The 269,117-nt window shown below is 42.4% G+C and overlaps 11 protein-coding genes across 11 annotated transcripts; 5 read left to right on the top strand and 6 right to left on the bottom strand.

The window, feature by feature from the left end:
- Window positions 1–32,045: 32,045 nt before the first annotated feature.
- On the bottom strand, window positions 32,046–46,643 carry epsti1 (epithelial stromal interaction 1). Its single transcript, XM_074694125.1, has 10 exons — window positions 46,359–46,643; window positions 45,624–45,682; window positions 45,459–45,542; window positions 45,304–45,377; window positions 45,114–45,197; window positions 43,378–43,451; window positions 41,593–41,677; window positions 36,874–36,947; window positions 36,304–36,482; window positions 32,046–34,357 (listed from the first exon to the last, which is right to left on the bottom strand). The coding sequence occupies exons 1-10, from the start codon at window positions 46,520–46,522 to the stop codon at window positions 34,212–34,214; spliced, it is 1,023 nt and encodes a 340-aa protein (XP_074550226.1). The 5' UTR covers window positions 46,523–46,643; the 3' UTR covers window positions 32,046–34,211.
- Window positions 46,644–46,824: 181 nt separating this feature from the next.
- Window positions 46,825–53,135, bottom strand: idh1 (isocitrate dehydrogenase (NADP(+)) 1). Its single transcript, XM_074694756.1, has 9 exons — window positions 52,996–53,135; window positions 51,665–51,794; window positions 49,385–49,676; window positions 48,837–48,939; window positions 48,551–48,728; window positions 48,296–48,447; window positions 48,075–48,215; window positions 47,786–47,948; window positions 46,825–47,640 (listed from the first exon to the last, which is right to left on the bottom strand). Exons 2-9 carry the CDS (start codon window positions 51,784–51,786, stop codon window positions 47,547–47,549), a joined length of 1,245 nt encoding a protein of 414 aa, XP_074550857.1. The 5' UTR covers window positions 51,787–51,794; window positions 52,996–53,135; the 3' UTR covers window positions 46,825–47,546.
- A 2,202-nt stretch (window positions 53,136–55,337) lies between these two features.
- kcnh3 (potassium voltage-gated channel, subfamily H (eag-related), member 3) lies at window positions 55,338–168,633 on the top strand. The gene is made up of 15 exons (XM_074694163.1): window positions 55,338–55,780; window positions 127,502–127,735; window positions 131,847–131,981; window positions 137,349–137,488; window positions 138,984–139,242; window positions 141,037–141,194; window positions 141,594–141,795; window positions 147,290–147,661; window positions 150,859–151,058; window positions 151,422–151,671; window positions 158,261–158,475; window positions 163,499–163,755; window positions 164,128–164,228; window positions 165,194–165,246; window positions 165,490–168,633. Exons 1-15 carry the CDS (start codon window positions 55,705–55,707, stop codon window positions 166,444–166,446), a joined length of 3,609 nt encoding a protein of 1,202 aa, XP_074550264.1. The 5' UTR covers window positions 55,338–55,704; the 3' UTR covers window positions 166,447–168,633.
- Window positions 168,634–168,829: 196 nt separating this feature from the next.
- armc8 (armadillo repeat containing 8) lies at window positions 168,830–179,599 on the bottom strand. The gene is made up of 22 exons (XM_074694164.1): window positions 179,301–179,599; window positions 177,439–177,515; window positions 176,266–176,337; window positions 175,801–175,943; window positions 175,586–175,683; window positions 175,164–175,256; window positions 174,984–175,064; window positions 174,804–174,879; window positions 174,622–174,712; window positions 174,476–174,536; window positions 174,181–174,381; window positions 173,134–173,229; window positions 172,953–173,035; window positions 172,773–172,854; window positions 172,597–172,683; window positions 172,424–172,516; window positions 172,139–172,288; window positions 171,354–171,449; window positions 171,092–171,187; window positions 170,834–170,906; window positions 170,291–170,384; window positions 168,830–170,194 (listed from the first exon to the last, which is right to left on the bottom strand). The coding sequence occupies exons 1-22, from the start codon at window positions 179,343–179,345 to the stop codon at window positions 170,161–170,163; spliced, it is 2,022 nt and encodes a 673-aa protein (XP_074550265.1). The 5' UTR covers window positions 179,346–179,599; the 3' UTR covers window positions 168,830–170,160.
- A 229-nt stretch (window positions 179,600–179,828) lies between these two features.
- dbr1 (debranching RNA lariats 1) lies at window positions 179,829–183,502 on the top strand. Its single transcript, XM_074694717.1, has 9 exons — window positions 179,829–179,986; window positions 180,550–180,767; window positions 180,855–180,979; window positions 181,071–181,151; window positions 181,250–181,335; window positions 181,554–181,778; window positions 181,871–181,948; window positions 182,019–182,164; window positions 182,351–183,502. The coding sequence occupies exons 2-9, from the start codon at window positions 180,571–180,573 to the stop codon at window positions 183,105–183,107; spliced, it is 1,695 nt and encodes a 564-aa protein (XP_074550818.1). The 5' UTR covers window positions 179,829–179,986; window positions 180,550–180,570; the 3' UTR covers window positions 183,108–183,502.
- Window positions 183,503–183,550: 48 nt separating this feature from the next.
- rab5b (RAB5B, member RAS oncogene family) lies at window positions 183,551–189,459 on the bottom strand. Its single transcript, XM_074694718.1, has 6 exons — window positions 189,333–189,459; window positions 187,668–187,969; window positions 187,426–187,577; window positions 186,967–187,089; window positions 186,729–186,822; window positions 183,551–185,988 (listed from the first exon to the last, which is right to left on the bottom strand). The coding sequence occupies exons 2-6, from the start codon at window positions 187,831–187,833 to the stop codon at window positions 185,873–185,875; spliced, it is 651 nt and encodes a 216-aa protein (XP_074550819.1). The 5' UTR covers window positions 187,834–187,969; window positions 189,333–189,459; the 3' UTR covers window positions 183,551–185,872.
- Window positions 189,460–190,189: 730 nt separating this feature from the next.
- On the top strand, window positions 190,190–195,698 carry lcmt2 (leucine carboxyl methyltransferase 2). Its single transcript, XM_074694426.1, has 14 exons — window positions 190,190–190,416; window positions 190,544–190,668; window positions 190,783–190,864; window positions 190,978–191,158; window positions 191,276–191,432; window positions 191,695–191,884; window positions 192,052–192,159; window positions 192,299–192,386; window positions 192,478–192,705; window positions 192,816–193,037; window positions 193,140–193,237; window positions 193,396–193,583; window positions 193,680–193,815; window positions 193,946–195,698. Exons 1-14 carry the CDS (start codon window positions 190,369–190,371, stop codon window positions 194,099–194,101), a joined length of 2,007 nt encoding a protein of 668 aa, XP_074550527.1. The 5' UTR covers window positions 190,190–190,368; the 3' UTR covers window positions 194,102–195,698.
- Window positions 194,603–196,731, bottom strand: crygs2 (crystallin, gamma S2). Its single transcript, XM_074694428.1, has 3 exons — window positions 196,723–196,731; window positions 196,086–196,328; window positions 194,603–194,875 (listed from the first exon to the last, which is right to left on the bottom strand). The coding sequence occupies exons 1-3, from the start codon at window positions 196,729–196,731 to the stop codon at window positions 194,603–194,605; spliced, it is 525 nt and encodes a 174-aa protein (XP_074550529.1).
- A 1,207-nt stretch (window positions 196,732–197,938) lies between these two features.
- tbccd1 (TBCC domain containing 1) lies at window positions 197,939–203,128 on the bottom strand. Its single transcript, XM_074694427.1, has 9 exons — window positions 202,931–203,128; window positions 202,063–202,127; window positions 201,707–201,973; window positions 201,392–201,550; window positions 201,130–201,246; window positions 200,801–201,050; window positions 200,504–200,690; window positions 199,890–200,417; window positions 197,939–199,418 (listed from the first exon to the last, which is right to left on the bottom strand). Exons 1-9 carry the CDS (start codon window positions 202,989–202,991, stop codon window positions 199,205–199,207), a joined length of 1,848 nt encoding a protein of 615 aa, XP_074550528.1. The 5' UTR covers window positions 202,992–203,128; the 3' UTR covers window positions 197,939–199,204.
- A 379-nt stretch (window positions 203,129–203,507) lies between these two features.
- Window positions 203,508–207,331, top strand: dnajb11 (DnaJ heat shock protein family (Hsp40) member B11). The gene is made up of 10 exons (XM_074694126.1): window positions 203,508–203,695; window positions 204,195–204,351; window positions 204,919–205,016; window positions 205,145–205,277; window positions 205,388–205,530; window positions 205,900–205,982; window positions 206,068–206,125; window positions 206,222–206,333; window positions 206,418–206,577; window positions 206,855–207,331. Exons 1-10 carry the CDS (start codon window positions 203,622–203,624, stop codon window positions 206,917–206,919), a joined length of 1,083 nt encoding a protein of 360 aa, XP_074550227.1. The 5' UTR covers window positions 203,508–203,621; the 3' UTR covers window positions 206,920–207,331.
- Window positions 207,332–223,705: 16,374 nt separating this feature from the next.
- satb2 (SATB homeobox 2) lies at window positions 223,706–268,801 on the top strand. The gene is made up of 15 exons (XM_074695002.1): window positions 223,706–223,733; window positions 227,335–227,478; window positions 238,001–238,216; window positions 241,731–241,916; window positions 249,695–249,821; window positions 251,152–251,275; window positions 252,177–252,279; window positions 252,399–252,449; window positions 252,528–253,117; window positions 253,793–254,005; window positions 254,318–254,404; window positions 255,131–255,283; window positions 256,695–256,889; window positions 267,404–267,613; window positions 267,754–268,801. The coding sequence occupies exons 1-15, from the start codon at window positions 223,706–223,708 to the stop codon at window positions 268,246–268,248; spliced, it is 2,922 nt and encodes a 973-aa protein (XP_074551103.1). The 3' UTR covers window positions 268,249–268,801.
- The last annotated feature ends 316 nt before the right edge of the window (window positions 268,802–269,117 follow it).

Here is a 269,117-nt window from a genome sequence, read left to right as displayed (position 1 = left end):
CTGCAGGGTAAACACAGGATGGGATGGGAATAAAGATGAGAATGTCATCATGTGTGCTCACTGTTTGATCATTGTGGTGCCGGGTCTCCCATGAAGCCCTGCGGCATATGCGTGAAAGTTTTAATGTTGGACACAAAGCCAAACAATCCTTCTATTGTCTGCAGATGGGCGTTCACCAACATATGAACAGAGAACGGTTCACACATTTATGCTGTATGCAGGGACCTCACACAGGTTTCAGCCCATTGTTTGAATGTTACTGAGTTTGAAACAAAATCTGAGGTTTGAGGAGAAAATCTGGGCTCAGCTGCATACGGAGCTGATTAGCTGTTTTCTTCTGAACTGTGCAGCATGGACTGAGCTGCAGAGGAGAACTCGGACAATTGGTAAATAAAACTTTTTTTTTTTGTTAAGATACTTGGACTTAAGATATGAAGCTGAATACCCTGAGATTAAAGTCTCACTGTTTAAATTCATTTAAATAGGCCTACTGCATCCCACATCCTACACCTGTGTTCATTCGGCAACTTGATGGACATCTGCTTGTTCTGAAGACTCTGAAGGTTGTTCATCTCATTTCCACGCGAATGTGACGCGCAGAAATGAGACGCACGTGATCCGGGTGAGAGAACGCATGAGGCTTTTATGCTTTTTAACCCCCTGCGCTGCGCCCATCAGCATCTATTCCCAAATTGCAGGGGGCAGTGTATCACAAACGTAAGTCTACCAGAGTACTAAACGAGAGTCGAAGAAGATTGCATTTATTTGCAACATGACACATCTATCCTGGAGATTTTTCGAGGTTCTTTTAACCAATATCTCTTCTCTGCCGAGACTGGTCCCAATTTCAAGCCATGAATTATTTACCACTCGGTTATCATTGTGACAGGTTAGACAATGTTTTAGGGAGACCCATAAACCTGGGAAACTAATCCTAACACAAAGTGTGGAATGAAAGACGGACCGCTGTAAGGACTGGTTTCATGAACAAGAAATACAGAGTGAGGATAAGCTCACCTGGCCTCCGGAGTCCGATGACAGACTGGCTGGCGGTGTTGGAGGGAACGACCAGCCCCAGCGTGATTGTCAGAGTTCAGATTTTATTAAAAGAAGTTGAGACTTAACAAAGAGCAAAAAGGGGTTTCAAACCAGTAATCCAAAATAAAGGATGTCCTTCGAGTCTGCTTTGTCTTGGCGTTGTAGTTCAGTCCAGTGCATCAATTCCAGCCTTTTTCACAGCTGGAGCCACTTCTCTAGATTACCTTGAAGTCTTAAAGGGAACCGAGCCACCGCTCCAGGAATGATGCATTCAAAGACTCAGAGCTACACAGTGACTCTTCATTATTTATCCAAACACCTTATTTTTGTTGTGAAACCAGTCCAAAAAATATTTATTACATGGAAAAGAAATAGAAATATGAAAAAGGAGAAACACTAGGATTACTATTGTCGTCTATCATCCCTAACATCATGGTGATCTTTGAGTGAAGAGTGATGCAGGTGCCTGTTCTTCTGCATTTGGACCACTAGGAGATCTCGTTCTTTTGCCATATTGTCCGAGCGTCTCCGTCTGGCAGGTTTGAAATTTTCAAGTGTGGATGGAAATTTTGTGCGTGAAAGAGTGGTAGGTCGCATGTGCGAAAATGACGTCATTCATCCGCACCAAGCTGCACAGACCCCACAGACGCGTTAAGCATATATCAGCCATTCAAGTCTGAGTTAACGTATAGTCAGGTGGTTGCGCCCAACAGAATCCTGATGAGGTGAGACAAGATGGAGCCAAAACAGAGGACAAGTCAGGGCTGCAAAGAAATATGAAAAAGAATCTACTTTAGACAAACACAGGACAGTTTCCAGCTCGCATCCAGATCAAGGAGGTCAACAACCTGGGGCCTGTACTACGAAGTGGCATTAACACATCTGGGATCTCTCTGTTACTTGGGCTGACATTCGCAATCCTGATGAGCAGTACTACGAAGCTGGATATCAACTCAGTAACTAAACCCAGGGTTTTCCAGTTTTGATCAGTGCATGCTCATCAAAATTGGACAACATAAACAGACAGCCTTCCTTTGGTTTATATTAATTCCTCACCGTGACAGCACAAGTAACTGTGAGCATTCCATAAATTCATGTTTCTACAGTTATGCCTTGTGTGACCATTGCTATTAACCTTATTATTTCAGGTGCGCCAGACTGCGATGTTTTACATGTAACAAATGGCTCCACCAGTTTACAACTGTAGCACTGTCCATTCCATGAAAATCTGTATCTTTGATATCGGATGTCATCTGGGACATCGAAGTATTGCATCCATCACTAAAACCTCCTTCACTCCTGAGCACTCCTCTCACAATCCATGCACAGTCCACAGGATCTTCTAAGAATGGGCATACCATTTTCCAAGAGACCTCACTGGTCTCATATCACAAACTCAACCTGCTCCAGGGCAGGTTAGCTATTAAGCGTAAGCTACCATGTTGATATATAGTGGTAGGAAGTGAACCAGCGTCGTAGGATTAAAAATCCAGGGTTACGCCTGAAGTTACCTCGATACAAGAAAATCCTGCTTCACTGTACAGGCATCTGTTGAGGGAGCATCGCTCAAACAATCAACATCTGTGACTTTGCCATGATGTTTCCTCATTCGTGTAACACTGATGAAACACCTTCCGGACTTAAGGATTTTTAGGGAAACTTGCTGTTTTTTTTAAGTTTTTAACTTAAACAACAAACAATGCCTGCAGCTTGTTTTGCAACCTGTCATCTGTGGTGGTCAAACAGCTACTCTGCCTCAGCTTTAAATAGCTGAAGCCAGAAGGGTAAACAGTGATGGTCTGCAGTGTGCCATCCTTTGAAGTGACTCAGTTTCTCAGTTCTTGGCACAGGAGAGAAACCATTAAAATGTGTTGTGTCAGTAAACATCACAGAGAGCTTGACGTCCACTGGACACCCACCCTGAACACACACTCCGAATCAACACATTTGCCCACATTCACACAGAGAGAGCTGCTCGCAGTGGTTCATAAAACAGGCCTGTTTGGCACCAGTACAGAGCTTACCAGCTCCTTTTATGACTCACAGTTAAAACACAAAAACGAGCCATGGTGATGAAAATCAATTGAGAAATGTATGCAAAAACAAGATATGGATTTCAGCTCACACTATGACCAAAAAAAAAGAGATTTCTGACTGTGTTAGGAAGATGGTCTGACAGCAGTTGCATCTTCAAGGTGAACACAGAGTCCCTTTGAGATTTTAACTCTTAAAGAATTAAAAATGACCAGAAACTACCTCTAAAGTTTAGGAAAAGCAAACCCAGGCTGCCTCACTCTGCCTCTGATTGGAAGGTGTGCACAGGTGAGGTCAATCATGAGGCACCTTGTCGTCTTTGTTAAATGACACACTGAGGCCATGTTCAGATGTAGCTGGGTATTTTCAAAAATGAATACCCCCCTCTGAAATACTTAAGTCCACATCCACCAAATCCGCCGATAGATGCTGCTCGAGGCATGCCGAACCCAAATTTGGCAGTGTTTTTCAGATGTGAAACCCATGCCAGCCAATCAGAATGAGCCCCTGTCAATCAGCTGTGACATTTGAGAACCGAAAACTCTGTTTGCCGGCATCCACATGAAACCATGAAAACAGAGTTTCCCAAAATCTTCACTTTGGCTGAAGTTATCAGAAAACATCATTTTCAGTGATGCAAAGCCACGGTTTTGAGTGGATGACAGGTCTGAACATATAAAAAACATATGCAGTTTCTTATATATCCGGCGACGTGTAGACATGGTCTAAAAGGAGAACTTAAATCCGTGTGTGCAGATTAGACTCTGTGCAGCGCTGTTGGGGCTGGGTTTTGTATTCTCAGTTCAACTTTTCAGATGTTCCATGACGGCAAGATGGAGACCAGATCCAGTGGAACATGTGCGCTCTCTGGTTTTGAAGTCCTCTTTGGTTTTATGATGCTGCATCTCCATCAGACATGATTTCAGAGTCTTCAAACCCCGGCTCAGCAAAGAGGTGGAGCTAATGATTCAGGAAAACAAAGTCATGTGTCGGAAAATATATCAGGGTTTTTTCCCCCAAATAACCAGAGGCATTAGTATAGGAGTGAATGCCATTAGCTAACTATGGGTGCTTAGCTTTATGAGGCTCTGTGGTTTGGAGGAAATGGAGCTCTGAGAAGTCATATTTACCAAGCAGCTGGAGGGCTTTGTTATGTGCAGGCAGGTCGCTCAGTGTTTCGCACGCTTCCACACATTAAATATCCACAAACTCCCACGATCAATGTATAATAATGCAGCTAAACACATCAAAAAACACACATACATGAAGAGAGCCAACCCAACACACACACACTCCTCTGCTGAGTCAGCACGGCCCACTATTTTCACAGGCTGGGCCCTCGCCCTTTGTCTGCACCCCAATATAGCTCACGTCTCCCACTTTTGATCTCTGACGCTTTTACCACTTGGCGAACGTGAACATTAATGTTATTAAAACAATAACAGGGAGAGAGATTTACAGGCTGTGCTGCAGACACATGGGCGTGAGATAGCAGGAGGGTTATTACTGTTACCAAGCCCTGTCATCTCCTGTATGAGCTGTCGGCAGAAAGAGTGTGTGCCAAACTGTCTACAGCTATGTGTAAGAGTCTCAGTCATCAGTCGCTCAGGGGTTTCAATTAAACTCTCATCCATAAGTGAATTAATACATCATCGTAACTCATATTATTCCAACTACACCACCACTTGATTCAGCTTTGAATCCACGTTGACTCTAAACGTCAGCCATCCTGACTTGGAGACAGTGACGGTGTGATGGCGTGAGATTGGAATCCATCAGCAACTTCCTGGAGTTAATTTTAGCTTTCAGGTGCGACAGCCACAATGTCAGGGTTTGTGAGTAAGCCAGAAGAAAACAGGACACGTGTTCATAGATATCAAGGCCAAGGCTTCTGTTTCCCTCTGCAAGCTGAGGGCAGAGGAAAAGAGTTGGCTGATAGAGACAGATTGATTCCTGTACTCGTGAGCAAATATCTGTTTGTGAATTTAAATCAGAGCCAACATAGTTATATACTGATTGTGTACTTTTCCTGCAGATTTTGGGTTCAAACAAAGACGCAACATCTTGTTTAGAAAATGAAGCCTATGCGAAGGGGCTAAACGTTGCTGTTCACTAAGAAACCGCTTTAGGCTGGCTGCAGAAAGACTGGAAACCACATACACACCAAGCTAAAAGAAAAAAAAAACAGACTTTAAAGGCATTAAAAACATATTTACAGCCTGGTTCAAAAATTGGCTTTGGTCTAAAACACTAATTTGGCCATCGGCAAAGGCTAGAAAGGAAGCTTAAGCCTGTGTCATATCCAATATGGCCCCCGCCAATGATTGGCTTCTCTCTCTGTATCAGGAACAGATGGGTGACTACATCCATATATCTAACAGCCTATGGTTCAAACATAGACTTTAAACGTAAATGTTATGCACTGTGATGTGTACGCCGTTGTCATGTTGAAATTTCTGGTGCCCAAAGCTCCAAAGTCTCCCACAAGTTTATCAGGAACACTTGTTTTGGTTTTTAACTTAATGAAATAGATTTTTACAAAAGTAACAATAATAATATTAAATAAATAATTAATATAATAATGAAAAAATGGAAATGTGATAAGTCGATCATATAAAGGACCACTATGTGAGCTGCAACATCTTTTTTTTTTCTTTGTTTTCATTCAACGGCCTCTCAACCGTCAGCACTTTCCCAAGAATCACAGAAAATGAAACATGTCCATTATCGGGATAAAATTTCCTCTGATGGCCTACTTTTTTGGTAACACATAATCCTCAAACAGTTTTTGCAACATGTTGAAATATAACACAACAAGAGGCTGACACAACCAGCTTGGATTGCCAGGAAACTGTTCTGAAGTACGTCTGGGACACAGATAGGAGTAAGCCCAGAAGAAACAGACCCCTGGAAAAGTGTTTGATGTTTTATGTTTAATGAAAATAAGAGACACTCATCAGCTTGTCCAAAGTTAATATGGAATGGGGCAATGTTATCCTAAATAAATCTTTCCTTCTCTTTTGTTTATTTCTAAAAATGTAAAACATATCCATACTCCACCCGTACGACTCATTCATCATTTCCACTTTCCTTAGTGGATCATTAAGTTTAATCTAATACAATATTTTCTTTTCAGTTCTTTAGTTCGTATGCCGACAAATTCCCATTACTTGGACAAAAAAATCTGCTGTATTTAGGGTTCTGATCGCTGGTTAGCCCACAGATGTAATCACAAGGCATCAGGTTACACTCAGAGGAAAGAGAATGTTAATAAATCTAAAAACAGGAAAGACTGTGGTCAAACTCACACTAATACACTCAGACAAAACAGGCTCATGTAGACACACATAGATGGATGCATCCATGTGCGCAATAACTCGTGCACACACATGCACACAGAGAGGGAATCCCCGTCTGATTCATTCAGTGTCAATCCTCAGAGTAATCCCTGGATCACACATCTCTGCGGCTCAGGTAGCTTTCGTCAGATTTGGGGACACCTGAGCAGAACCACATCATCTAACTCATCATCCCGGGACACCTGCAACTCTCTGTCCCCTCGACAAAGTCACCCAAAAACCTCCTCTGTGGCATCAACAGCTGATGATACGAGACATAGGGGTCACTAAGTGCTCTTAGCTGGAGCTTTCACCTTGTTAACGTGACCCTGTCCTTACTGTCAGTCAGTCAGTCCAGCAGTGACGGCAGGCGATGACTCAGACAAAGGGGGTTGTGCCAGGACAATGTCAACATGTGAGACCTAAATCAGCAGAGGCTCCCAGACTTCCCAAACCACCAGCAACAACAAGCAACACACCCAGAACTGAGCCAAGCTGGAATGTCATTCATATGGTCTTGATTTCATCCCTCGATCCCCGCTCCTCTGGGAGTTTTCCCATCTCGTGTCCAGGAGATGGATTGGATGGCTGCTTGGATATTTGGTTGGCTGACTTGTTGACCCAAAGATTTGTTGAATGACTGATTCTTGCTTGTTTGATTGTCCTCAGATTAGCATGGGTTGTCCTTTGGGGAAGCTAGCTTGAAGAAGATTTTTTTCGAAGTCTACTTATCTGTGTTTTATGACCTGAAAACAAGAGTCCTTTATGCTACTTTAGAATTAATCTTGATTTACAAACTTTTTGAAGACATGTTGATATATGAGCCCGAGGATTTGGGTTTTGATTCTGAAAGTTTTCTGGTTGAACATTTTGGTCTAAGTAGTGTTGACCAATCAGGTATTGGCAAGCATTGGTGTCTGCAGAAAAAAACAGTCTGAGTGAACGGTGAAATTGCATCTGCAGTTGTGTAGCTTATGAGCCATGTGTGTGTGTGTGTGTGTGTGCGTGTGTGTGTGCGCCTGGTTGATGATCAGCTCATTAGCTCACTTAACTGTCTGCTCATTGGCTCATCTTTTTGTGTGTTGGTGGTCTAACCTCTTGGCTCATCGTTCCACTGGGTCTCGGGTTGTTGAGAAACATTCACGGCCATCCCACCGCTGACTGTTTGTGTGGAGTCTAAACATTATAATTTCCATAATACCTGCATTGTTCAACAAATTACAGAGAGTATAAAATTGCTGGGTATGATGTAGGTTTAAGTAGTTACATACTTCATGCTCTCTTAAGGATTGTATCTGAGACAACGAATGGTTACTTGAGGTCAAATCTAATCTCCTATCTCATGTCGAGGAGCAAAACAAGTCACTTTAGTTGAAGACCGTGCATAAAATCATGACCACAGGCCGCAGGCAATTCACCGAGTTGTTTAACTTTCCATAACTCAATGAGAAAACTTCCCCTTCACACTCAAATGGAACTATCACGGCTGGCGATCTGTCTGACTCTTTGTCAAAGTAGGCCAATGATTTGATTTTTATCTCTTCACTGAGCGAGAATACACAGAGCAGCAGTTTTTTTTTTACCTGACCTTGATACGACCACACAGCACATCCTAACCATCGAGTCACAGCTCTACGAGGAGGGCCCTCAGACCTGTCGTTATCTGTCAGATCGTCACAGCTCTGTCTCTACATCTCATCTCATTTCAGTGTAACTGCTCCTGCCCTGTAAACACAGCCTGTCAGCGAATATTTGGACTGTCAGCTGTTTGGGCTCATCAGGAGATCAATACTCCTGTTACACTTTAGACAATGCAACGAGACGAGCAGCCAAAGATCTGTCCGTGCAGAGGAAGCCTTTCTGTACGCTCTGGCGCTGAAGGAATGTGGATTTACAGCTCAGCTCAACATTTATGTTAAATAATAGCCCCGTATACTGACTGCCGGGAACGCTTGGAGGGAAAGCTTGACATTTAAAGGCTGTGAATGGCACCTTTGGCATAGATAATAATGAGCAGAACGGGTTCATCTGGTTTATAAAGTGAAAGTCAGGGTTGAAAAGTGACTTGGACTTAGTAGTGAAGCCTGCCTTATCCATGGTTATCAGAGAAGAGGCAGCACAGTAAAAATGAAAAGAAACATAAACTGGCTTCATGGATGTATGATGAGAGGAAGCAGCGATGTGATGGAAGCCAGTGCTCACAACTTTAAACAAGAAAATACAACTGTAACAAAATTATCTGATCCTATAAATAAGAGGTTTATTCAGCAGGCAGGAAATCCATGTTGCAGACAGTATGTGTGAATGATTGCGAACAGATTGTGAACATAATTCAAGCATTCATCATCACAGAGGATCATCACTGGAGCTCAAAGCCTGTGTTTAAATCTGGATGCTGACACAGGCAGAAAACTCACACCGTGTTCAACATTGTTAGCTTGTTACTTCTCTCTGGTTGTGTTCCTGGAAAGTCCCTCATCTTGTAAGCTGAAACCATTAGTTTATATACAGATGATATTCATTTACTCCTGCGGTAAGTGAAGATGACTTCTCTGTTTCCTTTTTTAAAACGGTGTGAATCCGGTAAATTCGGTGGCTTTATATCCAGCCTGTGAGTCTGAGAGTAATCCTGAGACAGTGATAGCTGAACAGATTATTTCATAGAGGAGCTAAGTGAGCAGTGGGCCTGCTTCAACTGTGCTTCTTAATTTATGTGTCCTTTCTCCATCCTTGAAACTTTAGAAAAACAATGCAGCTCTCTGTTTCCTGCTCAGGCCCTAAAAAGTGTCAGATCCTGGGAAACTCTCTGGATTTGTAGCCTCTTTAAAATGCCATAAAAATAATGTTTCAACCTCAACGTACTCAGGGGATACTGGAGAGTTTTTGAGCCCACTGAAAGCAGAACCGATGGTTGATTTTTGTTTGAAGCAGATTCAACAAATCTTCCTGAGGTGGAAGTTGTCGTTTTGGTTGTTTACAAAAGGCTTTAGTGTTGCACATGTGTCGACATTTTGCAAAACCCATCTAATGAATGGTCCAGTAAAAAATAAGTTGGTTGATGGGTGGGATAGCGGGCTACAAGAATGCATCCTGGTACCTTTTGGATCATGTTGTCTATTTTTGTGTCTCTTTATAAACACTGGCTGACTTTTTGCAGCCTCACTAGAAGCTTAACCTTGCAGAACAGATGGACCTGCCAGATTCAGTGTCTGAAATCTTGCAGATCCATCTTGCCGGGCTCCAATGACCAATGAATTCACTCAGCTAAATTCTTAATGGCCCAATCAGGGAAGAGCTGGGGGAGCTGCGAAAGTGAAGAGTAGACCCGAATTCAGCAGACTTTCGTACTTGTCAGCGTTTCTTTGATTCTTAAGTTAACTTAACAAAAACCGCAGCTAACCCCATTATCACAGCTGTTTCTGGTAGTTGTTTGTCTATTGTTTCTCAGCAGCAGCGCACATAAGCTACGTCATACCGTGGCTTGATGTGGATTGATCTGTGGTAAGTGTGTCAATTAGAACGGTCGGCCAATCACCAGCAGCTGATTTTTTGAAGGTCCCGCCTCTAAAAAACAAATCTGGAGAGCTGCTACCCAAATGGACTAGAGAAATATTTCTGTGGCGGATATATGAAACTGTCTGTCTGATGTGTCGGGTTACCAGAAACTAGCAATTAACAAGACTAACTTTTGTGTGCATTGGCTTTGTTTACAGGCCGACCAACACTTAGAGATTGGAAGTGATAAGAAATACAGTTATTAGCTGCACTTCCATGAAGTTAACTTTATGTCAACGTTAAGCAAAGTATGGTCAAGTCTGAGGAGCTCGAGTCCATGACAGAAATCACAACACTGTGCATGATCAGATGTCGGTAGTGGCTTTTCCAGTTTCCCTGAACTATTTTTCATAATCTTAAAGTCTACTTTCCCTCCTGACCTCTAACCAACAGCAGACAGGGGAGCACAAATTTAAAACTTTTTGTTCCGAGAACTTCTCTTACTTCCTGCTCCGAAGGTCAGAAAACTCGCTGGAGGAAAAGGTGTCATAATTTTCCATTTCTCTCATTTTACATCAATATCAAGAAGAAATTGAATGAAGTGGTGACCTCAGCAGTGGTCGATTTTGAGCCACCGCTCATTGTTTGTTGGAAACTCTGCTGCCTGTCAGACCTGTCCTCAACAAGATTTTTTCTTTTAAATGAAAGTCAAATAAAAGATAAACAAAGCATAAAATAAATCGTTAAAGGTAAAAATTTGACCTAAGTTTGGACCACTCTCCGCCATGACATGGGTAGAGAGGGAACTGCGATGGTCAGAAACGATGGCTCCAGTGATTTCAAGCTGTAAAGATGTTTGTTTGGGGCTTCAGCCCGGTAGTCCCAGTTTGCTTCCTGTGACATGACAAACATCCTGTCACAGAGCGGCTGTCATCCATTTGCAGGAGCCAGGCTTAAACCCACACTTGCCCCTGAGCAGTGGATCGTTCCAGCGTGTCACAAACAATGGAATAATGCTCTGCCCTGTCTGAAAACAGCTGTATATCCACAGTATTCATAAAGCTGACAGAATAAAGACTGTCATTTCATTACCATGGCTTTCCTTTGAATCATCTGATTACATCCTCTGTCACTTAACGCTTGCCTCGGCCTTCTGAGTGTGTCTGTGGCTGATTGCAGGTGATTGGATGCAGCAGTGGAGAGTTGTCTACAATGATATCGTCGACGTTTGTGGTTTCTCGCTTTGATCGCAGAAGCATGACGTGGTTTTATCTCCTCTTACACAACTCTTTGTGATTCTTATTTAAAATCCTTCCACTTCTTTGTTTTCATTCCCTCTCTCTCCCCAAACATTTCATCACTGGTCCTTACGCTCTGTTCCTCCTCTGACCCTGATGACTGAAGTGTTTGTGAGACCGTGCAGACAAACAGATTGCTGTAGTGATCTGTAGTGAGAGCAAGATGTTCAGCGGAGGAAACACAACAGCATGCACACACACACAAAGGCTTATACAACAGGACGCACACTGAGAGCTAGTAAAAACTTCCACCCACAGAGTTATTGACATGAGATCGAGCACCTCTGCCAAACATCCTTTTACCAGAATCCACTCGACCTTTGGGTGGGATCAGACTCTGAATACTGTTAACCAGAAGCAGGACCGCAGCTATGAGTTGTAGGCGACATATGTGCTGGTGATGCATCACCTGAGAAAACCCTATTTGTTCTTTTAGCTAATCCTCGCATTGATTGGAAACAAACATGTCATGTCGAGCTGTTTCCCTGCAGCCGAGCGTCTTGTTTGTCTGCTGCTAACCACAGCGGCGGTAGCAGATTAGAGAGAGGAATCCAGGAATCAACAAGCGTCTGTCTGCGTGACGGGGTGTGCTGGGGTTAGAGCCAGTCTGGGAGAGCATCACACACTTTGATTTACACAGGATCACATGTATGCAAAGACACCCAAGCACCAACACAAACAGCTGTTTGGAATTAACGCGAGCAGGGTGATGAACTCGTTGACAGCACAACATTTGGAGGCAGCCGAGGATGTGGGAAAACACATGATATTCATAGATTTCTTGTAATCTCTCTCTGATGTGTGCGTGCGCTCAGGCCCTCATCACACTAACAGGTATCCAGTTCCCCTAATCTGCCCCCAGGGTATTCTTTAAATTGCAAAATCAACAAAATCAGAGCAGTTTACAGGAAGAATTAAATCTCAGCAGGGAGCGTGGTTTGAGGCTCAATCAAGCTCAATCAGGGTTTCATCTGAAACAAAAGCTCTCAGAAATCCTGGAGTGTTAACTTTTCTAAAGCTAAACACATCTCTGTGGCGCTTTGAGCGGCGTCTCCTCCTGGATGGATCGACATCTCCCGTTTTTGTTTTTGGACAGTGTGAAAGGAAAACTGGAGTGATGCTTCAGAGAGAATAAACGTCGGAGCCAGAATGTGAGAAGCTTCATGAGGATGATGAAGAGCGTGTTTAGATTGGGGGAAATGAGATCGAACCGTTAAACCAAAAACCTGCCAGTGCGAGTTAGGTTTACAATACTTCAAAACACTGAGACAGGTTTCTGACGAAGATGCTTGGCCGAGAATAGAACGTGTTCACTCTTCACAGACAGGTTTTTATACAAGCCTCCATGCTGGAGAGTTTGATTTGAAAGAGAAACTTTAAAGACACACAGAGAAAGAGCTTCAATCTAAACATAGCTGCTCCTTCTCTAAAAGGGGCCAGGGTGCAGAGTTTCAGGCCTGTGGTGCCATTTAGATTGAAAAACTCTGAGTGAAGGAAGAACAGGATTTAGGCTTGGACCACACATATTTGGATATTTCACTCACATAAACAGAGATTTTTTGAAATGATGAAAAAGTGAAGAATTTAAAAAATATCCGGTTGAGTGGATCTGTGTGGCGGTGTTAAACGGAGCTTGTGTTAACGGGGTGACGTCAAACGCTTTTTGCCCTCATTACGGCTCTACAGGTGAATGTAATGTTTTTGTATTTGTTTTTTTGCCATCTCCTTACTCCGTTGACTGCTTCTTCTTCCTGTTTTTGACTGTGCATGCTTATAATATTCTTCTTCTATGGTTTTCACATTTTCCTAACCTGCCACTTACTGGCCAGGCATGGCATTGCAGGCTCCAGAGGCAATCATTTTTAGCTTTGCCACTTCGTGTAAACAAAGATATTTCTGTGGTGTGAACAGAGATTCTTTTTTTAAACAAGGACAAAGATATCCGGTCAAAAAAATATCCATATACGTGTGGTTCAGGCCTTATGGTACAGCCACACTGGACCCGAATTTGTGTCGAGATTACATACAAAGTCAATGCAAAGATGCGTTTGGATGCCAATTTGCCCCGGACGGCACCTTGGACGTGTTTGGAATGGCGTGTTTGGAGCGTCAGACGCCTCTATGCTAGAGTTGAAAATATTGAACTTTCCACGCAAATTTCCAAGAGGCTGTGCTGCGGCAGCCAATCAGCGATGACATTACCCCTTGGCGTCATTGATTTGATGACGCTGGGGGGGAACCACCACCTGCTCTGACTCCAACCCCTCCGGAGGATGGAGGAGAAAATAATCTGTGCGGTGTGTCATTATCCAGAGTTATACAATACAACGTGTGAACTCTACAGAGACCTGAAAAAAGGAGCAGGCTTGGGTGAAAGTCGCTGAGGAGACAGGTTTTGAAGGTAAGTTCTGTAAATATTAGTTTCCAGCTGGATTTGCCTCCACAGGTCATCAAACCGACTGTGTTTTCCTCAGTGGAGTTTTGAGCCTGATAGGAGGAAGGAGTGGGGCGGAGGCAGAGCCAGGGAAAAGATGGAAGTTCTCTGCGGTCGTCTCTTTCCTCGACCCCTTCGTTATCCCCAGGGAGACTTCCGGGAACATGGGTCGGGGTGTTGAGGATGAGGTCGCAGGGAACGGCCAGGCAGGGCCAGTGGAGGTGGATTACTAGGGAGAGGCTGCAGGCCTTGATTGTGATCTCCAAGGCTTTCACACACTCTCTTGTTATGCTTTTGAAACCACAGCTCATTGTTTTTCGGATGCTCTTTTGGGCTTTCCATCTTTAAATGAGCGGGCTCTCTACTCCGCCAGCAAGGTGATGCGCTTCAGCCCCTCAGCTTGTCAAAATAGTCCAGCGTCCAGACTTGGGCGTTCACGCAGCGCGTTACAGGCGTGACGCACATTTAAATTCGCAAATTCACATCCGGTGGGGCCGCAGCATTAGACAGGTCTGATTCAATCACACAGGGGTAGCCAGCTTTCCCTATAAGTTTAACTTCTGAGACATTCGTTTAGTCAACATCGATCACGTAAAATCAGACCAACAGCTTGATCAGGACGGAAATGCTTGGGGGTTGTTTGATGACAGCTGCATGTTTCTGAGGATGTTGTACGTCAATTTGTTGCCTGGTTTTGATTTGTAGTCCAGTTTTCATGCCTCTAAGATCCAACATTTTGTTGCATGCTAATAACTGAGTTGGAAACTTCTCTGTTCCTGCTCTGCACATGTGCAAATAGACATCATTTGTCTCACCAGGGATCAGAGGGTAAAACATCCAGCTGTTAGCAGACTGGTGCGTATTGTTACGTCATTGCTAAGCTTTTCTTTGTGTCCTAGAGAAATGCAAACACCTCATCTCTTCCTCAGGAGCCATTAGGGGACACATCAAGGCTTTTAGGATCACCATCTGTTTCAGCCTCTGTTCTTGAAGGTTTCTTTGATGCTGCTGTGCAGTTGCCACGTTAATGCACAAACCAGTCATGAGTTTCTTTTAAATTAAACTTTGTAGAGCAGTTCCACATGACTGTTCAGTATGTTTGGAGGGAGGAAATGAAGGAAAAGAAGTGTTGTTTAATTTCCACATCTTTAAGCGTGGGCACATCCTGACATTGGTGGAAAAAGCTCCATCCCAACGTCGGAGTCAGAGCTGATTCTGTGTTTTAATTTCAAACAAACTGAATTTGAAGTTTGACAACCTTCAACAGATTAATGCTGAAGCAGCCTGTTGTGTTTCTCTGGGACTTGAAAGCTAAAACACTCTTTAAATCCCACACTCCGGCAATTGGCCGCCGGTTTGATTCTGATCCAGTAAGTGTACGTTTCACCGCCAGCCAGAAGTAGGCAGAAGCTTTACTGTAAACACAATTATGCTAACTGTGGCGAGATCCAGTGACCACATGAAGGGAGATCGCCTCTCACGCAAAACACTCGCTCGGGCACTCTCACACAGTGTACTTACTCACCCACTTACAAACTCATAAACCTGGAGCATGGTGTGCATCTGTCCGCACCTGAAGTCACACGATACGGACCCACCGGCTGCTCAAACACACACACAAACACACACACACCTACACACCATAAACAACTTCCTCTGCGGTTGATCTGATTAGAAAGCCCCCCGGTGTGAGCATAACAAGGGGACCAGCCCCCTCATACACACACACACTGAAACCACACTGGATGATTGAGGATTTATAAACCAAATTCTCTACAGGAGGCTGCGCTCACGGTGTCCAGTGTGTATCTGCAGGAGCTCTCATTCAGCAAAGCAAGCAGGAATTAAAAATGTTTGGATCGCTTGCTGCTGCACGCAAAAAGGTGACTCACACATGCATTCAGTTATACAAACACACATATAAACACACACACACTTACACATACTTACACACACACACAGAGCCCAGTGTCTCACCTCAGACAAGCATCTGTTTGGTCAATAGTGTCATTTACAGAATAACTCATCATTCTTTCCACTGTGGGAGTGGGCTGGGCTCTCTTTGGTTTTAGAGTCACTGTACTCCCTCCAGCCAACACACACACACTCAAACAAACACACACACACACACACACACACACACACACACACAAACACACACACACACACACACACACACACACACACACACACACACACACACACACACACACACACACACACATATACACACACACCCTTGCATGCATCCCAGAGCTGTTATTTCTCTTAACGATGAACTTAAGGGAATCCTCGGCTGTGACATTAACGCTCTTCCTCGCTCCACTGACTGCAGGCAGCAGCTCTGACAGATTTATCTCCTTCTCAATGAAATGAAACAACGTGCAGATCAAAAAAGTCAGCAGGGGAAAAGTTCAAATGTCCCTGTAATGGTGTGTCACCGCCTGTGCTAAACCTTCTCGCCTCGGCCCGCTGACGCTGACCAGACGTTGCTGCTGATTGTCTGCATGTTTATTGAACACGGTTTGCAGGCTTGACATTTCCCACAGAGCAGGGAGCATTAGTTTTATTATTCACCACAGAGTCAAGTGAAGGGCTGCGTTCAATCAAACAAACCGCCATGAGGATCCTCTGTTTCCCCTCGCTCCTCAGAAAGAGCCACTTGAGCTGGAATGCAGCTGCAGACGTCACTGCGCTTCAAGAGGTGACCTCACCCAATACCAAGAAAAGCTGGTTGGTGCTCTGATTAAACGTTTTGCTCTGTGTCGGATGTCGACATTCAGTTGATCTCCAGCGAACAGGTGAGTGATAACAATCTGTGTCTGAAATAGCATAACAGCGTTGTTTGAAAGTCAAACTTTACACCACGCAGCTTCGGCGTGGAAAAGGTCACCAGGCTGAAACCGCCCACAGATAAACAACAAGTGTCCCAGCGTTTCCCCTCCTGTTTCCTGTGTCAGACATGGGCCCCAAGATGTGGTCCTGACACTGACGGAACAATGAGTCAAGAGCTGCAGATCGTTTCCAGGGAAGGAGAGTTACTGTGAACACAAGTGACCTGAGAAATTCATAGAAACCTGCAAAACAGAGCAGAGTGGAAAGAGTCAACACCTGCATCTCTGGGTGAAACACAGATTTAGAAATGATGCACAATCTCTTAGACCAAGAGGTGTCGTTTTTCTATTTCTGCAACTTGAAGTTAATGGTTGCATCAACAAAATGTCCCCAAATAAAGTCATATCTTGTTGGTGTGCAGCTATTTTTTTTCTTCACCAAACAGAGCAATGCAGGAGCAACAAGCACGACAAGCTGCAAGCTCAACAGACTGAGTCTTAAGATGAGCACTGTGCAGGATTTTTTTGCAGAGGTCCAGAACTCTAGTTAAAGCAGCTTCCTGTGGCTGTGAAGAATGTTAAAGGGGCTGTGAGCTGAGCTGCTACCAGCTTATTAAAGGTGCTCAGCTTGGTTTGGATTCTTTCAGACAGTGAGCAGCTTCAAGGTCTCCACCTTCCTAAAACTTCTGAAAACACTGAATTTAAAACTTAAGAGAAAAAAGGGAATGGTTCTGTGTGCTAACTTTGAGGGCTGCAAGCTGAGCTGTCACTTGATCCTAAAACTCTTGTCTTGGTGAATGTTGTAAAGGAAATCCATAGTGTGTGTGACCTGAAATCAGAAGTAAACAGTCTCTTCAAGTGTTTATCACCAAGCTGGCTGCAGGTGTTAAGGAAAAACTGTCCATCCTTGGTTAAACTTGATGCACATTCAGTTTGTTGAATGAGTCTGGTGATGAGCTGCAAAAACCCAATTCCTTCAAAGTGACCAAAGTGTAAGTTTTAAAAAGTTTTTAAAAAGCTGAAACTCAAAAACAGATTGTTTGCAGCACACAAAGTGAAACAGCAGATGTGGTTCTGCTGCCTGTTGCCTCCTCTACATGAAAGCAACAATCACACAAATATAAATTTATCATAAACCAGGCGACAACGCTGATCTTAAGCTGACAGCTGCCTCAGCGAACCAAAATTCAAAACGACCACCAAACACTTGAAATCATGAGTCTGGATCTCTCATGTAGCTGTCAGTGCGACTATTTATCACCCAAAAGATTACAAGTTTCCATCTGCTGTCCAGGACGTGTTGAAAGTCTGTGATGGAATGAAAGAAAGTCATTCGCTAAAGATGAAGAGAAGTGAGAAATGGTCACGATAGAAAAGAAGACTTTACATTTTCTGGATGTAACAAGGTCCTAATTCTCTGCAATCCAACAAGCATCCAAAAGGTGATGAATCTGAAAATCTAGTAAAAATACATCTTTTCAAATGTTTTTATAATCATATTTCCATTCATGTTTAATTTCTCTGCCACGCTCTGGAAGAGTAATACAATAATGACCACAAAAAAACCTCAAACGCAAATCAGCTCATGGGCTAAAAACCTATGTCTTCACCGCAGCAGTGACAAGTCTTTACCAAGTGCTTTTCACCGCTCTGCATGTCAGCAGACTGGTGCCCACATCTCAGGGCCCAATTCTTATGATTTGATTTGTCTTCCCAATAATTGCAACAATTACACTGCTTTAGTTAAGCCTGTCCACCCTTCTCAGGTCATGGCTGATTTTTCATGGAGCAGCAGACTGAGTTGGGTGAGGACCACGAGCGTACTGTAGGAAATGACGAAAAGGGACGTGAAGTGTATGTCTGAAACCACAGACAGATTTGGTGGGTCTAGGATGGACTTAGTTCTGGTAAGAAGACTCCCTTACAGAGGAGAGAAAGGCCAGGAAACACTCGCTCATACACTCGTCATGTGTCTGCTCCAGTGTGTGTGTGAGTGTGTGAAAGGGCTTGGTGCTATGGTTTTGGTGCAGATCTCACTTCTGAGAACAACATCAGTCATTAATCCCCTCTGAGCGTTTCTAAAAACAGATTCTATTTATAGATTTGTTTCTGTGCACACACGGAAAAATAAAGATAGAGTTATATGTGAACATGTAAGAGCATCCACAGGTATCTGCATTCCTCAGGTTTTCCAAGGTGTGGTCTGTGCAGCACGTACATCTCTGATTCATCCACCACAGGTTTAATGGAAACGGGACAGAAATAGATCAAGGGGGTTTCATCGATGAGCTCCTTAATCAGCACTTTTTAAACTCTGGATCCACACCAAGAACTCAAGGAAAGTGAATCAGATGCTCTCTTTATCAGGGTCACTTTGTTTTTTCTTTGTATGTGTGTTTGTGTCACTTTTGGTACCCAGCTGTTGCCGGTCCCTTACACACACACACACACCTGCCTTGCATCACTCTAATCACTCTGCAGTATCCTCCCACTCTCCCTCCAGGCCACCTTCAGTCTTGTTTTGTATTCAGACGCAAGAGGCAGCAGGTTGGTCGTTCAGGAGTGGGTGAGCCTGCAGACAAGTTGTGAGGTGGTTCCTGACACTGAAAACAATCACTCAGAGAGAAGTTGTAGAGACGAAAAGGACACCATGTTGAGATGTGTGAACTGTCCTGACCCCAAAGCGAGTTTCCCCACGGAAAAATAAAAAAATGAACAAGCAGCTTGTTTCTGAAGCATGCGTAAGCAATGCTCAAAGGGACCCGCAGAGGGCTTTTCCCGCGGTGTTGTGCGTCGATATGTTTACAGAAAGTTTAACTCAACTAGCTTAGTAATGAAGTCCCAGTGACGAGGGAAGCTTCAGCGTGTAAACAGAAGAAATGGATCATATTCTTTTCAAATTTCTCTTCGTGGACGTAACAAGCGGCAACCATTCCCACAGACTGAACCCTGCTTTCTTCTCTGCAGTGCTGTGTTTATGGAGGCAGAACATTTTGATTTATTGGGGGTTTCCTCTGGATGTTCTCTGACACACAGATGACATGATGTTTTCAGCGAAACAGATCATCCTTCATTGGTTTAAATATTCAATAATAAAGTCATCCAAACCCAGAATAAGAACATTCAAAGGCCTCCCCTTGTACAAACACTGTCAGAACATATCAGAGTAATATCCTCAGACCCTAATAGGATTGTTGGAGCGATACTTTTGAAAACCAGAAACTGCTCTCCATGGGGAGAGTTGGTTTCAAAGATAATGGAAAATACTCCTAACCCGAATTCCTCAAAATCTGCATGAGTGCTTCCCATTTTTCCCCCTAACACACACACACACTCACAGACACACAGAGACACTCAGAGACAACCGTCTGTTATCCCAAATATCTGATTTAGACAGACAATAACCTCAGTATAAACACAACACAGAGAGACAGAGTGGAGATAGTCGACACAATCTAAAATCTGCAAAAACTATTTGCATAATGCTCCAATTGAGGCTGGTGAGATGCAACCACAAGTAAACATACATCACAATTACTCTGCAACATCCAGGATTTATGGAATGAGCTGGGTTCAGAGAAGTGAAGCTCTTTGTGCAGAACTGTTGCACAGACGCAGCCTTAGGAGACCTGTTTCTGGGAGGAAGACCATAATTGCTTTGAATTGGCCTTGCGCAAAAGCAGCCTGCAACATTGTGCTGAGAAAGCATTGGAGTGTGTGAATGTGTGTGTGTTTGGTATTGCTGTACATGCATGCATGGATGCGCCTAAGTGTGTGTGTGTGTTTTGTTCTGCAATCTGACTTGATGAAGTGAGTACAGCGAGACAAAGCGTTGCAGAGAGTTCAGAGTCATCAGTGAGGATCTGAGAGAGACAGCAGCGACCACAGGTTTGGTCAGGCTCGGGTCAGAACAGGGTCCGAGGGGAACGGCTATATTCAGTCACTGAGTTTGTTTCAGGGAATGTTTTTAGGGAAAGCAGCTGACCCGTGTTTTTGGGTTCATTGTACAGTAAGCTGTTTGTGTTTTTCTTGTTACTCCTGAATGGAGACTTTTTTCCTGGACTGCTGCGGATCATCTTGATTTCAGCGATGAATGTTTTGGAAATGTTATCAGGCTTCTGTTCAGGAGCATTTGTGCAGTTTTCAGTCTCTCTACATTATTTTGTTTGACCACAGAAACTGGGCAAATTGTTTTCCCACAGAGGTTTTTTCATCTTCCATTAATCCTCCATAATGTGAGGCTGGATGTGGAATGTTTCTACCGCCGCTGCACGGCGAGACATCTGTCTCATTTCAACACACGAGATGACAGAGTTGTTATTCCTCATTTCTTTTGTATAAGCTTTCATTTTCTAGGAATATTTAAGTTGCGTCACATCATTTGGCCTCACAACTGTAATCTCTATAAATACACAGCGTGTCACTGAAACAGCCCGCTGTGTGCTTTATGTGCACACTTGCAACCTCGTGGGATTTTCCCGAGCTTCTTTCCCAGACACGGGACAGCTCTGGTGCATCACATGGAGCAGCACAGTAGGTAAAATGCCGATCATCCGTTCATGAGGAGGACCTCCAGTGTTGACCTAGCCTCTCATTACAGCCCATCAATCTGTCAGCGTCACAGGCTTGTTACTGTAAGGTCTGCTCCCCTTGAAATAAGCCTTTAATTATACTCCCAGTCCACTCCCACCGGACCACATGCTGTACGCTGCTAACCAGCCGCACCGACTGCTCTGTGGGTCCACACACTGCAGTTAGCTAACGCTGTCATCCCTCACTGTGTGTGAGTGCGTGCGTGTGTGTGTGTGTGTGTGTGTGTGTGTGTGTGTGTGTGTGTGTGTGTGTGTGTGTGTGTGTGTGTGTGTGATCAATGATTAGTCAGTACTTAAAGCTGCTTTGCATAATCATCTTTTCACCTTTTTGTTTATACTGTATACATTCACCCATCATGTGCACTTGAGGATGATTGAAGTGCCCTGTTTGTTTTTTTGCCATATTTTTGGCTGAATATAGTGACGGCACAGATATATCCACTGAGTAATTCAACTGAACCACAATTAGAAACAGAAATAAAATTACAAAAAAAAAATTATACCAACAGACAAAAAATTCTTATCCTGTGTGAAAAAGTTGGATTTAGTTTTCTATAAAATAAGTTCGAAATATCTAAATCGAAAGATGTCTGAACTCTTACTTCAGAGAGATTAAAGAGTGAAATATTTCAGCTGGGAGGACTGTCGCACATCAGATATCACTGACAGTCCCACAGCAGTAAGGGGACTTTTAAGGACAAACACATTCATTGATAAGTGGAAACCGTAAACTGCTAAAATACATGGACTCAGTCTCTGTGACATCACCCATTGGTTACTGGAGTTCTGAAGCCTGTTGACTCGGTTTAAAAAAGCTGACAATTTTTGATCAAGCAAACGAAAGTCAAACAGGCGGGCCTTTGGCCTCCTTGCTAACAGCTACAGCGTGCACCCCTGTTCATTATGCAAAACTCCTGACCTTCATATCTTCTGAACTGCTGAGTCACAAGAAAACTCCACCCCAGAACAAGGTGTGCTGTTAGAGAAATCAGCTATTCAGACCAAATGTGTTTTGAACCAGGCTCCAAAAATGTGTGTTTATGCTGTTGATGATCAGCTTTTTTGACTGGGTGTGGATGTGGTTTCGGGTACTTCTGTAAATAGCCTCTGGTGGATGCAAGGAGAACTGCAGTTCACTGCACCTCTTCTTTGGCCTCAGTCTCACCACAGAGAGGGATGCTCCGTAAAGGTGGAAAAGTGGTGCTTTTCCACTCCTAATTCTCCCAGTGTGCTTGACTAGAGTCATTAATAAATTCAGGCAAATGTGATATTTTCTCTCAGCAGGTAATCTAACCAGGTAGAAATGTTATTAATGAGTCTTTTCTGTTTGGTTTATTCATGTATTCTACCCCAAACTATGGCCCGACACCAGCTTTATCTTCACTTGAGTCCAAGTTCTTTCCCGTGAAACATGATTTTCATCCATCTGAACAAACGTCTACACTTAGTTGTCAGTGATAAATTTACCCCTAAATACAGTCATGCCTGGGGGTGTTACTTTTAAGATGTCCAGGGACTTTGGGATTGGGGGCCTGCAAGCTAAACATCTCTGATTGGCAGAGTACCCACAGTATTTTCAATTCCCCCTCCCTCTACAATAAAATCATGCACAGCTGAGACTGACTTGGTTTAATAATCAGGGCCTGGTCACTCTGGCCATTCCATGATTGCCCCCCCTGCAGCACAGTTACCCTGCTGGAGAGAATGGCTAGCGGTCACACTACTCCAGTATGAACCAGGCTTCAACGTCTGTTTACACAAAACACAATTGACAAGAAGCCAATGAAGACATGGGGTGATGTATACACAGTTCTTAGAGGGCAAGCTGCAGCATTTTTGATGCTCTTAGCTGTAGATAATCTTTTGTGTAAGACAGGTTTCAAGTGACATGTTAAACTGTTTGATGCAAATTTTCATCCATTTAAAATTATCCTGGCAGACAGCGATTTTAGTGACCAAAAAACTGTGACTAAAAACGCTGGCACCTGCGACCTCTGCTGGCTTATATCTGTCTCAATTTCCACAAGCTATAGCGAGCGAACTGCAAAAGAACATCAGAAAAAGAAAGTATGACGGGGATCATGATGACAAAAGTGCTGCACTCCTGTCATCTCTTGTGGACGTGTCTTGCACCAAATTCAAGTAAAGCATCCTCTTATTTGGGGGAAGTTGTGTGGGACCTGGTGCAGTGTGTGTGTGTGTGTGTGTGTGTGTGTGTGTGTGTGTGTGTGTGTGTGTGTGTGTGTGTGTGTGTGTGTGTGTGTGTGTGTGTGTGTGTGTGTGTGTGTTGGGTTTCAGAGACAAAGAGATGAACCTAAATACTCTCCGTCTTTCTTCCCCCTTGTTTTCGCCCGCTCTTTGTGGCTCGAGTGGGAATCCAAATAGTTGCCCTGAAATAATTAGTGGTTTCAGTCATTATCATCCCACTGCGTGTGTGTTAGTGTGTGTTGGTGTGTGTGTTTGTTTGCGTCTGAGTGTAAGCAATGAAACAGAAACGGGGCACCGGGCAAACCATCCTGTGGGTGGAGGAAACTTCGACCCAATCCGATGATGACATTGAGTTTGGTCTCTGTTGACAGTTGCTAAGCTGGAAAGCTCTTATTTTGGCTTTTGGTGCATATGGTGTAAATTACCCGAACACGTGTTACTCCAATATCATGACCTGCGTGTGTGTGTGTGGTTGCAGATGTGTTGCAGCACGTCTTTGTGTGTGTATCAGTGTGAACCCTGCAGCCTTTCACCTCAGCTTCACCTCGGTATCTGCAGCTGAACTTGTAACCTGCCGTACTATGGAGATCAGGCGGCCGTGTGCCATCTCAAACACTGAGTCATGTTCATTAGGGCTGAATAGATGTGCAGCTCAGTCTGAGGTCAGGGCATCCAGCATTTAAAAAAAACACCATCTGACAGGCTGAGAGCGCCGTCGCAGGCCCTGTTATTCTTCATCTACACACAGCTGATTCCTGCTCTCTGTGGCCACGCAAACTGATATTTCTACCACTGTGATTACGTCCCAATTAGAGCAGAAAGCCTCTTTTTATTTCCTCTGGTCACTTTTTATTTCTTACGGATTTGCAGAGCAATCTAAACACTGTAATCGATGTCACGGACTTGGCCTCCACTGGTAAATGAGAGAGCAGCATCCAAAGAAAGCCAGAAGAGGCACTCGGCTCAAATGAGCGAGTGTATATTATCTTACTGCTCTGCCTTTTCTGGGATGTCACAGAGTAATGAATTAGGCCATAAATCATCATTACAGGGTAATATGCATGCTCTGACCCCGGCTCTGTCTGTGTAATAGACTCTGGATGTAACACAAGCCGCTAAACGTGGACCACACAGGAAACTATTAAAGGACGAGGAGCCAAAATCTCTGCATAGCTTTGCGTCAGATTGCCTCCAAACATGACCTTCATTGTGTGGGTTTGAAGCGAATTTACTGTTTGTCTTTGTCTTCAAAAATGTCCGCCTCTTGTGTGAATGTTTTCTTTGTTTTGTTGCTTCCTCTCACGATTTATGGATTTTATTTTGTTTGTCTTTTATAATTTAGGGCTCAGACTGAGAGCAGTCTTCAGATGGAACTGCAACAGACTGGTTTAACAATTTATCATCCAGGCTTTGCATTTCAAATGTATCTTATTGCTTTATTTCCTGCACGCCTGAGAACACAGCAACCTCACTGCAAAGACTGTTTGATCATCATCTTGGAAAAATTGGATGAAAACAACAGATGAAACATGATTATTTAAACTTTTTAATGACTTTAACAACAGATCAATTTGTTTGAAGGGTGTGAAACCCTTTTGTGCAAAAGCTAGTTCAAAAGTTTGAAATAGGATGATCTGCATTTTTTTCTTAATAATAATCTTAATCCATAATTAGGTAATCCAGATCACCTTTGTCCATTTTTATTCAAAGAAAAATCGTACTGGATCATCTTCTTGTAGAACCAGACAATCAAAAATAAACAAATCTGAAATATTAGAGCCCTAAAATACACTCTACTGCAAACTTTGTCCACATGGGGTGTCAAAATCCTTTCAATTTTGAGCTAAATATCTGATTACTGATTTTAAAAGCTACTTAGAGAAAAAAAAAAAAATTCTCGTGAACTTTTAAGAAATAATCCAGTCACAGAGCTTTAATCCCACAGAATAGCTTTAAAGAGCTGGGCCCTGATGAGATGATGTCTTAATCTAAAATGGGCTCAGTTAATTAAAAACAAGAATGTGTTATAATAAATTAAGATATTATTGAAAGTTAATTGTGTTTTTGCCATATCACCTAGAAAACACGCAAGCAGCTGAGTGTGTGGGAACTAAGCGAACATGCGTGTGCAAAGCACCGCTGTCAGCGCGATCGCTCAGCAGCATGAGGCCTTCACTGCCCTCCTTGTGGAGCCAATTTTCCCTCAGGAAGCAAAGTGACTCAGTGTGGTTTGACATTGTTTGTGAGTGCATATGGTGTGTGTGTGTGTGTGTGAGAGAGAGAGACAGAGGGTAGCAGAGCAGGAGAAAGAGTGTCTGCTTTTGCATGTTCGAGTGTGTTTAAAGCATTGTTAAGACATTACATGGAATAACTCTCCTCAGGTCAGTCTGCGGTTTAACGGTGTCCTGAAATATATGAAGCTCTCATTCCTTGTGCTAGGAAATGTTTTATGACAGTCCCTTCAGACGTTATACCACAAGCCCGGTAATGTAAAGTCTCAGAGGACGCAGGGTGCTATAAAAACCAAACACACCCAGATCGGTCAATGTCGAACGCATGTTGGGCCAAAGTCAGCAGACTGCACTTTCAAGGACATCGCAGATGCACTAAAAACAGGTTTATTTTCTTGCTTCCTGTCCAGGTCAGCTTACCCTGCAGATAGTTTAGGCTTCTGTCACCTCCCCTGATACAATGGGGGTGACTGAAACCCTGCTTGTGGTGTTTGACGTGTTGAAAACTACAATTGAAAACTTAACATCTATTTCCAGAAGGAATGTCTCGGCTGTCCAGGAAAATCCACAGACCTCACCGTGAGGAGTTTTCATTGGAACTCCTCAAGACTGAGGAAATAGTCTCCAAGTGAAAGCTGCCCGGTGAGGTCTGTGGATTGTCCAGTTAAACCAGGACATTGTTTCTGAGGATGCACGCTGCTGCAAATTTTATCAAAAGTCATTCTGAGTATTTTAAGAGCGCCAAGGATGAAACTGTCTCCACTTCTGTTGGATTTTTGTGGAGGTTTCTGACTTTTTCTGGACCCTGTGAAACATTTTTATGGGCACTTAAGTTAAAGTAGGAGTCAAGAGTCAATGCTGGATGCATAAAAACCTAAAGATTACTGGTTTAGTCATTGTCTCCAGAGGAAAAATCAATTAGCTGTATAGAGCTGAATCATATATGATGCTAACGTGCATGCTCTCGGCTTCTTTTCTTTTTACAGTTAAGGTTTGTTCACCCTCATTCTTTGCAATTATACGCAATCAGAACGACCCTGATGTGTGAGTTTGATCTCATCTCTTTTTATGCATGAGCTCTCATTAAACGTCATGCTCTCTGGTCAAACACCAGATCCTCACAGCTTTACAAACAAACAACGGTGATTTCCAAACATCAAGATGCTTCATGCTTCTCAAACCGTCATCTAATAACCTCCAGAGCTTTACGACTGCGTGTATCTGAAGAGGACATATTTCATAACCTCTTTCACCCAGAAATTTTGGGGTGTGTGTGTATGTGTGGGTGTGTGTGTGTGTGTGTGTGTGTGTGTGTGTGTGTGTGTGTGTGTGTGTGTGTGTGTAGCTCTACAGTATGTGGTGACCTCATTCTGCTGTGAACCACCCTCTGGGAATCCCCCAACTCACAACTGTTTGTGGGCCTTTGCACCCATACATGAGTGGGAGTGTGTGAGTGAGCTAATGTTCATGCTCATCTCTGGGATCAAACGCAGGGTGGTCCTGTGACAGCTGCTTGAAGAAAAGGTAGAAGTAGGTAGAAATGAGCTCGTTAAGTTGCCTCTGATTCATCAAACCTCAAAGTGAGTCCCTAAACAGGCGGAGTGTTTGTGTTAGCCCGTAGGTAGAGAGCGAGAAGCTCAGCTGTGATGGTTTTGGCAGCTGGGAGGCCTGACTGTCATGTATTTAGCTAATAAATGCAAGCTGAAGCCTTTGAGTTTATTCAAATAAATTATCCTTTCATTTGATCTCACTGGAGTCCAGTTATCTCACACGGAGGCTCACACACCTCACGCGGCTATCAGGAGGAAACGGAAACCCAATGTGGAGGGTATTAGCATGAGAGTGAAAGGGTGGCTCTTCCTGTGATTCATATTCAAGGAAAACAGTTTACCATCATGATGACCACACAGGAAGGGATCGGTATCCCTCACTTTACCCCCCGGTGCATGTGTTAAACCTGTTTATTTAGTCAGTTTTTGGTGTTTTGCAGGCAAAGACCTTCTCACTTTGAAGCTCTGGGAAAAATCAGCCTCCCTCTGCACCTGCCAAATGCATCCTCATTTCCCCTCCTCTCAAGTCTGTGTGTGCAAAAAGCACCACACACACATAGTACCTGGAGGCTAAACTGGGTCATTCGTGTGAAGGGTTTCAGAAATGGCTGGATTTCTTAATGTGGCATATGATTCATGCTCAAAGTTTCATAAAGACTTCTATCTGTGTCAAAGGAAAACACCTTTGACTAATAGCATGATGTGCTACATGGAAACAAGTATTTAGTTTTTCACTCAAAGCATCAGAGAAGAGAGAAAGTCCACTAAGGATGGGCGAAATTGTGCGGATGGAGCCTCTCCAGAAACTTTGGGTTGTGAGTTATAGATTGTATGAAAGGAGCCGTATAGCGTCCTGCTCTAAATCTCAGCCCGAACATTTATTTTTTCCAATGAGGCGACACCGGCAGCTGCAAACAGAAGTCTGAGGTCTGAGGAGAGAAAGTGAGCCTTCTCCTGACTTTATTTACCACCTTAAGAACTCTTCAGCCCAGTGTGATGTACAGTTTGTATGTTCTGCTCGTATTCAGCTGCTGTTTGCTGCTAAGCAGTATGTGTACTACTAGTTTTGACAGCTTGTTAGCAAAAGAACAAAACAAAACTGCAGTCAACAAGTGGAAACTGCTGCTCCGTAAACATGTGGGTAGCTGCAGATTCAGGAGTCGACTGGTGGATTACTCATCGCAAGAAACCACCTTCATATGGTTTTCCTGTTTTGAAAGGACACTTCTCTGATAAATATGTTGTTAATAAATGCTCTGCATGATCTTTAAATTTAACGTCCTGTTTTGATATGCATCACAAGAGCTGTGAGAGTTGGGCTGCTGGCATGAAGGGGCTAAAAAGCTGAAAGGAATATGAAGGAAATAGAAATCTCAAAGCATGCAACTTGGCTTTCTGCTTTCTCAAAATATCACCTCTCAGATTGGGTCATGGCTCAGCCAGAGGTCAGCTTCTGATGAGAACACCTCTGTGTAATTATGTAAATCATGAAGTCATGAGTCCCGGAATTTTTGACTTTGTAGAATTCATCTTTGTGTTTTTGTATTCCCCACAGATTCATGGATGTTTTGAAGATCTGTCTCCTTCCGTGCAATATTTCTCTCTCAGGTTGTCTGAGTGAGTCAGTCCAGTCATCAGTTTGGCAGAGAAACACAATGATGAAGTAAGAAGAGCAAAAACAGGAAAATTTTGATCATCAGGCTCTAGAGGAAAGGCTAACTTGAGGCATCAGGGGTCTTCATCAGTCGTATGGGAGGTAGAGTCTTTAAATGTCAGGCTCAAAACACAAAATGATCCAATTCTCAGTTCTTATAAGAGCTCCTATTTCTCTTTTGGATCTCCGGGACTTTGAACGGACAAACCAGAAGTCTGAAGGCCTGCCCGTGATTCCCAAAAGTAGTTTGGGAGGCAGAGCCATCAGGTTTTGGACCAATTTCCTGTGTAACCATCTTAAATTTGGGTCCGGGTCACATGGGCAACATGTCATCAGCAAGGACCAGTGGCCCCTGCCCTGGTCACTTTCATCAGCTCCTCTGGGGGGATATCGAGGCATCCCCAGGCCAGCCGAGAGATAAAATTTCTCCATTGTGCCTAGGGTCTGACGCGGGGTCTCCTCCCAGCTCCTCAAGGAAGCATCCAGGAGGCATCCTCACCAGATACCTACACTGCTCTGAGCCTCTTGCAGATGTCTGAGCTCTGAACCCTATCTCTACAGCTGAGCCCAGACACCCTGCGGAGAAAGCTTATATCAGACATTAGTATTTCACAATCTTGTTCTACCCACAGCCATGACCATAGGTGAGGGTTGGAATATAGATTGATTGTAAAAGCTGAAAGCGTTGTCTTCTTCCTCAAGATCTTATACCTCCTTCTCTGTTGTACTAGTTTTCTGTTTTTGTTGAGAACTTTCTTATTGTGCCTCCAGCTTTCTCCTGGTGGAAACTATGAGTCTTTGTTAATCATGTGACAAAGCACAAAGACTGCATCACCTCTTTTTGTTAATGTCATGAGATAACTTGTTGTGCTTTGGCTTGTTACAGAAGAAACATGAATGATTGATGTGAGCTGCCACAGGTCTCAGCGAGCTGGACATCAAAGCAGCTGAGTGAGATTTCCTCCTCATTAACATCTTTGTCCTGTGCGTTGTTTTTCCTGATATTAGTTTCCTGATGTGTCTCTGAAGCTGAAGTCACGCTCTTCGTGTGCCCATCCATCCATCTCGGCATCCTCCCCAACGCAACAGTCACGCTACCCACTGAGCATTTTCAGCTGTCCTAACAAATGAGTAATGTTGCCCAGTGTTAAACAGACAATAATTCATTCTCACAAACACACACGTAGAGGAATGCAACAACCCAACACTCTCTAAGATCTTCCATATACAGTTTAAGAAGCTGCTCTGCAAAGCTGAGGCTCTAAGGAGGGACTTAACACAGCTGTGCGTAAATGCTTCATGTCACAGAATTTAAGGGGATTTCATGTTTTTTTTGTTTTTTTTTTTTGCTTCTTGGAATGAGCTGCACATCTGTTGCACTGAATCCAAGAGTGGTTTCCATCTGAGCTGATTGAACCGTCCTGCCAGAGATCAACACAGCCTGAGGAGACTTCATACGATACCTTACTCCTCCATTGTCTCATCCCCTCACAGACGTTTACTAAACTGTATTGATTAGGCGACAGATCAGCGCCGTGTCCCCACCTCTCATCACAAACACTACCCACACAGCTGGATCATTTCATCTTTTTTTTTGTCCTGTTTCTTGATACTGATACACACAAAGACGCCCACGTTACACAAAACACACTCAGTGGACTTGTGAGAGCTATACATCATGATCTCATTACTCTCCAGCTGGAGTTAACTCTTCTCTGACTTCATTTAACACAGACACAACAAGCTGCTCACAAATGTTGCAAATGTTAAGAGCGTTGACTGTATAAAGAATGAACAGCATGGCTCCGCCTTTTACCATTATACAGTTTTGAAGCTATAACTCCCCGTCAGAGGCAACACTATTGCAGCCAGAGTCTGTGCAGTAGGGACTATAAGCGGGGCGAAGTGACAAATAAAAGTTTTGGGCTTTTTCTTCTAAAGTCTGATCTCTTCTTGGCTCTCCTTCTTGACATATCTCACTACTCCAAAAAAAAAAAAAAACTACACAAGAGCGATAGCTGTCAATCATTGTCAAACGTGACGTAAAACCCTGTTTTTAAACTCTAATAATGAAAAAGAAGCTTTTCAGAAAAAAGAAGGCTTGAACACAACACAGCCTAATAATATCTTTATAGACCACAGTATATGGATGTGAGAAATATTTCTATAAGGTGTATATGCTTTTTAAATTTGATCACTGCCAATCTGGAATGAACAGGAAGTTTTTGACCTAAACTGCAGCCAGTCACCAGGGGAAGCAGTTTCTTGTCTCATATTCTGCTCCTTTTCTGCAGTTTAATATGGATCATTGATGTCCTCATGAAATGGTAGTAACATGTTTTGGCCAAAAAAGCCAAAAATCAAGCACAGCAGCATTGTTTCCAGGCTCTCATAGCCCCTCTGTTCAGAACGCTCTGATTTAGTGGGCGTGACCTTCATATGTAAATCATAGACTGTAAAAAAAAGTAAATGAACCACCACTGATACCGCCCCGCTCTTCTGCGTCACTGGGAGTGGCGCCACGAACTCCGAATGCACAATGTTTAGAAAACAGCAAAGCTTGTTTACCGTAACATTACAGGCTAAAGCAACAGGCTAACTGCAGCTACAGTTAGCATCCTGAAGCTAACACAGAGACAGGGGGGCACTGAGGAAAAGCTCTTACATCTGCTCCACAGCACACAGCATTTAAAATACTCACATTTTCAGGATCCAAGGTTTGTTGGTGGATGGTTGGTAACGCGTCTGTATTCCGGACCAGTCTATTCGCTAGCCCTCTGTTGTACTGTCCAAAGTTGGAAAAGCAGTCGGCCGTGAAGTGACTAGCACACAGATGCACAGTTTTACTGAGTGTAGCTGGAACATTTCCTTGATAAATGAACTCTAGCCACTTAGTCTTGTTGTTTTCCGAGATGGGAAGTTTGTGTATGGAACTATGTGGCTGTTTACAGCCAACGACAGTGCAGCTCTTCAGCTGTGGCATTCTGAACAGCAGCAGGGAGGGGAGTGGGTATCTGCTCTGGTGGACCCATCAGGTCAGACTTGCTCCCAGTTGGTCAAAAAAGGGAAACGCTGATGTCGGCAAACCCCGAATATTCCAAACAGCTCGTTTTAGGTCAGGATTTTACATTCACCAGCACTACTAAGTACAGGTTTTGACATTAAATGTCACATTTTGTGGACTGGGAGGAAAGCCAAAGACCCACATATTTCACTAAAAGACTTAATAAAGTGATTTTTGCATAATATGGTACCTTGAAGATGACAGAATTTCTCCAAATTATGACAACTTTATTGATAAATCACTTGAAACAATTTAAAAGTGCTACAGACTGACAAGCATACAGAAACTCCAACAGCAAGAGCTTTAAAAACAATTTGACATAGCATTGAACAAATATCTCCTCTTCAAGGTCTCAATAAGACATTTTCACACCAATAGGAGAGAAATCAGGCACATTACATGAAAAAATCTTGTTTTAGGATTAAAAAATTGAACCCATTTAGGGACAAACCTACTCTTCAAAATAAGATAGATTACTCTAAATCAATCAATCAACAACAATATCCACTCAGGTCAAAGAAATGCAGCTGTTTTGTTTCAAAACACAAAGAGAAGCATCAACTTATTTTATCTAACATGAAATTCCTCTGAAGATCGAGATCTTTCTAGCTTTGTTTATGATCCGTCATCCTGATGGTGTAACAGCCACTGACAGACTTTCTTCTTGATTTCCAGAGGAAAGACATATCCTGGATTACATCAGCAATTTCACTCCTTGCATGACTTCATGCAGATGCAGAAGGGGATTTCTGTCCCCCCATGTTGAGAGCACCACCCTTTGTTCTCCGTTTCCTTTGTCAGGTGATAACCATCTCAGCTGTCCGACACTCAGCAGCAGCAGCTGTGCCCCTGATGCCCACCTGGAAACCCCACCCAGCTTTAAATAACACCCTGCTGCTGCTGCTGCTGCCCACCTTAAAAACTAAGCCAAAGCATTGTTCACTTTAAGATTCTGTGACTCTGAACTGAATCCAAAGACAAAAGAAAACCCCTTCTTGAATTATCATCTGCTATTGTCCTGAATAACCCTGCTCTGAATTCATCACATGCGACTTTAATTATAAAGAAAACAAAAGGCATCATGTATTTGGGTTGAGCTCTCTTTCATGCACACACACTGATGTAATTAAGAGCCTTGAATGTGATCTGAGTATTATGACTCACTGTGATGACCTTTAGCTAAACGGGTGAAACGACATATAAATTCATGTCCATGTCTGGGCTGAAACCCCGACATGAGTCAGGAGGACATGCAGACAGATACAAGAGACCAAAGATGAATGTGATGATTGAAAACATAACTGTCCTGCAGGTGAACGTGGGGGTGTGAAGCAGTGAGGATGGCTTGAACATCACTAGCCTGACCCCAAAGGATTTCAGTGAAGCCAAGATTTTTTACACGCTGGAATAAAATCCAGGGTTTTTCTGGAGCTGTGATGCTGCAATCACTTGATTGTTAGTTGGGTGTAAAGTGGTCAAAATCATCTCTCTCTTTAGCTCTTTTTCCAAGCAACAAATAAATCAAAAATTTTCATTATACCACGACTGAGAGAGGTTCAAAAGCCAAACCAAAATCAAACTGGAGTGATTTTTCAGCAACAAATCGAACAAGGTTTCAGGTAGATTACTCTAGGTGAGGCTGCTTTAGCCAGTCAATGATAGCTGCAGGACAGGCTGCTTTCTGCAATGGAAATGCTCGCTTAAAGTTTGAAAGCATGCTTTTTTTTTTCTTATTTAATATTTTTCCTAACTACCTCACTCGCTAAAACCTTGTGGTGCAACTCAGGATTTGGTGTCCAATAGTCTCAGCTTTTTGAGAATTATCCAAAATTTACTACTCATTCAAATACTCAACTAACCCTCCACCAGAGAAATACACATTTTTAACTTATGAATAAGACAAAGGAACGTTAAAATTTAAAAACATTAGGCGGATAATAAGTTAAAAAGGTCATTTCTGAGAGTGTTCTTTGTATTTTGTCAGCTGGTGTTTGATCCAGTCGATTTGATCATTGCATGTGTTTCAGTTTTGTGTATTTCCGTGTTTGTTTTCTTGCTCTTTGCTGCTTTGATTACTTATTGTTCTCTCTGAGCTCAGCTTCCTGGTTGAGGATGTTTCTCACAAACTTGAAACACTGCACATATCACCAGGTGCTTGTAATCTGGAATGCAAAAAGTCTGTGACCTTGGATGCTTGCATTTTATTTAATTGTCTCTCTATGACCATTAAGGGGAGTAGTCGGCCACAGAAGAGAGGTTACATCCCCCAAAAAAGTGATCACGCAAGATCCTCTTAAAGGTGTCAAAATAGAGACTTTCTGGGGTCTTTTAGTGTGCAGCATATATTTACACCCATTCTTCCTCATCTGAATACTGAGAGAACATTTTCACTTCTTTTTCTACCAAAGCCTGAGCATCCTCCTGTCGGAGACACATGAGAATCAGCTGAGCGTGGAGATGAGGAGTATGTGGGCCTGCTCGTAGTCCCCGTTGCACTGATCGAGGATGTCCTCCAGGAATGCTTTGCAGCAGTCTGGAAAGCTGCTCATGAGTTTCATCAGGGCCCAGTCAATGTCCGGATCCAGGTCTGGAAAGCAGAGAGGAAAAGACAGAGTCCTCACAGAGCTTAGTGGAGTCATTATTGTTCCCACGAGGCGTTTGTTTAAAAAGGACGCTTTGATTGTCGTGTCAGAGCTCTCATGCACAACAGATGGAGGTTTATAATCCCTTATTTCACTGTTTTCTCTTTGTGGATGAGCAATACAATCTGTTTTGTTTGACATTCACACTCACCATCGTTCATCAAAGCCTGTGAGGCAACTCTCAGCTGTTTCACTTAAAACCAGGGCACAAGATGTAAATCATCTCTGGCAGCTTGAAACCTCTGCTGTCAGAAATCTTTGGCATCTTCCCTCACAGCTACCCGCTCCTCTTCCTGCCATCGGCTGCTCCGGTTCAAGGGCCAGATAATCAGTGAAAAGGGGGACTGGGCAACATCAGGCTGACCACGCAGGAGATGGGGTGTGACAGGTATTTGAGAGAATGGAAATACCTGATCAGGATGGTGGTTAGCTACAGACCAGCAGCTTGACATGATGTATTAAGGATGCTTGGAGAATGTGTCACACAGCAGCAGTGCCAGGACTGAAGGGCTGAAATCATCTGGGGTATTTTAGATTCAACCTCAAACTGGTGAAATTGCACGGCTGTGGCTGCTGTTTGGATGGGCTGTAAATCGGACAAGTTCTTGACGACCAGACACTTCTCATAACTGAAGCGTCCTAAAAACACTCTTCAAACCAGTTCAATACGGAACCTTTACACCCCAAACCAAAGACTCCTTAAGGACAGGAAGGACTAGTCTGTGGTTATCTGGGAGCAGCTGATTCAGACAATTGGAGCAATCAGATTGGATCCATTTGGGGACTTAAGGGACTTTTTTTGCATTACATTTCTAAGAGACATGCATTATCTTTCTCTTCTTTCAGCTTTTCCCTTTTCAGCACTGATCCGGGTTGCACATGTTTATTTGGCAGTTTTCCTGATGCAACCCTCCTCACTAATCCAGGTTTGAGACCAGTACTAATGAAAACACTGGCTTGTGACTGGCTCCCGAGTGGCTGGGTAGTGCTGAACAACAGCAAAAGCAATTTGAGGTTCAGTCTTACTCAAAAGACACATCCTTATGGGACTGGAGCTTGGATCTTACCCCTGACCTTCAGATCGAGAAGCGACGACTCTACCACTGAGCCACACCCACCCAAGACCAAATCTTCACCCCTTTCAGATGATAAAACACGGGTACTGAGTAGTTTTGCAGCTGTGCTGAAGTGCTGCAGAGAGATATTTGTCTAGATGTGGTTTTAAAATCACAGAGCAGATCGTGCATCGCCTGAAGCTGCCGTAAAACTCAGCGACAAATTGATCTGACATGTTGTGACAGGAAATGCTTCAGCTCAGCAGGTTGCACACACGATGTTCTGTCTGTTTGTTTTTGCTGCAGTGAGTGTCAGGTCGTCACAGGTGAACAACAACAAGTCAGGTATCAAACTCAGTGTGTCAATACAGACTAATTAGAGGAGGGCGGGGCCTGTTTGGCTGCAGGCCTGGTCTGTCATCTAGGTTCAGTGCTGATGAAACATGTGCGTGTGTGTCCTGGTTTTCTGCTTCCTGTCTGTGACTCACACTCCTGAACGTGTTGGATTTATTCTTGAAGTTATGGTAAATAATGTTATGCACCCACGCAGAATGGAAGCATACCCTCTTACTCATATTTATAGCCACACACACACACTTTCCACAAACTACAAGTATGAGCAGGATTTAAACACCAGGAGCGTCAGTACCACCACCTACCACACTAAACGCTCCTGTCTGCATTTTTGACGCATGTAAACGCTTTGATTGGAGCGCAGACTAAACACAAACACCATCCTGAACATGAAGTGGTCACGGCTCGTCACAGGTCTCATTAAGGCTCGGTTAACCAGCCAGACTAAAAAAAGATGGCGTGTGAAAGAGAACGCAGCTCACCGGCTTCCTGTACCCAGCTGTAGTCTGGGTTTGGGTCCAGGTGAGCTGGGGGGAGCTCTCGTCTTGCAGGGTCTAACTCCTCAGAGGTGAAACAGGGACGCTCTTCCTCCTCCTCCTCCTCCTCCTCCTCCCACTTCGGGCCTCGACCTTCCAGTCTGTCCAGGAAGGCTGCGTTCACCCTGTCAAAATAAAATGAATCAGAAAAATGGCTCACATTAAAATAACTGATGTCGTATTTTGACTTTACTCCCTGGCAGGCTCAGTGACAGGCCTCTTTGACGACTTTTTAAACTCCACAATTGAAATATAGTGAGGTCAGTGAACTGCACACTCAACATTTATCAACCTGGCCCGTCTCTAACAGTTTTATTCCAAAAAGATGAACAAAACAAAGGATTCATCCCGCTAGGGCTATTTCTGCCAGTGTAGTTTGGATTCAATCGAGCAGAAAGTCCCCAACTGACCGGTGCGTTGCTGTGGTTGATGTTTTTACAGTTTGATCTGCGATTTTAGCAGATAAGGTTTTACATGTGGAAAAAAAACAAAACGAAACAAAGCAAAAGTTGTTACCTCTTGTGCTCCTGCTGCACATCTTTCACACTTTTTGGCTCTTTCTCTCCCTGTGAACTCTGCATGGCCTCACTCTGGAAAAAAGGAGAGTTAAACTTTAAAGAAACAGAAATCCTTCGAGTAAATATGTCCACATTCACCAAGCGAGAGAACAAATAGTGTTTTCATAGTAGAAGCAAAGAATCCATAAAAGTTTTCATGTCTCAAACGGGACATTTCTTCACCCTTTTACCCTATTTGGTTATCTTTACAGTTATAAATTTGAATCTCAAATCCTGATACTTGCTCAGAAAATAGCCACAAAAACTGCCCTTCTGAAGTATTTTGCTTTGTTCTCAGTCAGTGAGCTCACCACTTTGGTTCAGATTGAATCTACATGCAGGTTTTACATGGATCACTGTGAACTTCTTGGTAAAGATTATGAAAATATCTCCTAACTCTAACCCAGATCTTCACTGACCCTCTGAATTTTCATCATGTTTTGTTTTGGGACTTAGTTACATTTTCTGGGTTTCACCCAGAAAACTGGGGCTGCATTTAAAACAGGCATTATGTTCACACATCACTTTTTATTTAGTACACAAGAAAACTGAAGAGTTTCCCATCATCAGAGCTCAGTGTTTTCCCTGTGTTACTGGTCCTTCCTTCTTTACTGAATCCAGGTAATAAACCATTTGACTGATTAGAAATACCTGGTCCTGACATTTTAAAAACAGCCAACTATGCCCCTTTGTGGTAGGTGGCGTGTTAGCCAGGAGAAGAAAAATGTGACACAGTAAACAAAGAGCAACAAAGGAAGACATCCAGCATTTCATCTTCTTTGTGATTGGCATGTCTCTGATACGAAGTGCAATCAAGCTTTGTTCCAGAGAAGACTGTGTGCTGCCAGTGACAATTCTTTCGACCAGTCAACGGTCTGCAGTGTTGTCGCTCCTCATTCCGAGATTGGATCGGTTTAGTCTGGCACCCCTACGGAAGGGTGCCAAAAATTGGGACAGCTCGTCTTGGTTATTTGGGGACCCGTCCCGGAATTAGCCAGTGGAAACACAGTAAAATGCATGTCGTGCCGAGATGAACCAAACTGAACCGCTTGATGGAAACGAGGCTGAAGTGCAAACTTTGCATGCACAGGAGCAGGTTGATGTGCACAAGGATTATGGAGCATCATGTTTGCTGGAGAAGGAGAGTCTGAAAATCAAAGCTCAAATTATCTGCTTTAATTGGTGCCCATGAAAAGATGCAAACAACTGCTCCATTGCACAGAGAACAAAGCTGTTGTATGTTTTTATCATGCTTAAGTGAAGCCTTAGCCAGAAAACTTGTGTTGGGAAATGCAGAGATAATAAATAATAATTCTTATCTGAGAGATTTTCTGTATGTTGGTACAAATTAAAAAACATAACTTTCTGTAAGTGCATGCTGACTGAGCCCAAACCATGAAGGAACGATTATACAACACTTCTAAATGACACATCTGCATTTTTCCCCATTTTCCCACAAGAGCTGAGGGGTCAGCGAGGTGGTTCTTCCTTCATCCATCCTAAACACACAGCCCACCTGTGTGAGCTCCATCAAAGCTTAGCATTAAATCTCCCACGCACACACACACACACACACACACACACACACACACACACACACACACACACACACACACACACACACACACACACACACACACACACACACACAAACAGAGGATGTGAAGGAGGGATCAATCCGTCTTATGGAGCCATGTCTGAAAGAACAACAGATCCCAGGGTCCCGGTCAAAACCACATCAAGAAGTTTAACTTTTGCTGCTCCACGGCCACAAATGCTTTCATCTGCTAATCTGGGACGTCCATCTGAGAGAGGGAGGCGGCATGAGAGGAAGAAAAGAGAGGAGAGGAGAGAAGAGGAGAGGAGAGGAGGGGTGGGAGAGGAGAGATCAAGCAATGAATGAGGCTTTGGAGAAAAAAGTACAAGAAGAGGAGAAAGGAAAAGAATCAGAAGCTTTAGGATAAGATGCAGAGGTAGAGATTTAGCAAATTGAAGGCAAAATATGTGACGTAAGAACATCATTGAAAAAATGTTGGATTGTTTAAGCGGTTAAACAGTTTCCTCATATTCCTATCTCTCTCCTGGGATCAGAATAATCCAGATTTCATGGATCAAAGTTTCACCAAACTGACTCAAGAAATTTACAACAGAAACTGAAAAAAGACCAGATTTTACCAGATTTTTATCAGAATCTGAGGTATGTGTGTGTGCGTACGAGGAGTCTGACTCTGTTTAACTGAACACTGTGTGAACATGGAATAACACGCCACATTAAAATGAAATCATCTTAGCGTGTTCTCTTTTTCCTTTTTACATCTCGTTTGTAAAACTTGATCCAGCTTCATATCTGTAATCCAATCAGATTACTTTCAAACAACTGAACACAGACAAGGAAAAATGTGAAGCCAGAGAAATTAAATGAGTCAAGTAAACAAAAGAAGAAATGGGAGGTTAAGGAATGAGAAGAGAAGAAAAGAGGAGAGGCAGACAAAGGAGAGGAAACGATGGTGAATAGAGAGATGAGGTAAGAGGCATCAGAGAGGGCAAAGAGAGGAGAGTCTTTTGTTTCTCTCTGTAACCCCGGTATCATCCTCTGAGCTGTGTCATCTATTCAGCCAGTGTGTGTGTCCTTCCATAAAACACAGACTTCTTTATTACTGTAACTGCCTGCGTCTCTACACCACAGTTTGACCCCTGACCCCTTTCTCTTTCTCTTTACCGCCGGCTCGCTGAAAGATTTGCGTCAGGTCTGTGTGAGAAAAAGAGAGCAAGAGTGAGAGAAAGAGGAGAAAAACACAACAATGGGGAGAGAACCAGAGAGAAAACATTTCCTCCGTGTGCTGAGGGAGCTGCCTGTGCAGATTTAACACTGCTGTCAGTCACCACACCATACGCTCGCAGCACAATGCGGCGTCCTGCACACTTTCTCCTTCTCTGGAGCAACATCACTGACAGACACGCGGCGGGGCAGACATTATTATCAGCGTGTCTGACAGGAGCTGTCATCACTTTCTCATTTATGTATTTTTTTAATCTAAGAATAAAACGTGAGCTCAACATGTTTGATGCCTTAAAGTTATTGATTTTGGATCACAGCTGTAGTTAACAGAAGTTAGAGAGAAATAAATCAGATCATTTGTCTTCGCTGCAAAAAAACTGAAATCTCATCAAGTGTTTCTAACTTATTTTAAGTAAATGGGACGTCCCGTTGCTTGTAACTAGTAAAAAAATGGATTAAGAGAAAAGTTTCTTGTTCTAAGACATTATTGTAGTTTTAAGCAAATTTTAGAGCAGAATTTTCTTGTTTCCTTGGCAGATTTTTTTTTACTTGTCAAAAGCAATTCAGACCTCATTTTTGTCTTTTTAAACTTAAAACAAGACATTTTTCTAGACTGGTCAGTTGAATGTGGCTCATAAGTAGTATAACATAGTATAATAAGACAGTTTTTACTTAAAATAAGACAAAAACACTTGGTAAGATTTCACTTTTTTTTGCAATGTTTAAATTAGGATCAAGGAACACATTTCAAGACTTGCATGAGTGGCAACCCTGACTCATATTAACCATCTGCCTGTGAGATCAAGATGAAGCTTTTGGAGGCAGCCTCAAGCGGACACACAAGGAACTGCACCTTCTGTTACATCACCAGACGAGCAGATTCAAATAAGCATGTCAAAGCTCTGTTTTCCTGGCTGGAGGGCGCCTTCAAGTCTCTATAGGCAAAGAAATGTGTTTTTCATCTGCAGCTGATGGTGCTAAAGCTGGCTGAAGAAGAGGAACAACAGATTTATAACTTTTTCTGGCTGGTTTTGCTTTAAGTAAAGGCCCTGGAGAGAAGAAACCAATGGTTCACACCCAGTTTACATCCAATATCAGTATAGTTACAGAAATCCAAAAGCTTCTTCTTCAAATCTGGACTGAAACTAACTCCTAAAGCTTTTAGCTACTCTCTATATTTACATTAGACTCTGAATTACATAGCAAGAAAGCCATGGTGGATTTGGGTTTTCAAGTATTAACAACAAGGCACGAGACTGGTCGGAGCGCAGATTTGGGTTTGATCCAGGTACTTTTACCAACGCAGGTCATTCCTGCTCCACTGTGTCTCTCTGCAGACTCCTCACAGTCATGTCATGTTGTGTCTCCGTCTCTGCTCCGTGTGAACTCTGGGAAGTCCCTTGAACTCCGCTTGCAGCTCATTCCCTCCCATGAAAACCAACAACAAGCAGGGAGGAGAGGAAGACAGAGAGGGAAGTAGAGAAAACAAAAGAGAGTGAGAGAAGCAGACACCGATGTGAGGAGGCAGGGGAGAGGAAAACTACAGGATCTACTCCTCAATGTGAGCCCCGACTCTGATCAGAGGAGCATGTCAGAGGGCTCTTAATCCACCCAGTTATCCACCCAGATGATGAAGCAACCTGAGAGTGTTTGTCAGCTCACACAGGTCGATCCATCAGTGACAATCACTCAGTTCAATATACGTGAACCTCCTGATGCACAGAGAGCATATACAAACAAAACAAAAAGCACATACAAGTGCACACACACACACACACACACACACACACACACACACACACACACACACACACACACACACACACACACACACACACACACACACACACACACACACACACACACACACACACACACATTATGTGGTCACTGGCTTACCCTGGATGACGTTGGTGTGGCACTGCTAGATGCCAAAAGACCCGGGGCTGTCCTCTCAAACCTCTGCAGAAAACGCTCAGTGGCCCTGCAGGAAAAACACACTCAACATCCACACATTGCAAAAAGACAAACACTGAAGTAATGATAAGGTATGAGAAGGGTATTCATTTACTCCACAGACACTCCACATGCCTGGGATCTTGACAGAACAAGGTTGACAGAGTTTGTTTGTCTGCCTGTGACGCCTCTCTCTGCTCCATCTCTGCTTCATCTCTAAATATCCTCATTGTTCCTGCAGGTTCACACGTTGGTCCAACGTCTCCTCTTTTTGTTTCTCTTGTCAGGCTGCCAGAGATGCTACTTGACAAGCAGTTTCCCTCAGCGCAGACCATTGATAATATTCCAATAACATCTTGGCTGTCTGGGTAATTGATTTAAAGCGGTCTGCTTCTCTGCTGGATAATGCGGCATGAAAAGCTTCTGCAGACAGCAGACACTTTAAATCATTATTGTTTCTACATATTAAAAATAATATCCAAAACCGCCGCTCTGAGGGAGAACTCTACTCAATTCATGTGTCAGAGTTGATTCACTACTCATAGCATCAGTTTATAGAGTTGATTAAAGCAGGAATCCTCTTTCTGGGAAAAAAAAGATTGCTCTGGGAGTGTAATGAAGCTGAACAATGCATGGGATGTGCTACAAAACAGGTGGGTTTGTGCACAGACACACACAAATTCCAGTAATAACATACCTCATGTACATATACCCCTTATTCCTATAGACCTTTATCATCAGTTTTAATCTTAATGGACCAAAGTGCACAAAGTGTGCATCATAATGTTTTAAGACGACCTGAAACTACTGGTCTTGATGATAAAATCATGAGAAGCTGTTGATTTCAATGTGTTTTTTTATCTCTTAACATTCAAAGTTTTTTTTGCAACCAGTGGTGTTGCCCCCTGTTGGCCACAAGGGGAAACACAAATTATGCAAATTACATTTTGACTTTACTTTTGAACCCAGACTCTACTTTAACTTCTTATACAGACATCCAAAGCTCTTTTCCCTGTGTATTCTTATTAACACAACATAGAAACAAAATCTTACTGAAGCCTGAAAAGGTAAACCAGGGTTTCAGCCTCTCTGTGTCTATCAGCATGTCACTGGTGACATGTAAGCGGGCAGCTCTGACGCGATCTAGCTCAGAGTACGCCACCAACACATCATGCGTGATTTATTGTCTGAAATCCTGCATGTCCATCTTGCCACCTTGACTATTTCCATGGTGGATATATGGAACTGTCCGTCTGGTGTGTCAGGTTAGTTTGTAATGGTTGTGAGGAAAATAAATATTCATGGATACTTTTGGAGTCAAAGCATGAATACCAATAAAATTGACTACATCTTAAAATTACAATTAAAACTTTTTAAATACTTTTTAAGGGCCTTAATTTTCCCACTATTGACTTATCAACTTTTACTTTTGAATACCTCCTAAACCCCGCGGACACCCTATATACGGGGTCGCTCAGAGGTCAACCTCATGCCGCCTGTCATCATTTATTTATGATGACACAAAGCAGCGTTTTCTGCCAACAGAAATTCATCTCACTAAATTTTGGTGATAATTATAGGTCAGCAGAGGAGGTTGTGTCATCTGATGCTCCATTTAAGCACTGAGATCCATAGCAGAGCAAGAAGGAACACAACACAGCGCAGAAAACAACACGATACCACACAGAGACAGGGAAGAGACCCGGGTGAACCTGATCCCGGTCTGACCTGAGGTGATCCGGCTTGTGCTGCTCCCTCCTCCTCTGATCCTCCTGTCGCCTCCTCTCCTCCAGCCGCTCTGCCTGCAGAATGTCACAGAAAGTCAGAGAGCTGCACACTGACAGCAACATGTTTTCACCGACACGCATCACAGACGGTAGCCACAGAACAGCACGCTGCTGGAAACAGGACACACAGACGCCACAGAAACATGTCTTAACCAACATGCATCAGGGTGGATGTAATTACACTGCAATGAGTCCTCTTACAGACTATTAGCAACCAAAAACAAATTTGTTACACCCCAATAAAATGTACAGATGAGAAGTTCACTAGAGGGTAAAAAGTTCTGCTGTACAGAAAACGTAATCTACATGAAATTGAAGCCGCTGTATGAATCCTCCTCCCTCTTATTGTATGGAGTGTTTGAGATTTTTTGATGACACATTTATTGCTCACACAATACAAATCTGATTTTCCTACACACGGATAGACATCTCTCTCTGCCAGCTTTAATCTCAAAGCCCTTGCTGGACGAAGTTTACTGACTCAGTCTCATTTTCATTTTTAGATTGTGTTCAGGCTGCAGTGTCATGTGCAGGTCAAGCGTGTGGTCGCTTACAGCGTGTTTTTACTGTAAAACAGGAAACATGTAGGAGACAAACATAGGAGCTGAGAGTTACTCTTTCCCTCCCTCTCTGTGGTTTTAACACTTAATAATTCTCCACCCAGACATCAACAGTCCCTGCTCCCCGAACCAAAGTCAGTCAGGTCAGAATCCTGACCCGTGTTTCTGCCAGCCTCCTCTTAGCTCACGTCTATAGGCTGTTTCACATGCATGTGTGTATTTCCTGGATTACCAGAACATTCCTTTGGCTTCTCAGAGGTCAGGGTGCAACAGGAAAAGGTCTGTGGAAGACCGCTTAGTGATTCACCGTCCACATAACTGCAGCAGACCATGAACCGCTATTAGAGCATCAGACGGGCGAGGAGGAGAGCAGAGTGAGGATGCGTCTGTCTGCAGCTGATGGAAACTACCAGATCATGAATCAGGTGCTTCTCATGGTGGTCTGTGTGTGAGGGAGGACTCGGCTGTGAGACACAAAAACCTGCTGCGACTTCATAATGCTTGTCTCTGCTGACATCTAGAGGCAGGATGAAGTAATGCAACGTAGAGGAAGGAGGAAACAGCAGGAGGAAATGATTCAAAGGAGAACGGAAAAGCTTTAAAACTCCTAGACTTTTCTTTATGAGTGGGTTTTTTAGAGTTAGGGCTTTAATGGCCTTGCAGTTAAACTACAAGTGTTTCATGAAAAAAATAAGTACAGCACACAGTTTAAATTTCAGGTAGCATACTCTCACTGCTACGGAGCCCCAGACATAACATGGTCAAAAATTAATAATAATTTGGTGTTAAACTTAGTTCCATAGGCGCCGATTCCATGAGCACCAACATGTGCCAATCATGCCAATGCAGCGGTCATCACTTGTCTAGCATGTGCGGCTGTAAACTCTTTTTTTTTATATATATAAATCTGTCTCCTAAAAGCTCCACAATGAGCAGTAAGTTAGCACTTGTGTTGCTTTTAAATAACAATATGCTCAAACACCCATTTTAGCAGCTTTATCAAAGTGAAAGCCATGTACATTTTGAGCACCCACCAACACAAAAATAACTCGGCGCCCATGCTTATTTTGTGGAACCATGACCATGTCTTGGGCTCCATACACCGCTTTAGTCTCACCTTCTCCCTTTGCACAGCCTTCATCATCTGTAACTCCTCCTCCTCTTCTTGTCTCTTCCTTCTGTCCATCTCCTCTTTTCTCAGCTTCAAACAACAATAAATATAAATACAAATATTATTTGAACATCACAGGACAAAATGCTCTAATTAATTGCATTAAATGAATGAACATTATGTGTGGGTTTTGTACCTTCTTCTGCAGCTTGGAGCATCGTAAACCTGCCAGCTGCTTCTCTCTGGCTTCAGCCATTGTTCCACTACCACCTTAATGAGTTAGAAACATGTAAAGTAAGCATGTGGAAGAACATAGTATAGACAGTTTGATGTTTTCATGTTGGGGTTTACCTAGCCTCTCTGGATTCAGGTGCACAGCAGACGGTCTGTTGGCCTCTTTCCATCTCTGAAGTTCCTGCTCCTCTTTCTGAGCCACTGCAGGAAATAAAGGCACAGATTTAAACATAGTCAAGAAAAAGAAGGATGGAAGAGTTTAATGCAGCAGCATCAACATACTCCTTGTAATCTGGCTCCGGCGAGTCTCATTGGGTGGGATGATGGTGAATCCACCTGAGCTGAAACAGAAACAGGTTTACAGAGATAAAATATGCTGTGCAGTCTGTAAAACGTTTTCAGTTTTGGTAGTAACATGTCCACAAAAATGACAAAATAATAGGTTTCAAAATATCCCCAAAACATCCCCTTATCTTTGATGCATTTTTTGTGTTTTTGCAGCAAAATATTGCATTTTGAAAGTATTGTTTGGCACTATTACCTTAACATAGTCTTTTTCGTATAAATTGAACTATGCATTAGCGGTCCGCAGTGTGTTTGTCAGAAGTTACTTTGAGTTTTGTAGAAGACTCATGAACATACTTATAAGTACATCAATAAAAATAAAGTAAAATTTTCATCATACTTGTTATCGTAACTTTTAATGCTGTTATAAAAGGATTACTGTTGTCATTCTTGTCTTATTTTACATTAGTACGTGGGATTTACGGGAGACAGTGAAGGCACCATAACTTTCTATACTCACAGGAAACGAAACTGAAAGTGAAGATTCAGAACCAGCATTAATGAATAAAAAAACCGTCTTTAACATTTAAAAAAGATAATTTTCCCTGCTATATCTGCAGCATGATACTTTTTTTTGTCTATAAATACAGAATGGACATTTGAGGGCTTTTTCTCCTTTAAATTGTGCCACACTTCATCTTAATTGCAACAAATTCAAAATAAATAACTTACTACTGTGGCTCTCTGTTAGTCGGTTGTTGGTTTCCGCTTTCAGGAACATTTCTGTTGGAGTTTTCAGGTGTATTGTCGTCCTTATTTCCAGGTATACCTGACCTGCTGCCTTGTAGGTAGTTGTTATTTCTCCTAAAATCTCTCTCGTTCTTGTTTGGATCCATCCGAGAGTCTCAGAAATAAAATCTTTTAGTTGCAGTTTTGTCTCTTTCTTTTTCTTCGGTTCTTTCTTTAGCAAATAAAACACAGAGCAAACATGACTCAGCTCCTCTGCTGCCCAATGTTGTGCTCACTGGGTCTCCGTCAGTCGCTGCTGGTTGAGTAGATAACCCAGCGCCCTCTGCTGGGAGAAAAGGCGCAGTTTTATTAAAGGGACATTCTGTAGTTTTCCTTGGTTCAATTACAGTGAATCTGAATAAAACATGAAGTGACTCAGACATTTTTCTTCAAAAACTCTTTTATTCCGAGTTGGCATCTTAGGAATTTACATGCATGATGAAGATTATAAACCAAAAGACAAAATACCATGAAGACTTTTTGGCAGGATATGAATGACTGACGAACTGTTTACACACATGACTCACACACACAAGGAGGACAAATAAATATCTTTATCGACTCTGTCTGGTAAAAGTTTAAGTACAAAATCTAAAAGCAGTGTTTTTAATTCATGTTATAAACAATATGAGCTGATGTTTCTGTGCTGTCTGTTAACAGTTAAATTAGTGAAGTACAGGCTGTGGTTTCTGGAGCGAAAACTGTTGCCTGGGTTAATGTTAAAAAGTTACAAGACAAAGGAGAAGACGAGAATCAAACCATGATTTTGACATATAACGAATAAGGCATCAAGGGTCTCAGACAAAATTCTGGCCCCTGCAGAGTACGGATCACCAACAAATACTGACAAACACACGCTCACTGCAGGGGACCGAGTGCAATCAGGGTAAACATGATCACAGAGCCATCAGGTGACGTAGTGATGCATTAACAGGAAATATGGCCGCTGTTTGAATCCCCTCAGGAAAAGGCACCCTTCATCATCGCACCTCTCAGCCAGGGAATGACTTGACATCAGTCTCCTGGAGTTTTGGGCACAATCCTTCATCCTCCAGTGTTTTCGTGTGGATATCTGTGTGCATGTATTTGAGTGTGTCCTTGTTTTTAAACTGCTCAGATTGGGAGGAGAGTTCACAGTTTGGGCTGAGCGGCCAGTTTAATCTTCAGGTTTTCTGCCAGTTTGTCCAGGAACTCAAAGGTGTTCAGGTAGTCTGCACGTGTCACACTGAGCAAAGAAAAAGAGACAGATTACTACATGCAAAACATGAAAAATCGGAGAAAGTCATGGGTGGTGATGACCTCAAATAACAAGCTGGACTGCTGTTAGAAAAACACATTAAGAGTGAGAGACAAACAGTGCAGGGACTCACTTTGGCATTCCTTTGATGCAGATAGCTAAATCTTTTGTCATGAAGCCGGCCTCAATGGTCTCAACGCAAACAGCTTCCAGAGCTTCAGAAAACACTCGCAGCTCTGTGTTGTTGTCCAGCTTCGCCCGGTGAAGCAGACCTCGCGTCCATGCAAAGATGGAGGCTGCAGGAAACAAAATCCACACATGTGAAGGCAGGATTCAGGATAAAATCCCATGCAGCGTGCAAATAATGAAAAAACACTCTTTCAGATACTTGATAAATTCTGGATTTGATGCATATTTCTTACCGATGGGGTTGGTGGAGGTCTCTTTCCCCTGCTGATGCTGCCTGTAATGACGGGTCACAGTGCCATGTGCAGCCTCAGACTCCACTGTGCGTCCATCAGGACAAATCAGCACACTGGTCATCATACCCAGAGAGCCATAACCTGAAACAGAGTCACATTAATTAAATAAATTCATTATCATTGGTTTTTGCTCTGTGAAAGAAGAGTTTGTTTCCAATCACCTTGAGCCACAGAGTCTGACTGAACATCCCCGTCGTAGTTCTTGCAGGCCCAGATGAAGCCTCCCTCAGATTTCATGGCCTGAGCCACCATGTCATCAATCAGACGGTGCTCGTACCAGATGCCTTGGGCCTCAAACTGAGCGCGGTATTCCCTGCACGCACGAAAAGAGAGACAGAGCAGAGCATAGATTTACGTCTGTCAGAGACACAGATGCTTCAGATTTACAATTTATGTGAACTGTAAAAACTTTGTACTTCTCGTAGATCTCCTGGAAGATGTCTTTGAAGCGCCCGTCATACTTCTTCAGGATGGTGTTCTTGGTGCTGAGATACAGAGGCCACTTCTTAGACAGAGCCATCTGGAACGAGCTGTGTGCAAAGTCCCTGATGGACTTGTCTGTGTTGTACATCCCCATGGCCACGCCGCCAGTTCCTGCACCGACAGAAATTAAATATCAGGTGGACATGCAGACCCACTTGGCTGGAGTGACCAGGTTAATAAAGGCAGTGATACAATGCATGAAGCTGTCTCTGTTTTTACCCTGGAAGTCATGGATGAGATATTTAACCGGCTCTCCATTTGTGGGCGTGTAGGTCATCTCCACTTTTCCAGGACCGGGCACCACGAAGTCTGTGGCTTTGTACTAGAGAAGAAATATTCCATATCAATATGTTAATCACGTGTAGACAGACAGTCATAAACACCCGTGCATAGCTCCTGTCATCACCTGAGCCTTCTGACAGCACAGTTTCCTGCAGAGTACACCTGTGACATGGGCAGGTGTTATGTAACTCTCAGCTCTCTGACATTTCACCTGGTTTATCTCCTCTGGGAGAAGTGTTGACTCTGGCAGAATGCCACAGGCTAACAGTGATTTACTCCTGAGCGTTGTTCTAACATGTTTAAATGTGTGAGCTGTAAGATATGGTCAAAGGACGGCTGATGTTACACGAGCCTCTGCTTATAACCTGAATGCTCTGAGCTCATTCATGAAGCACCATTGAGACTGTGGCTCACATGTCAAAGCGACTTCCTGGAAATAAATCTTCAGTTACAGAAAAGATGGTGATGGATGTCCCTCAGCGTACCTGATCTCCGTGTGCGTGCCTGCCAATGATGATGGGTTTGACCCAGCCAGTCACCAGGCGGGGGATGTTCTTGCAGATGATGGCCTCTCTGAACACGGTCCCTCCCAGGATGTTACGGATGGTTCCATTGGGGGAACGCCACATCTGCTTGAGCTTGAACTCTTCGACGCGCTTCTCGTCAGGGGTGATGGTGGCACACTTAACACCAACATTGTAACGCCTGACTGCCTCTGCTGCCTCAACCGTTACCTTGTCGTCTGTGGCATCCCGGTTCTCCATACCAAGGTCATAGCTGAGGAGGAAGAATCAAGAAGTTAAGTATTAAAAATAAGGTTCTTATGGTCCAAACGTTTATTCCAGCTTCTTAAATATGTGTATTTTCTGGTTTCTTTTCTTCTCCTGTAACACTGAACTGTTTTTTATTTGGTTTGTGGGCAAGCATAGGAGTTATAAGGGGAGTGAAATGGAGCAAACAGACAGGGGTATCATTAATAATCCTAACAGCAGAGGAATGGGACACCAAAATCAAAAGAAGCAGCAATTATTTTCGCATCACTGATCATTACTGCACAGAGGCCCAAGGCAGGACTTAACAAGGCACTGAGAGTCAACATATGCTGATGTTTTAGTCGCCTAGAAGCTGGACTGAGAATTAAAAAGAGTGGCTGCAGTTTAACACACAAAAAAATCTTATTGCACTTAATGGCAGCACCTGCAGCCACATAACCTGTGGCACAAAGTCACACTTAATAAGGTTTTTCCTCTGTCTAAATTCTTTCTTGGGTTGTACATCACTCTGGACAAAAGCATCTGCTAAATAAAACTGTAGAAACATCATCTGTGTGTCAGAGGACTAAGAGTGACCCAAATTACACCATGTCCTTCACACCTTGGCTGGTTTTTGTGTCTTGTGAGACCTAACAGAGAGTAAGGATCAAGAGCAGCCATTAACCTCCTGCTCCACTTCTGTCACAAAGCCTCACTGTTCTCTTTTTGCAGTCTGTAACTGGGACGAAAACATGAAAACCTTCAGTGTGACAAAGACTCAAACAGACAAGGAATTGATTGTGTAATCACATCTGGCTTTCTGCCAGGGCAACAAAAGAAGAAGCTGCACTTGTCACACTTGTGCTCAGAGTGAAACTATGGAGGGAATGAGCTGAACCACAACTGAAATCTGGACTGAGTTCAATATGCTTAGCATTCCCCTGACCTATCAACCAGTAATTTTTTTTCTGTGCACCATTTAGCATTGTTTGAAAGCAGTGGACGTGACCTTTTACCCACATTCCCCTCCCCTTCCCCCGAAAGCCAATACCAAGCCACAACAACACAACGGTTAACAACTGAAACACAGAGGGAAGACTGAGGGAATTAGAGAGCACAAAACAAACAGGTTCAGGTTTAACAAGAATCAAGGTGCATTCCTCACTTTCTCCCAGAGAGTGCCCTCAATGAAGCTCAGATTAACTGATCATGCTAACTGATTTCATGACTAAAACTCTAACAGGTTGGGGAAGTTTCTCAAAGATTAGTTTCATCTGCTCAATCACAAAAGGCCAAAGCACAGTTTGCTTTTTTTCCACAGAAGTCTAGTTGATCTTTCACAAATTATTTCAACACCAGATTGGACTAAATGTGCACCACATGTTGTACGATAAATGATTAACCTTTATGAGGGTGATGAAAACAATCTGCAGTTATCTAAATCTGAAGCTGCGTGTGTCTGATTATGATTCAGTGTAAGTAAATGGAATATTATTGACATGGACTTTACATAAAGGTCATGTAAATAAATGTAACATGAACAAAGTCCACACCAGAGATAAGATGAAGAGGAAGGTCAGTGAAAAATCAGTTGCTTCCTTTGCTGTATGTGCTGACTCTAAATGTATTATATCGTATGATCTGGGTTTTCAGGGCAGAAAACTGAATGAAAATACATAAAAGAAAAATCTTACACAGAGATTTTGGGTGGATTCTAAGTGGAGACCTCTTGCAGGCCTAGGCTGGATGCCACTTGAATAACAATCCGATAGTAAATTGACTGTTTTGCTTTTCAGAATCTTTATCCAAGGTATCAGTATAAACTAGAAAAGCAGGAAAACTAGTCACTGGAGGAACCCCAGCCCAATTCTGTTTAATAGGTCTCACTGTGTCATTCCTGCTGAGCGCATAAGTTGGCACAGCATGTGTCCAAACAGAACCAAGGAGATTTGTAAGACGAGAGATTTCACAAACCGTTAGTCTTTTGTGGTCTACTCAGTGTATTCCCCTCACCTGTGCAGATCCATCTCCAAGTATGGGAAGATGAGTTTATCTTTAATGAGCTCCCAGATGACTCGAGTCATTTCGTCTCCCTGCATCTCCACCACAGAGCCAGCCTTGATCTTTGCAGCCATGATGAGAACTGGTGGTGCAAAAAGGTGATAATGACAATAAAGACAATACTATTTAATTACATTTACCAAATTTGATGTAATGCATAAAGTTTCTTCTTTATGACATCAAATCTGACCAATTTGCAGATATTTCAGTTGTGTTTTGCTGCATTAATGTGTTTTACTTACTAACAGTGTATTATGATGGCACTCTGTCCTTGTTACATAGCAAACTCAGTGGCATTTCTTGCAAGAAAAGTGCTTTACACATACAATTTATGGGTGTTTACATCATGACTTGATTATAAAACTGCATTACTTTGTAGTTGTTAGAGTTGACACAAGCCACTTTTTGCTTCAGGGTCTTTATGTATCCAGCTGCATGCAGACTACTCTCTGTGTGTACTTGAATGAGCGATAGTGATACCAAAGAGCCTTCTCTGCATTACACTACAGTATCAGTGAATGAGTTCATTCATAGAATACAGCAGGAGCCGTCAGACCAGTGACTCAGCATTGGTTCAGTACTCTGTAAAGTCTGTAATCGCCTTAAACCACAACCCAGCAGCATATGATTTACCAGTGCAGACTAACTTAATCCAACTTGAGTCCACTTTGTCTATAGCTTTAATTCAAATGAACTCGATATCAAACCATGTGCCTCCTTTTAGGCTGGAAAACCATTCAATGTTTGCACAAATGTATACTGCAAGATTTTAGTTATCGTTGTTTAGCACCCCTTTTAACTTTTAGTTTTGGGATTTTTTTGTTTTGTTTATTTTTTGTCACGACGGTTGTACAAGTTACATAAGTGGACAGATGAGGATCGCATGATGGGAGGAGACTCTTAGAGCCAAGAGGTAAAGGCCAAAGGAGAAACGCAAACCCTTAAACACAGCGTCTAATGTCCATTTAAAATGCAGATGCTTATGTCTGACACTCTTGTGCAACATCAAGAAGAAAAGAATTGGGTAGGCCTCTGTGGACCTCTAAGGGACTGGTCTTACTGTGTTCCAAAAAAGAAACATCGAAAATAATCCTCACTGGGAATATTTTGGTCACTCTATCTGTTTTTAAGGTTATTTCTTAAAATTCAGAGCATAGCTTTGCTAACCGGTCTGCAATACATCGAAGAGATGTGACATTTGATAATCACTTCCTGGTGTCGATACGTCGACAGCCCTCACTTCTGGAGTCAACAGACTGTCATTACATGCAATAAACCCTTACCTTGGGTGGTTTAAAGGTCCAGGAAACCGACAGGAAGAAGCAAAGGATGCAGAATGATTTTCTGTGTCGTACAGAAGGAGCTCAAAGCTTTTTACTCTGATGGGAGCGGCAGGTGACCGGCTTCCACCTCCAGACATCACGGGAAGGATATCGACCAATAGAATTACAGAGGATACATATCTACCAATCATATTAGCCCACACAGCAGGAAGGGCGTACTCTTCTAAGGCGGAGTTTATGAAAGCTGTGCGTGGATTGGTCAAACATTAAGCTGCCCCCTCCCTCATAAAGACAGTTTTATCGTATAAGCATTCATTCATTGTTATGCAGCCCCCTCTCCACAATTTATCAAGACATTATGTACAATTTTCATTTCGACTGTAATATCCATCCATTTTAACATAACAATACTGCAATGAAATATAATTTACTGGGAATTTAACGTGTTTAACAAAAATGCTATTTACTGAATGAAAAGTGCTGAAGTTTGTCTTTAAACTATTAAAACATAACTGGAAACTATGAGGCAAAGCTACTGCCTCCGTCACACCAATTTATATTTTTAGAAGCCTAATTAACCCTAACCTTTTCAACAGACATCTGACTTGTTTTTGTAACATTTAGCCTGAAGGACAAGAGAAAAAAATGGGAAGAAATGACTGTCTAATGCTGCAGTCAGTATCATTGCTGCTATAAAGGCCACGTAACTGTGCTAATTAGATCAGTTGTACTGGGATCAGCTGCTTGTTTACTGTCATGATAGCCATGGTGACTAGTCAGTGTGGATATGGCCTTTTTATAGATACATTGTACAATAACAGCACATGTCTGAAAGATTATTTAAACCTGGATTCAAATCCAGAACAGGGTGTTCAAAATCCGTAAATCCCCAAGTTTTGCAAACCTGAACATACCCCGGGTGTGGAGGAGGAGCTTACAGCGGAGGAGCAGGAAATGGGAGGAGCCTGCTTTGGCTTCGGACAGGTGTCTTACGTTTAAGAGCTTTTGGTGGCCAGTGTTGGTGTTTCAACACTATATATATTTTCAAGTGACCAGTGGCTATGGGAGCAAAAAATGTCACAAAAAATCTTGCCTATCAACTCACAGCAATCTCTGTCTGAAAATACAGAAGCAGCATGGGACAGCCTACAACAATTCCTAACTGGACTTACAATCTGCCCAAATGTCTGAAAAATGTCTGAAACAGGAGCCATGCTACATGTGGTTAAAACACGAGGGATGGAAATAAGGACCTGTGGTTTTGTTGGCCAAATGCCATGCTGAGAATCAAATAATGTGGAAGCTAAACATTTAACCAGCATGGAGAACAGTGGACTCCCAAAAGGTCAGTCACACATTGGTACCCTTCTCTCTCGGATTACAGCTCTTCATGGTTGCTTTTCCTTTATAGAATTTGACATGGGGTAAATGCCAGATTTTGGCAGATAATAATCTATTTTGGGAGCATCATATTCATAAGTTTTTAATTTTGCTCACCACCTTCCGAACCTGACAAGCCTGCAGGGGTTGAACTAAAGGGCTTTATTTTACTGGCCAAGGCACTTGCTAATGTTAGTTTTTTATTTGTTTTTGTCTGTGATGGTGTGTCTTACACAATCACCTTAATTTAAGCCTGTTGTTTTTGCTGCATACTCACATGCTCCTAGCTTCAAACTACATTCTCAATAAAGATTTGAATCTCAAATATATTGATTTTATCCAAGTAAAGCTTCTTGAGTAGCCTCTGGGGTCCGTGTGTGAACAAAGAAACTGAGGTTAACAATTGCGCTGCGTAGCCTTCAGAGGGCAGACTCTCCCTGTGCAGTGAGGGCTGAACGGCTCGGGATGCCATGTGGTCCTGAGGAGAGCCGAGAAGAAAGAGGAGCAGTCAGTCATCAGGGGTTCCTTTATCCCACAAGAATATACAGTAAAACAGATATTTCAAAGAGTAAACCTTATGCACCAGGATCTCCTGATGCTGTTTTAAGTGTCTGGAAAAGGGAGATTTTTTTTGAGTGTGTGATCTTGGTTTTCTCGACAAACCCTGAGCTAATTATGAAAACAAATCTCTAATTTTCCTTTATGCAAACAGCACGTCTTAAGTTATTTTAGTTGGAACTGGATTTACTTCCATTCCACACACAAAGCCTTACATCAGGACAGAGGCGGCAGCCCTCAGCAGCCCCCCTTTCTTCTTTGTCTCCCACCTCTACTTTGTGAGAGGACCACGGCTTGGCCAGACCTGAGAGGCGTCATGTGACTCTGCATCTGCTCTCAGTTGTGGAAAGATTACCACGCAACCAGGGAGAGAGAGAGTGAGAGAGGGAGAGAGCTGAGGAGGAGCTTGCAGCGATAAGATTCTCTCCACGCACCATCAGCACCTACAACTTGCTCTCCATCAATCCGCCTCCCTTTGCAGCGCACCTGCTTCTGCACATACACACTGGAAGTTTTCACGTGTTTTTCTCCCGTAGGAAGGTGCACAGGTGCATCCCACGGCTGATACTCGCTCTCCGCTGAGTTGATTATGGTCACAACCCCCGCGGTGCCAAGGTGGAGCCACCGCGCGTATCTCGGATCGGTGCGCTTCTCCAGGGGCTGGGATGCGCACCGGGTACCTCTCGTTTCCTGCCAAGTTTCGGGTCCGAGCAGGAGTCTAACTCTGCCCCGGGGCGCCGAGGCAGGAGGACCCAGTCCACCCGGAGCAGGATGCCGGTGATGAGAGGGCTGCTGGCCCCACAGAACACCTTCTTGGACACCATCGCCACGCGCTTCGATGGCACCCGTGAGTAACAAAAAGCGCTTTTTGATTCTTTCTGCCCATTACGCACGGTTTAAGCACAGTGTGCTTCATCTAAGCTGTTTTTCTTAAAGCAAATCACACACAAAAGGAGAAATCTCTTTGTATAAGAACACCACGTGCATAGTGGGCCTGTTTTTCTTCAGTATGTGCCTTCAAAGTTTAAAGGACTATTCCCACCAATATGAGACCCTGGAGGAGCACCATGTCTGAAAATGTTTGCAGAAAAGACCAAGTGCTTTCGTTAAAATGTTTTTCCATCAGAACATTGGAGGAACAGGGTTTCTGGTGGATGAATGGGACAGAAGGTGTGAAAAGCTACTTTTGTTGTGGTTTTATGACTGGAACTCCTCTCAGGCCCATTGTGTCTGTCTGATACACATGTTCAGGCTCCACTCTGTATTGTCCTAGTCTCACCAGCAGGGTTACAGTCACAGTTTGAGGCCCACACACAGCTTTTGTGCTTCACTCCCCCCCTGATGTGCTGGCAGAGACCTCTTTTCTTCTGATCTCCATCATATCTGTTGTAGCTGCAACAGCTGAACTGTGCAGTTAGAGCTGGAGGTTGTGGATGTACAGACTTTTTTTTTCTAAGCGAGGGTGTCTTGTGAACAGATGCGATGGGCAGGCTGTGTGTGTTTGGGCCCATGCTGAGGAAGTGGGCGGGTGAGAGCTGCTTATACATCGTGTTTGGGCCGTCTGTGTTGATTATTCAGGACGATTGAGAGTGTGTGAGAGTCTGAGAGTGTGTGAGGCGAGCCAGTGACTCCCACTAAACCACTTATGTGTGACAACATGATAGGGGAGATGATTGGAGCAGGTCTCTTAAAGGCAGATCCTGAGCTCTCTCGCTCCAGGTTTTCTTTACACTGACAAACAGAGACAGCCTCCTGCCTCTGTGTGTAGGACATTTAAATGCTCTTACTTTGAAAGGCAAAGTGTGTGGCTTGTGTTTCCTTGGTGTGGATTTAAGGGGCCTGCTGTGAGGACTCAGAAGACTAAACAGATACTCTCTGTGCAGTTTGTCTTTACACTCATCTGCTCATTCTTTAAGCTTTAATCTGCTGCTTTTGTGTATTTCAGTCTATTTTCATTTGTTTTGGAATGATGTCAGCTCTGTATAACAGATTTCTGATTTGATTAGCTGTTTTTTTGTTGTTGTTTTGGCTCATGTGTTTTTGAACATGCACAAATGTTAAAGCTCTTTTGCATAACATGAAATACAGAAAATGATGCTTGAAGTGGTTTAGAAATGATGTCACCATGTTTGTTCAGCAGAGGGCGCTTTGCTGAATAGTCAGCAATCCTCTGAGCATTGTTTGCATTAGAGCATCAAAACTGGTTAGCTTGGGTTGGCCTATGATTTTAGACAATGTTAAATTATTTCTTTGGGAGAGGAGCTGAATGACTGTTTGCATGAATCCCCCAAATGGCATAACAATGCATAATAAAAAAAGAGAGCCAAAACAGTGCATCTCATGAAGCACTTTGAAACTGTGCTCTGCAAAGCACCTGCAGAAGTGTGTAATGTTACTATTAAGTCCAGTTTTACAATCTCTCTTAAACAGCTTGTTTCACTCCCCCCCTGTGGTCCAAATGAAATTGGCATTGCATTCATTTAATCATTTATCTTTATATCATCCAGTCAGGGCTGAGGAGTATTTGTTGATAATTTCCATCCGTCACACACATTTCTTTGTTAAGGTGGTAATAAGTGTTACTAAGGAGTGCGATATTAGCATCTCTGCTGATTCCAACTGATTTTCTGATATTAAATTTTCAATTTGGCACCTCAGTGTCTTAATCAACTAAATTTCTCTCTCTGCCTCTGTCTTCTTTCGAACTAACTTCCAAACTGAAACTGCAGATCTGGGGATGTGACTGTTAGCTGAGGCTTCTGATTGGTTGCATGTGTGCACAACCTAAATCGTTTTCTTCTCTTTATATTGAATGGCCTCTTGTGTTAAGGCATCTGTGCATGTTTGTTTTCTTTTTCTACATGCATCATTATTCTAAAGAGACTCTCAGTGCACACATAGATGGATCCCTCCAGGACTCACTCTCTCATATGCTGACACACAAATCAAACAAAAGAACTGAAGTCTCATTCCTTTTCATGTGGTGCAGCTTGCCCCTTATCATATGTATGAAGCGGTGCGACTGTTCCCCCTCTGAGAGGCCAAAACACAGGCCTCCGCTTCCCGAGGTGATGATAATTACACATCTCCAGCAGTACATGCGCAGTCATTGTAATTAACTCGCATTGATGTCAAGAAATCATCGTGGCCTTTCTGCTTGTCATAGGAGGGGGTGGAGGAGGGGAAGTGTGTGGGGGTAGGGAGGTAGGGAGGCATGTGAGTGTGTGTGTGTGTGTGTGTGTGTGTGTGTGTGTGTGTGTGTGTGTGTGTGTGTGTGTGTGTGTGTGTGTGTGTGTCCAGCTGCTTTTTATAAGAGGAGTGGGCATTTTGAATGACTTTATATAAATCCATCAGCAGTGACAAACACACAGATGTGTTCTTAAATGAAGCTCTTCATTTAATTGGACTCTTCAGTGAGACTAGAGCAGGTGTGTGTGTGTGTGTGTGTGTGATGGTGGATGCTTTGTGTCTGGGTAGATCTGGCTGCAGTGTATGAGTAGGTTACTGTCAGAAAGCCTTCTTGTGAGGATGTGAATCAAATGGCAATCATGATTACTTTAAAAGCCACTCGTCTCTGGCTGAACTGTACCTGAAAGCACTTCATCTCCTCCTGCTGAAGTGTGTGAGCTGCTTTGTGCCACCGCTGCTTCTTTGTTGTGCGTTTTGCAGCCAAGTAGATGAAAATCTGACAGCTTTAGCAGGTCTGTAAGTTTCAGATTTGAAACAGGGAAAGTCTGGTTTTTCAAATGAGACTCTCACACATGCACTCACCTACTGCAGCTTGTATGTGTGTGTGTGTATGTGTGTGTGAGTCATATCCACTGGGCCCTGTAACAACACTTTCTGCTCTGCTCCCTGCACCTGCTCTGGCTCAGACATGACACCTTGAAGAGAAAACGGTGGAAATTGTGCACTCCTGTCTATGTCGGCTTAAGGAACATGACACCATCAGGGCTACAAATTTAAATGATACTTAGTGTTTTTATCTGCTCTTTGATCAAATAAAGATACACCAAATGAGAAGTCACATATCTTATCAGGAAAATTATGCTCATTGCATCTGTGGATATTTTCATCCATAAAATCGAATCCAGGCCTTATTTTCTGGCTCAGTTGGCGCAGCCATACAAGACGCCTTCTGTCAGCTGTGTTGAGCATTAAAGCATTCTGGCAGTAGACGTTAACCCGAGCTACCTTCCAACTGGTGCATGTTTCTAGTTGGCTTGTTCTGCAGCTGTAGACACAAGGTCCAAAAGGCAGCAGGTTACTTTATCAAAAACTCATTCTAAGTCGTGAAAACAAACTGATTTCCTGCTTATTGTGCACTCTTTAAACACACTGATGAATATTATAATCCATTTCTACCACGTCCGTTCTAATAAGTAAAAACTGCATCTTTAAACATTGCCACTGGCCCTGCTCCCTGACTGTCATGCACAAACATGGTTTATTTTTTTTTATTTTTTTTTTAGATAATGCTGGTACAGAATACAAATACCCCCCAAAAATGATATCATTAATTTGTCAGGTAACATAAGATGGAGGAATGCTGCAGCATCCAAGTATGATGATGAACTGAGAGCTGAAAAATTGAGACTTAATTTTCACATTGACCAAGAATTTGTTGTGCCAATGGGACAAAGAAATGTGCAAAAACTGATTTACTCAAGGCTATAATCTGTGCGCTGACTGTAATTGTTAGTGATTAGGTTTCTGTCAAGGTTCTTATATCATGAATTGACTAACCTTTTGAGAGATCAATTAATCACTTGATTCAATTATCAGGTGCAAATGTCAAACATATGTTGGCTTTAGCTGATAAAGATTTTCTGCCTGGTCTGTTATCAAGTTATGAGAAACTTTAAATCGTAAATTGTGATTTCTTTTCCCATTTTAGCATGAATATGCAACAAAATGTGTTCAAAGATTTAAATCAGAAAAAATCTGGAGTCCATGTTGGAAAAATGGGTTCATCATTTGGTTTGTTTAACTTGGAATTCTACGTTTGAAGAGTGCCAGGGTCATGATTTCCTGAATGCATTTAATCCTGAGTGAAAACTTGAAGTCGGACTTGAGGTGTCAGTATGTCACTTTGTAGGTTTTAGGTGTGGAGTGTGTTTTTTTTTTTTTTTTTTAAATCCATACAGCAAAGAATTCACACAAATGTTTCCACCGGTTCAATGACTGTTTGCATGCATTTATAGACCACCAACCTTTAAAAGAAGAAGTTTAGAGATGATTTGTTCTGACTTAACCTGAAAGTGATAGAAGAGTGTGATCATTCAACAGGACAACATACGTAAACACACACAGACACAGACCCCCCCCCCCCCCCCCCCCCCCCCCCCCCCCCACACACACACACACACACACACACACACACACACACACACACACACACACTGGTATAAATGTACTTCAGTGAGGGGGTAAAGTGTTAGACATCACAGCTTCTGAATCAGACACTTGGAGAAAGGTTATTATTTTTAGACCCCTCCCATGACAAATGTTGCTGCCAACACCTCACAGAGGAGCATGAGAAACACGACAGACACACATACACACGGCTTGTGTAAAGACAAAGTTTGGTGGCTGGGCTTTATTCTCAATGCAGAGGTCTCTTTAACTTTTTATATCAGTTTAATTCAATGTTTGCAGGATTTCTGGATCCACGTCACAGAAAGAGCCAGTCCTTGTGTGTTCTTGGATCAATGTCCATTTGCAGCTGTGCTGCTAAGAAGACGCAGGGCTGTGTGGGACTACATGAGTCAATTGCTCCTTTTAATTGAGTGGGCCCTGGCTCGGTCTTAATCAGGTTAGGGTCTGAGCTTGTAACGTGGACCGTGCAGGCCACTGCTCTGCATTAGCTGCCACCTGCCCTCCTGCTCCCTGTGCTTTCCTCAGGCTTCATTTGTAATCCAACAGAAGAACGGATCCCACAGAGAGTGGCAGACAGATGACGCTTTCACCTCACTGTCAGTCTTAAAGCTAAAAAAAGGAGTGTTTATATGTTTTTGAATAATCTACTGAACTTTTCTTACTTAGGAAAAGTTGTCTGCGTGCTTAACACCGGGGTAACACATACACAAGTATGAATGCAGAGGGAGGTGTTTTATTGTGTCAGTAATTTGCCCAGATGATGGTGGTCAAGTAATAAAGAGGTCCAAAGAGAAAAATAATGAAAAATGAAATATTAATGAAACAAAACCATAAAAAAGCATAAAAGGAAAAAGAAATAAAGATTATGGAGCTATCCTCTGTTATCATGTTTATGATGTTTCAGCTCATAACTGTTTGACTTCATTAACTTTTTGAATTCTTGAATTAACAATACGATAAAGCACTGTCCAGGAACAATGTGCTCAGCTCTTGGTGCAAACACACCTTTAGTGCTGTTATCAGGTGAACAATGTGATGTTTGCTCTCTAATACCAAGGACACAGAGCCGAGCTGAGCCCTGATGAGGCCTATCATTACATCTGTCCCTGCCTAAGGAGCCAGGAGGAGGTTTAAGCACAGAACACCTCAGGGGGAAACACACACCTGGGACACAGCGATGCTCTGACGCTAATCTGTGCTGTCAAACACACACACACACAACACACAAGCGCACAAACATAGGCAAGGCAGGGAAGTGGTGACAGACTTTGTCCCCTCAGCCCCTGAGCAGAGAACATTTATGTTCTCACTTACACACAGAGGAACACACACGCAGACAATCAGGTGACTGTAGGAGAAGAGGATGAAAGGAGCTAACGGAAGGAAACAGCAGAGGAGAGGAGAGATGATCTGAGTTAAAGCTGAGATGTTGGAGGCAGAACATAATTCCTCTCTGATCAGAGAGGAATTTCAATCATTTACTCCAATTACATTTACATTCCATTTACTCCATTTATCACAGCATTGATGCTGGAGTAAATGGGCTTGGCAGAAAAGTGTCTGCTCTGTGCAATACGGCCGAGCAGACAGAGGTGTGGGGAGAAAAATGGTGTAATACTCCTATCTCTGTATTCACAGGATCTGAGGGGCTTTGTCCTTTTCATCTTCTTAACAAAGTAATCCCTCCAGAGTCCCGCTGACACTTTTTATACTGTGTGTTTTTAGATAATTTGCTGCAACTCAGAGATCCTTACAGGTAAAGTCAGCAGGATTTTCCTAAGAAAATAGAATGTTAACTTTTACAGGAGCAATTACGGAAGCCAAGAATAGCCATGGATTTTTTTTTTTTTCATGCATGGTTATCTCATGAAAACAATTTATTTTCTCGTCATCTCAATACAACAAAGATTGTTTTTTCGTGATAAATAATTTTTTTCTCCATATCTCGACATAACAAAGATCATTTTCTGATAACGAATTCAGTGATAACTGTGCTTCTCTTGATTTCAACCTATAAGAACTGGCACGAACGGCTTCCAGCCACTAGTTCAGGCTGTAGCTTACCAGTAAGTCACACTTTATGTTAGTTTGTTAACCTGACTGGGTTGGTTTAGGCTACCAGTCAGCTGATTAGAGGCCGACAAACTCCTATCTACCCGGGTGATTCAGCTAAACTAAGGTAACATAAATGTAGGCTATGTTAAACTTTACAATGTAATATGAAACGTAATCAAACGTTTCTTAATTCATTTAATAGGGCTTTGATATGTGTCTTGCTTATATTGCAGATGACTACATTCTCTTTTGAGTCCCACGGATGGCCATCAACCAGTTTCTCTCATCTTTAGAAGCCTTTTTGGTCCACTTCAGTTGTTCTATGACACATTTGGACATTGATAATCCTATAATACCCGTATTTACCTGCACAAGATGGACACAAAATGATTTATATGACCTAAGTTAACACTGGTAACTACTATATAGCAGCAAAGGTTGGAAACACATTCTTACTCTTAAAAAGAAATAAACAAAAACAGCTATGACAAATGTAAGAATAAATTAGAAAGGAAACTTTATTTGTTAAAACCAAGGGGTATCAGAAATGTATCTGTTGGCTGAAACCAGCCTCTGTTATTCTGGTTGTAGCGCAAAAACTACTCGTAATGTTCAGACTAGACACTAATTCAAGGTTTATTAGCAGGTTCACACCAGTTTGCAGGTCAGAATACCACACCAGTTTTTGTTTTGTTTGTTTCCTGATGAACACCTAGCACCAAAATGTTGCGATGAATATGTATTCCATTGGCAAGTTGGACAGTGTGCGGGTGTGGGAATTGTTTGCAGGATACCTGACCCTCCAATGCACCTGTCCTGAAAAATAGATGTGCAAGAAGGTTTTCCTTTGTATATTGAGATAGCAAAAAAGAAAATTGTTATTGCGAGAAAATGATCTGTGTTGTATTAACAAGATGTATAACAAGATAATAAGTTGTTTCACTAGATAATGGTGCACAGAAAAAAAAGAAAAATCTATGGCTGTTCTCGACTTCCATAATTAATCCTGCTAATTCATCACTTCTGGGCCTCCATACACATCTGCTTTAACCCTCTTATTAGCCTGTATGTGCATGTGTTGGTTGTTTTGGGACGTTTCCTGGTGAAGAGTAACGCAGGGTTCACACAGGACGCGCCGCGGAATGGAAGCGACGCGCACAGCAGTTTCGGATCAGCGCCGTGGTTAACCGATGTAACTGTTCACACAGCACGCACGTGGAATCGCTCGCACTCTGGAGCGCCTCCGCTCCGCTTCTCTCTATTTTTTCCTTGAGCCGCGCGCGCCACAAGCGCCAGTTGTAAAGTTTGGACAGAGCCGGCGGACACATCCGATCACTGCCGAGCTGAGTCGATGTCTGATCGGCGCGTCAGAGCGCAGCAGAAAACGCTTCATGTGTGAACAGCAATTCGCCATGGGCGTGGCGCCTCCGTTCCGTGCGCGGCGCTTCTTGTGTGAACTAGGCGTCAGTGTGGTTACCTCAGCCAATCACAACGTGCCCAGTGGGCAAGTGACTTTGCATGTTGATGCTAGCTACAGAACAAGAAAAACAACCTAAATGAAACAAAATGCCAAACAGACAAAGCTTTTCACTGAACCAAGGTCAGGAAGCTTGGCTCGACTTTTACCCTCTGGAACCTTGGGGAGCAGCACGAGATGAAGAGCAGCGTGAGTTAGCTTTCTGCTGACCAGGTATGTGTCAGTGATTAGCTTGTGCTAACATAACGAGTCAAGTGCACAGCTCTTGAGTCTCTCTAGAAACGCGATTCTAGTGAGCGTGCTCATGTAGTCACAGTTGGAGGCTGTAGGTGTGCGCTGCCACTGGCACTGATCCAAGAAGGAGGAGTTTAAATTTGTGTTTACCAAGAAGTAACAAAAACTCCTGCAGACCCTTGCCTTTAACAAGAAGAAGAGAGAAATGAAGTAGAAACAGAAGCAGCTTTTGGTCTCAGCTGTTCCTCTGTTTGATTTGTGTATATGTGGGGATTGAGGTTGAAATATCAGCTGGGTTAGCAGAGTATTCCCCCCTCTCTAATTGAAGTCATGAAAGTCTCTTTCTGTCAGACAGAAAGCCGAACGTCTGATCCCCCTCTGTATTTGCTTTCTGCAGCCTGTTCGCTGCTATGGAGCTCCTGCTGCTTATTTGTGTCTTTGAACTCCTGCTTTTATGACCAGAAACTAAGATAAATGCAGAAAAAAATGTAGAAAACATGTTGTGCATGTAAAATGTGAAAATGTGGTTTTAGTGCCTTAATGTGACTGTTTCTGTGATGCCAACTTAAACTGTTCTCTTTAAAAGGAGCTTCAGGCTTTGTTGAGGGAGGTTACTTTGAGAAAGCTTGGGTTTACTCTGCACGTTCTGTGATATTAAGCCTCCAGCTTTGTTAAATTTTTTAATGAAACAGAAAAGAAACCTGCATTCAGTGATCACTTATAATAAAGGCTCACTGCGGGGCATGAACAGCAGAGCATGAACAGCATCACGTTTTATCTGTCTTTTTATGTTTGAATAATTTTTAAATCATTCTTAAGGAGCTTTAATCAGGATCCACATCCTCATGTGAGGTAAATGAAAGAGTGAATTATTCCAGCAGACTCTGTTACCTAATGTTTGTACAGTAGCTCAGCCTGCAGCCTGCTTATCGACAAAGAGGGAGTGAGAAACATGTGGAAGGAGATAAAGAGGGGAGGAAGAGAGGAATAAATAGGACTGGGCGGGTGAAGCCTGTTGGAGGATCTAGGGAGTAATGAAGGGTTGTATGGAGCAAGAGGAGCTGGCAGATGTGATCAAAATACAGAATGAGAAGATTTGAGGCAGAGAGCGGGTGCAGAGAGCAGGGTTCAGGCTGACTTTTTTTCAAAGATAATAACAGTGATAATTATCTTACATTTTATACAGTTCTCAAAAACAAGATACAAAGAGCTGGTATAAGTAACAGAGGGTGAAAGTGAGGGGATAATCACAGTCAGTAAAAAGAAAGGAGTTAAACACCCTCACAGATCTGAGAGCTGACAGCATAACTGAAACCTGTTTTCAACTTCAAAGTCGTGTTTTTTCGAGCTCTCTCCTGTCTGCAGTCAGTTACCCAGCTATAGGTCATTCTCATCTTCTGTTGTGTTTTAGGGACTATTCACACCTGTGGCTCATTTGCTTTCTTCCGAATCATGGGCAAAAAGAAGAAGGTCTAAAGTTGTATAAACATATGCCACGTGCAATCAATTTTTTCTTTCATTGGTCAGAAATCTTACCCAGAAGGCGAAGGAGTTTCCTTTTCAGGTGTTTTATTTTATCCACACGAGCCCTCGACTCATTTCACACAGATTGTAGTTCTGCTGCAGTTTCTTCTTCTGCTGTTGCTGAGTCTGCAACTGAACAGTTGGCAACCAGGCAAATTACTGCCCCCCACCCCGGGTTGCTGTTGTGATTGTGTTCTCACTGCAAAGGAACCACTAGAGGGCTCGAATGGCAGCAAGCTGAGACCACCCTATTTTGGCAATCTCAACCTATTTGTTTTGTCCCACACCAGGGTGCAATTGCTGTGTTCACATCTGCCCAAATAAAACAGACTGTAGGGAGGGAGGGGCACTTACTGTTTTGGAACAACTGCCCCAGATAAGCCATGAATACTCCCTAAAACTTTTACGTACTTATTTTTCAGTATGCAAGGAGAAAGTGTAGTGCACCCCTGTTTTGGTTTACAAAAAACACCAGACAGCACGACTACAGACTTTTGTATTCATCACTTAAGTGACCAGCATGCTTTTTTGGCTACTCTGACCAATAGTTCTCTGTATCTGCTGCACAGGTAAAAGATGCTCCGAGAAATGTATGGCAAAAGGTTAAAGTTCGAAGCTCAGTGTTATGAGAAAGCAGTTTGTCTCAAGCAGATATGTGCAGTTTTTAGTTCTCATGAAGAACAATTCCACTAGTGCAAAATCTTCATCTGACTTTAAACAACAGAGGCGTAATGACATCCAATTAGAGGAATCAAAGGCAGATAGTGCCCTCTGCTGTTTAAAAAAAGGAACTCATATTATTTTTTCATCTCATTCATTTAATCATAGCATATATTCACAACCTGGTTAGGGATGGGTACCGAATTAGGTACTTTAAAAGGTACTGACAGAATTCTGTCAAAAGTATCGGGTACCAATTCATGTAAATCAAAAGGTACCATGTTTGGGTACCTAAATGTATTCTTGAGACTGTGAGGGAGTGGAAGAGTAGGCGATTTGCCATTCTGGCCATGAACACAGCATTGCAAGGTTATATATTGAAGAATAAATGTTTAAAATAGAAAAAATATACATTTTATTATTAATTTTTTTTTATTTTTTTTTACCACACAAACACAAGAAGTACCAAAAATTAGTACCGTTGAGTTCTGGTACCGATTGCCAGGTACCGGGCATACTGTATCATTTCAAATGTGAAAGGTACCCATCCCTAAACCTGATGTTGGCTTACCTTCTTTTTAAGGGCGACTGCAGACACTTCTGTAGCACATAAAGTCAATATATCATGCTGCACTATTTAAGATTTATTGTCACCTGAAGGAAACCACTGAAGACTCGCACACCACATTACTCTCCCTGTGTAATATGAACACCAAAGTTATTATATTTGGTGAGTTCTGTTCTGTGGACGGCGCTCGGGGCAGATAATTAATAAAACCATTAATTAGCCCCGCTCTTCAGCACATTTATAATCACAAGCGCTCTCTGATAGAGTGAGCCTACTTCATTATTTTTGAATTGAACAGACTTCTTTTTTGCACTTCTGCAGCGCCAGCGGTCGGATCCTGCAGCTGATAATCAATGAGGAAAAACTCTGTCCTCGCTGTGGCTGAGGAAGAGTCTGGAACAGATGCATCATTTTCCTCGATTCATGCATCTTGGAGCAGGAATATGGAGGCCTACAGGGTGTTGTCTTTGCTCAGAAACCCATATGCACCCTGAAACACACATGCAGACACACACACACACACACACACACACACACACACACACACACACACACTCATATGCCCAGTCTCTGTGGCTACACAGGGTTACATATCTGAGGGCGGTGGGTGAGTCGGATCAATAACAACCCAAACAGTCATATATTATTCACCAACAGTCTGTTTAAAAGAATCAATATGGATGATTTAACCACCCACATGTTGGTGACTCAGTTTACCGAGGCTGCAGGAGAGAGCGTGGCAGGGTGAGGATTCACCGCCCTGAAGGACGGATAGGCCTTTGTGCTGCTTAAACATGTCTCTGTGTTCATTTGCTTCAAAAACAGAGGTTATGAGTAAAATGTATACATCTAAAATTGAACACTAGTATCTGCTGCCAGTCAACAGCTCTTCTAATAGGCCTCAGTGTCCATGCTGGCTCATAGAAATCAGGTGTCAAAACGTCAGGTAGGATTTTGTCCTCCTCTCTCTTCGGAATCGTTCTCTTTTGTGTGCAGTTGCCTGTTTCAGACCCTTCATTATTTTTACTCTGGTGGTGTCAAGAGCATCATTTCAGCCTTCTTTTTTTCAGCGTTCATGTGGTGGAGGATGCAGCAGGAACAGGTGAGCTGACAGAGAGGAGCAGGAACAGAGAGGCAGAGAGGCGGACAGAGCTGGAAATAGGCGGTCAATGAGGATGTCAGCGTGTGCGTAAGAAATGAGGGGAGCAGGAGACGGCAGCGTGCAGGCTGAGAGCGACTGAACCTGGACGGTAATGGCAGTAAATGAAAGTGATGAAGCCAAAGTGACAGGGGGTACATTAGGCCGCTCTGAGGTAATATGTTTCAATTGGGAGCAGATGACTCTGAGCTGGGGTTTATTAAATCCTGAACTCAGCAAAGCATCATGAACGGCCACAAAGAGCAGCTTTAACATCCTCCTCAAAATGTTTCTCTGCAGATTTCCCAAAAGTAGATTTTTCATTCTGCTTGTTTTGATGAATTTCAGCGCCGGCTCAATTATGTGTCCAAACTGTTTCTACCTAAATCACTGATGAAGGCATAAAACGCATTAACAGAATATCTTCCATTAGCTCTGCTCACTCAGTTTGTTGGTTTTGAAAAAGGCTGAATATTCAACAGGTTGCTACTGCAAATGCCAAACTCTGAGCAGGAAGGAGCGAAGGAAGAGCTCAGTTAATGCAATTTCAAAACACGTGCAAAACATGTGCAGAAGTACGCCATGTGTTCATCATCACCTGAGTCAGAGTCCGGGTCAGACTGTCCTGGCTTCTGTCATTTTAACTTTCTGATATCAAATTGTTCTGCCATCTTGACAATAAGCTCAAGGTGTGATTTGCAGCTTCCAACTATTGCTTTCATTGGCTGTTCCTATGTCTTTATATCTTTGATCCAGATTCCAGATTTTAAATTGATTTCAAATTTTGCGTGTTTTTTTTTTTCACGTCTCTGAATTAAGCCGATTCTGCCTGTTGCAGACACTCTGCCACAAGAGTCCCTGTGTCACTACAGGCTCCATAGAGTAAATATCCTGCACATAGATGTGTTTCTTGAGTGTGACATGCTTGTACACCTTAGAAATTCAGTATGTTGGAGTTAAAGTTGGGCAGGTTTAAAAGTAGTCAGTGTTGATTTAGATGAATAAGCTCATAATCAGCTCCATAAATATTTATCTTGGGTTTCTGTGACCAGCCCTGAGCATTCTGCACAAATCCTGTGCTCTAACCCCATCCAGCACCTCTGGAATCAGCTGAAAAATTAACTCCATCCAGCCCTCACCTGCAAACGTCCAGGGCAGAGCTTGTTAATACTTTCTGATTCAGAGCAAATCTTAACAGCCAGGTTACAAATCTTGTGTAAATCTTTATAGACCAGTGCTGGCAGCAAGAGAAGAAGATTTATTTTCATGGTTTGTGAATAAGAAGCCTGCCATGTGGTGTAAATCTCCCTCCTCACCTCTCGTTTTTTAACAGCTCTGACATCGGCACAGAAAAGCTCCATCATACCTTTACTGAGCTTTACTACCAGGTTTACATCACCTCCAGCTATGCAAACTGCTAAATCTAATGGAAAACAGTAAGCACTGCCTTCAAGCATCACCGACAAATCCCCTGATATATACAGCTCCATGCTCCTGGAAGTCATACTGCCTTAAACCCTGGCTCCCATCCATACTGTAATTTCTTCACTTCCATCTTCATATAGATTCATGTGAGCTGAACTTCAGAGTCAAAGAGGCGATACTAACGGGGAGCAGATACAGCTGGCTGCTTTGAACTGGATGCCAAACGCTGTATGATGTGTGAGTCACCATACCACCAACCGGTTCAGATCAGAGGGTTGTTATCATCATTTTTAAAAACTGTAACGTACACTCAGAGCATCCTGTGACGCAGGAGTAAAGCAGTTATCCGATTCATTCATTTGTATGATGCTCATACCCAGACTCTGAAACCGTCAACATCAGCCTGCAAACCAGCACCAACTCTTCCTTTGGCTTTTTGGGAGTTTGAGTATTTCTACAAGTGGTCATTTGGATTATATATAGTAGTGAAGGCTGCAAAACTATCATTACTACTGTTATCACAGACCTGTGAGCTCCTAAAAACAGCCTTACTCTTGTCCCGCCTGCAGAAGGGTGAAGCAGTGAAATATATACAGTCCTGAAGTCAGCAGATGGAGAAAGATGTCCCCAAGGGTGTCCTGTCTCTGGGTTCAAGAAAATATCATGGAGGCAAACACAGAGTCCAGGACACATATGGATACACAGACCTCCTATAGCCATAGGATATCACTCTGTTAAGATGTTAATAGATGCACAAATGAGGGCAAGAGGAGGGAGCAAAGTCACAGAGTGGATCAGAGACTTGTTGTAAGGAATCCTAGGAAGGAGAAGGAGATAAGACAGAAGTCGTAGTGAGCTGTATTAAAAAGTCCTTATTGGAAGTTGTCAGTTTCAATGTTTTCTGTCATGGAAATGTTTCTGTCTCATCACTTGTGTTGTCATTTCCTGCTTTTGCATTTTGAACCTCATTGGCCAGCTTTCAGGCAGACCTCTCCCTGAAAAAGAAGAAACTAGATGGCAGCATATGGCTGGGAGGAGAGTTAGAGGTGGCGCAGGGCGGTTGAAGTCTCTTCAGTCGGTCAGACGGACTCGATGTCAGAGCCAACTGACCCGAACACGACTTGGCAGCGAGTGCCGTGAGGACCCTCCAGAGAGCGATCTGCTTTTTCAGAGCTGCTGCACACTTTAACACCTTTTACTCCCAGTCAGCCACATTGAATCTGGAGTTTGTGTACATTTGTATTTATTAAGCCTGCACCCGTGTCTGTGTGTTGGTTTTTGGATTGGTAGATGACTCTTATATGACATCATTAAGCCTGGCCTCCACTCTCCAGTCTGCCATCTCTTCCTGCTTTTGTGTAATTGAAGCAAATATTGACTCTGGAGAGCTCCAGTCCCTCTTTCTGATGGCCCAGTGACTCAGCAATGTTCCAATAAATCACAACAATGCTGTTTTCTGGGGGGCAGCTGTGGAAAAACATCTCTCACACACACACACACACACACACTCACACACACACACACACACCTGTTACTACACGGGTCAACTTCAAAAAAAGATGGAAACTGAAGATGTAATTGAGATGCTGTTACTGCTGTTGTTGTTTGTGGTGTTTTGGAGTCAAGTTCATTCACACTTTGTGTTTCTGATGAAGCTTTCTGTGGATCAGGATGACGAACACATCATTGTAACACATTTGCTGACCAAGAGAAATCAGAATGATCAGTACTACCCAAAGAATTGGTACTCCTTCAGCTTCAGGCTCGGCACACTCAAGTCGATTTTAATCCAGACGTAGGACCTGATTTACCCCCAAGTTATCAGGAAGGGAAGGACTTGATTCATTTCTTGTTGCAACAGATTATTTGTCTAAACAATCCTCAAGTGTGTGGAGTCACAAAAACTAATTTACTGCTCCTGACTCCATCAAAGCCGTGAAAATGTGTCGCTAACCTAGCCTGGTTTTTAAATATTGGTATTTTCTCACTATTGGTGCAGGATGAGTCTCAAGCTCTGCAGATTGTTACTTTACTCTCCTCATGTCAGCTCCTGGAGAAGCTGACTGCTTAACTTAACTCTCAGCTCTCTGCTGCCAAACTAATGGGCTGTGTGTGAATCCACCCTCTTTGGTTACACATCCCTTGTGTGTTGAAGTGTGTAGGTGTGTGTTGGTGTGTAGGACTTTTCCTGCATCCCATTTGTGGCTTGGAGCCTTTTATGTTATTGCCATTTTTCTTATTCAAGTCTGCCAGGAGTCATACAATTAAGCAATTATGTCTGGGTGTTAAATTGATGAATGCGACTTTTAAGCATGACGCTCCTTCAGCAAAACACTTCACGCGAAACGCTTCAGGCAGGTTTGATTACACCGTGATGGTTATTAAAGTGCCAAACGTGATGCTGAGTGAAAAGTGTCCTCATCACAAGAGAAAAACCCAAGAAAAAAGTCACTTCACTCAGCCTCTCCTGTGGTCAGGGGGGCGCACTAGCCTCTAGCTGCAGATTGATTCAATAAAGTTCAATCAGGCTGAACTTTGACCCCTGAAATTTCAAGGCTGGCTTGATGTCCGATGTGCAGTCAGAGAGAGGAGGGGTTGACATTTAATTCAAGACGTATTGATCGCTTGGATTCTCGTGTATATTGCACAACACACTCAGAGAAGCAGTGGTAGCTGGCTGTTAGGCTGCAGGGACAGAATCAGAGGTTTGTGTCTGTGTGGAAGCTGTGCAGACTGATTTACCACTTCTTTAGGATTCTGTGATCTCAAAGGTGATTTCCAGACCCTGCTCCCTCCAAACGACCACTTTTGAGACTCCATTTCCTGTCCCAAAAACTTTGAGGAACAGTGTACAGATCATGAAATTGCTTGAGGATCATCTCTTTTTAAGAATGTGAAGAGGGGGTACAATTGGCTTCACTGCCACTTTATTAGGTAAACCTTGCCAGTACTGGGTTGGACCCCCTTTTGCCTTCAGAGCTGCCTTAATCCTTCATGGCATAGATTCAACAAGGTACTGGAAACATTCCACAGAGAGTTTGGTCCATATTGACATGATAGCATCACACAGTTGCTGCAGGTTTGTCGGCTGAACATCCATAAAGAGAATCTCCCGTTCCGCCACATCCCAAAGGTGCTGTATTGGATTGAGATCTGGGGACTGTGGAGGCCATTTGAGTACAGTGAACTCATTGTCATGTTCAAGAAACCAGTCTGAGATGATTCCAGCTTTATGACATGGAGCGTTATCCTGCTGGAAGTAGCCGTCAGAAGATGGGTACACTGTGCTCAAAAAGGGATGGACATGGTCAGCAACAATACTCAGGTAGGCTGTGGACTTTAAACCATGCTCAGTTGGTACTAAGGGGCCCAAAGTGAGCCAAGAAAATATCCCCAACACCATTACACCACCAGCAGCAGCCTGAACCATTGACACAAGGCAGGATGGATCCATGCTTTCATGTTGTTGGCGCCAAATTCTGACCGTACCATCTGAATGTCGCAGCAGAAATCCAGACTCATCAGACCAGCCAACGTTTTTACAATCTTCTATTGTCCAATTTTGGTGAGCTACCAATTGTAACCTCAGTTTCCTGTTCTTAGTTAACAGGAGTAGCATCCACCTGGTGTGGTCTTCTGCTGCTGTTGCTCATCTGCCTCAAGGTTGGACGTGTTGTGCGTTCAGAGATGCTCTTCTGGAGATCTCGGATGTAATCAGTGGTTATTTGAGTTACTGTTGCCTTTCTATCAGCAATACCTGTCTGGCCATTCGCCTCTGGCCTTTAGCATCAACAAGGCATTTTGGCCCACAGAACTGCTGCAGACTGGATATTTTCTCTTTTCGGGACCATTCTCTGTAAACACTAGAGATGGTTGTGTGCGAAAATCCCAGTAGATCAGCAGTTTCTGAAGTACTCAGGCCAACAACCAAGCTACGTTCGCAGCAGATCGTCTTGACCATGTCTACATGCCTAAATGCATTGAGTTGCTGCCATGTGATTGGCTGATAAGAAATTTGCGTTAACAAGTAGTTAGACGGGTGTGCCTTATAAAGTGGCCAGTGAGTGTGTTTCACATAAAGATGTGTTTTTCCTCACAGTCAAAGACACTGACAAAGAGAAAAGAAAGAATGATTTGTTTTATATGAGCTGTTAAAGCCAAACAGAGGAAAGCAGTAAGATAGTTTCATTCAAAGCAATCATGAACTGAAGTGGTTAGAGACCTGTCTGACCTCTGCAAATGTAAATGTTTGTGTTTGCATTTAGCAGTGCTTCCTTCAGCGCTGGTTTTACCGTCCAGGAGCTGGTGTTGTAACCGGACGACCTGCTCACTGATTCTTTTCACAAACTCATCAAGAATTCAGAGCACAGAGCCCAAAATGTAATCTTCAGCCAATCTTTCAATCTCCCGTCTTCCAGCACAGTGCAGCCACTCCGTTTATCGCTCATCAGACTGTACACATTAGGCTGAAAACATCCAGAAATTGCTACTATCACAACGTGTGTTTGTGAGACGGTGTGCAGTGACCTCACTTCTATTGAGGCACTTAGAAAAACTCGTCGTTTGTGCAGAGAACACTGAATGCAGGAAGCGTTTCATGGATGGATGAGGCTGAGGGAGAATTTGTTTCATACTCAACATAAAACAGCTGCATGGGGTCACAGCAGCACACATTTACCTATTGAGTGTGTGTGTCTGCTTGTATGTGTTGCCTGAAGGGCATAAAGCAATTTTGTAAGTGTGTGTGTGCGTGTGTGTGCAATCATGTGGAAAATTTACTGTGTGGTCACTCAGTCACAGCAGCCTCTGGAACAGTCAAACAATTCAGCCTCTCATTGATTTTTTTAATGGGAATAAACTGTTGAAACCTGTAGTTCTGAGAAAATGATCCATGCATTTGATTTGTTTTCCAAAGATTGCTGCAAAACAGTGAAATATCCTCCCATTCAGAAGATATGTATTTGGTATTCCAGGCTTAATTACTACTATGCCCTTTAGAGAAATGTATTTCACATAATCAAGTTTATCCTTCACCTATCAATATCAAGACCTCAGTAAATATCAGTGATATCCTCTCTGCTCTCATGGTCTGACCCTGATTTTGTCTTTGCAGACAAACTGTGCATTGAAGTAAAACATTGTAAGTTGCTGAATTGTAGCCAGATACTCTTCACACAAAAGTTTTGTTGATTAAAGTACTTCAGCGCTCCAGACAATCAAACGGTCCAGCAGAGCTCTTGATATGAAATGGAGAAAAACATACTCTGAGCAAAAATCAGTAAAAAGATGGATGTTAAAGGAGTTTCAGAGCTGCAGAGGAACACTCTGCTCCCAAACGGTTCTAAAACTGAATCTCTCTTTCAGAATTTAAAAAAAACACCAAGTGTTGAGATTCAGAAAGTTTTATAGAGTAGTTTTCTAGAAAGGCTGACTCCACAAACATTTTTGGTGTAGCTATTGGTTTAGACAGGATTTTTTTCTCTGGGTGCTGTTTTCATAATCAGTGACTTTGTGTCATCCCTCCAGATACGTCTGCAAGATAATGTTATTTCTAAAGCCTTCAAAAAGTCAGAAAATCTAGACGCTGATTGTCCTCATTGACTCAGAATCAAGCAGATAAGTGTCTCTGTGCAAGTGTTTGATCTAGAACGGACTGTTACTGAATTTGAGTATTGAGTAATTGAAACCCTCCTCAGATTACGCTGGATTATGTCCCTCCTGCTCTCCATACACACGGGTCTCCCTGCTTACACCTGATTGGTCATTACAGCGTGGACTCAGGCCTTGCCCGTGAGCCCTGACTTGTGTGTCTAGATGGACACACAGAAAAAGATTGAATAGAGTTAGAGTTTAGGATGGAGCAGGACTGATGGTCCAGTCGTACTTTCTCCTGAGCAGACAGATGACCCAGACAGACCTGGTATGCGCGGAGCTGACGAATCGGTCTGGATGGGAACATGAAATATTTAGCAGCAGTAAATCGAGGAGGATGTAGGTAGGTGGTATTTTCTACCAGGTAGAGACTGTACAGACTGATTTCAATTGCATTCATTAATATTTACGGATTGATGGCTCAGCTCCGTCTCGGCTCCTTCTCTGGAACATCAGCTTCTTTGTTCCTCTTTTGTTTCTCCTGCAGCTTGCTCCTGTAAGTCACCTGTCGGGTTTCTGCCATTTACGTTGAGAGACAAGTTCTGCATGAATGGTCTCAGAATTCCCGCGCTGTTTGTTTGTGTCCTCTGTGGATACTTTTAATAAGTGTGTTAGCATTTCTGTTATCTCCTCTGTAAAAGCTTTGATACCCGTGCTCAGTCATGCCCTCAGCGCTCATGATGAGATGTGAAATTGTTTTCCACAGCGTGAGCAGAAAGGCAAAAGGTCCTTAAATGACATTTTGTGACTTCAGCTGTTTCTACTCAAAGTGATGGGAAACAATGCTGGTTTCAATTGTGCATTTTGTTGCTAGAGAAGGCTGCCCTCAAGAAGTCAACACTTTGACCCAAAGCAAACTTTTGTTTGCATATTTAATCTCTGCACCTTTTGATTTCTATGGATCTTTGTTCACAGTGTTCACAGACCAACAGAGCTAGCTGCAAACTTCCCCAAGTGTCATCATGACCTCTCTGTAATCATAAGCCGATTACTGATTCACGGTTCAAAGGAGGACGTTTATGCCACAGCGACGACATGTTTCAATGTGTTCCACAAAGACAGGGAGATGAGTTGAGGTTGTCTGCTTCTGGTCAGCCATTAGAGGTAGGAAAAGAGGCGTTGCAGGGCAGATAGTGATATGTGAAGCGCAGGGGTCAGCAGGATGGTGCAGCACTGAATGTGCATGCTTGCATGTTTATGTGTGTTATCAGGCAGAACATACCTATTTTAGAGTTATACCAATGTGGGTGCTGCAAAATGTCTCAAGTGGACACTCACTAGTGGCTTGGCCTGAGGTTGCAGCTTGTGTTGGACTGGCTGCTGGTGAAGTGTTTACTTCCTGCACCAGGGTGCCCTTAAAGACCTCATATTTATATCTGCTTCAGGGTTCTGTTTTTTGTGCACATGTGTATGTGTATGTGAAGCATGTTTAATCACAGAGTGTATAAAGTGGATTTCTTCAGGGTATTAACAGAGTATCTTCCTCTTACTCAGACCTCACATGATCATTGATTTTTTTTGTGTACACACATGAAGTATAAATTCATATAGTGGATTCTTGGACTTAGATTCTAATGAACACACACACACACACACACACACACACACACACACACACACACACACACACACACACACACACACACACACACACACACACACACACACACACACAGAGTTGAGCAGAGTGATGAGCTTCTCTGTAGTTGCAGATGAAAAACGTATTTAGGACTGGTTCATACTCCCGTGAAAGCAGGAGACGTGTTGCAGCTCAGATGCGCTGACGCACTCTGAGTGGAAGTGCGTCACTGAACAGACTCCCAGACGGTCGGAGACGTCTTCTGTGCGAATATATTCCTAATTGAGTCCAGTGTTGGGAATAATTGGATGTTGATGTAAGTGGATGTGTTGGTTAAATGTTTACTCTCCTTTTTACATTTCCTCTCCGCCTAAACAAAATGTTGCAAGTGTTGATGTGTCTCTCATGATGAAAGAAGCTAAATCAGCTGGAATTATGTTTCCATAGTAACAGAAACACTTAAGTAACTAAGAAAACCCATTTCCAGTGCTTCTACATGTACTTCCTGTGGTGAGTTTCTTTTCTTTTCAGTGTTTCTGAGAGAGATGCGCCATGTGAAATTGTCACAGTATCAAACAAAGTTGGAGCATTACTGCTGATACAGGGTCATGAACGGTTTGAATATTCTATCTTTTATGTCTATAATTGTAATCCTCCATGTTTGATACAATATAGGAGATGTGCTACCATGTTTTTAAACAGACAAATGAAAGGAAATGTGTTCCTTTGGTTTGTTTCACAAGAAATCTAGCCATGAAATTATTGTGCTGTGGATTTACTCGAGCTGAAATTGAGCTCTGCAACGTGTGCAAAGAAGCATATGAATAATGTCATAATTTATACAGATAAAAGGGAGAAATGTAGAATCTGTAAAAGTAGGATGAATCCAGGTCAGCAGGCCTTTTTTCATGTATTTTTTAATAGATGCATTTGATCACCCTGAAATGAGTTTAAAGTTTCATGTTTCATGATGTAATAATACAAACACAATTATAGTCACACCACCTGCCACCTGTTTCTGCAGCTGTGTGTGTATGTGCATGTGTTTAAGCGCACAAAGTTGTACTGTAGCTCAGGGCTGTTCAAACACAAGCAAACAATTTATCAGGTGTACAACTGAATAGAAATAGAATAGAAATCTCTCATGCACACACACTCACACACACTCCTGTGCACAAACGGTAGAAGAGTAAAATCCACATAAAAGTCCATCGCTCTGTCTGTCTTTCTGTCCGTCTTTCTGTCCGTCTTTCTGTCTGTCTGTCCCTTTTGTCTTTACGAGCTGTATTAAAGTCCTGTCTGCCTCTCTGTCCGTGTCCATCTGTTTATCTTTTCATCTGCCAGTCCCTTCGTCCAACCCGTCGCTCTGTTTATCCACCTGTCTGTCCATCTGTCCGTCTCGCTCCATTTCTTGGATATGGCTGTCACTAGCACAGCGTGATCTCTGGAGCTGCGCTCAGTTCGTTCACAGAGACCATGTTAAAGTCTGTCTGCGTCCTCTATGATAGTTTTTCTTATTTGAGCTGTTTGTCTGAAAAAGAACATCCAGGAGTTGTCTGTCAGGTGTCCTCTCAGTTCATTCAGCCCCTGGACTCAGCAACTCAACCTCTGGGCTGTGTTGGAGCCTTTTGGAGGTTTGTCCATGTAAATATCAGACAAATAATTCATGTGTGAGAGAGGAAGCGGAGGTACCTAGAGGATGGAGAAATTTCCACTGTAACTGCGTGTAGCTGTTAGCGCTGGTGTTTGTAAATTAGATGATTATTGTAATAAGTCTCATCTGCACCAATGAATGCATTATGGCTCATTGAGATCAGTGTGCACAGAAATGTGGTTTGCCCTGTAGCACAGTTTGAGTGCACTCTGAGCATTAGTCTTTTTGTCCTATTCGCTCAGCTTTAGTCGACAAAAAGCCTCACATTTTTGTGAATCTGTCCTAAAGACTCTGACGCATTCAGGCCCCACTTTTACTCAGGTGTAAATAAATCAAGGTCGACTCAAGGTTTCGAGGAAGTTTTAAAAGCCGATGCTGTGAAGGGCTCTAAAAAAGTCAAGGCAAACTGAAAAACAACAAGAGAAGGGTGAGAAAAGCTTCTCTGAGATGAAAATGTAAATAAACTCCATCAGCAAAATGAATACGTTTAATTGATATTAACATATTTCACATGTGTTTTTAGCATTTGCAGGTGTGATGTTGACTTAATATACACAACTTTTAAGGCGATTAACAAAGAGACTGACAGACATCCTGCTCTTCATAAACACGCCTTTTTTGTTTCTCCACAATCTGTTTTTTTAATGTCAGATTTATTTTTTTGTATTGACAATTAAGAAATCAAATTTCTCTCCTGTCTTCATAACAATAATGGATTTTTTCCTCCAGTCAAACACATTGATTTTGAACACAATAACAAACACGCATGGCATAATTAAACAGAAAAAATAACAAACAGAGCTCTGATAGTTGGGGATAATTGACAAGATTAATTGCTGAGTTTTAATGAGGTTTGGAGCTCAGCTAATGTGTGTGTGTGTGTGTGTGTGTGTGTGTGTGTGTGTGTGTGTGTGTGTGTGTGTGTGTGTGTGTGTGTGTGTGTGTGTGTGTGTGTGTCGCACACAAAAACACATTACAAAAGCAGAATGGAATAATGTATAATTTTCTCACAGAAACATGAGCAGCAGAATGCAATCATCTCCAACCTGCACAAGTGTCGGCCACAAAGAATACCATTCACCCTCAAACCGAAAATTACTCTGCACACTCTTCAGCCAACATGCAGCTCACACACGCATGCATGCACAGACTCGCTCTGAGCCTCATGAATAAGTTAAAGGCTGGAGAGCGGAGAGCCATTGGAAAGCTGCGTCCTTCTTACCTCCTTGCTGCCTTTCAGGGTTGTAAATGGGAGCTGGTCATTAGAATTTTCTAGATCACCAGCCGAAGTAATGAACAAGCTTCATGGACCCTGAGTGACACACTCTGTCAATGCAGAAACGTTCAGGTTGATATGGCAACATACAGATGGATGCATATTTCATCATTTAGAGACACAAAACACTGTGTGGGAATGAGCTTGAGGTTGGAAAGTAGAGCCTGGTTTGCATTCATTCTAACCTCCAGCTGGGGGCAACTGAAGTGGCTGATTGTATGAAGTAAAGGAGAAAATAGTCCTACTTTTCAGCTGAGGTTCTTCAATAAAAATCTTCCTTTCATTCATTTATTTCTTATTTTCTTCCAGGGTCAAGCTTAGCAGAACCCTTCAGCTTCTCCTGGGGGGTTCTGAGGCCCTCCAAGGCCAGATCAGATATGTAATCCCTCCAGCAAGTTCTCATTTTATCCCCGGGTCTCATTCGAGTTGGATGTCCTCCAAGGGGAGGCACCCAGGAGGCATCCTTATCAGACGCCCAAACCACTTTTCTTTTAGATGTCAAGAAGTAACAGCTCAGCTCCGAGCTCCCTCCAGGTGTCTGAGCTCCTCGCCCTGAGGCCCAGCTTGGGCATTCTTCAGAGGAAACTTATTTTGACCTCTGTCTCATTTTATGTGACACGACCACTTTAAATCAGGCTCTGGGCAGCTTTGGCAGCATTAAGTTCTTGTGAATTGAACCTTAGCTTCTTTCTACCTTTACTGCTCACTTCATTTGATGCGGCACACCCTTTTGAACAACTTCAACAAAAATCCAGCCAAAGAATATCAACACCAAGTCTTCACAAAGAAGTGGAACAGTTTTAGCTCTCTATGAGCTCTCTTTATGCAAGAACCCCGGTTATTTGTCAAAAGAAGAGTTTAACAGAGCTCTGAAACACCTCATGAGGGAAACTGAAGTCACACAAAAACCTCCTGATACTATTTTGACACTTTTAAAGTTGTCATAAAACCCCCTGATGTAACATGACGCACATCAACACCTTCTGCCCACTGTGTCCTTTAAACATGCCAGTAAAAACATGCGTCACCTCTGAGAAAAGCTAAACATTTATCACTTTTGTCTCCCCAAAGACTGTCACCATGGAGCAGCTGAAGCATGCTGCTCTTAAAGGGACACTTTAATGCTAGGGTTATCATTCTGTCGGACACTTTGAACTAGATGTAACACCTTTGCGATGAATATAAAAGTTTCCAATGAACTGAAAGACTTTAAAAACATATTTTCTTTGCTTTTTTAAAATAAAATTGGTCTATGAAGCTAATGAAGCAGGTGGATTTTTTTATGTTTTCGATGTGCTTAATTTCATAAATAGTGTTTTTGGGGGCAGGCTGCCCTTCCACCTCACTCTTGTTTGAGAGAGAAGCCATTATTGAATGTGGCAGCATGACTAACTTGTGATATTGACTCTATTTGGTGAAAAACACAAATGAGGAGCTCCAGGTTTGTACCAGTCATTAAGGGTGACCTAACACCTCAGGATGTAAATTATAGCCAGTATATGGGAAATGAAATATAACAAAGGGAGCAGGTGTGAAGAGGAGAAAATGGGCCGGTGTTTTGAGATAGAGGATAATAGCTGGAGCGGATTAAATGAAAGCTCAGGCTGCAGAGATGAAATGATGCTTTTTCTCTCACTCTTTGCCAAAAAATGGAAAAGCAGAACCAGAATATTGCATTTTCAGTGCGAAGCTCCGCAGTTGTTTAATTTTGTGGCTTCCCAAATCAGAGGGAAGATGTTTGCTCACATTAAACTTATTTAGAGCTAAAGTTCAGCTAAAGAAATTAAAGCTCCTGTGAGGAGTCTTTAGGGGATTGTGTAACAGAATGAAACAAATACTGAAACTTTTTTATGAGCTACTAAAGCAAATGAAACCTTCAACAGAAAAGATCGACTGTTTCTGTGAAGACGTAGAGCAGGTTTAGTAGGACTTTTAACAGCATGCTGTAGAAACTACTTTTCTTCTCCATATTCCTCCTTAAACCACGAACTTTCAGCTGCTGGTAAAACTTTTTCTCTAGCTCTGGTGTCTGTCAGCACGCTGTCTGTGAATGTTTTACAGGAGTAGAGTTATTTGCATAGAAATAGTCCACCCTCTCCCTGAATGTATGCAAACAGCAGCGTATAAAGACAGCAGTACAGCTTGTGGAGCTTTCAGTCCTTTGCATGCGCTTTGTGAATGAGACGGTCTCTTTTTGTCTCATTTGCACAAGTTGAACCACCACAGAAGCAGTCAGTTCATGTGCACATTTATGGAGCAAATTAGATGTTTATTGGTGTCTTTAAGCCCCTTCTCTCATCCCTCTTTCCTGTGAGGTGACAAACGTAACAACGACGCTTCACCTCTTGCACCAACACTGGATTGAGCTGTTTATCCTGAAACCTGATCCTCTTTGTGGTCAGGAGAGCAAACGTGAGGCTAATTCCTTCAGGAGAGGCCAGGCCATGCTAATTAAAGAGTGTGCATCGATAGTGTGATATTAATGAGGCTGGAGGACACTGAAGCTGCCTGGCTGCTGTGGCCACGAGGGATGGAGAAAGATGAGGGGAGAGGTTAAAAGATAGATGTTCAGTTGCAGAGGAGCAATATTTAATAGATTACAAGAGGCAAACTTGGCTGCATTTCTCTATATACTATTGATTACACATACAGTATGAATACCTATTAGATTCACCTTTATATAAGCCTCTTTACGTGTCAGGGATTCTTCCTCTAGGTCCCCATAGACCACAGATTGGAGCAAATGGAGACTTTACAAAAAAATTTTGGTAACACTTTACTTGACGCACCTCTGTATAACGCGTTATAAGTGCATTTATAAAGCATTATGCCATTATAGCGCTGTATAACTACAGTTATAAACACTCATAAATGATCATAATTCTTTATAACAATATTCATAACACACTATACAGCATTTTATCATTGCTTACAAGGTCAGGAATTATAATACATTATAACTGTTAGCAACTCACTTACAATGCCCACATACATAATGAATTATACTTATATTCATGATATGCTTATAAATGTATATCTATCAATATAAACACCCATAAATATTGATAAGTCTTTATAAACATGTGCTTAACACATTATAGAGCATTTTATAATGGCTTATAAGATCAAGTACTGTAACCTTTATAACAGATGGTCCCTTGCTAACAGATTTTTGTTGCACGGATCAAAGGGTATTATGATTTTCATAGTTGTTATGAATTAAAACTCTTTTGAATGTCTTATAATCACTGCTATGATGCATTATAATCATTGGTATAATGCATAATAATGTGATTATAAGTTACTCTAAATGCCTGTTGGGTGCTTCAAGTAAAGTGATGAAACTGTTCAGGTATAGGATAATGTAGCATAATACAAGCTGGTCAAAAGCCACCAGAAGAAGAAAAAATACACATCTTTTTAACCTATGCAAGAACAACACAAAACTTTGCTTAAATTCTTTTTTATTATCAAACTTAGCATCAATAAAACTCTTTAGAATGTCTTATAATCCCTGCTATGATGCATTACACTCACTTGTATATAATTTATGGGTGTTTCTATTGATAGATATAGACGTTTATAAGCATATCATGAATATAAGGATAATTCATTATGTATGTGGGCATTGTCAGTGAGTTGCTAACAGTTATAATGTATTATAATACCTGACCTTGTAAGCGATGATGAAATGCTGTATAGTGTGTTATGACTATTGTTATAAAGAATTATTATCATTTATGAGTGTTTATAACTGTAGTTATAAAGCGCTATAATGGCATTATAATGCTTTATAAATGCACTTATAATGCGTTATACAGAGGTGTGTCAAGTAAAGTGTTACCAAAAATTTCAATCCAGAATGAAAAAATTGGTCCCCCCAAATCCAATCATATACTGTTTATATCTGACTAGTTAACCATTTGAAGGTCAGTCTGCTCCTCTGACGGACTCTCATGTCCATCCAGAGAAAAGATCTCAACATATTTTTATGCCTGTCCTTGATTTTTAAAGATGACATGCCTACAGTGTGTAATCAGTCCTTTTTAGTTATTTCTCACTTATTTCTATGCTGCCCATGCCGTGTTGATCATTTTTGAGTGACTGGATCCAAGAGCTTTTACAGTAAAAATACATGTTATCCATGTTCCACGACTTAGCTTCCCTGTGAGCTTGGAGTTAGCACTGCATCTCTTTAAATCCTGATCAGGTAAAAATGACATGCAGAGATGAAGACATGCCTCTGTAAAAGGGATAACGCTGTGAGAGGATGATGTAATGTTAAATGTTAAATACGATGCACGTACCTCGGAGCAACAGGAGGACTGTGTACATGTGCTGCATGCTTTGTGTACATGCCAGGACAGTTGGGGGTGGAAAAGCTTTGAAGCTGATCCAAAGTGAAGAGGGAGAGAGGATCGTGTGCGCTGGAGAATAGAGATGACATTCCCAGCATGCGGGAACTGAGAGGCCTGCACACCACTGAGCTGCAGGTCGCCCACACATGATGGCAATGCCACAGATGGGGCTCTCGTTTCCTTCTCTTTGAGCACCAACCTTTCACCTTTTCCTCGTCTTCTCCTCTCCATTATCTCCTCTGCTCGGCCTTCTGTTCCTCCCCTCTGCTCTTTTGTTTGGAGCTGTGATGTAACAGATCCTCTGAGCTCCCAGGAGATGCAACAAAGCTGGAACATCCGTAAATTTCACCCTCTGAGTGTGTCCTTCCCTCTGCTTTATTACACGGTGTTTTTAGAGTCAGTGTCCAAAATTGATACTAAACGTGGAGATTTTGAGAAGTTAAGGTGTATAACAGATGATAGGATAAAGGTTAATGGAGGCATGTTTCTTGTTTCTGCAGCTGCAGCTTAACATGACCTAATTTACAACAAAGACTGACGAGGGTGACCAAAGGACAGTGGAGACAAGGTGCCACGTGTGTGGAAGAAGAGGAATGCTTTCTGATGCTTGCAGTAATCTTCACCTGGAACCAGATTTTCTTCAGTGAATGAAATTGGGCAAAATTGGCACAGGGAAAAAAACAGCTGATCACGAGTAGAAGCTACTTTCAAACACACAAAGACATTTATGGAACCCTAAAAACGACAGCCATCTGTCGCTGAGCCTGTGTGATAAATGTTCATTCAGAGAAACATCAATCTTAAAAACTGGATCAGCCTTTGTCCTGTATCTGACCTCATTATCCAGATGTCGTATCTGCAATGCTTGGACTCCACCACACTTTTTTAGTGTTGTAAAATCCAGTGTTGTGTGACTCTCTGTACTTGAAGAAGCTTACGCAGCATTTTTCATGTTGGGTGTAAGAGCTTAAGGAGCTCTGAAAACCAGAGTAAGATCCTTTTGTTACACTTGGATCATTTGGAGATAATACACTGAAACAGGCGCATCCTACTCTTTGGATCAGGACAAATGTGAGAACAGAAAACAAACCAAACAAGCTGAGACTACCTCGTCAAGTTGGTCTTTGCTGACTTCCAATCCGACCCCGGGGCAAAGAAGCTGTAATCAACTCAACAACCAGAACAAACAGCTTCTTGACTCATCACACCAGCAGTAACAGCCTGCTTATGCTTATCTGCTCTATTTTAATAGATTTAGTCTCAGAGTCACTAGTAGTAAGCATAAAAATAGCAACAGGCTGACGTTACTTTAGACCTACGTAAGCAGAGGCGCATAGAGCTACAGGTAACAACATCACAGGACTCCACCTCTGATGAGTATCATCAAACAGCTGATGTGGAGTATGATTCATTAACCTCCTCGCTGCTTCAAGTCAACCGTCGACTCAACAGTAAGTGTAATCAGTATGCATGGCCATGGGAGAAGGAGGCTGTGATGTAATGACGTGAGGGCAGCATATGATGATGGCGTGTGTCTGAAATATAGAAGTGTGAACACAAAACGACTCAAGGGAAAAATGCAACAATGTGTCTTTTTTTAATGACTGAACGAAACGAGCCAAGGGTGTGAAAACAGGCTCAGCGCTAAGCAACTCCCTGGAGCCTTGTTTTCCAACATGATCTGATTTAACTCTTTTCTGTAAGCTCTTAAGAAATCACTGAAAAAAACTGAACTTCCCTTTAGGGCCAGGTGTGGTGTCTCAGTGCAGTGCCACCGCAGGAAGCTCAAGATGAGGGTAAATAAGAAATGGATTCAAAATGTTTGCTGAAATATCACTTTAAAGCCCCTTTAACACACGCTCTGCAATCCAACAGCATTCAAGGTGCATGTGTGAACATAAACAGCTGACTTGATTGAAAAAGCTGCAGGTGAAAGTCTGAAACATCTGTTTCTGCTAGCCCCAGTTGTGTTTATCTTCTCTAGTATGTAGTGGAAACATCCCTGCACACCCTGAACTGACACTAAGACTCCTCCTGCTCATGCACAGCCCCCTCCTCATCTCCACCAAGGTTGTGTCACGAGATGTGAGGGCTCGTCTTACACAAATCATCTCCTGCTGTGAGGTGCATATGTGAAAGGGCAAGTTCTTTGAAGTATAAGGGCTTGAATGTCTTGAAATTATCTTTAAGTGTCAGGAGGAGCTAGAAGTTGTTTAAGGCTTGGATAAGGTGCTACAGCCTGCTTAGATAGAAGAAACAGAGAAATGGAGAGGGAGAGGGGGATTGAATGGAAGATCATTTGTCATGAGGCTGATGTGGATCTTAAATACATCTTGAATTAACAGATTTGCTTCTTCACACCGCTCTGATGTAAATGTTTGAACAGCTCCTTCTTCCCACCGTGCTCTGTCCTCACTGAAGCTCATACCGCCGTACCACGATTTGTGTGTCACGCCTCTCAGGGGGAGGGGCAGGGCAACAAAAGGGTTACCATGGTAACAATCCACCATAGGGATGAGTGCACTGAGATGTGTGTGTATGTGTGTGTGTTGTGTGTGTGTTGTGTGTGTGTAGCCTCAGATCAACAGGTGGTAATGATAGTAATTGGAGCTGTTTGTTTCCCATGATGTAACATGGAAACGTGGGCTCTCTCTCTCTGGCTGCGTGGAGCGTGTGATGCAGGGTTAAAGATTTCGAAAGACATGAAGATGACTTACAGGGACCAGTGAGCGCTCGGGAGTCTTTGTTCTGCTTTCAGCCTTGAGTCGTGACTTACAGTTTTCTTCACACACACAGACGCACACACACAGATCACCCTCTGAAGGTTACCGCCCACATACATGTGGCAGCACACACACAGCAGATTTGAAAGGTTTGAAACAGGTTCATTCCAACAAAAGTGGAGAAATTCTGGTTTTCAACAAATATTTTTGTCTCTGTGAAAATCATTTTTAATAATCTTTAAATTGGGATACCTAAAATAACCACACGTTTCTTTCCAGGTACACTGCAAACATGTTTTTTTATGGTGATGCAACCTGGAAGAAAGCATTAATCATTCTCTGTGAATACAGACACCTCTCCTGCTTGGTTTTAAGGATCCTCTGCACATGGAGGCTGTAAACTCTGACATATATGATGATTTATGTTAAAATTGTTCAGAACCGCATGAATTTGTGGCATATTTTTCATGACTTTATTACTGTAATACATCTCACAGCCTTGGTTAGAATAGTCAGCTGAGCTATGTGAAGCTGGACGTGCTTATTCATGGGAACACAGCAATAATAACCTGGCTTTATGCCTCAGTTGTTCCTCCATAATAAAGGTCAGCATGGGGTGTTTGTTGGCTGCAGAAAGCGGAACTGTTCTGGTTATTAACTGGTTATGGCTGCACACGCTCTCACCAAACGGCCTCCTGATGGCAGCCAGTTAAGTATTCATGATTCAGACGTTCAGGCCTGCATGTGATTCCTCTTCTCCTTGGATCAGGGGTCGTGAAACCAGAGAGATGAGAGTATTTCTCATCAGCTGGCTCTGGTCGTTCAGTTCTCATTAGCTGTGACTTTACGTGTGCTAAGCTAGCTGTATCACCGTGCATTAAGAGCAGCAGATGCATACATCGATCTAGCAGCTCCTGGTAATGAAAGAGAAGATTTCTTCTGTGCACACAAACTCTCAGATCTCTTTCCTTCTTCTTGTTTGCTCAATGTCTCATTGTCTCCCTTGGAGTCAAGGTCCAGGCCTTCATTCAGACGTCCTGCTGAGCAGCTGAACATTTCCTGTGTGGTTCTTGTTTGTGGCAGCACTGGGAGTCTCACTGATAGGCCTTTCGTTTGGCACATAAACACAGGACTCACAGAGACAGCACCGGGGTTTCTCGTTGACTCCACATCTTCTGTTGTTTCCAGTTTTTGTTCTCTTTGATGGCGGCTGTACGCATCTCTTTTATCTCACCTTTAAACTGAACAATAACCACCCTAAGCCTCAAAGTTAAACACTGAAAACAAACTCCAGAAGCCCTCGGGAAGTTTTCTGAAGTCTGTTTTTTCCATATGCGTTCACAGCCTCTGTGTGAAGTATTCTGACCTGAGCTGATTTGTGTTTGGGGTTGGATGAACACCACGCTGTATCCAGACATATGGAGCTCCTCTGCCTGCTCCTACCTGCCTCTCTCAGCTCCACCCGGCTCTGTCTCTTTGTTTTGTTGTTCTGTGCTACAGATTGCTGTGGGTGGATGGTGTTGCATGGTGTGAGAGCAAAGCCTTTCCAAACAGGCTTACATTTGTGTCTGATTTTGTGTGTTTTTCCAAAGCTTCTGTATGGTTCTGATTTGTGGAAAGATGAGCTCCACTAGGAACAGTGATGGGGTCTGGCAGCACACATCACCTCCAAAGCCACTCAGCCTCTTCTCTCGAGCCCCTATTCTGCAGACCTCAACCTCCACTGACCCTAAAATATGGTAAATTATCACGTTTGGTCTGGATATTGTAACAGTATTTCAGTACAAACACAGAAACAGCAGGTGACTACTCTGTTAAAAAGGAACAAGCCGTCCCACTGATGAACAATTAACCCTGCCTTAAACAATAACTCATATACCTCATATACAACCACAGCCTGTCTGCTACTCTTGCACAGTCACGTTTCATTTTTTTTTCCTTTGACATCCTGTCAGTACACTACTTTATTTATTTATTTATTTCAAATTATTTTGAATGTGTATATATTTTTTAAATTATTCTCTGTACAAAATTCTTTATTGTAATTGTTTTTATTATCATTATTAGTGCCAGTGCTAGTAGTAGTAGTAATAATAATATAATATAATATAATATAATATAATATAATATAATATAATATAATATAATATAATATAATATAATATAATATAATATAATATAATATAATATATTTGTAATAATAGTTTCAAAAATGATATATTTTTTTTACTACTTAAGCTCTATTTTTTCAATTTTTTTATATTTAGTGTGTATTTACAATAATTGTACAGAGAGAATGTGGTTTACCAAAGTCAAATTGCTTATATTCTTGAGACACTTGTGGAATTAAGGCGATCCTGATTCTGATTCTAATAAGTTTTATGCTTGGGCTAATGTTACCTTTTTGTTAATAGAAAAGAATAGAGAAGAATATTCTTTTATTGATCCCTCATTGGGGATTTTTTTTTTTTTTGGCCACAGCAGCTCACACAAAAAGTGCAATAAATGCAATATCAAAAAAATAGAATAGTAATAGAATAAGAATATGAAATTAGAAATTTTAATTAATATAGAAAAGTAGAAAATATTGTGGTTAAATATGACTTTTGAACAACTCCTTTAATCAATTTTATTCAAGCTTCATCAGCAGGCTTTTTTAAAATAGTGTGCAAATAAGATAAAGTATTCAGTGCATCGTACAGAAATGACTAAAACGTTAAACTAAAAGTGACTTCCTGATTTTGTTTTCCCATTATACCGCTACAGTCTAGGAACAAAAGCAGAAATCATAACCTGGAAAAGGACAGTGATTTTATTTTGAACTTAAGCTAGAGGCTTGAGCGATAAGGTCAGAAAAGTGTTGTAGAGGTGAGGTCTGCAGTCAGACTCTCTTGTGGGAGCAGTTAGCTGATGTAAAGTTGGCAATAGGAACTTATTGGATCTGTTCAAATCCTCGAACAAACGGCTAGAAAAAGAATGATGGGTTGAAAATATGTTTGTAAATCTTCAAGTTTTGTTCCTAGGTTTGGCTCTGGAGTCTCATGATATAATAATAGATCTTCTTGGCATCTTTAAAGCTCTGTGAGGTCCACTGAGTCTACTGCATTTGCAGAACTCCTCTGTGCTGTGAACAGCATGCAGAGCAGGCAGAGGTACTTAAATGACAGAAGTTCAGTTTTTCTCTGTTATGTTTACACTTTGAGAATACTCAGTTGAGGACGTTCATTTGCACACCATCACCGTTCTCAAAAAGCAACGTGCACAACAGAACCAAATGTTAACATCAAGTGAAAATATCATCTTGGTTCATTTTAGAGATGGATGATGGAGAAACATGCTGACTGAAGATCTCTTCATTTTTTTATGTCCTGATTTTTCAGTGCAAAGAAGGAGGATCTACTTTTCATGAGAAAGAGGGAGGGGGAGCACACTCCACACTCTGCTCATGTCTGCTGTATGTAATTTCAAACCCTGCAGAGACAATTAAGCCGAGGCAGGAACATGCAGCTCTGCCTCCTGTCTCTCCACTGCCGTTTCCTGCTTTATTAGACAGCAGCCATGTTTACACCTGCAGCTTTTCTTCAATCTCATTCGCAGTATTGAGATTCAGACTTTCATAACATCCATGCACGCTACATACAGTAAGCCACATGCAACAAGCTTTTACTCTGCAGAAAACAGCAGTAACATGTGCAGAGCCTCTGCTGGTTAATTTGAAGTCTCCTCCTCCCAGCATGGTGACGAACTTTATTATTGATTTAAAGATGACACTGTATGAAAAAACTAAAACTGCATTGCAACAAAAAGGGCTTTGATTGGCTGTTAACCTGAAAGTTAAACTTTTAACAGCCCAGGGAGAAGTTAACAGTTTGTGTTGAGTTTGGCGCCCTCTGTGGACAAAGTGATAGCTCTTATCTGCAGATTTTTGTCATGTGCATGTGTCAAATCTTGTGCTTTTTTATTTTATTCATCACATAATGCACTTGTGGTGAATATTTGCTATGTAAAATGCAAAAAGTTTGTTTTTGCAGCAAGCTGTCGTGCAGAATTTAAAGGCTTCAAAAAACTCTGTCAGTTACTCATAGACATGACTATTAATCTTTGGCTGTTTGATAATCAGTCAAACCAAAAAAAACTCTCTTTAAGTGTATAATTTGCACGCAGTATAAATTTTATAATAGCTGCTTTAATCAATTAGTTTAAGTGATTTTAATTCAGCGAAGAGAAGCTCTATTATTCCTCTGACACACTCCAGACTCCTCTGTAGACTCTTCTAAATTCAAAATAGCTTCTGTCATCTGCCAGAGCACTTTCATCTGCTGCTCTTCTTCAGGGATTGAGATTTGACAGACGAGGAGAAGTAATTACTTTGAAGCATTTTGACTGATGTGAGGCTGAAATAGAACCGCTTTCACAGCTGGACCAAAGAGTTGGAAAGAAAAAACAGAAATATGACGGTTTGGTGCAGAGGGCTGCTCTCACTCTGCAGATTAGCTTCATATTTCAGGCCGTGGTAATCTAAGATCTTAATATACTGATGACTCAGCCAGAATAGTGTGTGTGTGTGTGTGTGTGTGTGTGTGTGTGTGTGTGTGTGTGTGTGTGTGTGTGTGTGTGTGTGTGTGTGTGTGTGTGTGTGTGTGTGTGAGAGAGAGTCTCAGCAGGTCGTACCTGTGGCTGCAGGCATCGTTGCTGGAAAGTCAGACACGATGAATCACTGCTGTTGTTTTGAATCCGTCTCTTTTATTTGTCTTGTCTGCTCTCACCCCTGAACCACCAAAATTATTTTGTTTTTCCTTCGGTGCAGCTTCTGTGTGTGTGTTTGTGTGTGTGTGTGTGTGGGGGAGAAAATAGGCGTCCTCTGTGTCTCTCTGTGACGGCTGAATTGGTGGTTGACTCTGTTAACTTTAGGGTCTTAGCTCAGAGATAATGTTTCTGTACCAGAGCATAAAAATCAGAGTGAAGAGTTGATTCATGATCGCTTTAGTCTGTAATAGACAGACTTCTGGATGTGATAAATATCGAAGTCTGTCTCTGGCGACTCTTTCTGAATGTTTTAGTGCTTTTTTCTGAGGCTGAGGCTGGGAAAGTGATTTACAGCTTCATATAAATCTTTACAGCAGCAATCAGATCATTTTGTTGGTAGCATAGCACTCAAATGCAAATAGGGGTGGGCGTCTTGTTCTGTATGGCTCATCTACATACCTGGTTTGTTTGTTGATCTGTCATGAAAATAATTACAACATCAAACCTCTGTTTCAGTCTCCCTCAGCCGATTGGCCACACACACACACCCTCACAGTGCTCACACCCTCCACACTTTAGGATCTACTTCAGCAGAGCAGTATTTCACTCTACCCTCTGGATTCACTCTCTGAGGTGTGTTTGCTTACAACCTTGAGTGTCTGTGCTGTAGAAAAGGTGATTAAAGTTGATGCATGTGACACGACCTGCACCTCACAAAGCGCTGGAGCAGTTACTAGAATTCAGTCAGTCAATTCCATTGATTTACTGTCTAATTAAAGCGGCTCCTTGTTTGGTAAAACCCTTGTCTCAACACTGTGAGACTAACAAGGATCATCTATGGCTCACTTCACATTTTATCAAGACTTTGTGAGGTTTCACATTACGGTGACTGAAACAGAGTGTAAAATGATCAAATAAAGAGTTGGTGAAAGGGAGTATTGTTATATTTTTTTATTTTTGTCCTTATTCTGGCCCTCTGGTGCCTCCCTAGTATCTTAATATGATTTACAGCTCAAAGAAAAATCAGAATTTTCTCTCCCTGGTGCTTAGAAACCCCTTATTTTAACCTCTGTCTGAAACTATTTCTTTTAGCTGCTATCTTTTTAAGGCTGTACACTCCACAAACCCCCTCCTCTCTGATTAGCCAGCCCTCTGGAGCCCTGTTTGCAAGGTGGTTCTTATGTGATGACCTCATCTTTTCAAACAATTGGTGCAGATGTCGTGCAGATAAAACTATTAAATTGGAGCATTTTAATCAGTTTACAGATAGATCCAGGGATTTCTACGACATATTAATATTTAGAGGTTTGAAAATCTGCATGTTCAGTCTAAACAACCAGGATCGTCAATTTTTTGTTTACAACATGAGAGAGCAGGATATCCCCTGGCTCAGTGGTTCAGTTTTGTTTTTTCGACATCACTGTAATCACATAACTTCATGATATTTCACACCTCAAATCAAAAACCTTTCAGGAAAATGTTTCATAAACACAGCACAGAGCTTCCCCACCTCCTCAGTGCACAGGTAATCATTAACCTGTGTGTGTGACTCTGTTCCTTCAGCCCTGTGGAGTGTGTGTTTGTGTATTGCCGTGTTATGAGAGGGTAATGGGTTTTTACATCATTTCCATCTAAGCCTGTCTCCTCCATCACCACCCCCTGCTCGCATAAACCCGGGGGATCAGGCCTCCTTGTTGAACTCCTGTTAGCAGAATAAAGGGATGCCTGTCCACGTAACAATAAGCTACATTTCCTCAAGGGCATTCTGGGAGCTGCAGGTCAAACCTGAAAAGGTTGGTGGAGAAAGAAATGACTATTGATTTAGCTCCTCTGTCTGGAGGTGTTTGGCCACAGTACGCCCTGCGTGCACATGGCATCTTGCATGGTGTCGACTACATAACTGCACACACACTTCAGTGTGTTGGCTGTGTGTGGGTGTGTGGTGAAGCCAGCAGGGTTTCTCATTGATTTGTTGTCTTTGTGTCATAACCGAGGGGTGATGACAGGGCAGGAAAATGTGCTGCTGCACCTCTGAGCCACGTGTGTGTCTCCTTCAGCTTGGGTTTTTCCTGCTCTCCCACAGCTCTGTCTGTACACCATAACTAATGCATGATTCCACCTGACCACCTGTCAATGTGGGAGAAAAGACTAACATGAGAATGCATTTCAAAGGAAAGTATTACTGTTTGTTCAGCCCTGGTTTTCTGTCTGTCACTGCTGCTGAATTTCTACGACACTAGATGAACTTTCAGTTTTACAGATTCCAGAGGACTGTTACAAAACCACTTTGGTTTGTGGAGTCTCTCATTTAAGGACACTTCAGTGAATGAAGAAGTGTGGCAGTGATGTGCGAGGGTGTAAAGGGAGCCAGTCTAGTCATTTCAGTTGGGTACTTGTCTGTTGATAAGACTGAAACATGTTTAACAAAAGCACAGACTGCAGGTTAGACCCATGGGCATGGATTTAACCTGTATTTGTACCAATCATCTTTGACTTTTATTGGGTGTGACACTTAGTTTACCACTAAAAAATGTTCAATTCAAGGAATAATAAAACTCTGCAGAGAAATACTCCCAGCATTCAGCTCTTCCTGCTGAGCTAACACTGGGCATATTGTGGAGCTGCTGCTGTTGCCGCGTAGCCTTTATACCTTGTGTTTTCCTTGCAAAGAACAAATCAAATTTGCAGCCTTCTGGTAGAAAATGCTTTGGTTGACACAAGGACTTAGAGTCTTAGAGGAGGCATGACAAGCTTTCCGAGCTGGTAATGGCTTTTCTGCTCACATAGCAGCTTCTGGCAAATTGAGGAACTCGATCAGCCAGCTAACACTGTTTTTAAAACATTGCTGAACTGCTCCCGTGCAAGCTCTTCTCTCACAACATCCAATCACGGAGCCCTATGGGTTTTTTAATGTTTGCTTCTTACTGTAACAGTGATTCAGAAACGCTGCATCTGTCCACCTCAGTGTACCAGCTCCCAGCCCCTCCGCAGCCAATATCCGAGGAGCTGTGTCAAGGTCTCTGAAGGAGCAGTGACAGGCCTGGACACAGAATAATGTGGCTGACTGTGCTGAAGAGGAACAGAGAATTATATATGAGTACACTCCAGCAGCTCCACAGAGCCAAAAACTTCCAAGACAGAAATTGATTTCTGAGAATATGTGAGAAGTAAGTTGTAAAAAATGCTGTTTTTTCCCAGGCTGCTCTCTCTTTGGCCTTAGCAATCCAAACATGGTGTACCAAAGCTCTCACTACTGTGTTTACCCTCAAAATGTTTGTGCTGGTACAACACCATCATCCTAAGACTAAGACTGGTTTAAGACTCATCAGCACGCCTTTGATGCAACCACAACAAGAGAGATCAGAGACAAGAGAATTACAGAGCAGCAGGAACAACACGATTTGTTTTAGGGTAATTACATTTGATTGCAAAATGCTTGAAATAAACTGTTTGATGATGACAGGTTATGATAATTAGCAATAATCTGCTCGATTTAGGAATGAAGGTGAGGAGGGCGATGTGTGTCAGAGATGCAATGAGCAGCTGAAGTAGATTCTTAAAATCTTAACACTCATTTTCTGAAAATGTGACACTACATACTTGAGGACAGTTGTGGAGTGCATCCATATGGCAGATATGTCTCTCCCACAACATTATTCATTTACAGCTTCCATGACAATTACATGCAAATGGGTTATAATGCACATTTGTCATGGGCACTGTAGGAGAGAAAAGTGATGTGAAAATAGACTGTATAGTCTTTCAGATCAGTCTCCAAACTCCATAAAAGCTGCTAGATTTGTCACTTGTAGCTTTTTGTGGGGGAAAATGTCTCCAGAAGGGTCTAAAACAGTGTTCCCCAAACTATGGCCCGGGGGCCGGATATGGCCTGCCTCCACATTTTGCCCGGTCCCCTAAACAATACCAGAGGCGCATCACGATTTTTTTTTCCAGTCTGGGCACATGATCGAGACTTGCACATGCATAGAACTTAACTTTCTATTCCACCCTTCTGCAGTTTGTGCCCTATCTGAAGTTAATGAGAGAGGGCTGCAAACAGTGGTGTCTGCAAGAAAGTTACATTTCATGGTCTTTTTTTCTGTGAAAAACATGAAAAGGGTTAGTTGGTTATTATTTACTTCATAAATAGTGTTACATATTTCATTGTAGTGTTATTATTTATTTTCTGTTTTTTTTTTTCCTGTCAAGATCCCAGAAATGGTTATCAATATTTGGTTATGTGTGGCTTTCTGGGGAGCAAATATATATGTTTGGACACCTCTGCAATCGTCACACTTTTTTTTAATAAGCTGACCCTAGCCCCCCATCAGAGAAGGGAAAAGTTGTTTGGCCCTGAAGGAAAAAAGTTTGGGGACCCCTGGTCTAAAAGGTTGCAAAACACAGCAACAAAGTTGCCAAGTTTCTTTGTCTGTCTCTCGTGAGCTGTCCCATGTAGCACCCCCCACAGGCCTGGAGGGCTTCCATTTAAGGATAAGCTCAGAATTTCTGTGGTTAATGGTGTTTTTTTGTCTCTTGTCTGCGACCGTACCATTCACCACCAGTATCCCAATCTCATAAATGGAAATCTTGCAAAACATGAGAAAAAAAGTTATCCTTACTTTAAAATTTGATGATTTAAAGTTGGTGCTGCCATGACACTAATCTGAACAGGTTTGGGAAGTAAACTAAGTTTTTAACGCATTTCACAGCACAGGAACATATGACAAGATAATCTTTAAAACCATCAAAAAGCAGGACTCAAAGTACTTTTGTTTGAAGGCAAATCAGCTTAATCATATCACGATTCGTATCCTGAGTAAGCTGTCGGATTTTGCCAATTAAAACGCCTGTGTGAATGTTTTTATATGATAATCAGCAGATTTACTCAGATCATGCACTAATCCATCAAATTCTCTTTGATTGACTCATTTAAGATGTCAGTGTTGTTTTTTAAACTGGTATTAGCGCAAATAATGTATGTTTGGTTCTAGTCTTCCCACATGCCCCTTCCTGTATCTACACCCTGACATCCCATCTTTGTTGTCAAAATATTTTACGGCTACCCTGAAAGACCAAAAGTGTCAGTCCCCAGAGGCTAGATCACACAAAGACAGCCAAAAATCTCACCCACAGCAAGCCTTTCATATTTCCAAGATCTCACTCAGCCCACTGTCAGTCCCGCTGCAGCTCTGTGAGCGACTGTAAATCCCTGGTGAAAACTGGCTTAATTAGAATTCCCCTCCTTCTTTCCTTCCATCCTTTTATCTTTTCCTCTGTCCTTCCTCTCCATACCCTTGCCCCCTGCCAGCCCCTCTTACCCTCCATCAACTGTTTATCACTCTCACCTGTGTCTCACCTCTTTCCCATCCATTGATTCAACCTGAAAGTGAATTTAAAGCCTTTCTTTATATGTCATCACCATCTTCCTCTGCCACAAGCTGTTTCTCTGCCTCCCCTCCCTCCCCGTCTCTGTGCTTTAGGTCTTGGAAGCAGGCAGCTGGTGCATCCTCCTTTGTTAAATTCCTATTAGCTGCCTGCTGTTTCATACATACATTCAGGAGATTCTCATCAGTATTCATCACCATGATAAACACGTTTGTCCATCAGGATTTGGCACCTACATCGCTTAATATGCTGACGATGTGGTACCTTATAAATCCTGCAGAATGCTAACATTTAGGAGGACGGGGATGTTTTGCCTCATTTGCTTTATGGCTCCCACTGTGACATGTGTATCAGCTGGATCCTGCTGTTTGTGCAGCAGTGAAGAAACACATTTGGGAGCAGGCTTAGCCTTGGTGGAGCTTCAGTAATGTGCTGTTTTATTTAGTTGTTGTTTTGGACCCCATTTTACACCTTTAATCAGACGTTGTGTGTGAGCTTCACAGACCTCCTGAAAAAAGAGGATACTGCTGTGTTGCTTATTTTCCTCAGATATTTAGACAAACTATTCAGTGTTAGGGGAAATTTGCATGACATATCTGAGCAACAAACACCCTCCATGCCATCGTATTCCTGTAGACGGGATCTTTTCACTCTCTGCCAACTCTCCAGGTGATCGAACAACCTCACTCTCTCCTGTATGGATGTATTGATCATGTGTCTCACTCACGGTTGAATTCCCAGACACATCTGGTGTGAGATGGCTTTCACCAACATAATGCAGAGTCTATCTATTGGCTGTGACCACAGTAAGGATCTGCTGAAGTGCAGTCTTCTGTTTTGAGCCCACTTAGTGTCATCCCTGCTTTTATTAAATCTAGAGGGGGGAACGATCAGCGTATGTCTTAGATCGGTGGTAGCATTCAGCCTTTTTCTTCATTCAGCTCGAGACCTTGGTGTTTTGAAAGAAATCCATTTTTGAGATCTGGTTGTGGGTCTTAGATTGCTTAGAGATAAAAAATGAGGGAGTCATTTTATTCATTTTATCAATTTTCTCTCAACATTTCACCTCATCTCTCAAAGTTTCTGTTTCATTCTCCGAACATGAACTAAAACACAACTTCCCTTTTATTGTTTTCAGTTGCCCAACCCTGATCTTATTTCTTAGCAGTTCAGAAAGGTAACAAACCAAGGCCTCTTTTGCAAACATCTTAAAAGCTTTTATTTGATCAACAGTCATCATGAAAGGTGAGGAAACAAGTCAAGCTTGAGTTTACCTGTGAAGGTCACATTCAAAACACTTTATCTTGACCTCCATGCTCTTTGTCTTCACAGATGAGATGTTTTTTTTCCTCTGTGATGTGGTTGCCAAAGCGTCCTCAGGGCTCAGGATTATGTTGATGAAGTGATATTTCATGAGCACACTCTGGATTCTGCTGCCATGATGTGGTTTTAATTAATGATCACCAGATTTTGCATCCCAGAGCCTGATAGCTACACTGGGTCCAATACGCTGATCATATCTGATAAATTAAGTGGACAGATGGGTCGGGTGAACTCCGCTCCTTTCCTCATGTTAAGAGTCCTGTTGCCAAATTCCTGTTTAGTGTTTGTTTTGTGAATTCAGTGAATTGATCGACCAAATGAAGACCACAAACCAATCACAGTCAAACGGCTGGTTGCAGAAGTTACATCTTCTTGAACTGATTGGACAATATTTCTAGCATTCAAAGTGTTACCCATATTTTTACCCATATTTTTTTATAATTATTATTATTATTATTATTTACGATAGTTTTAAAGGATGTCAAGAAACACTTCGATTGTAGCCATGTTGGTTTTCTGGAGTCTGTATCTGGCATTAGAGAAGAGTGAGGCTGCAACCAAATGCAAATGTTTTCAAGCTGTTTATTTCCAGCCAATAAGCTAATAAACCATTGTGTTGGGATGAATAAGATTTTATTTGTGGTTGGATCTGACTAAATTTGTTTGGTGAGCAAGTGGTGGCTTAAAGAACAAGCCAGATAAATTCTTCTTTCCTCTATCTTTTCTTTTTTTAATTACCACGGCTTGCAGTCAGATACAAAAGACTTATTTCATGGTTCTTTGGTTCAACAAACCCCACAGCAAGAAAGCAAGGGAAGGTTTTTAAATCCACTTTCACCACAAATTCTGAAGTTTCTGTGTCTGACGAGCTGAGGTGGGGCCCAGCAGACAGATGATGGCATCTATCTGTCCCTCAAAGCTGTCGCACTCCTTACCATTCACAGCGTTTGACCTTAAACAAGTGAATCTCATTCTGCACATTCCCAGCATGTGGTCATTATGTGACGTCTGATTGATGTCTTACGAGGAGTGATATCTGAATTCCCAACCACAATTAAATCTCGCACGAGGAAAAAAAAGCTTAAAGAGGGATTACCGATAAAGACAAAACGCTCCATGTCTGTTTCCCTCCTGGGTGTTGAGAGCTTGGTTGGTGGCGCAGCAGGCCTTTATTAAGCCACTTTATTATTGGCAGAGCTAGTAAATAACTGCACCAGGAAATAAATGAATAAATAAGTCACACTAAGCCAGCCCATCGGACTATATCTCTGTCAAAGCAGGGGAATAAATCATGATTCACAGACAGGCTGTGGAATAATATTCATATCTCAGTGAAGGCCTGCCCCCAACAGACGACACGGCAATGAGTCCTTTCTGAGTGATGAGGAGAATGATTTTCATAACGTCCTGCAGGATTCTCTATCACCTGGTCCTACATATAGGATGACAGGCAGGGTGGGAGGTGTTACATTACCAGTCCATTCCTTATGGTTCATCACTTTCTACTGCTTGTTATAACAATTCTACAGGGACTGTTGGCCGGGTCTATGAGGTGGGAAGTAATTTATAGCTCCTCAGCCTGGTGCACAAGCTATGAGTGAGATTTCTCTCTCCTTTAGAGGAGAATTACCATATTTTTTCTAACCTGCACCCCCCACCCTCCCTTTTTTTAACAAGTCAAACCACTAAATCTAAATTTGGAGTGGTGTTTTAGAGTGCCTCAGTCTGCAGAAGTGAAACACTTTGCAGCAGCTAAACACTATCAGTGTGTGTGTTGTTTTCTCTGCTGACAGGCTCAGATTGTTATCCAAGGTGTCTGATAGCATCACAGTACAGATCTTTAGTGACAGAGGCATTAGTCTGTCCAAACAGCATGCTTCAGCAGGCTGTTATGGCTGCCTGCCTTGGTGGACTCTGAGGGCTTGAGCTGTTTATTTATTTATTTATTTTATATATTTTTTATTTTTGCAGCATTTGTACAAGCAGATATTTAAGAAATCTCGTCATTGAAGAAAAAAAACATCTTCAGGAGGAAAGGCTCATTCTGTGTCTGCAGGTTAGAGTTGTAAACAGAGACTTTATCTCCTTTCTCTGCAGGCACAATCACAGAAACACCTCATTTGCATCCCAACTGTCCAAATCCAATAACTACAAACACACAGCTTGCTCCTCTTAACATAACTGAGATCATTTTGCACCATATGCTGGAGTATTGTGTCTGCATGTGTTCATACATTTATGAGCTGGCAGAGTGTGCCATGCATGTATGTATATGAGTGTGTGTGTGTGTGTGTGTGATATTAAAAACCCCGCCACCTGTTCAGAGCAGGCTTATCCTCGCAGCACACAATGACGGGGCAAATGAACGCTGGCACAGGAAGAGATCCAGCCAGGAGGGTGATAGACGGGCAGAGAGATGGGGAAACAAAAGAATGAGGGGAGGAGATAAAGGAGAAGGTTTCTAGGGAGACTGGCGAACGTCTCGATGTGTGGAAGTTTAGATACAGTCGTTTTTTCAGAGTAGTTCTTCATCTCTTCCTTTTAAATCACTCATTTCCTCCTCTTTCTTTCCATAATTCAATCAGCTGTCATGCATGGATCACACTGACCGTGCGCCACAGCATGAAACATGAAACCAACACTTTCCCTCTCTCACACTCACTCTTTCCTTTAGAGATCAGTTACCTGTACTGTCCTCATTCCATCCATCCATCCATTTTCTATACCGCTTCTCCTGTTAAGGGTCGCGGGTGGCTGGAGCCTATCCCAGCAATCATTGGGCGAGAGGCAGGGTACACCCTGGACTGGTCGCCAGTCAATCGCAGGGCTGACACATAGACAGACAACCATGCATGCACACACTCACACCTAGGGACAATTTGGTGTGACCAATGAACCTGGTGAGCATGTTTTTGGACTGTGGGAGGAAGCCGGAGTACCCGGAGAGAACCCACGCATGCACGGGGAGAACATGCAAACTCCACACAGAAAGGCCCACCGGCCGAGGTGGGGATTTGAACCGGTGACCTTCTTGCTGTGAGGCTGCAGCGCTAACCGTTGCGCCACCGTGCAGCCCCTGTCCTCATTCTTTCTCACTTATTTTTAAAGCTCTTTAAAACTTCAAGTTTTCAGTCTGCAGAAAAAAAGGATCAGGATTGGCTCCTTTTTTTCTACACATTCTCTGAAGCGAATAAATCTTAAATCTTTGTTTGGAAACAAATCCAAGAATATGTAAATGAGGATAACCAAATTGTGATTAAAGCTGTATCAGAAAAAGTCTGTTTGGCTCAGTCTGGACCAGATGTCGCCTCTGGTTCTCTTTACGTTCATGCCCATGTTTTCTTTGTTCAAAATAACTAGTTTGGTAGAAGATTTTTACAGAAATATTAAAGTAATTTTGTCCTTTCTGTGTTCGCTTTAAGTCAGCAACTGGAGCAACACTCTGTCAACAAACAGTCGAGCTGTGGCCATTTTTATTCACTCAATATTTGAAAAGGGTCTTGTCTGTTTTTTTTATTTCTAATGTGGGATCACAGAACAGAAACTTATTAGTCAGAGTATCTACGAGCTCAAGCATCCTCAGGCTCCTCCGGAGACCAGCTCACTCAGACCCAAATCCTCCTGCAGCAGAGTCCAAAGACCTAAAACTCTTTCAAACGCAAGATTTCTCAGCTGACTATATCTCCTCTCTTCTGTCCGTCTGTTTCCTGTCAGGCTGTACATTACTCCAGTGTCCACATTATTTTGCAAAGTCGATAATGGAGCGTTAGTTTAATTATAACGCTGAAGACGTGTTCACATCAGCTGATTTGCAATTAGCATTTCAATCATGCTGCAGCATCTGTGTCTCACTGACATTAGCTTATTACAAACCTCCAGATGATTCATAACAGCCTCATGTTCACGCTGATGTCCAGGAGCCGCTGTAACCTTTCCTCTGCCTTCCCTCTCATGTCCTACCTTCCTCATGACACTCCTGGCTTTGTCCTTCTCGGATCAAATGTTGATGTTTCCTGTGATCACAGCTGTTTCTGGATTGTGTATTAGATCATTTTCCACAGTTGCTGCCAAAGCCAAAATGCAAATCTGTGCTGAACAGTCAAATCTGATTGATTTACCTCTCAGTATTAAAACAGTTTCTAGATAGCTTTTTGTGAAAGTGTACGAGAAGCCTTCACTATTAACTCCTCACGTGTTGAATCATCCTATCCTCTGCGGCCATGATCTAACACTTGACCTCAGGAGACAAAGCAGAGGACAGATTATGCCGATCCGTGACGTGATTGTGTTGTAATAGGCTGCTCACTCCATTACTGTGGAAACTCAAGGTTGCTCAGGAATGGTTTTACAAGAAAACCTTTTAAAACTAGAAATAGTAAAAGGTTGTATACTCAGGGACTAAATTATGTTAATAAAAGAGAAACACTTTCAGCCTGCAGAGTCTGAGATGATGTAAAATGTCGGGGAGACATCAGTGTTTTCTCACCTGGCTAAAGGTTAAAGAAACCTGAAATGTTGAGCAAGAATGCACCTTGCATTTTACAGATCACTGGATTCAGTAAATCTGAACTCACACATGCAAAACTCCTGAAAGTTTTTGGAAAGAGCTGCCTGCATTTTTTTCTCCCAGTTCCTTGAAGTCAGGGCAAGCTGAGGAGACTAAGCTGCAGGAGAAATTCACAGGGAAGCATTTATAACATGCAACCAGCGTACAGCAGTCCTAGATGAGAGAGACTTGTGCAAATGTACCATGCATGTTACCCAGGGTGCACCTTTCATTTGAAGAAAAGCTCATAGAGAGCAGACCGAGTGCAGCTCCTGGGGTTGGTGGGTTCTTCTTATTGAGTAACAGTCTGTCTGCTGTTTGAGATCTTTCTTAGAGAAAGCTATTGATGGCCGATACATGTACCTGTGTTTTGTCAGACACGAGACTGAACAGGGATTAACTTGTCGCCATGTTCAGAGGAAGATTTCATCCTGCAGGTCAAGAATTCAATTCACCCTGAAACAGAGTCTTAGCGTTAATTTCACTCAGGGAGCTGGGTGAAAGATCTCTCCCTGGCTTCTCTTGAACTGCTTTCTTCCTCATCCCTCACCTTCCTCTCTTCTGTCATACATCTTTCTCTCTGACCTGTAAAGAAGCACAGGACACACTTGGCTGAATTGAAGCTAAAAAATAGACTTCACTGGATGTGATCAGTTGTGTGCTCTCCTGACTTTCACTGAAACCCCCAAACGCTTCCTAATGATGGGCTCTGTCAGAGTGTGTGGGTGAATGAGAGGTTTCTGTAAAAGCTTTGTCCCACTCAGGATGAAAAATGGTCCATAGATAGATGAGCTGCATGCTCCATTTATCTTTAGGTGATGTGAGTTTTTTAAACCTTCTCATCTCTTTGTCTTTTGCTCTTTTTGTCTCCTCACACTGTAATCTTGATCCTCACAGACAGACTCTTTCTGTTTGGGTCTGTACCTTCAGATAAGTCCACAGTGAGAAATGTCAGCCACAGGTAACAAAAGCTGCTGTGAGCAGCAGATCCACCTGATCTGCCCTCCTGTGACTGACAGAGCCCGAATGAACTCTCCCAAAGTTTCCTGTTGTGTAAGAACGGCTCAGTGGTGGGAGCTGCGCTGTGGAGAGCTCTTTGGTGTGTGATATTTTGCTTTTTTAACTTAAAAAACTGCCAGAACAGACAAACAGTAAAGTTAATGACCTGTCAACACGGTGTGGTCATATAAAGGTACATTAATTTTGTGAAGAAATGAGAAAAGTACACCACAACTGAAAGCTTCCCTGTCCTTGTGTTGTTCAGGCTGAGATGAGGTGACTGTGGGAGAGTTCGGTAAAGGTAGTTTGGACCCGCAGGGGAACACAGTGACACAGAAACACATTAGCAGGAGAGGACGTAAACTCTGAAAGGTCTAATGGAGGACACAGGACGGAAACATTCAGTGGAGTCACTTCCACCTGCAGAAAATAAAGAGTGGAGTGACTTTGTCTGAAACAGGCTGTGTAAATTTCTAGAGCTGGATGAGGAGCCTGAAAACAATACCTGAGTAAAGTACAGGTATCAAAATTCAAAAGCAGAATTCAATGATAAATGTTTTCTGACATTAAATGTAATAAAGTATTAAAAACAAAGTACAAGCCTACATTTTATTTGGAGACTGTAGCAGAGTAAAACTGGAAGTTGGCAGAAAATCAGGACCTCAAAGTTCAGATGCTTCTATAAAACATTAAAGTACTCCAACAGAGTGCTCTCTTTTTATCACATTACGCCACTGATGTGCGTCCTCTGCCCTCGGTCTCCATTAAAACTTTAGAGACAAAACATTGTCTGGGAATTGAGCTCTGCAACAAACAAGACTGAACATCAGAACCCTGCTTAAAAGATAGAGAGGTCTACCTCTCAGCAAACTTGAGTAGGTCGGTGATTTTGTTGATGCCATGAGGGCTGCTGCTGATTTGAAGTTGGGCAGACAGAGTTTAGTCCCGCTTTGTGGTGTGCTTTGGCAAGAGACTCAGAAATTTTTGCAGCAGCGGGATCAACAGACTCACCAGAAAGCTGAACCTGTCCTCAGGTGGAGGTTGGTTTTCTGGTAGAGGTGTCAAAGAGCAGAATCATGAGCTGACCTCACAGATGGTTTAGCACTTCAGAGTTTGTTTACAGGTGGAGGTCACTGGTGAGATGGAGAGTTTGAAGTGAAAGTGTAATTGAGGCATGGAGTTAGAAAGAAGTGAGCACAACTCAAAGAAAATTACTTCTAGTATTAATCGTCAAGCAGCATTTTGGGTAATGTAGGCACCAAGTTTAAGCAGAGAAATGTGTATAATGAAAAAGAGTGATTTTCATAAACAGGATGGCAGTCAAAGGTAAAATCTTGCCCTCATGGGTTTTAATTCTTGCTGCAGCACAGAACAGGCTGCTCTCTATCACAGCATGTCTGTGGGACTCAGCTGCTGTTTTATCTGTCTCTCCCTCAGAGGACCACAATCATCCTCAAACATTGATGCAAAGGTCAGATTTTTTTTTTTGTTCTTCTGCCATCGTCTGACCTTTCTTTGAACGCCCGCCAACACGGTTAAAAGCTTTCAGGTTAGCCATCTTAGTGTGCTTGCTTCAGTCAGTGGATCAGAAAACAGGAGGGTACAAACCATTAGAGGATTGAACGTTTGCAAGATTGGCCTCAGGTTTCAAAAAGAGCCAGAGGGAACACGCATCGGTGTTTGTCTTAAGCACTGGAGGAACATCCCCTTCTCCTTTTTCTCTCATCCAGCAGGGAAAACTTCATGCTGAGAGGAAAATGTGTGACAAACTACTTCAGGGGCGTGCTGTCCTAAAATTCTCTCTGCAGTGTCAGGAGTGCATCTCTGAGCTGCCTGTTGTGCCCTGAAAATAACAAGAAATGACATGTTTTCATGGCATGAATGCTCTTTTCTTTACTGCTGATTTCAGAGCACATTTCCTGTAACTTTTCTACCCATGTCGCTTTGCTCTGAGGAAGCTGCGCCCTGTTTGTGCCCCATAAATGATGCGGGTGAGCCGGTAGCAGACGTCTTTTTAAACATACAATGAGGTCCTGATGATAAATGCTGTGTGGGCAGCCTCGACCTGGTCGAGGCAAACTGTTTGATTGCTCAGCTAGTTGTGAAAAAGTGTGTGTTTCTCTAACAGCAGAAAAAGGTATCAGTGTGTGTGTTTGACTCTTTTTCTTATCCTCTTTTTTGCTTAATGTCTCTGAGTGTGTGCCAAAGAGTCAGATGGAGTTTCTTTCTCTCTGCTGATTCAAACATGCTCCATGGAAAACTATATCTGACCTCTAAGTGCTTTTTTCAAAGATCTGTTGGGATTTTGAAGCTAATTCTGTAAGATGAGCTTTGGCCTGGCTAGAAAAGAGACCAACAGATGCCATGCTGCATGTCGGTAACCCCTCCAAACACACACAGACAGAAATCAACTTTAAATCTTTGCTTTAAATTCAGTACTTCCTGCGGCCTCTCAGACACATGCCAGCTCTTCCTCTATCTTTTATTACCTCCACTGAATTCCTCTCTACAAGCAATTTCCCTGACTGTGTGTTTCATCAGAGGGCTACAGAAGGAAAAACACAACGCCGCGCTCAACAAACCCATCAAGGCTCAGAGTCCCCAAACTGGCCCATAATGCTGCAACACTTATTGCTTCAGCTTCACTTTGTTCCAGAAAACTGGCTGATAAGGTGGAGGCCCGCTGCATTAAATTCTGTGAAGTCTTTGACAGGATCATCAGTAAGCACTGCTCGATGCAGAAGCAGAGAAACTGCATCAATATTTCAGCGGAGATGAATCAAACACAATAACTTTGATGTTTGTTTCATTCTGATGTGATTCTCCTGCTTAAGATGCTTCCTTTCTGCTCCCTTCCTCCTTTTCTCTTTTCTGCCCCTTCCTCTTTAGACTCTGATGCAGTTTTCATTTTATCCCCCGTTGATCTGGGACAAACTGAGGTGGCTTTGCTTCATTCCTGCAGGCTGATTTTCTCAGTGGGTGAAGAACAGACGGGCTATGGGATCATAAATTGACCCAGCAGGCTGTTGCTCTGTGTGATGGTCCAGAGATAGCCATTAAAGATTGATGTGAGAGCAGAGTCCTGCAGGAATTGAAAAATAAAAGCTAAAAGCAAGAGCAACGCTTACATATCTAAAGCTATAAGAAACATCTCGATGAGGAGAATCTCAGGGCAGCACTGCAAAAAACTGCCGAAAGAAATCTACCAAAACCTCTCTGCATTCTCTAAAATGACAAGTCAAAACCTTACAATCTTCAAATAACTGAAGAAGTTTTTATGCTTCAGAAGTCTGATGTTTTATTGAGTTTTGTGTCTCGTTTAAAGCTACTGTGAGTAACTTTCATACATTCATTTGGTTGCATTTTTGGCGCCCTCTGTGGAGAACATAAGAGATCTTTTAATCTCTCTAAAAGAAAAAGTACTTTTCTTGCAGACAAAGCTCATTCCAATCTATTTTTTGACAGAGAACTGCGCTCTGTTCTTAATATAGAGAACAGTATTATTTATTTTTGATACAGTTGATTGTATCTACTGGAGTCTTTGGCAGGGAAAATGTGTAAAAAAAGGCTGTTTCGGTGTAAAGTTAATCACTTTCTTGACATTTTTCTCCTGGCCAAGGTTTCAAAGATTAAAAATAACTCAGAAATGGTCGATTCTTAAGCAGATGACCTTGTTTGCTTTTGTGTGACATTAATATTGATTCCACTTTCTTTCATAACCAGCTGTAAAATCCTCATGACTGCTTTAAGACACACTTTGGATACTTAAACTAGATCTAAAAAAAAAGTATAAAAACAATCAAGTTTTACCCTGTGTTGTAAGAAAGCCAGTTATTTACAGCCTTTGAAAATGATCCAAGAAAAAACATTAAAATAATTATTTTACAAAAAAAACAAAATCTGTTTGAGTCAAAGTTTTGATTTCATAGCTGTTTACAAGTTGTGTGCGACTACAAGAAGAAAATTGCTTGAAGCAGTTAAAATGTTCCAACTTCACAACATCTTTACAGTGATTCTGATGTTTTTGTCTTTTTTCTCACCATAATCAGGACACAGTTTATGAGTTCAAAGCAACAGGAAAGGCCTTTCCTCAGCCTAGTGTTCTTAAAGAAGTGGCGTCAGATTTTCACCCTGTGTTTAAATAATGCTGCTTGAACACGTGCCAGGACACTTTGATTTATTCTGTCGTAAAGAGTATTTAGTGTGTGTGAGAGATAAAGTTTGATTTATGGCCTTCATTGTCCTCACATAGATATTCACAGAGTTAATTCAAGGCGGTAATATTCTCTGGACCAGAGCCTGGGCTTTGGTCAGAGCGAAACTTGACCTTCGCCACCACTCAGCGTATTTCTATGACTACAGCATAACGCAGCGATTAGCCGTATGGATGGGGGCGGGGTGAGGGGTTAATGATCAGCTTCCTTTTATGGCTTGACTACTTCCTAATGAGTCATTAAGGTTGTGATTGGGTCAGAGCCAAAGACGATACTGGATGTGGAAAGTGAAGTGTTCTCCGTGCCACTGGCTCATGGTCTTATTTTCTCTCATACTGTTATTGCTGTGTAATTGAGCTGGCATGGGCTACACACACACACACACACACACACACACACACACACACACACACACACACTCGCTCAATGACCCGTTCACTCACTCACACACACGCTGTAAACACATAGTCACTAATAGCCAATGTCTCTGAGGAAAGAAAGCTTGATTATCAGTGCTATTCCAAGATTCATGATTAAAGAAGTTGGCAGGACTTGCTGATTAGTAAGTGTGTGTGTGTGTGTGTTCTCTCCTATCTCACCAATCCTCCCAGCTTTTGTAGGCCCTCTGAGGTGAACTCCCCTAACTAAAATCTCTATTAACTTTGACTTCTCAGTGCCAGACCCATCTAATTAACCATGTTTGGTTTATTTATATTGTCAGAGACAAAGCTGACGCTGTGATTGTTCAACTTCACTGCAGGTCTTCTTCTGCTCATTGTCACTCATCCTTTTGTCCTCATGAAAGGGAACAAGACAGAAGCTGAAACTGAGCGAGGAAAGGAGAAAGGGAGTTTCAGGTTTGAGGAGGTTTGCAGCAGAGGTGTGTTTTCCTGCCGGGTTCATAATAACACAGCAGGTGCTGTCGAATATTGGCACAGTTAGGAGGACTAATTATAGCTTTCATACAGTACCCTGTATTCTGGAGGATGAAAATACTCCTGATTGCAGGGTCTGTTGTCTGCGCCACATGAGGTTATCGTTGTTTACTTGTGTTTACGTCTCGGAGAGTGATCATAAATTGCTTTCATATATGAAGATAAGGTTTTCTGTCTCTTGGGGATCATACCCGCTTAAACCAATTTACACAGCTCGAGAACATGCTTTCCAGATGAGAAGAAGGGATTACATGAGGCTCAGTCCTCCAACAATGATGCAACACCTTTTGTGTGGTTGATGGGTTTCAAAGTGTATTTACTGTGTTAAAGAATTCAATACACACAAAGACAAGGGAGAATATCCCTATGTAGCCTCAAAGGCTAAAAGTGCAACTGTAATACCTACAGTAGCCACTGGAGGCTGGTTTTAGAAGTGAAGTAAGAGATAAAGCTGTATGTAAAAACACGTCTTTCCAGCAGGAATAAACAGCCTGAAATAAAAACAGTTTTTAATCCTTTGCATACCACAAATAAACGGCACAAAGTTGCGAAAAATTAGGAGGCTTCATATTCAATATTCGCAGCCATTCTCCTCCAAACAATGTCTTCGTAATCGTTGTCTTTGTGGATCGAATGTCTGTTGTTGCAATGTTTTGGAATGTGAAACGTCAACAGCGAGCACTTAGGAAAAAATTGACCTCAGTCCAAAAAAATAAAACCGCATTTTCGCTCAGCGAAATAACATTTCTGGTGTTAAAGCTTACATTAAAAAATACTTGGTTAAAAAAAAAAAAAAAAACCTGCGAAATATTTACTTGAAAAATACACGTCTAGTGTGCGAAGGGTTTTAGTCTCTTCAAACATTTTTCCACCTGTTGAAATTAAATTTTGCCTCAAAGTTTTGCAAAAATGGGGTCATGGCCTCTTGAAGTTAACATCAACCTCTCAACCATGTTTGTGGTGTCAGGGCCTTTTGGAGATTTGTTCATGTAAATATCAAATTAATATCTGAATGCCTGTGCACCTGAAGACTCAAAAATCCACCAGCTTTATTCTGTTCAAGTTTATCCACCAAAACTGAGACACAATGAGTTCAAAAATGAGGGGTGATGCAATCCGATATTGAAAAAAAATGAATATCAGATTATATCAGCCTGCTTCTAAATACTCTGATACAAGCAGTCCATTCCAGACTTCCCTTTACTTCTATCCAGCACACAGAGCCCATGTGATCACAACAATAGTGTGTGCTAAGGTGCTAACAAAGTAGCAAGGAGTAGGAGTGATGTCAGCTGTGTGGCAATATTTTCTGTATCAGTCTGATTCAGATGTTGCAACTGAGTGCAAATCGCCTCAGTCCCAGCTTGTTCCGCCTACAGTTTATTGAAGCCTGTAAGACCTACACATAGAGCTGAACATCACAGCTTTTATGCTGATATTGTATCGGATCAATGTCTGTTTCGACCAACACTCAAGGCTGCCATATTGTTTTCATATCTGGTGAATCCAAAACCAAAGTTCCTAAACTAAGTGACAGCAAACCTACTAAAAACATCCTAAACAGCTGATTCCATCCTTAATTAGTGCATCCAAAGACATGTTCCCATCTAATGAGTCCAGTTTGTCCAGAGGCCGTAAAACAAGAGGCCTCAAACAAAATGTGTTCCACAAAGGATTATTAAAAGTCAAACTCTGGCTTTTGAACTGCATAAAACATCTGTTCATTTTAATCATGCGCTGACTGTCCAACAGTCAAAGTTATGCATGAATGGAGAAGTTCACAATGACCTCGGCACACCTGTTATGTAAGACTCACATATGAAGCTGCAGACCTAATGAGCCTATGTATCAGCAGCCAGGCTCGGCTGGTCCTGGTTCTGTTAGAGCAAAGAAAAGAAGAAAGAGCGTGAATTCTGCAGCTTTGTCGGGATGTAACTGCTCATCAGCTGTGGAGGGGAGGGAGGGCGTTAAACATGAAAGCAGATGGACGCTGTGCTCCAGTATATAATTACCAACGTGTTCTTCCAGCGATGGCTGTGAGCTCATCATCTACAAACCACAGACAGATCTGGAGGAACTACAACGCCTGCATGTGCCAAATCACGCCAAATCTCTGAGCTGTTTTCACTAAGCCGGCCTCGTGTGCTCCTTTCTATTTCTGTAATTAAAAAAAGGATTGAAATCATCGTCATTACTTCCTCCTTATTTAAATAGCCAACACAGTCAGCTTGCTTTAATTAACTCCAGGAGAAAAAGGCACAAAGAGACAAATTAAAAGTTGCCTCCTCGTTGGAGTCCTCCTCTGCTGCTCGAGTCTGTTGCAATTAGCTGCAAGACGACAACACAATATCCCTGGCATCATACATCAAATTAAAGGTACAGATAATTAGTGCAGGCTATTGTTTACATTCATTACTGTTTAGTACCAACATTACTGGCTATTTATCAACATAGAGGAAATAAGTCTCAACATGCACAAGAATCTTTAGTCACCTAACCTCTATCTCTGCTTCTGTCTCTGAGAGTCTCTTTTAATCAAGATTTTCTGTGTAAAAAGTTGTTCTGAGCACATTTTATCCTTTCTGCTTGCTGCTGAATGCAGACGCTTTTTCAGATTAACAAACTAATCTAATAGCTTTGAAAAAGACTAGTTGCTTAAGAGCTGAACACAGATTCAGCTCAATAATCAGGAGGATGAAAAGGATTCAGATCAAGTTGTGGTCGAAATGGATAAGATACATGAAAGTAAAGAGGCCCAAATTGCTTTGAGTATCTTTATTATGTGGCATTAATAACCAGACTATTAAGTATTGTGATGACAGAAAGTTTTTGTTTTTCATGGAAAAGGGGAATTGTGACATCTGTTCATATATTGTAAAATGAAAGGGAGTGAAATAGATATGAAGATGAGTTTTGATGTTTTTGTATGTAACTGTCCTAAAAGGACTTTGTATGCTTCTCCCTGGAAGAAAACAAAATCATAAAAAAAGGAAAAAGAAACAGATTCAAAGTAAACAGACCTTACTGATATTTGTTCGTACTTGCTCTTAAAAGTAAAAGTGCTTCTTTGCAGGTCGTCATCAGGCTGTACGTCTGCACTCCGAGAGCTTTCACTGGGTAGAATTTTTAAGAGGACGGCAATTTTAGTGATTCTTCTTTTTGGATGAAGGCTGCATTTTCAGTTTTTGACAATATCATGAATTTCTCATGCCTGATCTGAATGACCTACTCTTACTACTGCAGCTGTGTGTGTGTTCTTATATGTTTAAGTTTATGTGTGTGCCGCTCACTTTTTCTTTTATTCCAGCTTTAAGCAGTTGTGTGAGCAGTTGTCACAATGAGGATACCATCCACCATTCAGATCCACTGCTGCAAGCCCTCTGAGGTGGTTCATTGTGTAACGTTACAATGTGTTTTTTATGTGCGCGCGTGTGTGAGTGTGTTTAATTGTGTGCATGAACATGTGAGGGAGTCAGAAACACTGTGTTCTTCTCATCAAAGCCCCGCCCTCTCTACAGTCACCACGGAAACACCAACACAATTGGTACCTGTCGCCTGGCAACATTGCCCGGTATCTTTGGGACACAGAGCTGCTGCAGGAAGCTCACACATGCACACACAGTCACACACAGGCAACATGCACACGCACACACACGCGCACACACACACACACACACACACACGCACGCACGCACACCTTTCCAGATGGTTCCAGGCTGCTAAGCATGAGAGCAGGTCATCATCAGACAGAAGATGGAGGAAAGTTTCAGCACCTTGCAAGAAAACCCGATGCTAACCGCAATTTAAACAGTTGTAAAACCACAAAAGCTGCATCCCGTTTCAGCACTGCTGAGACTGAAAATAAAACTCAATCTGCTTGTGTTAAATTCCACAAAGATGCAAATCAACATCATCAATAAACACCGCAGACTGTCAGAGCGCTCATCTGTTGGCGGGCCGGGCCTGTTTTATTTACAGCAGAGTTTGCTGCGTGATGCCCTTTGTGCAATGATGTGTCAGGAAACTGTAACTCAGTCTAGCATCATCAATTCAACTCTGAGAGTTTTATTCTCTACTTAATCAAAATGTAAAGCATTCTGCATGTAGAAACCTCTTTGGATCCATTAGTTATATGTTTTACACAGTGTAACTTTGCAGGTTTATGGTGCTGCATCAAAGAAGAAAAGAAAAGATGTTGTAGGTTGGGTTTCTTGACCCGCTGAGTAAAAGAAGACATTGATTTGAGTTTTGGTGCTGCTGTTGTTGCTGGTTGCTTTTTGGCACTGAGTTTAAAGATAGTTTTGCTGCACTCTGTGGCATCATATTTTCAGAAATCATTTTAAATTTTGTGCATTGTATTGTACTATTTGTTGGTATTTTTGTGGTAGTAGAGGTGAGTGATCCCTATAACCGAAATAATTTGCTGCAGGAATCATCATGTGATGTTTTGCATCAAATTTAAATGTGTAGAGAGTAACATAACATGGTAAAAAAAAAATGATGAGAGACTTAAGTCTTGCTCTGGGGCATTTCTCATCTTGCACAGACAACTTTGAGTTCTGGCGTTCACGCTGAGCAGGAAGTGTCCGCTAATGCTGCAGCAATTAAGCCTTAAAGGTTAGCCTGCTGAGTGAACACCAAGTTATTCTTAGAGCTGGTTTGGGGAAAAAATGCTGCTAATGAGTCTTTGAAGCCTTAAACCCTGCATTACTTTAAAAAATGTTTATGTTTTAAAACAGGATAACTGAAATAACTAGTGCTGGAACAGATGAGCTGACTGAAACTAACTAGAGCTTGTGTCTGTAGTTTGGCTGGTTTCTCCAAAGAACTGCATTTATAATGCCAGCCCTGACACACACACACACTGTCGCACACACACTCATACGTTCACATACTGTTCTCTGCTTGCAGGAGACGGCTATGACAGCAGTATTTTTAGCTTTCTATTTTTTGCTCCTGAATGTCACACTGGGGGAGGAAGGTTGGCGGGTTTTTGCTTAAGAACTGATTGGACATTGTGATGACGCGAGTGTTTTTATGGACACAGACACTTTTCTCAGGGATGGAGCACGATTTGTATTTAAACCAGGTGGCTGTGGAGGTTGTACCTGAGGAAAAGAGAGGCTGATGAGTTCAGTCCTGTATCACATACAGCGTATAAAATGGGTGATGTGATAGAAAGAGGAATGGAGTCATCTTTAGGTGGTTGTTGTTGACAAAATGTTGAAGCAAACACTCAGAACCAGCATTAAAAACATGTCAGATATTACAGGAAGGGGAACAGGCTGTGACTAAAAACTAACCTGCTTATTTCAGTGCAGACTTCAGTTTGCCTGTCGTTGCCTTTGCTCACTGAAACACTAGTTGAGGATACTTTTCGGGCTTTGTAGTCAATCCAAAATACTTTTGATGCCAAAATCTGGTCCTGCACCAACAGAATCTCCTGGGTTTAAGAAGCTGCTTTCTGAGCTGAAGGTCACTGTGAGTGTGTGAGTTTGTGTTTTAGTGAGTGTCATACATGGATAACCTGGGACTGTTGGGAGCAGAAGCTGTCCCTCAGTCATGAGCTTGTGAGGGGGGACATGTTTTATTTTCACACACACTGACAGCTCTTTTTAACCTGCCTGGTGAACCGTGAGCTTGAAAAAGGGTTCAGCTCCAGGTTAACAGGTCCAAGCTGGTGCCACCCCCACGCACACACACACACACACACCTACAGATGTGAGGGGGTTGATATGGAGACCCCCATCACATGGCTGGGTGAACCTGCAGTAGAGCAGATGATGACAGGCTGATTTGTGGTTATTCTTATCCTTCACACATTATCACCTTCTCTTTGTATTCAACCAAACATCTCTGCTTGTGGACAGGGAGAGTACCTTACACTCTGAGCCACAAATTTTTATATAGATGAATATAAAGACAGATGTTGAGAGGGAGAGAGGCATGTTAGAGATGCCGGCCTGTTTCTGAAACGTTGAGAATAGTTTTTATGAGAGCTTTTTATCAGACTTGGCCAACAAAGGTATAAAGCAAACACTGTTGAATGTAATTGTAAGACCATTTAAGATAAGATTCTCTTCTTTGTCTTCATAGCCAAAAAATCAGTTCAAACTTTGGTTTCTTTCAGGCTACACTTGGCTCCTTCAGAAAACTTTTCTTTCAGCTGGTATCTCCATGAAATGAAGTCAAGAAGTTAGAGTACAGTGCTTGTCTGACATCCTGATGGTTGTTGTTGCAGGCACAGAGAGTCTCTGTCTCCTACAGAAAAGCACTCTCAACCTGGCTGTGGCCAGGTTGTTCTTTCACAAACTTCTGCTCCCTCTTATGCCAAGCCCTGACAGAGTGGACTCAGGTTTTCTGAGGCTCTGCAGAGAGAGGAAACAAACTAAAAGGAAAGACTTGAAGGAGCAAAACAAATCAGTGAAGTCTGCTGGAGCAATTTTTGTCTCTGGACAGGAACGGCTATGGGGTAAGGTTGCTGTCAAAAAATCGGTGTACGTACACACACACAAAATTGTGCGTATTTTTAAAATTTATGCGTACTAGTCTGTAGATGCGTATAAATAAAACATTTTTAAACTCTTGTCTGAATCAAATCATACACAGAACGTGACGTGTATTTTCTCTGTTTCTTTGTTACCTCATAAACAGCCCTCTGTGATTTATTCTGTCTGTACCTCCTCTTTCTCCACATGTCTCATTTCTTCCTGCCTCCTCTGCCATCATCTGTCCTTTTGGAGCTTTTTTCCTGCCCCCTTCTTTACACAGGGACTGTATGCACAGCTCCCTGCCTCATCTTTTTTTCCCAGCATGCACTCAGACACACTGGCTTAGCCTGACTCACAGGACGGAGAAGATGCATGCAGATCTGCCAGACCATCTCATTCCAAAGCCCTGCAGAAATAACACTATCTGAGCTGTAACCATCAAAAACAGACACTTCAGCATCTGCATGACACACAGGTTTCACTGAACTCTGATACAAAAACCACACGAGTTATACAGTGACTGCTCATACTGACCTGCAGGTAGAAAGTCAGTCTTTGCAATCCTAAATGTTTTATTTTCCTGCACTGATCTCTCATGAGTGCTAATATTCTCTGCACAGTATGCACAGTCAGATGTCGTCTCCAGTCACAGCTGCTCGTCGTCGGCTACCTGAAGTTCAAGCTCCCGCCTTTAGATCCCTCTTTGTTTGATCAGTAAATACTACAGGCTATTTATAGAGACGAAGGAAAGATCATCATCATTCTGTCTTCTTAATCTGCAGCAGTGAACCGAGACAGCTCGAATCCCTACAGGGCATCGGAGGACAAACACACAACCCCCACCTCGTGTTTTACCTTTCAAAGCTGTGGATCAGGGTCCTTTCAAAGGCACTCTGAAGGGCTCCTGATTACCAGACAGGCTAGAAGTAGCATCCAGCTTCAGGCATCATCAAGTAAGCCGGAAGAAAACTCACGATATCAAGGAATCTTAGAAAAGTGTCTGGATGTGCAGAAATCAGGCCTTCAGTGTGAGTGAGACTCTGTTTTTAAAGCCTTTGAGGTGGTTGCATGTTGGAGTTTGAGAATATGAGCTCTGTGTTTGTGAATGAGTTTCAAAATATCATTGAAAAAAGCATCCAGCTCTTGTGCTGATCACTGCAGCGTAAAGAGATCAGAAACACAGAGAAGAAAGAGAGGAGCGTCAGAGCAATGATGAAAGTCCATCATCAAAAAGGAACCACAGAGAGAATGAAGTGTGTGTGTTTTCTGTACATGAGCAGGTTGTCTTGCAAACCAGGAAGGTCCTGTTTAATGTGCAAAGACAGTCAAACACACACTGTATGAAGAGCACGTTTATCTGTCCAGGTCAGCGGCTGGCCTGTCCCTGCTGGATGTCTTGCTCCTACAATGTGCTGCATTATTGATTTCTGAAGAGACGCAGCAGATTTCACAGAGAGGTCAGAGGTCGGGATTCAGCATGTTGAATGCTGCACTTGTCAGCTGGCTTTGTTTCAAATATTTCCGCTGGATATTGTTTCCAAATTAAACTTCACAGCTTCATTTTCTCACCTCCTGATCTGACTATGCATGTGCCAAACTGGCACATCACTGATATTTCTATTATGGTATTTTGAAGCCAAAGGCAGAGCTGCAGTATCAGAGGAGTTTGAGGTAAACGTGTTACTCACAGATGACAACAGTCCTCCAGATATTCTTCTTCTTATTTTTTTTTTACTGACGTCAGCATCAGATTCAATGCAATGCCCTGCATTTTTTGGCGAGGAGTCTCTATGCTTGAAATGCAGATATCAGTAGTTATGATTGTGTGCCCCACAGTTTAAAAGCCGCTTAATCATTCAAAACACTCTGCTGTGCAGCAGGAATAATAATCACAGGGCCCGCAGCGTCTTTTCACCCACTGCATTCTGTCGTCTGTGCTGTCATTTCTTGCTCACCAGTTGTCTCTGCTCTCATCTGTTCGTATTGACTCGCTTTGTTGCTGTCTATCCGTCTTTGTCTGTCTTGACAGGACTCAAGTTGTGTTCTCTGCTCACGTCAAAAAGCACTCAGTGGTGTGTCATTTCACTGTTCCACTCACATTTTTAAAATGATCCATGTTTCTGAGAGCAGAAAGGTTTCCTCTCTTAAATTCTGACAGGATTTATGAAACTGTTTGTATTTTTACATTTAAACTCTGTGTACGACCACAGGCCTTTTTTTTTTATTCCTAAGACTATTATACTGACTGTCCATCAAACATCTTTTATAACATGAAACTAAACTACCAAATAATGGAAACAGGACCTGGCATCTTTCCTGGAGGAAAAGAAGTTGAGTCTAAAGGGTTGTGGACCTCTGCAAAGTGACCAAAACTACCTGACACATGTGGTTATATCACCTGTACCTGCTTCTTGTCTCATCTCATCTCCACACGTCACATCAGGAGGGTCAGACTGCGACAAACAGGATGTTACTGACTACAGGTGTCACCTGAAGGAGCTGAAATGTAAATGATCGGAGATGTTTCCAGGGCAGATATCGATCCAATCAGAGGAAAGTAAACTGAGGCTGATTTGATTGACAGGAGGACCCTCAAGCAAGGCACTGATCCCCTGACCACACAGAGTATCCTATACTTATTCAGTCATGGTTTCAGAATGAAAAGACACTTAACTTCCACCTTCTTTGTCTCCTCATTCTCTTTTCTTCCTCTTCATCTTGCTCTTTTATTTCTTCATGATCCCCTCCCTCCTTTTTCTCTTTCTGTCTCCATAGTCTGCTCTTCTTCATTTCCTCTTCCTCTTTCTTGTTTGTTTTCCTCTTCTTCTGCTGTAACGTTTTCTCATTTGCTCACATCCGAGTGAGTAAGCTCATAAATATTGTTAAATACACAAATATCTTTTTGTTCTCAGCTGCATTTTTGCTTTCATCAGGAGTCAGCTGCTGTTTAATCCAATCGCAATTTTGGAGGGTGGAAGAATTAACCAATCACAGCTAAATCCTCCCTGTTAATCCAATCAAAGAGAAGCTCAGTCATCAATAACCCAATCACTTCTTACACACCCTGTCCCGTGCTGTAATACTCTCAAGTAGTTAGTGTGTGTGTGTGTGTGTGTGTGTGTGTGTGTGTGTGTGTGTGTGTGTGTGTGTGTGTGTGTGTGTGTGTGTGTGTGTGTGTGTGTGTGTGTGTGTGTGTGTGTGTGTGTGTGTGTTGGATTATTCATCAAGGCTGTTCAGCTGCCTCCAGGCGTGTTTACAGGATAGATCTCTCACCCATCCATCTCTACTTCTCCAGCAGCTCAAACACACAAACACCCGCTGGAAATTAATAATTAGTGTGGCAAATATCAACAATTTATAGCACACATAGCAAACACAGGTCCACTGCTTACTGATGGAAAAGGAGAGGAGAGGAGAGGAGAGGAGAGGAGAGGAGAGGAGAGGAGAGGAGAGGAGAGGAGAGGAGAGGAGAGGAGAGGAGAGGAGAGGAGAGGAGAGGAGAGGAGAGGAGTTAAGATGAACTCCGGGTCCTTTTTCAGAGACACATTTTCATTCACTATTTCAACTTTTAGCAGCAACTACTGAATATTCATCCAGATAACCAGGCTTTACTGTTTTCTTTCAGCGATATGAAGCTGTAATAGAAGCTGAGTTTCTTAAAATAAGCATTTCTTAAGTTTGCTGATAGAACAACATCATCATCTTAAGCAGGTCTGTCCTTCAAGGGGCTCCGAGGAGTTTGAAAGTGATCTTTAAAAAGGCTGCCTTCTAGATATATGCCTGATCATAACCCACACTTTGAATTTAGATTATCAGCACCAATTTTTGGCACTGGAGCCTAATTGTCAGACAAAAAAAAAGGACAGAAGAGCAGAAGAAAGCTAAAAGGGAGAGTAATACAGCCCGAGCTGAGGGCTAATTAGCCTTTAGCTCAGGCTATATCACTCTGTAACGCAGGGGCTAAACTGTTAGTGACAATGTTCATTCAAGCCCACATGCAGCAGTTATTTTGAAGTGGTCTGTTCAAACTTGAGAGTCTATCAATAAAACGAAGAGTGAGGTTACCCTACATTAGCTCTGCTTGGTAGATGACTGGCAGGACATAGCTAACCAGGATTTACTGATGTTTGAAATTACAGACATGTCTTAGAGCACTGGACTGCCATCTGTGCTAAATATAAACGGATACTAAACTGCTTACAAATGGACAATGTTTACTTGTTGTCAAGTTAGCCTACAGATATGTCGGAGCACCGGGCTGCCGATGTTGCTAACATGTAGCCAGCTTGATGTCAAGTTTCAAACCGTATTGCTATGTAATGTTAAGTCCCTTACCTCGGCGCGTTGAATCCAGTAAAAAGTTGTCTTGAACAAAGAAACTTTGTTTTAATTGATCTACATTTAATTCCAAAACAAACACATGCCTCACTAAAAGAAATTTACAACAGTGTGCGGTGACTCTGGGCCACAAGGTGGCGAGAGAGTGCAATTAAGAGGAGAAAAAAAACTACTTTCACAAAGTTTGTTTGTTAATAAATGGAGGCGAATCCATCATTTCTCATGCATTCAGGGAAGTCAGGAAATCTAAACGCTGATTGTCTTTGAGAATCAAAGGTTTGAACAGTTTGTTAGCTACTCGTGCATGCAGATATGTGTTTATAGTGATCACTCAGTGTCAGATTACCACTGAAGAGAGCCAGGACGATATAAGTCTCCTCTCGCTCCCTCTGCCCTTGAGGTTTCAGGCTCGATAAAATGTATCCCGCAGTGCCAGACGAATCAATCAAGTTGATCGTGTTGGCAGATTCATAGTCTGATCACGGTTAAACAAATGTTTTCTCTTCAAGTTCCAGTGTTTTGTGCATGTCTTCCTTCCTTCAATCACAAAGACTGAAGGAGTGTGTCTTGATAACACCCTCTTTACTCCTCATTTTAAGCCCTGCTCTGTCTGATCCACTGTGTTGTGAGCAGGGAGCACATTCAAACACATTTTATTACACATGCTGACATCAAAATGTTCCTTTTTGCTGGAGAGAGTTTTGATTAGTGTGCCAGAAAAAAAGAGCAGCTGATAAAGGGAGAGTGAGCACGCTGCAGAAACAGCTGAAGAGCACTTTCCTAATCATTTACTCTGACAGTTCAGACAGTGGAAGACCTATCAGAGCGAGCGGCAGAGTTGGTTTTATGTGATCTTATCTGAGCAAAAGATTGAGCTGTCATTTCCTGAGCCGCCCTGCTTGACTCTGGAGGCGCAGGGGGACGTCGGTTTGTCATTAATTACCTCTCATAACTGCAGTAAGAGCTGTTAACACGGGCCAGCGAACATTTAACGAGGAAAAAAACACTACGTCTGCTTTTTGAAATGCCACAGTCACAGTTTTCTTATTTTGCCTCATCACTTTGGCAGAAAACCATCCAGAAAGCTGTGTTGTGTGAAGTCTGAGAAAGAGGCTGCACTGACAGGACCGGAGAGGAAAGAGTGAGTGACAGCATGAAGGACGGACAGTAACAGCCAATCACTGACAATAACAGAAAGACAAAGAGGAAAAGAGTCATCAGGACTGTTAAGTACTGTCCCTTTAACTTCCTGCTGGGAAACTGAGATCAGTAGGGAGCTGAATATTGTTCAAAAGCTAAGGGATGGACTCATGTATTTAATAGGCATAGTAACATGTTGGTAGAGGCAAGGTCTTTCCCTCTGTATTTTTTAGAGTTTGATCTTAACTCTACAGGTACCCTGGGTGATTTGGCTGCAGGTTGAGCAGGTTGTGACCTGATTTATTATCCTGTGTTAATGGGTGCCACTGATGCTCAGAGAAGTTTAAGTTTCTGCCTCTTTACATGTTAGAACTCCCAACTAAAGAGTGCATACTTGAGGTTTTGAATATTTTTTCTATAGCACCTTGTGTCTGTGACCAGTTTCAAATTCTCTTCTCTACATGTGCCCCTCTCACTCACTTTGCTCATGTGCACCCCTTCCTTCCCTCCCTGCTCTACTGTGAGTGTTGTATTTTCACCTCTGCCAAGGAGGTTATGTTTTGGGAGAGTTTGCACAACCAAACTCAAAAAAGTACTGAATGGATCTTGATGAAATTTTCAGGAAATGTTCAAAATGGGATAAGGAAGAAGTGATTACATTTTGGAGGTGATCCGGATCACAGTCTGGATCCAGGATATTTTTTAAAGGATTCTTTATCATTGTGGGATAGGGACGTTTTTACCATTTGTGTATATACCTCCATGATAAATGGTCGGATTTCTTTGCAAAACAATAGAAGACAAGGTCACAATAATTTCTCACAGATATTAAAGTATGATCCAGATCCTGCCAATATTCTGAATACTGAGATCCGGTATATGAAATATGTACTGGGTCATCATAATTTTCAACACTGTCAGGTAACAAATTATCATGCAAATCTGCTTAAAGGGAGTATAACATTGAAGCAGGACTTAAGCGTTGCGTGACAATCACAATATGCTTGGCAGAGGTCTGCACTCTCTGAGCGCTTTTCGAGTTCGTATTTTGACACTAGTTTCTGACTCAAATCTCAAAAAGTTGTCTACAAAGGAGTGCAAAGATGATGCGATTTAACTTGTATTTCTCTAAACCCTGTTTTCAGGCGCTAAAGCTGTCCAAGCTAGAGATGCAGAGCCACCATCAGCATGCAAAGCAATCAGGGCCGTGGAGATATTTCTTCATCAATATTTCTTGTGTATGAATTCAGGGATCTTTTTTCCATGAAAGTATGTAATAATGCAGTACCTCATTGATTTGATAAAAAGTCACAGGACCAGCCAAACTAGGAAAAAGAGTGCAATTTTAAGTCCAGAAAATACAGCACCAGATCTTTTATCTATTAGATGCAGCTGGTTGTCTTCTTTGCTTCTCTCTGTATAAATTCTTCCTCCCTCTAAAAAGTCACATTAACATTTGTAAAGCCATCCGGGAACTTCATACTTCAGTTTCGTCTCACTCGAGTCCTGGCTGTGGTTGCACATGACAAACAAGAGTCTGCCAGATACAAACCCTCAGATGGTTTTGTGTCTGGGTATATTTGCAGGGGTGTAAATACCTGTCTGAACTCTGTGCTCTCTTGGTGAAAAGTCCAATTTCCTCCTGCAGAGGGTTGCACTTGATCCTGCTGAGCTGGCTGGCTGTTATCAGGGGGATCGTACAGGTCTCAAATCAACAAACATCCTCCTTGTTTCTGTTATTTTCAAGGTGAGTGAGTGCAGAGTCGAGGGCAGCAGAGACAGCGTCCTTGTATCTGCTGGAAGAGGATTCAGACTGGTTGGGGGTCTGACAGGGCTGCTGGGATATGGTCTTTGAAGTGCAGGAGAACCAGTTCCTCAAAGCACTTCATAACAATCACAGCGAGCGCCACGGTTCAGTTTGTGATGTGGGGGTAAGAGAGTGAACACCCAGAAAGAGCTGCATGCTTCAGCTTCTGCTATTGGTGAACTTTTAATCCCATCACACTCTCTCCCATGCACACACACAGGAAAAACACATAATTATAACACTAATCCACTAAGGTGCACACACAGCATCGCCCCAGTCTCTGAAAACCTCGACTCCATCCTTTCTGGGGAAATTCAAAGAAGTGATTTTTAGATGAATTCATATCACGCACATAAACCACTGCATATAAACCTGTGGTTTCAGGGCCAGTGTTTGTTCAGCTGCAGACGTTTCTGCATTTAAATGGTCAACATGCACATGGCAGCGGTAAGGATATAATTTGCAGTTATGTCACAGACAAACTGGTTGGTACAGATGACACAATCCTAGGAGCAGCAGAGTTCCTAGCCTTTGAACAGATTGGATGAGGCTGTATGCTCTTCTTCCCAGTAAACTCATGTTGTCATGAAGGGGGAGAACAATGATTGTTAAGGAGGAAAAGTCTAATGTTGGGGTTTCAAGTCAACTAGTTTTTAATGAAAGATGCAGAAAGAAAGGTTTGGTTAAAAAGCAACTCTGAAATGTAAATAGCTCATGCATTCCATATGGTGGTAGCATTACTGCTTACTGTTAGCTGTTGGTGTTTCATCTTCAGATGTTTGCACAAAGTATGCACTTCAGTACAACCATTCACAGCCATAGTCAGGGTCATGTTCATCTGTGTCCTTTCATTCATGTGCAGAGCCTTTGGCTGCATGTCCTACATGTTCTGTCACAATGATCCCCAACCTTTAGTCCAGTGCTGACTAGCTAAGAGATGACAGAGTCATCTCCCTGTTTTCACCCAGAGAGGGGGGTTGAGATAGATTCAGGGCCAATCCCAATTGTTGCTCTTCCCCCAAACCCTCTTGGCTTGTCTACCCCTCCCCTTCAAAACAGAGGGCCAAGTGGAAGGTGTGACAAGATGACCATAAGGCCATGTCCATGGTATTTCAAAAACCAATACCCCAGTGGGCAAAGCTGCTGATAAATGTGGTTTGAAGCATGCCAAACCCATATCTGGCAGTGTTTTCCAGATGTAAAACCTGTGTCAGCAAATTAGAACGAGCCCCGGTCATTCAGCTGTGACGTTTGAGAACCGAAAACTCTGTGTACCAGCGTCGACACCATACACAGTCTATGGTCGACACGAAATAAAGAAACTGGAGTTTCCCAAAATCCTTACTTTGGCCGGAGTTTTCAAGTAACATCGTTTTAGTGACATGAAGCAGCGGTTTCATGTGGATGACAGGCGTAAACGTATAAAAATATATGCCGTTTCCCAAATACCCGGCTAAGTGTGGACATGGCCTAAGAAACAAGATGCCACTCCATTTCTGCCCCTTGTCGCTGGCTGGCAGAGCGGCTGTTAACGTGGACTACCAGAGGATTGGATATCTGATATAAACAAGAGTATAATTATTTCCAGCAGTTCTGATACCATGGGAAATTTTTCATACCTCTAGCTTTCAAGTGAGGTCCCGAATTGTCTTGTTGTGTTTCAGTGGCTATACAGCTCTTCCCCTTTCTTTACCTTAGAGAACTGGGGTACAGTTGGGATTGGCCCTAAATTTCCTTAAAATACTGCATGTTTTAGCTACAGTTTTGTCCGAATGTGTCTCCAAACAGAACTTTCACAGTGCTGATGAGATCAGTCTGGGACCCATTTAAGCCTGAGGTTGATTTCTTGACCCTGTGACAGGTAGTTTTGGTGTTGTGCCCTGTAAAGTAGTCTGAATGAGTCCCTCAGGTGTTGCTAAGGCCTGTGGTTTCTAAGGATACAAAAGGCGGCAGATACATCATTTTATTTTCCTTTCTCTCAGAGCTAACCAAACTCTGCAGTCTTCTCCTCACTGAGACACACTGGATTAAAGGTAAATCAAACAGTAGACTTCAGTGTTGTTTCATTCTGAAATCCTGAAAACCTTTTCCATCTCAGACTTGTTGAAATCAAATCATCCAGAGTCAAAAACAAGCTCTTGTAGAAATGACCTGAAGGATGTAGAGGTCCTCGGCTGCAGAGAGGAAGATATCAGCTGAATAAAAGTCAGTTCTCGGTGAGTTATGGGCCAGCTCCTCATTGCTGTGGCATCAGAGTTTGCATGAAATATGTTTTGTACAGAATCCAGGTAGCTGCAAAGTCTGAGAGGGATTAATAATTCAGACTTTTTCCAGCAGCAGAGGGGCTAGAGCTCTGCAGACTGTGAGTGTGTGCAGCCCATCAAAGTGCTGTTATTATCATCTCTTAGGCAGCTCAGGAGGACTTTATCATGTATTAGGAAGTTTGAACTGCAAATTAATACCTTAAATATTAATACTGATCATACTGGTAGAGGTGGAGAGGGAGGTAGTGCTTCTGTAGTGTGGATAATAGCTTCTTGAAAGAGGTTAGTTTCATTCTGTAACTAGTTTCATGCTGCCAGGTTGGTTAAAAGTGTCTTCATACGATCTCAAGTCACAGGACACAAGGAGAAAGCATTCACCCAACCAAACTTGAATGTTGTCTGCAATAAGACAAGACAGTAACACTGATCTCAATCTGGAAAGCTTCGGCAGGTGTTAGAGAACAACAGGTTGTCTCTGTAATCCTTCAGGAGCTCTGACCTGTGAGCTGTTTCCGAGCAGTATTCAGACTCCGGGTACAGACAGGCTTCAGGGTTTCCCTCAGGATGAAGGGTGAGGAAGTGTGATGGCCTGTGGGAACGCTAAGCAGGGTCGTCTTCACTCTTGTTTTGTTTTTGTTGATGTCACTAAACATCTCTGCTGTTTCCAACCCCAGGGAAAGGAAGAGAAAGGATGTGCGTAAGTATCAGACGTACAGGGGCAATTAGCTAATGAGAGGGCTGATTTTGTGTTGTGATTGACTGCTGATAGTCTGAGGAGACACACACACAAACATGCTCTAACACACACACACACACACACACACTTTGATGCCCTATTTAGAGCAGACTCAGTCACAGAAACATGTATCCTTCTCTCTTTTCTCAACGATTTGGTAAATTGTGTGTGTGCACACTTGATATAGAGCTGTCTCCCTCACACACACACACACACACACACCTCACGCATCAGCCATGAAATATTAAACACAGTGGTCTCGAGGGCCCTCAGAGTTGATGGATCAATGAGAACGCCTGAGCACAGGGTAATAAAAAGTCCATTTTGCAGTGTTCACACATCTACATGCCCTAGGCTATTAACTGAGAATACTCGGGCGAAGTTGACACTCAAACACCCACACACTTGCAGAAACACACACACACTTACACACACAGACACACAGACTAATACACACCCCCATCCATCTTATGCTAATCACTGTTCAGTAGCGTGTGAGTGTAGCTGTCGTGTTTGTAGAGCGTATAAATGGAGCATCATGTTCCTGCAGGTACATGAGATGGTTTCGCTTTGCAGTGAAGATGTGCTTTAGCTTCATGAATTAATGACACCTGCTACATTTCCTGGTGCTTCCTGGCCATGTTTACGTCTCACGATCAATTCTTGTTACTGATCTGATGCAGAGTCCTCACTGCGTGGAAACCAGCAGCTGTGTTTCCAGGAGTTTCTCTCTCAAAGTGGGGATGTTTCATGAGCATTTTTCCCCACAAAGATGTCAGAAAAATGGGCTCAGATGAGAGAACAATCAATGCAAATGTTTGTTTTTAATAATGAATGATTCATTTTGCGCAGTGAAGTCGCAACCAATCATCAGACTAAGGTTTGTGTTTCTGTGAGGCTTTCTTCATCTTTTGTCTTGGTTCTGGGGAGGAAGCTGAAAGTGTAGTTGATCATGGGACAATGGATTTTGTTAAAGGGGCTGTGAGGAGTTTGAAAGTGATCTTGAAAAAGTCTTTCGTTCACACTTTGAAATTAGATTATCATCGCCAATACTGCTGGTTGCAGATTATTTGAAATTGCTACTTTTTAGCTTGCAGTTCGGGTCGACCAGGTTCAGTTTGATTTACAGCACGTCTAGGTCTCTATGACAACACCACACCAGCTGACAAAGCTTAGTAGAGAGAAGAGATAAAACAGATATCTGTGTTTTTGTCTGCTGATTAATTATGTAGTGATGGTGGACACAGGAGCCAAACTGTCAGATAAAAAAGACAGAAGAGCAGAGAAAAGCTAAACAAGAGAGTGATATCACCCCAGGCTAATTAGCCTTTAGCTCAGGCTATAACACAAGGGCTAAACTGTTAGTGACAATGTTCATTCCAACCCACATGCAGCAGTTATTCTGCAGTGGTCTGTTCAACCTTGAGAGTCTATCAATAAAATGAAGAGTGAGGTTACGTTAGCTCTGCTTGGTAGATGACTGGCAAGACATAGCTAACCAGGATTCACTAGCATTATACAAACCAACTTGTCTTAGAGCACTGGGCTGCCAGTTGTGCTAAATATAAATGGCTATTAAACTACTTACAAATGGACAGTGTTTACTTGTTGTCACGTTAGCATACAGATGGCTACATCGGAGCACCAGGCTGCTGATAGCGCTACATATAGCTGGCTACAATGTATGCTTGATGTCACGTTTTAAACCATATCCCAACGTTACTGTACTGATAAATACCTTACCTAAAGTAATTTATTACAGTGTGGGAAGACTCCAGGCCACAAGGTGGCGACGGAGTGCAATCATAACAGATCTTCCTCATGGCATCTTTAATATCAAAGAAACTTTCATGAAAAAACATAGAATGATCTTTACCTTCAGTGCTGATTTCCTAACTGAAATCATTGATCTATTTTTTTCTTTTCTCTCCTCTCCTTCCAGATAGCAACTTTGTCCTGGGAAACGCCCAGGTGCAGTCTCTCTACCCAATCGTCTACTGCTCTGATGGCTTCTGTGAGCTCACAGGTTATGCCCGGGCAGAGCTCATGCAGAAGAGCTGTGCGTGTCACTTCTTGTACGGCCCCGAGACGAGCGACCGGCTGACGGCTCAGATCCAAGGAGCTCTGGACGAGAGGAGGGAGTTCAAGACCGAGCTGGTCTTTTACAAGAAGGAAGGTGAGACTGCTCCAGCTTAAGCTGTTTGATATTTGCTTCATGAAGACCAGAGGGGTATCGTGAACTTTGTGGTTCATTTAGTGGAAAAAACAAATCAATATTTTCTCTGACATTCTACACCATGCAGCTCACACATGTGCATCTGTAAATGAGGAGCTCTCCTCTCTTTGTACAGTTTCCAGGCTACAGAAAATAATTTGATTCAGCTCAATTTAAAATATTATCTGTTAATGGAGCCACATGGGTGTTTTCAAACTGAATCTTAATTGAGTGAAATGAAAATAGAAAATTAGTGGAGGGGCATTTGGGCCTGGCATGAAGAGAGAAAATTAGTGGGAGGATTTTTTTTTTAAATTGATTTAGAGAAGAGGAATTGCCCTGAATGAATACAACTTTGACTCAAACCTAAAATGTAAAAGCAAAAGTCCCCCTCTTTGATTTTATACTAGGTCATCTTACTGTGAGAGATTTAGAAAAGGTCACACAAAAACAAAACTTCTGCTGTAGCTAACAGAACAGATTTTACAGTTCCCATCCTCACCTTAGGCCCAGAAGAGCTTTCACACCGACAGTTTGTAAATCAGGTTTAATAAATTTCTGATGTGGATTTCTGAGGAAGCTTTGCATTGCCTTTCTTTTTCTTTCACTCCTTGAAGCCGCCCAGAACAATCACAGCCTGATCTATTGGTCGCTGTGCCGAGCCCTCCAGCTGCCCGGGGTTAAAGGCTGTCGGTTAAAGGCTTTCCTCAGCGGTTGTGAGACAAAAAACTCAGTAACAAATCTCAGACAGGGTGAGACCGATGCTCCTGACAGGAATGAATCAACTCACCCCTGAACTTTCAGCCTGTTTGTTCACAGAAGATTTTATTCTCACTTTCTGCCTTCACTGGGAGTGAGAATGTCCTCTACAGCTCAGCTGACTGCGGTGGTGTTCATGTAAAGGCATGTTATATATGAGTTACTGGGCCTTGCATGTATTAAAGGAAGCCATGTCTCTTTAATGTGCAGAGTCAAAGGAGCTTTCATCTTCCTGCAGCTTCCTCACGTGTTTCAGCACAAACCAAGCCGCTGAAAACTCAAACTGTCAGACATGAAGGAGTGATTTTAAAAAAGGAAGATAATACATCCAGCTCCGTAAACAAGCCATTAGGCTGAGAATGAATTTAAGGGAGAAGGGATGAAATGTGGGTGTCTGGGAAAGATGCAGGGAAGCGAAAAATCTGGAGAAAGATTGTTGAGTAAGAAGGCGAAAAATCTCTACTCATTTATTCTCTCTATCAATAATTGATCAACGAATAAATGAAAGCTGTGATACGTGATGAAAGGGAGAAAGATGGCCGAGGAGGCTGAAAGAAAAGGGTCCATGCACAATCAAGAAAATAAAAGGGGTGAGGGTCGTGTTGAGATGGAGGAGACAGACACCAGGAGACTTGGACACATCTGCTCCTCTGAGATATGAGCCAATAACAAAGAGAAACAGAGGCTTATAAAGGCCCTCTCCTCACAAACACACACAAGTGACAAATTAGAACTGTTTCAGGCTTTTATCAGCTCCCCAGGAGCTCACATTAGCATTTTAACTTTCCTCCAGAGGAGCAGGAAGAAGAACAAACACATTTATATCCAGTCCCTTCAGTCGCATCATCACAGCTATCTCATCAGAGCCAGGGGCATGGCTTTGAAAACATATCTTACCGACCGAGTACACACCCGTAACGGATTCAAACGGGCAGGTGAATACACAGGAAAGACTGAGACTCAATTCACAACATTTCACAATTTTGAAGTGTGTAGAAATTAGAAGACGCTCCCAAAATGTGAGCTGATTATTCACATGAATGCAGGAATGAGAAGTTGAGGAAAGATTTGATAAATTTTTAGATTAGAAAGATGAGAAGATGAGATGATTACAATGAGACTGAGCTGGACATCACTACAGCAAGAGAGTATTAAAAAATGTGATTGCTGATATTTGAGTGTAGAGTCTAGAAATGTAGTCTGCAGAAGTTACTGAAGCCCTGTACACTTAAAGACAGCTTTCAGAAATCTAATGTCTGCTGTGTGACGCTTTTCTAAGAAGATCTAGCAAGCTAAACCTGAAACTCTGTTCAACTAAAAGGATTTTTGTTTTGTATGTTCTGCTTTTGGTGTTTTTATTTTAGATAATTTAAAAGAAGATGATGCAAAGTTAAAAAAATATCAGTCTTTATGCAGATGATGTTTTTCTGTTGAATGTATGGTAAACTCTCCTTCTCGTCATGTGTCTGAACAGGAGACGATGTGTTCTGTTGATGCAGCTCCTGTTTCCATCGTGTTACAGTCAAACAGGGACATTCTCAGCATGCTTTATGTTTTTAGAGATGTGATCCTCCCTCTTGTTTAAATGTATTATTTACCTGCATGATCCCCTGATGGGAATTAGTCTCAGAGCAGCAGGAACACAATGTTTGTACAAAACTTGTCCCCAAAAGAGTCATTCAGAGACAGGTGAGCAGCAGAAACCTGAGCGGGTTGTTTCAGACGGATTTCATGATTTTATTCAGCAGAGAGCAGGAGCTCTGCTGCAAGACCTTACTTTAAGGACAAAGCCACCATTTTCCAACAAGTTTCTTGTTCTCCACCAACCCGAGAAAAGAACAATTACTGGAGTTTTCAGGAACCATCACCTAGCACCACTTCAGTGTGATATCTAACACACCTTTGTGCTGTGGAGCTCTACTCGGGGTCACAGTGGGATTCATTTCAGGACTTTCATACCTCAGGCAGGACACAGACTCTAGCTTGAGCCGGAGATGCATGAGGTTGTATAGATTTACTACTCCTGCAGTGAACTACCCAGCTATTTTTCAACACCTTGTGATTCAGTGTATTTCTCTAAAACATCATAAAATAAGTGTCACTTTAGGGTTGAGACCAGGATGGGCCGTAGTTTGGGAAAAATAGAAATCAGAGGGCTGGTTGTTGCTCGTGGCTCCTACAAATGGGTCTTTAATCGTCTGTTATTATGACTGATGTTTTTATGTCCCTCTTAATGATCATTGAGACCAAACTATGAGCCCTGCCCACAGGAAAATCTCCCTGTTTCGCCCGATTAGCCACTCCTTTAATGATTCATTTGTAGTTAAAAACGTATTAAAAATACATCATGAGCAAAGCAAAAATGAGGTGACATCTTCCCTCTGTAATCATAAACAGGAGCCGTATTTTACCCTGAGTCATTCCTACAGACACTGTCTTAACCAGTGGGCACCGATCAGATCAATCTTTAATATTCTATATGATGGTTTTCCCTGTGATGAAATGTTTACTGCAGTGAAATCATTTTAACCACTTATCCCAAACACACAGACACCATCTGAAGGATCTCTTGTGTGTGTTTTCTATGAGTTGCAGCATCGCCTTCGGGAGCTTCACAATGACCCTATATGTTGTGTAATCTCCTGCTCTGCACTGCATCTCCTCACATGGGATCTGCTGCAGGAAGCTCTGCAGGCACAGACAGTGGAGGAGAAGCAGCTTTTGAAGCAGCTGTGAATGAATCTGGTCTCATTACAGCTGCAGGCAGCGAGTTCTCCAGAGTGAAGTCACACATGGAGAACTTCTGAGAAAATAATAACCCCTCCAGTGGTCAGAGGGATCATTTTTAATGCATGACGTAAAAAAAAGAAAAGAAAAAAACCTTCACTGACGCATGCAGCAGTCAGTTCATGCAATTGTCCGTCATCTATGATGCAGTTTCATTTTTGATTGTCTCATTTGAAATCCAAGAGGGGTTTCAGCAATAAACACAACATGCACACGACTCTAAAAATCAACTCAAGCTGATGTTTTTACCCTAAAATAATATGTCATGGTGATGGTGATGCCCCTTTGCATACATAGACTTCTGCAGACCATGCACAGGTTATATAAAGATGTGTGCATGGGTCTATTTTTTTCTTGACCTTGCACCTGATTGGCTTTGTAGGTGCAGCTACAGCCCTAACTCCATGTATAAATCAACTACTGAAATGAAACGCATCAAAAATTGTTTCCTTAATTTCTTCAGTAGCATAGCACACGTTGATGTTTATTGGAAAAAAACACTCTGACTCTCTTTGTCTGACTTTAGGTACACAGTTCTGGTGTCTACTGGACATTGTACCCATCAAGAATGAAAAAGGCGAGGTTGTTCTGTTCCTTGTGTCCCACAAAGACATCACGGACAAGAAGAAGGACCAGGACCCGGAGCAGGGACCTGAAACAGGTGAGTTACAAGCTGCTTACACTCCTTATGATGGTTGAATTGCAGTGCATTTGTGTCAGTGTGCCTTTGGAAATGTTTAACCAACCAACCAACTTTGAAGGAATGAATGACTTTATTTAGTTCATGTAGATGACAGCTTCAACAGTGAGCAATACAAATAAATGATAATAATCAAAAAAAAGAAAACAAGACAATCGCTTTCTAAATTTCTCAGTTTACATGAGCAAAAGGATAGTTGGATGAAGTATAAACTTATTTAATCTAACCAAACTATCTTTATTCATAAGGCACTTAAAAACAACAACAGCTGTGAACAAAGTGCTGTACAGATAGCCAATGTAAAGAATGATAAAGCAGATAGAAAAACAGACACAAAAGAAAACTTTTTAAAACCAAATTAAAGAAAGGAAGATCAGACAAAGGGACTTAGTTTTGCTGAGGTTTAAAGCTAAGGAATAAATTGGGGTTTAAGATGCATTTTAAAAGTGGACAGTGAAGGGGCCTTATTAATGTTCAAGTGCAGATTATTCCACAATTGGAGGGCCGCACCAGAGAAAGCCCTGTTCCGTCTGAACTTCTCTTTGGACCTCAGTACCTGCAGGAACAGCTGGTTGGCTGACCTGAGGGGCCGAGAGGGTGAGTAGGGGTGAAGAAACTCAGAAAGGTGAAGCGAGGCGACACGATTTAAACATTTAAAGACAAACACAATAATTTTAAAACTATGAATAAACTATGAATAAATCTCTGCAGTGTCCTATGTCGGGAAAAAGCTCTGACACCCCCTATAACGCTAATGCATGAGCTGCCACACCAAAGATAAATGTATGAAAGGCAGCAGATGTGTTCATAAGTAGGGTACGGTAGAGGTTAGAGATCAGGGACTGGATTATCTGAGAGGACACCTAGCAGTTCCCACCTGTCGCTCATTCAACAGCTCTGTCATTGTTTCTGTGTACTTTAAACATCATTTAAATTACCTTTCACTGCTGCAGAGTAGGACTGTGTTAAACCTCTCAGTTGCTTTAGCAAACCTTAATTAATCACAGATTAATAACTGACAACACTGTTTTTCCTCCGTGTTTTCCTGCTGTGTAACTCTCACCCTGACTGAAGAGTTGAGCGTCAGTCTGATCCCTGCATTAACATTAATGACTGCCTCTATTCAAGGCATGTATGCCTTTAAGAGCATGTGAGCCATGCTGGTTCTATCTAATACACAGAGATGTTATCATGTAAATTCATAAACGGAGGATTCAGAATGTATATAACCAGTGTGTATGAGTTAGCTAGAGGCAGTCAGAGAGTTAATTATGTTGACAATATGCAAAGTGTAGTGTTTTGCACACAATTGCTAAAGTGTTCTCCACTTATCACAGAATGTAACTCCCAGAATGCAACACCTGCAGGATCAAACAGTCCATCCTGTCATTATATGATCATTGTCACCTGTTAATCTTCTATAACATCTGTAAACTAAAACACGGCGCTGAAAATCTGATGGCTACATTTTCCTCCTTCACTTCCTGATGAGATGTTCCTAGTGTGTCTGTTTCTTCCTGTTAAAAGACTTCAAGATCCTCATTGAAGGATCAGAACATAGAAAATCTTGATCTCTGCTCAAAATTCTGCATTTAACATTTCCTACTTCTGCAGAAACCATCCTGAAAGCTCTGAATACACAGTTATTACTGATTTAGATCTGACGTTTTAACTTGAAAATCCTGTTTCCAACCCAAGCTGAGGTTACCACAGAGCTGGTGGATGGAGGCCATTTAAAAAGATGGAGGGAAAGAGTTTAATCAAAGCTCTCAAGATGAAGTGTTTTAATTTTTAGTTCTTGTGGACCTGCTTTCAAAGCGGCCTAAGAGAGCATACCTGCGTGAAACCACTGACCTAATTTTCATCCTCCTGGTCGGACTCCCGATTGGCTGAATATCTCATCACCTTACAGCTGGAGCTGGCCTGATTTAATTAACTCAGATCATTTTTTTACAAGTCCCAAAGTTCTGGTTGCTGCAGATTATTTAACATGCAGGAAAGGAAAACGTGGAGAAAGCAACAAACACAAAGGAAGGAAAGGAGGAAAGCAAAGACTTTGACATTTACAGGGTGACGAATTGACACACAATCACACTTAACTGCATGCCCTGCTCGGTGGGACACTGCTGACGACTGAGCCGCTCACTTCTGGCACTTAGCTCAGCGTGATTCACCTTTCTGAAAGAGAGAATGGGTTATTGAGAAGGAAATAGGCTGACTTTAAACTGGCAGGAAAAAGCTGGGAACAAACTTCAGGAGGCACGGAAATCACTGCCTGTATCCAAAGTAGTTAGTTCTGATATTCAGCTTTAAAGACAGACGCAAGCTGCTGTATGCTTCAAGCTGCTCACACACACTTTGTTCATCGGCTGCATTGATATTTCACAATATATGGCCAGCCTGTTTTCCCTGGCTGCAAACTTGGGCTCCTCTGGAGAACATCAGTAAAAGCTTAATGAGACCTAGAGGCCGGTGAATCCCATCTCCTCAACCCCAAACCAATAAACTGCATATCGAGCGGATAACAGAGTAAATGTTACTGTGCCAACACATGAATCAAGAACAAGGAGATAAACAGGGGGAATTCAAGCTGCACTTACAGGAGGACAGGTTAAAGTGAGGGAGACTCTTACAGAAACAGGGAGTGTTTGGCAGCTCTGCATCAGAAGAATAAAAAAGGTTCTTTTCGTCTTGAGATGTGACACATAAACATCTGAATTAAGAATAGAAGAATAGAACTTTATTTTCATTGTAACAAGTACAACAAAATTGAAGTCACAGCAGCAATCAAGAAAACAAAAGTAAGAAAGTGTATAGAAAGTGTAAAAAGGTCCATAAGAAAATAGATGATGACAGCTTGTCATCATTCTCCAGTTCAGCCAGCCTCCACCTCCACAGGGTCCAGGACTGAGCTTCTTCAGTCATGCTCCATCTCTGTCTCCTGGATCCTGTCTGCTCACAGCAGGTGAAGCTCTTCCAATGTGGCGTTGGTGTCTGATGTTTGCTCCGTTAACCATGTCTGTGAATAGCATGTTGCTACTCTGCCCTCTGGTACTCCCTCTGTTGCTGGGTTAGCATGGCTAGCTTGTCCATCTTATTGGAGATAGATCTTAAGTTCCCAATAACCATGGATGAACAGACAGGTCCATGTCGTCACTTCTTAGCTCACACCTGAGAACCAGTACGTCGTCCTCACCTTCTTCTCCTCACCTTGTAGGAAGACATCAGGCCTTACACCAGTTAGCATTGACATGCTACAGGCTGCTAACAGCTGAGTTCACATGTAAACAATGCAGCCATGGTTACATGTAGGATCTCCAGACAAACACAGGAGAAAAAGTAGTAAAAAATATCACTGAAGCCACAAAAAGTTTGGTGTCCATGACCAACAATGAACCATATAAAGTGATGATCCACTCCAGATACAAAGATTACAAAAAAGAGACGAAAAAATTACAAGAAACGGACAAAGAAGAGAGAGCTGCTGCAAAAGGCAGCCATAGCCAACAAGACAGCGCCTAGCAACTTTTTACTGGGGAGATGCACCCCAGTAAAAAAAAAAACTGTCATCTGAAAAGTGTTTTTGTCTTATTTCAGAAAAAAAAAATCTTTTCAGACTTGATATGAGCCACTTTCACTTGACAGGTCCAGAAAGTGTCTTGTTCCAAGTTATTTAAAGACAAAAAAGACATCTGAATGGCTTGTATTAAGTAAATAAAAAATCTGCCAATAGAACAAGAAAACAATTTTTTTGTATGAAGACATTATTCTAGTTACAAGCAAATTTTTCAGCAGATTTCTCTTGTTCCATTTGCAGATTTTTTTTACTTGTGACAAGCAACTCGGACCTCATTTTTTTCTTTAAACAACTTTAAATGAGAGATTTTTTTCTGGACTGATGAGTTGAATATGGCTCATATCGAGTATTATAAGACATTTTACTCAATATAAGACAAAAATACTTGATAAGATTTCAATTTTTTGCTTTGTAGGACCGCTTTCTCCTCTGACTCTTTGATCATCAGCAGGACGTATGTCATGTACCAGAGGTTATCAGACGTGATAATCATTGATCATCTTAATCACTGATCACTGATCACTGATCAGTTTTTGACAGAAGAACTTCACGATGAGAGCGTCTGCAAACGTACGTGTATAGAAACACAAAATGTAGTTCAAACATGGGCAGCACCCACTTTAAGTGAGCTTCCTTTATGAAGACTTTGACTTATTGCTGACAAATTCAACAGGTTAGGCCTCCTGCTTGATTGATTCGTCCACCGCTGAGAAAAAGACAGAGCCACACAGTTCCAGTGAACCCGCCCTGAACGAGAGGAACAAATCAAATTTACCGGCTGAGAATGAAAATGATTCGGTTACAGGGGTGGGTGTTTGCCAAGCATGACATCATATTATGGCCAGACAGAGGAATAATCAGGACAGGAAATGTAAAATGGAAATGAAGCCAAGAGGAAAGATTTTCTGTCTCGATGGTAGATAAAAGAAAATCTCTCTCAGTTCTTCTGAGGCCTCCGTATGATCAATTTGTGCCTGTTCTCTCCACTTGCATTCCCACTTGGTACCTCACCTGATCTTATCTCTCAGGTTTTCCATAAATTAAAAGAAGAGACACAACATGAGAGATTCATTGGAGAAGAGCAGCCATTGTTAGCAATTGTGCTCTTTAAACAGGGATTTGGATCCCAGCCCAGATTATGAAATTCCCCATAAAGAGCTCCTGGTGTAGTCAATAAAAGCCCACAAAGGCAGACAGCAGGTCAATATCATATCAAATATTTACTCACAGACCTGAGCAGCATGTCTACAACAGAAAGCAGAGTTGGAACAGTGGAGGTGCGGTCAGGGGAACGGGGATTCAACGCTAAACAAGCTAGCAAAGAAAGAGATCCACGTGAGTCTGCTGAGGACAGACGGGGTCATGGGAGAGATTGAGCTTGAAGAGGAAAGATGGTTTATGATGTTTTGCAAATTGTATCCATCCATATTTTGTCTCTCCAGACTGAGAAAGAAACCGCATCTGCAAGAATCAAGTTAAGTTACACATGAGCAACAGCAAACGTTAGCATCTGTATGAAACATGGACATCATGATAAAGAAGTTAGACACTAAGGCATAAACTCACAAGGAGAGTTAACCGAGGGAATAAACTGACTGAGAAGTAGACTAGACTTCTTTCTTATGAAAATGCCCCCCTGCTGGACATTGGGAATAATGCAGATGTTTGTCGCATCCTCATTGGGTTTCCTCCCTCAGACCTTTTCCATATTTCTCTAGGCTGTGTCACATCTTGTTCCTTCTCCCCCACAGATGAAGAAACCGGTCTGGAAGTGCATCAGGTCACTCGGCCTCCAGGATTCAACGCCAACCGCCGCCGCAGCAGAGCCGTCCTCTACCATCTGTCCGGACACCTGCAGAAACAAGACAAGAGCAAGCTCAAGATCAACAATGTGAGTCCCTTTTGCACCTGTTTTCACCCAAAAATCAATACACACAGCTTAAATAACACATTTTATGGGATATCTTTGGAATAATACGATGTTCAGCTGCCAAACAGGACCCAAACTCCCTCTTGTGTGATCATTACTTTTACTTCTGAGGCTGTTTCATTGATCTTCGTCACAGAGAGGAGGATAAATTTCTTCCGAAGGACAAATAAAAAAACGAGCCAAACTTTAAATCCCCTGCAGGTTTTTCCAACAACAATACATCCTTTTGGAAGACGTTTCCAGATTCTTCAAAGCCTCTTTCATCAAGGTGGAATAAAAAGTTGAAAACTAGTTTCTGTAATTGTTTCCCAGGTTGGTTTCCTGACCAAACAGAAACATTCAGACTCCAGAGAGGAGAGAAAGAAAAAAAAGTTACATGATCTATTTTCTTTGTGTGACTTATCTGTATTAACAGGTTCCCCACTGCAACATCTCTACAGAAGGCTGGCTGCGAATATCACTTTTCAGAGGCTAACAGTGCCAGTATTAAACAACATGGAGAAAACTATGTTGAGGTTTTGTGAGGTCTTGTAGCTTAATAACTCATCTTTTAGTTATTGCTTTTACACACCCTTCACCCCCTTTCAACCACAGCAAAGTCACAGTAAAGTCAACAGAGAGCTACAGCCTGACTGTCGTTTGTGTTTTCTGAACGTATGTTTCCCTAACTTTCCTCTCAGACCACAAAGAGCTCAGGAGTTGGATTCAAAAGACAGCGTCCGCTAAGCGCTGAGGTTCTTGTTTGTTCACCGTTCTGCAGGCTGCAGCACACAGAGCGGCTCACACACACCAACAGATGCTGTGAAGGTTATCAGGAGTGTAATCACTTCTGTTTGACTTTGAGGCCACACAGCTCTGTGTTTTGCTGATGTCAGGGATAAAACAAACATGCAGATTCATGCAGCCTGCAGGTGTGAAGCCCACTCATGAAGAGATCACTTAGAGGATCATGATGGTTGGCTTTATTTGCTCAAACTAGGAATGACTTAAAAGATGAATAAAAACACAAGTGAGGTAGTTTTACCTTCAACCTTTTAAATATATGTCTGCTTGAATTAGTCTTCACTTTGCTGTCTAGTAGTGAAGTTTTTCTGCAGAAAGAGAAAAGCTTATTATGATAAGTGGTGACTGACAGAGGGCAACGCAACCTCTGGATTAATGAGGATGTAAAACTCTGGCCTTATATGATGCTGTCATTGAGCACAGATATCTTGACAGTTTTTTTCCTGCAGTTAGTTTCAAAAGCAAGTTGCTGACTGCTCTCTCTGAAGGTTTACACACTGTTATTCAACCTGACTTGAAGTGGAGCGCTACTACATCCTGGAGGACCTTGGGATCTGAAATAGAACTGATGCTTCCCTCCTGTGAAGCCTGAATAGGATCAGTAAAGTGCTGCTCTGAGAGAGGCATAAAGAGAGAGCGCTGTTAACTCTTTTCCCCCTGTCGTTTAATCCAGAACATGTTTGGGGAGAAGCCTCCCATCCCGGAGTACAAGGTAGCAGCCATTCAGAAGTCTCGTTTTATCCTGCTCCACTACGGGACCTTCAAGGCTGGCTGGGATTGGTTGATCCTCCTGGCGACGTTCTACGTGGCCGTCACAGTGCCCTACAACGTGTGTTTCACCGTGGTGGGAGGGCGGGATGAAGGGAGCAGCAGCGCCCCACGAAGCCCACCCAGTGTCAGCGACATCCTCGTGGAGATCCTGTTCATTTTAGGTGAGAAAGAAAGATGTTCTGTCTTTATTTTTGACTAAATGGTGCAGAAAGCTCTCTAACATCGCTCTGTCCTGCAGCCACAAAAAAGTTGAAACATCCACTTTTTATTACTTTATTATTATTATTGAATAAGCTGACTGATCAAAGCAGCAGGAAAGCAGAGATCTGAGTGGTGGATTTAAAGAAAGAAATATCCTGTAATTTTGTCAAATGCTTAGATAACTCAATCAGAAATATGAAGGACTGCATCGCAGTTTTGCTCCTCCAGACTCAAATAAACTCCTGAGGTGATCACAAACCCTTTCCTTTCCCCTTGAGACTGTTGGACTTTGTGTGAAAGTTTTTTTTTTCTTTACCAGACACCAGTGAGAGCTTCATAAATTATCCAAACTTAATGGTTGTAAAAGTTGGCTGAGTAATTAAAACAGCTTGTATCTCAGAGGCTCATCAGTCTTGATAAAAAGTTTGTTTGGAAGTTTTTAATTGTGCACACACTTCAGTGAGAGGATATGAGGCATTTACAACATCACATTTTATCTCATGTTCAGTCATTTCCTGCTTAACAACAGATCTCGCTGCACTGACCGTCTGTCTGTCTGACTGATTGAGTCTTTAACAGAAAGTTTGAGTTCACAGGAAAGATTGAGCACGCCCTCCATCAATGAACTTGTGCAATGAAATTACACGAGACACTTGCAGTTAAACGTCCGACTCCTGTCAGTCAATATCTCATTTGTTAGAACTAATGGAGTCGCCCGTTCATCAATACATCCACAGAGCCAACAAGGGTGAATGGAAATGTGCAATCAGGCTTCCCATTGCTCTTTTATTTCTGTTAATAAGCTTCTTTCAATACATTAGTGACATCCTAAAGACTCTGTTGGACATTTATTAGCACTGAACAGCAGAGGCAGACTGACCACACAGGGGAGCTTTGTAATGTGATTTAACAAAACTGACTAACTTTAGTTCTTTGAAGACAAATCTGACTCATATCAGCACACTTTAGAGGTTAAATAACATGCGGTATTGGAGACCTTACTTTCACTGGTTTTCTGTCAGGGGAGCAATTTGATGCAGATATCTTTCTTGCAACATTTTCCAACACTTCATGGGGGATTTATAGAAGCTTCCAGCCAGGGGGGGATATCTTACCCTTCCTTGTGTCTAGATATTCAGTAGAACTAAACCAAAAGAGAGTCATCTCTGGGAACTAAACATGTGAAGCTGGAAGGGGAGTGTCTGGTTAGATCAGTATGAAAAATGATGCTGAGCTCCTGGGGGCTCCCACCTGCAGGAGTTAGGATGTATTTTTCATCACTTTAAACTTTGTAATTGAACGTCTTTGGTCATACAAATGATTATGCAAAGCTGACAAAGTGCATGCCCTGAGGGTTTCTTTAACTATTTATTGTTTTGGTTTTGTAATATATCAAGAAAAAGGAAATCATTAACTTCCTGGAAGAAATTAAATGAATCTACAGTTTAAACTGACCTTTGGAAATGGGTATGAAGTCATTTTCAAGCAGCACCCTCCAGGGTCCAAAAGACTTTTAGTTCTCTGATTTCTCAGCCAAAGAAAGGACAAAGATTTTGTGTCATTGAAGAATGTCCTCAATCAAGTTCAGCTGATTCTTTAAACCAGGAGGCGAGTTTAGGACTCTTACGTGATCCTGCGAATGTTATTCTGGATGTTTTTCATTAACATGTACCCCAAGTTTGTCATCGCTCCTCCGCTGCCCTGTGCTATATTCTTGCTTTGTCAGCTTCTGCTCTCTCTGTCGTCCTCTGCAGACATTGTGCTGAACTTTCGAACCACCTTTGTGAGCACATCGGGTCAGGTCGTGTACGACGCCCGCTCCATCTGCGTTCACTACGTCACCACCTGGCTCTTTGTCGACCTCATCGCTGCCCTGCCCTTTGACCTGCTATATGCTTTTAACGTCAGTGTGGTGAGTTTCCTCAGCTCATATTTTCACTCACAACAAGAGCAAATAGAATGTGACGAATTAACGTGAGGACAATTAGGTTTTCGTTCATCAGTTTTCATCTCCTGAATTCATGCTGCACACTAACACAGCGCTGGCACTCAGTCAAACCGCACAAAGAAGGAATTAATGCATAATGTCACAGGCTCCCTTGTGACTTTATTAGAGCCACATTTCATCAAAATTGAAGCTCATCAAACAACCAAATGGCGCAGAGCCAGTCTGCACATTCTGCAGGACTCATTAGTTTGTGTTTTCAGCATTTTAAACTGCAGCTTAATGTCAACACAGCCATGCTACATGAGTAGAAGAAGAAAACATCTGCAGAGGTTGACCCTGTGTGTTGATGTGTCTCTGTTTCAGTATTTTGGGGTTCATCTGTTAAAGACGGTTCGGCTGCTGCGGTTGCTGCGGCTGCTGCAAAAGTTGGAGCGGTACTCTCAGTACAGCGCTGTGGTTCTCACGCTGCTGATGTCCATGTTTGCTCTGCTGGCTCACTGGATGGCCTGCGTTTGGTACTTTATCGGTCGGAGGGAGCTAGAGAGTCCTGGCTCCTGGGAAATAGGTAGGTACATAACCCTTTTAACAATAACTCGAAGTGCGCAGCGCTTTCGAAAGACATCACTGGTTTAAGTCTGATTTCACCTGAACTGAAGGAACAATGTAAGACTGTAAGAAAGGGACATTGTACTCTAGGAGGAAATTTTTTGTCTCTGCATCTATTGTTGTTTTGTGTTCAATGTTAAGGAAAAAATAAAAAGGTGTCCAACTCTCTGAAGTTAAAAATAAAATGCCCAGTTTTTCTTTTAAAGGACAAAAGTCTTTACCATAGATTCTCTGTCCAATCTTCAATCCTAAAAACAACTTTAATAAGTTCACTTGTTGCCATGTTGGTGATTTAAATGCCCCCTTTGGGTATCTGCAGTAAACTGTTTATTCCTTTGGTCTAAATTTAGTTCCTGAAGCAGCTTTATTGTCCATTTATTCTGAGAGGAGAGCTTTTAACAGCTTTGAATTCCACTCAAGTTTATAACTGTCACTCTGTGTTCACTAAATATCCCTCCAGTGCCAGACAGCAGAATTTCATTTGGGCAAATTGACCAAATCCACAGTGTCACAGTTGGAAAAGATTGGGAACTTTATTGCTTCTCTCAATTATACTCTTCGCTCCGTCCTAGGGAAATGATTTTAGGGATCCCAAATGAACACTGAATGGCTTCTTATCTGAATGCAACCTCACTTTGAAGAAGACTCTTGTGAGATTGGCAGATTTTTGTATTAGAGTGGAGCATAATTTGACTTTAAATATTTGCGCAGCCTCCTTTCTAATCTTTTTAAAATCACAGACCTGACATGACACATTTCTTACCTCTGCAGAGTGATGTCTGTAATTTAGAAAAATGGCCCCTGCGTGTCTGAGTTTTCAGCAGGACCACTGCTTTTGAAAAGACTCGGCTTTGTTGATTTTCCACAATCATCGCTCAGTGGGGGATCTCGGATCCTGCAGGCGAAATGAAACCCTGGAACACAATCTGATAAAGTTGTTAGCACGAACGGAGAGGCAGTTTCAGCAGAAGCTACCTCTAATCCTTTTGACTGTGATCTGGGGCAAAGAGAAGCCTTTTTGTTTTATTTTATTCCATCAAAGCATCAAAAAATACACACTGATGAGGATTGTTAGTAAAAACTTGGGTGTGCATTTTATGCCCTCCCAGGGACACCAGACAAGATGTAGCTCCTGTTGAATCTCCCTCCCTCCTCCTCTCTGTCTCTCCCACTGTCTCATTGATCCGTACCTGCCTCCTGATCATTATCCTCTCTGCAAACTACATAATGACAGACAGTATCAATGTAGTCGTTTCATATCTGCAGCCTTTGGGTTTACTGTTCAGACTGACAAGAGACTCCAGGAGACAACAAAGACCAGTCTGCTGTCTGACCTTTCTGTGACACAAACATGGGTCTGATATCAGCTTCACCTCTCCATCTGTCTGTCTCTTTCTTTGCTGTTACCTGGGAGAGGTGGAGTTTTATATCCACAGGAATATCAATAATTCAAGGGCAGTGGAGCTGGAGCTTCAGCTGTAGTCCTTATGGATCAGACGCCACCTGAAGCACAGACTCATGTGCGTGCTAGAGTCCAGTATAGTTAAAGAAGAAAGAAAAAAAACAAAAACAGAGTGTATGGAACAACACGTGCTGTAGGTGTAATGAAAACGAACCATTGAAAAACCGTAGACAGAAGCAAATAAATCATACACTATCACCTGAACTATGGACAGAGGCAAAGAAATCAAGATGTTTGATCATCACCATGAACAGAGACAGATGAATCAAACATTATCATCAGGACCATAGACAGAGTCAAAAATTGTATGTAGTTTAAGCAGCACCATGGCTGGAGGCAGTGAAATATACGGTATACCAGCAATTATCACACCCATGAACACAGACAAAGGAATTGTACTTTATCATCAGCACCATGAACAGAGGAAAATGAATCACTTAGTTTGAGAAGCATTATAGATGAAGAGAAAGGAATCATACAGTATACCACCAATTTTCAGATCCATGGACAGAGATGGTGGAATCATACATTATGATCAGCACCATGGACAGAGGCAAAAGAATCATGCCGTTTGATCAGCACCATGAACAGAAGCAGGGAAATTATGCATAACACCATTTATTTTCATCACCATGGACAGGGGAAAAGGAATCATACAGTATACCCCCATTTATCTGAAACATGGACAGAGACAGGGGAATCGTACATTATGATCAGCACAAGAGGAAGAAGCAAAAGAGTCGTGTAGTTTGATCGGCATCATGGAGGGAGGCAGAGGATTCATACAACAAAGCATTAATTATTAGCACCTTAGACAGAATCAAGAAAATTTTACAATGTTATCAGCACCATGGACAGATGAGAAAAATCATGTAGTTTATGCAGCACTATCAACACAGAAGAGGAATCCTGCAGTATAGAGGGATTATCAGTCTACGTCATCATAAAGATGCGACCATTCAACCAGACGAGTTAGCATTTTTTATACTAAATTCAACCTGTTAGACGCATCAAAATGTGTGGTTTTTCCGTGGACAGCTGTCAAAAACAATACAACACAATAGAGGCAACTTCTGTCAAGTTTCGACCGTTACAGCGGTGTTTTGGCGTTAATAGTGACCATGCTAACTGGTGACTTTCAGCCTATGGCAGCTGTGATTAACGGCCGAAAATCACCAGTTAACAGGGTCACACTTTACGCTGGAAACACCAGCGACATCTGTGTGTGTAATTAAATGTGTATTCTTTATCCAACCTCAGTTAACCAGGTTTGACTGCAAACAAGCAACAACAACTGCTGATGCTCAAAATACAGATTTGACTTTTTAATGAAAACGTTGGTTTGGGGCCAAAGTTCTGACCAAACATGGACTCAATATGGACAGTAAATAATGAGTGATCCTGTAAATTACGATTATCAGAAACAAATTTTACGAAAAGTAAAGTTAGGGAATATTATGAAACAATGTTTACATCCTGGTTTGTCACAGTCTGATAAGTGTTCACAGATAATGCAGTCATGAGCATCAAGTGAGAGTTGTGGTTCCTCTCCGGGTAAATTCAAGGTTTCTCTGCTAAAAACATCTGTCCACCCAATATCTGTCCACTTGCTGATCTCTTCTGTCTACTCACTGCTATTTCTCAAACCTGGGAGCATTTTGCCATCCGTCAAAGTGATGACATTAAGTTAAAAATGTGTTTTTTGGTGGTTAACTCCTCCACATCGGTTGACAAACCATCATACTCCGCAGTGCTCCTGCACCCAAATTGTGCGTGAATCCGCTGTTGTTGATAAACAAATAAGCCCTCTATACAGTCCGTGTTCAGCACCATGGACAGAGGCAGGGGCATCCTACAGTACACCATCAATGTTCAATACCATGGACAGAGGCAGACAAATAAAGTAGTTTGATCAGCAACCTGGAGGAAAGCAGATGATGAATGTAGTGTGCCATCAATTTTCGGCACCATGGACAGAAACAGAAGAATCTAAAGTTTGATTAGCACCAAACACAGAGGCAAAGGAATAATACAGCAAACCATGAATTTTCAGCACCATGGACAGAAGTAAAAGAATCATGTAGTTTGATCAGTACTATGGAAATAGGTAGAGGAATTATAGGATATAGCATCTTTTCTCAGTGCCATGGATGGAGATACCAGAATTGAAAATTTTCATCAGCACCATGGACAGAAGAAGAAGAATCATGTCGTTGGTTCAGCACCGTGAACAGAGGAAGAGGAATTACACAGTACTACATGTATAAGCAGCACCATGGACAGAGACAGAGAAATCATGCCACATTTTCAGAACCACTGACAGAGGAAGATAGTTTGCTCAGCATGGTCGCTCTGCCTCTATCCATGGTGCTGATTTCTCCTCTGATGATGCTCACTGTATTCTCATGAGCTGGCCACACACTAATGAAGGGCAACACTTAAAGCTGTCAGGTCAAATGTTTACATCCTAATGAAATGGTTTCACCTGAACTCCTAGCCCCACAGTAATGTGCAGAATGACTTATTCATAAAGAAATTTATCAACGTCATGAAAAGCTTCTGTCCTAAGGCCATTCTCTCCCTCACTGCACTTAATGACTCTACAACTCGCCCCCCTGCCAATGTTTAATGAATTTTTCTTTGTACAGTGATTTTTTTATGAGTTCTTATGATTGGTAATGAGCATATATATTTCAGTATGCATGTCTTTTTTTCAAGTACTGCTGGAAGGATCAACCACTGTTTCATTGTATTGTGAAACAAGGCTTCCATCCGTCCGTCAACATGTCTAAAAATTAAATGTTTTTAAGATTTAATGTAATACCCGTGTCTCTAATGTTCCACCTGTTAAAAGTGGAGCTTAATTCCATCTCCTGTCTTACTTTTCTGTCATTCTTATAATGGTGTATTTTTCAGTATCAGTTCTGAGCTACAGTTGGTGTTGGGCACTCAAGTTTTAATTCAAACATACCACCTGTTAAAGAAGTCTTAAGAGTAATAAACCTATGCCTTTAAATGAAATGGACAGGTGCAGCTCCTTAACAAAGCAGGATTTATTTATATGTTTTTATACAAATATCAGTACCGTCTGCACATTCTCTCAACCCAAAACAAACTTTTACTTTTTGTGCTGTGATCCTCAGGCGTAGGCGTGCATACCAAATAAAAGTCTGAGTCCACGTTTCCTCTGGGTGATGGAGGTTAAGTTCTGCTAATGACAAAGTAATTAGGAAACTACTCAGGTGTTAAATCCTCTAATGTTGTTGGTTTAGCTGCTGAGAGAGACTCTGCTCTCTGCACGACCGACACCTCAGCTTATTTGTACTGGCAAGCTTCTCAGAGGACACACACACACACATACACACACAAGGTCAGAGCTTGTTGCCTGGAGTATGTGATAGCAGAGATCAGTGAACAGAAGCATCCATATTGTATTATTTATTCCCCCTCTCGCTGTCTTTCTTGAATCCATGGATTTCTGTCAGCTGGGCTTCTCACTCATTCACTCCCAAACACTTTTTTTCAATAATTCATCCCACTCCTTCACTTCACACTCTCCCCTCTGAATCCTCTCTATCTTAAAACCAAACTTTATGGCTGGTTTTCAGTATTGCTGTTACACCTTTTGGTTTTGCAGGAACATTTTCACTTGATTTATACCTCAATGGGCGAAGCATGGACACATTTCAGGTTGTGTAAAGCCACTGTTGCCAAATTAGCAACACAGATTTACTGAATCAAGTCAGTGTTGTGAGAGCCAAAATCCAGCAGATGTGGGTGAGAGATCATGGCAGAGTTGTAGGAAGCCTGAAGGAAAGGTGAAAATGTGCAGAAGTGCAGAGAGGAAAATGGAAACCAGATTCAGATTTATAATCTGCTGAAGTGGCTGGACATGTGTGCCCTGAAAATGTGAACAGGCATAGTTTGTAGTGAGATTAAAACTCAGACTAAGGCTCCTCTCTGGTTTATTTCCTCTCTCGCCGTCTCTCAGGTTGGCTCTATGAGCTGGCCAAGCGCCTGGGCTCCCCGTACTTCCTGTCCCCTTTGACCACGCTGGTCTCCTCCACCATCAGCAGCCCAGCCAACACCACCCAGTGGAATGTGTCGGGGTCAGAGGTCACGAGTCACAGTTCCTGGAACTCCACCCAGCAGTATGGAAACATGTCGGGAGAAGAATCTGTCTCTGGGATGGGCAGTGGGGGTGGGGGGTTTGGGGCATTGGGTGGAGGACCCTCGATGAGGAGCAGCTACGTGACGTCGCTGTACTTCGCTCTGAGCAGTCTAACCAGCGTCGGGTTTGGAAACGTGTCAGCTAACACGGACTCAGAGAAGATCTTCTCCATCTGCACCATGCTCATCGGAGGTAAGAACCATTCTTCTTCTGAGTTTCTTCTCCTCTCAGTCTGAGATACTCACTGAGATCACAATCTGGTGAAAGTGAGACATTAACCAGCAGCAGAGCACGTTTTATTCAATCTGTTTAAAGAAAATGAAATGAAACACTTGATGCACAAAGACAATTACAAACAAAGCCTCCATTTAGCACTTCATTAGCTCCACTTTATTGTTCCAGAAGCGTCATTACTTTGAGTGTTTGTTTCTTTCCAAAAAGTTTTAACAACGAGCTCAGACTGATGCAGCAGAATGTTAAAGCAGGGTCTCATCGGCAGACAGGCCTGTGATTATACTGGCTGAAAAATGTTTTAGTGGCACAAATGAAAAGTTTAAGTAACAGCAAACAGAGAAGCATATTTAAAGCTGCTGTGAGGAGTTTATAGCAGCTTGTTAAAAGGTTTAAATTAACATTGATACTTTTCTGTGACCAACAAAAGCTGATTAATGGCAAGAGAGATTACTTCTCTGTGCCAGGTCTTAGACCAGTGGGTGGCAAAAGCAGATATTTAAAAAAAAATTCTTACAGAAAATATTCATACCAGTTTTATTTTTTATCTCTGTGATTCAGCAGGAAGCTATGAGACTCCTTCAGTCAAACTCTGATGGATGACGAATGTTTAAAATGAATGAAATGTGTGAGTGAACTTCTGTTCGAGCAGACAGTCTGAAGATTAATGAGAGAAAGTACAGAACCTGTCCCTCTCTTTCTCTGTATCTCTTTCTGCAGACCTGACAGACACGACAACACAATAATGTAATGACATAAATCCCCAGATGGTACAGCGATGGTGCAAAATGTGACACTGATTTTATGCGGTGATTTAAAATAGAACAGAGCGTTCAGGAGTTACACCACCCGAGGAGACAAAACAATAAAACTCACAGACTTATTTCCCTCGTCAGTTCAAACAATAAAACATTACACAGGTACAAAAAAATGAATCATAAACCATTTTCTGAATGTCCCTTTGAGTTTACTCTGCAGAGCTGCAGCCAAATAATCAGTTGAGTTTCAGGAAACTTCAGACAATCAGGAGATATATTGATGACACTGTGTGTTCTTATATCATGAGAAATCTCATTGGCTGTCCTGTCACAGTCAAGATTGGTGTTTGAATCTACTCTTTGTGATGATTAAGCTGCTTTGTTTTGTTTTGTTTTTTATTTTTTTATAGCTTGGATCAGATTTTGCAGCTGCTTTGTAACCTAACATGGTTTTTCTGAGCATCTTTTGAACAGGATTTGTTCATTACAGGTTTGCGCTTCAAGCAATTTCTTACAGAAACAGTAAGAGCCAAGTGTTCAGGAAGAGAGGGATGAAAGTAAAAAGAAAAAAAAAAGAAAGAAAAAGGTTATTAGGTGAGAGAAACGCAGAGATTTATGACCAGAGGACAGAATGATGTGTGAGGCTGTCTGAGGCCTCGCTGCACGTTAAGTGGGCTATAAATGACCTCCCTCTCTCCCCCTCTCTCTCTCACACACACACCTGCACACATACATACAAACACACACACACCTTCACCTTTTACTGTTGTACTTTTGAGGACACTGTATTGACTCGGTTTCTGCTGAGACTTCAGTCTAAACTCTAACCTCAACCAACCTCCTGCAGCCATGAGAGCTCATGGGGACAGTTTGTTTCCTCAGGGACTACATGACTCACACACTCACACACAAACACACACACACACACACACACACAGCTCCTGCAGGTAACAATCTCATACTTCAGTCACTGATTGCTTCATTCCCTGGGTGAATGAGTGATGAAATCTGCTACAATCAGGTGAAAGGTGCTAAAGTGAGAAGAGTTTAGGTTTTATTCTCATGTATTTTGTCAGTTTGACAGTGAAACCAGATGTGCCTTTAAATTAGGCCGTTGTCCTTCTGTATAACAAGCTTACATATCATATATGGGAGAAATAGTTTAAGAAAAATAAACCATCAACAGCTTTAAGTCACATGTATTTAAAAGCTGAGGTGTCCCATGTTCAGAGGCTACTGTTTTTGTTGCACTACCTGTAGGATCTATTCTCTTTCCCAACTGGATTTCCCCAACCTTTTCTTTCTCTCTCAAGCTTTCCTTTCCAATAAAAGCTAAAAGCCCCCGAAATAGCAGTTCAAAGCTGTCTTTATATTAGCGAACCATTTTATTCCTCCTCAGTGGGCAGAAACCAGGTCCAAGAATAGTGTTCTTCAGGTTGTACATCCTTCCTTGTGGTGTTTCAGGTGCCTGAAGGGGAGTGTCTTAAAATCTGTAGCAGGTTTTTAGTCAAGCACAGGAATGAACCATCTAAAAGATGATCAAAGATGATGATATCCATCCCATTCCTGCAAAAAAGTCAGAGTTAGGGAGTCAGACAGGAAGTCAGAGATGGACGAAGGAGGAATAAAGTTTCATTAATTCAGTTTGAGTATTTGCAGGTTGTTTAATTTTTCTTCCAGCCTGAGTGTTGTCCATGAACACAGAGTAAATTAAGCAGAACAAAGGTAGAAGTAAAGAGGAGAGGAGAGACCATAGATTCATTAATCTCTCTGAGTTTTGTCCTCAGGAGTTCAGAGCTCTCTGGTGGCGAGCTGCCCTGAAGCGCCGCTCACCCTTCAGCTGGAACAAAAAGACATTTACAGATTTTAACACCAGACTTTCCCAAATGGTGCAGCCGCTGACCCGGTCTGAAGGAGCGGTCACCCTCAAATAATGGACTGTGGAAGTGTCCCGGGCTCTGAATGCAGCTTCAGCAGATTTTCTTCTCGGGCAAAAATGAAATTAAGGCAGAGAAAAAGCCTCGCAGTGTAAAGAGAGAGGAGAGAATAAATCAGAGGGTCCTTGTTGCTGGCGGCTGGTGTTCACTTTCCAACACAGCGTCTGCTACCCAAGGTTTGCAATAATGGCCCAGTTTTATTCTCCAGGAGTAAACCATTTATTCAACCGTGGAATTGTTAAAAGCCATTTTGTGAGGAAGTCTTGTTTGAGCTCTTTGCTTTTCTCCTTTTTGGAGCTTTGAAAGACGTCAGACAAAGCTGCTGCTGAGCAAACATTTGTCCCAAGGCCCTGAAGAACAATAAGCGGTCTCTGAAAGAAATCCTCATCTCCTCCTTCATTCAGCATCATCTCCGGCCTGGTTTCTGTGTTTTAATCTGGCTCTACTTCTCCTCCTCCTGCAGCCCTGATGCACGCTGTTGTGTTTGGTAACGTGACAGCAATCATCCAGAGGATGTACTCCCGCCGCTCGCTCTATCACACCCGAACCAAAGACCTGAAGGACTTCATCAGAGTCCATCGGCTTCCCAAAGCCCTGGAGCAGCGCATGCTGGAGTGTTTTCAGACCACCTGGTCTGTCAACAACGGGATTGACGTCAGCGAGGTTAGCGGTCTTTGGTTCAAAGGGTTTAGAGTTTCTCCTGATCTGTCGGATCACTGAGACCTTTAAGAGGGTTTGAAATACTTAGGGTTTTTTTTCCTGAGGGGAATGATTCACTCCTTAAGCCTTTGTCTTCTTATCAGCAGGCAGCAAAGTTCATAGACTTTAAGCATTGATGTGTCCAACAGGGCTGGATGCTTTTAATAACTCAGGCTGTTTAAAACCTGAACCAGTCAGAGCTCCACAGTGAAGCCTGAAATCCTGTAACTAGGCGAGTCACATGATTGGGATTTGTGTGGAGTTTTCTGGAAGTCTCCTGTTCAGTTGTAAATCCAAACCCCTTCCTCCCCTCTCTTTGCTCCACAGCTCCTGAAGGACTTCCCCGATGAGCTGAGGGCCGACATCGCCATGCACCTGAACAAGGAGCTGCTCCAGCTGCCCCTGTTCGAGTCGGCCAGCAGAGGCTGCCTGCGCTCACTCTCCCTCATCATTAAAACCTCCTTCTGTGCCCCGGGGGAGTTCTTGATTCGGCAGGGGGACGCCCTGCAGGCCATCTACTTTGTCTGTTCAGGGTCCATGGAGGTCCTGAAGGACAACACTGTGCTGGCCATACTGGGTGAGTGAAGGAGGCAGCAGGGCGGTAACAGGGGAAGAAGTTCGACTTAAACAAAGGGGGAACTTTTTATTCTCAGCTGTTGTATTAAGGCCATGTCCACACTTTGCTGGGTATTTTCAAAAACAAATATCCCCCCCCTCGTTCATTTTTAAAAATATTTTTGTCCACACACAGTGGGAAAATCCACAGATAAGTGCAGATTGGGGCATGCCAAATCCATATTTGGTAGTGTTTCCAGACGTGAAACCCGTGCCATCCAATCAGAATGAGCCCCGTCACTCAGCTGTGACAGTTGAGAACCAAAAACTCAGTTTACCAGCATCTACACAAAATCATGAAACTGGAGTTTTCCAAAATTTTCACTTTGTCCAGAGTTTTCAGAAAGCATTGCTATAGTGACTTAAAACTACGGTTTTGTGTGGATGACAGGCATAAACGTATGCTACGTTACAATGGCCAACAGTCTGAGAGAAGAGTGAAGATGAGTCTTGAAGATGTTTGCTCCCTTATTGTCCTCATTTTGGTGACATCTTCCCCTAAAAGCATCATGTTCCCCCCTCTCTGTTTTGCAGAGTTCCTTTCTATCCGTTTGTCACTTTTGTCATTCTTACAAATACAGTATCATAGGAAGGCCTAAAAAGGCTTTGTGGTTGGACTTTATGACTTTCAGGCTGCAGAATAAGATCCTAAATTCCCAATCAGACTGAAATGTAACAAGGAGAGATTATCTGAGGGATATATTTAGTTTAGTTGTGATTAAATGTGTGTTAAAAACTGCAGCCCCACAGCTTCAGCAGCCATTTACTCATCAGTCTGAGCCCAAATGAGACAATGATGATCTGCAGGATCCTGTGCTGCATCCTTAATACAGGTGAGGATTGTTAATTTGAAGAGTGCTCTGATAAGAACCAAGAGGGCGCACTTGTTTTTGTGTGTGTGCGCGTGTGTGTGCGTGTGTGTGAGTGTGACTGTGTTTGATTTCAAATGGTGTTAATGAAGTACACTCTCCTGGGAGATGAAGAAGAGAAAGATCATCTCTCAGTTCAGTGATTACAGCTCAGATGACTTCACATAGAGCTAGGTTTCACTTTCATGCAATCAGACCTGAAAAGAGACTCCAAACAGACTGGAGAGGAAATTAGTTTGATGAGGAAGAAAAGGAAGAAGAAGAGAAGGAAACAACAGAAAGAAGAAGCATACAGACATCAGTCAAACAAAGGGGAGGGCAGAGCTGTCAGAAGGCTGATAAAGAGCTGTTGTTTGTGCTCTGCTGCTCTGAAAAGTAATCACCGTGCTACACACAAACACACACACACACACACATGAACAGAGTCATGACTTACCACCATGTGAAACCTCAGAGTGACACGGAATAATCCCTCAATCCAGCGTAAACAGAGATGCAGGAGTCAGCCTATCAGACCTCACACATTGCAGAGTTCAGACGGCGTGATGTACGGTGGTGTTTTTGTGTCTGTGCTGCCGATAGGACGTGGAATAAATGAGACCCTGATCAGGCTGCAGACTCTGCAAGCATCTCTCAAAATCTGCAGATCACTAACCCACCATCTAACCCCTGTTTGAGAAATGAAGATATTTTGGACTTTATTCTGTGTATGGATGTGCTTAAACAGACGTGAGCTGTCAGATTCACAGTCAGGGTCTGGTGTAAGCATGTGCCTGTGTAGAAACTTGTGTTGTATGTGTGTGTTTGGGCAAGCTGCGATCATATGTTCTCGCTCACGTTGCTCTCTAGAGACATGCAGGCGGATCTGTGTTTCATGAAGTCTAATATTAACCAGGATTCATTACCAGACAGAGAGTAGGAGGAAACACCAGAGTCATGTTCTGATAAACTGTTTCCACACCGAGCAGAGAGAAAGGACCAGGATCATGTTGCATCCTTTGTTTTCCTTTACCTTAACTCAATTTTCCATCTTATTGTGCGCACAACAAAAGGCTAGTGGATCTTTTTTTATCTTCTTTTGTCCGGCTCGATCTTTTGTTGTCTGTTTGATACGACAGCTGAGAGTGGATCTGGGGAAAGTGACACCAGCAGTTGTTTCAGCCTCCACGCTGTGTTCAGGTGATTGACCTCCAGGAGACAAAGGCCTGGTAGAGATGTGAAATGATCATAGCAGGGATAAAGAAGGAATCAGGTCATCTTGTGAAAGGGATGGTGCTTTTTTAAGAGTGGTTTCGTGAAGCACTTATAAACAGCAAGTGTGCTACCCTGACGAGATGTCGCTCAGCTGGTCCCTTCTTTACGGAGAAGAGGCTAAGCCATCTCTTTACTCCTCTCTAGTGTCAGGCTCACCTGGCTGCAGAAGGTAAAGCTGTGTCACATAGCGCCCCTACAGATCTGGATTTGGAGCATTTATATTGTTTAGTTCATTTTATTTTACCTTTATTTTAGCAATGAAAAATGTTTGAGAACCAGTTGTCATTTACAAACATGCCCTAGCCAAGAGGTGCTAGCAGGAGCAGATACACAGTACAGAGACAAATAGACATACACATATAATGTTGTAACAGTAACAGAGAAAAAGTGAACAGGTAAAAAGCAATATGCATGAGGTGTCAGAAGTACATGTGTCTGTATAAGTGAGCATGTTAGCAAAAGTCCAAAGCAACCAGCAGGAGCAACTACTTTAAGCTTAAAGGTGGAAAGCAGAGTCGAAGTGAAAGTTAAAGGGAGTTCTGTCAGGTTTTTCAGTTGTTATGGCTGCAAAACAAAAGAATTACAGAGGGGCTTTGTTTAGGAAGAGGAAAACTAGTCTGGCTTTGAGTGTGGTCTGAAGGTTGTTGATGTGTGTAGTGAAAGACAGAGATAAATCCCAACATAAGCCTAGATATATACAGGATTTGACAAACTCCACGGGCGAGCCATCTGTACAGCTGATCGAGGCTGGATACAACTTTCTTTCTGTCAAAGATGGTACATTTAGTTTTACTGATGTTAAGGTAGAGGTGGAGGATATGAAAGGACTGCTCAGGAGAAGTAAGGCTGAGCTGAAGAGTGGAGTGAAGGGCCAGATGAGAATAAGATGGTATCATCGGCATACAAATGGATCCAAGAACTGCCAGCAGCTTTAACAGCTTTATAAATGTAAAACAAAAATAAGGTTGGGCATAAGACGGAGCCCTGAGATTCTGAGGTATTTCTCGCAGTTGTTTTCAGCTTTACTTTGCATCTTAAATGAACTTGCAGAAGCTTTGTCGAGACTTTTGCTTGTGTTTTTGCAATTGACTCTTGTCTGCTTTTGCAGCATGTTCCTCCTGATGAGGACCATTGATGACATCACCATCTCCCCTTGTCCTCCATCATGTTCATGTCTGCATATCAGTTTAGCGGCTAGCTACAGGACATCCATCTGCAATGCATTTGCTCTGTATTTTCTTTCTTTCTTGCACCTCAAGAAGCTCCTCGAAATCATTTCTGCTGTAAAGGAGCAAATATGCACATACAGCATGTAATGTAGGTTCATAAAGACCTGAGGGGGCTCGTGACCCATCAGTCATTTTAGTCACTGACTTACTTCATCACATCTACTTCAATCTTCTGAAAATAATCTAAGATCATAATGAAACAAGCTTTTAGGGATTGTTTGTGGTCTGTGGAGGGGTTTATAAATTATCCACTACTGAGCAGGGAGTCTAAAGGTAACCAACGCAGAAGGAAAACATTAAACAAATTGTAAACTGTGTGTTCAGACACGATGTTGCACCTGTGCAAACAACTTCAAATAATTCCCCGAGTTGGACGTCTCACAGGCTGAAATCTAATTTCCTCTGGATCTGCTTCAAAGCCTCTGAAACACTAATCCTGTGCACAGGGCGAGCTTCCCTCAGGTGTGTGTGTGTGCGTGAGAGAGAAGGGGAGAGGCAGAGGGAAGGAGAGATGAGCCAGGGAGGATTTCTGTGTGTGTGTGTTTGTGTGTGTGTGTAAATGACAGATGTTTGCATCTTTAAAGTTTCTGCAAAGGTCAAGATGTATTAAATTTATAGTCTGAACCTGTGTGTGTTCGTGTGTTCGTGTGTGTGTGTGTGTGTGTGTGTGTGTGTGTGTGTGTGTGTGTGTGTGTGTGTGTGTGTGTGTGTGTGTGTGTGTGTGTGTGTGTGTGTATGTGTGTGTGTGTGTGTAAGATACAGTGGATTTATTAGAATGCACACATCCACACGAACAAAGGGGCCGTGGAGCTATGCTGGTGTTAATAATGAATACTTTCCATTATTAAAGTATCGTCTTATTAATGCTAGAGTCTGGATCCATCAGGGTCCTGTAGAGATGATTAAATGCCTCAAGTTGTCACGGCTTCTACTGAAATCTTTGTTCAGAGATGTTTTTCAGTAATTATCCTGATTCTGTGCAGATTTTTTAAAAAGCTGATCAAACTAGTGAAACTAAAGTCTGGTGGTGAAGAAAGAACCCAGCAGTCATGGACTGTCTCCAGTCTGTTTGCTGTTTCAGGCAGAAAACGTTCCTGAATGTCTAGTTGAAGTTTCTAATCAGAAGGAGGTTTGGAAGTTTCGCAATTTTTTTTGAGAATTTAAACGCAGAATCTTTACTGAAATAGATTTATAGATTTATAAATTATCTCAAACCTCAAGATAGCCTTGGATCCCATGAGACCCGAACACTAACCTTTAGATAATTTTGCAGTCTCCACCTCAGAAATCAAGTCATGAGGACTTGGAATGAAATCTCTCCTAAAGTCAACCCATCTGTGCATTTTGCACAAAAGTTAACACCAACTGTAAAGATTATTTTCACCTGATAAGACCTTGTGATGAAACCTGTGCCAGCTTTCAAAACTGAAACCAGCTAAGTCACAAAGGACGTGCAAATGAGAAATTAAATTCTGCATGAAATGAAAAAAACCCATCTAGGACACTTCAGAAACAAGTCCCTGTGAGTTTTTTTTTTGAGTTTGGAATATTTCCACTTATTTCTGCATGCTCCCTGCCCTGAGTCCACCAGTACTACCTATCATGTGGATCAATGCATGACTAACCTGACACCATGTTCCTGCAGGTGACTCACACACCTGTTGAATCATCGACTGTCACTCTGTGCTAATGTCATTACAGCATGACCAGTGATGCAACACCTACATCATCCAGTAAATTTGATTTTCAATCGACCTTTACTGCGACCATCACGCCAAATCAGCGTAAGATACTGAGGAACCTATTACAAGAAATTAGATTAACAGTGCGTGACACAGGAAAACATAATTGACCCGTCATTTCATCTCATTTCACTCTGCCAGGCCGAGCTGCTGGCTGTCTCCTTCTCAGAGGAAGGGGGGGATATTATTTTTCTGAACTTAAATCAAAAACAGATGAATCCACCAGAAAAAAAGTGAAGAAAGAGGAGAGAGGAATAAAGAACAGAAGAAACGTGTTGCTGTCGGATTAAAAAGGCTCAGAATCACTTAGTTTGATAGAAAAAGCTTCTGTTGAGAGTTTGAGCCCCCTGTTCTTGTCAGCTCTACACACTCTCAGACAGATGGATGAAAGACAAACACACACTCCTAAATGTCACTCTCAAGCACTTATCTGCTACTCAATTTAACATTTTACTGTGATTACAAGCAAACCTTTCCCTGACGCTGCTGTCGTTCCTGGTTCTGATTCCTCCCATGATCTCTCTGACAAAAGACAGCCAGCGCTGCATCCAGGCAAAGGGGGGATGATGAGGTGAAGGAGCAGGAGTGTGACTGATGGGAAAGAGATGGAGAGAGACAGATGGAGCATGTGAAGAGGAGCCTGATAGGCAGAGGGAAGACAGGGATCAGGAAATGAGGGAGAAGAGGCAACATGTTGGGCTGTGTTGGTGGCCTCAGCTTCAGATAGAGCTCTTTGCTGTTGACTAAAACGCCAGAATTCATCTTAAACCTCAAAAACTAAACTAAAGGAGTCGGTTGAATGTAGCGACAGCAGGAGCTGGAGGAGGTTAGGAGATGACCAAAGGTGGAAAGGTCTCCCTGCAGAGCTGATACTTCTCACCCTTCAAACTCTTCCTCCCCCTTACTTCTCATTTTCTCAGCTGGTGCCAGTCTGCAGCCTCCCCCACACAGTCTCTATTACACACTCTATTTCTCACCTCCCTCTTTTTTTAGTTTTCATCCACCCTTCACCACCCATTTCCCTTCCTTATCCGCCACTGTCCTCCATCCTCTCCTCCCTCTCTGCTCATTTTCCTTCCCAGCTGTGAGGCTCCGCAGCCCTGAAGCTGTCTTTGTTCGACTTTCTTTTTCCTGCAGGAGGCTCAAAAAGGACAAAAGCCTAAATTTTAATGATTCCTTTCACAGACGATGATAGTTTTTTTCTGACATTTCGCTGCATGCTTCGTTGACACTCTTTACAAAAACCCAGAGAGCGAATCACAGATTTTAAGACAAACCAGAACAGGACGTGGTTTTGGGTCTCACTGTGGTTTGGTTTCATTATAAATACATTTATATGTTTCACTCCCTGACAGAACTGTGATCCTCCTCTTCAATGATCTGACGTCTTTGTGATTTACTGAAACTTCAAACTGAATGTCTTCAAAATGTGTCTCACACCTGTTTCTCCTCCTCAGGTAAAGGAGACCTGATTGGCTCAGACTACCTGACGAAGGAGCAGGTGATAAAGACCAACGCTAACGTGAAGGCTCTGACGTACTGCGACCTGCAGTACATCAGCCTAAAGGGCCTCAGAGAAGTGCTCAGACTCTACCCTGAGTACGCTCAGAAGTTCATCAGCGAGATCCAACACGACCTCACCTACAACCTGAGAGAGGGCCACGGGGCTGACGTGAGTACATGCTGATTTGGAGACTAGGGAAGATGCTGTTTCAATCATGGAGGCAGATTTGTCACCCGCGAACCTTTCTTTCACTATGTTCACAACCCACCAGATCTCTCACACACACTCTGTGTATCAAAAGGAAAATGTCTCTAGCGCTAATGGATGGCCTGAGGAGAAATTCACCTCAGGAGAGGTCTGCAGGATAAAAGCTATGCATGACCTCTCCATGGCTGCTTTAATATTCACACACAGATCTCTGCGTGCATCACAATCTGACAACCCAGGCCTTGAAGTGCTTTTTCTCTGAGCACACAAACACACCGCCTGCACTGCTGGCTGGTGCAGCAGCAGCAGAGGGAGAAAACATGGGGACGAGAATAGCTCAGTGTTGCTGTTTGAAGCTGTCCTGCTTCTAAAAATAGTGCAGGGGGGAAGCACGGGCTGTCCCTGACTGGCTGAGTCCCCCGCAGCTGCTGCTAAGATTGGATCCTGCTGGATATAAATAACCCAGCCAGCCGAGGAGAGGCGAGAGGAGGAGGAGGGGGAACTCTGGCTATCCTTCTGTTGTGCTCTTCTTCAATTCCTCCTTCTCCACTGCAGTGCCGTTTGTTTCTCTGAGGCACGGCACGTTTTCTGCAGAGTGTGAGCTGGGTGCTAATGTGCAAACGTGTGCACATATCAGCGTGTGTCTGCAGCAGTATCAAGACAACCAGCCTCTCCAGATGCCTGAGCTGCTGCTGTCCATATCTCAGGTCTGGGCTGCAGATGTCCATCCTGCTCTTGTATGCAAAACCCTTCTGGTACCCGAAACCCAGGAGAGTGTGTTTGCATATGCATGTATGTGAGACAAGGCCGCAGGAAAATGGAAATCATGCCTGTGGATATCACACCACCTTGTTCAGTAAACATATATTTGAGTGGCAATCACATAGGATGAATAATAGCATGGAGGGAAGCATGTGTGGACGTGATCATAAACACAAATCATGGAGCAGAGCTCTTAAATTGGCTAAATGGCACCTCTAGAGGTAGTTTGGAGATCTGCAACGAGTGTTTAGGATGCTTTGAATATGAAAAAGAAATGTCAGTCATTCATAAATCCTGAAAGAAGTATGCAGACATTACTTAAATAAAACATGTGCATGCAGGTTTGAGAAACTTTTGATGTTCCTGTTTGCAATCTTGTTAAAAAAGAGCTGCAAGAAATTCTGTGTCTTTATCTGAATTGCACCTTAATCAACATGAAATCGACTTCTGCAGATCAGAGTTTGCAGAAAGGCTGGTTCAAGTTGGCTTTATTTGACTTGTGATTAAAACACCCCAAAACTTTAGCAGAAAAAGCAAAGAAAGAAAAGAGATTATTAGGGTTGAGGTTGTCGTTCACTGGAGCAGGCACTGAGTGCTTTTGCAACTTTGGAAACAAGCTTCTTTTAATGAAAATATTTTGCACATTTGAGTTTTTTTTTTCTGAAAAACAAATATTCCAAGGAGCCGGCATTATTAGAAAAGTTTCATAACCTCCAGCACAGAGCGGGCAGGGAGTAAGGAATTGAAATATCAGGGTACAAAATGCTGCAGACGTTTGCAAAACAGGCATCAACGTTTGTCAGAAGAGATGAGAAAACAAAAGATCTGTCATCTGCGGAGAAGTTCTACTTTCTGCTGACTCACAGTTTGCAGGCCAACTCTCTGACCTCTGAGCCTTTGGGAAAATAATGCAACATATGAGACAAACTAGTTAGTAGGGTGCTCTGAGGTTTCCTGCAGAAACAAAGAGATATTAAAGTTTGCCTGGTATTCTGCTGCACCAGAAATATAACAGGGAGGAGAGCATATTGCCTTCACATGTATATGCAGTGCAAGGAGACACACACTCACACACACACACACACAAATCCAAAATGCATAAGAAAAAGAGCACTTTGTTCATGTTTATCCTTGCAAGTATACTCCCCTCGTATACATCCATTTACATGCTTGCCTGCACTTCACTTTTATGTCTGCACGCAGCCCGACTCCATCACACTTATTCACACAACTCAAGCACACCCACACATTCACACACAGCTGAGCACGTGCAGACACGCGGCAAGAGCACACTTATCACGCCCCCGCATCGCACAGCACTCCTTGGTTTCCTCCAGAGCTGCGAGCTAAGATTAGAACAAGAGAGCTAAAAATACATTACGGTGGCACGGGAGGGGGCGTGAGGAGGAGAGGAGAGGAGAGGAGGGCAGTGGGGGAGGGGGAGAAGAGAGAGAGTTTGCTGAGCAGGCAGGGATGGAGGGAGAAGAGGCTTGATTAAAGGGAAAGGGGAGAAGGGGAAGCGGAGGGGCGTTGGCTTGTCTGCATGATGAGATATGAAAAACATTCATTACTCACTGCAGCCGCTTTGTGTTGGAAAAGGAAGATGGTTTTATTTTGGAGGAGGTGCAGGAGGGAGAAAGCTGCTCGATTAGTGACTTCATGTGACCATGGAGGTGCAGTCAGACTCAGTGTGGTTAGTTTTAGATTTAATGAGAATGCAGACAGAGTCTTCTTTACCCTCATATCCCTCTGTCTCCTCTTCATCACTGGGGGAAACTTAGATAGCTGATTGTTGTGACTAAACTGCAATTTATACACCACATTTCTCTAAATGCATTCCTGCACACGTGTATCAACCATTCACTGGGTTTTCCAACGCAGCAAAGGAAGTCACTTGTCACTGATTGGAACTCCAGAGCTGTCATCACCTGACTGGCTGCTACAGATGTCTTCAATCAATTTGGCTCAAATTTTGTCTCTGATTACAGTAACTGTGTGTTCTCTTTAAAAAGACTGTGATTTGTATTAACATACAGCTGCCACAAGATGGCAGTAGCAAAGATAAGTGCGCTAAACTTTAAACTATGTATTTAAGTGAACAGTTCTGCAGAGCAATGAACATTTTAGAAGTTTTAGTTTTAAGCATGAGGCTGCAGGATGGTTTACAAACCCAGGCTTTCACAGTAACTCCCTCTCACTCCCTCCTGCGGAGCAAACAGCTGTTATCGTACACAAACATATCCTTGGCTCTTGTTTTCGCAGTGTGCTCTGTTTTTGAACACGTCCTCCTTTAAACACAGACTTCTGTTTTGTTTTTCGCTGATCCTTTCTGGAAGTTTCAGCGACCCAGCATCAACACCGAAGTCAGCCTAAATTATTCAGTTCATAAGCAGGGACAGGGCTGATGGCGAGCAGGGGGGAGGTAGTGTGGCTACAGGGGGAGTGTGTGTGCGCATGTGTGTTGGTGAGAGGGAGGAAAGTGATGAAGTGAGACACAGCAGTCTGCATTAAAAGTAGGATAACAAGCGTCGTCTGGCAGAGACGCAGACTGAGATGTACTCACTCAGAATTAAATGAGGAATAATTGGATCCTAATTTCTCTCTCTGATTGGTCTCAAACCTTTCATCCTCTAACTCAATCTCTCCAGGGCAACAGGGAAACTTTAGGCTCCTGATGTCCTCATGTGTTGTTGCTTGCTATGTCAGTGAACTGAGAAAGTAAACTTCTACTGCGGTTACATCTCGGAGCTGCAGGCCTGCAGGGACGCAGCTGCTCGTCTTTACAGAGCATGCTTCAGTCTGTGCAGAGTTTGTGAAAGTGTTCCTCACTTATTAATGGATAAGAAATATTTCATTTTGGACATGTTGATAGATTAAAAAGTACACAGACTGCAGCATGAGCACCATCTATAATAAAAGATGAAGTAGCTCTGTGAAAATTTGATCTAACGTTGGCTTTTGTGGCCCCTGTGGACAAGAGTGGAATGACTGTTCATGTAAAGATGTTTATTTTTCTCTAGTTTGGTTTTAACTTGAAGGATGCACTTTCTTTCCACTGCAAAGGCCATACAAGAGTAGAAAACTAATTTTGCATCTCGTTTTGACTTCAGTTTACACATTTTTGTTCTTTTAATGCCAACTTTGCTGGAAAAGTTGAAATATAAACATCTCAAATGTGGCTCCACCATAAAAGCAAAGTCATGAGCCAGATTCACAGTTTACTGTCTCCTCCAGAGACATGTCTGGTGAGTTTCTAGCCACAGATGATGAGAGTTTTGTGAAGGTTCAGACACTTTTTGTTCCTTTGTCAAATCTCTTTTTTATCATCTCGCTAATTTGTCTTCTGTGTGTCTGCCTGAAGCCTTCTTCAGAAAACTCCCTCCTGATCTCACAGTCTGACTGAATGTGAAGCGTTACTCATTAAGCATGTGAGGGGAAAAAAAAAGAAGCTAAATACAGGTAAATAAATAAGCTTTCATGCATCCTGCAGTAAATTTGTGTCAGCTCATACCGTTTGGTTGCAGCTGGAGAAAATCACTGATTGACTTTACACACAGAGATTGAAGAGTGATCACATGATACAGTAAACCGACAACAGTCAGGTGCATACGGGGCAAACACATAAGCAATGACCAGAAATCTTGCAGCTGAGAATGTGAAGCAACGTTTCTCTGTGCAGTTTGGTTAACCAGAACTATCTTGCAGGCGTTGGTCTCTCCATGATATTTCACGCACAACTCATCAAAAAATGGAGAATGGTACTGATCGTGAAAGATGTGTTGACATGCATCAAACATTTCATTCCATGTTAGACTTTCATCAGTGCAAGGCAGCACAATAGACGACATGAGACGTCCTTCAGTCTTATTCGGATGGTTAAGATTTTGTCTGCTTTGCCTCAAAACTTAAATGTTTCCCCTCCAGAGGCCAGGATTATAAAACAATCATTAAAAAAAGCGTTTGGTTGTTGGTAATGAATGTCTTCGCTCACATTTCTGTGAATGGAGAGGATGCTGAGCTGTGCTGTGAGTACAGTACATCAAATATTCAGTCATAGAAAAGATACAAACTCTGGAGTCTGTCTGCCCCCTGCTGGAAGAACAGAGCCCTACACTGTATTTATAGACTGATACACTTGTTTCTAACCTCTCTGCTGCTGTGAGATGTGATGCCCCACTCTGCTCATAAAACATTATTATTAGTCCGTGTTTCTCTCTCTCAGGGAGATTGGGAGAGTAATGGCGGCCTGGTGAAGAAGCTTCCCTCCATCCGTGAGGACGAAGAAGGCGATGAGGATCAGAACTCCGTGTCCCACGCTCCTCGCTCTCCTCTGCGGCTCAGCAGGGGACTCAGCTCACCTCTGCGCTCCCCCCTCCTCCCTCCCAGACCTTTCCGTGCCCCCTCTGAGCACACCCGGCCTACCACCCTGCAGATTCCCGTGGTCAGCTTCAGCTGTGCTCCTCCTGAACTTAGCCCCAGGTATTTCATGCACTCTGTGTGACCAATCAGAAAACAGGCAGAGGAGAGAAACTGCTGCTGAGGTGTCTAGCTGCCATGGTAACCAGCAGGTACAAAGCTGCTGGTTCACATCAGGTCTGGCTGCTGTTAGGAGGGTGTGAAGGTTTCATACTGGATGTGAGCACATGCAGAGCGAGTGTGCACAGATTAATGATGGAGGGTGTGTGTGTGCAGCTGAGTGTGAACAAACCCACTGAGAGCTTCATGTTTTCCGGCAAGCACACATGCACACACACACACATACACATAATGAGAGCAGCAACAGTTTTTCTTCCTCTCCTCTGATTTATATTCTTTCTCCTCTTAATCTTTAATCCCTCTCTCCCTGCACAGATTCGTGGATGGCATCGAAACTGAGAGCATCTCCACCTCATCGCAGAAGTTTGAGTTCAGTCCTAGCATGTCTCCTGCAGCTGCGCCCTCCCCATACCATGGTACAGTAATATTAACAAACACATATTCTTTTGCTTCTTTTATAAAGAGCCTACAGCAAAAGCATCTGAATCAGTCAGACTTCAGTTTTGTGACCAACTAGGTTTACACAAGAATGAAATCTAAAGGGAAGCATGTTGTCTGAAGTTGGATCAAATGTTGGGAAACTGATGCAGACATTTTTTGTCTTTTGTGCAAAATAAGTGCAAGTCGCAAGTTGCAGTTGGCGAAAGTCACCCACATATTTTGCATCAACGGCACACACACAGTCAGATGCATTGACTTCGCATGATGTGATAATAGTGAAGTTAGAGGCTTGAAAAGAGTCTGTGTTACAGCTGGAAGCTGAGGAGCAGGAGTGGTTCTCATGCCATGAGGTTTCGGTCTCTGTGCTTCATCACTATCTTCGTCAGGTTAAATTTTTTCCTGAATATTACTTGTAGAAATGAGGATACCTGCGCAGTTAGTCAGTGCAATTATCACTTTAATGAGCTTTAATGTGCAGCACATTAAAGTTAAAACTGTGATGACTAAGTGTGCAGATGTTCTTTTTTCTACCTCTGATAATTTCACAATGTCCAGGTTGTACGTTTTATTCCCACATATTTTAAAAATTAGTTGTGAGCAGTAAAAAATGATTTTACTCCAAGTTAAAAGCTGAATAAAGAGATAAATGTTTAATCTAATCTGCTAAAACAAAGGATTTATCAATCTGGTATCCACGGGCAGTTAGTTTAACAGTTTGGAGAGCCTAATTATCTGGTTTGCATTAAAGAAACTTAATATATGAAGGAGAAAGAGCATAGAGAGATTCTTGTCCAAGCAGTCTCCACCAGCTGGGGGTTTCCTGTGGGGGTTTCCTGTAGATTTCTTAAAGGTCATGTCTGAGTTTTAGATGACACTTTTTATGTTTCTGTGGCTGCTCCTCAAGGATTATTATTGATGTGTTTCTATTTGTTGCATGCAGGGAGCCGGGATCACTCTGAGATCAAGCAGAGCGTATCCAAACTGACTGAGGAGGTGAGTGCTGATCTATCCTGACAAAAATGATGCTCCCTGATTTCTGAAAGCTATAATTTCTCTCAGAGCAGCCCTCTTTTTCTGAAAAACATAATTTGGTGTGTTCCTGACGGAGAAGCTCAGGTGAAGAAAACAGACATAACGATCAATTGAGTCTCCTTGTGGCCCAAACCTGCCTTTGTCTTGTTCTTAGGTATGTATCTGTGTGTTAATGCTGTGTGCGTGTTTTTCTCTCTTTTAAAGATGAACAGTCTCTCCAAACAAGTCTCTACGCTCAGTCAGGAGCTGCAGGAAATGACGCGCCTCCTCAAGCCCCTCCTCCAAACATCTCCGCCGCAGCTAATCTTGATGAACATGATGCCAAATTTAACCCCACCTCCAAGCAGTGCCAGTCAGTTATCAACGAGCACCTGCCTCATGGTGCCGCCCCCTGCCACGCCATGTCCCCTGCAGAGGCCGGACACTCATTCCCTGCTTGACAGCGGGGACATGGAGGGGGTGGATCTGCCGGGATGCCTTCTGCCCACTCCTCACTCAACACAAAGGCCTAACTCTTCATCTTCATCCTCCCCTCAGCCCGCATCCAAACCTCAGAGCCTCCACTCCATCTTTTCACCCCCTGAGGACAGAGCTCCTAAGGGGTCCCCGGTCCCACAGAGTCCCCATGTCTCCCCCAGTAACGGGGTGTTTCCCCTGCAGGACCAGCCCCCTCTGGTGTCCCGCACTCCTTCACCCTCTCTCTCTTTCTCCATGTCTCTGTCCTCCTCCTCGTCTCTCTCCCCCTGCCAAGGCCCTCATTCGTCCCAACCTGGCAGCTGCACCAGCCGAGGCCTCCTCCCTCCACCTCCCTCCCAGGACACACCTCCCCCGCCCTCATCCTCCCACTGCTCAGCTCCCCCCTCCCTCACAGCCTCTCCTGGAGACTTCCGGCTGAGGCCTTCTCCGTCTGTACCTCTTGTTTCTCCCCTAGCTTCCTCCCTCCACCCCTCCACCCAGTCTCTCCCCGTGTCTTTGGACTCTTCAAGGAGAGCACAGGGGGACACCCAGACTCCACCTTGGTGCAAGTCCCAGCTACACTACAGGGAGGCTAACCCTGTTACTCCCGCACAGGAGGTGGAGATGCAGGAGTGGGGAGGACAGGAGGGGAGGTCCTCCACTGAGCACATCAGCTTCATCGATGAAGAGGAACCAGGGTTATGAACGAGTAAACTGAGCGAAGTAAAGGTGACGAAAGGAGAAGCATAGAAAAAAGAATCAGAGGATCAGAGACAAGAACAAGGAGACATCGTCTGCATGAAATGACACAAAGAGGAACAAAAAGGCAGAATAAAGGAAAACAGGTGACGAGAAACGCTCCTGTGAGGCCGCGACTGGACGCAAGCCGTCAGCAAATCAGCATGAAGGCGTGTTTTACTTTGCTGATCTGCCAGAGCGACAGCAGCACACCGAATCAGTCCTTCAGTAGCATCAGTCGCCCTGCAGCTGCTGGGAAACACAGCACCAAGAAACATCTTTCAGGCTGGTTCATTTCATTCGTAGAGCTCCTTTCAAAGTTGAGTTTTACAGATTAGTCTTCTCTTCAGAGAGCAGGTTCCAACACACCTGAGCTGGAGTCAGACAGCTCAGGATGCTGCTCACAAACAAGGAAACTTGTCCTCAGTCTCTGTCACATCAGCTCACATCATGTGGACGGCTTCATCCTGGGATTACTGTTTTTTTAAGAGGGAGGAAGAGGGAAACACCTGATATCAAACCATATCCTCAATCATTCCTGTGCTTTTGTTTGCAAATGCATTTTGTTTTCTCCCCCTGTAACAAAGGTACACAGCTGAGGAGAAGTGCGCAGAAAAACTTGACTTTTTGGAGTTAGAAGTATGAGAGATGAGTGCCAAAGACTGAGGCAGGAAAAACATAGGGGAACTTTAAGAATCATAATCAGCAGCCATATATATCTGTGTGTGTCACCATCATGACTGTTTACAACCAGCCAATCAGATTGTATAGCAAGAATTCCCACATCACTTCTGAGCTTTAGCCATCCAGCCATTCGTGCCTTCTCCACACAGAGACATGAGACTCCACCACAGTCCTCACCTGTTACTTACAGGAGCACTTCTGGATCCAAACTTTGACTCAGAAAGCCATCAGTGTCACCTACAGAAACCATGTGCACCTTTATTCTAACTTATTTATTTATTTATATTATCATTGAGGCTAAGTGGTCTATTTTTGAAAGCAATGAGCATTTATTTTGCATGTTAGAGGCATCTGTCAGAAATGGGCTGATGGGAGGTTCAGGGTCTCAAAGCCATGTTTCCACCACAGACAACAAGCAGCCAGAAACTTTTTGAGAGTAAAGATCATTTTCACTGCAGGAATCAAGTTCTAAATTATCTACCAAACATACCATTTTACCCTAGAGGATTGTAATGCCTCTTAGCCATCGATTTGAATTCAGGTGCCACAGGAACTAAAACCTTTCAAGAGCACATACCTGCAATTTTTTTCAAGAACCAAGTTGAGATTAATATTTAATAGGAACAGAAACTAGGTGCGTTTTCTCTGTGGGAACTATTCTGAATTTAGTTTCTGTTACCATTTTGTACACTAAATGACAGGAGTGTTACATGTTTCTTTTCATAGATGCTGAACTTCATTTTGAATCTGAAGCTGGTCATGGCAAGGCGTACGGTAATTACCAATCAATCAGTCAGTCACTATTTGTTTAGGTAACGTTAAATCACAGCAAACTTAATCCTGGTTCTTGGTGACTTTGGTGGACACATAGCTTTGACAGAAATGGGATGCACTCCAGTCTGAGTAAAACTCACAGTTATTATGTAGCACACATGGAAACACACATTCTCTTCATTTCCAGCCCCTTTGCCAAACACTGAGCTTTATGCTGGTACAAAACTACAGCCTAACCTGAAAAACTACAGTACCCAGGCTCCTTTACTCCGGAGGTCTCAGGACCTCTGCACATTTATTTTTCTTTGAAGAGGTGTTTTTGTGCACCACAATACTGATAACAAAGACAGATTTCTGCTCTCTATTTTCTCTAACGGGACTACCTGGACTCTGAAAGACTTTATGAGCAGACCTCCTGTTGACGCCTGTGGAGTTCTGGTCTTGTTGGTTACTCTCGGATGGGTTTGAGGGCTTTTGGGTACGACAAAAGGATTTGACTCAAATGCATGACAGCTTTTTTTTGCATGAGGAATGTGCCTGCTTTTGAGCTGTGGAGACCAGACGGGTCTTTGATATGAGGCAAACTGCCCGCTCTGTTAGAGGCTGCTGGGATACGGACATGTTTTATTAATGACTGCTGTTACATAAAACTTTACCAGGATTATATACTGTAAACAATAAAGAAGTGTTGTTTCATAAAAACTCCAGACTCATGTGCCACTCTCGGGAAGCTTCTCAATGTGCAGTGCTTGTGATCTAGAAGATGAGAAATGTTTTGGAATAGCAGGTGTTTCAACTTTCATCAAAAACAACCACAGTCTGATGGTAGTTCCTCTTCAAAAGTCTCCTGAACTGTTACCATAAGACAGATTGATCCCTGCTGAGAAATAAGACACAACACAGAAGAAATCCTTCTTCAGGTCTGCATATATTTTCAGTGATAACATTCATTCTATCAGAGATTCAGTAAAGGTGTGAAATGTCAGGGAACAACACTCTAGAAATAACCTGATGAGAGAAGAAAATATTAGAGGGATGAAACAAAACATCGTGCTTGACTCTGCTGCTGTGGATGTACTGAGCGCCTCGTCCCCCAGGGTCCAATCTCACATTGTTCTATTCTCCAACATTTACTCTGCTCATGCTTGCTTCTCAAAAAATGCATCAAGTAAAGAGGCATACAAGCTTTTATCATCACTCCCTTTAGAAAACAGGAAGAGGGCTGCAGAGAGTGCAGGAACAGCAGCAGACTTGATTTGAATGAGGTGTGAGAACACATGCATCCTCTTATCTGCGGTGTTCTGTGTACTCATGCCTGTTAATTAGTAACCGGGCCGGTCAGAGTCAGCACTCTGGAACTACATTTCCCATTGGGATTATAAGGATGTCATTCAGGAGTGAAGTGAAGGCTCCAGTGCACACAGAACCACAACAGTGAGGAGAACCAAACTAAACCGGGAATTACATTTCTTATCCTATAATTCAGCTCCACAGACCATGAATCAGACTGCAGTGGATTCCTCCAGCTGTGCAGAGAAACATGGTTCAGAGACAATGAATGAAACAAACAGAGGATCAGGGGGAAAATAAAGATTCCAAAAATATATATTTATGCTTATTTTTATATATATTTATATATTTACGAGGTATGTATCCACAAAAAAACACCCAAAATTTCAAAATAGGCAGTCTGTGTTTTTTCTCCAAATGTGTCCTTGCTTGTGATGCCTTGAGGAAATATTACTAGTAATATTAATTAAGAATTAAAAAAATAAAACTGGGAACTGTCCAACAGCCCTGCTCATGAGTCAAGCCGCCGCGTCCAGTCCTCTGAGACCATCACACGTCCAAAAACATTGGACAGCGGCGCTGATTTTCAAGCTGCTGCACTCCAAAAAAAAAAGGAAAAAAACAAAGATTGCAAATCACAAAGTCCCGTAGGAAACATTTCACTAAATTGTTGAAAAGAAAAAAAAAATGAACCCCTCCTAACCGTTGATTTCCAAACAACCACGGTCCCAGAGTCTCCAAGACGGAGGTCTGGAGTGAGCACAACTGTTGAGGTGGGAGCTGGAGGTGAGGGAGGTGAAGGGAGGACAGCCACAGGTCCAAAGAAAAAAAGGTGTCTTTGTGCAACAAAACAAGAAACAAAAGGACCAACAGCAGGTGTCCTCCCTACGGTCGTTAGTGAGGCTGGCAGTACGGGACCCGTGTCCTCCGTAGTCACGCTAAGTACTGCTGCATCGCCGTCTTTGCCCTGAGAGAGAGAGACACCATTACTTCAACGTGTTCAGATACTGAATAACGGTGTGGTTGGAGTGTTCTGTGTGTTCATGCTTTTAATCTGACCCACCTGTCACTGAGGTTTGGGTCTGAGGCCTGGGTAAGTTTGTGCAGGATGTCCACAAAGCCCATCTCTCTTAGCTTGTCCTGACGCTCCTGAGAACCTGAAACACATGGCAGAGATACAGTTTGGGCTTGGATTAACAAAATCAGGTGTTCCGGGTTCCAATTTAAGGCTTTAAATATTTTTTTTTTCACACAGAAGAAAAGTAGAATTACCTCATCATTGCTAGCTGAAAGTATAATGTGCAATCATGCTAACCTAAAGACCGTGTCAGCTGTCACTCCTGCAGGTAATGCACACAAGGACAAGCTTTGACTTAAACTTCTCTGGACCCAAGAATCGGAGATTCTCAGTTTAAGCAAACCTTGTACATGTTATTACTACTTAGCATTCAAAACGAGATCTGCAACCCGAGACTCTTGTTTCTCTGCTGTTTGGTGAGCACACCTGAAGATTTTCAAATATTCCACACACTTCTCTTCTTTGTCCTCTCTCTGACCCTGCTCCCTTTCTCCTTGACTCTTTGAATTTGTGTGTTTTGTTACTCACCGTCTTCCTCATTCCAGATAAGGTTAGAAATGCAGAAGGTGGCAGCGAGCTGCAGTTTCACATTCGAATGCCCCTGCAGGAACAGCAAGTCAGAAAGATTACAAGCAAGAAGAACCAACACTAAAGCCAAGTGTAGATACCCAGCTAATGAAATAAGAACAAGAAACTGTTATCTGCTCTGTATGAAACCTTGTGATTTCTTTTTAAATAGAAAACTTATAGGAAGAGAAAAGGGCCAAGTGTTATAAAAAGCAGTACCATGTAATATTTGATTTTCTGGAGCATGTCGTCATTGGTCATGATGAGTTCCTTTGCTGTGTTGCCGTCAGCGATGTTGGCAAGGATGCACAAAGTCTGACGTATAAGAAAAAGTTGCACAATGGTTATTTAGACATTTTTATTTTTGTGATTCAGAAACAGAAATCTTTATGATGTGTTTCCAGCAAATACCACATCATCACACCATCATTCTGCAGCTGGGTGATAAATTCTGCCTGAACCAAAGGGGAGAGGGTCTCACCTGCTCTTTGACCTCTATGCTGTGCTCTGCCTCCAGGATGAGGGTCACTGCCTGCATGATCTGCTTCCCATGTGAGCTCATGATCTGGTCAATGTGCTGACAACACATGAGAGGAGAGCAGGAGAGAATCAGTATGCACGCTGGCTGTAAGATATCGGCAGAATTTATGCAAATTCAGCACAAACAAAGGCAATGAATACACAGGCAGGGTCAGAGAGTGTGGAGTGTTCAAGGTTGCTGCAAAAACTTTTCTGCAACATGCCATTAAAGCCCCCTCGGGACATCTGACCGTAGAGCCGGGCTGTGGCGGGAGCAACCTGCAAACCATTACTGTCTATTTATACACCTAAAAGGTGTAACTTCACCTCTGCAGGTGTTTCAGACTAAAATGTTTTTCATGGCGCGGATGTGAAATAGCTACAAGGCCTGACCAAGCCAGAGTCTGCACAGAATCTTAACATCCTGAGCAACATCATCAGGCTGCTATTCTACTTTGAATAACAGCACAGAATACTTTGTATGCTCACTTATCTTTAATATGCCCCGCTTTTATTCCTGCTGCTATGATCCCCCAAGAGGAGTGAATCACACTTTTCCCAAACCATTACAATCAGGTCTCAGCTTTGGCCAGGGTATGGACAAAGAATAATCCGCTGATTTCTTTCACAGAGTTCTATGTCCGGAGGATAAAATATGACTCCCAGTTTAATCATGCAAGTTCTAGTGTAGCATTAGTTGTATGTGAAATTCTGCAGTGATCGTGTTTGTACGCGTGTCTCTCTTACAGGGCGTGTTGACAGCAGATTCCTCAGCAGACCGAGCGTCTTCATCAGCACGTTGGTGTCAGGGTCTGACAGCAGGCGGAATAATTGCTCCGTACCCAAACACCGAACAATCTCCACCTTCACCTTCTGATCAGCCTGGAACGCCATGTTCTGAACACACACACAGGAAAGAATTAGCTGATGCTACATCAAATCCAAATTTTAAAGTCCTTTTTAAAGCAACTTCAGGGAACTTTTCTGTTAACAGTAAGTTCCACAGAGGCTTCACTCTGGGTTCCTTCATACCATCAAGGCCCAGATCCCGTTGACCCTCAGAGCTGGGCTGTCACTCTGGGTTAGACTGCATAGTAACTCGATCACCCCAGACTCCAGGATGGGCTGCAGGGACACAGACAAAATGTTCCTTAATAAAGGTAAAAGGCTCACTTCTCTATCTTATAGTTCATTTGTGTGTGTACCTCTTTGCTGGGTGAAAACTCCAGCAGTAGATTGCATAGTGTAGAGGAAGCCATGACCAGGACTTCATCTGGAGCGTTCTGAAGCAGCTATGTATAACAACAGAAAAATATTTGTTTGATATACTCTAAATATACTGTCTTCCTGTTCCTGTAAAGTTCATCCAGCCTCCGCTCACCTTCATGAGGGGTTTCCACACCGCATGGTCATGGAAGGAAGTCCTCAGCTGCTGAACCGACCGGGAGAGACTGTGGAGACACCTGCAGAAAAAAAACATGAGATAACAGAGACACATGGTCAGTTTATTCAAATATACACAGGATTTTGTGGAAATGTACAGAGACAGAGACCCTCATACCTGACAGCTGCCAAACGGACTTTAATGCTGGATTCTGACAGGCCGCTGACTATTCTGTCCATCATGTTTTCTGTTTCTGTGATCTGCATGGGACAAACAAAAAAGAGGGATGGATCAGAATATAAAAGAGTGTTTGCATGATTATAAATGCAAACAAACATACAAAGAAGGGAAAGGTCACCTTTTTCCGGATGTCCTCGTCGTTGGAGCCCAGCGAGGCGTAAAGTTTGAAAGCAGCTTGTCTCAGCTCGTGTGCGTGCTTCAGGTCGTGATCCAGCTGCAAAGGATGGAGCAGATTACTCCCAGCTTTCAACAAGTGAGAGCACTTTCTGGTTACAATAACTAATCCTTCTTTATGACACACTTTGATATGTTTATCTTAACGTTTATGAGCCTTATTGGCAGAAGACAAAAGTAGCAAATGGCTTTATCCAGGAGGGGAAGGGTAATTTGGTAATAGCTTGTTATAGAAGCGTAACAGGAATATCTGCACGCATAAAGAAGCGATCAATTCTTATAAATAATAGCCCCTGATTCACTTATTAGGAGCATTAAATGCTTTCATTACTTATAAGAAATGCTCGAGACATTGCTCTTGGGTTTTTAATGTTGTCTGTTGCTCTGTGTGGTTCACACTAAAATATCTCAGCAACTATTAGATACTCTCAACAAACATTCCTACTCTCCAGAGGATGAGACCCAACGTTAAGGTTCAGGAGTCCCACAGCGAGGTTGACATTTGTGGGGTTTTTTTTGGAAAAGTGAATACCATACATTTAAAACTGTCTTCGAAAACGTTATTTTTTGACTATATCCACTAATTACCCATAAATTGAGTGGAATTACCATCATCCTCAGATTAAATTTGGTTTTGCTGCCGATTATGAAAATTAAAATGTCCATTAACCCATATATGTTTACTTTTAAACACAGAAGCAAGAGAAATCCCTGCTGCACAGTCTTCACACTGTGATACTAGTAGCAGCTTGGATTCCGCTCATCTGCTTCGATGCACATCATTCACTTTGGATTTGACCCTGTCGATGTGTGCTAGACATTAATAAATCTGGTTTGTGCTGCCAGAGCCTCAGGATGGGATGCATATATCAAACCACCTCCAACTGTGGCTTGGATCCAATCTGAATCAGGTTTGTTGTTTTGACGAGCTGTTGGTCTGGCGCTTCTTTTCAACACTGAAAAAACACCACATGAGGAAAAACTGACTCACTCTCTTGATGTCGGTGATGGCCGACACAGAGCTGGGGTATTTGAAGTAGTCGGCCAGCATGGCCACCAGGTGGTCTGTGGTGCTTGCAATCCTCTGCAGCTCCACGTCAGGCTCCATCAGGTAGGCGAGAGTCTCTGCACCCTCCACTCTCTCCTCCAGCAGGTGCTCTTTACTGCACATCCGCACAAGGCACGGCAGGGTCTGGACAAGAGGTGACACAACTTTATTAAAAAGTGGCACTAAAATAAAACAAAAAATGATGCTAGAATAAAAAAAGTCTGCAAAAACTCCTGACCCTTAGTACTATGCAGCTGTCATCTGTCCTGATGGCGCCTGCTCGACACATGTACGTTAGACTGCAACAGAGATGAAGAAAAGGTTTGAGGAGAAAATGTAAGAAGTGGATATTATTACTGATCATAGCAGTTTGATGCCACCTACCATTTGGCTGCTGTTAGCTGCATTTCGATGGGTTGATCCCTTTGCATCATTCTAACAAATACCTGAGAGAGCAGCTCACCATCCACCAGCACTGAAACAAAACACAAATAACCTGGAGTTAAGAAGCAAAGCTAATCCAAGGAAGTAGAAGAAAATCAAACAAAAGAGGAGCATGCCCTCACCATTCACCAGTGTCATGGAGACCTGAGAGTTCTCATAGGCCAGGACTGAGAAACACTTTAATGCCTGCATCCGGACCTGGACTCACAGAGAGACATACAGAGGTTATAAATGACAGAAATAAAGCACAGTGTGAGAAGGCTGTCTTATCCAATTAGAGAAGTAAACAGACCCATATTTACCTTATATGAGGGAGAGATAAGTAGAGGAGCGATGTTTTGGATGGCACCATGGTTGAAAAGAACCATCTGGTGCTCTGGGGTCTAGAAGAAACAAACATCCAGTCAGGTCTGAATTTTATGTCTGAATACAAAAACACAAAGGACTCCACTGCATGTTGGCACCAACAACACAACAAATACCTTACAACAGTGGGAGAAGATTTGCGTGATGTACTCCTGGGTTCTTTGTGAGCGACTTAGTAGAGACATTAAATGAGGAATCACAGTGGGGTCCTGAGGAGAGTAAAAGTCATTTCAACACAGGAGTGCAATTACTTCTTGTTTTGTCAGAAACGTATAATAATACAGGATCATTGCACTGGGTTTATTTGTTGCCTGATTGGTGCATTTCTCTGTTTTTGTTTATGAGGTATTAAGTGTACCTTAAACTTGTTTTGTTTATGAAAGCCTTAACGTGATTATATTTAATTATATAGAAATACAATCAGCAAAAGTGAGTAACTGCAAACTGCTAAGACAATGTTTCAGCATGTGGGCCTATCCTAAAGCTGTCCTGTTTCTCATGCATATATTTCAGGTAAAGCATGCACAGGACAGCTTACAGTATAAAGCAGCTGCACAGGGGTGACCGGACTGATGAAGACCGTTCTGAGACATCGAAGACAAGCTTCAATGAAGATCAGATCTGGACACAGGAGACCTGTGGGGACACAGCACAGGTGTTATAAACTTCTCTGACATTTGCCGTCCTCTGCTGTGAGTATTTGCATGTATTAAAGAGTGTTCAAGTGTGTGTGTGTGTATGTGTGTCTCCAACCTTGAAGAAGGGCAGGGATGATGTGACAGTCCACCAGGGACTTAATGTTGTTTTCTGTGCCCATGGCCAGGCTGCCCAGAACCACGGCACACTCTGTTCGCAGCTCCAGATTGGACGAGCTCTGCTGCAGCAGGTATAGTAACCTGGAACAATTAATCACACATATTCACTGTAAAGAGAGCTCAGTTATCCCAGAGGTCATCAGTGAGAACAGTAAGTAAGGTTTAGTTTGACTTTATTTCGTTAAAACAATGCATATGATAAATGAAGCAGTGTATTCTTCAGAGCATGCTAAACTGGCTGAGGAACTTAGTTCTTCTCCATGCACAGCCCTGCCCTCAGGGCCTACATGTACCAAATGCAATGAAAGAAGCCACAGTTTCAGCCCAACTGCAATTTTTCAGAACAATTTAACAAAGTTAAAAAAGGGGAAAAAAGAGAGTGGAAATTTGTGCAGAAACATACCTCGGCACAGCTCCGAGGACGATCAGGTTGGCTTTCTGCTTGTTGTTTCCAATGACAGCATTCTTCATGTCACTGGAAAGAGATGAAACAACACAGATAAGGAACAATTTGGGCAATTGGAGGCAACTTTGGCAAATGCTATTTGCTAACCATAATATAATAAGACTACAGCCAGGAGTATAAAACATAAGTGTCACAATCTTCTAATTTTCTTCAAAGCCATGATATTTCAGCTTGAATTTTTCCAATAAAAACCTGCATAAGGAAAGAAACAAGGTGTAACATTAGGAATGGTTGGAGTAAAATGTGCTTCAGTGAAGGCATGTTGTGTTTTGTTCTAGATGCATTTCACCCAGTGTTCCCCTTCTGAGTTTCCAAACATTTTGTCGTTAAAAGATTATAAGCAGTCGTCTGCAGAACAGCAAGCTACATCAGAAGTTATGCAGAGTCAAGGAACACAGTGAAGCTATACATCTACCACATGAATGAGTCTGTTCATTAGTATTCACTCATTCTCTTTTCAATGTTCTTTTCCATGCTCTGTAACTGCCCCACATGATATCAAATGGCAGGTGAGTGAGGCTAGTGGAAAAGTACAGCTGGAGCAGGCAGTCAAGTCAGTCAGGTGGAGTGAAACGAGCCGTAACCAGAGCTAGACTCTTCCCAAGTTAAAAATAACGAAACAGTCCAAGTCCAGGTCACAGCAGAGAGTCAGGGAGAGTTTGAGAGTGACAGAGATACCAAGTCACAACGAAGAGTGAAATCATTTAGAAGTAGAGTGTCACAGACAGCCTGAGCATGTAAACACAGAGATCACGCTCACTCTGCAACACCAGCCATGTTTTCCACAGAATCTGTTCTCTGTGTGTCATTCAAAACAAGTGCTTTAATTTAAAAATTTATTCAAAGGATTGTGAGCGTGGACATTTCAGCTCAGGACTTACTAAATATTCATCAAGAAAAAAAATAAAAGTCTGGTAAAGCCAACAACTGTGCCGAATCACAGAGGCTGAATAAATCCACAAAAACCCACATTCCTCCAGAGAACTGAGTTTTGGAGCAGCAGCTATACCAAGCTGACTTCTGCTGCAAAAAGAATGATCTCAAACTGCATTACAATTTCAATGCATTGGTTAAAGGACTACAGAATACAGCAGGTGGTGACAGACTTACATGACTCCCTGCAGCACTTTCTGTGGGTCGGGGTCAAACAGTCTGTCAACATAATGGCGACTAGTGGCAGTAACTTCCTGAATGAGGACAGAGATAATGCAGAGATTAGTGATATAAAGTGAAATTAATATCATTTATTATATAAGTATACCCCATCCTTTAAATGAATTCCACAACAAACTGAAGCTAAAAAGAGTGAAGCCTGTTGGATACTTGAACGTGCAAGGAGAGGTTAGATCTTGCTTTATACTTGAAAACTCAGTGTTCAATGAAGAAAAATTAAAATTTGAAACAACACTACAATGACAGTTTTTAAAATAACCATTTATAGTTATAACAACTGTGGCAGGGCCCTTGAAAAGCAGTAATTGGCACCCTATAGCTACATGTGATGGGGGGAAACTTTATCATGAACAGCCTGAACTGGAACTTTCCACAGCACTCCAGGGGGACAAAACCTCACCCAGCTGATGACCTTCTGCTGCTACCACTGATTTCTGGTGTCTACACACTGCTGAAAAGGTGTTCAGAACATTCTGTTTGTACCTGCCTTTAATTTATAATGTGATGTTTATATTATACCTGAAAAAAAAGATCATCATTGCTACACAAACAACTGAGCTGCTTCTCCTCAAAAAGATGCCTTATAAAATGTGATCTGTGGGGGGAAAAAATCAGGACTTAATGTCAACATCCTCACTAAATTTAACTCACTTCGAGAGAGTTCAGTCGTGTTGTTGAAAAAATGAATTTTAACATCTGCATAGCTACACAGAATGACCATTTATATCAACAAGAATTTAGTGTGATTTACTGTGTTCAATAAGGGCCATACACAGTACAGCTGCTGGGCTAGATATAACCAGAGTTCATTTACATATGTGGTCCAGGTAAAGGGTCTAAAAATTCAAAACCTGAAAATCAAAGATAATGTATATTATTGAATCTCCTTCAGTTACGTTATGGTATTTCTTTGCATTGAATTGTCTTTTTTTCTTTAAAGCAAATGGATCTCGGGGGGTGAAGAAGAAGTATAATTTAGATAAATAATTTTAAATAAAGAGTTAGATAACTGCGAATCAACCAAACCGCTTCTTTGCTGAATGCTGCATAGAGTCAGAAAGCAGTTTGGACTCTTGTGTTAGCAAGGGCATACATGACTGAGCCGTCTACGTAAGCATGGAGATGAAACTCTGGCCAAATCAGGGGCAGATTATTAATATATTTCATACCATATTTTCTAAATTATATTTCACTGCTGTCACTTAATTTGGACCGACTGAAATCTCACCAAGAAGTAGGCTGAGAGTGAGTTATGTTAGCTTCGCTAATCAGGACCGCTAATGTAGGCTAACCTTAATAGCTAGCTCAGCACCGTGAAGCTCCTGGTTGACATTAAAATGTCAGAATACTGCATTTAAAACAAACTTCATCATTTAAAGCACTTTACAGGGTTTATAACGCGAGAAGCTTTCTTATGAGCGCACAGTGCTGACAGCACTCTCACTCTTAGCAATTAGCTGCTAACTCATTCCGAGTGACACTGACAGGTACTGAGGTGTTCGATTTTGTTTCCTTCATACACCGACGGGACGGGAACACAAATTGGTTGCATTCATTGCTCTGAACGTTCCCACCCACCCGGGCGAAGGCAGGATATAAATCGATGTCGTCATCAGCTACAGTGCTACATGCAAAGCCTTTAAGTTAGCTCACAGGCTAACAGAGGGCATAAATCCTCTGCAGTTTGACAGCTAATTGCTCCTTCGAATGACTGATAAAATGGTGATAGACGCTCTTTTTTGGGTCGGGCATGCTGAAATTTTCAGAATGCAACTTAAAAACCTGAGGGTGACACTCACAGATAGAACACTGATGCGGAGAGGGGCCTCCAACAAGCACGCCATCTCTCTTCCCCCGATCGAGCGCCCCAATCGGCGCAGCACTTTGCAGACACTCCGCCCCCCAGAGCAGCTGTGAGCGGCTTTTAAAAAGTAACTGCGGACTAATCACTCAGCTTCAAGCATCCGTTACAATCAGAACTGTTAGTAGTACTCCACTGGAAAATTTGGAACTGTCACTAGCAGCAGATATGCAGCAAAAAACTACACCGCTAAGTTGGCGAGCAGTCTGTCAGACAGTGGATTTGACAATGAAGTAAATGTTGTTTATCAATGTGACGTAGGTAGTGTTTCGCTGCACTAGATTCAGTCCTAAAATCTTCGATTTAATCTCAGGCTACCTGAAATAAATGCCAAAATACAGTCTATGAGAAATTCTGAAATTTACTCTCTTAACATATGGATGAAAACCTCCAAGGAAAAATAATGAATATGTGTTTTAGTGTGGAATCTACCGCTTATGCTAGAAGGCGGTTTGGTTGAATGACTGACATTATGCGCATGCGCATCCCACCACACAGACGCGAGGTGGGAAAATTCATCCTGTTGGGCTAATTTAAAGCAACAACATGAAACCCTGGAGACTTCTGTGAGAAAACTATGTATAGAGCTGCACATAGAGACTCTTCAATCCTTTATTAATCACTGTAAGTCGCATGAAACAATTATGTTACTATTTTGTAGTTTTTGAACGAGAATTATGATTCACAGCAAGCTATCCCAGATAGCAACGTTACATAGCATAGCTGGCTATCTCATATAGCATGTGCTATTTGTTTCTATTATTAATGTTGATTTGAATATGGTTGAAATAATCAGCTTGTACCATTTTATGTGAAAACAGTCAACTAACTGGCTGATATCCGCAGTAAACCAACCCGATTTGGCCAGGATCTATACCAATCCAAACCCGCTGACTGATTATCACAGGCACTTTTTGTTCGTACTTTCAGAAACTTTTGGTGCTGTTCAGGGCAGCTCTTAAGATGCACAACTACGTTGGAAGTGTTAAATCAGGACTTCTTTTTGCACCAAATGGCATCACAAGTTCTGCAAATTGTTCATGTGCAGTCTGTCTGTGTTGTAGTTACCCACAGGTATTTGGCAATTTTGTCAAAAGCATCTGCCAAATGAAACTACACCATTGCTACCATAGGTTGGTACACATTAACAGACTACCCTGACTTTAGAGTTTTCTGGATTTCCACAGTTTACTTATTCGGGACTCAGGATGAAGATTGCAGTAGAAGGCTGTTGCCATGGGGAGCTGGATAAGATCTATGAGACCATCGGCTACCTGGAGAAGAAAGAAGGGGTCAAAGTAGACCTGCTGCTCTGCTGTGGAGACTTCCAGGCAGTGCGAAATGAGGGAGACATGAAGTGCATGGCAGTTCCAGCCAAGTACAGAACGATGCAGACTTTTTACAAGTCAGTTTATGGTTTTTCTTTTCATTTTTTTAATGAAGTATCTAATTGAATTGAATATAGTATTAAATGTTCTTGTACTTTTTATAGATACTACTCTGGAGAGAAGAAAGCTCCAGTCCTAACCATCTTCATTGGAGGGAACCACGAGGCCTCGAACCACCTGCAGGAGCTGCCATATGGAGGCTGGGTGGCTCCAAATATTTACTATCTGGGTAAAAACAGAGTGTGGATCTAAATATCCCATCTACCTCTTTTTTACTCCTTTTCCAGGTCTGACTTGATGACTTGACTATATCTCCACAGGTTATGCAGGTGTTGTTCGCTACCGAGGGATTAGAATTGGGGGCTTATCTGGCATCTTCAAATCACGTGACTTTAGAAGAGGTGAGATTAATCTGCTCTGTAGGTTGAACTTGTGATGCACTTAATATGTGAGATGGAATCTAAGTATGATTGTTTACACAATATTTGTGCTCTTTAAGGTCACCATGAATTCCCTCCATATAATCCTGATACACTACGAAGTGTTTACCACATTCGCAACATTGAGGTGTTTAAATTAAAACAGGTAATTATCACAGAATCTTCTTTTTCTGTTCTGACTTTAAATATTACAACAACTGGAAGGTTATTACAATTATTCATAAAGCCAAATAGAAATCCGGGTCTAAACTACTAAATGCAGTTAGGTTAAGTATAAAACTGTTCAATGAATTGCATAAAAATATAATGACTAGAAACAGATTGTTTATTTATCCTCCCAAATAATTTTTATTTTTCTATAAGATTCAGATGCCCATAGACATTTTCATGAGCCATGACTGGCCTCGTGGAATCTACCATTATGGAAGTACAGCTGAGCTGTTGAGAAAGAAAAAGTTCCTGCGACAAGAAGTGGAGTCTAATAGTCTGGGGAGTCCTGCTGCTGAGGAGCTCCTGGCTCACCTCCAGCCAAGCTACTGGTTCTCTGCACATCTTCATGTCAAATTTGCTGCTGTCATGCAGCATCAGGTGAGAGATGTTGTTTCTTATGTTACTTTTGGTCTGCAGCTGTGTAATAAAATATATAAGGAGTCAATGGATGTGAACTCTCTTATCTACAGCCTAAAGGTAATTCACCACCACGTGTCACCAAGTTCCTGTCCTTGGATAAATGCCTCCCCTACAGGGAATTCCTCCAGGTGAGAAAAGGTTTTGTTCAGGATACACTGTGTGGTGTAGTATGCTGTGCTGATAGCACTTGTGTTGCAGATCGTAGATGTCCCAGAGAGACCAGGTTCATCTGAAGGTCTAGAGTACGATCCAGAGTGGCTGGCTATTCTGAAAGCTACCAACAGCCTGCAGAGGATCACCCCTCATCCTTGGAACCCCCCAGAGAATAATGGCCTGCATGAACGGTATACACATTGAAAAGCACATCACAACACAACACAACCAACACACCAGTAAGTCACAGCATGTGTGCCTTGATGTGCCAGAAGTGCTTTCACATATTCAACTGAGGGTCAGATATCAACCACTCACTGATCATTTCCTGTCGGCTGTTGAGTTGGAATTTGTGGTTTTTTGACTTTTGTAACTAGGTGGGACTTCAGTGCTTCAGAAGCAGCCATGATGAAGGTGGTTGAGAATTTCAGTGGTGAGCTCGCCATTCCAGACAACTTCAGCCGGACTGTGCCGGCCTACGATCCCAACAAGCCGCAGCCTAACGCTGCCCCCAGCTGCAGCACGAACCCACAGACCACCGAGCTCTGTGCCACTTTGGGACTCACAGACATCTACGCCCTGGCCGGACAGGGAGGAGTTATGGGCATCACTGGAGGAGAGGATGATGATGATGAAGACGGACAGAGTGTAGGGAGCGCAGACGAGCCTAGTGAGTACCCGACTGACACTTCAGGGTTGTCAAGCTCTTATAACCCAGATGAAATCACGATAGAGGAAGAGTGGGAGGAAGAGGAGGGAGCAGAGGATGCTGAGGGGAACTCTGAACCAGGAATGAAGGGAGAAAAGCTTTCTGATACAGCTGCAGGTGACATCCACACTCCCAGCCGTTTGGTCCTACCAAGACCAAAGTCTGATTTCTCCCCTCCTCAACTCCCTAACCTCATGAACCTCCCCCCTCCCTCACACTCCACGCCGGCAGTCCCCCGCTCTCATCCTGCATCAGAAAAGGAGGGATGCTGCGAGGAAGAGGAGGAAAATGTCTCAGCTGCCCGTTTCCTGAAGCGTACTAGTAATGAGAGTGGAGATCCCGACAGCAGAGGGACGACTCCTAGAATCAAACGCAGGAACCAGGTCATCTATGCGACTGTGGAGGATGAGGATGGTGAGGATTAGAAGGCAGGGGACACATCTTGTGGTGAGGAAGGTGAGGACTCATTTTCAACACCAGGGGGTGGATTCTGACCACCATCTGATTAAATTGTTAAACCTAATTTATCTTTTTACTTTAAAAACAGGGCGAGTTATGGTGTTATGAAATCAATGCAGTGCAGAATTTAGTTTCTCCCGAGCCGCAAATAAAAGTTCTTCTTTTGTTAACTTTTATACATTTTAATGAAACCAAGGATGTTTTATGATCTAGTGTTTTGAGATGTTTTTTTTGTAATTTACGTAAAGACATGATCGTTGGTAAAAGAAGCTGTAAATATTATTTTTTTAACACATCAATGACACCAAACAGCTGCACAGCCATCAATAACTCGGATCCAATAAATGGGGCTTTTCATGTCTTTTGTTTCACTCATTGAAGAAAGCAAACAGCATTCTGCACTCAAAGCATCATTCACAGCTTTATTGAACACGACACATACTCAATGTGCTGATGAAAAAAAAAAACAAACCTTTTCTAAATCACCTTTTGTCATTTTGATTGCACAGAACATTGAACATACTTGTGAGCCCTGAAGAATGAAGAACTTTACCGTCACTAATGAGCCGTTAGTGCTGAATACAGATTTAAAAAGCCAATTATTAGACCTTTAATTAGATTGCCGTTTTTAAAAGCCTTTCAAACACTTGAAAACTGAAAAGAAATGAAACAAAACTGTTTATAGACACCGATTTAGTTTAAATGAAACAGATAATTAACATTAAGTTGATCCATTCAAAGTTCACAAGTGTGCTCTGCTAGAATCAACAAAGACTTTCATTAAAATAAGACAATAATATTTAACATACAGTGTATTCAACAAGATCTCTTTACATCCATACAAACAGCCAATACACTTCACTACAGCCTAAAGACAGGGTGCCAGGTTATTAGTTTATAGTACAAGCTGATGTCGGGGAGGTGAGATTTCTGCTCTTTCTATGAAGCACACGCTTTGAGAAAAACCCCAAACACGAGTCACAGACAAAAGAAAGAAAACTGGGAATAGGCACTTCTGTTTTTTGTGTCTAATCTATTCTGTCTTAATTTTCTTCAGCCAAGCCTCAGATAGCAACCAAGCACATAACTTTAGTTTAAGGGCTCTGTATTAAGTTAGCCATTGAAATTATGGAAGATCAGCTCATCAATAACTCAGCCAAAAGATAGCAAAGGGGAATGTGAAACACAACATGTGAAGAAAATTCTCTGACAGGGCATGAGTCAGGGTCATGACCAATAGTGTTTTTAATTTTCTGACTTTTCCTTCTGTCTTTAGAAGTCATTTTTAATGAAAAAAATCCTCAAAAATATGATTCATCTACGGCCAATAATTTATCCATGAGTTTAAAAAACAGAAATTCAGTAATGTTGCCGGACAAAAAAAACATGAACTCTCAGAGATCAGGTGTAGCTGCTCACAAGGATTACAGCCCAGTAGATGCTGAATGAAGCAATTTGCCAGAGCAACACAAATACCTTCTGAACCAGTTCTTTATTCTGACCCAGTAAAATGTAAAAGTAGGTCTCAGGTTTGAAAATACGGTAATACCCTTTAAGCTTGTTTTTGAGAGCTGCTGCTTAGTAAATATTTTCTGTGACACAGCTCTGTTTTCTTTGGGTTCCAGGGTCACACTCTCTGCTACAAACAAGACATGGGTTAGAGTTTACAGTTACCAGGTCCCAAGCAAAGTCATGTTACTGTCCACACACACTTACCATATCAAGTCTATGATGTCATTTTATAACAAATAGTAAGTGGTGCTCATGACATGACCATTAAAGCAAGGCATTAAACCTAAATAATCTTTCTTTAAGAAGCACGTCCATTGGACCAAATGTATGAGAAATACCAAGTCAAATCATCCAAAAATCGCCCGAGTCAGAAGTTTAAAAGCTCACGCCTCACACGCAGACTCGTAATTTCTACTCTAAGAAAAGAAAAACAGAAATTTGTGTGCCTGTAAAAGACACCTGAGCATCACTACCAGCAGTCAAGAAAAGTCAACACCGGACAATAAATACGTACAAATGGAGATTGGTTAAGGAAACTGTGCCATGTGTGTTATCTGATGAGGCCTGGATAGTGACACCAGAGAGGGTCGGGCAGGACGGAGAGGGATTATGAATTATGGGATCATTCCAGGGTCAACATGTGGCAATATTCACAGCAGGAGTGATTCAGAACGAGGAGGAGGCAAAGCAAGCAGGCGCAAGCTCTGAAAAAGAAGAAAGCAGCCAGCACCCTACAAACTTCATTTCTACCCCTGCTTGTTTTTTTTGCCTCTCAGCTGCTTCTAGCATGTGCTGCTCATTCTGTGCATTTTTACGATGTCAGGGCTGACGGAAACAATGCAAGGCAGCATGAAGACAAAGAAATTTCACATTTAGTGCTAAATACTACAACAGGCTTGCCAATGTCTTCCACATTCTTATTTCCTCTTCCTCCTCTCCATCCCCATCTTTACTACACCTCTCCTTCCAAACGAAGAATCTCTGTTGGTCAAGAAAGAGATGTGTAAACTCTTGTCTTTCTCTTCCTGCCCTCTTTTCTTCTCCTTTAAGCTTCTGTCTCTGAATCTGCTTGGACAGCAGGATGAATGGAGGGTGAGGGGGTTGAGAGGATCCCAGGTTTCCTCGGAGCAGGCCCCCTCTGTGAGGTTGAAGGAGGTGGGATGTGTAAAGGGCTGTGGTGGTGTGAGGATTGTGGGATACTGGTGCAAGTGGCGCAGGTCTAGTTCCCTCCACAGCAAGCTCGGGTGGAGTGGGCGTCCGGGTCCTGGAGGTTGACTCCCCGATGTCGTGCAGCATGTGTGGGGTTCTGCGTGTCTGTTTTTGGCATCTTTTTTGCTATATTGTGATAAAAAGTGGGGAAAAATATTATTGCAGCCTTAACAACCAATTGAGATTGCAAACCATTGGAAAGAAAAGTTGAGGATTACACTCATAAATCTTTGGATTAATCCCAAATCTTAACCAGAATTCTTATCTGCAACAAATTTCATTAAGTAAACTAAAAATTCTGTTACATGTGCACTGTATCCTCATCAAATTAGTTTACTGTTAGCTGGGGGTTAGGTGCCACTCCAACAACTATCTCAGTTTCCTTACTTATGTCCACACTGGGACTAAACCACTGACCCTCAGGTCCCTTAGCTAAGTCCCCTAGGCTGAGTTATTAGTACGTTAAAAGTGTGAGTCCTGTAGACTTACTTGTTTTTACTTGCAGCTAAACATTCCAGGAAGAATATCTTATTGGGGACAATAAAGGTTTATCTGCTCTTCTCTTATCTGCTGTGAGTCATTTTCAGACTCCAAGTGTTAAGAGGACAGTCTGCATCGCTCTGAACAGTGACGCAGCTGAAACAGAAAGTTCAGAGATTTGACTGACAAGATGAATGTCACGTCTTTGGTCCGCAGCTTAAATAAGGCAGCGCTGCAGAAACTACAACCATAAAAAACCCTCTCCTGCTGTGCATAAAAACGGACAAAATTCTTTAATCTGCAACCAAAATATCACCACGTTGGCTTTCTCAAAAATTGACAAACAAGAGATGTGACTCTTGTTAACGACAAAAGTATTGACTCACCAATAGCCAGGAAGAGCTCGTTGACGTTCATGGCTGTCTTTGCAGACGTCTCCATAAAGAGCAAGCCAGTGTCTTCAGCATATGTCTGTGCTTCCTGCATGACACATAAAACAAATATGACATCAAACCAAGAACATACAGGGACAAAAGTTTGAGCTTAAATTTACTTCTGCTGTTAAAAAAGCAGACACCCAGGTGATTTAGTTAGTAGTTAAGGTGTAGCACAGGAGTGTGTTACCTCATACTCCACTAGTCTCCTCTCAGCCAGGTCAGCCTTGTTTCCAGCCAGAGCAATAACGATGTTAGGACTGGCCTGTCTCTGCAGTTCCTTCACCCAGGCCTTGGCTCTCTCAAATGTCTCCTGCACAAACACAGTGAGAACATGAGGATAAATACAAGAACAATGAGAGAGCTTGTGGACTCTGTGCATGGACTCCCCATCAGTTTAAGAATTTGATTGTGAGACAGGACACAAAGTTTACCCAGTAGAGTTAGAGTTGGGTGGGGTATTTACTTTGAATACATTCTGACTAAGTGAGGAATACTGAAAGACAGATTCTAACAGCTAAATTTACAAATACACAAATGCTCAGTGATCCCCTCTGCCCCTTTACCTAAAAGAGACCAGGTTTTTCCATTGACTATGGTCTCAATCTCTGGCATAAAAAGTTACCAATCAAATCTGTTAACTCTTTACCGGCTTGGTGATGTCAAAGACGACAATAGCAGCCTGAGCACCGCGGTAGTACATTGGAGCCAGGCTGTGGTACCGCTCTTGTCCTGCAGTGTCCCAGATCTCAAACTTCACCGTGGTGTCATCCAGACACACAGACTGAGCCAGAAATGCAGCTGGATGTAAAGAAGAGGAACCAAAGGTGAGCATTGTGTACTTTTATGAACAGAATGCACAGCCTCGTCAGCCTCACACTCTCTCCTCACCTCCTATAGTCGTCTCCTGGAACTCGTCAAACTGCCCCTTGACAAACCGCAGCACCAGGCTGGACTTCCCCACCGCCATGTCACCCAGAAGCACCAGCTTGAACTGGCAGATCTTGGTCTGTGGTAACGTGCCGTTAGAGCGGCCTCCACTCCCTCTGGAGCTCATTGCGGCCCGCTGTAGGAGACGTCAGGGGGAATGGGCCTCCTCCCTGGAGCAGAGCACTGACACAGACTTCTGAACAGACCGTAGTCACGTCTCACAGGCAGGTGGTGTCTTGACCTCTCTGCACTCCTTGTGTTGTCTGACAGAAGAAGTGAAAGGTTTTTGTTTGGCGCAGGCTTACGTCATGCACAAGCTCACTCATGCTTTTCTTTGTTGCACCTTTTAATTGCGACAGCACAAGGAATATGTTTTCAACACCAGAATATTAAGAGTGTGCAAAGAAACCAATTGCAAAAGATTTTCTAAATTGTAATGACTCATTTCATACAAAACCACTTAAATCAGCATGTAAACATTTAACAGGAGCTACCCTGTGATAAATCAGCAGCAGGTTAATTGGCACGATGATTGAGGAACAAGAGGGCAGTGAGGAAAATGTGCTCCTCTCAGACCTGAAAATGTTTTCAGTAGCTACAAAATCAAACATAATGAGCTGCAGGTACATAGGGTTAAAGTAATTATTGACCCTGATCTTTCTATGTTCCAAACTTAAGTTTTTCATCAAAATATTAAACAATTTTAATGTGCATCACAGGTTTTCTTCATATTAGGCAGGCCTACTTTCAAGGAGTCCAAAGGCTCAAGGTTTTAGGGTTAGTGGGACAAATTTGGCAAGTAAAGAATTAACATTTTATCATTCCTAAATGCCATTTTTGGCATTTTTGAAAAGATGACAACAGTTTTGTGAATCAAAAACTGTGTTTTAAGGCGTCTCTAGACTGAGATAATACAGCCAAGATCTGACAAGTCTTAGCAGGTCTATAGTTGTTTTGTATCAAGACCCTGAGTTCATAACTTTCCCTTGAATTTGAACCAAAAATTGAACCAAAGCTATCAATAGTGTCGTTTATACTGAAGGCAACAGATACTTCCTCCAGTGCATCCAAAAGTCTGAAGACTGTTGTAATGAGGAAGGGTGGAGACTTCCTTGGCATCAAATCAAGGAAAAGGAAGAAAATAACCTCACACGGCTTCTGTACATTATTTAATATCCTCTTCTGTTTTCATTTCATCAGAGCTATGTTTGACAATACCACCTACTGCAAGCTGTATCCCATTATCCTGCACTGAAACTCGAGCTTCGTCAGGGATGCTGCGCCTCTAAAAGCTGACTCTCCCCTCATAAACAACAGTACTGGACATCTCTGCAGTAACAGAAATCATTATTTAGATCTTTACGTCCTGGTGTGAAGAGCCTGTGTAGGGTGCAGCTAACATTCCTGTTCACGGTTAGTATTAATGTCCACTAACTGTGCATGTTATCAGATCAGCAGCTCTTATCTTGCGTTATGTGCTAACGGGACACCGTTCCGAGCTTTCAGGTCGGACGAGACGAAACTGAATCAAAGCTTTGTATTTCGACGCCTTATTTAACAGAATAGCACTACATGCTCAGCTATAAAACACCAGATAGCTGGAGATAAATCCAAACAGATATTTACCGTATGATCTGTCCCTTAGCAGCGCAGGTATCTAAGGTTTAACTGTTGACAGTTTGGCGATCAGCTGGTTAAAGAGAAGGTTATCACTTCCTGTAAAGTGGCGCATGCGCTCTTAGTGCCGCATTGTCAAAAGAAGAGCCGCATTCTCCAGCGGTGCGTTCAGGGACGCGTCACAGAATTACAGTTTGGTTTAGTCATCTGTTTGCTGTGGCAGCCTATTTACAACACGTAAAAAAAAAGATGAAGTAGGAAAATGTTCCCCATGATAGAAGTTGAAATGATGAGATACATCATAAGATTCCAAGTCAACATTAGAAGAGCCAAGTAGAATTTATACGCAACCGGTTTTTGACACCAAAAAAAGTCAAATAAATAATATGAAAACAAAATGAAGACATTCTTATCTTTAAAAAAGTCAAAACTATGACATATTAATTCACAATTATGAGTTACGAAGTCTTAATTATGAGATGTTATGGGATAATTATGTGATACTTGGTCAAAACAACAAGATGTCTGTTACTTGTGATATACCAAGTCATAATAAAGAAATACAAAGTAAAAAAAAAAAAAGTGTATACGCAACCCCCCGCCCCAAACACACACACCAAATGATTTTATTTTTCCTCCATATTCAGTTGAGTGAAATGTGAATTTGAACAGTAATTTCTTCCTCATAAGTTAAAAAGAAATCTTAATTGTTGTCTTACGATATAGTTAATCGATTCAAAACATCAGTAATGCTTTTTTTAAAGGATACCAATTCCTCAAAAGCTAAAATTATGCCATGTTAGTCCACACAGTGGCGATAGCCACTTGATCGCAGTTTCCCACCCGTCATTTAACCACACGCGAAGAATAAGTTATCACAGTGTCATCCAGGCCTGAGGGGGGCGCAGGAGAGTGAACTGACACTCGGAAATACGGAAGCACGTGAGGGATGTTTGAATTGTTTACAACAGTGGAGCACACGTTGAATGAGGAGAATTTAGTACGCAAGACATTCTTTGTTTTAAATGTGTTTTTATGAGAAATTATGCCAACCACAAACAGTAAGAAGCAGAAGAAGGGGAAGGACACAGCGGTAAATATTATTTTCATTACACTAAAGTAATACTTATATGATTGTACTACTGACAGAGAGTCAGACTGTCTCACAGTGAAGTATTTACAGTGATTTTGTATCTGTTGTTTTGCACTGTTTGTCACAGGTCCAGGGAACAAACGACAGCAGTGTAGTAAGCAAGGTGTCCGCTGCAGCTCAGGGTTATTTCCAGGATGAATTCCTCCAACACTTTGTGTGTAAAGTTTCCAGAAGAGCCCCGCTCATCAACAGGTCAGCAGTTTTAATCTGTAAAAGGAGTGTATAAGAGTACAAGACACTGTGGAAATATGTTATAACATCAGTTTGATATTCAAAATGAGTCTGAGGAGTATTTGTCTGTTTTAGGGGTTATTATGTGCGCTGGAGAGCCGTGGATCATTGTGTCAGGAGGTTTCTGCACATAACTGAAAACAGCCCCAAAAAACAGGCAAGTGTTTAATCTTCAAAATTTTAACTGAACAGAAAGAAAGCATCATGAAAAGTTAAGAATAATTACCGTCCTTTAGTTTCTAACTCTCTTTTTTGTGATTTTTCCTTCAGATCTTGTCTCTGGGCGCAGGGTTCGACTCTTTGTATTTCCGTCTACATGCAGATGGAGCATTAGACAGAGCTGCTGTTTTTGAGGTGGATTTTCCTGATGTTGCCCGGAGAAAAACTGCTCTAATTAACTCTAATAAAACCCTGAGAGGAATGTTAGGCCATGATTTACCTCCTCCAACGGGTTTGTTTCTAACTTTTTTCACACACAACACATTTTAAAAGAAACTCCTCTTAAAATTTTTAGCATGCTTCACAAAGGGATGTCAGACGTTTCAAGCTTATGTTTGCATGTGTTCAGGGCCTGTGTACGTGCTGACTGGTCAGTACCGACTCCTGGGTGTAGATGTAAGAGAGGAGTCCAGGGTGGCGGAGGCTCTGAGTGCAGCTGGGCTGGACTGGGCTGCCCCGACTCTGATCCTGTCTGAAGTGGTTTTGACTTACATGGAAACAAAATGGTGAGGAAATTTTCATCTATGAGGGATCAACATCACCCTTCTGTTTATAATAAATCAAAGCAAGGACTGTTACTGTCCTTCTAGGGACTGTTCAATTCTTTATTTAAGCCTGAGAAATAAAATGTTACTTATTTGTCCCAATATGGCAACACAGATGAGTCCATATATGAACATCACTTGGTATATCAAGCACAATAATAGTAAAACAAACCTGTAATCATAAATGTTTAATGGTCATGTATGTATCTTTTGAGCTTTCCAGGTCTGATTCTGTTATTCAATGGGCTGCAAAGCTTCTACATCAGCCACTCTTCGTTATGTACGAGCAAATTCATCCCGATGATCCCTTTGGTAGAATCATGCAAGATCATTTTCTAAAGCTGAATTCAACTCTACATGCACTTCGACAATATCCGGACACTGCTGCACAGAGGCACAGGTTCTTGAGCAAGGTTAGTGGGATGAAAACGTAATGACTCGTAGTGGCTGTTACTTTCTTAATGTGATGTACTCACCTTTCATGAAGCAGTTTATGGAACACATGCACTTAAATTGTAACAACACAATGCATTTTGTGATTTTAAGTATAAGTGTTTCTTGTTTTGTTTTTTTTGTTCAGGGCTGGGAGCACTGTGTTTGTCTAGATATGAATGAATTCTACCTCGGGCTGGTTTCTGAGGAGGAGCGGAGCCAAATAGAGGCTCTGGAGCCATTTGATGAATATGAGGTCAGCTGTAAAAATAATAAATAGAAAATGTATACACCTATAAAATAGATAGTGCATTTAAGTTTCTGCTGATGGCCTTTAGCTTTGAGTTTCTCCTGGCAGTATTTTTCTTTGTGTTGATAGATTTTTGTGTCCCCAGGAGTGGCACGAGAAATGTTCCCATTACTTCATCCTTACTGCATCCCGAGGCTCTCTGATGGAACAGGCTTTACTCTCACATGCTCCAAGTACTTTCCCCTTTATGTACCTTCAAATCAAACATATTTCCCTGCTTCCAGCTCACACTTCTTATGCTGTTTATTTGTTTTTGTTCTGTAGTATCTCCAGTGCCTTCCTGTCCACCATCTTTGAGCCCCACACTCCTGAGCATACAGCCTGTATCAGGTAGTTTGGAGGGGCTGGGGATGGCGTCTGCTTTGGTGAGCCCGGGGCGAGTCTTACTGACTGGAGGCTCGAGCAGAGGAGGCAGAGGAGCTGTTATAAGGATGCTCATCAGAGAGGAGGAGGGCTGGAGATCAGTGAGCAAGGGGTCATCAGAGGATTTAGGTGAGAGGGTTCAGATCCTCTTCTTTTCTAATAGTGATAAGTTTGTTTTTATGCAACACGTACACACACCAGTAGTGTTAACAGTGTGTGGTTGTCTCCCCTCTCTCCAGGTGTTCATCTCTACCACACTGCGACTCCTCTCCCTGCTGGAGGTGTAGTTATATTCGGAGGCCGCTCTTCTCCTTTGAACCCATCCAGAGGCCTCTTCAGAGTAATTCTGGTTCCTGCCGGTCCGCAAGATGAACAGGAGCTTTGTGTGAAGCCAATTGACTGTACAGGTGATCCACCAGCGCCAAGATGGAGGCACAGCGCCACTGTGGTCACCAACACAGGTGAGGTGAAACGGAAGCTCTGATACTACTTCAGTCTGTCTCTCACTTGAACGTTTCCCTCCTTATTTACTCTTTATGTTAAACTTAACCTTCTTCAAACAGGCAGAGACTTCTTGTTTGTCTTTGGTGGAAGAAACAACTCTCAGGCAGCTCTGGGGGACACCAACTTCCTGTGTTTGGACCAACTGTGCTGGACTGAGGTTTGACTGTCTCTTTTTATATGCAGGTCTTCTATTAGACATGCTGATAAAACTTGAACTATCCTGCCTTCATTAACTCTCAGTTACACAAAAAAACAAATATGAACCGCTCGTACAAAATAGTTCATTCTTTAATGACTTCCTTGCATTATTTTCAGATACCAGTACAGGGCCCAGCACCAGAGGCTCGTCACTCCCATTCAGCATGTTCTTATCACGGAGGAGTGGTGCTGTTTGGAGGACTGAACAGAAGAGGGGTTCCACTGGGAGACACAGTCATGTTAAAGCCGTCAGAGAGAGGCTTCACCTGGGAGAGGGTAGAGGTGCAGCCTCCTCCTGTTCCCAGGTCAGTCAGAGCTTTAGCATCAGAGTAAAACAGAACAAAAACAAAAAAGAACAAAGTTTCTGCTGTTTTTAACATCAGAACCATCTCCTGTTGCAGATACTCTCATTGTGCTCATGTGGCCGGTGAGAAGCTGGTTATAGTTGGAGGAGTCTGGCTGCATTCAGGCGGTGTCCCAGGTGTGCTCGTCATTGACTTCACAACACGCAGCAGTCTGGAGTTCAGCTTGGACACAGTCAGTTCACATTATTGGACTTAAGAATTTAATTTTGTGTTTAGTTTTTACAGCTTTTTCAAAGTTAATTTTTACATTGACAAATCCACATACTCACAATACTAATTAATAAATTGTGCTCTTGCCTTAGACCTCGGTTCCCTGGCCTCTGATGCTGCACTCTTTCTGCTCAGAGCTGACAGATGGAGAGCTGCTCCTAATTGGTGGAGGAGGAAACTGCTTCTCATTTGGGACTCACTTCAACCCTCAGCCCATCACCGTGGACCCGAGAGCTGCACTGGGATGACATGGACTGAAGGTGTTTTTCTGCAAACTGATAAAGAGGAGTGTCTTTTTTACACCCCCTGCTTGGACAAACTTTGGGGCCATGAATTAACCAGAGGCATGAAATCAGAGGCAGTTCAAAATTGCCTCAGCTTGCACCTACAGAACGGCTGCAAAGTTCTGTTTTCACCAATCAGTAAAAGTTCTTTTACTATAAAAAAAGGCTCAGATTCTTCTGACAGATCATGTGTCTGACAACTTGAGGAAGCAAACCTCCATAAATAGGTTAAAGTCTAATATAAATATCAGATAAGTGTTGTCACTTTGCTCTTAACAAAGAAAATCTCCATTAAAAGGTCATAAAACAACCTGCAAATAAAAAAACCCACAATAATGTCTTCAGTCTGCTTAAAGGACAGGTTTTATTTGTGAGACCTCGGTTCAAGTTCCCAAATTGTCAATGAAAATCAAAGTCATACATCAGCACAGTGGATGTGTCTTAAGATTTTGGATGGAGGTTGAGTCACTCGGTGAATCGCCTGAAGGACTGGACGGTGGAACTGACAGCGCCCCAATCTCCCGGTTTGCGGTATTCTCCCCTCTCCAGGAAGTACTGGCGTCCTCGGTAGTTGGGGTGCTCGTAGAAGACCCACCACCCATCATAGACCTTACAGGAGTTGACCTCCCTCCAGCGGAACTTGTCCAGGAGAGAAGGGCAGTCCTCTGAGGTCTCGTAGGCCTGACCGCCGAAGTCTGCCTTCTCATACATTGTCATCTTGTACATTGTCCCGCTGGTCTGGAAGGAGGAGGTGGAGGAGGGACAAGGAGGTGTGGGAGTAGATGGAAGCAGGATGGGTAGAGGAAGTGAAAAATGAAGGATCGGGGGTAGTTTTTAGTGCAGAGGGTTGGGGAAGAAGAGGAAGGGGATGTGAGGTGAGAAAAAAGGAGAAGGGGGGATATATAGGGAGATGAGATTTGTATCAAACGACAGGAAAAAGTCTCTTGAGCATTTTTACAACTTTCTTGCATAAGTCAGTCTTCAACTGCAAACAAAACATCAACAAGTTAGTATCAGCTTATGTTAAGGCTCTAGTTTGTTGCTGTGTGGTCATAATAGCACAAGCATCATGTTGTAGAAATATGATACTGTGTGTATCCAGCCCAGTCTGACTCATTCATACGGTTTAACCAAGCACAGAGCGACACATGCTGCGTCTACACACAGCTTTGATTTTTGTATGAAAGCCCTGAATGAGCCCGCAGGCTGTGGGTCCGTTAAACCAGACTCTGATTATACGAATAGACTGACCCAGATTATCTGTGTGCATCGATGAAGCCCTGCAGCCACAGTTAGCATCAACAACCTTTCTGCTGTGTGCTCTCTGTGGCTCCTGTTATTCTCACAGCTGAGGGTCAGAGTTATGAGCTCAAGTTTATGACCTACAGAGTGTTCAAAGAGCTTGTTTCAAATTGTGAAACTATTTGAACTACCTTAGGAAGATTTATAGAATCAGATTGTCAAGACTGAGCTCATCAATCAAACAGCTTTTTACACAGTGAGACAAATGAGAATAGTCTGACTGTTTAGATATTAATAATTGTATGCATTTTAAATTATAATTACCACAAGTCATACTAAACAATTGCTGAATTTTTTTTAAAAGAACTTTAGAATTGACATTTTCTTCTAGAAAATTTGATATCTGTAAAAAAAATCTCCACTTGAGAAAAATACAGAACTTGTAAATAAAAAGAAAAGGAAAGTTAGAACGCAGATCTCATTTGTAGGATTTCTTCTGACTGAAGCAACTTTATGATTTATGAGTGTCAGTTTAAACCCATTGCATCAATCAAGTAGTGATCATTAGTCTTTCACTGTTAAAAGTCAGGCCCCTCTGTGCTAAAGTCCTGATAACTTTAGAGATTAATTCTGTGTACACTGTTCAGGAAAATCAGTCAAACACACAGACAGCATCAGACCAGACCTCAGGCTTTCACTGACTTACAAAGTGGATCAACTTGCAAGAACTGAGGCGGTCGTTGAGGCCCATCCAGCGGTGGTACTCCGGGTACTCTCCTCTAGTCAGGACGTACTGGTAGCCCATATAGTTTGGCCTCTCATACACCACCCAGGCCCCGCTCTCCACACGGATGGAGTTGCAGCGGCTTAGGTAGGTGTGGAAGTCAGAGCAGTCACTGTCACACTCATAGCGACGGCCCTGGAAGTTTTTGTCCTCGTAAAAGACAATCTGTAGGACGAAGCATAGATACCTCTCAGTTTGAGTGTAACAAGATAAACAGATATTCATGAGCTCTGGTTTACACATTCTTTACAATACTTTTTTCTGTGCAGCTTCAACTGGAAACATTTTAAACCTGTCCAAACCTCAACCTCCCCTGTGGAAAGGGCCACATATATTCATCTGCTTTAGTTCATACAGCATCATAAATTGAAGAAGTATCTTACATCAGTTACAGGAAAAGCAAGCCCTCCTCTTTATTATATTAGAGGAGGAGAAACTCAAACAAACCATCATCAATAACTGGAGTAGAACCAGACTTCTAGGTGAACGGCCATCCTTCTGGATGGGCCCTCTACACCTTCCCCTCAGCCTCACTCAGCCCTATGTGGTCTGGACTCACCCTGCCCATCTTGATTTAATGTTTCTTGGTTTTGGGAGATGCCAGTGGTGCTGCTGCTGATGGAGCTGGTTGTCCCCCTGAGGTCTCGATGTTGCTCTGCCCCTCACCGCTCCCTTTTTATACCCTGGCCGTTACCACGTTCGTAAACAGCAACAGCGGAGGCGAAAGGGGAACAATTGCTTTGTCATGAAAATGAGATCCAAAAATTGAGTCAGTGATTCTAGTGCTATTCAGTTTTTCCAGAAAAGTGAGGAAGGATTACGGCATAAAGGCTGGGCACGGTTCGCGTCCACTGACCCCCACTTCTGTACTGGCTGGGTCCAGTGCCCACCCCCAGCTCCAGCTCTCGCACCATGTCACACATGCCAGCTCCACCAGCTTGCCCCCACCTGGGGAGGACTTGCCAACTCAGGACTTCTTTCTGCCTTTTGGATGAATCCAGACAGAGCAAGGGACAATCAGTGAAGGAGTATTCAGACCCTTACTCTGAGCAGCAGAGCAGCAGTGTCTCTTATCCTATCTTATCCCAAAAAACATACATAAATGTTGTCAGCAGCAGGATAAATTAAAGCATCAGAATCAGGCCCTTTTACACAAAAAGCACCATTGTCTACAAAATGTAGCTTCTGATGCATGTTTTTGATTTTCTGATGCATCATTTTAAAAAAAGAATCTGACAACATAAGTGTAAAGATCTGCGCTAATTTAACCATGAATTCAATTTTAGAGCACCACAATGCATTTTGCATGCAAACTATTTAACGTTACTTGCAGAAGCACATTAAAGTTTAGTATTTTTTTCTGGAATGCAGAGTCCTGCAGAAGTGCCCAGGTTTTTCTCACCATGCACTAATTTGTGCCAAACTGAATTTCTCAAATACTACTTCAAACTACAGATCCCAGCATTATTACAATAATAGAGCAACTTCTCATTTGATCACAGAATCATAGAATTTAATAGCATTGCACCCTTCCAAGCTTTTTTGGCACATTCACAGATTATCAGGCATAAGTGCATTCAGAAGGCTGTGTTGTCCCTTGGTCTAGCAATCTGAGCTTCATAAGTGCCATGTTACGTCTTATATCAGCTTATATCTGCCAAGTGGAGGAACATTGCAATAGGTTTAGCAAAAGTTCAACAGGTGTGATGATTAACAGCGAATCTGAGACCTTGGATTTCAGAAGATGAGAGTTTGAGGCAAACAGACAAACCAGGTTATTTACAAAACTTTATTTATTTTTATATTATTAAAAATCTAAACCTATACTTTTTCATCATCTAGCAGCTGTACAGAGGTGCTCTGGTTCAAATCATGAGGATGTTAGCAACAAGAGAAAGGCATTTTACAGTGAAGTGACATTCAGTAAGACAAAGAACATCCCAGCATTTGATGATGTAATAATAATCTGACAGTAAATAACCGAGCCATCATCTGAAAACGTGTGAAACAATCCTCAAAGACACATCAACCCAATGTATAAGAATGACAATAAGCTAGAGGCCTGAAGTACACTTCCGAGGTTTCAATGCTAAAAACATGTCTGCAGGTGGGTTTATGAAAATATTTTTACTGTAATGCTAACATAAAAATCTTCACATAGAAGGATTCAAAAACATCTAAGTGGTAAATTCTGCTTGATTTGGCACGTCTATGGATTGGTTATTTTTGTTAAGATGGAGAAAGTAAAGGATAATCGTGCAAAGAAAGTGATGCTGCACAGTGCTCACTGATGTCAGAGTGAAATTTTTCCATTTGAAAGCTGCTAAATCCCTCGCTGTGAGATCAATAAGGACAGACAGGAAAGGCTGTTGAGTCACATTCACAGATAGTTTGAATGGTGTGATCACATAACAACAAAATTCATCAAAATAATCCTTAATTTTTCCACCCCCAAGAATAAAAATGCTTCAGTTTAATTCATCCACACACATCTGACACAAATATGAAGACCTGAGTCTGTAAAGGGGTTTTAAGGACATATCAGAAAACTGACAAAGTGCTGTGCAACTCTTTTCTTACTAACAATATAATCTTTAAGGGAAATAGGACATTTTGACACATGGGCAGAGTTTGAGAAAATGTGTTTGAATCACTTCAGACCTTTAGATCGCTCAGCAGTTGTGGTTCGGAGAGAAAACCTGGATTACTCCTCAGTGCTTGGCGAAGACTTGTTTTATCACATATCGGCATAAGCATATTAGTCAGAGCTTGTTTTTGTCCCTCTAAGAGCCTGTGGTGTTTGTGTTTGTAAGGTTCCTCTGCAAACAGCAGAGTTATGATGTGGTTTTGCAACATGCCGATCCACTCCCTGCCTTGCTCAGGTATGCTGAGGTCTTAGCTGCCTTTTTTGTCCTAAGAGCTGTCTACTCATAAATGGACTCAAGATGTGCCAAACTGAGGTGTAAATAACCACAAACGCACTGTAGGATAATACTTGGAGACCCGTGTTATCTATCACCAAACAAAGCCAAACCCACAGTTTAACAGGCCAAAGGTGACTGCTCCCCCGCCCGTCCGTTCCTTAAAGGTTTACTCTCTTTGACTTGTGCAGTGTCTGCTGCAGGGCCGTTAGAGTCATTCAGGGGGGTTAATGCAGGGGGGATCAGGCTGTCCAGTTCCTGCCTATGCCCCGTTTCCAGCAGCCACTCATGGAATTTCATCTCCACCAACTCCTGAAACTTCTTCTTCTGATCCCTAGAGGCAGACAAGAGAGAGACAGGGACATTTAAAGAGCTGACCATCAGTGTATCATAATTTTCCTCTCCAACAGACTCTAGTCTCCAGATTTTAAAAGGAAATAACTGAATTAAACCTCCACACATTTCTGTGTAACATAAAAATTGATCAGAAAATTGTTTGCCCTGTAGCACAGTGTCCTGCGATGAGTGTAGTTCTGTCAGAGCCTGATTGCGAAGCCCTTGGAGCCTATTTTAAGACAGCAAAGCTTCAGTGAACTCACCAGCTGAGAGACTGAGTCACAGTCTCATTGATTTTCTTTGAGGGCTTTTAGGTTACAACTTTCCACTGATCAAAACAGTCCACTGGATAATGGAATCAAGATTATTTTTACACAAATATAGATTACAGAGGCATTTAAGTGCTTTTAGACTGTCGATAAATTTATTCCACTCATTAATAATGGAGTCAAGAGGGTTAGACACTTACTTATTCAGCCGAGCCTCCATCACTGTCGTCTGCCAGTTCTGTATCCTCTTCTGCTTTTCCTCCACAGCTGCCTGATACAGAGGAGGTAACCCCCCTGGGACCTCACAGGTGTCCCCCTCCACGCTGAAAGGCACAACCAGAGTGTGGAACTCAGCTGGGGGCAGCAGGCGGTAGCAGGAAGAGTCTTGGCTGGATGAGGCATTTGGTGACGGGTTAAGGCCCTCCGTTCCGAGAAGTAAAGGTTGATCCCAGAGGTTAGGGACCACAGCAAGCCCCACGCTGGCCATGTGATCCTCTAAGGACGGGTAAAAGGTGTGGAAAGGCCCCAGGGTGATGTCTGTGTTTCCTGGCAGGAGCAGAGGGCGGTTTGGTGTCAAGGCATGGACGGTGCAACGTGAGGAGGCTCCAATGATGACTCTGCCGGACACGCAGACCAGCCGCAGGTTCTGGCAGCTGTGGAGGTGGACGCTGGTCTCAACTGGACCCAAAATCACAGTGGTGTCTCTGCATTTGTCTACACTGACTGATCTGAAAGAGCAACAAACCAACACAGATGAGACATTTCAAAAGAAACCTGTATACCAGCAATATTAAAATACTGGAGCTGACTCTACCTGAGAGGCGACAGCAGGTAAATGAAGGCATCTGAACATCTGTGGATTTTGATGTTGGCACCGATTAGCTTATCTGAGGTTTTGGCCAAAGTCTGCTTGAAGACTTGTGACATTAGCACCATCTTACTGCCATGGGGAGCCATGTGGGTGTTGCGGGCTATTTTGGCTCTCTTCATCGCCCCCTCTACTGTAATTCATGAGCAGAGGACAAAGACACAATCAAAACATCATAGAAAATTATGTATCTACTGAAAAGTTTGTGAAGAGGGTTTTTTTTGCTGACAGATGATAGGATACCTTGTTGAGCCCAGGCTAGTTTCTTCCCTGAGCGTAGACAGGCGGTCATCCCAAACGGGTTGAGTGTGAGGCTGTTCTGCAGAACGGAGATGAGTTTGTGTAGAGGGAAGGAGCGGCTGAGGGAGGAGAAGCCAGCTTGTGTCTGCAACGGGCCTTTAGTCAGCAGCCGGTGAACAGGCTGAACAGCTCTGCCTTGGTTTCCTGAACCCTCCAACAGCAGGCTTAGACTCCGCAAAGCCTCCAGGGATATCTGGAAATCAAAAGGACAAAATTTCATTACAGTGTCATGAAGTTTGTTGCTGTAACAGAGGATGTGTATGTGTGCAGACCTGGCAGTCCCTCAGGGCATGTCCAGAGTGTGACATCTGCCCTGGCTCCACTAGCAGCTCCAAGATCTCTGCTAGATGGCTCTGCAGAAATGACAGATGAGCCTGATCGTCCCAGTTCTGCTGACCCCAAAAAGAACAGAGGAAAGGACAATAAGTTCCACAGCACAAAGAATGGCAATAACTCCTGCACGTTAAACATAATACAAGACAGGACAGCTGTAGCATCAGTTTTCAGGCTATCTTTGTTCTTCACAGGAAGGACCTTGTTTTGAGAGCTGGTCTTGGTCTCTCGATCTGATGGAGATGGGGAGCGAGTACGTTGACTGGGCCACTCTTCACCAATAAGGGAGGTGCGCAGAGACACACGGTTCAGCTGCTGGATGTAGAGGAACAGGAGGAACTGCAGAGTGTCCACGGATAGCTAGAGGGAGAAAGAGGAAACGTTCATTCTGTGGAGAAAAGGTACAACAACACAAACCTCTGCTTCAGGCAAAACACAACAAAAGAGTCAGGATGAGTTTTATCCCTTGGTAAATCTAGCCTTCTGCACATGAGCTCCACCCCTCATTCTTCTTACCTTGGCCCTTTGTTGGTCCAGCTCACTTTTGGAAGAGCACTGGGAGAGACACTCGGCCCACTCAAGCCTCTCCTCTGGAGTGTGGCCAATAAGAAGGTCGAAGGTCTCAAAATAGAGCCATGCAAGGTCTTCTGGGAGCTGGAGTTTACCACAGGCAATGTGTCTCCACATGGACCAGCTCAAAATGGGGAAACAGCCCTCCTTTGTTCGTACATATGTTGCCATCTTTCGCAGATAATGCAGGCTAAGTTTGGAAGGAGGAGCCACCTGCAATTGATTACACTCAGGTTACTTTCAAACATTTACATTCACTGAAAAATAGTAATAAAAATCACAGGTATGAAGAACATATTCACCTGCAAGGCACCCAGTAAGAAGGGCTCCATGCGAGGCCATATGCTCACTCTGTCTGTCTCCATGTCTGATGAGGGAGGAAACACAAGAGAGTTCAGGGTACATTACAACTTCACTGATGCACACATGCTCTTATCATCCTGTTTTATTAACTTTCTGTCGAAATCATCTTAAACTGTGTTCTATGAGCCTAAAATGTAGAAAATAAAAGAATAATACTATCCATATTTTGCATGCAAACTTATGTTGATTGTAAACTATAATCTCTTTTTTATGGACCACTGCCGCACGCTTTGTCTTTAATATGTCTTCTCTAGATCTGTTTTTACAAAGTCTTCAGTGACTATTGGATAATTAACAAAAACATTAGATATTTTGGATGCAAGAGTTTCACGGTGTAAAAGAGCAATGCGAATACAGAAGTTCAACAGCTACATTAACCATCTAAGGCCAAACAAACAGGTGCAAAGCTATGATAGCCGTTAAAATATCTAAAATAGGGGTTTATGGATCATTGAATCAACCTGATGGAGCTGTCGCTCCCGTAATGCCCTCTCGGTGCTCCCATGACAACAGGCAACCAGACTACTCTTGCCATCGACACCTGACTTGGCATCACGATATCAAGTTTGGCAGGCTAACAAAGCTGACTGTAAGCTAAAACTAATCCTATCAGACACGAATAAATACGCACTACCTTCACTTTTTATTATACCTGACTGCAAAAATCAGCTTTACAACTGAAAGAATGAGTAAACTGTTCCTCTGAAGATAACCTCATTCCATTAATTTGAGCTCGACAGTTAGCCACCGTTAGCTCAGAACGCTAGCCAAGCATAGGAGGAGGTAGCTTTCTGTGTTTGTCCTTACTTCCAGCTTTCTTCTTCTCCATGAAACGATCTGATCCTCCTCGCGGGGCTCGCTTAGTCATAGGGGGAGATAAAGATGAGCGTCATGTTGTCGATGCTAGTTGTTGTGGTTAGAGGCAAACCCAGGACTCACGGCTGCTCTTCCTATTTGGCGCCCTCCTCCCAGCAACAACTGTCATCTAAGCGACGCGCGCAGCTCGCGTGTGCGCGCTTCATCCAGCCTTTGAAGTTTGCGTTGAAAAGGACCAAGAAAGAGTTTTCTAATTATTACCCATACTCGTAAGATGTGTGATGGCTTTTTCATAGTTTTATCAACTATTCAGAACTTTTAAAAAAATGACAAATTGGTGTAGAGTATATTCAACAGAAGAAGTATAATTGGTACGAAGGTCCAAAGCATACATGATACATCCTTTCAATTCATTTACTTTCGATCACGAAAAAATCATTAAAATTTACCCAGAAATGGAAACAATTAGTGAAATAAATGTAAAATGTCTGGAGCGCTGAATAAGTGTTTATTTCTTTAAAAGTGGGCGGGGTATTTGACTTGGTAGAGGAACTGTCGTCATCCAGTGGGCGGGCCTTCCTTGACAGGAAGAACAAGACCAGTGACTGGCAGCGGCATCCAGATCTGAAAGCCGGCTTTTCTTTTCTTTCTGCCCACTCCTACCCGAAAAAGTCTCGGATCTATGGCTTCCAAAGGGATGAATCTGTGCAATTTGTGCTGCCTGCTGCTCTATGTGGTCTCGGCGGTGCTCGCGGGGTGAGTGATGTGTGCTTGGTTAGCAGTGAAACAGCATCGCCAGGTGGTACACATGTTTGTCTGTGATTGGTTCAGAGCTGTACTACATGTGTGGAACAGTCTGGGATAAGCTGACACGAACTAGGGTAGAATTAAAAAAAGTACGTGTTTCATTTAGAGTTTCTCTACTGCAGCTACTGTTCACTGAGCTCTGCTTAAAACTGTGTTGTAGCGACGGTCGCTTGCGCAGTTGCTACAAGGTTTACGGTACAGTCTTTGAATGAAGCTGTTCTGTCAAGTAGCATGGGTCAAATTTAACCAAAACATTTTTTTATTGAATGTTTCAGAGAAATAATAGGTTGATGAGTTTGAACTGCAGTTAAAACAGTATCAACCTGCTAGCTAAGTTAGCTGGGAGCTACCCTTAGCAGATATACCGGGTTTGTCCGTCTGACAGATGTGCTATCACGCTAACACAGCTTTGAAAAGCTGATTAATCCCCTGTTTTTTTATCTTGTAGAAGAGATTTCTATAAGATTTTGGGGGTAAGCAAGACTGCATCAATCAGGGACATCAAGAAGGCCTACAGAAAGCTCGCTCTCCAGTTACATCCTGACAGAAACCAAGACGACCCGAAAGCCCAGGATAAATTTGCAGACTTGGGAGCAGCTTATGAGGTGGGTTTAAAGCCGATAAAAAGTGACGGAGCTTTTGTTTGGGCTGCAACGTGTTTTTTCTTTGCTCTGTAAAGTATTAAGAACAGAAAAAGATGTGAGACATTGTCCTGAAGAGCCTGAGGATCAATTACAAAAGTCTTTTGTACGCTGGCTATTTGGTTGTTGGAAACGATGCCTTACTCTGATTGGTGGACTAGACTGTGTGTCTGCTTCTGATTGGCTGTTGAGCAGCGCAGCTGGTTTAGGCTAAAACAGGACGTGGAGCAATGGAAGCGGATTAGGCAGGTGTTTCTTTATCTAATATTCACATTAACTGACACAAAAATATTCATAGGGTTTAATATACAAAAGTAAGATTTCTTAAACTTTTCTTTTTACTTGATAAATTAGACACCTATTAAATAGTCCAACACCCTGAACACTGCAAAACTGAGCCGTTTATTATTTTGCTGTAAAAACTTAATTACTGGACTTAGAATGAGCAATATTTAAGGTTGTATTTGAATTACACCGGGTTGTGTTTTTTTTCTGGCCATTCTGTGACTTACTGCTTGTGTATTTTTTTAGGTACTTTCAGACGAGGAGAAAAGGAAACAGTATGACGCATATGGAGAGGACGGACTTAAAGAGGGTCACCATGGCTCACACAATGATATCTTCTCCAGGTATGTTTTGTGTTTTGATCAGTTTGCATGGAGCACTAGTGATGCTAAATCCAGTTAAGAAGTTTTTTTTTTTTTTGATTAGCCCCCTGTGGCTGCTAACCTCCATTTCTCTTCCCCCCTTTCTACAGCTTCTTTGGAGACTTTGGGTTCATGTTTGGAGGAAACAGACAGCAGCAGGATCGAAACATCCCCAGAGGGAATGACATAATACTTGACTTGGAAGTCACACTAGAAGAGGTGTACTCTGGGAACTTTGTGGAGGTTAGAGATCTGCTCTTCTAACTAACATCTAACACTGGTTGAAGCCTGACTTTGTTTTCAAAATTGTTAAAGATATTAACTAACTTCTCTAAAATATATCTGTCACTTAGGTTGTTCGTAATAAGCCTGTAGCCAAAGAAGCTCCCGGTAAGAGGAAATGTAACTGCAGACAGGAGATGAGGACGACACAGCTCGGACCTGGACGCTTTCAGATGACTCAGGAGATGGTGTGTGATGAGTGTCCTAATGTAAAGTAAGTCACTGCTTCTTATTAAACTCGGCTCTGCCTCTAGAGACTTGGTCTTCTCCTCTACTTTAAATGCATTTTCTCTATACTTTTATAAATAGATTTTTCTCCCTGCTCTGTTTTGAATCCTGTCCCAAATTTAGGATCTCTAATCCATTTAATCTGCACTCTTTTAAAAACACAGTGCAGCCCTCGGCAGATGTTGTTTTTGACATTTGAGGGCTTATATCCCTGTTCCTGTGGCTAGATATCACACTATTAAAAGCTGTTTGTTTTCTGACTTTACTGAGCAATATAAGATCAATAACATGTAGCAAAGCAATTGTTCTAACCCCTTTGTAATAACACGTTTCTGTCATGTTCTCCTCCCCACAGGTTGGTGAATGAAGAGAGAACCTTAGAGGTAGAAATTGAACAGGGAGTGAGAGACGAGATGGAGTATCCTTTCATTGGAGAAGGTGCGTCAACCTAGAGCTCTGAATAGATCACTTAATCTGTTTTGCAAATGCCAGTTTTTGTTAATGTCTCTCTGTGTGATAATAGGGGAGCCTCACATTGATGGAGAACCAGGGGATCTGCGATTCAGGATCAAAGTCTTAAAGTAGGTTATAGCTTTATTCCATGAGGAGGAAACACATGTTATATATTCTGCAGAAGAAGAGGATGAATGCTAAAACTTTTTTCTTTTTTTTACCAGACATCCTGTGTTTGAGCGCAGGGGAGATGACTTGTACACAAATGTCACCATCTCTCTGGTGGAGGCACTGGTTGGCTTCAAGATGGAGATTGCACATTTGGATGGACACAAGGTGGCGTAAATACTCTTTCTAGTATTTTCACTGATATTTTCTTATAAATTATTATCCTTTGTAAAGCCTGTGTCTGTCTAACAGGTCCATATAGAGAGAGATAAGGTGACTAAGCCTGGTGCTCGGATGTGGAAGAAAGGAGAAGGTCTGCCAAACTTTGACAACATCAACATCAGAGGTTCCCTCATCATCACCTTCGACGTGGAGTTTCCTCAGACGCAGCTCGACGACCAGCAGAAGGACGGTGAGAGAGGAGGAGGGGTTAGCTCACAGTTTGGGGTCAGCCCTGAGTTTCAGCCTGGTCTCAGAGACCATAGGAAGACTCTGAGGGTGTGTAGAGTTGCAGGAGGTCAGAGATGTGCTGTGGTGCTGATCTATTTAAGCCTGCAACTGTAGCCATCTGATTCAGTTTAATAAATACTTTGAACAGATTTAATCCTGGATGTAAGCCTCAGGGGGTGAAAACAAGATTTTGTTTCTAAAACTCCAAACATTCATCGTCTTGTCTCTTGTTGTTGCAGGTATCCGGGGCCTTCTGAAGCAGGGATCTGTACAGAAAGTTTACAATGGACTACAAGGATACTAACACACCAACAGACACAGCCTGGACTGAGTTATCTCCCCCACACACACACACACACACACACCCACACACACACACACACACACACACACACACACACACACACACACACATACACACACACACACACACACACACACACACACACACACACACACACACACACACACACACACACACACACACACACACACACACACACACACACATATTGAACCCAGAGGAGGGCCAGGGTGTATTTATTATTTCAGGTTGTTCTCAGGATGGCTCAAATCCACTTTGGTTTTTCTTTTTTAATGATCTGCAGGTTGGCGGCAGCGGCACATTGAACACAAAAGTTTTATTTAAAGTGAACAAAACAAAAAGATGCCGTGATATTCTGCTCTTCTCCTTCTTCCTTTCTTCTCCTTTATTTTACTTTTTAAATTTTGGACCCACTTTTTTCTCTGAGAGACGAGGACACTGACACCTTTCTGACAAACACCTGAAGAAAACATTTTTAAGAACTCTACAATGACTTCAAACCTGTGCACGGGGAGCAGGAGTCGCTCCACTTCGTTTAATTTCATGAATGTAAACAGCACCCCCTGTTGATGAAATGGATTATTTTCTCTGATCCATGCTCATGGATATTTTGTAAATAAGATCAAACCCAATCTGTTTGTGTTCCAGTTTTCCTAATTTATGTTTCCTCTGACTTGTGAGGGGGAGAGCTGTCACGGTTGATACTGAGTTTCCCTTTCTGCTGTGTCAGGAGTTGACCTCTTGAATAAAACAGTGACATTTCGTTAATTTGAAGAAACGGGGACAGTCTGCACATCCTCCATCACCTCTGATTCTCTCCCTCTCCATGACGAAACCCTCTGACATAAAGGGACTGTACACCTGGGGGTCTCAGCCTGCTCCGGTTGGATTTTAAAACATAGTTTTAAGACTTTACTTTCTGTTAACTGCAAAGCTGCCTCTTAATTTTATGAGAAAGTCCTCATGGCCTTAAATGTGAAATATACGGCCATTTTTAACTAGTGTTCTAAGGAGTAAAATTGTACTTTTGACGGAAATTAATAAAGATTTCTACAAATTCTGATGACATGTCATATCAAAACTAACAGTAGAGGGTGCCAGAGTCTATTTAAATGCCATTCACTGGAAAAGTTGACCTTTAAGGAGAGATGAAGTCTCCTAAATTTGTGAGAGTTTCTGGACCGGGTTTTAACTAATCAAAATACCAGTAGAGTTTGGGTTAAAGGAAGTTTCCCCCTGTGTTCCTACAGATATTTGATCCACTTCAGGAGAACATTTAAAGATATTGTTTACTGCTGCTTTACAAGTCAAGACAAGATGCAACATGTCCCTCTAACACGTCCTGACCTTGTGACCGTCTGTGGCTTTACTCCTCTGTCTGTTTAACTGGAGCTGCTGAACACAAGTGCCTTACACACACTCACACACACACCTTGTGGGTGGAGGTCTGTGGGTGGGAGTCTGTCTGCATGGGTGGGGCCGGGGATGTCCACGAAACAAATTCATATTGGTGAGTTAAAAGTGTGGTGATGGTGTAGACATTTGTGTGTGTGTAATAATCCCCCACAATAGAAATGGCATGTGTGCAGACTGTACAAATGATATGTGCTTGTGAATGTGTGTGTGCGTGTGCATGTGTGTGGCCGGTCTGTGTGTATAATGAACTCCCACAGAGATAGCAGGCCTGTGGTAAAGGGAGTTTCCTCCTCGGCTCACCGCACATCCCAAAGTCATTTTCAGAGCTAGGAGGGGAGAAGGGATGCTTTGTGATGCAGCTCGGATGAAAACCTCTTTATGTATGGATTTAGAGACATACTTAGCTTATTATACCCTAATAAAAGAAGAGAGACTCAGACCTTTTAAGACCACCAGAGAAAACCAAAGCCAGTGTTGAAAAGCAGAGCTGTGTGGATTTAGTGATCAGCGTCGAGTCAAGCATTAAACTGTAATTACAAAACATAAAACACACGAGGGCAGCATTGCTTCTTCAGTCATGTCCCTCTTAAATCACTTTTTATTACCCTAAACACTCACCAGAGGTCTGTGTAGTCTAAGTATGTGTGCTTGTGTGTGTGTGTGTGTGTAGTAGAAGGCCTGCACTTGCTGGTCGTTGATGCAGATAAGCGCAGGGATCACACTTGACCCTGAGTGTAATGACTTGTAAGCGTAGCTGCAGGGTTTAGGAGGCCCGGGCTGAAGGAGGGCTAATTGAGCAATCTGTGTGTGTGTGTGTGTGTGTGTGTGTGTGTGTGTGTGTGTGTGTGTGTGTGTGTGTGTGTGTGTGTGTGTGTGTGTGTGTGTGTGTGTGTGTGTGTGTGTGTGTGTGTGGTGGCGGCGGCGGCGGCGCCATTGGGTGTTTTGACCTGCTCTGACTCTGCAGTGTGCTCGGTTAATGGAGCCTGACCTGTTTGTAAAGAGAGCTGCTCCAGAACGACACCATGCAGGATCCATAAATGTTTGTGTTTCCAAAAATTATTCAACTTTTTGTAAAAAAAAAAAAGTTTAAAGTATTGTCTTTTTTATTTTCAGTTATATTCTAACTCCAATTTGTTTTTTAAGAAAGGAGGAAATTTTGGGTAAATGAGTAGGCCTAAATATTGATCCTTCACAGAGTTTAAGGTGCAGACGTTGATGTGAGATGATGCTCTGTGTGTGTGTCAGTATTTAACTTTTACATAACAGATAAGATCAGTGGTTGCATAATATAAAAGACAAAGCATGTGCAATTTTTAATGGATACTAAAATCATTTTATGGTTTCAGATAAGTAGGGAGGGTTTTTTAATGGCGGTAATTGAACAACCAAACTCTTTTATAGCACCACATACAGTGAAGAAGAGGAGACTGAATCCAAACCTGTGAATTACACAAGCGTGAAACCAAAAGAAATTGCATCAAGATTTTATGACTAGCCTACTAATACCACAGAGTTCAACAATTTGTATATATAGTATATATAATATATAATATACAATATATAATATACAATATATATTTCAAAAAAAGGAATGCATCTGAGTGATAATAATTGCAAAAGATGCAAATAAAAAGGTCAAACATTTTCAAAACTTTTAGGGTAGGAGTTTACAAAGTTTTGGTGCAGAGTTAGAGAAAAACCGATTTTGATGAAGAAAACTCTCTACAAGGGGTCTCAGAAGCCACAAAGAGCATGAACTAACAATTTTTGGCCTTTTAATCCTTAAAAGCTTAAAAAGTAATACTCAAAGATTTGCTTCAAACAAAATGTTTATTGCATCTGCAGAATAAGATTTGTGGATCTCTGCAGTCACACAGCAGTTCACTGTGGTTGTTATCGTGATGCAGTTTTATGGCCCATTCAACCTTTATCAAAGAAAAGAATGCAACAAGAATATTTCCCTCAACTTTATTGCAATTTGTCTGCAGCCTCAGCATAATGGTCTCAAACCGCGGAAGAAGTGGTGCTTTCTTTAGGCTTTAAAGTCTAAACGTAAACTGAATCCAGCAGAGGAATAACTCTCAAAGAGTGCATGAGAGTTCTTATTTCATCATGTGTTGAAACACAAACTTATTTAAAAGAAAGAGTTGCTTGAATTGAAAAAATATTTTACAACTTTGGCAGCACTGAAATTAAATTATTTGAGCTACTTTGATGAAGGATTTATGACCTTTTTTCTCCTTTTATATTTTTCTTTTGTCAGCCAAGCCAAGACTTTTTTCATTTTTCAAGAAAATTAAAGCAAACACAAAGATTTTTCATCCCCAACACATCAAGGTGTGTGGAAAAACCTCCTGACTGCTCTGTGAAGTGTAGTGAATGATCGTCTGCAGAGAAAAGTCGTCATTAGTCTGTGTTGGATTTGATGTCACAGAGCTGAGGGTGGAAACTGAAGACTCACCTTCTTTACTTTTAGCTCTTACAGAGCTGCTTTATGGGTAAACTACTAATGCATCTGTTTCTAATGTGAGCAGTTATCAATGGCGTGAAGCACCCACGCATGCCGAGGAGGCCAGAGAGGACAACAGTAGAGACAGGCAGGAAAAAAAGGACTCTGCCCAAAATAAGAAATGTTGACGGACGAAGCCTACAATTTGTGGGATCTGAGCATAAAGCAAACAAAGGGCAGCTTTTGTAAGGAATAATGCATGTCAGCCGTGTCCTTCTCCCGCCACAGCTTTGAACACTGCTGGGGACGTCCATCGCTCCACTGTGTATGTCGCGTTGCTATATTAAAGCCAGTCACCTCAAAGGGAAAAGCCTCAACTATTCAACAATTGAATGGTGGGGCTCTCATTATGGCCAATGTGGGCAGGAAAAAGTGGCTTTGGGGGTTTTCGATTCAGCGACTTAAAGCCCTCCTGTTAGCCGGGGCTAGCTGCTGTTTATCCCAACGTCTTTCTGGGGGCTAAACATAGTTGACTGTCATTATGGATCTTACTCTCCCTGTCTCTCTCCGTCTCTGTCCTCCTCCTCACTAACAGTTATTTATTTCTCTCCCAATTTTGTCATCTAATGACCCGTGTTGTGTTGTTGTTTGAAGGGGGCTGATGGCGCTCTGCTCGCCCACATCCTGAGGAAGAGAAAGGGGCGGCTGGGATAGTGGAGGGCGAGCACAGGACAAACAAAGCAGCAGACCACCTATATGGATAAAAGCCACAAGTCTACGGATGGCATTCCTCAGGCAACATAACGGCTGTGTGCCGTACGGGCCTGCGCCGTAAGTAACAGTTCTCTGTGTACATATGTTTACCCTGCAGTCATCCTTCATAAAGAGATCGAGACATGGGGATTAGGGGTTATTTTGTTCCGAACAGAAACAAAAGCAAAGTCTTGCAACTCCCAAACTGGCCAACGTTTTTTTTGTTACCCTTATGAGCACATGAATAACTTATTCTGTCATTTCAAGCCTTTAATACCTTTTTGTTATATCATGTTTGGCATAAAAACATGTGACAGTCTCTGTCCGTTTATTTGAGGAGCCAGTGAAAAACTTTCAGATCTGTACTTCTTCGAGTGACCACTGGAGGCTGGGTCCAAAGGTGTGCCATCACCATAAAGCCTTATACTAACATGTCCAACTTTCCTGCAGCATTAAATATATCATCAGATCTCCACGTGTTCATCTCCAAAGCAGAAATCAGTTCAGTTCAAAACAACTCACCTATTTACAGTAAAATGGCATCTTTCTTGGATTTAATGTTGTCAATAAAAATACACATCTCATGTTCATAATTTATGATACAGTAGCAGATCAGATTCTAGTGATATGCTGTATTTAATCACTTAAAACAGAAAAGTGATCTTCTGTTGTTCACTCCAGGTTTCATCAGATCCTGCTCACTTGTGATAACCCCCTCATCCTCCGCTAAAGTTTTTATTTGACACATCAGTGTCAGCAGCCTGGATGGTTGGCAGAGCAGCTTCCCAGCAGCACATGAATTGAGCCACATTAGAAACACTGTATGCGCTCTGTATATAAAATGATGTAAATATGTATTAGCGGGTGAGGGGGGTCACTGTGAGGGGGGTGAAAGCCGTCTTTGTGCTACGAGCAGAGCCCTCTGGTGGACCCTCCCCTCAGAGCGGGGTTGCCCGGGCCCTGTGGTGGCGGATCACAGTTAATAACTGTGTGGTGGGCTGTCAGAGGCACTTAGTCTGATGCTGGGCAGGCAGGGGCCAGGCTGGGCCCCGATACACAGCCCTCCTGAGTGTGGACCAGAGCAGGCAGAGAGGAGAGAGGGGAGAGGGAGAGTCCTATGAAGGCTAGAGAGGATGGGTTAACTACAGGAATATTACAGAAAAGAAAAACACTCAGTGAGTGGGTGTATCCTTCTCACAGGTCATGAAGAGGGTAGGAAACTTGGATTAGGACGAGTTCTCCGAACTGAACTCTGGCAGCTTTTTATAATTTATGCCAACTATTGAGCTTAATAGAAAGTGTGTCAGTGTGGATCATATTGTGTCATAGTATATCCTACTGTATTAACCTATCCAATGCATCAATTTGTATCATATTGTGTCATAAAACATCATAATCTCATGTTGTTTCTTATCAAATCAAATCTGTCCTGATGGGTGTAGTTGAAAATATTTAGTGATGATGGAGTTGTAGCCAGCCTCCAAAAGTGCAATGGGAAAACACAGGTGAACCATTAGTGCAGCCACACTTGAATAACTAAAAGTGTCCCTCTTTTGTGCTCCTGTAGCTCCTGGGGCCTTAATAACGATTTTTTTTTTTTTTTTTTTTTTTTTTGCTAAAACATGCGAGTACTCTAATAATTTCTTTTATTTTCTCATCTAGCAGGCTTTTTGAATTTAAACCAAATACACACATTTTAGGAAAGAAATGTCAACAGAAAGATATATTTCTTCAACCATGTGACCACTCTCACTCTCCGTAATGGAACGCGGAAAAGATGCTCCCTAGCTCAAAAAAACACGAGCGGGACACGGCGGAGCGCGTTGTAGCGCTCCTTTCTCAGGTAAGTGCTGCCAAAGCTGGGGGAAAAAATGGTTCTAGTGACAAATACAGCCCCTAAGTGTGAAACACTCATATTACAAGATAAAATGAAGACAGACAGAGGAACAGAGGAACGTTGAGTGACTGAGAAACATGCAGAGGGGAAAAGTTTGGCGCGTTTGTGTGGTGCATAAGTGTGACCCTGCGTGTGCTGTGTCATCGTGGTACTTAAATATTAGATTTGATCATATCTGTAACATGTCTCCTGTTGGTATCATTTTTGATAAATGTCAGCTTATCATAGTTTATCCAACGGAGATCATATTTTACTTTATCTAATCATATCACATCAAATTGTACTGTAGTTTGTTGTATTTTTCAAGTTGTACAGCATTAATGTGTAGTTATCCTTAAATGATGAGGTGAAAACACACCTGACTCAAACATTAACCACCCCTTACTGCTGATTAATTGATGCACATTTGTTAAAGGAATCTCAAAATCTTTCTGAGACATATCTTACCATCACCTCTAGTCCTCATCCCCAGACATGATCTGACTTCCACACACTCTTATCTGACCCCCATCGTAAAGCTCATTGTCTGACTAGAGACCGTCACAGGACTCAACCAATGAGGACTCACCTGATGTTGAGTGGCATTTTATTTCCCATGCCAAACAAGACATGTAGACAAACCTGCCTGTCTGTCTGCCTGCCAACTCCAAAGTCCAGCTCATCCCTGTGGACTAGATTAGATAACCCGGTTTTAAAGGCAGGACACTGTTTGCTCAGTGACTCCTCTCGGCCCTAATAGCATCTGATCTAATGGGAGATTGCAGGCTGCTTGTTGACAGTGCAGACCCACACAGCGTCATGGCAATGGCCAAACAACAGAGAAACAAAGCAGGGCTGAGCTTTAGTACCTGTAATTACCAGATAAATATCAGCTTCTTTGCTTGAAACCAGCTGCAATAAATATTACAGGCTGACTCAATTACAGCTATTATATTGTCTGTAATGGTTCAAATATATAGGGGTCATGGAGACTGGACTGTGTGGTGTAAAGAAATACTCTGCTGCCATGTTTTATTTTAGATGAATGTTGAGGTTTTTAGCACTTTAGGAGCAAGTTGGTCCTGAGGGTTAGAAAAGCTGTCAAAGCCAAACACAGAATAGAGCTGAAAGATGAAAGAAGAAACAAAACAATAAGCAGAAAGAGGCTCAAAACGTCCCTCTGCAGTCGGGTGATAATTCTCTGTAGATTGTGTCTATAAGCCAAACGTTTCACATGTAAGCAGCTCCTTGATCCAGTGTTGGTTCAGTGAAATATTGATCACAGCCGCTTTAGATTAAATGGCGACATGAATATGAAACATGACTCAAAGCTTACCTGTTCCTTCCACTCTGCGTTTAGTTTCAGCAGCAGCAGCAGCAGGCGGGAGGGTAAATAGTTCTGTTTCTGGCGTCTGCGGCGCTCTGTTTAAACCATCACTTCCTGTTCTCAATCCCCACGTCTGCTTATCCATCATTTCATAAGTATGCATGTTTATGTGTGTGTGTGTGTGTGTGTGTGTGTGTGTGTGTGTGTGTGTGTGTGTGTGTGTGTGTGTGTGTGTGTGTGTGTGTATGCGTGAGTGTGTGTTGATGTTCTCCGGGTCTTATTGCACCTACTCCAGCCTCCCATGGGTGGCGGCGGTGGGCTGCTCCCACAAGACACCCCCTCAAATTATGGCCTAATCAGTTAGCCCCAAGAGCAGGCCCTCCACAGCTCCCAGACAGACAGACAGACCTGCAGCAAACATCATCCTCATCACCCCTCCTCCCTCCTCCTCCTCATACAGACACACAAACCCAGCCTGGCCTTGTCCCTGCAGAGACCCCGCTCCCTCGCGCTCTCTCCTCTCATTGAGATAAAACAGGTCCGGCTTCAGTTTAAGAAAAGTGTTGGTGGTTCCTCTCCCTCACTTATCCACTCCTCTTGTCCAGGCTACCTCTGTCTCACACACACACACACACACACACCTTCTTTGACAGCCTCAAACAGCCATGGATGCAGATATTCACGGCAGATCTGTTGCCACACTAAAATATTTACAGCAGCGATCAGATGCAGCGGCGTTGTGACCCCTGCTGCATCTTTAAAACCAAAAAAAAATTCAAAGTCCTCAACAGGGATATAGGACTTTAAAAAATGAGAAAAAAAATCTTGGGTTCGATTAATGAATAAAAGAATAATAAGAAAAATCCAAGACGACTTACCAAACATCTGACGATTAAAGATGAAATTTCAGAGCTGCAAGCAAACTGCTTCTTCATGAGGGCACATTTCTATTGCAAGTTGACGTTTAAACATGGGTCTAAATGAGGGCTGACTCACTTTTGGAGCTAGCCCCCATATGATCATTTGAGGAACTGCAGTTTTTGGGGATTTTTTTAAGCTCCTACAGTTTCTGTTTTGTTTTGTTTTTGTTGTTGTTGTTTTTTTTCCCTTAACCATCGTTTTCGGAGCTAAGTAACCTCAGTGAACTACAGATCTTTGGAACCCCAAGACTTCACCCAGCTGGATCACTTTAATGGCATAAAAACAAACACTCGTATCGTATTAGTATTCTTTCAAAAATCCTATAATTTCAACCACAAATACTGACCAGCTTTATGTCTAGATATTTACTGTTCCTGAACAGATTTTTGCATGAATCATTTTTGCACGAGTTCCACAAGAGCATTGCAGTCATACTCAATAATCAGTCAGTTATAAAAAAAAGAAAGAAAAAAAAGAAATAGCATCGTGAGAAATAAAACAATACACTGATATCATTTTGGCACCTCAGTTAATGTAAACAAGTAACAGGCTTTTCCCTGGATCATTAATCCACACACACACACACACACACACACACACACACACACACACACACACACACACACACACACACACACACACACACACACACACACACACACACACACACACACATTTCAACTGTGCTAATGTGATGCTTTGTCAACTAAATCATTGTAGCTCTTCTCGGTTAATCAGTGACACATGGAGGATCTGGCAGTGTCAGACCTTTGCTGACTCCATCCCACCATTCCCCTCATCTGCTTTGTCATTCCCATTCCCTTCACACACACACACACACACACACACACACACACACACACACACACACACACACACACACTTTAGACACACAGACACCATACACCAAACCAGGCCCCTCTGCGTACACACTAATGCTTCTGTTCCCAGTGAGCAGCTCCATTTATCACGTTCACCTCGCTCCGGATTCTCATTTGTTTTCAGCTTCAAACCTCACACGCACAGTCGAGTATATGCACATGTATGTAGTACAATAGCATGTACACATTTATTTTTGCACAGATTTACTAAAAACATGAGGTAACTCTCTCAATAGCTGCAAAGGAAGGTGCAAAACAAATCACACAGGTGCAGAAAATGAATAAATGATGACATTTATTAATCCTATCTCATGTTGCTGCTGCTGTAGGACTGAGGTTTAGGAAAAGAGCTGAGGAGGAGTGATCCTATCTGCTCTGTGATTGTTCAAACAGTTTAAAAACCATAAAGCTCTGCTGGTTCCTGAACATGTTGGTTTTAAACCTCCCTGGTCTATAAATAATGACTTCTTCTTCTCTGGTCTCTTTGTCTGTCTCACATGTCCAGCTCTCCGGCCCAATATGTTCTGTATTAGTGAGTCTTTGTGGAGTGTTTGAAGTAAGAGAATTAAGAAGGTGGGTGGGCATCTGGGCATCCGACCACCATACTCAGAGGAGAGCTGTGACGCACACAGAAAGATCCTCTGACTCCATTAGCATACCTCTGCCGGCACCGCCTCACTCAGCACTGCAGCCTCTGCAGACCTGTGATGTGGCTGCTGTTTTGTTTGTATGGGGGCGACACCACAGAACTATCTGGAGGGTAAATACTGTCGATTTAGAGCTGCAAATCCTCCCAGAGCTGTGGCTGCTCTGATTTAAGGCACCCGTGTTTGAGAAGAGTTTTTGATCATGATGTAGCAGGTAGACTGAGGAGCTAGCCTTACGAGAAAATAAAAAAAGAGTGCCGACTTTGTCTTATACGACTTATGATCAATGTAGGAGGATATATATTAATAATACACCCTCTACAGCATTAACTCCGCCCCAGAAATCTTCACAAAGAGCATGAATACAGACACTGATGGGTTTAAGATGAATTGATTGATCTAAACTTTATGCATTTCCCGCTAAAACATAAAGCTCATTTCTCTCTCTGTGTTTTTCTCCTGACTGCAGGTCGATGCAGAAAGCAGCATTCAAAGCCCGTTTGGCTCCTGTCCTCCCTGCAGGGGGATAACATTTCACCAGTTTAGATTAGTCCACTCAGGACCATCAACACATGTGGAAGTGACCCCCAGACGCCCGGTGACTGAGCCCTGTCTGTATGTGTGTGTATGTGTGTGTGTGTCAGAGGAAGTGCACGGCCCAGCTGATGTAGTGTGTGCTATGTTAACCCGTCCAAGGGCAGCAAAGCAATAACAAACAGGAGATCACAGCGCTGAGGTCACCTCTGACCCTGCAGCCTCCTCACAGCCGGCCAGATTATTATCGCTTTGACAGCCACTCAGCACAATCACACTCACACACACACACACATTCAGACACACTGAGCTCTCTGCAGGCCTGTCTGGGTGTCCCTCCCTGCATGTTTTCAATCATTGACTCCCTCCAGAAGAATCAAAGGATTTATGTTAACAGACAAAAGCTTCCTCATTGGTGTCTGACAGTAAATGATTGACATTTACTTTGACTACTTTGGCTCCGCCCACCCAGGGGGGGACCTGCAAAGTGAAACCTTCCACTATACCCCCGCACACCCTTGTTTACCCACAAGGCCATTCTCTCGTCTGCTGGAGGTGAGGAGTTGGAGAAAGTTTGGGAGACCTGGCGTTGGCTGTGGACGACGCGTTTCCAGAAACCTCCGAGGACCAGCATGCTTCACGGTAGGCCGCGTGTGTGTGTTTGTGTGTATGTTGAGCGCCTATGAAATACCTATTGACATAAAATCTAAAATCTTTCAGTTTGACTTTTCATTTTTCGTGCATGTTTAAAAAAATTTACAAAGGCAGCAAAAATAAAACCTGACATAAGAAAATCAGATTTTTTTTAAGAAAACGTAAAATTATTATCATTTCAAAACTGAGAAATGCAAAATAGATTAAAGAAATGAAATAAAGTTAACTAATTGTGAAAATCATGAAAAGCTTTCGAAAGCCTCCAGAAGTGACCCAAAGGAGGTCACAGGCGCTGCTGACCTCTTGACTATCCTCATTTCCCCCTCCTCGTCCTCCCTCCTGCTCCCTCCTCCTCCTCGCTTTAAAAGCATATCGGTTTCCGTTTCCTCCAAACATCGGCCTGCTCCTGATGTGAGCTCTCAGGTACGAGGGCTCTGCTGCAGCCAACTTATTGCTGCAGACAGGCTGACATGTGATTGCTGAGGTGAGTGTGTCATGCTAAATGGGGAAAAATTTGACCTGGATTTGGTTTGACTTCACCGTGTGTGTCCCGGGCTGCTGGGAAAAAAAACATACAACAGATAAAATCGACTTATTTTGTGTGGCAGTTCTGCTCGGAGTATGAGACTTTGATTTGATGAATTACTGTCCTCATATTACAAACACAAATAACACTTTTTAGAACAAGATACACAAACTTTTCACACACTTTTTTTCTAATTAAGGTTTACAAATTTGGTTGAAACAAAGTTAAAAATAAAATATTCTAAGCTTTATTATTTTACACTAGCATGCTTTTTAATCCTCATGCTACTAGAGTTGCTGTTTAAAAAACATTTACACACGTTTACTCTTCAAAATGCCTTTAATAGTGAAGCTGTTCACTTTCGTTTGCCCCCTTCAACTTTGACTTAAGCTACAATTTAGTTTGTCAGAGTCCTGCAACACTTCCTGCAGGTTTTTAGGACAGCATTAGCTTCTCATTTGTCTAAAAAACAAATGTTTGACTCCTCAAGAAATTGTTTAGCTTGTAATAACCTGTTTGATTTGATGTTAAAAGCAAAAATCATAAAAGCTGAAGAATACCTTGTTCCATCTTAAAGATTTTGCAGTCTTACAGGAAGTGTTGTCCTGCATATAAAACAAATAAAAATATAGACTATCCCACAAAAACAACCAAAAAAGTACAGTCTGAGATTTCAGTTTTGGGGTGAGTTTTTTTTAAATTATAGATCACAGGATTGCTGACACCTCCAACTTTGTGATGACTTATATGTATTTCAGGGCTGACTGTCATGCACTGACTGTCATTTGTTTGATCGTTGTAGGCAGGACCAGAAGCTGTCAACCAAATGTGATCAGCCAAGTCCAAGCAGTTTAATAAATACTTAAAAACAGCAAAATAAGTGGCTTTTCAAAGCTGATTTGCTGGAAGATCTTTTCATTTATTTGCACTTGGATTTTTGTGGATGGTCAGTGAGATTCTTGGCTTTGACCTCGCACATTTTAGAACTGTAGCCACTGTAAATTAGTTGGACTTGTGCATCACGATGACATTTTGGTGGAAGTATTGATGTGAAGCCTCAAAGCTCTCATTGTGTGACACCTGGTCCCCGCAGGCTGTGCCATCCATTCAGTTAGAGGCTCTTTTTCCCTCTCTGAGAGAATTAATCTCAACGAAGCTGAATATTAAGTCTCGGCTCACAGGGCGAGCTAGTCCCCCCACTCGTGACGCGGTGACCCTGGCCCTCCTCCTCTCTGCTCACATCTCGGGCAGTTTGTGGGAGATTTCTGGGACAGCTCAGCTCAACTTCTGGCACTTCTGGCGTCCATTTGGAAGACAATCCCTCTGGCAGGTCAAGTAAACGCTGGCCCCTGAAAACACTGAACACACTCTCCAAACCTCATTACACAGACCTCCGCTGTTTTGTTGCTCATGGGCCTCCAATCAATTTCCCACAACTCCCCTCCCCTCTGCTCTCTTTTCCTTCTTTCTTTTTTCTACCATTCTTTTCAAATGAGAATTGAATTTCTCCTCTTTTTTCCTCCATGTTTACGTTATCATTTGTAAATCTTACCAGAGTTGGACTGTGAGGCACACAAAAGAACTCATACACACTTTAATGAAGTATTTACAGATAATTCCAACTGTCAAATACTTGTGCTCGATGACATAGTGCAGAGTGCTGACGCTCACAACCGCCTCTCTCTGCCTGCAACTCGCAGCCTCCTCGTTAAGCACCAGGATTTGATTTCAGGTAAGGACTTATTGAGGAGGGAGGAAAGGAGTCTGTGGGGGCCTCGCCGACGGGGGCCACGGCTTTTAGCAGAAAGGAAAACAATCCTCTGAGCAGCACGTCAGAGCTCAAAGACAGAGGGACAGAAGGGCATTAGGGCTGATGTCTGAGAGGGACAGGTCAGTTTTATACTCCTGTTTATATAAGCTATTTCAAACTCAGACATCTGCTTTGATCTTCCTCTTATGTCTGAATCTTAAAAAAGGAGAAATGAAGCTGTAATCAGCCTGTAAATCCATTAGTGCTCACTCAGTCAGTCCTTTCCAACAGGAAGGATGAAAGGAAAGGTTTTACTTTACTCTGAGGCAAGTTCATATCAGGTGGGAAAATTCAGATAAATCCTTTTAAAAGATCATCTGAGAGCTGCCAGATCACACCTACAATGTTGATCTTCAATATTTTGAAAAAGGCTTTTTTTTTAAAGTTTGTTCTCATCCATTAAGGTTCAAATAGTGGTATAGAAAAAAACTGGAGTATACAAAACCACCTTAAACATATGTGATAACTGTATTCAGTAGAAGTACTGCCTAGTACTGATGTATTAGAAAATAAAATATTAATATTAAGAAAATTTAAATTTTCTTACTAGTTTTTTCAGATCAAAATACGTCATCTTAAATATTCAATTTAATGAACAACTCTGATACTGTTCTTTTGACCTAGTTTTTCTATATATTAACATTAATGTTAATATTCTTATTTATTATCAACATTATTATTAATAATAATAAAATAATGATAATAATAATAATAATAATAATATTAACAATAACAATAATAATAATAATAACAATAATAACAATAATAATAATATTACTGAGGGCCTTGTTTTGTTTTGTTTTTTAGCTCAGTTACATTGAAATACTTGTCTTGACGATTTAGTCGTTTTCAGTCCTTTATTTTGAAAGGATAAGGTTTATTTCTGTTAAGCAATATTTCTCTATTTTTCTTCGGGGTCTTTAAATATTTTTATGAATATTCCTCCAAACTGAGCTCAAAGCTCAGCGTGACACACACTCTTTTTCCAAATCTTCACACCCACACAATACACACAAACGATTTTTTAGGTAAGGCAAGACATTTAAACAACTAATAATAATAATAATAATAATAATAATAATAATAATAATAATAATAATAATAATAATAATGAAATTAGAGTGTTAACGGATCAGAAATTCGAAACAATAACAGTATTGGGCTTAGAGAATTTTACCTTTAACAAACGGATAATTTTAATTTCTTATCAGCAAAAAAAATAGTCTTAAATATCTCCTGCGGACTGATGTGTTTAATTTTGTTTAGATTTTGTCCATACGTCGGTTTTTCAGTAATATTTGTGGTTAGATTATTTTTACTCAGAGATGAAGATTCACTCCAGCCTTTTGTTATCTGCGTAAAGACAAAAAAACCTAGGGACGCCAAAAAATCAACACACCCGAAGGATGAGAATAAAATGAGCGTAACTGTCCTTTGGTTTCTTTTAATCCCCTGACTCTATCAGGCCTATCATTTCAGTATAATGAACTAAAGCGCACACCTGCTTTAGTTATGCCTCCTTTGACGGCAGCTCTCTTATTGGATGAGAAACAGGTCAAATGAAGCTTTCCTTTTCTGATGATCTACCTGTGGGTGAGATCCACCTGTGATCCAGATTGCTCTGTTATCAGCTCCGTGTCTGCGCCTCTCCTTTCTCCTCTTTTACACGAGTGAAGGATGAATTAATAATGCTGTGTGCAGTAAAAATTAGCAACTAGCAACTTTATCATTAGCAACTTTCTGAAAATAATCAGACTGCGTAAAACGCTGCAGCTTAAATGTTAGACATTTTCCTGCAAACCAGGGACGTCTTCTGTTCTTTTCCCCCCATGTATCTAGAAATAAATTCGTTTAATCTTCCTCATAATCTGCAGCAGATCACACGAGTCTAAATATTCAGCTGGTGCGTGAAGGATTCTCTGCGCTCCTCGTTTATTTGAGGTTTAATATCTGAGCTCGGAGCGGAGTCTGTTCATGATGTTTATGCTAAAAAATATTAAGAAAGCCTGAGAGAGGAAATTCACCTCTGCAGATTCAGAGAAGCTACACACTTTATGAGGCAGATTAACGTGAGTTTGGTCTTCTAGACTTTGTTTCTTTGGTTGTTTCGCGTTTTCCACTCCACCACACAGCCGCGCTGTTTGCACAAGTGATGCTTCTGCTTTTCTCACTCTTACACTCACAAGGTGAAAAACACAAGTCTGAAAGATCCTCTGAGCTAAGCTTCTTCACGGTGCCAACACACACACACACACACACACACACACACACACACAGTGAGAGGGACGAGCTGAGATTCCAATTCGTGGACTTTTCACGTCCGTCACCAAAACAAAAGCTTCTTGGACTTTGATAAAGTGAGTCTGTGATTTTGATTGAAGTGTGCGTGATGTCATCTCTACACCAAGGCTCACACACACACACACTCTGATTATTTATTATTTCACTTTTCTACTGACTTCTAACTTCTAGACGAGCTTTGTGCTCTGCTCACAATCAAGCGTTCACTCCCCGCAAATCCCTCTGCCTGTGAGTGAAAATCTGAAAAAAACGTGCTACTTTTCGTGTGTGTGTGTGTGTGTGTGTGTGTGTGTGTGTGTGTGTGTGTGTGTGTGTGTGTGTGTGTGTGTGTGTGTGTGTGTGTGTGTGTGTGTGTGTGTGTGTGGAGGAGGTGCTCAGTCAGCCAGAGGCCGCAGCACGGAGCTCCTTGGCCAAGCTACACACACACTCACACACACACTTACCTGCACGATAAATATGTTCTCAATAAGTGTAAGTGGCCTACATTACTCTCCAATCACTATCATGTTAAACACGCGCTGTGGGGCTGCAGAAACACATCCATTATTCACAGCAGTCCTCTCAATCTGTCTCAATCGGGCTGATTTCAGGGATCAATATTTCATTCTTCTTCCTGGAGCTTTTTTTACGCGTGTTTGGCCTCGTTCTTAGATTCCCAGATCCCCAAGAAATGGAAAATAGACAGAGAGGAGCAGCCGGTAAGTGATGCAGCGGAGCAGCGAGTCCCTGCTGCTGCTGCCGGTGGCGTCAATAATTCACGCCGCCGGCTGCAGCGGAGTGTTTGCATGATGAGGTGAAATGCACATGATGCAGTTAGTTAACAGAACATTTTTCTGAACAAATACAACACACACACAGTGACGCTTATTAAATCCTCAGACTAGACCTGTGTGCGAAACTCCACATCAAAAAGCTTTTACTGAAACTTTTACTGAAATCTTAAATATTACTTGAAATGTATACTTATCTGCATACGTATTTGCGCAATTCCGCATGATATTCCACTGTTAAATTGTGTTCATTCAGGACTTATTTGTATCCGCAGTGATAAATTATTCAAAGTAAAAATACATCTGTGTAGAAAACCCTGAGTGTTAAAATTTAACGACCTGCATGATCCTCCTCACTGCCTCAGAAATAAAAAAAACCGTCACAGAAAAAAAACAACAAAACGAAAAGTGTGTGAACGCAGCCTGATGTTTCTAATGAATGTAAAAATAATTCTCTATAATAAATAAAAATAAACTACACATGCTGCGCTTTAAAGAATTCCTCACCACCACTAAATTATGGGGGCAAGTTTGAAGCTTAATATCGCCTTCTCCAAAAACCGCAGACACTTTGGGTTTTAGGGCCTGTGTGGCGAGAAATAAAGCTTTAAATGGATTTTAACGATCTTATTTCAAACCTCTAATGAGCGCTTTGAAAATTAAAATAACTGCGAGAAGTGAAAAGAGACGAGGGGAGGTTTCATCACGACAAGATACAATCCAGATCTTATTTGGATATATCATCTTTGGGAAGTTTAACGAGCTATTCTGAGCCTTATTGTGACCATTAGGGCCGCGTGTGCGTCAGGTCCCCGCGTACATCGTCATCATCCTCGCCGTCATTATCATATTTAATATTATTGACGAATGAGCAGCGAGCAGCGTGCTGGCTCTAAGCCACCGACTGTTTCCACTTAATTCTTCACTCCGCGTCTCAGAGCAGCAGATCAGCAGCAGCCAGGTGTCTTCACATCTGACAGAATCCACGCACAGGTGAGTCAGAGAGGAGACAGTTTGTAGCCTCAGGTTTGAGGTTTCAGCTTGAGATTGATCTTTGATTTTTTAAAATAATGCTAACGAGTGAGACTCCAGGAACAATCAGGTTAGGATCATGTCTAAAACGCTGTCTGTTACGTCTGTAGACTCAGTGAATTCTGTAAACCTCATTTAATTGCTTCAAATCACGAGGACATAAACCAAAGCAGGCCTCTGCAGCCTCGCGTCTCTTAGCTCCAGCTCGTGTCTGGCACAGCTGCGCGCTCTCTCACTTGACCCCACTTTAGCGCCCCATCGAGCCAGAGGAGTCCAGGAGAAAGAAGCAGTCACCCCCCTTTTCCTCCTCCTCCTCCTTCTCTTCTTGTCACTGGTGCCCGCGCGGTTCCTCTCGCACCAACTCGTCGCTCCTGCAGCAAACACGCTCGGACGCATTTTTACGCACAGACACAGAAACACATTTTCTAACATGTGGCTTAGTTTTCTGACTCTGTTGTGTTTTGCGCATGCTCTTCTTTTGTTTTATTTCTGCATTTTAAGGCGTGAGGCCACAGGCACGAAGCTGCGTGCAACTGTGAGAGCACAAGGGAATTAGAAAGAGGAATTGAGCTGCGTAAAAAGGACTGAAACATTATTTATAACCTCATACAAAGGGCTGTCACAACGATGCTCTCATATTATCAGTTGTTGTAATTTTCTTTTTCTCTTAAATACAACTCTGCCTCACTTATAGTTATTTTAGTAGATAATTATCAGGAAAACACCTAATACATAGACTAAATTATTAGTTTTTCCATCACCATCATAATTATTGTAATTTATTTTAAATGAAAATCGTTTTTTCTTAACTTGATATTTAAACTATTTTTGCAAATTTACATTGAGAACCACCCCTGTCCGTCCTTGGCGTCATTTGACCCTCAACAGCTTCCTTATCTCGTCCAAGGTCACTCTTATAAAACAGATTTTAATCTCGATCTTTATCTTAATGACTGTGGGTGAATAGAGTCATTTATTTTTTCTTGCATCCGGGGTTTATTTGCAATTAATAATCTTTAAATGTTGATGTTTTGGACCTCTTTTAAATATAAAGCTTATTGTCAAGGAAATCGGACAACGTGAGGATGTTTATCTGCACACAAACGATGTCCACACACATACACACACAGACTCACACACACATTTATCTAAAAATTTTTTTTTACCACATTCCATCTCCCAATAGAAGCTAAAAGTTATTGGATTCTCTACAAAACACACACATTGAAGCAGGACGCAGATCTGTCTGTGCGTAAAGAGTGTGCGCGCTGATGTCCAGGCCAGCTGTGCGCGCGGAAATGAACTCCATCATGACGCAGGAGGAGAAGATGTGACTTTCTTTGGGCTCTGGGGACATCTGAAGTTTGGGTTTTAATAGATGTCGTCAGTAGAGACGTCAGCTCTTATCGCTCTCTTCTTAATAGGCTAATTATTAACGCGTATAAGCGCGTGGACTTCACCTGAGCTGATTACCTGCGGGATGATGATCCTGGCATGTGTGAAAGTATTAGAGAGGACTTGCAGCCCTGATAGCAGGGTGATAAGTTTCTGCTGCGCCGACAGAAATATTCTAATGCTCTATCTGCTGTCTCTCATTAAAGTCAAGGTCTCTGTGATAGTCCCACATTATGACCCCGGGAGGAAGGTTCCAGAAAGATAGCATCTAGATATTTATTGCTATTGTTTATGTTAAACATAAAGACAGTTGAATGATGCATCAGGGGAAGAGGAAGGTCACGGCACGCGGAGAAACCTTCTGAAAGAACAATTTTATGACATAAACATAGTTCTGATTGACTCTTTGGTCTCACTTTGCGTCCTGAGAGAGATCCGTCCCACAGAACGCTTCCTGCGGGTCACATCAGTTTTTTAACGCCCCCTCTGCTCCCTCCCTCCTTCCCCTCTCTCTCTTCCTCTCTCTCTCTTTGTCTCTCCTCCCTTCTCTCCTCCCTCTATCAGTCAGTGCGCCCGTTGGCACAGCAAAGATTGAAAGTGACACACTCTGATTAGAAAGCGTTCCTTCTGCACCGATAAATCGCGCTATTACTGCTCCTCAAACGCCGGCGCTGCCTTCACGGTCCTGGTGTTGTTTGTTTCCTCTCAGTTTTTTCGTCCCTTTCGTTTGATTTCCCGCGAAGATGGAGCTATGAGTTTAGAGGAGCGCAGATTTGAGCAGCAGAGACGCGTTTTGAGCTGAGAAGGCGGAAAACGCGTAAAGGAAGAAGAAGGAGAGTGAGAGAGCGTCCAATACATCAAGTTTTTTTGTCAAGAATCCAGGAAAGACCACCTGAGCTAATCCCAAAGACTCTATCCCTCTTTCTTCGCCCTCAAACCCTCCACAGATCGAGCATCCTCCCAGTCCGTCCCTCTCACTTTCCGCTGCTTTTTACGCGCCGTCCTCTCACCCAATCCGCCCTCGTCTCCTGAACTGAGCCAACTAACTTTTCTTTCTCTCTCGTGGACCCCCGGTCCGATCCTGCTCCCTTCAACGATACAGATTCAGCTAGAGACCACAGTGAGCCTCCGCCGCCGCAGAAGAGTCTCCAGGAGCCGGACTACAGCTCAGCCCTGGATTCAATACTCCTGATCAATGGACAGAGCCTCCTCAGCGGGCAGCAGCGCTACAGACACGCCGTAAACAGTGAGCGACACACACACACACACACACACACACACACACACACACACACACACACACACACACACACACACACACACACACACACACACACACACACACACACACACACACATAGAGAAAGAAAGACACACGCCTACACACACATTCACTCAAACACGAGTTAGAAATGGGTGTAAATTACAAAATGTTCGTGTTAATGATGCGTTTAAGGAAAAAAGGAAAATAAAAGATGCTGCGTTTGTGATTTTGTTCATAATACATAATTATGACTTTACATCAGCCTCACGGTTTCTTCAGTTTATATATCAGTAATTCTATTTATAAATTATTATCATTGATAACTTTTAAAACATTTTAGGGCATTTGTACATTTTTTAGACCATTATAAAATCCAGCCCCCATCATTTATAATAATAAATAATCATTTTAATGATAGTGACAATTATACATCTATATTATCATTTATTGTTTCCATATTTAGCCGGCTGATTTTCTCTGTGATATGTTTTAATATATCTTTTCTTGTGTGTGTAAATTTTAAAAAAGATAATTACCAAACCAGAGTGTTTAATTTCTCTCATATCTCCTGCACTTTTACTTGAAATAAATTCAATTTTTCTGACTAATTGACAGTACCTGAAGGGTTGCAACAAGATGACAATAATTCACTTAAATCAATAAATTATTGAAAGACACTGAAAGACAACATTTAATATTTAAAATCACAATTTCTCATTATTTGGGACGTTTTGGAGTTATGCCGGGAAAATTAGCACCAAAACTTTTTTAATGGCATCCACTATAACGTAATCTCTATGTGTGTGTGTGTGTGTGTGTGTGTGTGTGTGTGTGTGTGTGTGTGTGTGTGTGTGTGTGTGTGTGTGTGTGTGTGTGTGTGTGTAAGGTAAGATTTACTCCAGTTTTCGGGTGAAAAATGTAAAAAGCGTCCCTCCTGACCGCCTGCGCCCTGTGTGTTTTTAACTTGTCAAAAATAATTAATGAGCTGTGTTTCTGTGAGAGGTGTCACTCATGTTACTCTTTAACACGAGGAGCTTCAAGCCTGACTTTGGGTTCACTCCGCATCTCGTCCTCCTGCTGTAGCGACAGCAAATAAATAAAACATTGTGAGGGAGCAGAGAGGTGTCGAACACGGTGAGACTGTCTCCTGCAGCTACAAGCACCTTTAACCTGCAACACCTGAGACTCAGACACCGAGCAGAGTCAGGGGCTCAGAGTCAGGGGCTCAGATTTGACTCCTAACGCGTAGCTCTGAGCAGAGACGAGTTCCTGATTCTGGAAAAGGCCTCCAGGAGGAACTGAAGCCAAATGGCTGCAAAATGAGAAACAGGCCGTGCTGTCAGGAGCGATCGTTAGTCCACGACTAAACAGAGAGACTTGAAGTCAAAGCTGCGGCCTCGTGGAGAATATTACGCGTGACAGTTCAATCTTCTGAATTCACAGGTGAGACAGCGTCAGGAAAAGTGGGGATTTTTCTTTCCTCCCTTTTAAAAGTATTTGATCTCCTTTTTTTCTCTGAGTCGCTCTGACCCCCAGAAACACACCGCTGCATGATGACTGTTTTTCAAACCAGCTGGAGCCCAAAACTCTCTCTTGTTAAATTAATCCCGGCGAAACGCCGGGTCACGTTCACATAGCTGTCACTTTATTTTGGAGAGGTGAATATTTTTTGAGCCCTGAAAATTTTTAGTCAAGAGCAGGAAAGGAGCGAGATTTTATGACCCCAGTGGTTCTGGAATAATTTCTTCAAACATAATAATTAATTGAGTTTTAATATCTGCTGCGTGGCACCACTTTGTACATCAATCTGGACCCATTCTGTCCTCCTTTAAAGCCTCTTCGCTTCGCACTAAAACATCCGCAGCAGGATCATGAAAAACGGGATTTATTTTGGAGCTGCAGCGAGGAGAAACGGATTGGTTTCACTCGTTTTGATGGAGACTTTGTGCAGGTTTGAGGCCTGCAGGCTGTCAGCTTCAGGTTTGCACACATCACGTTTCAGAAAAAAAGAGAAAAACTGACAGATCGCGCAGACTCAGTGAAGACGTCAAAGTGAGGAGGGGGTGTTCAGGAGCGTGCATGAGGAAGAGTTTGCATTGGTAAAAAAAGTGTTAGTGACGTTTTCTTTGGTTTTTCTACAATGTACGTGTGTTTGAGAGAGAAAGACAGAGTGTGTGCGTGCGTGTGTGTGGTGGAGTTGAGGGAGACACGGACATTATCTACGGTTTAAGTTTGAGGAGCAAAACTTAAGCTTCCTATTGAAATAAAAAAGAAAAAGTAATTATATTAACAAAAACATAACGTTAATGTTTAAACTCTAGGTTTCGTTGTGTGTCATTTACTAATTTCAACACCTTAAAGCAAAGTGCCAGGTATAATAATAATAGTAATAATGATGATGATAATAATAATAATAATAATAATAATAATAATAATAATAATAATAATAATAATAATAATAATGCAGAAAAATAAAACTAGAAATTAAATATAAATGATTTTTTTAAACCCTCCTGAATCAGAGCTTATACAAGACACAAAAGCAGCATTTAACACGTGATTAAATCCAAATGTTAAAACAAGAACACACAAACCAGTGAAGTAAACACCATAGAAAGTTGTATATAAGCATGTTATTGAATTAAAGCTGTAACAAAAAAAATTGGGCCGTGTATCCTTAAAATTTCTGCTCAAACATCGCTCAAAAAGAAGGAACCCTATCAAATGTTCAAATGAAATAATGCATAAATCCTAATATATTTAAATCCTTCTGTTTGGGTTTTTTAAACCTGACCAAGTTCATCAAGTTTAAGTTTAAGCGAAGACTTTTAAAGCCACTAACAATCTTCATATTTTGAAGCATAACTTTAAAACTGATTGTTAGCAGAATAAAATTTACCTGAGTTGGCTGAATGACTCACTTTTTTCAGTTGACATTTTCCTCATGTTATTCTCTGTGGAAATAAAAAATCAGACAGTATAATAGAGAAGAAGTTAAAAATAATAAAAAAGACACGCTTCTTTTACACTCTGTATACTGTAATGATACAAAATAATGATTAATAAAAGAGATTTAATTTAAACCCAGAGGTAAAAAAAAAATCTTTGAGTTCCACATTTTGATATTTCTGCACCCCTCTGTCTTTCTGCCTTTGTGTGTGTGTGTGTGTGTGTGTGTGTGTGTGTATGTATGTGTGTGTGTGTGTTTGTATCCCTGTGTGTGTGAACCAGCTCTTCGTTGACACGTAATAAGGGTGTGTCAGCGTTATTAAACTGCAGATTAGATAGCAGAGCAGCTCTGTGGGCAGAGAGAAGCTTCTCTAATGATGCTCTTCTCTCTTTCTGCCTCTCAAGGCGTCGCTCTCTGATCTCTTCTCATAACGCCTCTCATTCATTTTGAGCCGAGCATATTTCATCTAAATATAAATTAATGTTCTTTAAGGCCTGATGTGACTGGGGGAAGCTCTGGGAAGTGGATGCTGAGAGGTTTTCCAGCTCGTCCTTCCCACTCTGGTGAGGCTGGTGTGAGCTGTGGTGGAGGGTTTGGCATCAGTGTGTGTGTGTGTGTGTGTGTGTGTGTGTGTGTGTGTGTGTGTGTGTGTGTGTGTGTGTGTGTGTGTGTGTGTGTGTGTGTGTGTGTAGAGTGAACTCAGACGGTTTCTTCTGGGCAGGAATAGAAACCTTAATTCCCCCAAACATGACAAGAACTCTTCTGAAAACTCACAGCCAATGTGTCCTGTCATTACTTTCATTTGGTCCACTCTGAGTGTTTTTACTTTCTCCTGTTCATCCCCTCTGACACTGCAGCTGCTGCTGCTGCTGCTGCTGTTGCTGTTGCTGTGTGGCTGGGATGTGAGTCAGTGTGTGGTCTCTGGAAGTGTTAAAGCAGCGCGTCTGTGTAGCATGCTGGCTGTGGTTTGTGTGGCTTACTGTGTGTGTGTTTGTGTGCGCGCGCACATTAGTATGCATCCTCTATAGCTACAAGGGCGAGGTCATGAATGCTGCTTCATGCTGAATAATCAAATGAGAAGTTAACAAGAGACAAACATGATTGCCAGAAGGCCCGATGTAGTCCCCCTGAAACCCCTCACCTCTCTTATTTAAATGTGTTTGTGTATGCACGCCCATGCAGACCCCCTTCAGGGCTACAAACAGAACTTAAGTCATGCATTTTGCTTATAAAGACCTCCCCCTCTCTCACACTTCACACCACTCTCAGATCAAACATCTGATGGTCATAAACAGCAAATTTCACAATCATGCGACCTTCCCAAAAGCAGCAATCATTTCTCATAAACAGCCTCATTAAATTGTTGTTCCTGCGTTTGTTTTCAGGCTTTAAATAACTGTTTTGTTTTTCATTTTTATTATTTATGAAACAAGTCTGGCTTCAGGCTTTTGAAAACAGCTTCCTTTATGTCCCGGCTGTATGACTAATTCACGTAGCTGATTGGTTTGTCAACTTCCTCACTGATGCTTGAGTTCAGCATTTCAGCCGTTATCATGTTGCTGTCTTTATCAGGGGGCTAGTGTTTGGATGCGAGAGGAGCTGGAGAGGAGGGAGGGGTGAGAAATCAGCATTTAATCAAAGATTAACAGTTTGAACCTGAGGTTAATTCTGTAGCCTGCTGGAGAGCTGAAACGCCACGCTTACAGAAGACTGTTTCTGGTGGAAGCTGTGATTGCATCTAGCAATGCAACATGCTGTTTAAACTGCAGCATTACAACAGTTGTCTGCAATGTTTGGGTGCATCATCTGGTGCAGAACCAATAAGATAACATTAACGTGAACTTTTAGCACTTGGCTGACAAAGTAAACGTGAGGAGAATTTTTTTAAGCACAGCAGCAAATCTTAATCTTAGCTCCACTGTTTATATTCAGGGGCCGAATTAGCTCAGGGGATACCTGTCAATCAAAGAGGTCACACCACCTAATTCTACATGTAAAGAAATGAGAGAAATGCGCCACAGAGGGACAGACTGTTTTAGTTCCAGGCTGTAAATGTGTTTATTTCTGCAGAAAGGTTTAACATGAGGCCATTTGGAGCTTGACTCACTTTTGGGGCATGGCTCTAGTGGACATTTATGGGACTGCAAGTGGTTACACTTTCACAGAGGTTTCATTTCTCAGCCACTTGGTCCTAATCCCTTTGCAAACCTTCATGCATGCATTCAGTGTGTGTGTTAATACCCCTGCTCCTCCTCCTCCTCCTCCTCTCTTTATCTGTGCTGCAGGGAACAAGCATTAACCAATAGCTTGATAACCAGCTATAAAAGTGGATCTAGGGAAGAGCAGCCGTGTCTGAATATTTTCCTATAGAGGGTGACGCCTCTCTCATTCTCCCCTGCTATCAGTGCTAATAATGCCCTCACAGGTCACTCTGTGTGTGTGTGCGTGCGTGTGTGGTTTGCATGTGAAAGGAACAACCCTTCTTCAGCAGACACGTATCGTAACAGTAGAACAGATACGGCAGAGGCAGTTAGAGCAGGATAAGCTGCGAGTTTGGCTTCAGGTCAGTTTTATTTATTTCTAAAACTCTGAAATCAAACAAACGTGATCCTGCTCTCCAGCTGGTTGCTTTTTATCCTCAAAATTACTCTTCTTTTAAATCTGTTTGTGTTTACAGCTCTTTGTTTTCTACTTCTCACAAGCAGATCGCTCTTAAGTTATCTGTGTGTGTGTGTGTGTGTGTGTGTGTGTGTGTGTGTGTGTTTCCTTCATACAGCGACTCCTTTCAGCAGCTTTAACTCCACTGCTCTGTCTTTTCTTCTGGATTTTTCCTTCTCGCTCGCGTCCTGTCTTCACAAAGGGCCTTAAGTCAAAACTTTAAGTGATTCTCCTGAAATGATTCTTTCCTCCTGATGCTGGTTTATGAATTTAATTTAGAAAGAAACAAGAGTTTTTCTCGGCTGTGATATGATCCCTACCTGGTTCCTGTGTGTAAGAAATAAAAAATGTGAAGAGAGAGAATGAATGCTGTAAATTTAACAGATCATTGTTCTGACAGTCAGGATTAAAGATTATAAATTCACATTTTAATAGAGCAGATATTTTGACACACAGTCAGCTTCATGATCAGCAAACACTGAGAGAATCCTGAACTTGAAACCCAAGCTAAGCTAACATTTGTAGCTGCTCAAGTCAGTTCTTTGTGCTGATTTCAAACACTTTGATTTAGCTTTAGTAGTACCAAAGTGGCTTGAACAGTTTCCCATGTCAGCTGCAATTTTGGAGAGTTAAAGAAGATTTAATCTGGAAAAGAAGCACATTTAGGACTAAAAGTATGAGATGAGAGCAGATACTGAGATGCTCTCCAGATTCGAGGCGGTATCCGAGATGTTTTAGACTGTTTTTCTGACGAACTCTGATCCATGTGAGATAAAATAATAAGTGAGAGTGATGCAAAGAAAACACCCTCAGAGCAGCCCCCCTGCCATTCGTCCCACAGCTCATCACAGCGTGTATCCTTCACACTGATGGAAGTACCAATCAGTGTTAGTCAGGCGTCTGATTTGTAGAGTTTAGACTGGCTTTGAATTACACGTTAGCCTCTGTTTGTGTGTGTTTACGTCTTTGAGCTGGACACGTTGTTTATAGGTGTGTTTGTCGTCCCGTCCTACTCCTCCATTTTCTTTGGGTGTGTCTGCTTTTTTGGCTCTGCAATCTTTGCCGTCTTTGGCTCTGCGTGTGTATTTGTTATGTCTGGAACGTGTAATAATGTGGAATTTGATAGAGTGGCTTATCACCAAAACATGAGGTTGTCCCAGAATCAAACACAATGCGGGACAAACAGCAGAGGGAGAGTGAGGGGAGGTTATTTTCTCCTCTTTGCATCAGAAAGTCTTGAAGAATGAAATATATGATTCTCTCCTGATCAATGCTTGATGATAAAGTCCCATCTGATAAGTCTTTTCTCCTATTTTGTTATATAATGTTGCTTCTTCTGCCTTCATGTTCAGGTTTTAGATGTTATTTTGCAGCCTGAGTATCCTCATGTTTGCTTTTTCCAGCTGCTTTAAAGTTAAATTTATTATTAGCATTTTAACAATTTTACCAAGGCTAATGAGCAAGGAAAGAAAAACTTGCAATGAGAGATCTGTAGTTGTCTGAGCAGCAGATGATGATTTTGCAAAGCCCGAGGGAGATGAAGAGTTGTAAGAGATGTATGGATCATCAGCATGGAGGACATGCTCATATTTAAAAACAGCGCGGACAAACAATAGGCTAACACTGAGAGCATGCCAATGTGCTGTTGGACAAAGAGACTTTGGATAGAACCGCTGATCAACCAATGACAGCAGGAGGAATTGAAGGGGGCTGCATGAGTAGTAGTAGTATGTAAGTACTTTAACTGGGCCTACATTGATTACAGACCAACATGAGCTGCTTATACAGGCTGCAAAAGTCAGCATTGATATTAAATGACCGACAGGGTTATGAGAAACAGAAAGAAAAAGTCCCTGAGGTAAACAAACCTTTGTGAGGACACTGTTCAGGTTAACCTAATACTCTCCATAATAATTAATAATTGTACTCAGGGAGGTGTGACGGTTGCCCAGAGAAGCAGTAAATGCTGAAAATGTGTCATGACCCCTCCTTATCAATAAGACATTACATTTGGTCTCCACAACAGATAATCAACAGCTCGTCTTATCTCATCTTTATTAACAGCTTCAGCTTTCACTCTTATCAAACGCGCTGCAGATGGATTTAGGAAAATAGCTCTCACAGCGCCTGATATCTCTGCTGCTGAATCAATAACTAAAGAGTTATTAACGCACAGTGTCCCCTCTGTGTGGAGTTATCACTCTGTGGAAGGACGATCCTCAGATCAGGACGTTATTGCTCAACACACCCGTAATAAGAGATTAACATTTATCAGTATGTGAGGAGGACGATTCTCTGCTGTGCATCAGACGCCCACGTCCACACCTTAGATCTTATTTGCATGCTGTCAGCTCTCTGTGGAAGGTTTTTCAGTCACTGAACACTTTATGAAGTCGCCTTATATAAGCTGACGCTTAGGAGGAGCTACTTTTAGTCTTCTGCATTAAAACACTTAAAAATCCTCTGCATCTGACGTTATTTGACATTTAAGGTGGTATTTTGTGTCTGCTTTTCTCAAGATGTTGAATTAAAGACTCATGTCAAGACTTTCAGAGTCAGGAAGAAAAGGTTTGATGTCACCTTTCACCTGGTTTCACATGTTTCCAGTGGAATAAAAAAGAAGCAACAGTTGCATTAAACCTGCACCTTGTAAATTTTTTTCCTCCATCTCAGACGTGCTTGGAGATAAGCTGATGCTGGGAAACTGAGTGTCTGTCACAATGTTTGTACACATGCATGAAAAGCACAGGTTAGATGGTGAGATGTCGCAGGCCGGGGTCGTGATAGGGATCATCAGGGAGCTGCGGCGGGTTAAGACCTGCTGTGTGATAAAGTCGACTCTGCAGGAGAATTCAGATGAAGAAATCTGCCTCCCAGGACAGACTCTGAACCCGCCTGTGAATTTCTCTGTTACGATCAGTTGTTCTTTATTATAGCTACAACATTGTTAGTGGTTAGATTTATTTACAAAGCCTCCCTTTTTCTCAGCACAGCCTGAGTTATGGCTCCCAACACTTTGAACTCCTTTTTTTTTTCTTAAACCCACTTTTATTAAACTCTGCCACTTACATTTTTGGCCTCTTTGCCTCCCACACTTTTTAATCATGCCAAAGCTAATGTTTTTAATTTATTGTACATTTTGACATTCGGCCTGAGCCCTTTATACTTCTCAGATTTAGAGAGCGTGTGGTGGATGGTGTTTTTCAGCTGTTGTTGTGTAAGAAGGTAGAGAAAAGAAGAGAAGAAAGAGGAGGAGAGAGGAGACAACACCACACAAACATTGTCTTTTGTTCTGGGTTGCAACAGCTCGAGCAGTAAAAGCTGCAGAAATATTAAAAAATAAGGCGGGAGGAGGGAGAAAGGGGAGAGGATGCATTTTCTAATCAAACCGTTGATGACCTTTATTCTGCTGGATTTCTCTCAGAGACCGTCAGAGTTTAAAATCGGATCTTTTATCCTCTGACATAAACACAGTCTCTGTTCTCTTTCTTCCTGGTTTTCCTCAGATACTTTCTGATCCCTTGCTCTCCTCTGAGGGTCACACGTGTCGGCAGAAATCATCTGGGGACTCGTATGTAAACAAAAGAAGTCCACTTGGCCTGAGTGAGCTGGCTCTTGATATGTTGGCTGGTCCCCCAGTCTGGTCTGGCAGAGGTTCTGATGACATTAACTGTATTAGACATTTGGCTTCTGCTGTCTTATCAGAGGATGGTGAACCTACAAAACCCAAACACACTCTGTGTCTGTGTGTGTGCACAGGTTTGAGCTGGGAAAGTGAGGATGTATCGGCCCTTAAACTACACACCTGTGCCTGCTTCTTTTAGACCTGTTTGTTTCTGATACTCTTCAAGGTGCAACATCCATTTGAGCAAAATGAAGCCTATGTGGAAGTGCTAAAAGTCACTGTTCTTCAAGAAACTGCTTGAGGCTGGCTGTTGAAAGACCGGAAACCATGTACACACCAAGCCATAAAAAACAGACTTTAACATCATTAAAAACGGCTTCGGTCTGAAATGTTAATTTTGCTATCGGCACAGACTGAATAGGAGGTGAATTTTTTTTCTTACTCTGCAGTTTAGATGATATTATGATCACAAGTTTGTCCAATCAGAGGCACAGCTCAGCTCATGTGACTGACAGGTGCCCTATAGCTGTTAAAAGGAAGCTCAAAGCCTTCATAAAATCCAATATGGCCCCTGCCAACGATCATTACTTTGCATCAGGAACAGACAGGTGATGCTGCGGAGACTATGTCCATATTTTATACAACCTGTGGTACTCCCTGGTCTCTTCAGGAAGATGCAAATCGATAACCTTACAGTCTAATGTGCAGACGAACAGGCCAACAAAGCCTCAGCATCTCAGAGACAGAGTCCCAGAAATCTTGGAGATGATTTGCTCTTTTACCACTTAAAGGTGGATTCAGATCCTTTTTCAACCTTGGTCTTATTTTCTAATATTTGGAGCTGCTTTGGAGTTTAGTATAAGTTTTATCTAGGGGAATAGTGTTGACTCTTTGTTTTTGTGAACTTCACTGAAGCAGGAGGAAGGTGTTCTCTGTAACAGGGACTATTTTCTGCAGCGGATGATTAGTGGTGCTTGGTGCTCTAATGGATATGTGGGGCAGCAGGAGGGTGTGTGTGGGATGCAGTCTAAATAATCTACAGTGTGTTTTCATTAGGTTAACAAAGTACGTCAACCAGTGCAGGAGTGTGGCTCACTGATGTGTTTCAGTTTGTTTGGGACAACAATAAAGTGACACAGAAACTGGGTTCTGACTGAAGAATCAGACAGAGTTCATTCTGTTGATCTGTTGAATTTAAAGCTCTGATATGATTTCCTTTTTAATACACAGCCAAAACTTACAGCCTCATTTATCCTCTCACCTCTCCTCAGACTCGTTCTCTCTGGCTGGAACTCCTCTGGGGGTGTGGAGGAGGATGGAGCGAGGAGGAGAGAGTCCCATCACCCAGGACAGTCCTGAGCGGAGGGGGGGCAGCCCAGACCTCAGTGGACTCCCACCACCTGTGAAGAAAGGCCGACTGGAGCTCAACGGGAGCCCCACTGGGCCACGAATACGCCACAACGGAGCCCAGCTGAGACCCCTCGGAGGTAAGAGACAAAGATCAAAAGAGACAAGATCTAGGTGTTTTTTAAACAAGACAAACTCACCGCCACAAGCTTTAGTTAAACAGGTTTTCAACACATTTAAAGTTTGCATTCATAAATAAAATCCAAACTGAAGCTTTAAACATGAAACATGAGTTTAAGCACAAGAAGAAACATCTGACCTGGAAGATTAGTGACAAAGTCTGTGACCAAACTTTACTTATACACTGTCAGAAAGTCTTTAAATTAAATGTTTTGAGAGCCTGATCCTGACCGTGATCTGAGTTTGGCTCAGAGCTGCTGTGTTTGAAGCGTGTCGCTGCTGCTGCTGCTGCTGCTGCTGCTGGAGGAGGAGGAGGAGGAGGCAAGCTGTTTCTGATAATCTATAAGTCAGGAGGGAACTGTATAATACACACTCACCAAATAAAGGAGATTGCTCCATATAAACAAGATTTATACAACTCACTCCAGCTTATCGATCCCGCATTCATTGTGAAAGTTATTCCTTGTTTATGCATGTGCACGTGTGCATGCATTTATTCTTCTGTGTGGAGGTTTGTGGTGCAGAAATAACCTTCATATTTCTGTGAATCCTTTGAGGGGAAATTAATTTTTCTTTCTGGATATTCCTGAAAGACTAAAAATATTTTATGCAACAGTGCATCGGAGAAATCCAAGAGAGGCCTGTAGAGATGAATGATACAACTCACTTTACGACTCTTCAGCAACTTAAGTTGGAGTTTTGTGCATTTCCAGTGATTATTAGTTGTCACACATTCAGGATTTAAGGCAGCAGCAACTCCAGAACTTGGTGCTGTTGGCGACTGCTTGCAACCCTTGTTCTTGGGCCAGTTTTGGCTTCTGGCACCAGAACAGCTCCAGCAAGACTTCTGCACAAAGTTTGGTTTGTAAAGATAAACTCGACTTGAGCTTTGGAAGAGTTACAGAGAACACAAAATCAACAAGGAGCTCAGGTCCAACCGCAGAATCAATGAGGGCTTAACGTTAATGAAGAAGAAGAAGAAGGAGAAGAAGAAGAAGAAGAAAACGAAGAGAAGTTTCTGAGAGACATGACAAGGTTCAAGGGCGGGACTCAGAGGAGGAAAGGAGGACGGGGTTTCCTGCTGGTCTGTAATAATGACAGGTTTTCTTTGAAGACAGGAAACTCGACGTGTCTCCTCCAAACCACACTGCTGCCGCGAGGAGGGGGCCACACACACATGAAAAAACACACATGCAAATAGCGAAGAGCAGCATTCAGTCCCCAAACACACAACTTCACATTCTCACACACACACCCCACATATGTCCACATTCACACACTTCCACGCTGTGACACTCACGCCCAGGACACACAGCTTAAACACACACTCACCCAGTATCACACACAATGACATACACATCTTATTTTAAAACCCCGCTCAGTCATCCCCGTACATATTAGAGGGATTAGAGGTTTGAGGCAACATCACATCATCCAAACCAGATCATACAGTGAGTGAGCGAGCGAATCACAGGATGGCGGAGAGGGAGAGAGGGAGCTGGTCGGAGGGAGCCGCTCTGTGTTGACAGTTATATTTCCCTGTTGGGGGAAATTCACTTACTTGAATTGGCACGGTGCTCCAGTGTGTAATTCACTCCATGAGAGCCTGGAGGACTGGGAGCCGGGTGATTAATGAGGAGGAAATAGAAATAGAGGAATTGACTGATTAAAACAACGGGTGGGATGGATCTGAGGATTGTGCATGTGTGTGTGAGTGCATGCTGGGAAAAGCCGACACATGTGTGCGTGTGGTATCCGTGCCTTGTGTTATTAGTGCTGGGACGCTGCCTAATGCTCTCAGTCCATCATTTCTTCAGAGAGCTCTAATTAATTGGCAGTTGACAGGTGGCCCAAAACCAAAAGCCTTTTAGGAAAAAGGCGGATATTGAAGAGGAAGGATTGATATTACAGCACGGAGCCAGGAGGACACGGAGGATGTGGGAATCAGATACTTCACGGGACCAGAAACCCAAACACTAGGGCAGAGCAAGTGCCTCAGTGGCTGAAATATTTCAACCCTCCAATAAAATAAAAAGTAGAAAGGAAATAAAGATTCTTTCAAATGAAACAGGTGAAAGTGAAGGAGACTAATGGCAGGTTTTACCTTCACTTGGAACCAGGAGGGTATTATCAGGAACTAGATATCACATTCAAAGACGGTTCCCATTAAAAAATGTTCATCTGGTGTCAGGCTTCTTAGCATTCATGGATGTACCTAAACAAGGTGATATCAAAAGTAAATGTTGTCCATGAGATTTCAAACATTTCAAGGCTGTCTGAGCCAAGTATTTCCAAAAAATGAATATTTGTTTTTAAAAATACTTTTGTTCACACGTCCTCCCATGGTTTAAAGCATGCCAAACCCATACATGGCAGTGCTTTCTAAACCTAAAACCTGTGCCAGCCAATCAGAATGAACCCCTGTCATTCAGCTGTGATGTTTGAGAACCAAATGTTTGTGCATGCTACAGTAATTAATAAGGAGGATAACAGTTATTATGTATCCAATAAAATACTGGTTTTGATGTGTTGAATTGAATGTGTTCTGCAGGAAACAGGAGTTAAATCGCAGTTGAGTATTCTTTTTACCGATGGTTTGGTGAAATTCATTCAGTAGAGAAAGGAAAGCATTACTCATGTTTTAAACTGCTCTGAATGACTTTTAAGCACAATTATGTTAATTTCAGAGACAGTTTTATGTGAGACGTAAAGTCAGACGCCATCAGAGAGCCCCACAGAAGCTGTTCCTCTGGATGTGAAGTGTTTCCTGTCATCTCATCTCAGTTTCTGTGACTCAGTCATATTTGTGGCAGATCAGAAAGTGAATAAATGATAATCTGTGTTACTGTTTCGGGAAGACGGAGGGATGATTGTTGAGAAGTCAGTGACATCCAGCATTTTAGTCATCTGGGTTGTGATAACCTCACGCTGAGAAGCCGTGTGATAAAACACACAGATGACTGAGCAATGAGTCCAAACCCACAATAATGATAAATTCCTCTTTATGTGAGGATTAACATGATTGTTCTCACTTTAATCTTCCATATGTGGCACTGTGAGGTGCTGCAAAGAGTTATGCAGAAGCTTAGGAGTGTGAAATCTCCAGCGTGCTGCTCGTTGTGGTTTGTTCCTCACCTGGTCTGAATTTACAGCTTTGAGAATAATATCAGTATTACCCCCTTCACTCAGAGTTTATTTTTTAAGCTTTAAATCTCCACTTTCAGCCTATTCTGTCAGTTATTAGCTCCTCCTGATGTTTTCTGCAGCTCATCTGTTTATTTGAATAGTTTTTGCATAGCTGTTATTATTATGACGTCCTATCTAATAAGCCGTTAGATAAAATACCTGGAAGTAAATGGCTCTTTCACAGTTCATGCTTTTTTCACATGAATCCATCCTAAGAAGTCATCTGCTGTGCAAAACAAAGATAAAGAGATAGTAAGTCTGAAATGTCCTCTGTTTTCTGTCCACCAGGGCTGATGATTCCAGTTTTCTGCGTGGTGGAGCAGGCGGATGGAGGGATTCAGGCGGAGGGATGTGATGGCCGAGAGGAGCATGCAGAGTTTGTCCTGGTCAGGAAGGATATCCTCTTCTCTCAGCTGGTGGAGACAGCGCTGCTTGCCCTGGGATACTCACACAGCTCTGCCGCACAGGCTCACGGTCAGTCAGAGACACACTGCGAACCACCACAATGATTTAAAAACCTTAGACTTCAGAGTCCAAAAACAGGGATGATTGCCTTCCTGTGCAGTAAAAACTTAGTCTTTTGGTGCAAAATCTACCAAAGTCTATCAACAGGAATAAAACACCATTTAATGCTCTTGCACTTTTACTAAACTGTTGAAATGAAAATAATAAAAATGAACCCAGTGTTGCAGATTTCACTATATCTTGTTAAGAAAGAGATCTAACAGCAACATTCAAGAGTATTAAAAGTTTTGACTCGCTGTGGGATGTTCTTAGAGCCTCAGGCGGCGCTTCAATCGTAATTTATAAAGTTTCAAGTTGTTGCAACAACAGCTGACCTCAGGATTGTGTTTATAAATCTGTCCCTGTGTTCTCAGAGGAATAGTCAGGATCAGGCTTTTTTAGGGAACAGCTTGTTCAGTTTTCCCAGAAGGGACATGCGGATCCTGAATGATGCTACAGTTTAGCTAATCATTAAGTAGAAAGGTAAGTATGTAGGTAATCGTAAAGTTAAATCAATGCCTTTGCAAATGCTGCAGGTCCGAGTAGCCCTGTGTCTGCACAAATGCAACTATGAATTCACTATGCATTGAATGGGCAGTAACTCACATCATTTTATGACGGGTTGAACAAATAAATAAAAAAGATTGTGATGGTTCCAGAAAGAGTTAAGCTAGCTGTTTCCTCTATTTCAAGTCTTAATGCTTGGCTTAGCTAAACAGCAAAACTTATGTTTAATATCACAATTTTAAAGAAAACATGCACTATTAAGCTTTTTCCACTTTCTTACACTCTTAGCTTGGACAGAATTTACCTCTTGATTCTTCAAGCTTACAAATTGGCTGAAAAAGTTGCAAATTTTAGTCATTCTTCAGGACTAAAATTTCTCAGACTGAGCAGAAGTTGTGTTCGGTTAAACTGAAACACAAAGTAACTTGAAGAAGGTTGTTGGGTAGCCTCGCCGGTTGAGTTGTTTTTATCCAAACTAAACAAATGAAAGGATCATTGCTTTGAAAATCCTGAGACAGTAAATTGATGCCACCAAACTTTTAAGTGTTGACACAATTGTTTGTTGGAGGAGTGACTCCATGAAACATGAGCGCTTCGTCACAACGCTGTAATCATGGGTTGTGCAGATAACTGAGTCTAAACTTTGCACATAAATACATACAAACAGTGTTTTCTAAATCCTGTTTCTATATTGTCATTTAAACTTCTTTGGCTTAGCTTCGGTTTGTATGAAGTAGGCTCACAGAGGACATTAATAAAAGTCATGGTTCTCTCACTGTGTAAACTTTAAACTTCTTAGTCAGAAACAAAATCCACACAGGACAGAGGTGACCTGTGGGAGGACACTCTGACTGACACTGGACTTAAGGTCGACCGTTCAGGGCTGACGGCGAACTGTCAGAGCGGCAATAAGAACAAGAATGTTTGAAAAACACAACTAAGACAGAGACAAAGCCTGTAAAATTCATTAAAGACACAACAACAAAGAGCCGGACAGGAATGTCTCCACAAGACCAAAATACACTCTGTGTGTGCAAGTGTGTGTGTGTACAGTATGTGTGAGAATGTTTATGAAGCAGAGCAAAAGAAAAACTCTGTAATTTATTGTCACACACATGGTAGTCATCTGCAGCAGGACAGTGTCGTTTACTGCTGTCTTTTCTCAACTATGCAGAAAATGCCATCTGGGGAAGTTGCCTCACATCGAAATAAAATGGAAACAACAGCGAGCAACACTAGTAACGCAACAGAGTGAAGACGGTGGGAGATCCCCATCTGTTAGAGATCTGGCTGCAGCGTTTGTGTTTCTGTGTGTGTGAATGTGTGTATATGTGTGTGTGTGTGTGTGTGAGCAATCAACTAGGTCTCTTTTGAATTAACGCTGCAGAGCTGCATGGGTGCATGTGTGTGTGTATCAGTGTGTGTTTTCCACATCCCATAACCACAGTCACAGGTAATCCCTTTACAGCCTCAAGGCCAGCAGCTCTTATCAGCCCTCAGCCCACCTGAGGCATAGTGTGTACTCTTGACCTCTCTGCTTTCTCTTAACTGTCCCGTTTCTCATCTCAAACCTGCTTCAGGATAATACACGCCAAACTTAAAAGTGACACTCAGAAGTCAAGTGCACGAGGATTTGTGGGAGTAAACGAGGACACAGAGGGTGGCGGGGTTTGGTTTGAGCCTCAGTCTGTTGTTGAGTTGTGATTTATTAAGTTGCTGCATCAACAGTCGACCTCAGGATTTCATATACATCGTTAAATCTGGTGTCTGGTGTTTAAGAAGCACTTAACTGTCTTTTAATCATCCAAATAAGTCCTAGGCATGGGTTTTTATTCTATTAACCAGTACAAAATAGACAGAGATCTAATGTATAGACAGTTCAGTGACTCTTGTTTTGGTGTTTGTTTCGTTTCCTCTGATAATCTGGAGCTCACGGTACTACAAGGGCCTCATTAGTCAACACAACTGTCAATCATGACGTCACAACTCCTCTTTTTGTATTAACAAATAACCTCAAAGCAAACTTTTTTATAAATGTAGCCATAGAATCAGAAACCATGTCTGAGAAAATCTTATTTGAAGTATAGAAGACACGACCTATACTGGAGCCACTCAGCAGGGGGAGCTTGAAATGTTTTGGCATCACTTTTAGGAAGTTGTCATGTATCCATCTTCTTTCATGTGTGGTCTAGGGTAGACATGCAGGTGGTGGAGCCTGTCATCGAGGGTTGAGGGAGACAGTTCCAGAAGTTAGAGTGAATGTTTGAATGCAAATTCGAGGACGTGCTCTTCAAATGTCGTACTATCTTGCTGCATTTAGTTTTTTTTTATTGTGAAGTCACGCTTATCAGTATAGACCAGTTATTAACACAGAAACATCCATCAGCCTCCCCACATCTTTGACAATTCCTCCTGTGAGCTTCCTATGTTGAAGGACTTTTAATGTCCTCAAACTTTCTGGAAACTGTTCTAAGTTTGTCTTTGAATGAAATCTGTAAGCCTCAGAAGCCTGATTTTATTGTCATGGACACTTCAGTGCTTGCTGTGTGAGTCATGATGGTACAACAGGAAGAAATAGAGGTGTGCTTTATTTGTTCACCTGTCTACTGGAGATAATAATGAATGGAGCTGTTGTTTACATCCTTACAGTGGATTGAAATAAGATGATGTTACATTTATTAAATATGTTAAACAGCTTTAATTAAAGAGTATCAAGACTCTTAGGATATACTCCAATGACGTCTTTACCTACACTTCTCCCCCTTTATATTTTTTCAAGCTTAAAGCTCCTGCCAGGAGTTCTTAGCTGCTGACCAGACTGACTAAATACAACATTAATGCTTCTTTATGGTCCATGAATTCAAATGAAACCATCAGCAACAGGACTGATTGCCCCTCTGCAGTAATCTCATACTATTTTGAATGGCTGTAAGAAAGGTGTCAGAGTCAAAACAAGCAGTAGAAGCAAACTAAGTAATAAGTTTGATATTTTTGGCTCACAAATGTGCAGGATAAAATCTGGAAATCAAAAATAGATCTCATCCTCTGGAGGTGACACACTTACAGGAGCATTAAGAGATCCCAGACACAGAAAGTAGGAGCTTTAAAGGAAGAGGATTTTTTACTTTTCCAGTTTTCTTTCAGCTTATTTCAGATCTTTTGTCTGAAGATCCAGATCTTCCATTAACAGCCTGTTAGGGTAATAAACAACACAGAGATGCACATTCTCCCGCAGTGACAACCCAGAATAAAACTCTAAAATAGTCCGGGGAGTGTTTGTTACGGTTTGCACATGAATGCCATTAGTAGCCCTTTTAGCCTCTGTGTTTCTGCCAAACATCAGGGGAGGTCTCTCTCTGTCTGTCTCATCAGTGTGTGTGGAAAAAAGGCGAGCCACATTGGTCCCCTGTCCACATCAATGGCGTCCCCCTTCTGTAAGAAACGCCGCAGCAGGGGCTTCAAAGGGCGAGACCAAACGGGACATCACACAAACAAAACGTCCCAGGAATGACACGCTTGTAAACTTTATTTAACCCGTGCTGCTTGGATGTTTCTGCACATGTAGAAGTTCACACACATAGGGCGTAGAATCCCGTGTAGTCATGCAGTATCACAGACAAAACACACACACACACCCTTCCCCCTAGCTCCTCTCAAATGAATACTTTTTGTTTTTTAAAACAAGCGTTTATGTTAAATGAATAATTTCTGGCTTAAATTATACATTTTTTCCCCTGCGGTCCACGACCAAAATTACACAGAGTCCCGGCTATTTTCTCCCTGTTTGAATTGTGTCCTGCATTCTTGCATCCCAGCGGTGTATTTAAAGTCCCCACCGAGGACCACGGCCTTTCTTTAATTAGCTCAGCCCAGTAATTAACTGGAGATATTGTTTATTTCAATTATAAGGGTCTGAAGGCTTTTATAGAATGGATGGGAGCAGACCTGTACTTTACGGCTTTAGTCGGTGAACGGTTAACAGTGGTCAGTGAGAGAGGGGGAGAGAAGGGGGAGGGAGGGAGAGTATTGTTGCAGTGCCACGTCTAAGAGGCCACAAAGGGTCATTGCTGTTTACTGGACTCTGACTTCATCCTGTCTGCAGGTCTGACTCTTTGTTTCAAGACTGTAAAGCTGCGTTTTATTTATTAAAGACGAGCTTTTACATCTGTTTTTACTCCCACGGTCAGCTCTTTGTGCATGATCTGCTGTTGTCTGTCTTTGTGTTACTGCTGATCCCTGACTCATCACACCTTTAAGACCTTTGTGGTTTATTCTGTGAGGATAACTTTGTCATTAGAGTTCAGATAATGAAAATTTTTCATCCAGAAACATCCAGAAAACTGAAAGCAGCATTATTCACAGACACAGTAGTCATCTCTTTCATCTCCAATAAGCCTCTGACATCTCCAAAATGGCCCTGAGTACATGCTTTTATTTTGAAGGAGGCCACAAACCACTGCTGTATGACAGGATTTACATATTTGCTCTCAAAATACAAATTAAGCAAATAAAGAAATATGACATTATGTGGGAAAAATTCAAGTGCAATATCTTTAAGTGCTGTTTTTTACGTCCTCAACTGCCTCGAAAAGAGAGTCACTCATTAGTATCAAAGACAAAAACTTCCCAACGCCCTTAAAACATACATTAAACTGTAACTTCCAATCATCCTGAAACCCAGCGTTCCTCCCGCCGCTCAGCCTTGTGCAACATTTTCTCACGAGCAAGCCTTTCAGAGGTGTTACAGTGGAGAGGGGAGCCCTCCTTAAAATGACAGCATGACAGGAGCTCCTCAGGGTGCAGCCATGGGTGACAGGGTGAGTCAGATATGTGGGGTTTCCCTGAGTGTGTTCCAGGGGTGAAACCTGGAAGCAGTTTGGAAGAAGCCCTGCGTACGTGTGCAGGCTGCTGCGGCCATCAGGACTTCTTCTAGCTCAGGACAATAGGATTACTGTGTGTGTGTGTGTGTGTGTGTGTGTGTGTGTGTGTGTGTGTGTGTGTGTGTGTGTGTGTGTGTGTGTGTGTGTGTGTGTGTGTGAGTGTGAGCAGGCATCCATGCATGCGGGCCTGTGTGAGTGTTGATGAGCTGAGACTTCAGTGTGTGTGTGTGTGTGTGTGTTTGTGTTTTTGTGCGGATGAGCACACTCAGACATGAGCCAAGCCACCAGCCAGCCACATGAAGGCGCGTCTGTGGGAGGTGGAATTTTAATGTGGAAATGGGAACAATGATTTCTACTTTTAAATGTGGACAAGAAGCAGTGCATCCAATAGCAGACCAAAAAATGATGGATTAATTATTAATGCATTTACCATCACACTGTGAGCCTGTGAATGTGAGTGTGTATGTGTATGTGTGGGTGTGTGCTTGCATGCGAGCTGCTACATGTCGGCCTCTCTGTGTGCTGTCATGTGTCCTTTGTGAGTTTGTGTTTGTCTGCTTATTCACGCGTTTGCTTCCACCCAACTTGGCATTAGCAGGGTTGTTATGGCTTATTTTTCACAGATGCAGCATACAGGAGATTTTCTGCTGGAAAAAGTGTGTTTGTGAGTGTGTGCCATTGTGCGTGTGTGTGTGTTTAAAAGACAGAGAGAGACACAGAGAGAAGTAAAAGAGAGCTTTAATGGAATGAGGTGTTTTCTGTCTTTGTAAACAGATGAAATATCTTATAATAATAACTTTGACTCTCATACATAAAAAAGCACTTTGCATGTAGAGTTCCCATCATCATGCATGAAATATTTTATGTAAATCTCATCATTAAATCATTTATCCATGTGAGATAATCAGGCCTATATATGTCTGGAGATTATCTTGTTGACTTATCGTCTGCTTGTTTGGTCTTTAAGAGTCAAAAATTGTCTAAAAATGTCAATGAATGCTTCCAAATTCATGTCGTTTAAAAATGTTATTTTCTTTTTCCTACTACCAAACAATATAAAGATTACTTGAGCTAATCAGCATTAAAAAGCTGCTCAGAGAGTTTTTTCTTATTTTTTCTTAAATAGCTTGTTGAGATGAGATCCCTGAGATGCATACTAAATTAATTACTTCAATTTAATTAGCTAACTGCAGCATAAATCAGAATTTGTTGATTAGAAAACAACTAACAAACTGTTTTTGCAAAAAACTCCATTTGTATTTTTTATTTTATGAGTTTTTTTTCTTCAGTGTCTGAAAAATAGTAAGGATTATATTTCAGATGTGAAACAATGCCCACATATTAAAGGATATCTCAACACTCGTGTTCTTTCTTCCTCCCCTTGCTTTAATCTGATGTTTCTGGGTGTAAACAGACATGAAACAAAGCCTTTATTTGAGAAATGTTATTCCTATTGCGGCCTGGATGAACTGTACTCAACCACTGCTTCTGTTATAATAAAACTATTTGATTTGGTTTGAGCTTTAAAACGGTGTCACGGTGGTCTGAGGTTCCTCCGGGGGGTCCAGTCTGTTCCTGAACACCCAGACCTCACCCCAAAGTATGAGCAAATAATCGGGAACATTTCTCAGATCTGACTGGAATCAAAGATATAACCCAGATAAACATCGAGGGGAACAGAAGGAGAAAAGGAGAGATGAGAGGAGGATGAAGAACAAGGAGATATTATGGGGAGGGGACAAAGAGAAGGAGAGAAGGAGGGAGGGAGGGAGACTCCTCAGGACCCGTCTGGATCTCATTTAGAGGATAGTAATGCGATTAGCTTTGTTTAGTTTTCACAGCTCCAGCCAGTCCCCATGAAAAACCTCTCTGAGTGTGCAGAGGTGAAATGGACTTCAGTGTGTGTGTGTGTGTGTGTGTGTGTGTGTGTGTGTGTGTGTGTGTGTGTGTGTGTGTGTGTGTGTGTGTTTACTGTGCCTTACATTAACATAAAGAAATTAAACTAGATTGTTTGAACCAAAGCAGCAGATATTTCCATGTGATGACTCAGTTGGCTCCAAAAAATATGAATCAGAGCGTCTTTGTTAAAGGTTTAAGGTTTGTTTATATTTAAAATCTTCAAACAACCGCCTGACATGGTTTATACTTTATAAAACAGTCTGTAAAAAGGAGCAGAAATTATTTATTTCAGTGATTTATTGGTGAGTTAAGTATGAGGAAAACACACGGACACAGTGTGATGATGGACGCTCAGACCTCCATGATGGGCGCTGAAAAACAGCTGGTGTATCACAAAGTCCGGCCTGGTTTGAGAGGTTTCAATTTTTTTAAAATCTTTTTTTTCTCTCGGTCTCTTTTCAGGTATCATCAAGGTGGGAAGGTGGAACCCTCTGCCCATCCACTTCCTGACTGATGCTCCTGAAGCGACAGTCGCTGACATGCTGATGGAAGTCTACCACATGGTCACTTTACGCATCCAGCTGCAAAGGTCAGAGGTCATGGTTCTTCCTCCATTAGATTTCAGGAATTTTCTGTTTAGCATGTCAGAGTGAGGAAGCAGAAAAGTTTACTCAACAATGCTCCTCCTTTAAAAAATGACAAACATCATTAGAAAATGTGCGTGTCCGTATTTTACGGCTCTCTGCGGCTGCACTGACTCAGACGCTCGGTCCACAGGGCAGCTGATGTCACCAGAGATAATTACTCAGAGAATTCATATCTATCAAATATAAGAGCTGCAGCAGTGACATGCTGAAGCTGGAGTGAGGCAGCCCGGTGGGGATTTATCTATTATCTGTCTCCGTCAGGGAGCGTCCGTCTGCCAGGAACTCCTAGTTCCCCGGAATAAGTGAAGCAGGATCCTGATGGACGGATAAAAACAGATAAACTCCAGATGAGAGGGTTATTATTGTTATTGTCTTGGCACGTAGCAGCCAGGTTTGTTTACGTGTTTGTGTGTGTATCCATGGAAAAGGCAGAGCTTTGGCTTGCTGCGAGTTTCAGTGATTTATTTGAGGTTAAATGACATAAAAACAGGCAGACGGGTAGGAAAGGTCGATACAGGAAACAGTGGTTTGAGGGAAAAAGATTAATTAAGGATGTTTTTAAAGATCCATAAAATTTGGGGCTCATTTTAGAGTTAAGGGAAGGAAGGGATCATGAGGGAGTAAGAATTAAAGAATATCTGTCACTGTCATCATGTTTTTTGGGTTAATATAATATATTATGATATGAAGGTAGAGCTAGCAGCTATTAGCTTAGCTCTGCAGGAGGACTGGAAAACACACCAGTGAGTGATAAAACGGAAAATTGAGTATTTTTTGAGAGCGTTAGGAACAAAAAAAGATAGAGAGAAAGATAGGAGAAAAAAAAGAAAGTTTGAACTTTACCTTCCAAAAGTCTTTAACCTAAATCCATCCTCTATAAATATTTGCATTTGGTTATTTTAAAATATTTTTGTTCCATTACTAGTTTTTATTTTTAGTTGCAAGAATAGCTTGTAAACTATGGTCTTCCCTATGTTTGCTTTACTAAGACATAGTTGTTGTGATTATTTATAAATACCACATTAGGGGTATAACATCTAAAGCAAAGGGGACTTTTTATCCAAGGAAAACTTTGTAAGGTGTTCCTTCTGAATCCAGTTTTTAAGCTAAGCTATACGTGTATTTTTCATTCATAGAATAAATCAATGTGACTGACTTCTTCTCATTTTGCTTATCACTGTGATCAGAAAAATGCGTTTTGGGTCCTTTTTGTGTCTTTGGTTATTTACTTTAAGAAGTAAGTTGCTCACTCGTGTTGGTTTTGTCTCGTAGTTTCTCAAAGTTGGAGGATCTCCCCTGCGAGCAGTGGAACCACGCGACGGTCAGGAACGCTCTCAAAGAGCTGCTCAAGGAAATGAATCAAAGCACCCTGGCCAAAGAGTGTCCTTTGTCACAGGTAAATTCAAACTGCTGCTGCACGACAAACCTTACCTCAAATACAGCAGCTTGGTCAGTGAACTTAAAGAGGGGTATTGTTCTTTTTTTTTTTTTTTTTTTTTTGTCATTACACTGTCCTACTGGTGCCTCTGTACTATTGTTCCATGATTTACAGTTCAATAATAATAATTTAAAAAAAACGCACTGATGTTTTATAAAACCATTATTTCAGCCTTAGCTGTTGTCTCTTTAAGGCTCCCCAGTCAACAAACCCCCTTCCCTCTGATTGGCCATCTCCCATACAGCCAACAAAATCAGATAAATGCTCTTGACATAAAGCTTGAGGATATAGTTCATTATTATAGACGATACACGCTGCAGGATCCCTCTGTCACTAACTAGCCTGTCACATGTTGTGGATGCTGAGGCTCTTATAAGAAACATTCAGCCTTAAGATTAATCCGACATGCCTTTTATTGATTATTGTAACATTTTAATCAAACTCCACCCCACAAAATTAAGAACTGTCTCCTCAATCATGTTCAACTCCCCAGCTGCATGTTTCTCCCTCTCTCCTGTCTCATAATAACTGCTGTGTGAGATTTATGTGTGTGAGTGTGTTTGTGTGTGTGTGTGTTTAAATGGTGCTCTGGAGGGGGGGTGTTGATCGCAGCATCAATTGCAAGCATATGTGTGTGTGGCTGGAGATTCCCTCTCTGCGCTGCACTGGCTCGAGTTTCCATGGGTGGCTTCCAATCATGATTAATGTTTGTCTGTTCCTATTGTGAGTGTGTGAGAGTGTGTGAGTGTATATGTGTGTTTACGTGAGCATGCCATGTGGTTGTTGCGTGAGTGTAAGCATTTCATATCATGTAGGTTATTAATTATCTCTTCCCTGTCTTCCTCCCCCTCTCCCTCAGAGTATGATTTCCTCCATAGTGAACAGTTCGTACTACGCCAACGTCTCCACTGCCAAATGTCAGGAGTTTGGTCGTTGGTACAAAAAATATAAGAAAATCAAAGGTGAGCTGATCGGGGAAGGATAGCCCAATAGAAAAACAGAGTTTGTGGTTGTTATAAGTTTTCATGAACACGGTCAGGACCGTCCTCTCTGACTGACTCTCTGTTTTTCTGTCGAGCAGTGGATTACCTGGAGAAGATGTGGTCCGGACGGGAACCTTCAGACATCAAAAGTAAGAGTTGATCGGTGATTCTGGGTCTCTTTATGTGAAGTTTTTGTACCACTGACTGACTCTCCGTCTTCTTTCCAGTCGAAAGAGACAGCATGGCAGACTTCTGTGTCCTGGGTCAGAGACCTCCTCCTCACCTGGCCAGCCTAGCGCAGCTCGGTCACCTTGGAGCTGGCAGTCCGCTCCTAAAGGCAGGCTCAGGAGACCCCCAGACGCCACCCCAGCCTCAGCAGCCCCCTCCGCCCCAGCAGCAGCCCTCACCTCACGGCCCGCTCCACCACAGCCCTCCCCTCCGCACAGGCCAGGTGCCTCCTCCACCCCCACCGCCCCTGCCAGGTGCCCTGCAGCCCCTGCTGGGTCCAGGTGGGATCCTCTCCCCTCAGCTCACCCCACAGATGGTCCGTCAGCAGCTCGCCATGGCCCACCTCATCAACCAGCAGCTTGCCGTAGGCCGCCTGTTGGCCCATCAGCATCCGCAGGCCATCAACCAGCAGTTCCTCAACCACCCGCCCATCCCACGGGGGTCGTCCAAACCTGGAGGAGACCATCCAGGGAGCAACCCATCGGCTGCTGAGGTCTCGTGTGAGATCTACCAGCAGGTCAGAGACGAGCTAAAGAGAGCAAGTGTCTCCCAGGCCGTGTTTGCCCGCGTGGCTTTCAACCGCACACAGGTAGGAAACAGGGGGAAGAGTAGAACTACAGTCAGAGAAAAACTGATCATTCACCCATCACATCCTCTTTAACTTCAGAGCTGCATCCTCATAAACTAACAGGATCACTGATAGAGAGTAATTTTTCACACAGCGTTTAGCTAATTCTGCGGTCAACCACCCCGGGGTGTTTTCAGGGGGATTAGAGGAAGCGTAGCAGGTTTCTCACTGGGTCATTGAATCTCCTCCGCCCTCACAGCAGCACAAACACCTGATGCATTCAGGCTGTGCTAAACTGGTCCCCACACGCCCCATTAGATCGATGTAATGGGAGGTGGATCATAGAGCTGCCACTATTCAGGCCAGGTGTCATTTAGTGCATGCATGTGTGTGTATCAGTGGATAGATGTGTGTGAGCTCCAAGCACACACACTCATACTGTATATGGCACTTGGACGTGTATTTATTAAAAAAAATTTCTTGAATAAATATTTTCTAACTTGATATTCAGAAATAGAATTATGTTAATTAACTCTATTACTGCTAAAATTCTTTTAACTTCATCTTTCAGGTCTATTTTTAAAACATGAATCAGGAGGAATTTGCTTGTTTGACAGGAAAAGTGTTTTGGTTCATCTCGCAGAGTTATTGTGTTCTGAAATATTAATTATATTCAATTCGTTTCTTCATCTTCAGGGTTTGTTGTCAGAGATCCTGCGGAAAGAAGAAGACCCTCGCACGGCCTCTCAGTCTCTGCTGGTGAACCTGAAAGCCATGCAGAACTTCCTGAACCTGCCCGAGAGTGAGAGAGACCGGATCTATCAGGAGGAGAGGGAGCGCACCATGAACCCCACCGTCGGCCTTCCTGCATCCAACTCATCCAACTCTGGAGCTTCTCGCCTCTCACAGGTTAGTCCACAGCGGGTGATGGAAACAGTCTGCAGAGGAAGAAGACTGAACCTGTTTTTCTGAAGTTAAAGCATCCAGGAATGAATGAAGCTTCTGTAAAAACTTTGCTGATACTTTTGCACCTCTCACACGTTTAACCATCACCACTGTTAGGATATTTTGGGAAGTGAAGGCTGCACATGATGCATTAACTCATTTTAACTAATTTTCAGAGTCTTTCCAGGAGGAAATGCTGAGGTCTGATTTTTTTGTGAAGCATGATTTTGATTATAACTTGCTGTGTGTGTGTTGGGTGTTTGTGTGTGTGCATAGAAAGTGTGGGAGAGGAGCTTTGATGACCAGATAACCCCAGATACCTGGGCCTCCATTTGGAAGAACAAGACTAAGATCTCCAACTCGGTGAGTTATCTGAAATCTCCAACCTGCCCTCACAGAGTTCAGCTGCGGCACGTCATGTTTTCTGTTTTAAAGCTTTGTTTTTAATCTTAAAGAAATCCTGTTTATAATGAGAAACAGCCTCAAAGCCTCAGAGCAGCATGCTGTAAACATAAAGGACATTATAGAGCATTTGTTTCCATCTGCAAAGAACAATTTAGAGACATCAGTGATAAGGATTTCTCTGTGATGTCAGGGCAGACAGCCATTCATGGAGAATCTGAGAGCTATTCTTATTTTGTCTGTAAAATTATCTCAGCATCGTTTATTCTGAGGGAATGTAAGCTAGCTGGTCCCTACTCGTCTCGTGGATGACTTCAAACGGTGTGTATACAAGCTCTGTGAGAGCCAATACATGTTCGCTCAAACAGAAACAACAAAGAAAGACAAAAGAGGAGGACTTAATGACTTTGATCTGTAAACAAAAGTCATGTGGAGACGTGCGCTGCAGATGTGAACACTGCACGGCTCAGTCAGATCATCAGCTGATAACCCCTTCCCTCACATGTAAACACCAGAAGATGCTTTCAGGATAAATCTCTTTTTTTCTAGAACATATCCAAAGCACTTAGTAAAAGATTTTGTGCTTTTATGTCATTTCCTGTCATACAAACTTATCTGATGGGGTATTCAAGCTCGACTTTATTCTGTACTCGCTGTGTGACATCATACGTTGGTCTCCGCTCTCAGCCAAAGCCGAGTGGGCCGACCTCTGACTCCCCCCTGAAGATGGATCCACTGGTCAACATCACGTCAGGAATCTACGACGAGATCCAGCAGGAGATGAAGAGAGCTAAAGTGTCGCAGGCACTCTTTGCCAAGGTGGCAGCCAACAAGAGCCAGGTGAGGAAGACGCAGCAGGACAGGAAAAGGAGGATTTCATACTTCAGATTGTCTACTTTGTTTGATGTATGCACCACAGAACTGAACTGAAAACCTCATAAAGATTTGGAAACATTCAGGTCATTGGTTTAAGTTGGAATGCTGCAGGATTAATGATTGCTTAGGCCACTCTTAGTTTTTCTTTTGACAGTTAAGATGCATGGACACTCGTAGCTTTTGCAGAAAGTTGCTTGGACAGAAATCTCCAAATGCAAGAGCCTCAAAATCTAAGGACTCAAACTGCTTAATGTGCCGCAAACCAAGCTTCTTTTTTGTTTGGACTGTGTGATTGGCCTTTTAGTTAATAAACAGATGCGAAAAATACGCGTCTAGTATTTTTGCGTGAATATTTTGCAGGTTTCGTATTTCGTAGATTTTTTTTCTAACCTGTTTTTTAATGCAAGCTTTCACATCAACAATGTTCTTGCGCTGAGCAAAATTGCGGCTTTTATTTTTTCGGGCGAAAGTTAATTTTTCTTAAGTTTTGCTTGCATTGAGTACACATCTGACCAATCAAAATGCTTGTTGTTGACAAGTCACATACCAAAACATTCAACAGTGATTGATTGAATCGATAAGATTTTAGTTTAACGATCCTGTAGAGAGTACGATTCATTGCTCTGTGAGGAATGTCTCAAACAGTCATCTTCTTTTGCTGCTGATTGATTTTAAGAAGATGGTGTGAATAAATTGCATTTCCTGCACCACATAAGCTTAAAAAAGAGGGCATGCATGTTTTTTTTTATGAACCTCTGAGACAGAAACAAAGAACTTAATCTGAGAAAAAATGAAAGAACAAAATCCCAGGAGGAGCTAAACTTCTTTATAGACAAAGGTTGAACTAGCAAAGATAAGTGAATGACGTGTGAACATAAGAAAGATGATCTTCAGAGATCTATACAGTATTTTCAATGTGTGAGCGTGTGTGTGTGCGTGTGGTTAGCGAGGTCCCCCAGCTCGCTGGGTCTGGGGGTGGCTGAGGGTCACGGCTCACTGCACCCATCTGCTGCAGCTGGCCACAAGGACAGCGAGCAAGCGGAGAGAGGGAGATGATCAGGCTATTAGCGGCGCTGCTGCCCAAGGTGGCGGCTGGTTGAACACAACAGCTGGTGTCACAAACCGAACCAGTCTAGCAGATATAATTCAATCTTCTCCATCACTCTTCCTCTCGTCTTCCTGTCCTACATCCACCTTTCTCATTCTGCTCACTTCCTGCCCGCTCAACTTTTCATTTTTAACGCATTCTGAGAAAACAGTGCAGTCATTTTATTCCACAGTCACTGGGTTTTAAACTGTTTCTGTTTTCTTTTTCTTTTCCAATCCTTTACTTAACTGTGAAACCAATCACCCTTTGTCTCCGTCCACTCTCCAGGGCTGGCTGTGCGAGCTCCTCCGTTGGAAGGAGAACCCAAGCCCTGAGAACCGTACTCTGTGGGAGAACCTGTGCACCATTCGTAGGTTCCTGACACTGCCGCAGGCAGACAGAGACCTGGCGTACGAGGAGGAGTCCCGACACCATCACACAGAGAGGTTGCACACTGTCCTCCACCTGCCACAGGACACACAGGTAAGACCCAGACCTTTAAGTGTTTACAGCTGCAGCTAACATGCAAACTCATATCTGCATGTCCAGCTGGGAGATTATATTCACACCTGGCGTTAAAATGCATCTCCGGAGCACGCATTAGAAACAGATTTCCTGAACACGCCACCTCACCTCACAATATTTACATCTGCTGAAAAAGACTGTAAACACCTTTTCTTGATTCAGCAGCGCACAGAAACCTCCTGAATCTGTATTTCCACCAACATGATCTGATTTTGGTCAGCATACCAGAGTTTACTCTACTCTGACATACATAGGTGTGTCTGCTGCGTGGAAATGTGTTTTATTTACGTTCTGTTATGATCTTGTTTTTGTCAAATGTCTCCTGAATCATTTCCTGTGCTGGTGCACGCTCTAACCTGCAACATGTCTTAAAGGAATAGTTCCACATTTTTAGAAAAGAGCTGAACAAAAGCGAAGGTGAAATAACTCAAATATTTACAGAGCAGTAACGGGCCGGACATCTCTCAGCCAGAGTTTCTCAGAGACTTTTAAGTTTTTGCATCTGGTTCAAGTCAAGAAATGGCTGAAAACATATGCCCCAATATCTCTGTTTGATTTCTTGTTTTGTGCAGATTAAACAGATTTAAGTGGTCAGATTTAGAGGAACTGGTTTGTTCCTTTTGGTGCCTTCGGTGACCGGTCCAGGGTAGCTGTTTCCCCTCATTTTTACTCTGTTCATTTCTTTAAAAATGAAGATCTTCCCACCCAGAAAGCAGATGATTATGCTTCTAAAATCTCAGCTATTTCCAAGAAAAAGTTCTCACACCCAAGAGCAGAAAATACTTGTGCCTTTGAAACATGGCCTGATTAAATGTGCAGAAGTGTTTTGCATCAAAAAACTGAGCAAAATTACTCTCAATGGAAAAGAAAAACTCACTTTAGGAAGTATGAGTATCATCCTGCTTTTATATACTGCACACTTTCACATCCTTTACTTGGATGTTGCAGCGTCATTCATTTGTTACTTATTATTTGCATCATAAATCTGAAAATTAAAGCTAAACACAGCAACAGAAAAAGCAAGATGTGCACAACATTTTGAAAAGTAGAAATAGTAGTGGTTGAGTAAAACTTTTAAGAGTCACAGTTGCAGAACAAAACTAAATTTGCTGATTTATTACTGTTTTTTCAATAAAGTAGGACATTTTTTGCCTGGGTTTGAAAGACAACATGATCATTATCTTAGAAAATAATTATACATCACTCCTTAAAAACAAAAAGTTTTCCATAAAAGACTTATTTAGTTGGTTTGAGTAAAAAATGTGACTTTAAGATTTCCCAACAGCTCAAAAGTTAGTGTGAACATTCACTGTTAAAGTCAACCAGCATGAAATGTAAGACACATGGCCTCTGAAGTTTAACTTTTCTTACTAAATGCATCTGTATCAGTTTAAAATCTGCAGAAAACAAAATCTGCAGAGGTGTCATCTCCAGACCTGGAGCTATATTACTCAGAGGAACTGTCTCGTTTGAGTCTGCACCGTCATTATTAATCCTGTCATTAAAAGCTGTTTGCTGTGAGCTGCTCCGCTCTGTTTGATGTGTGTGCACATGTGTGTGTGCGTGTGTTTGTGTGTGTTTGTGTGTCCGTGCGTGCCCCAGAGGAGTGAAGAGTAAACAGTGTAGCTGGGTGGTGTGGCACTGGAGGAAATGCCCCATTAGTTTAAAAAGATGAGGAGGGTTAGAGAGGCTGCAGGAGGGCTGAGGGGGATCGATGCAGAACACACACACACACACCTCTGTCATGACTGTAACCTTCCCACTCCAACACATAAAAAAAAACACGCTGACCCTGTCTATCTGTCCTTGTATGGATTATCTTATCTGTTATTGATTTAAAGTAGCAGAGGGCACAAAACTTTACAAAACAACCTTTTCCTATGATGTTCCTGCAGCAGTCAGTTGTTTATCGTCTCTAAACACAGCTGCAGCGGACAGGTAGAGATTTCATTCAAGGAGTATCCATGGGAGGAATCCAACTCAAAAAGTAACTTGATTGTTGGTTGGAGACACTTTTTATGCAGGTAGGAAAGGTCAGCTAAACAGTCATGTGACCTCATTTCCTAAAGATTTCTAACACACCTTAACCATCTAAGACTAGACCTCCAGATTTAGCAGTTATGTCTCTCAGATGACAAGATTCTAACAAACCTTTCTCCTTGTAGCGATACTTTGAAATCCTCATGGAGGGAAAGAAATTTCATGCAGGTTTGGCGTGAGCTCATGTCTGTCGTCCCGCTGAGAGAGTCTGTCTCACCAGCAGCTTTAAATTCTAAACTATTATTCACCACATATAGTCCATACCATCTGCCATAAATCAAAACCAGGCCTGAAACTTCCCATTTCAACATGACTGTTCTGTGGCTCCGCCCCCTTTACCCACTCCTCCCATTCAGAGCTGTGTATTAAAGGCTGATGGGAAGACTGGGCGGAAGCTGTGGTGGCACCATTAACACATTCCTCTGCTCCTCCAACACTCCCAGCAAGGACTAAAAATAAAGTTCACCCTCATAACGCCCCCTTCATACACACACACACCCGCCCTGAGAGACACCAGGAGAAGAGCTGTGGAGAAACACTGGTGATTTATTAATGGGAAACGAGGTGTGTGTGTTGCTGTCTTCAGACCCTCCTCCTCCTCCTCTTCTTCCTCCTCCATCCCAGATGAAGCCACCACCAACCTCAGGCTCCAGCCAGCCTGCCACCACAGACCACACATGTGTCCCATCTGCCACACACACACACACACACACACACACACACACACACACACACACACACACACACACACACACACACACACACACACACACACACACACACACACAGACACACAGACACATCTCACACTGATAGAGGGTAATGTGAGCGCTCCTTTGTGTCGTGGACAATGAGAGGGTCCAAAACTGCAACAAGGAGCCACAGAACACACATGAAAAATGAATGTGGTAAAAACTGTAAATCCCATAGACTGAATAAATAATACACACACTGCCTTTGTGACGTCACTTATTCTTTACGCCACCAGAAGTGACCATATTTGGGCAGGAAGGTGGAGCTAGGGGGCGTCTGTTAGAGTTGAGAGTTATCAGAGCTGGTTTATTAAGACGTTTGGCATCAAGTTTCACACTGATTGAGTTTTAATTTGTGGTGTTTTCTGACCTAACTACGAAGTTTATCAGACACAAGAGGCTCAGACTGATTGTGGTGCACAGCGAATAACAGACTTGTCATCTCAAGGTCTTTTTTATCCAAACAGTCATGCATGAGCCTCCACAAATAAATTATTCTGACAGACACTGATGCTCCAAAAAGCCAGGTATTGTACGCACAGACGCAGATATCTGAGGATTAAAGATAACTTATCTTTAAATAATGTGAAAACAGTCTAATGAAGAGTCTGATATTCACCCCCTGTCACTAGAAAAACTGCAGTAATCAGGTGCTTCTGCAGGACGTGGTTTGAAAATCCTCGCAGTCTGCGTGTGTTTGAACCGGACTGTATGTACAGTAGCGTGAGCCACGTCTGCATGTTTCTGAGCTCTGGGACATCTCCAGCTGTGTGTATTAAGTCTGCAGGTGCTGTGTGAGTGTGTGTGCATGTCAGTAAACTCAGCAGCATCACATTTCTCCATGAGTGACACGGTCCTGCTGCTCGCTCCGCAGCTCTTATTCATACGGCTTTAGCAGTTAAGTGCATCCCACAGCTAATTTGGCAGAGTCTGCCCTTATAAATTATTTCTTTATTTTTTTTGCTAAATTGATTTCTGCTGCAAGAAGAGGGATGTTTATGTGTATGTGTGTTTGTGTGAGAGAGAGCGCTCACCATGGTGGAGACCCCAGGAGTGGTGGACTAGAACAAGAAGTAACAACCACTGTGCCCGTCCTGCTCTCTCTGCAGCGACACATCACTCCATGGAAATCTCTCTGTTTCAGTAAATATGTATGAAATGCAGAATAAATAAGAGTGGTCAGAAGTGGAGCATCAGCAGCGGACGTTTCTGCTTTTACGGTTAATCCCTGACTGCACTGACACGACAAGTTGCTTCCTTTTGTGTTTGGAAATTGTCGTACAGTAGACTACAGTAAACAGAGAAAAGTGCCTGTAGTATTTTATGTATCACATTTTTTAAACAAGACAGGTTCAATTCAAGAGGCAGGACTTTGCATAGGAGTCACACTTAGACCTTTCCCTTCCCATGATGCAACTCTCCCGTCTCTTCTGCCTGTTGAAAAAAAAAAAATTCTAACCAAGTATTTTGAACTCCCCTCCCTGATTTTGTAACTCTGACTTCCTGTCCAGGCCCAGGCAAAGAAAAAAGATGTTATATGACATCATCAGGTATCACTTTCTCAGCGCCTGGAAAGTTCCCACCAGAACCATTACACCACTGAGCAGAATCAGTGGACCGGCCCTTTAAGAGGTCTCATGATTCTTTAAGAGTTATGGGAAAACATCTCTAAACTAAGTTTTTGGATATAAACATCGAGGACTTTTGGGGCTGTAAGACTAAAGCAGATTCTTTTGACCCTCTTGTACAGCTTACTCATCGGCAGTTTTTACTTTATTGCAAATTTTTGAGTTGCACTTTGGTTCCCTGTCTGTCTGTAGATGCAGCTTTATGTTTTAGCAGAAAAAATAGATTTTTAATTGCTATTCTGGTTAAAAACAAAGTTAAATAAATCTCGAGAAGGGTTCAATACAATCATAACGCCCAGAAAGAAAGTCCCTTTTTTTTATTTATCAACTTTTTCTGAGATTTGTCAAAATTAGACTCCCTTTCAATAAGTTGTTATGCACTTTTTTAGTAAATTAGGAAAAAAATTAAAGGCCACTAAACTTCTTTTCCTGCTCCTAACTTCACTTTAAGATAGAAATGACTCCCCCTCATCCCTTCTCTCCCCCTCTCCCTCCTCAGTGCATCCCGGTGGCCTCTTATTGTAGGAGGGTGGAGTTTTTGGCAAACCACAATTAACTTAATTGTTTAATTGCAGATAAATGGAATGAATACCACACACAGACTGAACCAAAGAAATATGCAATGTCTCAAGAGCATGCACATAAACAAATATACGACCACACAAACACACACATGCACGCACACACACACACTCAAACACATGCACACACACTTAGCTGCTCTTCCCATCTGAATAACACGACGTGTTCAGCTTTTCATCAAAGAAACATTATTTTACAAATAAAAAAAGAAAATCTGAAGTGACTCATCTACTCCCTCAACTTGAATCATGAATTACAAGCACACACACTTATTCCAATACAGCACTGACATACACACACACAAGCAGCAGGACAGACAGACAGACAGATGGAGAGAGAAGGAGAAAATAAGAAAACACTCTCTGATTAACAGGAAAAGGTGAAGTCATGCACAAAACTAACAGAAAAGTGATTTTTCCTTCATTACATATTTATCTCTGTGTTAATGGTGTCTCTGGTGGTCACACACTGCCTCCCTCACCACACACACACACTCTCTTACACACACAGCTAAGGGCCCAGGAGAACCAGAGCTCATTAAAGAGAGGATGAATATTTCATGTTGTATAATTCTTTCATAGTTCTGCGCCGTAATTTGCCTTGATTTACGTTTAAAAGAAAACTTTTTCATTTGAGCGCTGCACAGAGAGCAAAGGAAGGCGGAGGAGGAGAGGAGTGAGGGAAGAGGAAAGAGGAGAAGGTTTTCAGGAATATTGAATCATAGCCTGAGAGGAGCGGGTCCGGCTGAAGGGCTCCAGTGTTTGTGGTTTTGGAAGAGCAGAGCGGCATTGTGTTGCTCTGAAATGACCTAAAGTTTCTCCCAAAGTGTGAAGGTCAGAGAGGAGGAAAAAGTCGGACACTCTACTTAGCTTCTTTAAACTTGGCATTACATCATCTTTGTCACGTTACCTAACTTTATTTTCAAGCCTTTGTACACATTTGCTTGCAGGCTAAATCAAGGCATCTGAAAGCAGGGAAAATTATTAAAACTTGGCTCTATTAAATATCCAGTTTTCAAAATTTTGAATACCATTGCAGTTTTTCTTGCAAGGCTGGCAAACACCATGAGGAGATCTAAGGTTTGGTGACATTTCACCAACTCAAAGATAAGAACAGAGTGAAATGTTGTTCATGCTGCAGAGAAAGTCCCTGCAAGAGGGAAATGCCCACTTTCTCCACAGACAGCACAAAGCTTAAAATACAAAAACAGCATTGATAGTTTCAGACATTTTCCTCTGATGGTTAATAAAGGCTCTGACAGGCAACGAGAAAAGTTTATCTGAAAGTTTATTCAGTTTGACATGTTCTGGTGATTTAAGTCTTGAGAATTTATGCAGAAAAAGTGAAGAAAAGCTCCTTTGATTTGTTCTAATAAAAGAAACTTTATTCAGAAAATTCTCCATGGATTCATCCGCGACCTTTTTCAGTAGCTTTATTTTTGTGTCCCTTTTACCTCCTGTAAGATGTACCATATTTTACATAAAACTGTTTGATTCTTTGTTTCTTTCACTGATGACTCTCTCCCAAACCTTCACTGAGTAAAGTCTCATTTTAACTTTGACCATGATCTTTCTCTGCCCTGAAACAAGACGCTGTTTAACCCAAACCACCGTCCTCACTTTCACCAAGCTGTTTTTCTCCATGAACCAGAAACCTTCCCCGAGGCCACAGGTCAGAGAACTGTCCATGAATCAGTCTTAGTGTAGTGAGGATCTTAAATTGATGGGACTCAGTTGAAGGTCAGAAACCTTTTTAACATGAACTGTGAGGACGTGTCGTCCAGTGATGTTCTGGGGTGTGTCTGCGTTTCCAGTTAATGGTCCCCAGGGTGCAAGTCTGCTCTGCCTGACATATGACTAATGCTCTGTGTTTAGCAGTTTATAATCATATTTAGTGAGAGGAGCAGATGAGTTTAATGATTATCACCTGGTTTTGTGTTCCCACACACTGAAAGGTCTCACTGCTGCTGCTGCACTAAGACACATCAACACCCTGCCAGGCTGAGAGTCAGAAAATGCTTCCAGTAAATAAAGAAGAGGGAGGAGTCAGAAATATTGAATTTGTTTCTGAGTTAATTTCACTACCTGTGGTAGAAAATATGGAGAAGGGGGAAGGGAATGTGTTACTCGCTGCATGCTGGCTTATATTTGCAACCCCCAGTTATGATGTAAACGCTTGCACATACACCAAAAAGGGGTCAAGGCTTCTTCTATTTGTAATCCAGTGTTGGTTTTTCTCCTAAATTTCCACCAGGCGCATTATGGGAAATAGTCTTAATGGGAATCTGCTCATGCAGGATGGGGTAGACAGTCAGTGGAGGTCAAAGGGTACAGATGTAGGAGCTGGAAGGGGTCTCATTAAGGACTGAAGGTGTACAAGAAGCAAGGGGAGGAGTGGCGGGAGGTAGGAAGGGATGAGGGAGGTGGTATTGCGGGCTGGGGCTCCTGGCGTCCATTGGTTCAGGGTAGATTTGGATGTGGAGTCATGTTGGCTTGGCAGAGGCCCACTTCATTAGTGTCCTGATGCATTAGAGGTGAGGAGAGAAAAAGTGGTCAAGTAGGAGAGGGAGAGAAAAGGCTTGAGGGAGAATTAAAGGTACGAAAGAGGAGTGAGGGATGAACTCTGAGGAGCCGAGTGGTGGTCTGTGTGTGTGTGTGTGTGAGTGTGTGTATTTGGCTCTGCTCTCTAACATCATCATTAGTGCATGAAGGAGACCAGGCCCCGCTATGTGAGCATGCATGTGTGTGTGCAGCGATTGATCCAAGAGTCCTTGCTGTCGGCCCAAATAAGCTTAAAAATGATGAAGGTCTGAGAAGCAGGGCGGGTGGAGACTTGGGTTTCGTAATCCTCCTCCATGATTTACCCTCAATTTAGTTATTAAGTGTCTGTGTGAGTTTGTATCTGGATGTTTGTGGAGCTAATGTGTGGTCCTCATTAGGGCAAATAGGGTAAATATCTTTTTGTTGTGGCCTGGCTTTTCCAGCACTCTCACAGTCTCTTCTAAAAAAAATCCCTCTGTGTGAAAGAAATGGAGGATTATGTGGGAGGAAAGAGAGAAAAATGTCAAAAAACCTTCTGAATTCCTGTAAATTGGTCATCCCCCCTACCGAAAATAAAACCCCTACGAGTGAAACCGGAGCAATTTCATGGTCTGGCCTGCCCTCAATATTATTTAAGTAATACCCTGTTATTATTGAAGAGAGAGAGAGAAAAGCGAATGACTATTATCTTTATGTGGGTCCTTTAATTTTAATGCGCCACAGATTTATAGCTGGGCATTCCAGTGGGGAGAACCCCTCCCTGCTCTTAAAGCGAGCGGGCGGGACACGACCGCAACGCTCTCACAACAGCCACTACCTCCTGACAAACAACCCAAAGCCCCACTTTCCCTCCCAGCTCTCAGTCCGGCCTCCTTGCTGCTGTCACCGAGCCCTCCTGCTGATCCTGACAGCCAGAGGAGCCGTCTGTGTCAGGGAGGGCAGCTCCACCCATCACAAAAACAAACACATTTTTACACCCACCCTCATTGTCTGTATTTATAATCTCTATTTTTTTCTGTCCGGCCTTCTCATTTGTCCTGTTCTATTCCTCTCATTTTAAATCTTATTGGAAACCTGAAGCAGTCTGAGCTTTAATCCCTGAACTGAATAATTGACGGGCCTGAGTTAATAAAAATCCAGAGACACTATCTGGACTCCATGTTTTTTCCAGTGTAAAAGTACACTTGTGTCAGCTTTCCAACCAGCAGTAAAGTTAAATTTTATTTGTCCCAAGTCTGGTTTCTCAGGCGGCTTTGATAGATGAATGCCTAATTTAAGTCAATACTCAAGACAAATCAATAACCAGCCTGTGTTTGAGTGAGTTCAACTGGAAAGCTTTAAAGTTTTTTTGACGTGTGATGATGTAGGAACCACATACATTAAACCAGAGACTGTATTAAACATGGATGTAGTCTTTGTGGTTTTAACTACTGTTTTCAAACAAGACATTTTCTACTTGCACAACAAGCATTTTACAGTCCAGCTCTTTTTGTTTCAATTCAGAGACTTCTTACACCCAACAAAACAGAAACAACATGAGGAGTTCCCCATGGCATGTTTCTTGAGCCCATTTCTTTCAGATAACAAGAGTTAAAAGTGTTCTGCCTTTTAATTAAATGTTAATATTTTGATCTTAAGAGTACAGTTGCTGACAAACCAGAATGATCCTTTTCAAGAGAAATTGGCTTCAAACTGAGAAGTAATGCACATTCATTACTTTTCATTTTGTGGAGATTTTGTGTACGAACACTGATTCTGTATTTGCACCACGTTTTCTAACGTAGATCACTCAGGCCCATACAGCAACATAAAAGCGGTGATCAGTCAGTTTAAGAAAGAAACTTTTGTTTTTATTGTTACTCCATGCCTAACCAAACATAACTAACTGAGGAGTTCCCTAAGGCTTGGTTCTTGAGCCTCTTTCCTTAAAACACCACATGCTCCCTTTAGCCAAAGAATACTTTCTCATAGCTGCAGATAAAACTCCAATTCATACAGCAGATCATCAATTTAACGTGCAGAAGTCCCCCACACTAAGAAAAATGAGATGAATTGATCAATATGTCATTTTAGTGGTTTGTGGTCTCTTTTAGTATCATGGGGGTCATTTTTTCAACTTGTTTAAAAACCCCTGAATGCTTTTAAACTTCAAGATTCACAGTCACCAATTTTTCATAATTTGTTACATCTTTTGAGTTTTTAAGTCTTATTTCAGCATGATATTTCCTGTCATTTTAAGTGACAGCCAACCTCGCACTTTTCCTCCTGTTCTAAACCTTAATACAACATGGTCTTTTTACGACTGTGGTTTAAGTTGTTTTAGAGCAACTTGTGATTTTACAAGCAGCATTTTTATGCGTTTTCTCAAAAAATGTAATTTATCTTGCACAATCTTCACAAGTTTAACTCTTACCACATGAATAAATTCATGCATCTTTACACCCACACTGTCATGTTCTAACTCAAGCACACAGCAGTTGCACCCAACATTCTTTAAGTCAAACAATTATATCACTTATTATCCTCTGTTTAACTCCACACTCTGTCCCCTCGCAGGTTTCTAAATAGGCTGGTTAAAAAGTGACGAAAGTCAAAAGTTGTTAAATAAGAGACTTCCTGGCAGACAGGTGGTTGGCGTTTCACTAGAGCTAATCTTACACACACACATTAGGTCAAAGGTGTAGTGGATAGAAAACAGTTTGCCTGCCAGCCTTTGAGCAGGTTAATAGACCCTGACACTATGTGAGACTTGTTCTCACCCTCAGCTCACCCTGCAGCCCTCGCGTGGGCTACTGTGTGCTGGAGGAGACAGCTGTAGCTAACAGGCCTCAGCTTTTCTCAGAGGTCTCGCTGTTCTAGTTTTGCATTCTGTCACTGAAATGTTTCAAGGCTGCAGTCTTGATCAGGGGTCACTGTGCCCCATTAATCAGCTCTTCTGTCTTTCTCGCCAGGCACTCCACAGGCCACCCCCGACCCCAATGAAGGAGCACCGCTTGTCCCCAATGCGTGAGGAGCAGCTCTCTGCCCCGGCGAATGAAGAGGGGTCGCAGAATGTGGGAGCAGGAGCTGCAGGAGGAGGATGTCTACCTGGTGCAGGGGGAAGTGGTGGGACCAACAAGAAGCCACGATCGCGAACCAAGGTAAGATGATCCTGTGTTCAACATCATCACTGGGAATGTGCCAGAGGTAGAAAAAACCTTTTGGTTGCAAAGTTGAAAACAGAGAGTCAGAGTTATAAGTTCATTGACTCAGATGTCCCTTCCTCTGCATCTTCTTCTAGATTTCCTTGGAGGCTCTGGGGATCCTGCAGAGCTTCATCCAGGATGTGGGCCTGTACCCAGACCAGGAGGCCATCCACACCCTGTCAGCACAGCTCGACCTGCCCAAACACACCATCATCAAGTTCTTCCAGAACCAGCGCTACCACGTCAAGCACCACGGCCGCCTTAAGGAGCTGTGTGAGGGTGCTGCTGCCAGTGGGGGTGTGGATGTCAGTGAGTATAGAGAAGAGGAGCTGCTTTCAGGATCAGAGGACCCTGAGTCCAGTGAAGATGGAGCTGAGGAGATCTATCAGACCACAGAGGGGAATGGAGGGAGTGCAGGGGGGATGAACCAGCCCCCAGCGTCCTCCAGCTCCAACTCCAACCAGTCATCCTCGGGGAGCAACGCCACTCAGGAGGAAGGCAAGGACAAGGGGCATGGCCGACCTAGTGGACCTATGGCCCCTGGGAGCTCCTCATCAAGTCCAAGAGAGCAGGCTGACTACCAAAGGTAGAGACTGACTCTCAGAGAGGAAAGGATGGAGAGAAACCAACTTACAGAACAGGAGACAATAGAAAAATCAGGAAGGACTGGTCAGGAATGAACAGAGGATGACTGCATAGGAACGGTGCGAAAGTTAATGTCTGTGTCTGCACAGACCAACCAAAAACCATTAGGCTGAAATACTGCACAGACTCTTTATCGTGACAATCTCAGACAGACATCTGTGAAAACCTGACAAGTAGAGTGAAATTACCTCAGCAGGTTTCAGTGCTTTGACACAGAAGTGGTTGTGCAACTGTGAAAACAAGTTTCCCAAAAATGATTTACTTGTAAACTCTAAAACTTTTGCTGCTCGTTCCTCCACCCGACGATGACACATCGTTCAGAACTCTCATCAGAAATCTTCGTTCTATTCATCAGAAAAGTAACTCATAGGAGGCCCCCTCTGAAATCTGAGCACAGTCACACACACACATCCTCCTTTCAGGCCCCACAGAGTGACATTTACAGACTGGATCAGGGGCCTTTTCAGACCTCTTCAATCCTAATAATCCTCAGGACACACTGACTGATGTTGCTAATGCCGATGCCTGCCTGAGAACATGGATGGACCACAGCGCTAACTGTCCATCCTTGAGCTTCATTACATCAAGGAAAAGATCAGAAAACCAACTGAAGTCCTCGCCCTCACCTCACCAACACGCTCCAGAATCACTACCAGTCCTTTTTAGCACTTACTGTTCACTAAGACATTATGGATGTGATTTCAAGTTCTCCAGTGTTTCCTGTTGTAGACAGTGCAGCAGGAGGACTGCAGGGACGCATCATGAGGATGTGGCGTGGAGGGACAGTGGGTCTGGGAACAGCTGAAACATGAGG

The sequence above is a fragment of the Halichoeres trimaculatus genome, unplaced genomic scaffold (genome assembly GCF_033239565.1).
Source record: "Halichoeres trimaculatus isolate MK-OKI-2021-1 unplaced genomic scaffold, fHalTri1.1 fHalTri1_scaffold_19, whole genome shotgun sequence".
Lineage (NCBI taxonomy): Eukaryota > Metazoa > Chordata > Actinopteri > Labriformes > Labridae > Halichoeres > Halichoeres trimaculatus.
Note: the sequence above shows the minus strand (reverse complement) of the source record. Positions and strands in the feature narration are given on the sequence as shown.

Bases quoted from the DNA above. Each gene is read 5' to 3' on its own strand.
- epsti1 (XM_074694125.1), bottom strand. From the start codon at position 46,522: ATGGATCCAAACAAGAACGAGAGAGATTTTAGGAGAAATAACAACTAC. The intron at 43,452-45,113 runs GTGAGACTAAAG...GACATTCTGCAG, and splicing joins AGGCTGTGCAAAGGGAGAAG to GCAGAGCGGCTGGAGGAGAG. The intron at 36,948-41,592 runs GTAAGCCAGTGA...CCTTTTTTCCAG, and splicing joins CCACACCAACGTCATCCAGG to AGTGAGGCCATGCAGAGTTC.
- idh1 (XM_074694756.1), bottom strand. From the start codon at position 51,786: ATGGCTGCAAAGATCAAGGCTGGCTCTGTGGTGGAGATGCAGGGAGAC. The intron at 49,677-51,664 runs GTGAGGGGAATA...CTTCCTCCTCAG, and splicing joins TTGGAGATGGATCTGCACAG to CTATGACCTTGGTATGGAGA. The intron at 48,940-49,384 runs GTACGCTGAGGG...TTTCTTCTCTAG, and splicing joins GGCACGCACACGGAGATCAG to TACAAAGCCACAGACTTCGT.
- kcnh3 (XM_074694163.1), top strand. From the start codon at position 55,705: ATGCCGGTGATGAGAGGGCTGCTGGCCCCACAGAACACCTTCTTGGAC. The intron at 147,662-150,858 runs GTAAGAACCATT...CTCCTCCTGCAG, and splicing joins CTGCACCATGCTCATCGGAG to CCCTGATGCACGCTGTTGTG. The intron at 151,672-158,260 runs GTGAGTGAAGGA...TCTCCTCCTCAG, and splicing joins CACTGTGCTGGCCATACTGG to GTAAAGGAGACCTGATTGGC.
- armc8 (XM_074694164.1), bottom strand. From the start codon at position 179,345: ATGGCGTGCTTGTTGGAGGCCCCTCTCCGCATCAGTGTTCTATCT. The intron at 173,036-173,133 runs GTGACCTTTCCC...TGTCCCATGCAG, and splicing joins ACGAGGACATCCGGAAAAAG to ATCACAGAAACAGAAAACAT. The intron at 170,907-171,091 runs GTACTGCTTTTT...CTGTTCCTGCAG, and splicing joins AGAAAATCAAATATTACATG to GGGCATTCGAATGTGAAACT.
- dbr1 (XM_074694717.1), top strand. From the start codon at position 180,571: ATGAAGATTGCAGTAGAAGGCTGTTGCCATGGGGAGCTGGATAAGATC. The intron at 181,152-181,249 runs GTGAGATTAATC...GTGCTCTTTAAG, and splicing joins ATCACGTGACTTTAGAAGAG to GTCACCATGAATTCCCTCCA. The intron at 181,949-182,018 runs GTGAGAAAAGGT...CTTGTGTTGCAG, and splicing joins CCTACAGGGAATTCCTCCAG to ATCGTAGATGTCCCAGAGAG.
- rab5b (XM_074694718.1), bottom strand. From the start codon at position 187,833: ATGAGCTCCAGAGGGAGTGGAGGCCGCTCTAACGGCACGTTACCACAG. The intron at 187,090-187,425 runs GTAAAGAGTTAA...GTGTTTGTGCAG, and splicing joins TCTTTGACATCACCAAGCCG to GAGACATTTGAGAGAGCCAA. The intron at 186,823-186,966 runs GTAACACACTCC...TGTGTCATGCAG, and splicing joins GGAGACTAGTGGAGTATGAG to GAAGCACAGACATATGCTGA.
- lcmt2 (XM_074694426.1), top strand. From the start codon at position 190,369: ATGCCAACCACAAACAGTAAGAAGCAGAAGAAGGGGAAGGACACAGCG. The intron at 191,159-191,275 runs GTTTGTTTCTAA...GCATGTGTTCAG, and splicing joins TGATTTACCTCCTCCAACGG to GGCCTGTGTACGTGCTGACT. The intron at 193,584-193,679 runs GTCAGTCAGAGC...CTCCTGTTGCAG, and splicing joins CAGCCTCCTCCTGTTCCCAG to ATACTCTCATTGTGCTCATG.
- crygs2 (XM_074694428.1), bottom strand. The intron at 194,876-196,085 runs GTAAGTCAGTGA...TCCTCCTTCCAG, and splicing joins CTTGCAAGTTGATCCACTTT to ACCAGCGGGACAATGTACAA.
- tbccd1 (XM_074694427.1), bottom strand. From the start codon at position 202,991: ATGACTAAGCGAGCCCCGCGAGGAGGATCAGATCGTTTCATGGAGAAG. The intron at 201,974-202,062 runs GTGAATATGTTC...AATCAATTGCAG, and splicing joins TCTTACTGGGTGCCTTGCAG to GTGGCTCCTCCTTCCAAACT. The intron at 200,691-200,800 runs GTATCCTATCAT...CATGAATTACAG, and splicing joins ACTAGCCTGGGCTCAACAAG to TAGAGGGGGCGATGAAGAGA.
- dnajb11 (XM_074694126.1), top strand. From the start codon at position 203,622: ATGGCTTCCAAAGGGATGAATCTGTGCAATTTGTGCTGCCTGCTGCTC. The intron at 205,531-205,899 runs GTAAGTCACTGC...TCCTCCCCACAG, and splicing joins GATGAGTGTCCTAATGTAAA to GTTGGTGAATGAAGAGAGAA. The intron at 206,126-206,221 runs GTAGGTTATAGC...TTTTTTTACCAG, and splicing joins TTCAGGATCAAAGTCTTAAA to ACATCCTGTGTTTGAGCGCA.
- satb2 (XM_074695002.1), top strand. From the start codon at position 223,706: ATGGAAAATAGACAGAGAGGAGCAGCCG. The intron at 252,280-252,398 runs GTGAGCTGATCG...TCTGTCGAGCAG, and splicing joins AAAATATAAGAAAATCAAAG to TGGATTACCTGGAGAAGATG. The intron at 256,890-267,403 runs GTAAGACCCAGA...CCCATTAATCAG, and splicing joins ACCTGCCACAGGACACACAG to CTCTTCTGTCTTTCTCGCCA.